Here is a 259,350-nt window from a genome sequence, read left to right as displayed (position 1 = left end):
ATAGATGTCAGTGGGGCTCAACTCAGTAGGTGAGTCTGGCAGCCCCCTCCCTTCTCTAGCCTGGCTCCCTCCCTGCAGGTGTTGTGCTGGGCCTCTGGCTGACAGCTGTGTTTTCTCTGCTCAGCAAAGGTCTTAACCATAAACAGCAGAAATCCAGTGACCTCCAGCCCCCGGAAAGCCTCATTCCAGGGGCCTGTGCGAGAAAAGGCTCCTTGTGTCTGGGGTAGGGGTGGTTCTGCATTCCTCAGGCCCAACCATTCGGGCAGATCTGCTCCAGGAATGCAGCTGCAGGGCCCAGGCGGCCCCCTCCCCTGCCAGAAATAGCCAGCGCTGGGCAGCTTTGCTGTGGTCTCCCTGCTCCAGGGAGGCCCCGGCTGGTGCTGGGAGGGCTGAGGGTCACAGCATCCTGGACAGGACAGGACAGGCTGTCCCCTGGGGAAAATGGTGAAGCCCTCCCAGCTGAGTTCTGATTCAGGCATTTGGGAGTCTTGCCCTGGAACCCTAGCCCACAGTCATCGAATTGCGTTTAGAAAGAAAAGAACATGTTTTAATACAACGTGAAAGGTACTGCCACGCTGGCAGCCTCATCCACCTCCTCGCCCTTCCTGCCCCAGCAGACCTTCCCCGGCTGCTGGGGCTTACCCTTGCCTTCGCCCTGGCGGAAGCACTCTCCCTCCTGCCTCTTGAGAAAGCTGGCCCCTCACAGTTCAACCCTCTCATCTAAGTAAACGTCACCCGCTTAGAGAAGTCGCCCCTGCTCACTCCATCTAAGTGGCCTCCCTAAATCACCCTCAACCATATCTATCACTTTCTTATTTATTATGTTTGCCTACTTATGATGTCACTTTTCTCCATTAGAATGTAAGTTCCATGATGGTGGAGACCACGCCTACTGTCAACATCTGCGTTTTCTTTGTTCAGCCAAGGTCTCAACCATGAACATCAGCAACAAGATGACTTCTAGTCTGTGGAAAGCCCTGTTCTCAGCTCTGTAAGTATTCAATAAATATTGGCTAAGTGAATGGGTGAATGAATAAAAGAAGAATGCCAGAAAACAGCCTGGATAATATTTACTATCCTTTTAATAATAGCATTCAGTTCTTAAGTGCTTTCTCTCTGCCCTGCACTGCATTGAGTACATTATATACAGTATTTCATTTAGTCCTGTTGCAGCTCTATGAGGTGGGTACTGGTCTTCCCATTTTCAGAGGCCCAGAGAGGTTAAGGAACTTGCCTGGGTCACATGTGAATAAGAGGCAGAATTGCAGCTCCAGCTGCAAACCGGGTTTGTCTAATGGCAAATTCTGTGCTCTTAACATCCCCCACTCCCCCTGCACCCAGAGGTGGGGAGTGACCTGACCAAAGAGGAGTGGAGGGGGTGTCAGAGAATCTTCTCACTGCCTCCCACCTCGTCTCCCAGGCTAGACCGTTGCTGGACCTTCCAGCCAGGCCCCTTCACTGAGAGCACACAGTGTCAGTGTCTAGCTTCCGGGCAGCACCGAGGCAGCTGAGGTTTCTCTGAGTCACCCAAATCCCTGAGGCTCCCCCCCACAGGTCAGCTCCCAGGACGTCAGGCTGTGACCCAAGGCCACTCACCCGGCTGGCTCTCACACCTGGGCTAGCCAGAGGATGCGCAAGGCTCGCCCCAAGTTACAGGGGAGGGCCTGTGGCTGTGCTGCCGTGCGCTCAGCCCTGAAGAATGCTGCTGACTCACGGCAGGCAGGCTGGCCGCTGTGACTCAGGGGCGGTACAGGCATGGCTCCAAGAGGAGGAGGCAGGGGTCTCCAGGTGGAGTGCAGGCCAAGCCCCAGTCCTGGGACTGACATGCCACGAGGGCTATTACCCTGATACCCTCCAGTTCCATGACCTCAGACAGCCCTAGCCTCAGTGGGCCTTGAACTTCCCTGTCTGTGCAAAAAGCAAAGCATGATCCATGACCCATGGTCATCTGCCGTGAAGACAATGAAAGTGCATGAGAGCCAGGTGATGTGGGGCCTTGAGTATCGGTGTGAGGAGGCTGGACAGGACTTGGCAGAGGCCAGAGCCCTGAGCTGGGAGCTGGGAGTCCTGGGTTCGTTGGCCCCTTCACACCAACTCACTGCATGACCTTGGTAAAATTACCTCCCCTCTCTGATTCGCTCATCAAAGGCCTGCTTCTAGTGGGCAGAGTGGATGGTCACTGACTTGAATTTGTCCATATGGTTCCCTCTGCTGAGAAAGCCCTGGCTGCTGTGTCTGCCTCCTGATCATTCAATGGCCTGTTCAAATGCCACTTCATCAAAGGAGCCTTTCAGAAATTTCCACTCAAAAGTCGTGGCTCACAGATATTAAAATGATGGGAAATGATGGCATGAATCTACATTTGATGACATTTTAAAAAGTCCAAAATAGATTAGTGGAAAAAAAAAAAAAACAGGAGACAGAATAAAAAGCATTAAAGGCATTTTTATCTATATATGTGTGTTTATAGCTAGAAATGCATTAAAAAAAGGTCTGGAGGATATCTATATCTATATCTATTTATCTATATGTATATATACATAAAATGTTAACCATGATAATCTCTGAGTCATGACAATTATGGTGATATTTATTTTTTCTTAATATTTTTCAAGGTTTTCTAAAGTATATGCGACGAGCATGTTACTTTTATAAACAGACTTTAAGCTTCTTTCCAATTCTCTTTTAGCTCTGATCTTTAAAGGTTCTTTTATTTATTAAACTAAAGTATCATTTTCTCAGAAGAGCACCCTGCCTCCCACCTCTTCAGGAAGTGTAACTTCTCCAGACTGGAACCATGTGACAAGCAATGGGAGTTGTCCTCTTTCTGCAGATCCACCCCTAGGCCCTGGTGGTTGGCCAGGGTGGGCACCTGATTCCAAGCTAAGCCAATCAGAGCTCTTCTCTGGGACTTTTAAATTTCACTGTGGTAAAATTCATATAATCTACAATTATAAGAGTTAACGATTCAATTCAATGTTGTACAACCACCACCTCTATCTAGTCCCCAAACCCTTTTATCTCCTCGAAAGGAAACCCTATACCGGTTAAGCAATTACTTCTGATTTCCCCCTTCCAATTCCCCTAACAACCACTAATCTACATTCTGTCTATGGATTTACCTCTTCTAGGTATTTCACATAGATGGAGTCATATAATATGTGAAATTTTGCGTCTGGATTCTTTCACTTGGCTTATTAGTTTTGAGGTTCATCCACATTGTACCATGTATCAGAACTCCCTTCCTTTTGACGACTGAGTACTATTCCACTGTACGTATTTACTACAATTTGTTTATCCATTCATCCCTTGAAGGCTATTTGGGCTGTTTCCACCTTTTGGCTACTGTGAATAGTGCTGCCATGCACATTCGTGTACAAATATATGTTTGAGTTCCTGTTTTTAGTTTTTTTAACTAGGAATGAAATTGCTAGGTCATATGGTAATTCTGTTTAACTTTTTGATTTCCACAGTGGCTGAACCATTTTACACTCCCATCCATGATATAGCCACAAAGTCTCCAGGATTTTTTTAACTTGAACCAAGAAAGAGCAGCTCTGAGTCTCTTCCTGGTGAGTCCGGGGATGTGAAAATGACACCCACAGAAGGGAAAAGGTAGAAGGTGGAAAGACTGCAAATCATCCCCAAAGCTTCCTTCTGCCCCACCTCCATTCTCACGGTTACACAAGCCTTGCCTGCACTGGCAGGTTGGGTTTCTGTGCCCCCAAATGTCCTGACGGATTCCCTCTTCTCAGTGCTGCATTCAGAATCTTGATGAGACATCAAGCCCCAGACCCTGGGGCTGAGGGTGCCCCAGACCCAGCCCTCTACACGGGGAGCCACTGCATACCACCTGAACCCTGAAGCCAAACGGCTCAACCAAAGTCTCCTTCTGCTGCTCCCCAGGTCTTCAGCCAAGAGTCCAGACAGACCCTAAGGAAACGTGACCTGGCTGGTCCTATAACGAGAGTCAACGAAGAAGGCTGGTGGTAAGGGCGGGTGGGAGGCGGATTAGAGGGGAGAAGAGGGCAGGGGTTCTCCTGAGGACACCTCGAAGCTGGGAAAACTGAAGGCAGGCTGGAGGCCAGACCGGGGGTGGGGGGAGTGCGGGGTGGGGGTGGTAGGAGGAGGAAAAGGTGGAAAGAAAAACCCAGCAGAATTGCCAATGTTTAGATGGCCTTTCACAGGGTAATTGAGACAGTGCGTCCATGGCCAAACATGAAGGTAATGTTCCTTCGGGTTCTAAGAGGAATAACTCTGATTTTGTTTTCTGGGTGGGGAAAAGGGATGAAGAGTGATGGGGAAAGGTGGTTTGGGAGGTAGGATCCATGCCATTCAGACCCCTTCATTCTCCAGAGTCTCAAATCTGTGATCTGGGAACAGAGCCCACCTGCTTGCTTTTCTAAATAGGATCTGGGGAACACACACTGGCCCCAGGAAGAGGGCCTCTGGGGTATGTCCTAGTTGTGGACAATGGGAGAATGTTCTGGATGGCTTGAGTGGTGTAGTATTTAGTGGATGAGGGCAGGCCACAGGGGCAATCATAGGTAAACTTAGGAAATTACTTAGGTAATCTTAGGAAAATGACTTTGTCATCTTTTTCTATAGAGAAAATGGACAGGTAATCACTCTTTCCTCTTTCATGGTTAGTTGCATTTTTCCTTCTTCTTCTTTTTTAATATTTACTTATTTGGCTGTGTTGGGTCTTGGTTTCATCATGTGGGACCTCTCACTGCTCTTTGTTTTCCACAGTTGCTGCGCTGTTTTACATTCCCATTCATAATATAGCCACAAAGTCTCCAAGACTTTTTAACTTGAACCAAGAAAGAGTGGCTCTGTAATTCTGGCTCAGTAATTGTGGCATGTGGGCTTAGTTGGCCTGTGGGATCTTAATTCTCCACATTGACATTGACATTGAAGTCGCTCAGTCGTGTCCGACTCTTTGTGACCCCATGGACTGTGATCAAACCTGCGTCTCCTGCAGTGGAAGGTGGATTCTTAACCACTGGATCACCAGGGAAGTCCCCCGCATTTTTCTTTTTAATTTCTGATAGTTGGAATGCATAAAACACAGGACTTCACACAGGATGTACTCACTGACTGTGGTACTGCTCCAGGTGGGTGGCCTAGAGACACAGGTCTTCTGTCCAATTCTATTCCACGTGTGTCTTAATTCACATGACACATGGGCTGCCATAATGAAGCGCCACATACCGGGTGGCTTAAATGCCAGAAATGTATTATTGCCTCCCATTTCTGGAGGCCAGAAGTCTGAATCAAGGTGTCATCAGGGTTGATCCTGCTGAGGGCCACGAAGGAGAATCTGCCCAGGTCTCTCTCTTGGCTCCTGGTGCTCTGCTGACAATCTTCTGTGTTCATTGTCTTGCAGATGCTTCACTCCGATCTCTGCCTTCATCTTTACGTGGGGTCTTCCCTTTGTGTCTCTATATCCAACTTCCCCTTTGTATAAGAACACTGGTCATACTGGGGTAGGTCCCATCCTACTGACCTAATTTTAACTTGAGAACCCCTATAAAGACCCCTTTTCCAAATTAGGTGACATTCTGAGGTACTGGGGGTTACTGCTACTGCTAAGTCAATTCAGTCATGTCCGACTCTGTGCGACCCCAGAGATGGCAGCCCACCAGGCTCCTCCGTCCCTGGGATTCTCCAGGCAAAAACACTGGAGTGGGTTGCCATTTCCTTCTCCAATGCATGAAAGTGAAAAGTGAAAGTGAAGTCGCTCAGTTGTGTCCAACCCTTAGCGACCCCATGGACTGCAGCCCACCAGGCTCCTCCGTCCATGGGATTTTCCAGGCAAGGGTACTAGAGTGGGGTGCCATTGCCTTCAGGGCTTCAACATATCCTTTTGGAGGGACACCATTTGACTCATTGACAACAGGATAATCATCAAAAGGAAATAAAAGGTCCATCCACATCTCTGCAAATGGCACAATTTCATTCCTTTTTATTCATGGCTGAGTAAAATCCCATTGTATATATGCACCACATCTTCCTCATCCGTTCCTCTGTTCATGGACTTTTAGGTTGCTTTCATGTCCTTGCTATTGTAAATAAGGCTGCAATAAACTCTGGGGTGCATGTCTTTTGGAATTATGGTTTTCTCTGGGTGTATGCCCAGGAGTGGGATTGCTGGGTCATATGGTAGTTCTAGTTTTAGTTTTTTAAGGAACATCCATACTATTCTTCATATGAGAACCTATTGTGTAGCACAGGGAACTCTACTCAGTGTTCTGTGGTGGCCTAAATGGGAATGAAATCCAAGAAGAGAGGAAATATGTATACCTATTGCTAATTCACTTTGCTGTACAGCAGAAAGTGACGCAACCTTGTAAAACAACTATGCTCCAGTAAAATTTTTTAAAAAGGAAATAAAAGTTTATGGACATTTCTAATTGTATGAACTGTATTACAAAGAATATTCCTGACAAGAAATAATTTCCATTTTGTCTAAGTATCTCTGAGCATTAAATCCTTCTGCTTAACAATTGGCCAGGCGTAACTGGAAAAATTTTCCACAGCCTAGTTTCTGGCCCTTTAGATTTCAAACTGTTTCTCTTCTCTAAGACATAGTTTTGTGGCCAGATACCGGGGGACACGTTCACATCACTGTGTGAGGTCTGAGCCTGTACATCTGGACAGGTGAATGGCCTCCATGGACAGAAAGAGGGTCCCAAAGACATTTCAATACCAACACAGCTGACTTAACTGTACATGGAATCTATACAGCCAACTCGATGCAGACTAAATATTTCCCCAATTCATCTTCCCTTTAGCCAGACCCCAAAATGCCATGGCCATCCTGAAACAAGGAAAATATGACAGTGAGGAAGGAGGTCAGAGTGGAGTCAGTGATCTCAACCCATTGCAGTTAAAATGACTTGTGCAAATTTCACAGAAGCACATGACCATGTGAACACATGGCCAGGGCCCCTCCTGGAGATTAGGGAAGGGCTCATGCCAGCAAGGGATCCTGAAGCTTATGCTGTACTAGTTTTATGGTCCATCTGCCTCAGAACGGGCACTATCTCAGTCTTAAAAAAATCCCACAAACATTCATTTGAGAAAAACTTATTCATCTACTATGTGCCAGACCCCATGTAAGACACAGATGAGCCAGAGACAGATAAAACAAACTGAGTGCAAATTAAGCATCTAGACATCGAAGTCTCCCCGAGGGGCCCAGCCCTGGAGAGACTGGGTTTTCCCAGGCGTGAGTCATCAAATCAAGAAGAAAAACTAGCCTCAGCTTTGGCTGGAAAGCGGGGCCTTTCCCTTTGAAAAGTGTGGTGAAAACTCCTGGGAGAAGAAGCCTCCTCCCAGATTTATCCTACCAAGATAATCTTGATGCTAGAGCACCTTTAACAATCAGAGTTCCAGCTCAAAAGAAGAGGTTGTCCATTAAACCAGGAGAGTGGGAGTCAAATCCTCCCAACTCAGACTTCAGAGCCACGCTACTCCCAGGAAACTGTCCCCTGCCTGGATCTCTGAACACAGGGGATTAGAACTTCAGCCTCTAAATTCAACTTGAGGTCCAGCCTAGAACCTTCCTGCTTTGACCCCGGATGAGCGGAAAGTCATGACTCCCTAAACCAGTCCTGCTGGTAACTGACCGGTCCCAGCTGCCTGCCTCAGCCCCTGCCCAACTTCACACAGGACCCTGACCCTCTAAATCATCTTGAACAGCACATACTTTGGGGCATCCCCCTCTCTGAGTCTCAGTCATATGTGAAGTGGGAAGGCAATAGACTATTTACTCCCAGAGGGCCAGATCGTTTTGTCCTGTCCACCCCTGTAGCCTCAGGCCAATTGAGTGAAGGTTACACAGTTGGTGCTCAATAAGTGTTCAAGTGAATGAATGGGATGAAGAGATCCTTGACCTCTGTGTGGAGGAGCAGTAGCCGATACTTGTTCAGATGCAAGTGACAGACATCAACGCAAACTGGCACCAGGAAGGCCATATGGGTCACATCACTCATGTCCAAGGGTGGTTCTGGCTTCAGGATTCATATGCTCAGATGCTGTTACCATGGATCCATCTGCCTCTGCCCCTGCACTTAGCTTTCCTCTCTGTTAGGGTCAGCCCCAGGCAGGTCCAGGTTTACAGTCCAGCAGAAAAGAGATTATCTTCTCAAAAATTCAAATGAAAATCTAAGAATCAAGTCTCGCTGGACAGACTTGGATCCCTTGTCTATCCCTGTGGCAGGGGGACATCTGATGCTCTGACCATCCAAGCCTGCCCCTGGAGTTTACCCACCAGTGGGGAAGAGTAGTTCTTTTTTTTTTAACTTAAAAATTTTTTTGGCGGGGAAGAGATGCTGTGTTGGGTCTTAGTTGCTGCACAAGGGATCCGCATTGTGATGCACGGGCTTCCTTCCAGTTGTGGCCCCGGGGCTTTACAGCCCATGGGCTCTGTAGTTATGGCTCACAGGCTTAGTTGTCCCATGGCACGTGGGATCTTAGTTCCTCAATCAGAGTTTGAACCTGAGTCCCCTGCACTGGAAGAAAGATTCTTAACCACTGGACCACCAAGGAAGTCATGTTTTAAAAAACAAAAATAATTTTTTTTTTTTTGAGGAGCAGTTGTGCAAAGGAAAATCTGGGTTCTGGCTCCAGGAGAGGGGAAAATGGCTCCAAGGCAGGCAGCAGGTGCCCACCACAGAACTCAACTGATGTCTGAACATTTGGGCAACTCTTTCCCTCTCTGAGCCTCAGTCTTTTTGTGTGTCCTTCCTAGTGCTTTCGTGGGGTCCAAATGAGCCCACAAAAATAATAATAGCTAACATTTATTGAGGCATCACTAGGCCCTGTGCTAAGTAAACCTTTTACACGTTTACTTTAATATTTACAACAATCCATTTTACTGATGGTTGAGAGCTGTTCCAAGGCTTGTATGCTGTCACACAGCTAGCTAGCAAGGGTGGGGCTGGGGTTTAAAGCAGTGCCCTCAAGCATGAAGCTATATATAAACTGTAAATAATTTTACAAGCATAAGGGATTATTAGTAATGGCCTGTACTGTTAATAATAGTAATTTTTTAAAAACCCTGAAAGGGAAATTCAAATAAATTCAAACAAATGTTTGTTTAGCACCTACTATGGGCTGATCACTCACCAGGGGCTCAGAAGGAGACACATAAATAACTGTGAAACAGGCAGGCTGTGATCTAATAAAGCCATAAACACGCCCCAGGGGAGTGTGGGGAGCAAGAGATTGACTCCACATGGGGAAGGGAGGGGTGTGGGGATCTGGAAAGGTCTCTTAGAAGAGGTGGGATTTGAAGCTGAGCTTTAAAGATGAAAGGGCTTCAACAAAGGGAGGAAAGAGAAAATCAACTTTATAAGGGACCTGGAAGGATCTGAAGACCCAAAGCACAGTTCCTGGATAAGAGTTAAGCATTTCTTTGCAAAATAACTTCACACCAGCAGGAGCTTCAAAAAGTGATTGACTAAGTAGAGCGCAGCAGTTGCCATGGGAACGGAGGCAAGCCTTGTCCCTGTCATTAGTGAGCATTCCTGCCTTCGAGCTGTCTAGCCAAGGCCAGGAGGCAGCAGGGGCTGTGCTGTGCTGTCCCCGAAAAGAAAAAGCCCAGCAAGATTGCTGCCCTGAGAGGCTGACTCTTGTTTCACAGGGAAGCAGAGCTGACAGGTGACATCTGGGTCTGAAAAGATAGACAGCCAGGGGAAGCCTGTGCCTTGAAGGGCTTTGGGACATCCTGAAGCTACTGGAGCTGGCCGTGGGGCCTCAAAGACAGGGGTTTGAGGGCAGGGAACAGGCTTGAGAGCAGGCTTGCCAGGTGGTTCCCTTCCCCCTTGAGGCCTGAGGGGTGAAGTCCTTCAGGAGCCAGACCTACCTAGGATGCTAGTGTGAGAGAGCCTACTGGAGTATGTATCTGTGACATTTCCAGGCCCATTCAGACCTCCCAGAGCCCTTGGGACCACGAGAGCATTCCAGTACACTGGGAGAGTTGGCGTTTGACCACTCAAGTGCAAAGGGGAAAATGGTAGTGAAGACATTATAGATGGACCTAATGTCTTTAACGGGAGGGAGAATGGACAGCAGTCATTAGATTTTAGACCTAGCTTCAAATCCTGACACTTCCCAGCTATGTGACCCTGAGCAAAAGACTTGTGCTGCACTGTGCTTAGTCACTCAGTCATGTCCAGCTCTTTGTGACCCCATGGACGGTAGCCTGACAGGCTCTTCCGTCCATGGGATTCTCCAGGCAAGAACACTGGAGTGGGCTGCCATGCCCTTCTCCAGGGGATCTTCCCAACCCAGGGATAGAACCCAGGTCTCCCGCATTGCAGGAGAATTCTTTACTGTCTGAGCCACTCTTTCTTTACTTCTCAAGTTTCTCCATCTGTAAGATGATGGTAATAATTTTACCTACATCATAGGACTGCATGGGAAGATCTCCTGGAGGAAGAAATGGCAACCCACTCCAGTATTCTTGCCTGGAAAATCCCATGGATGGAGGAATCTGGTAGGCTATAGTCCATGGGATCGCAAAGAGTCGGACACGACTGAGCGACTTCACTTCACTTCACTTAGGACTGCATGAGAATTGTGAGATAATGGATGTAAAGTGTCATGCATGGTACCAGGCACAAAGCAGATGTTTAATAAATGCAAGCTATTATTATTCTAACTTCTGAACTTCAAACTGGTAATCATTTAGGGTTTCCCCCCACCCCCCAGGCAGAGTCTCCTTATAAATTTGGGCTAAAAGCCAGTTTCTCCAAGTAGTACAATAGATGATGACAACTGAAATATGGTGATGGTACTCATTTACCTTCCATGTATCCAGTGACTATGATGTAGGAGGAAATCAAAGTTCTCCCCCTAAGTGCTGGACCAAGGGGCTGGATTTTTTTTTTTTTTTTTTACTGCAGTCAGTGGGTAGCCATTGAACGTTTTGGAGGAGAGGAATGACTTGACTTAGAGAGAACATGGATTTTTGTCCCTGAGGCTGTACACTTGTAGGAATAGACTCTAAATATAATGACAATAGAATCTAAGTATAGTAACAATAATAACAATAGCCATCCATTCTCGAGAGCTTATTATGCACCAGGCACTGTGCTAAGAGTTTTACTTGCCTTGTCTGTTATAATCCTGACGATAGCCTTGTGAGGTGGGTACTATTATTATTTCCATTTTACACATAAGAAAACTGGGGTACTGAGAGGTTAACTCAGATCACTAAGTCACACAGCTAGCAAATGGCAGCGCTGGGCTGGAACACAGGCAACCTGGCTTTGGCATCTTACCTTTAACCTGAATGCTCGTGCTCGCTTCGGCAGCACATATACTAACCTGAATGCTCTTGCCTTTCCTGAACTTGCAAGGAACATGGGGCCCTGGGGTGGGAGGAGGGGGCGGCAGCACTGGTGGGCAGCCTGGCATCCTCTGTTTCAGGAACCCCCCAATTTGACTGAGTCTTTGGCCCCCACTCTCTATCTGATTCTCTGAGACTTCACCTCTTTCTTGGAAAGTCCCATCTGGTGTGTGCATATGTGTGTGCACATGTGCGTATCTGTGTGTGTATGTGAGAGAAAGAGAAACTTCAGCTGATCAGTGAGGACAGAAGCCTCTGGACATCAAAGTGAGAGGAACCCCAGATAGATAGATGGACGGATGGGCTGGAGGCAGACCTGGGACCCGTTAGACTAATTTCTCCCCAGGCTGGCAGATGCCACGGCGGGAACTTCTGAGAAGGTGGAGAACAAGTCCTTTCATATGGCCTCCCTTTGAGCTGGCCTCGAGGTGGGGCCGGGGTCGGGTGGGTGGAGGGTGGGGAGTGTGCGGAGAGGCAAGGCCACAGTCGGGCTGGGCAAACAGATTGGGCAGCGACTGTGAGCACAGAGCGCCCATTGTGTACCCAGAGCTCTGCTTTCAATAATCTGCTCGGAAGAATGTTTCATTGAGCGCCAGAGAAAGGAGCCATTGAAATGCCCCGGGCTGGGGTCCTGTGAAGGGTTAAAAGCAAGGGGCTTTGGGCGCATGGGCTCTTGCCACTCCAGGCTCAGATGTCTAACACAGGATCTTGACAGGCAAGGGGCGCTCAGCTAGACTACCAGGAGGTCCTGGAAGCAGGGGTTGGGGGAATGTATCTCCCCCGGAAATGCTAAAGGGGGTGCCCTAGCATGAAGGAGGAAAGCACTTTTCCTCCCAGAACCATTTTGCCCCAGTAGAGTAATATCCAGCAAGAACCAGGCCTCAGCTGCCCCTCAGCCTGCCCACCGGGGAGACTGGCTCACGTTGGCAGGCTAGTCTTTACGTGAACTCCTTACACACACACTTCACTGGGGCCTTGGCAATACATTTTCCTATGGTAGCCAGCTTGGCTTTCTTAGACACCTCTGACCTTACCATTAACACTAATGAATTATAGTTAATGATGCACTAGTTGACAGCAAAGGGGTTAAAGCAAGAACCACTGGTCACTGAACGATGCCAACTATCAGAAACAGCCCCTGGAGTGGAATTCCGTGCTCCCACCGGCTTCCTGGACGAGTGCCACGCACCCTCTCAAGCTACAGAGGCTCATGGGGCTCGAAGTGCAGGGATCATAATGCTGGCATCTGAAAGTTGCGAGGAGGCGGCAGGAGGCGGATGAGCTATACTGGCCCCTGGCTGCTGAGCCTGACCTCCAGCATCACAGCTGTGCAGCACCCTCATCACATGGAACTACTACAGAAGGCGGTGCCTCCTGAGCCTGCAACTTCCGGGAGGATCGTCTACAAACTGAGGCTGAGCTTACACCATGAACTTGTCATAGTAACCATTCTGGATGGGAGAAAATAGTTGATGCCTTCCCTAGCTTTCTTAAGAAGAGGATCCTGAACAGGATTGACACTCTGGAGGACAACCCATCATTACTTCTGTGCTCAGCGGTGATTTGGTGATGCCCTTGATTCTGTTTGGGTGGATATGGCTCTTTGTTTCTGCATCAAATGGCTCTAAACTCTCAGGCTCATGGAATTTATCAGGCTGATTTTATGTGTATTCCTTTATTTCTCCTTAATGTTTTCACTATGAAAATGTATTACTATGAAACAGGCAGGTGCCTCTTGCCACCTTCTTATGTATTCCCTCTGAGCTGCTTCCAATATACTTGGGCTGACAAATGAAATAATTAGCCTTGTAAGAATTGTGTGTAAAGTAAGAGTCAGCAGGCTTGGAGTGAGGAAGGCCTGAGGAGCTCTGCTCCAAGTTAAAGGATTGAACTCTGTGACATTTTTGTCTATCCAGAGGCCTCCTATGTTTGCTTTTAGATCCTTGATTTGGCCCAGCATAGACAAACTGAGCTGCAGAGGATGACAGCATGCATAGTCTGTGCATAAGATCTTTGCCAAGGTCAATTAAATCAGAAGGAAATGATTTCTGTACTAAGGTAATTTTAGTTCAAAAATGGCTAAACATAACATACACACCTACACACATGCACACATCCCCCCCTACAGTAATACACACACACCTACGCACATACACACACCCCTACACAAATGCACACACACATACACCACGCACAGCAATGAAAGACACAGCCACGAAAAAAGACTCACCTGTTTTTCACCTTTATATCTTGACATCCTAAATTTTCTGGAGACAAAGAGTTAGAAGTATAACAATTTCAAATTGGAAAGAACTTCCAAAGCCCTTCAGTTTTGCTCCCCATTTTAGTTCAGGAATCTTTCCTATTACCTCCTGGACAGACGGGCACTTTCCCCCTGTTGTGTGGTTCCAATAATGAGAAGCCCGGAGCTTTTTGAAGTCTGATTTTATCAATGGAAATCTCCGACACAAGTAACGCCACTACACGCCTGCCACATCTTATCTGCATTTCGTGTGCGGGTGTTAGGCTTCTGGTAGGGTTTTCATATAGCTGTCCTTTGGGGTTGATGGGGTAGGTGTGCTCCTATGGGAATGGGGGAGCAGATTTCCCCTGTGAATATTTCTGCTGTCAATCATCTTATCTTCTCAACTAGAAACTGCAAAGGCTGGTTTAGCTGGAGAGGGAACTTCTGTTTCTCTGAGCCTTACTTCTTGGGTCTGAGCTTGAGACATCTTGGAGTGCTTGAGAGTCTACCTGGATGGGGGTAGCGCTGATGGACATTGTCCTAGGGAAGAGGGCAGGTAGGCGCATGGTAGAGAACACAAAGAGAAGAGTGAGCCACCTTCTGAAAGCGACATGACCTGGATTCACATTACTCTGTGTGTTAAGCTCCCCCCTTGTCATCCCTGAGCCTTTAGAAATGTCTAGTTTCAATGTTGCACCCTGACCCAGTTGTATAATGGCATTAAAGGAAGAGTTTGAGGGTCAGGGTTTATTTCTCTAGAATATCAGAGGCAAGGATAGAACCCTCTGAAGCCACTGTGGGTTTCAGTGATTACTAAGGGACTCTTAAAAGAAATGTGAATATTGGGGAACAAGAGTCCACCCACTCCTCTTCACATGGTGATTCACCCATCACTGCCATCCTTTTATTAAGAAAGCTGCCAGATTTCCTACAAAAGTAATCCCTTAAATTGGCCTGTTTTCCAGTAACTTGCACCCACAGGACTCAATCTTTTCTCTCAGAAGCACAGAGATCATCAGAACCACTGACATTCATCGAGTGCTTACTGTGTGCTAGGCATTTACTAAGCGCTGTGTTGTATTGTGTTTATATTATCATCCCATTTTACAGATGAAGAAATTGAGGCTGAGGGAGGCGAAGTAATTCACCCAAGGCCTAACCCCAAATAAGTGTCAGGATTTGAACTCAAAGAATCCCAGGGACGTGGGAGCCTGGTGGGCTGCCGGGGTCGCACAGAGACGGACACGACTGAAGCGACTTAGCAGCAGCAGCAGCAGCGTAATATCAGAGTCCATGGTCTTGAACTCTCAGAAATTCTGCTCGTCTTGTCCCTATGGCAACCCCACAGAGATCCGCAGCCTGTGAGCTGGCCTCCTTGGATCTGTCTCTTCAAGGTTGCATCCCCACCCCATCCCCCTTGCTGTTTCTCCTTGTGCCATTTCTCAGGAGGAACTTGGTCAGTTCAGGAACCAAGAACCCAGGTCTGGGACAGAAAATGCAAAACCCAAGTCCATCCGACCTCTTGTGACCTGTCCCACTTTGACATCCTGGACAGCCTCAGGCTGAAGCCTCCGGAAGCACCATTTTAGCAGCATTCCCCTCAGGAGGCTGTATTTTTCCTGTCTGTCCTCAACATTTCTTCTGCCAGAACAACAGGCTCAGTTTTCCCTTCTGATAAATCTGGTCATCCTAAATATGGGGCTTTGAGCAAACAGGAGTGGCCAGCCCCACGCAGCCCTCATTTCGAAATGCAGATTCACTTTGGGCTGCTATTTTGGAGGTCTGGTTTCTTTCCCCACACACAGTGGTTTTAAAGAAAAGAGAAGGGATCACAGCAGAATATTGGCAGGGGAAAGATGCTGAGAGAGAAGACCCACCTGGGCAGTCTTTGTATGTCAAAGTTCCTACAACACTGGCTCTTAGAGGAGCTCTGTGAAAAAGAGGATACTTGGTTACATAAAATTGGGAAATACAGCTTTTGGAGATCAGCATATTAAAGACCAAAGTTCGGTAGTAAAAACAAGAAAAAAAAAGAAACACTAACTAGTTTTGTTTAATTCAGTTATCCCATTAAAAAATACAGCCTCGTTAAAATCTGGAAAACAATGATGCAGAGTGGAAGTTGCAAACAGGCACCCCATGGCCTAAAATATTCCTGATACTTTTTTTTTAAACTGACGGGAAACAGTCCTTGAAGAGCTGGAAGTAGCTTTAGACAGCAGTATGCAAATCTTTTCTTTCTCATTTTTTTTTTTTTTTTTTTTTTTTTTTTTTTAATTTCAGATATACACATGCTCCCCATCCTGAACCCTCCGCCCTCCCCCCTCCCCATACCATCCCCCTGGGCCTTCCCAGCGCACCAGCCCCAAGCATCCAGCATCGTGCACTGAACCTGGACTGGCATCTCGTTTCATACATGACATTTCACATGTTTCAATGCCATTCTCATTTTTAAATAATTAATTAATTATTTCTGACTCTACTGGGTATTTGTTGCTGTTCCCAGGTTTTCTCTGGTTGCAGCGAGCAGGCGCTACTCTTCTTCGTGGTGCCTGGGCTTCTCATTGTGGGGCTTCTCTTCTTGCAGCTTGTGGGCTCTAGAGCACAGGCTCATTAGTTGTGGCAGAAAGGCTTAGTTTTCCTACAGCATGTGGGATCTCAGTTCCTGGGCAAGGGATTGAACCCATGTCCCCTGCATTGGCAGGCAGGCTCCCAACCACGGGGCCACCAGGGCAGTCCCTCCTGATAGGTTTGATTTGGCCTGTAGAGTGCTTTGATTTGGCTTTAAATGAGTTACTAGCTCTTAACAATCGGAATATTTCTCATAACAATCTAGATTTGGGTGTTCTTAGAAAATCAGAATATCTGGAAACACTGGTCCACATTCTTGCATAACGAAGGTCAGCTGGACTCAAGGCTGAGGTCCTTTGCCCTGTGCGGCCCCTGCCTTTCTCTGGCAACACAGCAGCCTCTCTGCTTGACTCATGTGTGATACTTGCCTGGCTCAGGAGTCCCCCAAGCTTGCCTCTCCTGGTACAGAGATTTTCTGAATGGGTACTGGCCTGGGTGACCCTCGAGGCCCATTCACTTGTTCATCCCAGCGATACCCGTACTGATGGAGCTTCTGGAGCCTGGGGATAATGAGATGTGTACAACAGCTCCTGTCCTCTGGATACTAGTGCTGCCAGTTTAGCTGTCAACTGAAGAATGAGGAGGGGGAGGGGTTGAGGAGAGAGGTAAGCCTGCAAGGCCAGCACCTAGTTTCCCGATTTCCAGACCCTGGTAAGTGGCAAAGCCTTCCCTATTCTCCACTGCTGTCTCTACTGCTACTTCAGACAGCCACTGTGAGCCCCGCGGAAGAAGCCACCAATTTGTTTGTGATTTAGACGAGTTTCTGGCCATGTCCAGGCCTGAGTGTCTCCAGTGGTGGGCTGACCGGGTTGGAATAGAAAATGATGCACATCCCTTCCAGGACTGGCGCTCGGATAAGCTAAGACTCCATGATCGAGGAATGTCTGACCAGGCCATTCCAGAGCTATTCCATCGAATTCCAAGCAGCCCCCCTCCCTCCTTTCCCCAGTCTGGGCCAGGGCGGAGGCTAGAGCCAGAGGGCCCAGTCGGCCTGGGCTTCCCGCCCGGGGGCGGAGCCGCCGCTGGACGCCCCGCCCCTCCACCTGGGGCTCGGCCCCGGCAGATGTTACAACTTTTTCTCATTCTCTCCCGCGGTGTCCCCCACAGACCCGCCCAACCCGTGCCTCCCTCCCCTTCTCCTCTGGGGTCCTGCCCACCTCCCTAAGGGGAGCCGACAGTTCTCCCGACTCCGGGCGGGGCGAGAGGCCGGGCAGGGGGCTGGAGGGTCGGGAGGAGGAGAGAGGGAAAGCAGAGGCGAGAGAAATTAGGAGGCGGGAGAAATCAAGGGCTAGAACGAAGAGGGGAGTCAGAGAATGGTCGAGAGCACTTTTTGGAAGCCGCCACACCGTGTCTCAGGCTGGCCTGGCTGAACTAGGGGAGAGGGACACGAGCGGCGCAGGGCGGGCGCTGGGGCGGCGGGAGACTGCTGGTCGCGGGCCTGACCTCCTCAGAGCGCCCCGCTGCGGCCGCGCAGGTTTGGCCTCATCGTCCAGCCAGTCCCGGACCGGCCGCTGGGTCGCCCCCCGGGGACGCTGAGCGCTCTAGCAGCGTCCGGGCCAGTCGGCCGGCGGGCGTGCGGGCCGTGCGCCCTGGGCGCGCGAGGCGGTGCGGCCCTGGGAGCGCTGCGCGCCGGGACGCACGGGCCGGCATGGCGATGCAAGCCCTCACCGGCTTCTCTCTAGTCAGCCTGCTCGGCTTCGGCTACCTGTCCTGGGACTGGGCCAAGCCGAGCTTGGTGGCCGACGCGCCCGCGGAGGCTGGCGTGGAGCACCCCTCGGCTGCTCCACCGCAGCCTCCCCACATCATATTCATCCTCACCGACGACCAGGGCTACCACGACGTGGGCTATCATGGCTCAGATATCGAAACCCCCACCCTGGACCGCCTGGCAGCCGAGGGTGTCAAGTTGGAGAATTATTATATCCAGCCCATCTGCACGCCTTCACGGAGCCAACTTCTCACCGGCAGGTAAGCATGACCCAAGCCACTGATGCCGGTCCAAGCCCCAAATAAACCCAGCTGTAGGTTTCACTTTGTACTGACATTTACACCACTGGGAGCTGGGAAGCCCCGGCTCACAGCCAATTCTGTCTCCAGTTGACTGTGTGATCATTAGTAAAGACCTTTGCCCTTTCCGGGCCTCGGTTTCCCTACCTGTACACTGAATGGGTTGGATCATCTTTGGGGATCTTCTCCCTCTGATGTTCTAGGACATTCAGACTCCACACCATGTGAAGGAGACATCTGATCATCTCTTTGTTAGAGGAACATGGAAGCCTCTGACATCTAGGTTTGAATGTTGCTTCTGTTAATATTTACATACCCTGAGGCCCTGAGCAGGGTATGTAACTTCTCTAAGCCTCAGTTTTCTTGTCCATAAAATGGGGTGAAGAACAGTTTTTAATCTTGAAAAAGAGTGGTGAGGATGGAACCAGTTGCATATAGGCTGCTTGCTTATCAATAAATGGCAGCCTCTATGTTACTGGAAGGTTTAGGGCCTCCAAATTGTTTAATGATGACATTGGGAGGAAGCCAAGGAATGGATAGGTGGAGGAGAAAGGCACACACAGGATGCCTGACCTGTGTAGCCTTAGGCTAGTTACTTCATTTCTCAAAGCCTCTGTTTTTTCATCTGTAAAATCCTCCCAAGTTGGCTGGGAGCCCCAAGGAGACGTGCTGCTTTCTCCATAAGGAGTTGTCCACAGGCAAGGTGGTAGGATTACAGGATTAATAGAGCAGGGAAACAGGAGGTGGGTGTGTGGAAGGCAAACTCTGGCCACTTAGGAGAAAATCCTTTGGCAAGGCTGAAGTTAATCCTCCTTGGATGGGGTCCAAGGCGTGCTTTCTCCCAAATTCCATCCAGAAGCCACTAGCATGATCTCAGAAACCAGAGCCATAGTCTTCCTGTTTCCTGGATGGGAGAAACTGAGTCACAGAATCAGGGAGGGCCAAACTCCGTGCCTGTGCCCAGCTTCGGGATGGGTAGGAGAGAAGGCTGAGAAGCCAGGTGCTTAGAGGGGCCCTGGAGCTGGGAATCAAATAGGTGCCTTTTCTTTCTTCAACCTGGCACTTAGCATTTAGCTCTAGGAACTGAGAGAGAGAATCGGAAAGAGGAAGGGGCATGAGTGTATGAGTTGGGGGTGAGGGCTGACAGTAAAGACCCAATGTTAGCCGGCTTCCAGAAGAGGGAGGAGGAATCTGCATTCCTAAGAGTGATGCACAAGTTAGCATTTCTCTCCGAGAGATGACTTTTGGTTTAAGCAGGGGAATGAGCAGCATGCAGGGCAGCGTTCCAGCCCTGCCACCTCTCCACCCCCCCACCCGCATCTGCAAAGTTAGCTGAGCATGGCTGGGCAGTGTCTGCCCTCCGCCCCCTGCAGCTAGCTGGCTCCATCTGACTGATGCTGACTACTCTCATTAGTGTTTGTTAGTGCATCCAGCCGTGTTTGGTAAAGCTGGAGAGAGCCAGTTTCCCATGTTACTCACTTACAGACAGACTAGTGACTCTTAGCTGGCCCACCCACTTTATCAAGCAGGGTTCTATGGTGTCCAGCCTCTGCGAAAAAGAGGCCTGCTACCACTCGGGGCCCTTGGGTACTTCTTGTATCAAATCTAATCGTTCATTAGCTTAACCCAGGGTCTGCAGAGGCCACATCACTGATAGATTTTGAGTGTGAGACCTGGGCTCAAAGCTCAGCGCTCCTGCTTGCCAGCCGTCTTGAACTTGGGCCTGTTGCTGCACTCTTGGGAGCCTCAGTTTTATCATCAGTGGAATGGAGGTAATAACAGTCTTCACTGTAGGTTACTTAGGCAAAGTAAGTGAAATAGTGTGTGCAGCCTATAGTGTTAAAAATGGCAGTAGTAGCTAATAATAGCTGACAACCAAAACAGCTTTACGATAAGGAAACCAAAACAGAAAAATGCACCCCAGTGACCAGCTTAGAGGTATCAGGAATTTAGGTCATGACTGGCTTAACTTGGATGCCTGGGAGTGAGAAAAAGGTGTGCGGTTCTAATACACTTGTGAAGTTCCAGGCTTCTCACTTAGTCTGGGGCTTGTAAGCTTGAGTGAAGGCGACACTCTAAGCAGATAACATGGACACCTTGACCACAGAAGAAGAAATGGGATAGAAATGAATAAATGGGGAATGAAGAGTTCTGCTCACTGTTTGCTCCTGCCTGAGGGTGTTAGCCTGTGAGTGACCTGGATCTCAGGGCCACATAAACTTGCAGGCAGGCACCTGAGAACTGGTCTCATAACATTTGGGAGCTGGAAGGTTTTTACATGTGTCCCATTCCAACCAGCTCACTCCTCACATGAGCTAACTGGGGCCTCCATGGGGGAAAGAAGTGGCGGCCTAATTTACCAGAAAAGGGTCTGTGTTTGGGGACTCTGATTGGCTTTATGTTCAAATCCTGGCTCTGCTCCTGACCACTGAGTGAACTTAAACGAAGTCTTCCCTTCCTCTGAACCTTAATTTCTTTTTAAGTTGAGATGAATAAACTAGAAAATGATTTGAGTCCCTCTGGTTCTAAAATCCTTTGAGTGTCATTCTTCATTCATTCATTTCATAAGTAATTAAGTGTCCTTGAAACATCTCCGGAGCACTAGGAATACAAAGAGGAATAAGGGGCAGTCTCATTAAATATCACTGGGCCCAAGAACATGTATGTACAGCCAAGTAGAATCCTATGGCTAAGCTGAACCAGTGAAGGTTTGTACTTAATGCTGTAAGAACCCAACAGCAAAAGTGGCCCATTCTTTGAGTGAGAATGTTTATAGTGATGGTAACATTTGGGCTGGACTTTTAAGAGTGAATAGGAGTTTTCTTAGGAGAGTAGGAGTTGCTCTAGACCCCATAACAAGTTAGGGGGCTTAGAATGTAGGGACTCTGAAATCTGGAGTCAAACTGTTGGGGATACAAATCCCAATTCTAATTACTAATTGTGTGACTCGCTGGTTAAATGATTTAATTTACTGAGCCTCCGTTTTCTTATTTGGGACATGAAAATAATAATGATAGGCACCCCCTAGGTTAAAGTGAGGATTTAGTAAGATAATTCCTATAAAGGGCATAGCACCGCAATACTGAGCATACAACAAGTGCTTGGCACCAGCCTTTGTTATTGTTGTTATCATGATTAGCTTGGGTTCAACTCTTAACTCCCCAACTTCCTAGCTGTGTGATACTGCTTGAGTGGCTTAACCTCTCTGGGCTCCAACCTCCTCATCTGTAAGATGACAACCTGCTTCAGTTGATTTTGAGGGTTCAGTGAGCTAATGCATTTGAAGTGCTGGGCAAATTTGATAACAGCTACTGGGCTTCCCTGGTAGCTCATCTGGTAAAGAATCCTCCTGCAATGCAGGAGACCCTGGTTCAGTTCCTGGGTTGGGAAGATCCCCTGGAGAAGGGATAGGCTACTCGTCCCAGTATTGTTGGGCTTCCCTGGTGGCTCAATTGGTAAAGAATCTGCCTGAAATGTGAGAGACCTGGGTTCGATTCCTGGGTTTGGAAGATCCCCTGGAGGAGGGCATGGCAACCCATTCCAGTATTCTTGCCTGGAGAATCCCCACGGACAGAGGAGCCTGGCAGGCTACAGTCCATGGGGTTGCAAAGAGCCAGACATGACTGAGCGACTAAGCACAGCACAGCACTGGTTACTTTACTGTTCTTGCCAGTAGTGCTGGCACCTGAGCCCACCTCGGAGTGAGTGTTGGAGGTTGGGGAGCCAGAACAGTGGTTTCTGCCTCACCAGTGATTTCTGTGTCCTCCCCTCTTCCTGCCAGATACCAGATCCACACAGGACTTCAGCACTCCATCATCCGCCCTCGGCAGCCCAACTGCCTGCCCCTGGACCAGGTGACACTGCCCCAGAAGCTTCAGGAGCTGGGCTATTCTACCCATATGGTGGGCAAGTGGCACCTGGGCTTCTACCGGAAGGAGTGCCTGCCCACGCGCCGGGGCTTTGACACCTTCCTGGGCTCGCTCACAGGCAACGTGGACTACTACACCTATGACAACTGTGACGGCCCAGGGGTGTGCGGCTTCGACCTGCACGAGGGTGAGAATGTGGCCTGGGGGCTCAGCGGCCAGTACTCCACTCTGCTCTACGCCCAGCGCGTCAGCCACATCCTAGCCAGCCACAGCCCCCGGCAGCCCCTCTTCCTCTACGTGGCCTTCCAGGCGGTCCACACGCCTCTGCAGTCCCCGCGCGAGTACCTGTACCGCTACCGCACCATGGGCAATGTGGCGCGGAGGAAGTACGCGGCCATGGTGACCTGCATGGATGAGGCCGTGCGCAACATCACCTGGGCCCTCAAGCGCCATGGTTTCTACAACAACAGCGTCATCATCTTCTCCAGTGACAACGGCGGCCAGACCTTCTCGGGGGGCAGCAACTGGCCGCTGCGAGGACGCAAGGGCACTTACTGGGAAGGGGGTGTGCGGGGCCTGGGCTTTGTCCACAGCCCCCTGCTCAAGAGAAAGCGACGGACAAGCCGGGCACTGGTGCACATCACTGACTGGTACCCAACCCTGGTGGCTCTGGCAGGGGGCACTGCCTCGGCAGCTGATGGGCTGGACGGTTATGATGTGTGGCCAGCCATCAGCGAGGGCCGAGCCTCACCACGCACGGAGATTCTGCACAACATTGACCCACTCTACAACCATGCACGGCACGGCTCCCTGGAGGGCGGCTTCGGCATTTGGAATACCGCTGTGCAGGCCGCCATCCGCGTGGGCGAGTGGAAGCTGCTGACAGGAGACCCCGGCTATGGTGACTGGATCCCTCCCCAGACGCTGGCCGCCTTCCCTGGCAGTTGGTGGAACCTGGAGAGGATGGCCAGTGCCCGCCAGGCCGTGTGGCTGTTCAACATCAGTGCTGACCCCTACGAACGGGAGGACCTCGCTGGCCAGCGGCCGGATGTGGTCCGAGCCCTGCTGGCCCGCTTGGTGGACTATAACCGCACAGCTATCCCCGTGCGATACCCAGCTGAGAATCCCCGGGCCCATCCTGACTTTAATGGGGGTGCATGGGGGCCTTGGGCCAGTGATGAGGAAGAAGAAGAAGAAGAGGAGGAAGGCAGGGCTCAAAGCCAGTCCAGGGGGCGACGCAAGAAAAAATGCAAGATTTGCAAGCTGAGATCCTTTTTCCGTAAACTCAACACCAGACTGATGTCCCATCGGATCTGATGGGTGGGGCTGAGATACTTTCCCATGCAAGCTGGCCCTGTTCCTCACCAGGGAGGGGCTTCCAGTCAAGTCCTCCTCCTCAGGGAAATGGAGGCCATACAGTCTCTCAGTTGAAGGGTGGGTAGCTTGGTTTGGGGCTTGGGGGAGAATAAACAAGACTGGGATGCCCGGGGTCCCAGTCGTGCCTCTCTGTTGACTTGGTCTGTGACCTTGGGTGACCTGCATGAGCTCTCTGAGCCTCATTTCCCTCATCTGGAGAATGAGCTCTAATGACTTTGTCACTCTGTGGTGTGGATCTGGTGCCTGAGACCACGGTGAAGTTCCCACCGACTTTGTCACCGCCTAGCTCACTTAAGGCCTTGCTCTTGAACCCTGAACCTTTGTGGTACTTCCTGGGTGAGGGGCCACCCAGAGGCAGCTCCAGGCCTGGACCCGAGCTGCGGCATCATGATCTTGACCTCTGTCTGAAGCCATGCCCTGAGTACTGAGGTTGGAGGTGCAGGGACCTGGGACCTTCCTGGCTCCTCACGAGACCTGGGTCAGTCCTGGGGACAGACTGGTGGTGGTGAGCTCCCCTTCCTGGGAGGGAAGGGGAGGACTGGGCCTGGCTCTTAGCTGCTGCAGGATCTAAAGGAGTGGAAGCAACTGTGCAAAGAGCCCCGCACCAACCGTCAGAGCATCGGGGTTCTGCTCTGACCTTGGGCCCAGTCCTCTTTCCTGGGCCTCGAATTCCACACCTGCACAAGGGAATTTTAGCCCTGGCTCTGCCTACCTCACAGGCCTGTAGAGAACCGGCCGCAGTAATGGTTGTAGAGGAAGCCATGAACTTGATTAAAAGGCAGGAACACAGAAGCAAGGGCTGCAGTGCTGTTGTGAGCTGGTGTGGGTGTGTGCACGTGTGTCCTGGGCCAGGTGTGAGCTCACCATTGTCCTGGGTATTGTCCAGGGGACAAAACATATGGGTTTTGGCCCAGGCCTGCCCCAGATCCTCTGTGTGGCCTCGGACCCCCTCTGGACCTCACTGTCCCTGTGTACAGCGAATGAACTGAGAACCCTCCCCCTAGGTGTTCTGGGCACCACTGGGCGTGTGTGTATGTTGGGGGACACGGGCTGGGCGGTGGGGAGGAGGGCGTGGGGGTTTCAGGGCTCGCTGGCTGGGTAGCGGCCTCTATCTGCACACTGCGTTCTGCATATCTCCCTTTAGCTTCCAGTCCGTGCAGTGTGTGTAGGCGAAAGCCCTGCTGTGAATTTTGAAAATAGTTATTTTTGTCTCTGGCAAAGGAGGCCTGTTAGGACTCGTCAGCATGTGGATGAGCGGGACGGGTGGGGTGGGGTGGGGTGGGGTGGGTGCGGTGCAGTGAGCGGGGTTCAAGACTTGGTGGCAGGCTGGCAGGCCTACTGCAGTGTGGCTGAGCCCAGGAGTGATGGTCCGGCTGCGGCTGCACAGTGGAGGTGACCTCCATGTTCTGGGCCCCTTCCCCCCAGCCCTGCTCTCGTTTCCCTATTCTGGCTTCCCTCAACCAGAACCCTTCTCTGTCTCCAGATTGTCAGTGCCTGGGTCGTGATGAGTCAGGGGCCACGACCAGCTGAGGCCTCTGGGTTCCAGCCACCCTCAGCGTTTCCGCCTGTTCTGGAGGGGAACTCTGCAGTCCCAGGTCCAGCATTCCCCAGGGCTGGCTCATCTGTGGTCTGCCACTTACCTGAGATATCGCGGCTCTGCAGGACCCTTGTCCCAGTTGTGTGGGCTGGGCCCTTCCAGAGTGGCATGGAGCCAGGACTCCCCTGCTGCCCCAGGCTCATACCAGCTGAGCAGAGGCCTCTCGTGTGTGCTGAGTTGTCTCTGTCTGAGCAGCCCCGCCTCCAGCTTCAACCAGCCCTACTTCTCTGCCTTTGGGGGCCACAAGTGCAGGACCATAAAAGGCCTATTTCTACTTGTTCCTAGGCATCAAGGCATCCCCTCTGTGGCCCACTGGGCCCTAAACATGTAGGCCCCACCCGGGACGGGGGCTTGGGGCTGGTGCCCACTCCTGCTGCCCTGAGAAGGAGGACCAATCTTATCTTCAACCCAGCCTAGAGCTCATCAGCCTCAGTCTCCTGCCCAACCCAGAAACCAGCAAACAGGCCAGGAGCCCCACTCAAGTTCAGCCTGTGACCCTGTCCATGGCCCAGCAGACCCCAAGCCTACCTAACCAGGGTGCTGGTAGCTGACTGGGGCCTGGGACTGGTGGAGGGTCTCAGGATAAGGAGGAACTCAGGGCTCAGGGCAATGTGATGAGAGGCTCAACCTGCTTGCCATGGCTTCTGCTCTGCCCAGCAAGGAGCATGTTGCCCAGTCCCCTTCCTCCTACTCCCTATGGCTCCTATCTTCCCCTGCAGCCAGGGCACCTGGGTCTGGATTCTGTGCCAGGCCTCTGAATGGCATTCCCAGGCAGATTCTTGCAGCACCTGTGGCAGGGAGGGGTAGAAGGGTGGGCAGACCAGAGGCAGCTCTGGCCCCTGGTCATAGATCTGGGGGGAGTGGGGCCCAGAGATGCCAGACAGTTCCCCTCTTTTCCCCTTGACTGGACCAAACAGCCACAGATCTGCCAGCCAGGTGGGTCAGAGCCAGGGGCGGCCCTGTCCGAGCTGCGCTCTGTCTGTGGCGTCTTGGGCAGGGATGACCAGGCCCCTGGGAGCCAGGAGAGAACCCCAACCTGGCTGGAGGAGCAGGGCTCTGGGCACATCCCCTGCTGGGCCTTGGCTCCATGTCCTCCTTTCTGTTGGTGCCTATTGGGCACCCTGGGACCTAGGCAAGTAGCCCTGACTGCAGGAAAGAGAGGGGCAGAGGAGGATAAGGGAAGGAGCACTGTGGTGGGAGTCAGGTGTTCGGGATTGTCATCCTGACAGCTCCTGACTTCGGCGACTGCATGAAGGCGGCTTCCTCTCTCTGGGCCTTAGTCCCCTGTCTATAAAGGGATGGGGCTGACTCTGGGCCTGTCCTGCCCTAGTGAAGTCCTACAAACAGGGCAGGGGTGCTGAAGTCAAACAGATCCTCGACTAGTAGGTCTTGCCACATCTCTGCAAAGCAGGCGATGATTGTACCAATCTCATGGACATTTGTTGTGAGGTATAAAAATAGTGCAATATGTAAAGTGCTTAGCACAGGGCTTGGCTCTAAAGTGGAAAGAACTATTTTTCATGTCCTTGGAGTCAGTGAAGGAACATCTTGTCTTTACATTTCTCAGGAAGAAACGGAGGTCTCAGTGGGAAAGAACTGCCATAAGCACTCACTGCCAACAGCAGGACTAGAACTTGGGTCCTCAAGCCGCAGGTTGTGCTGTGCAAACCTGGGCCCAGTAGCTGTTGTCCTCTGTCTCTTGGTTCCCTGCTTCCCTCTCCCCTGCAAGGAGTGCCACCTCTGTGGGACACCTCAAGGCACAGGGCCTGACCCCTGCCTCCTCTCCCTTCTGTGTGCGAGGCTGGCATTACTCACTGCAGTTAACGAACCAGATCACTCTCCACCCAGACCCTCTGTAGGCTCATTGCTGTCTTGGCCCACTTTCCACTGATTCTGCCCCCATGCTCACTGCCCTTAATGGGACAGGCCTCACGGGGACCATGTGGATGGCACGTTTTCTATGGTGCCTGCCCAGGCCTTGCAGGACCCTGAGGCACTCGGGCATGTGCATGTGAGCTCGTGTAGGGGCTCTGGAAGGTGCACATGAGTCAGCTGTCACCCACTGCTGTGACCCAGGAATTTGGCCCTGCTCCCTATGTACAGCCTGTGTTCCTGTTCCCTACCCTAGCGTGTAGGAGCCAAGCTCAGCACCCTCCAGAGCATCCACCCCTGGCCACCAGGCTGTGGCAAGCAGGCCTGCTCTTGTGTACTGCATGCAAGTTGCAGCTGGGGGAGCGCACATGCGGGCTCTCCTGCCTGCCGCTTCCCTGGGGAATGGGGAGTCTGGCAGAAACAGTCCCCCTGATGCAATCAATCTTGTGCGCTCAGCACCACGCAGGCAGGGCTGGCTCCTCGCTGTCCGCCACCACTGGGCACAGCTACCAGCCTCTCAGGCACAGGGGAAGCAGTGAATTAGCAGTCGTGCCTCCTCAGCAGGGTGGTTGTTACAGTCAAGATGGGGGTTGCCTGTCTGAGGCAGTGCCCACACCCATGTTTGAGGCCTTTGAAAGTTCGGAGGTGTGTTTGTGTGTGTGTGTATAACAAGGAGTTGCCAAGGAGACCTTTTCCTCTTCTCCATTTTCTTCCTCCCTCTCCATCCTCTCCAGTCATCTCTGCAGCATCAGGACCCTACAGCCTGGGTCCTGCCCATCCCCTAGGACCGTGTGCACAGGGTCCAGGCCAGCACAGGGAGGAAGAAACCGAATGAAACTGACAGAAAGAGAGGAAGGGAGACAGAAACTTGGAAAAGGGATAAAAAGGAAGAGGAAAGACAGGGATACCTGAGAAGGAAGGGCTCAAGGGGAGCAAGGAAGGAGTGAGGAGAAGGGAGAGGCTCACGTCAGCTCGAAGCCAAGCTGGACTATCACCTCCTTTATTCAGAACATTAGACCCTCATTAATACAACCTCAGGGCACAATTCCCTTTTGTCCTGTTTGTTAATTTCTAAAGCAGCATTGTAAGTTAGTACCTGACATGCTGGGCCTGTTCTCCTGCCCCAGTCCTTTGTTCTGCAGGAATGCTGCAAACCAGGACAGGCAAGGTGATGTCCAAACCTGAGCTCAGCTCCAGTGGGAACTCAGAGAATGGCACCTGGAGTGATGTGTGATGTGTTCTTCCATGATTCAGAGGGAGCAGTATGAAGAGGGAGTGACTTTTGAATTTCTTCCTAAGAATCATTTCCCATCTTTTGAGCATTTACAGCATGTCAGACACTGTGCTCATCTCATTTAATCCTTAGAACAGCCTTGGAGCTGGGGAATGTTAGCTCTATTTTGCAGATTAAGAAATCAAGGCACAGAGAAGCTAGGCTACTCATCCCCAGTCACAGCCTGTAGGTCATGGAGTCACTCTAACCACTGCCCAACGCTGCCTCTCCTCTCCTCTGGGCAATGACTCAGGTGCCCTCGGTGGTCGCTAAGGATGGTTCCAGTGCTTTCACGTGTGGAAGCAGTCTCCTCCTGGGGATAGGCTAGCAGGTCTGGGATACAGGGGTGGTGGTGCAGCCTTTCTTCAGCTCACCTGCGATCGATTCTAGCCTTTAGATGTATGTTCTGTGCCCTGCCCGCTACCCACCAGCTGTGCAGCCCCTGAGCAAAGGCCTCTCTTCTCTGCCTCTGAATTGCAACGTTGGCGGCAAAGCGGGAAGCATATTGTGCACAGAAACAAAACTGAGTGGTTTTTCCTTTTTCTGAAGGTGGTAATGGTGCAATTAGTGGCTAAGCCATTTATCCCCTCCTCCCTGACTCTCCTCCCCTCCTTCCCCTCTGCCTCCCTCCTGTTTCTCTCCTGGGAAGAAGTGGCTGCATCAGAGTCAACTCCATCATTCTCTCCCACTCCTGACTCGCCCAGGAAGAGGGACAGAACTGGAGAGTACCCAGATTTCCTCAGGGGTCCTAGGGGACCTAGGGTTGTATAGTCAGGGGTCTGCTGGGGTTGGGGATTACCAACAAGCAGATAATTGTGTCTACTAAGTGAGGTGACCAGTAAGGCGATTTGGAGATTCTGAAGGAGGGCTGGGCTAGAAACCCAAGAGAGTTGGGATCCTGGATCCTTTTATTGTGTGGTCATTGTGGGCAAGTGCTGGCGTGGAGGGCTGCAAAGGGAGCTTGAATGGAGGAGGTGGATGTGAGGGTCCGAGATTCTGAGTTCAAGCTGCAGTGATGGCAGTAGTCATTGTTTCACTTTAGATCTTCTTTCTGCCGCTTCTAGAAACTAAAAAGAGGCCTCATGTTTACATATTTCATAAAGGCCTCCACAGCTCTCAGCCTACTCTGTCTTCACAGCCTTCCTTTCCAGTGGCAGCTAAAAGGAGTGAGAGGCTCAGAGAGGGGCTGTGACTTATCCAGCATCACACAGTCAATATATGTTAAGACTGGAATTGAATTCAGATCTTTAAATGCCAGTTCCTTTTCTTCTTAACCCCCCAGGTCTTGGGGTGAGATCTTGGGGCCATAGATGTGGTTACCGCCCTGAAAAGTTGAAATTGGCAGGGAATGTGCCCACAAAATTTGGGAATGAGAATTTTAGGGCAGGTCCATGGCCACTCCCCTCCAAGCCAGGCCATGCTCCCCTCCCCACTGCTGCTTCCGCCTTTTTCACCTTGACGTGGAGCACAAGCAGAAACTGGGACATGAGACCCAGGAGACCAGATCTCTATGGCCCCTGCGGGGGCCTGGGCTAAGAGCGTGGCTAAGGAAGAGACCTCCGGAGGGGACCTGAGGGACAGCAGACTGTCATTGCTGAGAGGGGCTGGGATGAGTGGGCTGCCAGGGATGTTCCCTCCAGAACCCCAATAGCTCCTCTGCACTTCTGCCCCTATCTAGAGTGCCAGTGTGATGGACAAGGTGGCAAAGAACAGAGAGAGAGAGAGCGAAATAAGAAAGACAGAGGCAGAGGCAAAAAAAAATTAGAAGGGAGCAGAGAGATAGTTACAGACGCTATAGTGATCTACTGAGAGAGAGATCCCAATGAATTAGCCATCGTTTCCCTGTAAACCTTAGAACCTGGCAGTTGCCAGGGCAACGGGGCAATACCTGTCTCTCCAGAGGAGATGAAGTTGCCAGGGTAACTGCTTCCTGTCTTTTCTGGGGACCATCCGGAACATGGCACCCACTGGCCGTTACCATGGTAACTGCCTTTTTGCCCCACTTAATCCCATCCTGTCTGTTACAAGGGCCCCACAGTTAGAAGTGGGGGTGGTGGGAAGACTGAAGATCACTTGTGGACTAAGTTTCTCTTCCCTTTCTGCCAGCCCCTCCCTAAGTCCATCACCTTGAGGGTGCTGGGTCCACCCACCCCAGGCCCACACAGGCCTGCAGTATTGTGTGTGGTAGGGCCAGGGCATCCGGGAGCAGGTTTTGCAGTGGAAGGCAGGCAGGTGTTGGGGAGGCAGTTACCGGGGCAACGGGAACAGGGCGTTTCGGAGGTGGTTGCCATGGGGACCTGGATGCTGACGAAGGCTCGCGAGGCTGTGAGCAGCCACAGTGCTCTGCTCAGAAGCCCGGGGCTCGTCAGTCAAGCCGGTTCTCAGTTCGCACTTGGCAGCACGGGCAGGCGAGTGGCCCCTAGTTCTGGGAGCAGCAGTGCTCCGGTCCTGGTCCTACAGCCCCAAGCCTCGCCTGCCCACCCAGCGCCAGGATGGCCACCATCACCTGCACCCGCTTCACGGAAGAGTACCAGCTCTTCGAGGAACTAGGAAAGTGAGTTGCAGCTCAGAGAGTCCTGGAGGGCTCAGGGGGCTCATCGTCATGGGTTGGGGGGCACCTGCACTGCTTCCCGTGCACACAGGAAGGGAGACAATGTGCTTGGAGGTGCTTGCATGTGCAGAGTGCCTAGAGTTGGGCACAGGCATGTTTGCCAAGATGTGCCAAGGCTAGCTGCGTGAGTGTGTGTGTAGAGGTGAAGGGTTGACAGTGCGTGGCAGTGTCTGTGCATGCAAACACACACACACACACACACACACACACACACACAACTGCACATGACCTGGGCACACACAGATTCTTAGAAATTCAGGATTTAAAAGGGTTTTTTCCCAGTCAGCTGAGTCCAAGGCTGGAATCCTCTGTTGGGTTTTTTTCTTGAGGTGGCCATCTGGCCTCAACTTGGTTACTTCTGGTGACAGAGAGCTCATCATCTCCTGGGTAGTTCCTCCTGCCTTTAGGCACCTACAGCAGCTGTGTGGATTGGCCGACTTCTCTTTATAAGCACAGCCCCTCCCCACCTTCCCCCTGCCAGCTCTGCCAAGGGTGAGAGCAATGGTACAGCAGGGGTTAATAACTGAGCCACTGTTGAGACTTCTTGGGTGTTGGGAGGAGGGGAGAGACAGTCAGTGAGCTGTGGGAGGGGGGATTCTGCTAAGGCAGGGGCTAGTGATGTGAGGGTGCACCAGCTCTTGTCCCTCGGCAAAGTTGTCCAGCCTCAGAGCTCATTTCCTGCCTTTGATGACTGGTGTGGAGAGAAAGATGGGAGGAGGTGGGGGAGGGAGAGGAGAGCCCCTTGGGATAGCCCCATGGATTGTGGAGTGTCCAGGGAGCACTCCCAGGTGCCGCCAGCTAGGTTTGTGAAGCAACTGGAGATAGATCCACAGTAGGGGTACAGTTCGGAGGCAGAGTTTGCCCTATGGGCAATGCAGCTCCAGTGCCCTGGGTGGCCCCTGACATAGTAGCAGGAGTGCAGGGGAGAGGCACCCTGTAAGCAGGTGTGTGCTGCTGTAAGGTCTGAATATGCACACGCAAATGTGCATTTTGATGTGTGTTGTTGTGTAAGCACTGACTCTGTGGTACACTTGCGTGCACTGAAAAGGTGTGCAAGTGTTCATGTGTATGTGCCCTGGGGGAAGGTACTGGTGTGTGCTTTATGTGGAAGTCCTGAAAATGCAAGTGTGCCCTGCAGGGGTGGATGGATGCAAGCGGCACAAGGAGGTCCGTTGGCTGATTTGCATGAGAACGAAGGTGCATACATGCGTCACTTATGTACACATGGTTGGAGCTGTGTGCATATCAGCTGTATGTAAATATGTCTGTGTAAGGATGCGCAGGTGGGACTTGGGCTGGCTGGTGTCCCTGTGAGGTCTGGATATGGACATCTGTGTGGACCGGGGTCCATACCCATGGGAAGGTTTATGTGTGTGTGTTTGAGGCCTGGGCCCATGGGCTCGGGTGGGAGTGTGGCTGCTGAAGGCATGTGCGAGCTCAGGCTGGTGTCTGCATATGTGTGGGAGGTGGGCCCATGACTGTGTACAAGAAGGCTGCCCGCACACACACATGGACACACACACTTGCACACCAGGCTATCCTGATACCTATAGGCATACACCAGACCCTTGTACAGAAACATACCCATGTGCAGACGTGTACTCACTCCTGTCTGCAGACTTCCTGTCTTTCTGAGTGTGTTTTTGTCCTGGGGGTGGGGTGTGGACAGCAGGAATGAAATGTTTGGAGCTGCTCTGGAGGACCCAGGCTGTCTGCCGCACTTGTGCAGGGACCCCTTCTCAGCTGGGTTCCGGCATCCACGGGAGCCAAGGATTCCCTGATCAGCTGGGCGCTGCCTTTCAGGGTGCGACCAAGGCTCAGTTCTGGGAGGACTGCGTCACAGAGTGCAGTGAAATGGAGTTGAGATGTGACTCAGGCGCTTATAAAACTGCTGTTTTGCCCTAAGAGGAGATGGATATCATGAAGACTGGGTGGTCTGGTGGTGACTTGGCAGGGAGTGCCTTCTTGAGCCTTCTTGGCTCCACAGTCTGCCAGGGCTCTTGCAGGGATCAGGGCATGGGCAGAATTTCTGGAGCCCTTTTGTGACCATGGCAGAAAGACTGAGGGTGGCAGGCATGGCCAGCCTAATCTGATCAATTTCCTTCCACAATTACCAGTGCTCTTAACCTTTTTAAGGTCACATATTCCTCCAGGAATCTGATGAAAGTCTATCTTCCCTAGAAAAATGCTTGAACCTACGAAACAATGCGGGCAAGGTCAGGACTCGCCAGATGTCAGGAAGCCTAAGGATGGGGCCTGAGGATGCTTGTATTGGAAAAAAAGGAGATGAGGTGCTACCCCTCTGATGCCTGGGTTTAAAAGGCCAGGCTGCATCACTGGGGAGGCAGGGCTTTCCTGATTCACTCAAAGCTCCAATCCAAATGACCAGGTAGTGGCAGCACCCAGCACAGGGCACAAGGCCCGGACCTTACCACCCATAGCGCTATGACACTGGGCTGGCCATGGCATCTGTTTCCCACAACCTGTAACCTGGAGATAAAGAGGGACTGGGAGGATGGAGTGAGATGGTTCTCATGAAGACACAGTGATGCCTGTGGTACCCTGAGATCACCACTGCCCTCAAATGGGGGCTGGCACCTGCCAGGGCTTTGCTTTTTGACAGGAGTTTGCCCAGCTTGGCAGAAAGGGTTGACTGAGCCCTGCCCCTAACCCACCGGGCTGGCTGGGATGGGACAGGCTCCTCTTCTGTCAGGATGAGCAGCGCAGATGCCTACAGGGACCATCCTTCAAGGGGTGACCCAAGGCCCTGGCCAGCCAGGACACTGCTGTTACCACCTGGAAGCTGAGCTCCCATTTCTAGGAACCCACTTCAGATCACCAGCATGATGACTGCCAGAGGCAGCTAGGCTGGCCCTCCAAGGGGCCATGGGGGCCTTTGACCTCCTTTTGCAGGGCCCTGGCCTCCCAGCTGCAGAGAAGGACAGGAGGAGGACACGAGCCTCTTGAGGGATTCCTGGCGCCCTGCCCAGGGTCCTGACTGCAGGCCTTCGAGGACCCTAGGGTAGGGCTGGCTGAGGATGTCAGAGGAGGGGCTCCTGCCCCGCCTAGGGGGCAGCCAGCTGAGGGGGTTGAGGGGTTGGGGTCAGAATTAATGCTCTAGGGCCTCTTGATGCTCCTGGATGGAGGTCCCACTGCAGTATATGATTCACATAAGCCAGGAACTTGATTCCAGTTTCCCTAGAGGGTTGGGGTGGGGCTGTCTCTGGGAACCCAGAGACTAGCTCACTTCCTCCTTCCTTGACCCATCCAGTCCTCCTTCCTCCCATGGGAGAGGCAAACAGAAGCACAGACCTTAGGAGCACAGAGGCTTGTTTGGAGGCAGGAGGCAGGTTGCAGCACCCCCAGCTCCAGGGTCAGAGTGGGCCTGGGCGCTAGGGTCAGAGCTCCCTGCAGACCCAACCTTCTGGAAGACCAGGACCCGGGGTGGGTGGGGCAGTGGGGAGAGGAAGGGGTGAATTCCAGGAGATAGAGAAGGAGGATGCCTCCTCTAGCCCTTGACATTCTCCGGGCTTTGAATCCCAGTCCCAGGAGAGGTTAGTTAGGGAGGCAGAATTACCCTGCAGCCTGTGTAATCACTGGGCTGTACAGAGAGAGCCTGGGAAGGAGATTTTACTTGAAAGGGGGAGGGAGAAGGGAGGGAGGCTGGAGAGAACACACAACCCAGTCTTTTCTCTTTAGAAAAGGATCTGAAATTGACTCAAGGGTGGTGTTGGAGCTGGGGAAAGGGTTGCAGGGGCCAGCAAGACTGCCCGAAGGAGAGGGAAGAGCTGGCTCTGGAGCCCCCATGGCTTTGTATCATGAACAAGGCTCAGGCTGGGCTTGATCAGTGGGGAACACTGGAGACCAGAGGCAGCTCCCTGTTCTGGGGTGGGGTGGAGGTGGGGAAGCCCAGGGTCCTGGGTGCTTAGGTTCCTTCGCTCTTGGACACAAGCTCTGACACCTGCAGGTTGCGTTTCTCAATCCCACTCTCTTCCTGGCAGGGCTGTTAGGAGGATCCTAGGTGTAATACCGGAGAAGAGAAAATACCTGTGCCATGAGGCACTATCCCCCGCAAAGACAGGACTGTGCTTTTATTTTGCTTCTGACAACCTGTCACCTTTATAGCGCTTTGGGGCCAATGTGGCACTTCTCCACCCACTAGCTCATCTCTGAGGGAGGGAAAGGACTTACTCACCCATCTTACAGATGAGCAGACTGAGGTCTGAGAAGGTGAAATGACCTGGCTCAGGGGACTGGTGGCAGCACTCAGGCTTGTGTGTAGGTCCCCAGCACCGCGCATATGGAGAGAAGACTAATAAGGGGTGCCCCTTGTGGTGCCCTGCCTGGGGAACACTTCCAGGGAAGAAGGGTGTGCCCTTGCGGGTGAGGGAACTCTGAACTGTCACTTATCCTCCCATCATGATTCTGCCTCTAATTGACTGTGCCAGATTCCTTGTCCCTGGTGTACCTCAGCTTTACCATCTGTGAATTGGGGATCAGAGCACTTCTGCAGATGCTGGAAAGCACGGTTAGAGTTGCTACCCTCTTTAGCCTCTGTGAAAGGCACCTGTGGGAAATTTCAGGCTTCCAGAACACCAGAGCTGGGAGGACCATGGACATTGTCTCCTCACAGCATCAATGGTGGAGCCAATGCCCAGAGAGACGCAGTTTGCCCAAGGCGCAGGAAGAGCCTGTGGCAATGGTAGCCAGGGTAGGGGGCCAGGTGATGTTCAGGGGCCAGCGGCTAAGGATGGGAAGTTGGGGGGCAAGTGGGACAAGGGAAGGGGATAGCCTTCCCCCACTCTTCCTCCAAGCCACCAGAGCGGAAGGCACGCACATGTGCTGGTGCTTGCCGCAGCCCTCCGCCCCCACGCGGCCGCCCCCACACAGGCTGAGACACTGACACTGCTGAGCCCCGCTCCCGCCTGCCCGCCTCCCTACACGGTGCGCGGTGACTGCTGCCAGCATCCCTGCAGTCTGGGGCCCGGCCCTCCCAGAGGGTGAGGGCACAGCCTTGGAACGCAGTGCCTGAATCCTGTTGCTAGTGCACACGTGCACATAAACACACACGCACACACACACACGGGTGCATATGGATGTGTGTGTGCCGACATACTGGCTCCAACAGGACATGAAGCAAGAGTCTTACCTCCCAGTGCAGGGAGAGCAAGATGATGCTGGTAGGCTTCTGGGTTGCCCCCCTGCCGCCACCATCTCTCTCTCATTCTCCCTTGCTCTCGCTCTCTTGCTCTTGCCGTCTTTCTCTCTCTGTCCTTCCCTGTCTTACTTCCCTGCATCTCTCTAGTCCGTTTTTCTCTATCCTTCCCTCTTTTGTGCGCTGGTCCCTTGGCCACAGTCCACCCCTCCTACACACACGTTGATGTGTCACGGTCTTTTCCGAGCCTCTCTGTGGTGTGGTAGGAAGCTTCCCAGCCCAGGCCAACCTGACGCAACCTCTGCCCCACCACCCGGCATGTCACAGGCTGCTGAGACCCAGCCCAGGCACTAGATCTAGGTCCCTATGGGACTTGGCTGCCCACCAAGATGTCAGGTGGGGCTGTGAGGCTGGTGGGACCTTCTGTGCTAGAAAACACTGACGGCCTTGATGTCTCAGCGTCATATAAAAGGAGGAACAAGTCTGTGACCCTTGCATCCACTCAACAAGTATTTCCTGAGCACAGACTCTGTTCCTGGCCTCGGGCTGAGCCCAGCAGGTACCACATGCCAGACTTATGTCATCTCTGCCCATTTGGGGCTTACGGTCTAGTGGAAATCTGACATTAACTAAATCACTTCAGATATTGTTATTTAAATGCAACTGGATAAAGGCTATGAGCACAAACATGGGGTTATAAGCTACAAAGAGACCTCAACTGGTTGGGGTGATGGAGGAATCAGGGAAGGCTCCCCTGAGGCAGTGACACTGGGAGTGACAGCTGAGTAAGAGCCGGTCAGAGGGAAGAGGGTGGAAGAGTGTTTCTCAGAGTGGGAACAGCACCGGCCAAATCTCTGAGGTGTGTCTTTTGATGGAGTGTGTCAGCTCCAGGGGGTTGGTGGTCTTACTCTTCTTAGGCATGCTCTGTTGCTTTCAACTTTTTTTTTTTTTTGGCAACACCATGGGGCATGCAGGATCTTAGTTTCCTGACTAGGTATTGAACCTGTGCTCCCTGAAGTGGAAGCATGAAGTCTTAGCCACTGGACCACCAAGGAAGTCCTTGCCTTCAACTTTTGGATACCTAGGGGCTAGAAGGAATATTAAAAACCTGTAGCATGTCTAGAAGAGGTGGGAGGTGGGCCAGGTGGCCAAGGTCTGGAAGCCAAATCAGGTGAGAGAGGGCCAAGAAGCTGGGGACTCTAGCAGGGAAAAGAGACCCCTCAGGGTTCCCTTCCCTTATCCCTGGAGGGACATCTTGAGCCCCAGAGATGATACAAGACTGCTCTATATGGCTCTGGAGGGCAGAGCAGGGCCACATGTCTAGAGTAACAGGGAGGTAGATTTCAGCTCAACCTAAAGAACTTTCTCATTGTCAACTGATCCTCTACCCCCAGATGAACATGGCTTGGGAAATATTGAGCCCTGTTCCAGCAGATACACATGTGGAAGCCCTCTTCTCACTGCTGGGTCTTGTTTCCCTCCTTGCCTGCATCCCTGTCCTTGTCTGGTAAGAGGCTTTGCTACAAGCACAAAGTGGGAGATGGTTCAGGGGTCAGGATAGCCTCAATTGCATATGAATATCAGAAGGAAGAGTGCTCCCTTGTCTTAGGGATGGGGAAATAAAGTCCAGAGAGGGTCAGGGGCTTGCCTGAGGTCACACAAGTCAGTGACACATGAGATCTGGGCCCTTCAGCCTCTTTCCATGTCAATTCTTGGCTTTTCACTCCTTGGAGCCTTTCTCTCTGAAAGTCTTTGGGGTGTACATGTAATTGAAGCCAGGCCAGGAGGCTCCCTGAAGCTGGGAGAAAGCAGCCCCTCACCATTTCCCCCTGTTCTGCCTGCTATGATCCTGTCACCAAGCCCTGTGGATATATATTTTTTAGTTTTCCTTTTTGTAACCCAGTCAAGAAAGCCTAGGCACAGCCCAAACAAGGAACATGTTGGAACTTCTGTTGGTTCAATGTTCCCTGCAGCAAACAGACTCTTCCGGTTCCCAGGCCTTCTGTGTCCCCAGCAAGACTTCTGCTGGGTTGGCGTGGGGCAGGCCTGGGAGTGCGGGACGGCTCGAAGACACTGCGTGCTTGCAGCATCTTTTGGAGTCTGGAAGTGGGCGGCAGCAGCTGGGGTGGAGAGGAGGAGGGATGTGTGGTTTCAGGAAAAGGTCTTAGGATTTTCTGGCTCTCAAATGCTAGTTTGTGGAGTTTGGGGAAGAGCTGCTATGCTGAGCTGGGGAGAAGAGAGAAAGAAAACCAAGCAAAGGGGATTCTGAGCCCCCAGCCCCTGCCACCTCTGCTCTGTTTGCCATCTGGGGACCTGCATAGCTGTGTTTGTTTGTTGTTAAGAAAGGATACTATTGCTTAAAAAGAAAAAAAAAAGAGAAGGCTTACAAATGATCAACAGTTGATTTCACAGATGGATAAACTGAAGCCCCCACAAAGTGAAGGAATTTGCTTAAAGTATATAGAGGTGGGTGTTATGGAAACAGGGGCTTCCCAGGTGGCTCTAGTGGTAAAGAACCCACGTGCCAATGCAGGAGACATAAGAGACATGGGTTCGACCCCTGGGTTGGGAAGATCCCCTGGAGGAGGGCATAGCAACCCACTCCAGTATTCTTGCCTGGAGAATCCCATGGAGAGAGGAGCCTTTGCAGTCCATAGGGTCGCAAAGAGTCGGACATGACTGAAGTGACTTAGCACACGCACACACACGTTATGCAAACAGGATGTTCCTTTCATATCTGAACAAATCTGATTTCAGCTTTTTAACTGTTTGAGGAATCTAGAAGTCCTCAGAGAATCTCACATGAGCCACAGTCACCCCCCAAAACACACACTCATTCCAACTCACAGGATGTTGTATATCATTTCCCACAAATCCCCCACCCTAATGCCCATCTGTGGACCACAAGTTAGGGGAGTCTGAGAGTTTAGGGTATTGGAAAGAGCAAAGGATGATGATTCAGGACTCCTGGGTTCAAGGTCTTGGCCTCAGTTTCTTTAACTGTAGAATGGGGAGAGAGTAGACCTCAATGGCAAGATATTACCGCAGTGTCTGCTGCAGCAACCTGTGGCCCACACGCCGGCCCCTCAGCCGGGGCTGCTCCAGCGACCAACCCCAGCTCTGTGCCTTCCCCCAGACATTCAAACCCCATCTGCTCTGGGTTCCATGCCCCCAAGCCTTGCTCTGTGCCAAGTGATCAGACCAGCTAACCTGGACTGTGAGTTATTGACCACCAAGAAGTATTACAAGTTAATCCTCTCACAGGTAACAGGTCTGTCACCTTTGAGCAGAAACTTTCTGAACTCATCCCAGCTCATCTCAGAGAGGCAGAATGCTTAGGCATATTAACCTGGAGTGGTGAGATTTGGAGAAAGAAAACTGGACTTTGATTAAGAGGTGCCGATCACATAGTATTTCTAGTGAGCAGCTAGAAATTTGGGACTAGAATTCTGAAGCGAGGAATGGCTGTGCAGAAGCAGATTTCACTCTTGGGTGACACTCAGTGGCTTTCACCATTCTGCGGGGTTGAGGGGAGGTGGGCAGGGGCGGTGGTGGTGGTCAGAGAATCCCTTGTGAAGCTAATGAAAACTATGCGTCCTCTGCACAGAACAATGCACAGACACAGAATAATTTAGTTAAAATTTTAGAGATGTTCACGAACACCCAGAGCCTCCCCACAGATCCCAGTTTCATGGTCCTGGGTAGAAGGGATGGCAGGGAAAGAGGTAAGGATTGGTGGAGAGAGAACAAGGAGTAGAGATGTTCAGAGGGGGATAGGAGGGGGATGAAGAAGTGAAAATAAGTTGGGGGGGGGCTGCCAAGGAGAGTGTGGTGACCCAGAAATGAGAGGGAAGACAGGCCTCAAACTGGGTAGCCACTGGGGCCAAATGTCACCTGTCGTGGGGCAGGCTAGGCAGATCAGGCCCACTGGGGACTGCAGGGGCGGGGGTGGGGGCACTGGGTGGGTGGGCCTGGCACAACTTTTCTTCCAGGGAGCCGGGGGTGGGAACCAGATTGTGGTGGGTTTTTGAAGCGTGGGAGGTGGGAAGAGGAGGCGGCGAATGTCGGACACTTGCTCTGGAAGTTTGGCAGCAGAGAAAGGAGGAGGAAGGAAGTGGCCAAGGCTTGTGGGTCGAGAGAAAGGCTCCTGGTTTTTCAGCTTTTCAAGTTTAGGGGAAGGATGGTTGTTTATTTTTCCAGAATGAGGGAGTCCTGGGTGTGTTTGAGGAAGCAGCCAATGAAAGGAAGACCCTAGAGACTGACGAGACTCCTGACAATCAGACCCCGGAGGAGTGCAGAGTGGCTCCGGGACTGTGCCATCATAAGCCGTGTCCATCTCCGTCTCCTGATACCCATAGGCACGCCCCGCGCTCTGGAGTGAAGGTGGGGAGTTGCCTTGAGGGCAAGTTGGCGGTAACTGATCTTGGGTCTCAGGGACCTTTTCCCATCCCTATGTAGTAGATACTTCTCACAGATGGCCCAGGAGGAAGTGGGGCTGTGGCTCCTCGTGTCCATCTTTCAAGTGGAAGGATAAGCAAGCTGATAGCCAAGCTGAGTGAGGACCCCAGGTGTTTGGAATTACTGCGAGTCAGCATTTTGGGGTATTTTGGTCCAGAGAGGGTGATGAGCCTCCTGTGGGCAGGCAGCCAGCAACTCCCAGGACACCGTGCCTCCCAGGCAGCCGGAAAAGCAATTTCCCAGTGTAAATCTTGCTTTTCACGGCCCATTAGCACGTTCCCACATTTCCAGCCACGATGGACCCACTATCAGCGTGCCCTCGCCCTTCCCGTCTGTCTATTGAACCAGGTGCTGCCTCCCTGCCTGCTTACACCCAAGGGCAGGTTGCTGGGGCCTGGGGAAGCACCCCATCCCCTCACGATGGTCCCCACACACCTCCTCCCCTGGCTTGCTTCTTTCCTGAGCTTGGCAAACAAGGTCCATTTTGCTTCTGATGATGCCAGCTGTTCTCATCACTTCGGAGATAATGATGCCTATAAAAGGCGTTGTTTCCTGAGCATTTACTACACTCCAAGGATTGGGCTAAACCCACTGCATACCCTAGTCTTATATTGAATCCTTGAAACAAGTGCTCAGGGTGGGTAGTAATCTTTACCTACATTTTGCAAGGGAGGAAAATGGTCTTACCGAGGTTAAATAAATTGCTAGTAAGCGGCTGGACCACAATTTGCACTCTGGTTGGTCTGGTTCAGGACTGCCAGTTCTTATCCACATAGAACTTCACGATCCAACCTGGTGGTCACTAGCCACTTATAATGACTGAAATGAAATAAAATTAAAAATTCACTTCTTCTGTCCTACTAACCAGATTTCAAGTGCTCTATAGCCATAGGAGGCTAGCGCCTGTCACAATGGACAATATTTCCATCATCGTAGAAAGTTCTGTTGGACAGCACTAGTATAGAATATTGAAGGTGGAGGGAATCCCCTGGTGGTCTAGTGGTTCGCACTGGGTGCTTTCATTGCCATGGCCTAGGTTCAATCCCTGGTTGGGGAACTGAGGTCCTGCAAGCTGTGCTACACAACCAAAGAAGTAAAGAATACTGAAGGTGGAAAGGTCTCTATATTTTTTAGCCTCATGCCCACACCAATCCCCATGAAACCCGTGAGGCCCACACTGGGGCAGACCCCTCCCCAAGACCTCCCAGCAGGGCTGAGATCTGAGATTTTGTCCCTCCAGTGTCTGTCTATCTCACACACACTCCTCCCTGCCCACATTCTGTGACCCTCTCCTAACACATGTACACACCCAGGGTGACAGCACATGTCACCACATACTTGAGGGCATTGACAAGCTGCTGACATACACGTGTGGGCAGACACGTGCCCCTGAAACCTTTGCACCCAGAATCCACCCGAGGACATCCCCCACCTGCCAGGGCCCTCCCATGCAGGCTTCATCCCTTCCTCCCTGGACCCCTGGTCACTCTCTCCCACTCTGCCCTCCCCATCCTGGCCTCCTCCCCTTTTCGGCCCTGTCCTGTTTCCAGGCTCCTGCCCACCCACCCACTGGCCACCTGCTCAACTCAGGGCCGTGGGAGGAGTGGGCTGGCTCTTCCTTTTGCCAAAGCTGCTGGGCTGTGGCCACTTGCTCCCACAGGACGAGCATGCAGAAACATGCCTTTTTTAAACAAAAGATTAAAAAGAGAGGAAGTTAGGGCTGCGATCTTGCTGCCCACACTCTCATTTTTGCTACAGAGTCTCCTCTGCCCCCCCATCTCTGATCCCCAGCACCAGAACTGGCAGGGAGGAGCCTTTCCACTCGTGGATGAAGACCTGAGGCCTCATAGGTGGAAAACGGGCTCCCTGGCCCAGACCATTTCCTCGCCCCATCAGTGATCAGCATGCCCTGGCACTGTGCCCAGGGTTTCGCGTGTGTTGCCTGACTTAATCTCCCCCCAAACCCAAGACAGAGGTATTATTTTGGCCCCCATTTTGTAGGAGGAAACAGAGTTGAAGTGCCAAGTTCAGTATCACACAGCTGGGGGTCAGTCACAATCAGATCACAGGGCTTTGTGAGCCCAGAGCCCCTGCTTTTGGGGGTCACACTGTCTTGCCTTTGGTGGAGTCAGGAGAACAAGGACAGGTGACCTGGATTCTTGTCATAGCCTCGGGAGGAATATGCCTGCTCCCTTGAGGCTTCAGTTTCATGCCCTGAAAAAATGGGGGATCGTAATCTCAACTTTGCAGGGTTGTTGTGAGGGCCAAGGAGCTTAGTGGTGAAGGTGCATCGGGAGTGTACATTCTGGGTGTGCGCGAGGCTGGTGTTCTCTGAATCGTTTTGATAAGCTCCTCCCTCTACCTGCGTGTGTGCTCAGTTGTGTCCGACTCTTTGAAACCCAGTGGAGTGCAGCCCGTCAGGCTTCTCTATCAATGGGATTCATCAGGCAAGAACACTGGATTGGGTTGCCATTCCCTCTTCCGGGGGATCTTCTCAACCTAGGGATCGAACCTGCGTCTTTGGCATCTCCTGCTTTGGCAGGTGGATTCTTTGCCACAGAGCCACCTGGGTTAGAACCTGGGATTTACACAAAAGCTCGACACTGTGTTGTTAGGAGGAAGTTCAGCAAGCATGACTTCTCTTATTTTATAGACATGGCTCTCAGGTCCTCAGTTCCTGGGGTAGAGCCTAGGTTTGTGGAGCCTGTTAAGCCTCTGCACAGAGCCCCACGCATGTGCTAGCTGCCAGTGAATAAGACAAACCTTCCTTTCCTGCCCCTCCTCTCCCTGGAATCCTCAGAATCTTTCCCAGAAGGGGCCATCTGAAACATGCTCTCTCCTCTGGGGTTTCTGAGAATCATGGCCTCCCACTAAGCAGGAACCTGAAAGTCCCGGTCCGAATAGGGTGGGCACCTTCTTCAAGTACCTGTTCCTGTTTCTAACACCCCAGACTGACGCCCTCTCCCTGTCTAAGTTCACTTAAATCTACCTCCTGTTCCTATAGTAACATGTATGGAGGCCCTGTTGGTCCTTAGGAACTCTGTCTAGTGGATGGACGAGCAGCTGTGGTCCTGGGCTAGTGGGGGAGGTGTGGTGTGCTGTGTCACGGGGAGGGTGCTTCTCAGGGAGGGAGCCCCAATGGCTGCTCCCTCCACGAGGAGGACAGGCAGAACCCCCCCCCTCCGCCGGATGGCAGTCCGTAGCTGTGCCCGTGAGTTCTGGCCTTCGCCAGCTTTCCTACGAGGTCACATTTCCTGGCCTCTAGCCCACCTCCCAGATCTTCCTGCCTCATCCTTCTCCAGTTTCCCACCCATTCCCTTCATGCTGCTCAGACACGAAGCCAGTGACAGAACACCCTGGGGCCTGTGAGAACGGGCATCTCTGCCAGCCTGCAGGCTTCCTCAGCGCCTGCCAGCGTCCGCCCCTGCTCCCATCAGCTGCATCTGTGTAGCTGGGACCTGCCTGTGTGCTTAGGAGAGGGGATCAAAGTTTGGAAGATATGGTGGGGCGTGGCCACGTCAGGAACCTGGGTGTGCAGGCCCGCAAGCAGCAGGCTCACTAGGTGGAGAAGCCAAAAATCTGGGGCTGCAGATATCTGAGTTCAAAATACAGCACTGCCTGTGTGACCTTGAGCACTCTCCCCTGAGCTACGGGGAAGCTCAGAGTCTTGGGCTCTGCCTCAGACTTAAGGAATCAAAATCTGCCTTTTGACAAGATGCCTGGGTAATTCATATGCACATTAAAACTGGAGAAGGCTGCACAGGAGACTTGTTTCTTGCCATTCACCTGTGGCACAGAGTCGGACACTACTGAAGCGACGCAGCAGCAGCAGCAGGGCGATAACAGACCATGGGCAGTGTCTGGCCCCTCAGGGGCCTCCTTTGTGATGTGAAGGGGTTGCGCCAGATGATGTTTGTAGTGGAAGGTATAACATGGCACCTAGATGCCAGATCTAGCCCCCAAACTCGTTTTGTTTGGCAAAATATTACATTTAAATTTGTTTTGATTTATTTATGTTTAATTGGAGGATAATTGCTTTACAGTATTGTGTTGGCTTCTGCCATCTATCAACATGAATCAGGCCACAAGTATACATATGTCCCCTCCATCTTGAACTTCCCACTCCATTCGACCCCTCTAGGTTGTCACAGAGCATTAGATTTGGAAATTTCCTGTGTGACACAGGGAGCTAATTTTTTTGGAATTAGATACCAGTATTTAACAGAGAAGGCAATGGCACCCCACTCCAGTACTCTTGCCTGGACAATCCCATGGATGGAGGAGCCTGGAAGGCTGCAGTCCATGGGGTCACTAGGAGCTGGACACGACTGAGCGACTTCATTTTCGTTTTTCACTTTCATGCATTGGAGAAGGAAATGGCAACCCACTCCAGTGTTCTTGCCTGGAGAATCCCAGGGACGGGAAGCCTGGTGGACTGCCGTCTATGGGGTCGCACAGAGTTGGACACGACTGAAGTGACTTAGCAGCAGCAGCAGCAGCAGAAACCAGTATTTAAAATTTGGGAAATGTCACTAAAATATCCAGAATTCTAGTTTTTCTTGAAAAATCAAATAATGTGGAAAATGGGCCACGTTCCACATGGAAACAATGTCTCCTATGAGCCATGAAACCCACAGCCCTTGCTTCGAGTTCTTCCAGCCACAAATATTTTGAAGATAAAAACCCAGGAGCCTCTAAAAACACATGAAAAAAAAATGCTTAGCTTCACTCTTGATATAAGAATTCCAAATTAAATCTACATTGAGTCACCGTGCTCCACATCTCACTAGTAAAGATATAAAAGTTTGATCACACGTTGTATTGACAAAGGCAGAGGGACTCCCCTCACATACTAGCATGAAAGTTGGTACATTTCTAAGATGGATCGTTTCTCGTTATCTTTCAGAAGTACCCAACAACACCTTGTATTGTTTTGTCACTAAGTCATGTCTGACTCTTTTTCGACCCTATGGACTGTAGCCTGCCAGGCTCCTGTCCATGGGATTTCCCAGGCAAGAATACTGGAGTGGCTTGGCATTTCCTTCTCCAGAGAAAAACAACAGCTACCCTTGACCAAATAATACCTGTTCTAGAAGTTTATTTGCAGACACTTGTATACATGAAAAGTGAAAGTGAAGTCATTCAGTCATGTCCAACTCTTTGCAACTCCATGGACTGTAGCCTACCACTCTCCTCCGTCCATGGGATTTTCCAGGCAAGAGTATTGGAGTGGGTTGCCATTTCCTTCTCCAGAGGATCTTCCCAACCCAGGGATGGAACCTGGGTCTCCTGCATTATAAGCAGATGGTTTACCATCTGAGCCGCCAGGGAAGTCGTGGGAAATGTAATTCTAAGGCACACATATGAGGTTAGGCATTGCAGAACTGTCTGTCACAGCTATAGACTGGAGCTATAGACTGGGATTAACCTGATTGCCTGTCGATAGGGGACTGGCTAGGTAAATTATAGGACAGCCCACATGATTAGGTGAAAACTCTTTATGTGATAATATAGGAGGATCTCTAAAAAAATTTCTGAAGAAGAGGGTACAGAGCAGCATGCAGTGTCCAGTATTTGCATGGGGGAGGGGGGAGCTATCTATGGACAGATGCTCTGGTAACACTGGCCACCTCTGGGCAGGGGACCTTGGAGTCTGGGATATAGGGATGGGAAGGAGTCACTTTAACTATCCACACTTTTGTATCTTTTGAACTTTGAACCATGTCACTGTGTTAACTACCCAAAGAAGAAAAAACTGAAAACTTCCAGGGACCTACTGCTGCTGCTGCTGCTAAGTCGCTTCAGTCGTGTCCGACTCTGTGCGACCCCATAGACAGCAGCCTACCAGGCTCCTCCGTCTCTGGGATTCTCCAGGCAAGAACACTGGAGTGGGTTCACCTTCCAGGGACCTAGATTCTGTGATTCTAACATTGCATGATTTTAGTGCTTTAGAATTTGTCAAGCCTAACTTAATATGACTGGACAAAGCTCATCTCTCATGAGGCCAATTTCCTAACAATTTACTACCAGTGGTTCCCATGGGTCTCCAGGCCTGCTCTGTCTCCGAGGTGCGCCACTAGCATCCCCTACGAGCTCGAGCAGCCCTGAGGGAAGGCCCCTCCCAGCACAGAGCAGCTGCGTGAACTGTGGTGTCTCCTGGGAACATAGCCCTTGGGCCCCCGCTCACCCTCTTTGCCTCCTCTGTCCTAGGGGAGCCTTCTCAGTGGTGCGCAGGTGTGTGAAGGTGCTGGCCGGCCAGGAATATGCTGCCAAGATTATCAACACAAAGAAGCTCTCGGCCAGAGGTAGGTGCTGGATCCATGCCTGGCCCGCCCTCCTCCCTTCATCCTTCCCTCTATCCCTTGGGTTAGAACCGGGACCTGGGTCTCTCCTTCTGGGTGATGCTGCGGTCAGAGGTGGGGGCTCTTCTTCCTGCGGGTACTATGAGAATAGACTCCTCCATATTTCTTCCTTAGGGGGTCTAGACTGGATGCCATAGCCTCTCACAGGCCGGGCTCTCTGCCCCTCATCCACCCACCCAGGTAAAGACTAAGCTGCCAGGCAGGCCCTCCTTTCCCTGCTGTTCTGCCATTCACCTCCATTCTCACAGCCAGGCCTCTGCACCTGCCTCTCTCTCTGCCTAGATGCTCTCACCTGGCTCCTTACAAGGCTGGCACTTTGTCAGCCTTCAGGTCTCAGTTCAATGTCACATCCTTTGAGAGACTTCCCTGACCCCCAGATCTGAGGGGGACCTCCCCATTTTATGTCTCTTGTTACTGTTTACTATCTTTGTGGCTTTCTCCCGATGTGGAGTTATCCCATTTACTGGTTTGGTACCTTGTTTAATATTCATCCTCTTTTATGACCATGAGCACCAAGAAGGTGGGGCTGGGTCTCATTCCTTGTGTGTGCCCAGCACCCGGGACAGCACCTGGCATATCCGGGTGCTCAATCAGCGTCCCATGAACACCAGGTGCGCTGCGCCTCGACCGCGCCAGTCCACCTTCTGGTTCCTAAATACTCCCTTGGACAGTGGCTTCCCAGTCTGGAATCCCCTGGAGAGCTTCAGACATTCCTCATGCCTGGATCCCACATCCCAAGGGTGTAATTTAATTAGTCTGGGCTGTGACTTGGGTTTTTGGAAATGATCCCCAGGTAATTCTAATTTGGACATGGTTCTAAACCCGCAGCATCAGCATCATTAGGAGATTGTTAGGAATGCAAATTCATAATTCCAGATGTAAGGGATCAGAATCTGCATTTTGACAAGACACCGGTAATTTGTATGGACTTTAAACTTTGGAGTGTCTGCTCTGAAGCTATGTTCTTGCCCTTAGCATGTGGTTAGGGTGGTGATGGTGGTGACTACAGTTGGGGAAGATTGTCTTCAAAGATCTCCACTCTGAACAGTGGGTCTGAGCTGCCTTAGGGACCCCCAGGATATGGGGGGGCATTCTGGTGGGTGAGGCAGGTACAGGAGGGGGCTGTGCAGCCATGGCTTGCGCAGCATGGAAGGGGGTTGGCAGAGTGTCCAGGTGTTTGTCTGGCATAGCGGCAACTGTCTGGGCCAGGGCCCAGCAGGTGTGGGTTTCACAGAGGCCGGTACAGGATGTTCACATTGGCCCCCACGGGCCTCCCAGCAGGCTCTGTGTTGCACCGTGCGCTGCTGCCTTTCATGTCTCTGGCTCAGCATTGCTGGGAGCCCAGCACTTTCTAGTTACTGAACTCCCCCGTAGACAGATCAACATCCTGCAGGGAAAAGAGGCTGGGGTGGCGGCGGTCCTCCGAAGACCGGGGCCCACCATGGCACACAGCCCATGTGAATGTTCGTGCGGAAGGGAGAGCCCTGCCGAAGGTCCAGGGCCAGAGCCTGGGGCAGGAAGTCAGGGCAGGCAACAAGGCCAGCAGGGCCACTGCCTCACAAGCAGATGCTGGGGCTTGCCCGGCCGTGGCTGTGTGACTGGTGGCTGTCCGGTGCCCTCTCTGTGCTTTACATCACAGTTGGTCAAGGGAGATGTCCCAATCCCTGAGATACAGCAGGGGCAGGGCTTGAGCCATGGCTTGGGGTGACAGGTTGGGTTGCCACCCCCTGCAGTGAGGGAGAATCAGGAACCAGGGTCCTCCCTGGATGCTGAGGAATCTTGGGCCTGTTCACCACAGTCTCAGAGCCTCATCCACACACGCACGAGACAGAAAGAAACATGTATAGGGGAATGGAAGGAGCATCGCCTCTTTTCGGGAAGGTAACTAAGGCTTTGGGGGAGTGTAGACTCTGGTCTGTGCAGTAACTGCCAAGCCCCCTCTCTGGTGACTTAAGAAAGCTCTGACCTCCTGGGAGGAAGGTGCCCAGGCCTAGGTGAGTGTGAGGGGCTGGGGGGAGGGTCTCAGAACCTTCCCAAAGAAGTCTGCCAACTGCGATGCTTTTCTCCCAGCTTCCTTTAGCACGTTTCTTTGTTCATTCCTCCTGGGGCCTGTGGTGGGGAGCGTTTTAATGCTGGATGTTTGGCAACACACTCCAAGCTTCTCCTGCTGGCACTCCTGGGTGACTCTGGCAGTTCCCAGCAGGGGCCATGCCCCCCGGGGTGTCCTCCATCCCCCTCCCCCGGAGCTAGGGCTTCCGCTTTCCCATGGGGCCAGCCTCTTTTATTGAGCGGCTCCCAAACCCGGGAGATGATTTTTGTATGTATTTTTAAACTACTCTTTTTATATAAAATGCTCGTACTATAAACAATTCCAAGAAGCCATAAAGACATGAAATGAAAGGTAAAAATGTTTCCCTGTCCCAATCCCTGCCAAATCCCCCTGGGAGCCTTTTGAAAGCTACAGCTGTCCCAGTTCCACCCCTGAGGGTGGGGGATTCAATAGGTGAGGGCCCAGTTCCTGCCTTTAGAAAGTCCTGTCAGCAGTGACAACAGCCAGTAGATGCTCAGCGCTAACTCCCTGCCAGGGGCTCTGGAAGCTTCCTAGCTGCAGCCTCACCAGGCAGACAAACAGAAAAAATTCATCAACATTTTAGGGGATGGTGGGCACATGGACCTAGCCAGTGCTGCCAAAGGTGACTGGTCCCTGTCCAGCAACCTCCACAAGCCTCACTGTCCACCTGGATGCTGAGGGTCACTTCCTCGGCTCCCTGATGACCAGTCCCACGACACGAGGTGAGAAGCATGGTATGAGCTCATTCAGCTGTCCCTGAGCTTCAGGTTTATGCAAGGGAGCTTGCAAGGAGGCAGTGAGACGCATCTTTATTGTCTTTCTCATCTACTCCCTGACCTCTTCCCCTTCTTGGTCTTCCACATTATTTCTCCAACTGCCCAGGATCTGGAGGCTTTTTGAAGTCCTGTGGAGGGAGGGGACATTTCCTGTTCTGAGACTAGAGGTCTATTTTCTGCCCTGGCTCCTATGCCTCTAGCCAGAACCCCGCTGCCCACATACCTGCTGGAGCCCACTCAATCTGCTGGCAGAGCCCTAAGGCTTCCCCAGGTTCTGTTCTTCCCTGTCATGCCCTGAGGGTCCTGTCTGGTCCCAGGAACCTCTCCCCAGAGTTTCCACCCACCCACTGCCTGCCGAGCTCTGAGCAGACCTGGCCCCCTTAACCCCAATACCCTGGAAGTCTGCCCCCAGGGAGGGAGGGAGAAAATTCACAAAGCATCTATCACAACGGGTATTAGGAGCAAGACTTCCTGGTGCCCGAGCAGGAGGCTGCAGACTAACTTCTCTCAGATGTCTCACCATCATGGGACTTCACTGAACTGGATGGATTGATTTCTCAATTATGAAAATAAGAGGCAATACAGTACAGTAATTATGAACACAGGTTGAAATCCCAGCTCTGCTACTTCTTGGGTGTGGGAATTTGGACAAGCTGCTTATGACTCTGAGTCCTTGGAACATGGCAGAAACCGACAGTCAAGGTCTTGCTGTCATCACACCTGTTTTCTAGGGAGGGAGACTGAAAAGAACATTAAACACACAAGTAAGCTGGGTATTTTCAAGTAGTGATGAGTGTTAACAAAGAAAATAAGACAGGGTAATGGGGGTGTGATGGGGCTGGAGGAAAAGGCAGCTGGGAAAGCTAAGGAGGTGACATGGTGCTGGGACCTGCTTGAGGAGAAAGAGGCAGCCACGAGAAGACCCAGGAGAAGAGTATTTCAGGCAGAGGGCACAGCAGGTGCAAAGGCCCTGAGGTGGGAAGGAGTTTGCAGTGCCTGAGGCCACACAGGAGTCTAGTGTGGGGGGAGCTTCAGAGCCAAGATGAGGCAGAACTCAGCACCCTGCAGGGTCTTCTGGATGTTTTTGAGGAGTTTGGATTGTATTATAAGTACATTAGGAAGCTGTTGGAAAGTTTGAAGGCAGGATCTCATTTATATTTTAATAAGAAGTCCTTGGCTACCCTCTTAACTATTGACTGGGGGCCTGGGGGAAGCCTTTAAGAGTAGTTCCTCAAAGTTCTGAGTTGTAACAAGGCTTGACCACATTGATGATTACCTTGATTTTGTCAAGAGACTACTTAACGGAGCAAGGCCACAAAGGTCAAGAGGAACTCCGTCCCTATATTTCTTGAGGTTCCCTGCATATTAGACAATGAAAACATTTCAAACAGAGTTACAAAAATTATCATATAAAGTATATGTTTACATTCAACAAATTAATGCTTTTAGCACTGAAGGTTGCAATGCAGTGTAATTGTACTATGCACAAGATGATTACAAGATTTATAAAAACAGTTCCTAGCATTTCCAGCAGTAATGTCTGGTAACCAGTCACATGTTTAAAGCTGTGTGACCAGCGTTTTCTTCTTTCAATCCTGTTAGTGTAACTCTGCTCCCAGGTGACCTTACATGGAGAAAAACATCAGAATTCTAGATTTAGGTCCTTTGTCCCCTGAATGTGTAGCCTGAGCCAGGAGTCCCCTCAACCCCTCTGATAGGTCCCACTTTGAGCTGCCTGGCTTTTGGTTCTGCTGGGGATGGGTGGGTGGGGGGCAGGGTCTGGAGCTGGGGCGGGTTCAGCCATCCTCTGCTTACTGAGGGCTCTTGGCCAGCTCTGGATGGGGATCCCCCTTGTTTGCCTGGGAATCAACCTTCCTTCCCCTCCACCTCCCTACCCTGAAGGATTTGGAAGGAGACAGAGAGGGAGGAGAAACGAGGATGTGCCCAGCTGGGCCAGCCGTCCCCCTCTAGCCTCCAGCTGCCTTCAGCTGGGGAGTGGAGCTTACACTCTACTGAAGGAGGATTGGACTTAATTGCTTTGCTGATGGAAAAGCCACATTTCAGTATTGATCTTGGTTTCTGCAGCCCTTGGAGGACAGCTGGTGATTCCGCTAACGGAGAGGGGAGGGGACAGGGGAGCTGGCAGCCTAGGGACAGGGCTGGGATTTTCTTCCTCCTCATCACCATCTCTGATGCCCACCTTCCTTGGAGGGGCCATTCAGAGAGCGGGGTTCTAGTCCTGGCTCCACCACTGAGTGTCTGTGTGAGTTCCCTCCTGCGGGCCTGAATTTTCCCACTGGGGAATAGGAGACAGATGGAGATGATAGTGATGAGTCAGGGTGTAGAGACCAGGACAGCACTGGGTTTTGAGTTTTATTTTTATTTATTTATTTTTTGAGTTTTTTTTTTTTTTTTTTTTTGCTGTGCCACGTGCCCTGCAGGATCTCAGTTCCCCTACTAGGGGATGAAGCTGAGCTGTGGCAATGAAAGCCTAGAATCCTAACCATTTGGCCACCGGGGAACTCCCCGACAGGGTTTTACAGCTCACCCGTGGAGCCTGACTACCTGGATAGAAAGCGTGGCTCCACTGCTCACTGCAGTGTGACTTTAAGTCAGATACTTAACCTTTCTGAACCTCTGTTTCCTCCTCTGTAAGGCCAGCACAATGGTAATGTTATCCTCAGAGGATTATTGGGAGGCCTTGAGATGTGTATAGAGTGCTCTGCATAATACCTGACACATAGTAGATATTCTGTATTTGTGACTGGCTCCTATTATACTGGTGGTTTTTTTTTTTTTAAATTAAGGTATTAAATACCAGATTGTGAGAAAAGCACCACAAAGGAAATTGAAAAATGTTTAAAACAGGGACAGTGATGCCCACAGCCCGGGCTTGTCAGGAGGACTGAATGGGGTCATGGGTATGATTGTGCTCAGCAGTCTCAGAGTCAGAGATCATAGGTACAGATCCTGAACAAGGCCTCTCTCCCAGGTGGGCAGGGAAATCTAGGGGCTTTGGACAGAAGTCCCAGGAAGCAGGTGGGAGATCTCTGGGTAAGCCCCACTACCCTGCAGATTCTTTGGGGCTCTCTGTGTCCTGGGTGCTGACTCCTCACACATGAGGCATCTTCTGTAAATTAATACAACCCTTCTCCTGCAGAGAATACCTACTCCCTTAGAAAGATTCGTTTATTCAATCATTTGTTCTTTCACTTAGTTATTTCTTCTTTTTTTTAAAGGTTTAGCTTTAGTCATCTTTTTTTTTTTTATTCTGCTTTATTGATAAGTCTTTCAATTCATATATAGCAATAGCATATTGTTTTACTCTTAGAGGGTTTATGCTTTACTATATGGTAGATCTAACCACCTCTTATCTCATCCTGTTGCTCTTCCTTTTCAGAGATATTCTACTAATATGGCATATTATGATTTTTTTTTATTTATGTATTTAAAAAATTGTATTTATTTACTTACTTTTGGCTGTGCTGGGTCTTCATCGCTGCATGGGCTTTCTCTAGCTTCGGAAAGCGGGGCTGTTCTCTAATTGTGGTGTGAGGGCTTCTCATTGCAGTGGCTTTTCTTGTCATGGAGCATGGGCTTAGGGCGCTTGGGCTTCACTGGTTGTGGCTCCCAGGCTCCAGAGCACAGGCTCAATAGTTGTGGCGCAGGGGCTTAGTTGCTCTGAGGCATGTGGGATCTTCCTGCTTCAGGGATCGAACCCGTGCCTCATGCATGGGCAGGCGGATTCTTTACCACTGAGCTATCAGGGAAGCCTTCATTTATTTCTTGAGCACCTTCCATGGGCCAGGGATTTAGGTAGATGCCAGGGGTACAACAGAGACCAAGTCCTCGCCCTCAGGGACAGCGACATCCCTGAGACAGAGTGGCATGTGCTGTCTAGGGGCCCTGGGAATGCAGAGGAGGAGCCCCCAGCAGCTGGTAATCAGGGTGGGCTGCCAGAGAGAGTGACATCCAAGGATGCCTAAGAGTGAGTGATGGCCAGTGAAGAGCAGGTGGGAGGCTGAGAGGGAGCTTTCCAAGCTGAGAGAACCGCGTGTGCGAAGGTCCCAGAGTGAGAGGGCTGGGCAGGGCAGGGCGTGCCTGGAGAGCTGAGGTTCAGCAGTTCCACAGGAGGAGATGCAGTGGGAGGGGCAGGGCTGGGGGAGGGCAGTCGGAGCCTGATGTGGGGGTGGGGGTGTTCCAGGCTGCCTGGACTTTGGCTCTGATACAGGCAGGAGATGCCCCTCGGTTGAGAACCCTGAAAACCGAGACCCAGAGCGGGGAAGGGACTTCTGCCTCATTGCAGCCTGGGTCTCTCTTCCGCTGCATCCCACTGCCTTCTTGGAGAACCCAGAGGCTCTGCCAGCTGAGCTTGCCCAGGCCCTGGGAGGGAGAGGTCATTAGAGGCTATGAGGAGGGAGAGATGGGGTGGGTGGAGATGCCTCCCTCCCCTGGACTCATCTGGGCATCTGTGTGTTTCAGACCACCAGAAGCTGGAGCGTGAAGCCCGCATCTGCCGCCTGCTGAAGCACCCCAACATCGGTGAGCATGGGGGATGGGCAAGGGGTGTGGGTGGGGCCTGGCCCAGCTCCCCTGCCTGCCCTGGTGGGTGTTTGTTGAGGGAAGGGGGCAGCTGCTCTCTTCTTGGGGATGGCAGCAAATAGAGGTGGGAAAGGGGGTGTCTTTCATGGTTTCCATACTCCTCAGCGAGCAGCTTGGTTGGGGGGAAGGTGAAGAAGGGGCCCTTCCTCCCAGCCCACGCTGCCAGCAGCCTCCTTCAGAAAAGCTGTTTCAGGAAAACTTCCGAAGCTCTGAGAGACGAAAATAGGACAGGCTTAGCCTTGACCAGTGTAGCCCACTCCCCAAGCCCACTCCCATGCTGAGTCAGTCTGGCACCATGGCCCTTCTCACCTGCGTGGACCTGCAGTGCCAGTCTCTCCAGGCCAGCCCCAAGGTGGCCCCTGCCCCAGAGTGGACTGAACGCAGGCTGCATGGAGTGGCTGCGCCCAGGGCAGGCAGGATGGCTCTGAAATAGGACCTGGCTGCCTGACCTCCCTTCCCCTGTCCCTGCACAGCTGAGGGGCTGTATCACTGCGTGGCAGGGCTCTGAGTCATGATGGGGAGGGAGTGCAGATTCTAGATATAGTGCTGTCAGGGAATGGCTGTGTGACCTTGGGTAGGAGCACTACCCTCTCTGAGCTGCTTTCTCCCATCTTCGCAAGGAGAGGGCTGTCTGGACCAGCTGGGCATCTTGTTAAAAGGTAGATTCTAGTTGAGTGGGTCCGGGTGGGGCCTGAGGGTCTGCATTCCTAACACACTGTGAAGTGATGCCAAAGCTGCTGGCTCACCAGTCACACTTAACCGGCAAGATCTAGGTGCTCTGTAAGGAACATTCTAACTCTGACAGCTACCACGCCTTCTCCCTTAGGAGGGAAGCATCTCTCTGTGTCCAGGGCCCCAACAGTTAACTCCTCTGCAGAAGAGTAGCATCTCCATCTGCTATTTATACCCATAAGGCACCTCCCCTTCCCCGTGCCTGGGGAAAGGAACAGAGCTGCACAGACAGCAGCTGGAGGCTTGGGGCTAGAGTCAGAGAAGGGGCAGCAAGGCGGCTGGCGGGGAGCCACCCTGGTTGGCCCCTGACCTGCTTATGACCATGGGCAGTTCCTGCCCAATCTGGGCCGGCCTCCAGCTCCCCAACAGTACAATGGAGGGAGTCATGAGTGGTCTTTGATTGTAGAATTCCACGGTTCTTAGAAAGCCCATTAATCCTGGAAGAGGGAGATGGGGTGTGTGTGTGCACGCGCGTGCCACTGCGCAGTTGCAGTTGTCTCCGGTCAACACTTCCTCATCCTTCAGTCGCTCATTCCCAGCTCTAGCAGGGAGCAGTAAGTTATGGGCTCTGGGGCTGACATTCTACAGTCAGATTCTGGGTTTGCTGCTTAATTGCTGTGTAACCCAGGACATGTTGCTTAACTGCTCTGAAGTTCTGTTTTCTCATCTGGAAAATGGGAATGATAGATACCTTGTAGGCTTATGATGATCAAACAAATCATAGCACAATGACAGACCCTGGGGAAGGGCTATGGATCATTTAGTTGCTCCATCCTTTCTCAATCTACACCCTCCAATAGAACAACCTTACCGAAAGACTTACCTTTTGCCTGAATCTTCGTGTGATTCTCATTCCTCCGAGCCATCAAGATTTTGAGTCATTGGTTTGGGGCACTATATATAATATTCTGGTTAAGAAAATGGAATTTTTAGTCAGACACACCTGGGTTCAAATCCAAATTCTACCTTTCATTTCGTATCTGAGGTTGGGCAGGCTACAAACTTCTCAGACTTAGTACCTTCCTCTGTGAAATAAGGATAATCATGGTACCCACTTTCTAGAGCCGTTGTGAGGGTTAAGTGAGATGTTGCAAGTAAAGTACTTAGCACAAGCCTGGCAGGTGGTAGAATCTCAGAAATGGCAGCCATAGTCTTCATTATCATCATCACTTGAGTTATGACTCCTTCATTCATTGACCTGATGTCAAGGACATCTGAGACCCCACCATGTGCCAAGGCCTCTGCTAGTCTCTGAGGATGTGTGGAAGAAATGAGGGTGGGAGAGGAGTGGGGTAGCTGATGGACAGGGAAGTAGAGAGCAGAGCTGAGATCCAGAACAAGAAGATGGTTGGGAGAACCTAAAACTATTGTCAAGGCTGGAAGGGTCCTTGGAGGGTACCACTTTCTGAGCCTCCAAGCACCTCAGTTCAAAGTAGTTGTAATCTGTCCAAAAGAGTGCAGATCGGTCCAGATGTGGCTATAGAACCTGAGAAGTGGGTCTGTGCCCAAAGAAACTAGACTATTCAGCCTGCTTAGTGATCCCAGCCAAGCTCACTGCTCTCTGCCCGTGTGTGGCCACAGCCCAGCCCTAAGAGGCAAAGTCAGGGAGGTCGCTGGCTCAGGACAGGGGGAACAAGCTGCACCATACACAAAGCATTTCCCTCCTAGATCTTGCTTCGGGGAGGACAGCACTCTGCTCTCTGTACCATTAGCACCTGCTGATGAAGTGGACCCCCACCCACACCTTAAAAGCCACCCAAGGAGCAGGAGGAGATAACCTGAGAGTTTAGCAGGTGATATGGGGTGGCAGAGGGAAGTGAGGTTAGTGATGAAGATGGCGATGTCTTCATTTATTAAGTTTTTCCTAGTGCCAAGCACTGTGTTGAGTGCCTTACTAGCATCTTGAGTTAACTCCTGACACCAGTCCAGTGTAGTAGTATTGGCTCTGCTGCTAGGAAAGGAGGCTCAGAGAGGTTACATAATTTGCCCAAACTCACACAGCTTCTAAGAGGTGGAGCTAGTAAGCAAAGTCAGAGAGTCTGACTGAAGAGCCCATGTTCTCAGTACTTCTGTGGCCATCAGGGGTGTCTTGGGGGCAGTGGCCAGAGGAACAAGTATGACCCTTCAATTTCTGAGAAAGAAATTGTAACTGTTGGAAATAGGACAGAATGTCAGAAGTTCATGAATCCAGCTACACAAATGAAAACTAGGTTACAGATTTGTTTGTTCTGTGACAGAGACAGCATAAGTCCATGAGCACAGACATGCCAGTCTCCCCACCAGGCAGTGGTACTGTCACATAGGCCATAGCCTTTGAATCCTTGCCTCTCTTGGGCTCTAGGCTGAGTTTTTCCTCAGGGTGGCCTCCAACCACAGGAAGAGAGGTTTTGTGTATGAAAACAGCACTGAAATGAGGAATCCTGTCTCCTGTGCCCTGAGCCAAGATTTAGCCATCTCTTGGGGACTGAAGCCAACTCCAGGATCATCCCGCAGGTGGGGACTGGAATCCAGCCCATATCCCCCTGCTCACAGGGCCAGCCTTCAAAATCAGCACAAAAGCACCATCGGAGCTAGAGGAAGCTCTGGAGACACTCTCTCCCATTCTATCCATTTCCCTGAGCCCTGAGGACCTTCTCTAAAAGAGGCTGAGGCTTCTGGCCAGAGGGAACCCTAGTCTTCTTGGAGCTCCTCCCAAATGGCTGTTGACGTGGTTCTAAAAGCTCTTTCTTGAGATGGTTCTGGATGCAGCTTGGCTTCTCAGAGATTCTCACAATCACACACACAAAAAAGGAGTTAAAACCTCAAACATCTGAGCAGCGTAGAGGAGAAGGAGTTTGCTCCTGAAGAATCCTTTTGGAGTAAAGGGTCTTTCTCAAAACTTTATCTTGGTACACTATTAAAGCAAGTTTATGGTAGCTAAATGATAAAACAAATAATTTTAAAGTATCTCCTATAATCTCAGCATCTGGAGCTAACATTGATGATGTATACATCCATGTGGTATCTGATGTCTGTAGCTCCCTAAAACATATCAGGTCAGGTTTCCTACAAGCAGAGCCTGAGGCAAGGATTCAGATGTGTGTGGGAACACGAGGGCGTGCTCCCGGGGGAGACCTGTAAGGGTAGCGAGATGTGGGATGGAGGAAGGGGAAAGGAACCAAGCGGAGATGTGGCTTCAGGTCAAGTCTAACTCTGACCTGATCCCAGGTGGAGGGTGCAGTGGGGAGGCCTCTGTAACATAAACCGTGTCTTGGAGCTGTCTCTCCTTTAAGGCAGACTGGCCTTTTGCATGGCCTCTGCCTCCCCACATTAGTTCATCATTGCCTGAAGGCTGTAGGTAACCTTGTGGGCAAGGTGGGCAGTTCCATTAGCAGTGGGCAGTTCTCCAGAGGAGGGCACCTGCACATGGTTAGCCAACCCCCCAGCAGCTGCAGGATGGCTGCACCATCTTCCTACAGGAGGTCTGAGCAGGGCACCAAAATAGGGCTTTCAGATTCTGCACACACAAAATATAAGGTGCTCAGTTCAAAACACACATACGTTTCAAAAGTCTATTTTTGCTTTGAAGTGCACTTAAAAGTTGAAATAGATTGAAGGATGAAGGGATGGATAGAAATGTAGTAAGGCATATATGAGAAATGGAGTGAAATGACAACCCACTTCAGTAACCTTGCTTGGGAATCCCCACAGACACAGGACCCTGGCAGGCTACAGACCATGGAGTCACAATGAATCAGACATGACTGAGAGACTGAGCATGCACACACATATGAGAAAACACTAATAACAGAATCTAGGTGGTCAATGACACCCCACTCCAGTACTCTTGCCTGGAAAATCCCATGGACGGAGGAGCCTGGTAGGCTGCAGTCCATGGAGTCATTAAGAGTCGGACACGACTGAGAAACTTCACTTTCACTTTCATGCATTGGAGAAGGAAATGGCAACCCACTCCAGTGTTCTTGCCTGGAGAATCCCAGGGACGGGAGAGCCTGGTGGGCTGCCATCTATGGGATCGCACAGAGTCGGACACGACTGAAGTAACTTAGCAGCAGCAGCAGCAGCAAGTAGTATGTACATAGGTATTCACTTGACTGTATTTTGAAAATTTTTATTATAAAATGTTGATTAAAAAATTAAAGCAGGATTAAATTATACATACTCAGGCTACTTAGTTTTTAGTTTTGCTTTAAAATAGTTTAAAAACATCTTTCAGTCATTATTTATAAATATATATATTTAAGGTTTTAAAAAACATTTTATTTAAATTTGTATCCCTTCATCCTCCATCTCGGGTCCCCATCTGTGGAGGCACCCACTCTCCAAACTTTATGGGGAGAATACTTTGGCCACCTGATATAAAGAGCTGAAGCATTGAAAAAGACCCTGACGCTGGGAAAGATTGAAGGCAGGAGGAGAAGGGAACGACAGAGGATGAGATGGTTGGATGGTATCACCAACTCGATGGACATGAGTTTGAGCAAACTCCGGGAGATAGTGAAGGACAGAGAAGCCTGGCATGTTGCAGTTCGTGAGGTCACAAAGAGTTGGACATGACTGAGCAACTGAACAGCGACATGAGGGCCATATGCTTTAAGGGACTCAATATTGTATGTGGCAGAAATTCAGATGGCACTGGGGCTTACAGTGAAAAGTCTCACCCGCCCACAACTCCAGCTGTCCTAATTCCCTTCCCCAAGGCCACCTCAGTGCCCACATCGCTGGATCATTCCAGAGAGACGAACGCCATACCCAAGCCGAAATGTAGCCTCCTTTTTAGAAAGGACTGTGCATACTGCTTTGCTCTTTCACCGAACAACAAGATTTAGATATGATTCCGAACTAGTGAATAAAGAACTGCTGCATTATTTTAACATTTTCCATTGTGTGATTACCATAACTCTTTGAGCCCACCCTCCCCGCTGCCCATGGACCTGTTTAGGTTGTGGTACAGGGAAGGACATGAACTTGACCTGGGAGAACTTGCCCTTGGCTGGCAGGGTGCAGGCCCCCTAGAGTCAGCCCCAGGCCTTGGGCTCTCCCTCCTTTTTTTTTTTTGAAAGAAGCTTAGGGGGTAATTTTGGAAGCTCTGGGCTCCTGGGAGCTTTGCCTCTGTTCTTGGTAAATGAGGTATGAAAAGATGACAGTTTCTCAGCAGGCCAGAACTCTGGGATTGCTGTCATTCCCTCGTCCACCAGCTCTGTTATCTCTTCAGACCTGGAAGCAGAGGAGTGGCATTAGCGCAGGGCCAGCACTGAGTCAACATGGATTATGTGCCTCATGGAATTCTCACAACAAGCCTGCAATTCCAGGAGTTTCATTCTCATTGTCCAAGCAAGGAAAGTGAAGTCATGTCTGACTCTTTGTGACCCCATGGACTGTTGCCTACCAGGCTCCTCTGTCCATAGAATTTTCCAGGCCAGAGTACTGGAGTGGGTTGCCATTTCCTTCTCCAGGGGATCTTTCCAACCCAGGGATGGAACCTGGGTCTCCTGCATTGCAGGCAGACGCATTACCATTTGAGCCACCAGGGAAGCCCTCCAAGCAAGGAAAGAGGCTCAGAAAGGTATAGCAACTTGGTCAAAGATGCACAGTTAGCAAGTGGCAGAGATTTGAGTCACAGGCTCTTTCCATGACCCTGGCCTGCCCAGCAGGGAAACTGAAGGTTGGAGAGGGAAGGGGACTAAACTCTGACCAAAGCTGGAGTCTTTTGTCTTAATGCTCAGGCTTCTTCGGGTGATGCCTCAGGTCAGTGAGGGCTTCCCTGATAGCTAAGACAGTAAAGGATCCACCTGCTAATGCAGGAGATGTGGGTTCAGTCCCTGGGTTGGGAAGATCCCCTGCAGTAGGAAATGGCAACCCACTCCAGTATTCTTGCCTGGAGAATCCCTTGGACAGAAGAACGTGGAAGGCTCTTCTGGGGTCCATGGGGTCGCCAAGGGTCAGATACGACTGAGTGACTACACAACAGAGGTGAGCCTTTGTTCATGCTTTGTCAAAGCACCTCGTAACTGGCTTGAGCTCAGTGACTTTCAGAGAAATTGGAATGTTGGCTATTTGAGGGGGGAGAGGGGCGTGAGTGGGGAGCCTTGAGTCCTGCATAACCAGCTACCTTGGCCCCTCCTGCAGTCCGGCTCCATGACAGCATCTCTGAGGAGGGACACCATTACCTGATCTTTGACCTGTAAGTTTGGCCTCACCCTGGGGTGTCCAGTGGGGATGGGGACAGCCCTGGCAGGGGAGACTCCACTGGGTCCCTTGGTTTGAAGTGTCCCCATAGCCCCCAGATTGGGCTGAATTCTCTCTTCTGATAGAGTTTCCCAAAATGTGGTAGGCCTGCCACCCAAGCAGTGCAGGCTGGTTTTCCTGACACACCAACAAACACTTTTAACTTTCATCATCATATATTTAGTTTTGCTTCTATTTGTGGCCAGTGATGCTGGTTTTCCATTTCTAGTGGTGCTATGAAGTTTCCTTTCAGAATAAATTTAAAGTTTTTAAAGCCAGGCAATAGAATGAAAAGCAATCACGAACTGAGAGGCCTCAGTGGTTCTTGGCCTCATCTGTAAAGAACAGCACTTGAGACAGTGGGGGAGGCTGTGCATGGCTGGGGCTGGGGAGTGGGCGGAGGGCAGTGAGCTATTGGAAATCTCTGTACCTTTGGCTCAATTTTGATGGGAACCTAAAGCTACTCTTTAAAAAAGTCTATTAAAAAACAACAACAACAAAAAGCTCCAGCCCTTGGATTTCCAAGAGCCTGATGAATCATAGTGACAAGTTCTGAGTGTTCTACCCCCTGTCCTGACCTCAGCCTGGCTTTGGTGGAGGAGAAGGCTGAGGATGGAGGGGAGGTGGACTGGAAGTCAGGAAGGGAGTTATACCAGAGGGCATCCCCGTGGCCTCTGGGGCCCCTCCCTTTGGGGCTGAGGTTCTGAGGTCCCTGGGCCCCATCCTTAACTTTCTGGAGACTCTTCCAAAAGACACCTGGGGCCTTTGTGGGAGGGTGACTCTGTTCCTGTCTCCCCAGCGTCACCGGCGGGGAGCTGTTTGAAGACATCGTGGCCCGGGAGTATTACAGTGAGGCGGATGCCAGGTGAGTGAGAGGTGCAGCCAGGCGGCGCCCGGGGGCAGGGCACTCCCTCCTGGGGCCTCCCAGGGGAGGCCCGCCCTCACTCCCCGCCCCTCCCTCTCTCTCCCCAGTCACTGCATCCAGCAGATCCTGGAGGCTGTGCTGCACTGCCACCAGATGGGGGTGGTGCATCGGGACCTGAAGGTCAGTGACCCTCCCCACCCCCACCCCAAGAGGCTGGCTCACCAGGAGCCTGCTCATTTGCGCCCAGCCCCTCCCTCAACCTGCGGAGCCAGTGTTATTATCATAGCCCCGTCAGCTTTCCTGAGTTGGGCTGCGTGGGAAAATTTTTCCCCACTCTTCAGATGAGGAAACTGAGCTCAGGGAAGCAGGGCATCTGCACTCGGGACCCAGGTCTCCCGACTCCCAGTCCCAGGCTAGGTGAGAGGCGGCTAGACTGCCAAGGCTGGCTCTGGGCGGGGGGCGGGGTGGGGGAGGTCCAGATTCCAGTGAGGCCACTTTCTAGTTGCATGGCGTCAGCTTCATTAGAGTGGGGGTTGCCATAGCAACCTCAGTACAGGGTCAGTGAGGATGTCAAAGGAGACAGCACAGTGCCCGGAATGTCGAGGCGTTGTTAGTCTTGCTTCCGGTCTCTGGAAGGGAGTGACGGTAGGAAAGCAGGCTTTGAGGCCTTCCGAGTCCTGCCTCTTCCCACTTGAGGAGATGAGCAGGACTAAGCAGATGCAGGTGTAGGCTTGGCACTGGCTGCACAGCCTGGCCCAGTCAGCACAACTTCATGGTGCTCCTCTGCTGGGCCTCACAGCATCAGTGACTGGTAGTTGCCTAACATCATCTCCATTTTGCAGAGCAGGAAACAAAGGCCCAAAGAGTCCAAGGGTTTTCCCGAGAACATGCAGTTCACTTGTGCCTGAGCTAGGGCTGGAGCCCTGGCCTCCCGACCCCAGGTCCCCTGCCCTCAGTGGGCTGGGGCTAAAAAGCCACTGACCGCACCGCCTGCTTCTGTAGCAGCCCCTTCTAGGTGACCCTGCTGGGTGTCTGTCAACCGTCTGCTTTTTGACTTCCGGGGACTATGAGCTCACTTTTTATGGGGTAGCCCCTTGAACTGTTAGGAAATGTTCCTCCAGTCTTTCCCCATGCTGGGGGCTTCACCTGTGAACCCCAGTTCTACCCTTTGGGGCCACACAGAGGTCAAGCCCCCAGCACAGAGAAGCCCTGGAGGCTCGTGGGTAGCTTTGCAGTAGCTCCTGAGGCTTCTGCAGGCTGTTCTCTATTCCCCCCCGATGGAATTCCCAAGCCTTCCTCGTCCTGGCCCCTCCCTGGCCCTCCTCCTGTCTGCCCAGACCCCTCTCTGGCAGGCAGTGCTCTGACCAGAACCCCTGCTCACCCTTGACAATCACGAGCCATCTGTGGCTCCGCACCCGAGCCCAGGTGGGCTCCCCGCGTCTCAGTCTAGACCCGAAGGCAAGTGTGCATGCAGAGAGGGTCTCTGGCCAGATTGCAGGGCAGCTCTCCCCAGGGGCCTGTTCCCATTATAACCACAGCCCCTGCCTGAGAGGAGGAACAGGGAAAGAGGCAGCACAAATTTAGGCCACTCTGGGTAGATTAATTAGTGGCGCATTCATCAAATCAGGGCAGAACAGCTACCAAGACCCAGGACATGCTGGGAACACAGTCCCCAGAGGACCAAAGAGGCCTTAACCAGGGGCAGATGGAGCTATACTTGTTTGCGTCCTGCCTAGCTTTGGGCAGTGAAAGGTCGGATGTGGAACCCCTCCTAAGTTCTAGTGGGAAAGCGGGTCAGAGGAAACCAGCTGTCTGCAGAGACTAGGAGCCCACACCCCCCATCTACAAACAAAAAGTATGAGTACTGATGCCTATCCAACACTTGTAGGACACTGGGAAGTGCTTTACAGGGATTTATTGCAATTAATCCATATGCCACCCCATGAAGTAGGCATTATTCCCACTTTTGGAGAAGAAACTGAGGCCAGAGAAGTGATATTAATTTACCCAAGTTCCATAGCATAGAATGGCAGCACTGGGATCAGAAGCTAGGGCTTTCTAACTAGAAAGTCCCCACGCTAACTACCTCTCTGTCCTGAGGAGAAGGATTTTCTGTCCTCAGACTCAGCAGAAGATGGCAGCCTTCATGCCTCCATAGGACAGGTGGCACGTAGGAGGCCCTGCAGCAATCACTTTGGAGGGGCTCAGAGCACATCTCTAGCCAGACTGTGCCTCGATCTGGTTCTATCAACACCAGCTGTGTGACCTCGGTCAAGTGACTTAACCTCTCTGAACCCCAGTTTCCTTATTTTCATACATACTTCAGTGCCTGCTATGTGCTGCCCACTGTTTTGGGTGCTAATGATACATTGGTGGACAGAACTCATATTGCACAGAGGTGACAGATGCAGCCTACCAGGCTCCTCCATCTGTGGGATTTTCCAGACAGGAGTACTGGAGTGGGGTGCCATTGCCTTCTCTGAGATACATCGGTGGACAGAAACTCATATTGCACAGAGGTGACAGATAATGAATAAGCACATAGACAGATGGGAAAACACTTAGAAATTGTGATGAGATCTATTAAGGTAACAACAAGCTGCTAAGACAGAAGATACCTGGGAACTCCTCCTTTAGATAGAGTAGTCATGGAGGGCTTCTTGAAGGAGGTGACATGGTGAAAGCTGGATGATGAGAAGGAGCCACACCTGTGAAGCTCAGAGGGCGAGCAAATCACGCAAGGGGAGCAGGAAGTACAAAGGCCCTGAGGTGGAACAAGAATGACTGTCTCTGAGGATGTAAGGAGGCCACTGGAGGAGAGTGCTTACCCTAAAGGATTGTTGGGATGACAAATCGAATGATGTATGCAAAACCTTTAGCCCAGTGACTGGCGTATAGTAGAAGCACTGCCCCACTCCACCTCAGCCCCAGAACCAAACCCTGCTGGAAGCTGAAGGAGGGGTTGGCAGGCTGAAAAAGGGTCTTCTGTTTGCAGCAGATGGAGGGCTGCAGTGGGGTAGTCCCATCTCTGGGAAGTGCAGGGGTCCTGTGGTTGGGGCTGGAGGGAGGCAGGGACAGGGAGCCTCTGGATCGTTCAGCTGCTCCTCCTGAAAACCCAGATCTCTAGAGGTGAGATTCTGAATATGCTCACTGTCCCCTGACTTCTTCCTCTCCCACGTTTCCTCTTCTCTCTGGTCCTGGGAAGCCGGAGAACCTGTTGCTGGCCTCCAAGCTCAAGGGCGCTGCGGTGAAGCTGGCGGACTTTGGCCTGGCCATAGAGGTAGAGGGCGAGCAGCAGGCGTGGTTTGGTGAGTGGGGGCAGGGGGTGGCAGGGGTGTTGGCAGCCAGCCTTGAGTTGACACATTGGCCTCTAGGAACCCTCTGCCTGAGCGGGGGCCGGTTGGAGATGGATGTTGCCCCAGCCAGGGCTCAGGGAGCAGAGGGCTCCTTACCCAGACTCTTTGCATCAGTGGTTGTCGCCCATCCTAGCTCCCTGGGGTCCAGGCCTGGGACTTGGTTGTCATTAAAACAGTACCTGACTTCTTCACATGCGCATCCAATACTGTCGGCTGGGGGCTTCCGTGAGTTCCCCAGCAGCCTGGGTGCTAGATTATCATCTTGATTTTAAAGATGAGGAATGGGGGCTAAGAAACTAAGAATAGGTCAAAGGAAATTAAAAGGGGTGGAGTCATGCTCTTGAGATTTTGGCGTAATTGAGTCCTTTCGGCTATCTGGGAATACTTTTTAGTGAGCAATGTTGATCAGTGGTTAGGAGCTTGAGCTCTGGGTTCATATCCTGACTGTGCTATTTACAAGGCATATGACTTTGAGTGAGTCATTTCTCTGAGACTTCATTTTCTTGTCTGTAAAATGGGGATAATAAAAGTATGTTCCTTGGGACTGTGTGAAGATTAAATGAGATCAGGCATGGAAAGTTCTCAGTCTTGCTTAGCATGCTGCTGCTGCTGCTAAGTCGCTTCAGTCGTGTCCGACTCTGTTCGACCCCATAGATGGCAGCCCGCCAGGGTCCCCCATTCCTGGGATTCTCCAGGCAAGAACACTGGAGTGGGTTGCCATTTCCTTCTCCAATGCATGAAAGTGAAAAGTGAAAGTGAAGTCGCTCAGTCGTGTCCGACTCTTAGTGACCTCATGGACTGCAGCCTACCAGGCTCCTCCATCCATGGGATTTTCCAGGCAAGAGTACTGGAGTGGGGTGCCATTGCTTTCTCCCATACATACTCCTTAATAGGAACTATTCTCACAATAACTTACCAAAACATTTTGGGTGTCCATTTTTTTAAGTAGTTCTCCCAACAGTGCTGGGAGGTGTTTAGGATACAAATCCCTAATCCCTTGTTTCACAGATGAGGAAACTGAGGCCCCAAAGGAAAAGGGACCTACCTAAAGGACTTAGGACAAAGCCAGTGTTAGGGATAGGCCTCCTGCCACCCCAGGACCAGATCCTGGATGGAGCGGGGAGTGGGTGAGGGTTCAGCTCAATCTGGTGCTGACAGGCCAGGACCTTTCATCTCAAGGACCACCAGCACTTGATTGGTGGAGGCTTCTGGAAGGGTTCTGCCAGAAATCTGTGACTCTGAGGCAGGGCCCTGTGGGAAGGACCCTGGGATGGATCAGTGCCATGAGGCTCTCAAGGCGGGTGGTGACCGCGTACTCTGCCCTTGTCCACCCTGGTCTAGAGGTGTTGCTGTCTTACCAGGTCAGGGCTTCCAGCCCTTGGCTGGCTCTGGGGGCAGGGGGTGTTTTCCCCGTCTCCAGGGCAGCCTTATCCCTCTTCCAGCAGGATCTTGCTCCCAGTTACTTACGTGCCAACCTCTGTGTATATGTCTGCCTGTCTGTGTGTCTGGGGAGCAGGGTTCGCAGGGACACCTGGATACCTCTCCCCAGAAGTGCTGCGGAAGGACCCGTATGGGAAGCCCGTGGACCTGTGGGCCTGCGGTGAGTCCATCTGAAGGCCCCTCCGTTCCCCTGGCTGCCTGCCCTCTGGTGCACTCTCTCTCCTTTCCCATCGCTCTCCTCCACGTGCCCTTTGTCCCTCCTATTCCTGGGGCTCAAGCTTCTCCTGGTCCTCTCCCCAGGGGTCATCCTGTACATCCTGCTGGTGGGGTACCCCCCGTTCTGGGATGAGGACCAGCATCGCCTGTACCAGCAGATCAAAGCTGGCGCCTATGATGTGAGTGGTGCTCCTGTCTCCAGCCTCCTTGCCAGCCCCTGGGTCCCATCCAGTGGGAGTCATGGCCCAGTGAGGCCAGAGACCCAAGGACGCCTCCCTCATGCCCTCCTGCCACTCTCTAGCTATGGGGTAGGGGTGACCAGCAGGTGGAGCCTGAGGGCTGACTGGGGCCAGACGATGAACTGGCCATGCTAGTGACTGGAGCATCTAAGTGATGGGGATTTAGTTCATGGGGCCCCAGGAGGCAGAATCAGCACAAAAGTAGAGTGGGATATAGAGGGGGCAGGCCCCAGAAGCCAGATTATCTCTCCATAGTTATACGCACACAATTATATATTGTATGTATATAGATAGACAGTAATAATAGCTAACACACATAGCAGTCTTCTAAATGCTTTCTATTATTATAATCTTCATACCAGTCATGACATAGGTACTGTTATTACTGCTTTTTTACAGATAGGGAAGCTGAGGCACAGAGAAGTTAAATAACTGGCCAGAACACACAGCTAAGAAATGGTAGAGCTGGCTTTAGTGAAGCCAGGCAGTCTGGCTTTAGTGTCCGTGCTTCTGCCTACCAAGTATACTGCTTTTATGCACAGCTGATACCTATTGAGCCATGTGCCGTGCATTTTATATCATATTTAATCCTTACAACATCTCTAGGGATAGCTTGAGGGGTCGCATGTCCAAGGTGACTTGTCCAAGGTCACACAGCCCAGGAGGCAGAGCTGGGACTTGAACCCAACCTTCCGATTCTGAAGTCTGGGCTGTCACCACTGGCCTGCTGCTCTCCAGATAAGGCACGGCCTCAGAAGAGCAGAGGGAGGCCTCCTTTCCCCTTGCCATTGCCCTGATTTGTTGTGGGGCCAGGGGACCTTGCCCCAACTCCTGGTTGTGGATGCCCGAATGGACGGGCAGTAGGACCCCTGCCTGCTCCCCTGCCAGTCAGGGGCTGGGGGATCGCAGGGGTGGCCTGGGGTAGGCTGGGCAAACTTGGCCCCTCTGCCCCTTCCAGTTCCCGTCACCAGAATGGGACACCGTTACCCCAGAAGCCAAGGATCTGATCAATAAGATGCTGACCATCAACCCATCCAAACGCATCACGGCCGCTGAGGCCCTCAAGCACCCCTGGATCTCGGTGAGCCTTCCTCAGCAAAGCCTCTCCTGAGGATCCCTCCAGACCTCAGGATCAAGACCCTCACAGTGTCCTGGACCTGCCTGCTGCCCCTCAGGCCCATGCTGGGCCTGAGGGGGCTTAGTTCAAGAGACTGACCTTGCTGTGGTTCTCAGGTGGAGAGTGGCAGTGGGAGGCATTCTGAGTTGGCACCATGACTGGTGGGGGGAGCTACTGGCTTCAAATGTCTCGTACCAGGATGTTTATACCATCCCTTAGAACAGAGAACTGTTCTTCACAAGATACCCACCCCATCCACAGGATATTCTTGGAGTGGGGGGACCTCGGGTGGGCCTGCCTCCCACTCACAGACCTCTCCCCTCCTTTCTCCAGCACCGGTCCACCGTGGCCTCCTGCATGCACAGACAGGAGACCGTGGACTGCCTGAAGAAGTTCAACGCCAGGAGAAAACTGAAGGTAACAGCAGGTCCTCATCCTCCATGCCCCACAGACAAGGGAATAGGTTGGCCTGGGTCTGCACAGAGGCCAAGAGACCCGCTCACTAGTTCTCTCCTTCACTGAGTCAACGAGTGTTATTGACCACCGGCTGTCTGGGCTGGGCAGTGAGCGCTGGCAAGGACAGTCAAGTGACCAGGACAGTACGGGGCAGTGGTGAGTGCTGCCCTGAAGCTGGGGGGGTCCACAGAGGGGCCAGAGAGGGGAACAGATCTGCATGGACTAGGGAAGGATCCCAGAAGCCTTTCTGGGCAAGTGGCGTTTGATCTGAGATCCCGAAGGATAAGCAGGTATTACCAGTGTAAAGTCTGATGGGGCAGGTGTTCTAGACACAGAGAATAGCCTGTGCAGAAGTCTGGAAGCATGAGCTTGACCCCTTAGGGGGACAGCAAGTGTTTCAGTGGGGCAGGGAGAGGTTTCCAGGAATGATACGCGACCATGGTAGGGGTGAGAGACCCCAGCTGCCAACCACTGGAAAGGAACGGCCAAGGGACTTGGCAGGGGCTGTGCCCTGAGGAAGTCACAGTGCGCCCTAGGTGAGCCCTGAGCTGCTGGCCTCTCAGCAGGTCTGTGTTCTCAGGGCTGTGACAGGTCCTGTCCTAGACCTTTCCGGGGGTCCTGTGAGCAGGTAGGAAGGATGACCGAGGGGCCCCCAGCTGGTTGGAACAGAGAAGCCATCAGCTGCTGAGTGACAGATGCTGAGGCCCTGGCTCCTTCAGAACTTCCTCACCAGCTTCCCCCAGGCCTGGTGTGGTGGCTCAGGACAGGGACATGGGCCAAGGGGGTGGTGGTGAGCATGATGCCAGGGGAACTGAGTCTCACCCCCAACCCCCAGTGGGAGCTGTCATAGATGTAGTCTCAAAATGTCAGAATCAGGGAGTCTTAAAATCATGGACCGCTGGACTCAGAGAATCTGAACTGGCCATTGGTCTCCAGTCCCCTTATTGATAGAGGAGGGTTTTTCCCCATTAATCCTCCAAGGTTCTGAGCCCAGGAACTACAGAAAGGGGGATGAGCCAGTACTAGAGTGAGGAGCTTTGTGTCCAGGCAGAAGATGCAGACAGAGAGAGCTGAGGGGTGCAGAGTCTGGTGTCCTTGCCCCAGCAGGAAACTTCCTTGGCCTTTAGGAACCCCCACTGACAGGTGTCCCCGAGCACATCCACCAGCTCTGGCCAGGCCGGTGGGATCTATTAATATCTGCTCCTTGGATGGCCCTATCTCCTGAGCAGTGCCAGCTAAGGCCTAGATCACCTCTGCCTCACCCTTCTCCCGGGAGGCGGGGATAGTCTCGGGGCTGTGGGGTGGGAGAAATGGAGGGCAAGGAGCTTCAGAAGGTTTTTGTGTCTGAATGGAGCCCCTTCCTCTCCTTCCCCACCCCTCCCATCTCTGTCTCCTCTCCCCTCACCTATGGCCTCCTCTCCCCCAAACCGCCTTCTCTTTTCTGTTGCAGGGAGCCATCCTCACCACTATGCTGGCCACCAGGAACTTCTCTGGTAGGTGGTAGGACCTCGGATTCATCTTCACACACATCCTGCAGGAGGTGGGGGCATTGTCCAATGCGGTATCTGAGTGCACTCAGACCAGAAGGCCTGTGGAGATGGGGCTGTAGAGGATTCAGTGGTTAGGGCTTGGCTCACCTGATACCACCTGCAGAAGTGGTAAAGGTCAAAGGTTATCAAGCCAAGGGCCCACAAGGAAGGGTTAGACGTTAACCCTCACCTCCCCTACCTCACAGTGGTGCTGGGTTCTCAGGCTGGGCCAGCTGTGGGGAGGCTCCCCATATGTCAGGGTCCAGATGTGGGAGGGACTGAGCCCGGCCCAGGGAGAGCGGCATTCCTGTTCCCCACAGTCACCAAGCAGTTCCCAAGCAGTACCGAGAGTGAAAGCGTGGGCTTTCACTCATGTGGCCTCTGTGACAAGGCGATTGCCACCCCCGTTTTCTGAATGAGGAAGCAGAGGCTCAGGGAGGTCAACTCTGACACACCCCAGGTCATGCTGCTAAAGGGAACTTTCAGGGCAGGTGTCACCAGTTCAGAGCACGTGCCCTTACTAGGCTGAGTCACCAAGGAGTCCAGGGTAGGAGCCTTTGGCCTTGGTCAAAGCCAGGCTGGTTAAGGCAGGGAAGGCCCAGTGACCTGCGGCATGTGGCCCTGAAGAGAGAAGGGGAAGGGATTAGCATCAGGGCTTAGCAAGAAGCTCCCCTTGGCATGCTGGAGAGTGCCGTGGCCAGTGCCCGCCAGAGGCGTCTCCCTGAGGAGCCCAGGATGGCTGACGGGGCAGCTGAGCAGATATAGCAAAGCTCACCCGAGGGGCCCTCTGGCTGGGGCTGGTGCCGGGACCGGCCGGGGAGGGCTGCTGTGGACAGGTGGCCAGCCCCACCATGAGGGCTCGGATCTGGGGAGCTGCAGGCCTGGCTTCTCTGAGAGGGCCCACCTGCCCATTTAACCAGCTGGCAGAATAAGACCCAGGCCCGGGAAGGCCCTGGAACTTCAGATTTGGGCTTTCCCCACCACACAGAGCTGCCTTCCCACGCGCTTCCCAGACAGGGATCCTGCAGTTCCTTAAACTGAAAGATGAGCCACCCAGGCAGTCAGAGTCTTTTTTTAACAACTGAAGGGCCCCTCAGGCACTCTAGTCCAGAGCTCACAAAATGGAGTACATAAGTTATTCCCTCTCTCTCCATGTGCTTGGGGGGCCAGTGGTGTTTTAAAACTTTTTTTGGTGGGGGGGCGGTGAGCAAGAGTTTCCAGCATTTTCATTTCATAGAAAATCTCCTGAAAATTAGAATATGTGGCCTCTGGAGACCCACAGTCCTGTCATAGTGGGCTGGAGTGAGAGGGGGCCCCCTTGGAGGCTTGAGGGGCAAGTCCTCCCCTTGCTTGCTGTGTATCCTGGTCCAGCCCACAGAGTACATGGAGGATGGAACAGCTATTCCTCTCGGCTTTGGGATCCAGAGGTACCCCGCCCCCCACTTGCTTTGCAAGGTGGAAACTTGGCAAGAGGGGAAAAATGCACAAGAGCCTGAGAGGGGTCATCGGTGGGAATGTGAGACTGGCGGGCTGCACCAGCTGTGAGTTCCATCCTTCCAAACCTCTGGGGCATCATGTTCAGTACCGCCTCTCCTCCCCAGCTTGCTCTCATCCGGCGAAGGATTTAGCATGGCTACTGTTTACTGAGCATCTATTGCATACGTGCCAAGTGCTATGTCTCATTTAACTTAAAGCCATTTATTTGAGATCTGAAGCTGCCAGAAGTCAGGCTGCGCAGGGCTGGGTGTTCATGCCTTGTCCTGACTGGTGCCCTCTCCAAGGGCTCTGGCCAGAAGGTGAGAAGGAAGGAAATGGGAAATGCCAGGTGAGGCCTTCTTGGAAGTTGTTGCTCTGCTTTTCCTGACCACCAGGGAGATGGCCAGCCCCAGCCCAGAGCTCTAGAGTTTGAGGATGGGGAGGACTCTTCAGGGAATGGGTGCTCTGGCTGGGGTGGGCACCAGAGGAGCAGGGACTCGGGCGGGGGGGCACCTGCTTCTTATCACCAGCAAAATTCAGCTCGCAGCTGTCCAGAGTGAGTAGGCAGGGCTGACACATGACCTCCGTAGCAGCATGGGGCTAAAATTAGAGCCGGCCGGGGCGGGAGGGAGCGTCCAGCCCTGGGCTGGGGAGCCGGGCCTCCGGGTTGGCCACCACCAGCACGAGTGGTGACCGGGATCTGGAGGGAATCCCCAGACTGAAAGCGCTCCCACGGTCTGGGGCACAGTGGGCACCTCCTCAACCCATGGAGCCAGAGGGTCACGCCTGACACTGCTGAGAACCGGGGGGAGCCCAGGCCCACCCCAGACTGCGGTGGGCCACCGGCAGTCCCTGGGCCACCCCGCAAGGAAGAAGAGCAAGAGGAGGAGGTCTCCTCACATAGCTGCTGCGGCTCCGTGTCCTCCGCGGCCCGTGGATGTTGCTCTTCCTCGCGCTGTGGGCCCTGGTGCCCTGCCTGGTGTTGATAACCCTCTACTTTTTCTCCTCTGCAGGCGGGAAGAGTGGAGGAAACAAGAAGAACGATGGTGTGAAGGTAAGCCCCAGCCAGCTCAGCAGGGCCTGCCTCTGGCTTGCAGGGCCCGGCTTGCAGGGCTGGGGTGAGAGCCAGGCTTGCCAACGGGGTTCTGGGCAGATGCGCTCACCCATGCAGCCTGGGGTCCCCAGACCCAGAGACCTGGGCTTCGGTGCCCACCCTTCCACCAGCATGGATGGGGGCAGGTGGGGGAAGGGAGGGTTGAAAGAGGGTGGGAGAGGCAGGTGGCTTGAGGTTGGGGCGGGCATAAGGGTAAATTAAAGGAGATTTCTGTGAATCTGGAGGACTGGTGAGTGAGAGGACACAAAGAAGGGACAGAGATGTCATGAGGGGTGACCTCCTCCTTCCCAAGTATGGGCTGGCTGGAATGGGCCCCTGACCCAATGCATGCCCCAGTCCAACCTACAAAGCCTGCAGGGGATGGACAGCCAGTCTTCTCGGCTTTGACATCCAGAGGTACCCACCCCCATCAAGGCCTGCCGGTTCAGTGCCAAGAATCCCCTCCTCCTATCCCCCCACCCCACCCCACCCCCAACCCAGGCCTGCCCCATCCCCACCCCTGATGCCCGTCCCCACCCCTGATGCCCGAGCTGCTTCCCTCCACACCCCGCTGACCCATCCCTCCCTCCTTTCTCTTCTCCCTCTGCTCTCTGGGGCCTGTTTCCCTGCTCTCTGCAGCTCCCTCCTCCCCTGCCACTGGCTCGCCTTGTGGGTTCTCCTCTCTTGAGACCCTGCCTTTTTCTCGGCTCAGAGCCCTGCCTGGCCAAGGGCCCCAGGGCTGGTCTATGCCCAGAACACTGGAAGGTGTGGGATGCTGTCCAAACACAGCCACCCAGGTGGTCTGGTGGCTTCATGGCTTGGTTCATAGTGGCATGTAGAGTCTCAGGCCCCTGGCTTTGATCTGCCAGGGGTTGCATGGAGGGGACTAGGCTGTTTGCCTGAAGCCAGGATATGGGCCTTCTCTCTGCTCTTAGCCCTCTGAAGGCTTTAGTCTCCCCAAAAGTACAGTGGGGAAGCTGGGCGATGTGAACTCCATGATTTCCAAGATTTCAGCTTTAAAAACAAACAAAAAATAATTTTCTCTTCTCATCTTGGGTGCTTGAGGAATATGTAATTATTTGGTTATCAGTCAAAGCCCATGATTTTCAAATGGAACTCCTTGGAGCCCGAAGCTTCTTGGGAGGCACCTCTGGCAGCAGCTGGGGAGGGACTGAAAAGTGGGAGACTGAGCAGAGAGGGCTGGGCCTTTCTCACCTACTTCAGCCAGAACAGCTCCATGGACCAGCCATCACAGTGGTTGAGAGAGCCTGGGTGAGCTTATGGCCCATTATTTGAATCTCTTGAGTCTGTCTTTCTTTGTTCAAGCAACGGGTAGAAAGGGTCTCCCACCTCCCAGAGCTGTTTGTGAGGATGTACTAAGATACTGTGTTTTGACGACTTAGCACAGTCCTGGCGTGTGAGACCCACTCATGAGAGGCTAGTCAATGGTATTATCTTTTCTGCTCCATGTGTTGGACTTTTGGGTAAGATTTTTTCTGAAGTTTGCTCAAAAAAATATTTGGAAACCACAGATCTAAAGCCAGCCTAATTTACAAAGTTGACACGCATCCGTCCCAGAAGCTGTAATGGAATCCAGGATTGAGTTTTGGCTTACTTGCTGGGGTTACCCACAAGTCACCTCCTCCCCTCCCAATTTGAAAGGGTGATGGGGGGCTGTGCAGTGTAGGTGGGGGGCAGGCATGGTGCAGCTGGGGCTCAATCTGGCCCTCGTGTGTAGACACTCGGGGTGTTGGGTGCCATGGGAAAAATCCTATTTGGGGGATATAAGGCAGAGGCCACACGTGATGGTGGGCTGAGGCCCACGTAGGAGGAGGGGTAGGAGGGGCCCAGACAGGGCTGCCGAGGTCTGCTTGGTACTCGGGTATGACTCTGGCAAAGTCTTGGTCAGGGCCTCCCTCAGGCCAGGTCATGGAATGGAGCTCTAGTCTGGCTTTCTCCGGTCGTGGCCAGGAGGCGGAGGCTGTCTGAGGGCAAGGACATCCTATAGCATGGCAGGGCTCTGGCTGGCCACTGCAGGACCTTCCAGCGGGCACTGCTGAAGAGCGCGCCTCTGCTCCCTGTAGTGCAGGACAGACTCCGGGTGACTCTTCAGGGTGGCCTGGGCGTGGAAGAAGAGACACACAAAGGTTGTTCCTGGCCCGAACCTTTCTCGGCAGCTCAGCCTCCTCCCCTTGCTTGGAGTGAAGGAGGGGGAATGTCTAGCAGGAAGATGAGAGTGACCCAAGGGGCTTGGCCCAGGATCTGGCTTACAAGATGTTGTTCTGGGAGATCCATTCATGTTTTTACTCTGACTGAAACCGGACCTCAAGTCAAGAAGCCAGGGTTTTTGAGCCTGGGCCCCACTGTTCCCTCCCTTGGGGCTCTGGGTCATCAGTTCCGTCATCTGTGCAAAAGGAGAAGAGCTGTTTTCGGGGAGCTGGTGAGGGTCTCCCACCGGGGCGGGCCTGGTGGAGTCACACCATGATGCTCTCTGGTAACCAACACATGCCCAGCCAAAGTGGGAAACGCACATTCCTCTTCCAACTTAGTCCCTTAGAGACAAACCACTGATTTCACCCAGAGCTTAGTTGAAGAAGCACTGATTGGTTCCAACGCTGGAGGAAAAACTCGGTTCAAGATATAACACAATACAGTACTTTATAGGCTTTTAAGGGCTTTTCAAGGCTAATTTTGACCATCGTCTGTTTCTACCATCCTTGCCAACCTTAGAACCATCTTCTCCATGTGGTTCTAAGAGATGTGACTCTACTTCTGATGACAGCCCGCCTTTGAAATGAAACTAACATGCTGGTTGGTGAGGGCTTATTACTAGTATCATCATCATCTTTGTGATTCAGGAAAATCGAGTCTTTCCATTACCAAGAAGCAATGCCCCCCGTCCCAGCCACTACTAGGCCACTACTTCCATGAAGAGGGGCTGCCGCTCCACCCCTCAACCCCACTCACTGCCCCTGTTGGTGTCCCATTGTGCGTCATGACCCCACCCCTCCATGTCCCATCCTGTAACTGTATGTCCGAATCTGATGCAGTCTCTGCTCTGTGTTCCCCCCTCGTGTCCCGCCTGGAACCTCCTGGCCCCTACGCTACTCTCCGGTTTCTGCTGACAGCCGAGCTGTGTGGGCCTGTCCCGTCCAACACGCACTGTGCCTGGCCTGGCTCCAGCCAGGAGTGAAGCCGACACTAGGAGGAAAGGAGAGGGGAGGAGATGAGAGGGGAGGGCAGGAAGGACTGGCTGCTGGCTGCGGAAGTCACACCGCCCGGGCCAGCTGGGGCAGAGGCAGGGCTGTGAGCACCAACACTGGGAAAGCCCAGTGAGCCACCCTGGCCACCTCTGCAGAGGCCCTGGGTGGAGAGGAAAGGGTCTCAGGCTCCTGGATCTTGGATCAGAAAACCCAGAATTAGACCCGAGGACCCTCAGAGAATACCCAGTGCCTCCCCCGGCAAAGGCCTACCCGGAAAGCATCTCAAGTCTCCCCACTGATCCCCACACAGAGCAGCTCAGGGAGCAGCCTCCTGGCCTCTCAGATGTAAGTGCTTCCAGGATGAGCCATGAGGAGCCATCAGGCTGTGGGTACCTGAAGACCTAGACAGGGCAGAGGGCCTGCATGGGGGGTTCCAGCCTCTTCATTGCTAGTAGCTATCTGAGCCACCTTGAGCCCCAGTTTCCCACCTGTGCGATGCAAGTGTCAGTCTTGCCCTGCAACCTCTATGAGTGTGAGTCTTTAAGACTCCAAGCTTAGAACTGAAAGAGGGAGAAGATAACTTAACATGTTCCTCTTTCTTTCCCTTGATTCCCACAGGTCACATGACAAATCCCTGCAAAGTTAGAATAGGCTGAAGGGAGGACCCTCAGGATTTTTGAGGTCACTTAGGGGACTGGTTCCCACCCCTGTCTCTGCTTTGGAATCACCTGGGAACATCATTTAAAATAAATATGCCCAGGCTCTGATGCAGACCTAGTTATCAAACTCCTGAGAGGGGGCCCGGTTATGTGTATTTTGGACAAGCTTCCTGAGTGACTGTGACACTCAAGCAAGTCAGGAGTGGGGTCCTTTCATCAGAGACACAGGGGGAGCCTAGGAGGAGACACTGAGCCTCATCTCCAGACCTGAGCTGAGACAAAAGGTCTCCAGACCTTTTATCCCTCAAGAGCTTTGGATTCTGGAGGCCTTAGGCAACTAGTATCTGAGACCCAGGATTTGTTTCCACATCCCAGTTTGGCGTAAGGGGAGTCCTGGTCCAGAAGAGGCTTGGCCTGGAGCTTGGTGGTTGGGTTGTTGAGACCCAGGCAGCTGTGCGTAAGGCCCCAGAACTCCAGGCTGGAAAGGACTGTCCCTGCCGGGTCAGCTGCTGCTGGTGGCCCTGACCTTGTCCCGACACTGGCTGGCAAGGGACCACAGAGAATGACCCCGAGGCCCATCCTCCTTCCAACCCTCCCCTGTTGTTCGTTCCTCTGCTCCCTGCCGTTTTCATGCTGTGTCTTTTCCTGTCCCATCTCTTCTCCTTGTTTTTCCAGAAAAGAAAGTCCAGTTCCAGCGTTCAGTTAATGGTGAGTGTCTGCCGTCTCCCAAACGCCGGTAAATCCTGGGCCTCGAACCCTCGCTCCTGCCTCTCTCCTGCAGGCTGCAATGGGAACCCGGGGCGGGGAGAGGGGGCTCAGGGCATGCTTGGTACGTGTGCCTCGTGTGACAATATGTGTGTTGTGTGTGCGTGTTGTTGGCGTGTTTCTGTTGACACCTCCAACTCCATGGCCCAGGCCAGCAGCCTGACAGTAGACCTGGGAACTCCCTTGGAAGCAAAGGTTGATTTGAACCCCATCCCACATCCAGCCCGTGGCTTCTCGCTTCTCCCCACCCTGGCTCTGGAACTCAGCTCAGGGCTTGGTTTGTGCCAGTTGTGGCTGCTGGGGGGCTTGGTCTGGCCAAAGCCGTGGAGGCCCTTGTTGAGCTTCTGCGAGGCAGCCCAGGGCCTGCCGGTGGCAGAGGAGCCACCAGCCCCTGCCTCTGTCTAGGGGTTCCTGTGGTGGCATGGCCCATGCCCCTCTTCTTCTGACTCCATTGCTGTCTCCCTCAGTTGTGTGGTTTTTCTCCCCTGAAAAGCCCAGGCTCTCTCCCACTGGGCCTCCCCGTCTCTCTCTTCCTCCCCTGCCAGTGTGTGTACTCCTTCCCCATCCTGTGGCCACCATGTGCCTCTCTGCCCCCCACACCCCCTCTCTGCTCCCTCCAGCAGACAGGGCTCAGGACAGCCCCCCACACCACCCCACCCAGCCCTCCCAGAAAGGCCAGGGCTCTCGGTGCATCCACCCCTTCCTTCTCACCCCGCTCCCCTCCACCAGCCGCCTGCTGAGTTGGGCCCGTCCCCTCCTTAGGCTCGGAAGGCTGACGGGATTTTTCAGTGCAGCACCTGGACGGCAGAGCCGATGAGGCTTATGGAAACGGGGCCGCAGCATCGGGCAGCTGGGGCAGCCCCCCGCTGACCCCACCTCTTTCTGCTCAGCAAGTGGGCCTCACCACCTCCTGTATTCTTTTTGGCAGGAATCTTCAGAGAGCACCAATACCACCATTGAGGATGAAGACACCAAAGGTAGGAGGGGCCTTGCCTTCAGCATCAGGGCTCCCAGGCCTCCTGGTGGGCCCCCTTCACTGACAGTCTCCTGCCTGCAGGGGCCCCTAGGCCAACTCTGTGTCCTGTTTCTCTACAGAAAGCCTTACTTTGCTCCTATAGGCTGGGGACGTTGTGGGGCAGCATTTCCCCGTATGGTGTGCCTGACCCACTAGTGGTACCTGGATGGACTTTTCTTATGGCAGCAGTTATGTGTTGACTTTAACATGTATTAAATTAATTCAATGTGAAAAAATTAACATAGTCAAGTCATAAATGTAGTATATATTTTCCTTTGGAAGTGTTTTTGAAATTTTTAAAAAAGATGAGTTGATTTTAAAAACTCGAAGTAAAGGAAGGGAAAGCAGAAATGTAGAAAGTTCAACAAACTGGAATATGGGAAACACTGCCTAAGACCAACCCAAGGACTTCAATGGTGGTTCAGTGGTTAGGGCTCTGCACTTCCAATGCAGGGGGCACAGGTTCGATCTCTGGTTGGGGAAGTTCTGCATACCACTGAGCATGGCCAGAAGAAAGAAAAAAAAAGGCCAACCTAAAATTCAGGGGCTACTGTAGCCAGTGACTAATAGTGTTCACCAGCACTCAGATGCAAGGGGGAGCAAGACCCCAGATAAACGTGATTTGATAGTAAGAGAGGAAATAATAGAATGGCAACAGAAATACTAATGGCTGTCTTTTATGGGGCACTTGCTGTGGGCGAGACATGTTTCAACTTCTTGATATTCACCTGAGCTTTACAACAAGCCTAGGAAGAAGGTACTGTGATTAACCCCATTCAACAGCCCAGAATCTGAGGGGTTGAGTAAATTTGCCCAAAGTCCCAGAGCTTATAAAGGGTACAGTTAGGATATGAACCCAGGCAGTGCACCTCAGGGCCTGGCCTGTAACCTTGGCTGGGGAGGCCTTGCCGGGTGGCAAGTGTGCTTGGAGCTTAGAGGAGGGAGCGTGGGGTGCTGACATCTGCACCAAGTCCTTGGATGAGTCAGTGATGTCCTGCTGTTCTGCCTGTACCCAGCCCTCCTTATTGCCCCAGGACAGGGAGACCCGGCAAGGCTTGGGGTTCTCACACTCGGGCATGTATCCGAGATGCCTGGGCAGTCTCTGAGACCTAGAAAAATAGCACCGACCTGGAGAGACCACAGTGGTGCCAGTCGAGATATTTTCAGGAGTTTAGACGACTTGCTTCTAAAAGAATACAGTCATGAGGAAAAGAGCATTTTCTTATGTAATACATATTCTGCGCCACTGCCATTCAGGCTGAGTTAAGGCCGTTTTGACACACCAAACCCTTGAAGCTGCCTCCTCCCTCTACCAGGATGTTTGGAAGAGTAGGCCCAGCCTGTGTTCCCTCTCTGGTCGTTCCCAGCTGGGAGTGGGGTGGGGTGGGGGGTGGTCACTCCATCACCATTGCCTGGTGCCAGAGCAAATCAAGTTTCTACCATGGCTTTCGGGACAGCCTTCAAAATGCATTATCTTGCCAAATTCTTTGGGATCAGGCCAGCATTCTCAGCCCCTCACGTATGATTTATAACCATATTCCTGGCCCTGCTCTTGTGGATTCTGATTCCATAGGTTTGTGGGGGGCAATAGAGGGTGTTTCTGAGACATTCGCTGTATTTGAGGCTCCCTGTCCCAGTGGTAAGAGTGAGGTGCTGGGTGTTTTGAGGAGACTGGTTGTGGCCTCATAATCCTGGTCTCAGAGCAGACAGGGTCTGTGGAGGCAAACAAGCTCTGTGATTGTTCACTGGCATCTATTTGCTGGGTGACTTTAGGCAACTTACTGAACCTTTCTGAGCCTCCGTTTCCTTAACTATAAAGAGATGATGATAACAGCACCAAGCTCAGAGGACTGCTGTGCAGATGAAACAAGAGGCTGTGTCTAAAGTGCTTACCCAGTGCTTGGAATATGGTCACTGTGTAATAAATCTTAATTTCTTTTCTTTCAAATTGGAGCTTACGGTTGAATGACTGGAAGCCATATGGCATTTTCCTGGAGCGTCAGTTTTACTTAAAGATTATTTTAAGATAAATATTTATATGTTAAACAGACAGAGAAATGTTTGAAATAGAATGTGAAGTGTGTATTTACTATTAATGCAATGTGCCATGTGCAGACCCGTTAAAGACATTTTCCACCTGGAGTAACGGCTCTGGGTTGTATCCCCAAGGTCTGACATTTACAATCATTATCTTCTGCTTTAGCGATATCAGGATGGGAACATTTGTGAAGTCTTGAATTTTAGTTCATTTATGTCCCTTTTAAAGAGAGGAGGAATAAGTTGCCCTGGTGGTCCAGTGGTTAATACTCCACACTCCCACTGCAGGGGGCATAGGTTTGATCTCTGGTCGGGGAACTAAGATCTCACATGCCTATAGCATGGCCAAAAATAAATAAATAAAATAAAAAGAGGGAGGCTGAAGCCCAGAGAAGAGAAAGGGCATGTCAGTGTTATTAATGGTAGGACTTGGAGCCCATTTCCTGCCTCAGTGTCCATACATGTAAAGGGCCATGTCTGCTGGAAGAGATGCTGGCCCAACCAGGAGCTTCTCCCGCTGTTTGGCAGGAGAGAGGAGCCCTGTGCCTCCCCCAGGTTCTTCAGGCCTCAGAGAAAATTTCCAGAGAACCATTTCTGGTGTTAATTTGTTAAGTCTTCTTACTAAGTGAGAATAGCAGCTGGTAGGGTGGATTCTGACCTAACATTAAAGTTAATTAGAAATGTCATCCTCCAGGGAACATTTCCCCCTGAGCAAAGAAGGGGACATGAATATTTCAGAGCCCCTCAGGCTGATACACAGGCCTCTCACCCTCTGAGCTACACAGGACTCTGCTAGGCTTCCTCCCCACCGCCCTCCTCCTGGTCAGCTTCTTGAAAACTCCGTTTCTTTTCCAAAGAGCTGCCTCCGAATCTGGGCAGAGACATTCTGGGAAATTTTAGCCGGGAATGCTGATCTCATCTCAGCCGCCGTGCTCTGTGTGACCTTGAGAGAGTGTCTTAACCTCTCTGGGTCTTCAGCTTTCCCAGCTATGAGGGAACACTCTTGGTTGTCTGGGTGAATGCCTAGAAGATTAAAAATGCCAGAGTTGCTACTAAGCAGATGCTGGATGAATCTTTCATAGAGCAGTGGATCTGCTGAGGGCATGGGAGGGGCTCAGAACAAAAGTGAATTTCTCCAGATCTAAGGGGCCTCAGAGCCCCAGATCTTTGGTCCCAGATAGTGAAGCGAGGGAGATTCCCAGCTGCCAGGCTTTAACCATTGGCAAACTTGGTGTCCTACGTGGGTGAAGGCCAAGTTAGGCACTGTCTCGGGCTGCATTAATAGAGGTATAGTGTCCAGAATTGGGAAGGGGATAAAAAGTGCTACCCTAGGCCTGAGATTCTGCAATATTCAAGCTACATCAAGGACTGTGTGCTCACACTCACAGAAGCATCTAATAGCTTAAGTACCCCAGAAGAGTAGATAGCCAGCTTGAGTGAGATACTGCAAACCACATTCTGGAGGCTTTCAGCCCTGAGAAGAAAAGGCTGGCAGATTAGATCAGATCAGTCACTCAGTCGTGTCCGACTGTTTGTGACCCCATGAATCGCAGCACGCCAGGCCTTCCTGTCCATCATCAACTCCCAGAGTTCACTCAGACTCACGTCCATCGAGTCAGTGATGCCATCCAGCCATCTCATCCTCTGTCGTCCCCCTTCTCCTCCTGCCCCCAATCCCTCCCAGCATCAGAGTCTTTTCCAATGAGTCAACTCTTAGCATGAGGTGGCCAAAGTACTGGATTTTCAGCTATTAGTATCATTCCTTCCAAAGAAATCCCAGGGCTGATCTCCTTCAGGATGGACTGGTTGGATCTCCTTGCAGTCCAAGGGACTCTCAAGAGTCTTCTCCAACACCGCAGTTCAAAAGCATCAATTCTTCGGCACTCAGCCTTCTTCACAGTCCAACTCTCACATCCATACATGACCACAGGAAAAACCATAGCCTTGACTAGACGAACCTTTGTTGGCAAAGTAATGTCTCTGCTTTTGAATATGCTATCTAGGTTGGTCATAACTTTCCTTCCAAGGAGTAAGTGTCTTTTAATTTCATGGCTGCAGTCACCATCTGTAGTGATTTTGGAGCCCAGAAAAATAAAGTCTGACACTGTTTCCACTGTTTCCCATCTATTTCCCATGAAGTGGTGGGACCAGATGCCATGATCTTCGTTTTCTGAATGTTGAGCTTTAAGCCAACTTTTTCACTTTCCACTTTCACTTTCATCAAGAGGCTTTTCAGTTCCTCTTCACTCTCTGCCATAAGGGTGGTGTCATCTGCATATCTGAAGTTATTGATATTTCTCCCGGCAATCTTGATTCCAGCTTGTGTTTCTTCCAGTCCAGCATTTCTCATGATGTACTCTGCATATAAGTTAAATAAACAGGGTGACAATATACAGCCTTGATGTACTCCTTTTCCTATTTGGAACCAGTCTGTTGTTCCATGTCCAGTTCTAACTGTTGCTTCCTGACCTGCATACAGGTTTCTCAAGAGGCAGATCAGGTGGTCTGGTATTCCCATCTCTTTCAGAATTTTCCACAGTTTATTGTGATCATCCCTGAGAAGAAAAGGCTGGCAGGTGAAGGCATAAAGTCTGGGAAATCAGGTACACAGTGCAGGGCCCCAGAAACTAAGGGGCTTTTAGGGGGGAAGATTTTAACGTAAAAGAAGGACGTGGGTGCAAATGGAAGACGCTCTCCAGCAGTGTGGCGGCCTCCCAGGCAGGCTGCAAGCCCCAAAGCTTCAACCAAAACTGAAGCATCGCATATCAGGCTGCTGGGAAGTGTCCCGGCCTGGCTAGAGGCTGTCCTCAGGGGGAACTTCCAATTCAGAGCTTTGCACTGAGGATAATCACAGCTTTCAGTTATGGAGCGCCGGGCACTGCTCTCAACGCTTTTACATAACGCATCATTATTTACATAAATGACTTGATATAAAGGGCTTGGAACAGTAGCTGGTTCTGAGTGAGGACCATATGTGTGTTAGTTATTTTCGTTGATATATTCTTAACTCAACCCTCAGAACCACCCTATGAGGTAAGTACTATTAGTAGCTCCATTATACATATGGGAAACTGAGGCAGGGGGAAATAGCTTGCCCAAGGGCACATAGTTACTGAATAGTAGAGCTGGGGTCTGGCTCCAGAATCCATGCCCTTGACCACTTGGCTAGTCTTTCTGACGTGTTGGGGAGAAGCAGCCCACAGGAGACAAGGTGTTAAGCAGAAGCTCATGGAATGTCAAGCGGGAAGGGCACATAAAGCTGTGCAGACAAGGCAAGGGGGGTGGCTCGGGCCCCAGGGCCTGCCAGAAGCCTGCGAATTTGCCCTGTGTGGTCACCATTATTCCACGTGGGAGCGGCTGGAATGAGGTGTCTCCTGATAGAGGTGCGTTTCTCTCCATCCTCAGTCTCTAGCTTGACCAGGAGACTGGGTTATTGGGCTCCAAGGGACAGAGGCCACTAGGCAACTTGTGCAGTTCCAGGGAACAAGGCAAAGACAGCAGCCTCAGACCCTGATTTGGTTTATCCACTCATTCATTTATGCTGCCTGTCTCAGTGCCGGGCAAGACAGGGTCACCCAGCAGAGCTCCTGGTCTAAGACACTCATTCCCAGTCCTGGTGATTCTTAGAGGAGCCAGGAGATAAAGACTGTGTCGCTCACTGTGGTGGCTGACACTGGAGATGGTAACTTCCAAGATGGTTACGTCTACTGAGCACTCACCACGTGCCAAGAGCTGTGCTGGGCATCGGGCCCTGCCCTGAGGGGCACGTAGTGGGGCGGAGATGGTGATGATGGCTTTGTTCCTGCACAGACACCGGAGCAGATGATTTCACCTGTTGCCTCCAGTGTGGCTGGAGCTCATCTCTGAACGGGGAGTGAGCAGCATAGGAAGCTGTGCTGGGAGGCTTCAAGCTCCGAGGCTTGAGCACTGGCACACTCCCTCGCTCTGCAAGGAATGTCTGCGGAGCCAGGCCTGCTCCAGGGGCCAGTGAGCCTTTGCAGTGCTCATATTAAATATTTGAGTTGGGGAAGAGACAGCCCATGGGCCCAATGTGACAGGGAATGTGTTGGAGCTCCCGGGTTCTGGGAAAGGCCCTGCGCTGGAAGCCAGACTGCACACCCGGGATGTTCTGTGTCCTTGGGCAGGCCGCACCTCTTACCAGGCTTCTGTTTGCCCAATAGCTAGATAAGGAGGCTGAGTCTGTGGTCACCAAGGTTCTTGCAGCTTGGGTGTTCTGTGATTCTGTGTCCTCTGGGCCTGAGGCAAGCTCCCCGTGTGAGGTGGGCCAGGGTGGCCCCTGCAGTTGGTAAGGAGAGGGGCAGGCCGGGTCGAGGGCTGTGACAGGAGCAGGCTTCTTCCCGCGCTCCCGGCCTGAGAGACAGGCAGTATGTCCCCATGTCACGTGAGGCTGCTCTGGCCAGCCAGCTTGCTGACCAGGTTTGAGGCCAAGCTTGAGCCTGGGGAAGAAGGGAAGGAGGACCCGGGGAATTGAGTGAGGCTTCTGGTAGGAGCCCTGCTGGGAGCTGGGACATGCGACTCCAGTTCCTTCATTGCTGAGGCTTGGTCTCCTCATGTATCAAATAGAAAGAAACTGGCCTTGCCTCCCCCAACCCCCAGGCTGTGAGGAGCAGATACAATAGTGCATGTGGGAGGATATAGGAAGTGGGACCTATGGTGTGTACCTACTATGCGCCAGGCTCTGGTCCAAGTGCCTCAGGCACATCATCTCATCCTGTAGTCATAACAACTCTGGGATGAGGGCATATCGTCTCCATATGATGGATGGGAAAACAACCTGTGGCCCACGGCTGCGCAGCTGATAACGACCCAGGCTGGGATTCAGATGAAGGCTATCTGATACTGAAGCCTGGGTTCTTTACACCGCTTGTTCAGCACTGAATGTATAAGAGGTGACAGCATCCCCATTTTACAGATGGGAAAGCTAGGGCACAGAACGTCACACACCTAATAAGAAAACTGATATCTACTCCTCTACCAGAAAGACAGCAGCTGTTTGTGGTGTTTCAGTGGCAGACAGGGGAGGCCAGGTGTCAGTAACTGGGATTCATTATGCCTGGAAAGTTCTGGAAAGCTCAGTGCCTGATTCTTGTAGGTATGCAAATAGCATAAAAACTCACCCAGACCCAGGGGATAAATAAGCCCTAAGCCCTTCCTTAGTGGCCTCAGTTTGGACCACAGGGGAACCTCTGGTGTTTGGCTGCTGGTGGTGATCATCACAGGTAACCTTGCTTGGATTCAGGTGGCAAAACAAGGTGATGGAGAAGGTGTATTTTGGAGTCAAGACTTGTGTTCAAATCAGACCTAGAGCCAGAACCATGCTTGCTCTCTGGAAGCAGAGGCTGCCAACTAAGACACAGGCTCTGCCCTTTGTAGTCGAGGGGACTTTCACACCCTTCCACCTTTCTGGGTCTCAGTTTCTTCTTCCACGAAACGGGCGTGATGACACCCAGGGACAGCGTGAGGACAACTGAGAATGTGAGGCCCTCGGGACGGGGGCTGGTGTGTGGTGAGGGCTCAGAACACGGTGGCTGGTGCCACATCTCCGTCATGATCATTATTATCTCTCTGTGTCCCCTCCTGCCTTACAGTGCGGAAACAAGAAATCATAAAAGTGACGGAGCAGCTGATTGAAGCCATAAGCAATGGAGATTTTGAGTCCTACACGTGAGTTGGCTGGGTGCATCCTGCATGTCCTGCCTGAATCAGGGGGCGCTGATGGCTAACGTTGGGGGGTCTTTGTCTCTGACCCTCATTCACTCACACTGCATGTGCCGTGAATCAGGCTGAACTCATTCAGTCTGGTGTGCCTTCAGACTTTATGGTCTCATTAAGCTTTTTGCTCACAGTACTTGTCTATATCTCAGTCCTGCTCCTCTTCCTGCTCCTATCTTGTTGTCTAGGAAGAACTCCAACAAAACTCTTTTCCTTCCCCAAGGAAAGAGGGGGTGGCTTCCACTGCAACACGAGCCTCCTCAGGAGATAAGCTGGGAAGGAGGGGAGGGAGGCAGGCCCTTCCTCAGTCCGACCATGTAGGCCTGGGCTACACTGGACTTCCTCTGACCTCAGATGGGCAGGAGCAGGCAGGAAACCAAACTTCAGTGAACAAGCGGGAGAAAAAGAACCGCAAAAAGCAATTCTGAGCCATCCAGGGATAAGGCAGAGTGCACAAAAATGGCATGATCGGAAACAAGTGGTATGAGACATTCCCTACACACCTAGGCCAGCCCTTGGAGAAGCGACCAGTGTACAAAGACTGGGCTGGAGCGCCCCCTGGTGGCCATCTTCAGCCTTGCTGGTCTAGGCCAGGAGCGGACCTCAGTGGGCCCCCAGAAGAGCCAGGATTCTGGGCTGAGGCCTCAACGTCTTGGCCAGGGCTGACAAGGCCCGGGTCTGAAGACCCAACCTATGCTTTTTGGTGGACAAAAGCTATCTATCAACTAAGGGCAGAATGACCCTTGTCTGTTAGGTGAAGTAGGAATGACCTGGGTGGGCTTTGCTTCTTGGGCAGCTTGATCCTGGTTCCTGCTATATGCCCAGGAGTTGAAGTTTGTTTCTCAAAGGCTGGGCAGGCCAGGTGCATCCTGATCGTGGGAGGGTTTCAGCAGCAGCGGGTGACAAAGCCCCGGCAATCTGCTGATTATTTCTGGAGAAACAAGGACCTTGGAAGGTGCAGGTGTGAGACGGAGGCCGCATGTACACGTGAGTGTGATGTACCTATGCACACGTAACGTGCACGTTTGTGACTGCGTGCATAAGGGGTGTGCATGGGTGTGTGTGCATGTGTGCCCCTGAGGGTTGCATAAAAACATGGAAATGCTCTCTTGAACAGATTTTGCATCTGGCCCTGGAAAGAATTAAGTCAGTGATGAGAGAGCCTGAGAGCGGCTCTGGGGACACAGCTATAGGGAGGGAGGGAAGGAGAGGTATCTCCTGTTGACCCCAAACCCCTCCAAGTCTTCCACCTCTGCGATATCACTTCTTCTGTAGCCTAGGTTTTGACCCCTTGCTATGACCTCTGGGGCCTGTGGTGCTGAGTCTGACCCTGTGTCACCCTGGATAAGCCCCTTCGTCTCACTGAGCCTGTTTCCCTACATGTACAATGGAACTGGAGCAGATGGTTTCTGAGTCCCTTCAGAGGCCCAGAGACCTCCTGCAGAAGGGTTCCTTGGAGAGAGCGAGGTGGTGCTTAGTCTTCCAGATGGTCAGGCCTCAGAGCCCCGGCTTAAAGGACTCTGGATCTGGAAGGATCCTGGGAATCCCACGTGATCTGAGAACAACCCTGCTGGCCAATCCGTCAGGAGAACCTGAGGTTCTGAGAGGAGAAGCGAGTTGTCTGGAGTCACACAGACAGAGCGGTTAGGGCGGAACAAGGGCAGGGCGCCCTGCACTCACCACAGCTCCAGCTCACACGAGGCTGGGCCCTCCGCCATTGTCTTCAGCCCCTCCCCAGGCTGGGGTCTTTGTTTGTCCTGGGGTACTTCCTGTCCCTGGCTTCACTGTCATTGCCACAGGGGTCCCCGTTGTGTCATAGAAGATCTCAGAGACCTAGGGATGGGGGAGACAGTTTTTTCCTTCCTCCATCTGGCTATTAGGGGCTCCCAGAATGCAGACCTGAGTGTGAGCACTGAGCTAAAAATACACAGCAGAGGACCTGCTCAGCCACGCCCGGGCTCCTTCCTCCCAGGCGCCGGTTCTTGGGCTGCTACCTTCCTCATCTCACAGAAGAGGGAGCTGCGGCTCCCAGAGGACGCTGCTGCCTACAATAGGACACCTCCGTTTAATGCAGCAAAACGCACCCCTCCGGGGCCACACCTGCTGGTTAACAGAAGCCAATTCAAAGTGAAGGAAAAGGTCCCCCTGCCCAAGGAAGACAGATTAGGAAAGCCCCCTCTGGACAGATCTGCTGCCTGAGGTGGGGGGTGTGATGTAATTTGGAGAGTTGTGTACAGGCTGAGTTACCCCCGCTGGCATCTTGGTATGGCCCTCTTGCTCAGAGACGTAAAGCCACTGCTGGGGGGCAGGGGGCATGGTGGTCTCATGACGTGTAAGCGGCAGAGCCATGGTTTGGACCCAGTAGCACCTGCCAGTCAGCAGCGTCCACACTGTCCCTGTCCCAGCCCTGTCCCCTCCGCAGCCTCACTGATCCTATGAGGTGGGTGCAGTCACTTTTGATTTCACAGGCTCACCTTCCTGGGGTCCAGGCCCCTGGAATTAGAGGGGGCACCTGAGAGGCCGCCCCAGCCCATCTTTCCTCTGACTTCCTCCCCCCAGGAAAATGTGTGACCCTGGGATGACGGCCTTCGAACCCGAGGCCCTGGGGAACCTGGTCGAGGGCCTGGACTTCCATCGATTCTATTTTGAAAACCGTGAGCAATCCCTTCCCTCTGGGCTGCCTGTTGTCTGCTCTGTTCGGTGTCCTGCCAGATGGCACAGCAGGGTGACGGGCAGGGCTCCCGGGGCGGCTCCGGAGCCAGTGAAGAGGAAGGGCCCGTGTGGACAGGGCTTGGTACCGCCTTGGTTCTCTCTCCTAAGCCTGGTCCGTCCAACCGCTGTGGCTGCGGATGGGGACCTTGGATCAGTGTGACAAGCCCTCCCAGCCCTCGCCTGCCCATGACCCTGGGAGAGCCTGGGGAAGACCTTTATTCCCTTTCTACAGATAAGGGAGCCCCCCAGGGGCACACCCCCAAGTTAGAGTCACCTGAATGCCTGCGGCCACCCCAGCTGACCAGCTGGTTGCAAACTGGCATGTAGGTTGCTGTCCTGCAGGTGCCCCAATGAGTGGGCATGGAAATGTACTCTTGGGGGAGAAAAGGGGACCAAGCTCACACTGCTGTGCCTGCCTGTCTGTCTAGGTCTCTGTCCGCATGTCTGTCCTTCCCGGGCCTCTCTTTGCAGGAGAGACCCTGGCAGCTTTGCACCCCAGGGCTGTCAGGGGGCTGAGGCTGGGCCTGACCTAGGGCGCTTTCTGCCTGCGTCTGTCTCGCCTTGGCCAGGGGTCAGACAGGGATAAACCAATGCACTCGCAGGTTAGACTCGTGCAGCTTAGGACCCGGAGGGAGGCCCTGAGAAGAGGCACGGCCAAGGTCCCCCAGAGGGGAGGCACTGAGGCAACGCTCTGGGATTCCCTGTGCTTGTGGGCACCCACTGAAACAGCGCTGGTTCACACAGTGGGCAAGTTGGTCCCTTTCTAAATTCTCTTTCAACACATCTGGCTCTGCCAAGAGGAAAGGCTCAGTGTAATGTCAGTCTCTCTACCGACTTTCTAACTCACCTCTTTATCGAAAAGAGAGCGGTCTCAGGCCCAGGTGCCTTGCAGGAAAGAGCGTGGAGCTAGGATTATATAATTTGATTTCATTTCCATTGGGCTTATTAAAAGTGTATTCTGTAAGACTGGTTATTCATTAATGATTGTTTTAGAAAGTCGTCTTAAAATAACTGTATCTACATTAATAAAGTGAATTGATTTAAGGAAATATTTCATAAAGTAAGTATGTGCACATGCTAAGTCGCTTCAGTCGTGTCCGACTCTCCGCGACCCCTCGGACTGAAGCCCACCAGGCCCCTCTGTTTATGGGATTCTCCAGGCAAGAATACTAGAGTGGGGTGCCATAAAGTAAGTATAGGTAGATGGTAAAAATAAAGGTAGTACTTAAGCAACTGAAGTTGGCTCTAGTCCAACTCTTCATTGTGCAGAGGGGAAACTGAGGTTCAGAGAGAGGAAGCGACTTGTCCAAAGGACCCAGAATGTTGGTGACAGAACCTGGTCCCGACTGCCTCCAGTGCCTCCTCCCTTCCCCGTGCTATCCCCTCACCTGGGCACCAGAGCTGGGCGCTCCTCTCCTGTCTGCACACAGACTGATGGAATCTTGCAGAGTACAAGGGCTTAAGAGCATCCCCAAAAAGCTGTGAAGAAGGAAAGAAGGAAGTTACATTTTCTTTGACAAATCAAACTCTGCTTTTCCAAGGCTAGCAACAGAGGTAGAGTGTGAAGAGAGGTGGCTGGACCCCACAGTCAGTCCCGCTCACCCCGGAGCTCCCTAGCTGATCACCAGGGGCACCTCTCTACTGGTCTGTCCTCTGGGGGTGCTGGTTCCCCACAATGAACACCACAATCCCCACAGAGCAGAGATCAGGCTGAGCTGGCTTTTAAGACTCAGGGGTGCAAAAGGAGGAGGAGACACGGAAGGCTGTGTAAGCCCTTGGCCTAAACTCTGGCAGTGAGTCCCATCATAACACTGGCTCCCTGGACTCTGGGCTTGAACACCTGATCACATCAAAGGATTGAAAAGAGCAAGACACAAGGTAACTGCCTGCCCCGGTGCAAGTCTCACCCTCCTGCCTGCTTTTTCCTGCTGGAGGACCTGGCCCTTTCTCCCATGCTGTCCATGAGGGTAGATGTTGGGAGCCTAGGATCCATTCAAGAGATGCCACGTTAGGGTGACCATTGCTTTACAAATGACTCTCAGGACCCCAACCCTGGCAGACAGCAGTAAGGCCCAGTGCCCTCAACGGTGCTAAATTCTATCTCTTTGGGGATCGTTCTAGATTGTCCTAATTCAGTCCCACCTGGAGACTGACTTCTTTAGGTTCTACTGCATTTCTTTCAGAGACTGGCCCAGCTTTGGACAAGTCCAGTTGCTTCTCTGGACCTCAGTTTCCAGATCTGCTAAATGGATGCATTGAACTAAACAGTGTTGAGAGCCTCCAGCCCCGAATGCTGTTGAGGATGCTCACAGAGGCCTTCTTGCATTTTGTGGGAGGGCCAAAAGGTGACCTGGGATCTCTGAGGTCCCTCCAAAGCTTATAGTGCAAAAGCTCTTCACTCTTGCTATACAAAAGCCCAGAATTGTAAAAGCCTCTTAGTCTACATATCTAAGACTCAGTGATTTGGGGTCATTTATCCAAAACCTGGGTATAATGTGAGAATAATATTTAGGTGCAGATACTATTCGGTGCTTTCTGAAGTTGTGAAAAACAATTTTTTTTTACATTTTTCAGGAAATCAGTGGCTCACAAACCTGGCTGGGCATCAGAATCAAAGGATGGGGGAGGGGAGGGAGCTTTTTTAATATGACAGATTCCTGAACTGGCATCTCCAAGGGCGGGACTGGGCAATCTATATTTTGAATGAGCTCTCCTGTGGGATTTGGGCACGCTTGGGCTACACTGAGGGAAGGTGTGAGGGTTCCGCTGAAGCCCAAGGTCCTGGTGACCCCTGTCCAGCCCCTCCCGAGGTGACTGTCTTCGTGTGTTTCGTTTTCTATCTTGCTGAGAAAAAGTGAGAGTTCCTAGAACCAAGACGGTGATGATGATGATGGTAATAATTGTGGCTCACATATTACACAGAGAGGGCTGGTTTTGTCAGTTCTATCATGATTATAAGAGCTGTGCCTTTCCCCCTAACTCTGGAAAGCTCCACGACCACATCCCATGGCCACCAGTACCATCCCTACAATTCCAAGAGTCTACAGTTTTAATGTTCTTCAAGTTTCCATAATTCTATATGTTGAGAATAGAGGTGGCTAATGAGGTGCCCATAAGGCGTATCTGACTACACATGTTTCATATAGTCTGCATGATGTTTTAAATTTGAAAGCAATAATTAAAACTGAGGCGTTGACATAGAAATCCAGATTTCTAGATTCTCTTGAAAAGTGAGGTGTGGCAACACAAGTCCCACTTACATAGCAAACGCCAAGGAAGCTGCGCACAGGGCACCTCCTCAGAAGGGACATGGCGCACTGTTCACCACTCACCACTCCCTGTTGTCCCCTCACCCAGAGACACAGGGTCCGCAGTCATCAGCATCTCGTACCCAGTTCAGCCCCCTCGTGTACTCTCCTGGCCTCTCTGGGGATCTGGGTTGAGACTCTGGTCTAAGCTCACCTGACACTACATTCACCTGTATGTCTGAGATACCGTGATTCTCAAATTCCATTCCCCTGCGTTTGAAGAATTCACCTTGTCGTGAAGTCCACTGTACCTCCGCTGGGGTCTGATCTAGTCATCTACGAGCTGTGCCCTGACTCCCAGGTAGCTGAGCCCTGTCGCAGAGACCCACTGCTCTGGAAATGAGGCAGGCAGAGGTGCTCTGCTGAGGCGGTTGCTGAGAAGCGGGGAAGGGAAGGAAGTGAGAGGAGGCCCCCAGGTGCAACTCCTCCGCCCCTCCCGTCCCCGCCTGCAGTGTGGTCCCGGAACAGCAAGCCTGTGCACACCACCATCCTGAACCCCCACATCCACCTGATGGGTGACGAGTCGGCCTGCATCGCCTACATCCGCATCACGCAGTACCTGGACGCCGGCGGCATCCCCCGCACGGCCCAGTCGGAAGAGACCCGCGTCTGGCACCGCCGGGATGGCAAATGGCAGATCGTCCACTTCCACAGATCCGGGGCGCCTTCCGTCCTGCCGCAGTAAGAGCCCCTCCTTCTGACGATCTAAAAGAACGGGGTGGTGTCGGTCTGGAGTTGGTACACGCTGGACGGGCCCTGAGCCAGGGGTGGGAAGACCACTGGGAGAACAGGCCTGTGGGTCCCAGGGGGTGGGGGAGGAGACGCAGGTGGGACCCACTGGAGGCAACTTGAACTCCATCCAAGGAGGTGGGCATGGTGCCCGAGAAGCACCCATGTTACCCACCGCATCAACCATGTCTTGCAGCTGAAGGACCAGGCTGGAGGCGCTGTACTGCAGAGATCCACTCTTTGTCCGTGGAATGTGGCTGCTGGTTCTCCCACTTGGATTTTGCTGGAATTCTCCCAACCACATCATCCCACCACCACCACTATCACGTCACCTTCATACCTGTGTCAAGAAAACCTGTCCGTTCGTAAAAGCCATCATGACTTCAGAGCAGATGGCCACATCTCCCCACCTGCACCTGTCACTCTTGCTCTCTGTCCCCTGCCAGGGTGGGGCTTCCTCAGGCCCAGGTGCCCTGGGTGCTGGCCCCAAGGACCCCCCTCCCGGCTGTCATTGGCCTGGTCTTGCCTTGGCTGGAGGCCACGGTCCCAGCTGTGTGTTCACCCAGGGGCTGGGGAGGAGGGGCAGAGCCGGGAGGAACATGGCATCCGCCAGAACCCCCTCCCTGATCTCCCCTCTTCTGGGGTCCTTGGGGAAGGGCAGAACAGCCAGCCCCCTGCACCAACCTCCCCCGTGGGAGAGGGCAAAGGAGGAGCAAGATGTCAGGAGCCTGCTGCCTCAGACCACCGTCCTAACTCCTCTCCCACCCTGTCCTGCCCTCGTGTTCTCGACCCTCCTCCCTTGGTGTGGGGGGCTCGATCCTCTCAGGGTGCCCCCACTTCTTCCTTTCTTCCTTCTGCCAATGTTTACTTCCAACATGAGCTGCCCATTCCACCCATCCATCCGGCCTGGAGAATTCCAGCTTCATCATATCCGAAGGGGAGAATCTGATTGCTTTTTGAGGGCAAAAGAAAACAACCGTTAGGTATCGCTTCTACTTGGACCGCATGCCTTTTTATAGCCAAACTTCTGTGTGTTTCGTAAGTGGATTTCGCGTTAATGGATATTTATGTAATAACTAGACCTCTCAAATTATTGTGAGAAGGTTTGGGTTGGGAAGGGAGGTGGGAAGAGGGGTGAGGGGTAGTTTTTTTTTTTTTTCCTGTTCTAGGTCTTTTTTTTTTTTTGGTCATCTCTGAGATGGACTTTGTCACTTGTGGGTTATCTGGGGCTGAGGTGGACTCAGCCTGACAGGGAAGGATCTCTGACATTTCAGTCCCCAGGTTCCCTTGGGGACTGGAGAAGCATCGGATGTTAGTGCTGATGAAGAAATAGCAAATCTGGGCAGAGAGAGTGGGGGAGGTTGTCAGGCTGGCAGTATCTGGACTTTATCTTGCTTGCCTCCCAAACTGAGATCCTTTCTGCCATGCTGCCCAGGATTTCATTACATCTGTGCACCACCCTCAGCACGCCCCCATCCATCTCTGGGGGGTTCACGAGCATGTGTCTTCATGCGGGTCCAAAAAGAACACTGGGAGTTCTCCTCTTCACACCTCCTCCTGCGGCTGTGGTTTGCATCTCTCTTTTCCTTTCTCTTTCCCTCTTCCCTTGGGATTGACTCTGATGTGGAATGCCTTGGCACATCCACCTGGATCTACTGTCTGCACTGTTTTCTTTGCATGACTTTATATGCAGTAAGTATGTTGAAACAAAAAAAAAAAAAAAGAAGAAGAAATAACACTCAGCAAAACCAATCTACATGTTTTGGACAAAAAAAGAAATAGAGGTTGTATTCTCAGTGTCCGACTCGGAATTATGTTGCTGCCTCTCTGTGCTTTTGGCCTCTGTGTGGCCGTGTTTTGCCAGCATGAGATACTGTCCCCTCTGGAGGATTTTAGGGGAGGAAGAGCCACATCTCAAAAGATTTGGAGGAATCTCTGATCCCTCCAAACCTCTGGGGTATACTGGGTGTTGAGTGGAGCAGGACTGATGGGATGTGACCCAGTATTTCCTGAGTGTTCCCTGATCATGAGCTGTCTGCTGGGCCCATTGTCTTGCACTCTTGCCCCCGGGACAGGTGAGGCAGGCTGGGCAGGGGCCGCAGGCCAGGAGAGAGGCTACCCAGCCCTCCTGGTCTCCAAACTGGTTGATCACTGGCCTCTCTCCTTGGCAGAGACCCTGCTGCCGAGGCCCAGGGCAGGCACTTGGTCTGTCCCAGGTCCAGAGGGCTTCCCAGTAAGGCCCAGTGGTCCCAGTGTCCCAGCAGCATAACTGCCTGCCTCCCTTGCGAGCTGCCAGCTCCCACAGCCGTCCCCAAGCCAAAGGTGAGGGATTGCTGCCATTACCAAGGCAAAGTCTGGTCCTTTTTTCAGCCTCAGTTTCCCCCTCCATTAAAAGGATTAAATATTGCTGCCCAGCCTATGTTACAGGGCTGATGAGGGGTCAGACAGAACACTGGGGTGAAGACAGCACTGAATACACCCATGAGAATCGACAGGGTGAGTCCCTGGCTGGATTCCTGTTCTTTTCTGGGCCGGCCAGTCCCCCTTCTCTCCCCCAACTGCCCCTCAGCCCCCTCTTTGTGCCTGTCCTCTGCTTATCAGTGGAGGACTGTGGGGGAAAGAGCCACGTTTTGGGGGTTATTAGGATTTCATTCCCAGTTCTGACCAGACTTGCTGTGTGACCTTGGGAAAGTTCTTTCCCTGCTCACCCCTTGGTTCCCCACCAGAGGGAGCTGAGCTGGAGGACACCAGCGTCCTGCCTTTTGTCTGCTGACACACCTCCTGTCCACTGTGCCCCTCTCTGGATGCCAGAGAAGTGGAGGTTGGTCCCTACCCCACGTTGAGATGGCTGCACTGTGAAGGCCACGCCTGTGAGTGTGCAGCCAGCTGGTGTGGACCACAGGGCACGGCGTGATCCTGAGACAGCAGGCAGGGAGACTGGCAGACAAAGTGGCCCAGAGCCCAATACCACCAGACAGTCAAACATCCTGTAGATGCAAAAAAATCCAGACCTAAGACAAGTCCTAGGCTCCAGCATGCAAACACATTCACGGGAAAGCATTCTCCCGTGTGTGCGCCCAGCAAGCGCTGATCCTGACCCCTGGCCTCCAGTCTCCCTTCAAGAGGAGACCCTTTAGGGGATGTATTTGCCAGACTCCCCGTGCTGGTATCTTTGTTACTATTTGTTTGGGAGTTTGTTTCAGTTCTTTTTTAAAATATGTGGCTGTGAACTTGAATGACCACTGCTCAAACTTTCTGCTATTGTGGGGTTGGGGGGAAGAAGGGGTGTCTGTTTTATTCTTGGTGTTTTCAGTGCAATAAATAGCTACCAACTTCTGTGCATTTGCTGTCTCTCTGTCTTGGTCAAGCAGAGCACTGGGGGAGTATGTCTGTTTCCTGCTCTAGTTCCTCTCGGTTGCAAAATAAAGACCCAGGTCTTTATTCTAATTGGACTAACTTGGTCACAAGCTCAAGGTTGAGCCAATCACTATGGGATTATGCCTGGACCTGTGTGTCCTAGCCTTAGAGCCAGGGATGGGGCTGGGGTGCCCTTAACAAGAGCAATGCGTTGCCACCAATGGCCAACAGAAAGTCTTCCTTAGGGACCTGGGGCAAGGCTCTTCTCCTCTGGGCCTTGGTTTCCTTGTACAGTGAAGAAGTTGTTCCAGAAGTCCCTTCCTACCCAATATTTTTCCTCTGCCCAACCTCACAGACAAGGCCCCAGGCCCCAGAGGCCTTGAGAGGGGGAGGGAGAGGAAGGGTCTCTTTACCCACAGACTATATATGAACCTAGCATCTAGGGCAGAGGCCTTGGGGCTGGAGAAAGGAGTGGAGGAAAGGCTCCACTGGGGGAAGGGAGGCCACTACCACATTAGAGGCTAGTTGGTTCCCTGACCCCAAGTTGGTTAGGCTGACCCAGGGTGGTGATGTAGAGGTTTTGGCCCCCTCAGGCCATGACAGGGTGATCAACCATTCATTGCTGACATGAATTTTCAGTACAAAATCCAACAGTCTCATGCAAAACAGATGAGTTGCTCACTGTAAGTCATGCCCCCACCTAAGAGATGTAACTTTGAAAAAAAAAAAAAAAAAAGCACAGTGTTTGAGAGTTGCAAGGTAAGTTTTATTTGGCAGCAAAATGAAGACAATATCCAAGGAGACAACATTTCAGATAGCTCTGAGAAACTGCTCCAAAGTAGTAGAGGGGGAAATCAGTAAATACGTGATTCTGGTGAAGGGGGAGTACATGCAATCAAGCACATATTTTTTGCAGAAGGTTTCTGCTAGTCACGAGGAACAGTTGTCACCATGAAGGATTTTGGTGCTCTTCTAGACAAGAGGAGATACAAGAATCCGGCTCATAAAATCAGCAACTAAAAATATCTAACAATCTGAAGACCTGTTCTGCCAGTTTTTCCCAGAGCACAAAGTTCCTAATTTCTGGTCTCCACCCTAAACTCCTTTCAAGGAGTATTAAAAATCAGCAGCTGCAGCAGCACATGATTTAATCCTTGTAGAGCTAGATCGTGAGTGCTGACGGCAAGTGCCAATTTGTATTTGATGAAGGCCTGATTCCACAGGGCTGGGGGCGGGGTTGGGGGGGGTGACTTCTAGAGCCAACCGTCCTCTCCAGACCATGCTCTGGGTGCCTGGGCTTCAGAATTCCCGCACCAGCTGCTTTCTGGGTCTATCCCAGCTGCTGGCATGTGAGATGGCCAGAGGGCATTTCTACAGGGCATATGCGAGGAGCTTGGCAGTAAGGCTGAAAATGGCAAGGAGGTGTGAAGCAGAGGGATCCAGGCCCTTCACTTGCACTCTTGTCTTGGAGCCTGGCACGTCAGCGCCAGGACGGCTTGGACCTGAGCCTTCAGGTGCCCTGGACTTGAGAACTTGAGCTGCCATTGCAGACACTCGCCGGCAGGTGGCAGCACAGGAGCAGATTACAGGAGGTCCAGAGTTGTGTGAGTCTATGAAGCTCTGGGAGCTCCAGGTAAACCTCGAGGTATCCTTTACCTCACAGTGCCAGCTCCACTTGAAGCGCTATTATTATCTACAAGAACATGATCTTTTACAGTTCACAGGGTGCTTTCACACCTCTTGCCCTAGTTGGAACAGTCCTATTTTGAAGATGAAGAAAACAAGACTCAGAGGCAAAGAGGCTTCTTGCAAGACAGAAAGTCAGGACTAACACAAGCAGAGCTCCAGGGCCCTGGTCTGTGTTTCCCCTGGGATTCTCAAGGACCTACCACACCCCCTCCCCGCCCTGCCCCTTCTCTTTAACCGTTATCCACTCGAGCTGGTGCCTCTTAGTTGTTTACATCTGTAGTCTCCACCTCCTCACTGCCCGTTTACTCCAGAACTCACTGCAGAGGACTGGATTTCTTTTTATTCCTTGCTCAGCGCACAGCAACATTTCTCCTTCCTTGGGGACACAGCTGCTGTACCTTCTCCGGGAAGCCCCACCTCCTTCCCAGCATGCACTGCGTTAGGTCCCGCCACAGGCGCCACAGTTTCTACCCACTCCCAGCATGCACTGCATTAGGTCCCACCACAGGCTCCACAGTCTCCTCTACCCACTCCCAGCGTGCACTGCATTGGGTCCCTCCACAGGCTCCACAGTCTCCTCTACCCACGCCCAGCGTGCACTGCATTGGGTCCCTCCACAGGCTCCACAGTCTCCTCTACCCACTCCCAGAGTGCACTGCGTTAGGTCCACATGTAGGCTCCACAGCCTCCTCTACCTACCTCACCAGAGCTCACTGATTTGAAGTCACCTGAGCAAGTGTCCACAAAACCGTGAGCTCCTTGAAGGCAGTCAACACCTTGTCCATGTTCTGGATGCACGCAACAGGTATCATCATCCTTGCCGAGGGTAGACCCCTGACAAATGTGTGCTGCCAAAATTGTTCACACCTGACCTCCTTTATATGTGCTCTCTCACGACCCTCGGTTCACCTCTCTGTGGGGCACTACAATTCTCTGCATTCCACAAATAAGGAAACTGTGGTGCCGAAAGTGAAGACACTGGCCCAAAATGGCCCGGGGAGAGAAGGAGGTGAGATTCAGAATCAGAACCACTCTGAACACCTGCTAGGGCATGCAGCAGCCGGACTGGGCTCCAGGAAGGAGGCAGAGATGAGCTAGCTTGTCTCCTGTCCCCATCCCAGAGAGTGAGAACCAGCACTCAGGGCAGACTAGGGTGACAGCTGGACCTGGTAGCAAGGTTTCAGGAGCCAGAATAAGAGGCAAGAGAGGGTGGTAGCACCTGGGAGTTCTGGGAGGATTTGTATGGATGCTTAGCAAGTTGAGATGTGGGGGAAGCGTGCAGGCAAGAGCTGGGCTGAGAGCTCTGACCGGTGGGTCGTTTAGGGGTTAGGGGAGAAGGGGCCCAGAAGTGTAAGAAGGCTGCGAGTGCCCCTGAATCTACCGTGCTGCTTGCGTGCTAAGTTGCTTCAGTTGTGTCCAACTCTTTTCGACCCTATTGACTATAGTCTGCCAGGCTCCTCTGTCTATGGGATTCTCCAGGCAAGAATACTGGAGCGGGTTGCCATGCCCTCCTCCAGGGGTATCTTCCCACCCAGGGATCGAACTTGCATCTCTTATATCTCCTGCATTGGCAAATGAGTTCTTTACTACTAGCGCCACCTGGGAAGCCCCCTATCGTGCTGGGGGCATGCCTTTCCAGGGCATGGGTGGGTCTCCAGCAATGGAGAAGGCCTTCCCTAAACCAGGTCCATAGTAAATCTTTGAGGGAACATCCCCCAGCCGGTGCTGGGAGTGTTTGCAGAGGGCAAGGTGGGGCAGGTCCAGTCCTGTGGGAATGTCCCCCCACTACGTCCTTCCTCCTGGGATGAGCCCCACCCTACCTCCTCCACCTGGGCCTGCCAAGGTCTCCATGGCCACTTCCCTCTGGGCAGCCGTCCCTTCCAGGGCCCTGGGCCACAGCAGGCAGGGAATGGAGTTATCTAGGAGTGGACTATAGCTTCCCTCAGGAAAAAGGGATGGATTATCATCACTGTATGGCCTTGGGTGAGTTACTTTTCCTCTCTGGACCTCAGTTTCCTCATTATTGCAACTATGGGGGTAAACCTGTGGCCCCCAAATATGGAAACTGGGCTGGCTGCTCAGAGTCACCCAGGAAGTTTGCTAAAAATACAGATATTCTAGGCTCCACCCTCAGGGATTAGGACACATTAGGACTGGGCCGGGCTCCAGACCACTGTTGTTTTCGTAAGGATCTAGTTTGGGAATTCTGTATCGAGCACCCCCCTTCCTTGGTTCCCACAGTCATACTGGGATTCAGTTATCGGCAGGCCCCACCCAGCCTTCCTGCTTCCCCATCCTGCTCCCCTGACTCAGCTAGATCAATATTGACCATCGGCCCCTCCCCTGCCTCTGACTTCTGTCACCCCAACCCCTGAAACTCTCTGAGACCCTGACCCTGGGGCAGCAGAGTCATGGTCAAAGCAAGGCTTTTGGCCCAGAGGACCTGTCCCACTCCCTGATCCCAATCCAACATCCCCCACCTCCAACTGGTTTCGCAGGACGTACCAGCTCACTGAAGAAATCATCAGGGCTCCTACTCATGAAGTCCATCCTGCAAGTGAGGACAACCCCTGAATCTGGCTCCAAAGAGGTGGTGCTCCCCACATAGCTCTCCATAGCATGGTCACTGACAAAAGGCTGAATTGAGCAGGCAAGGGCACAGAACTCCCTTCTGCCCACGGCTCTCCCTCCAGTCACCTTTGTGGAGCACAATGAGCTTTTTGTCCAACCCATTCATCTTACTGATGGGGTCACTGGCCTACCCTCCAAGGAACTTGCCATGGAGCTGGAAGGCGCAAGCCCTGAGCCTGCATCTTGGCCCTTCTCTGGCTCCAAGCACAACACCCCAACTCTGTTTCTTTATCTGGACAGCAAGTTCCTGAGAACCATCCCACCTGGAGAATTTCTACATGCCATGTTTTATGTGAAGCACTCTAATCATTTTTTTAAGCTATGCATCAAGCAGCTATATTATCTCATTTAATTTCCTGTTATTCTCCCCATCTGAGTCTGAGGACATCTGGGTTCAGAGAGGGAAAGTTGATTCAGCTGGTCACACAGACAGTGAGCAATGGAGTCGAGATTGGACTCTGGCCAGCAGATGTTGGGTCCTCCTGGGCTGCTACCCACTTCAATTCTCAAAGGGATACAACTCACAGATGTGGTGGACTTTAGTGGGAAAAGGCTTCCCTCACCCCCTGCCCACACCTCACAAATGAAAAGTAATCCTGGATGGGGCTGCTGGGAGGAGGTCTCCATGTGGCCAGAAGGGGCGGGCTGCTGCTGTGTCCTGGGGGAGAAGGTCAGGCAGCAGGAAGTCAGGCGGACAGGGAGCAGGGTGCTGACCGTAGCTCTGCAGGCAGGAGGCTGCTCTGGACGCCCTTCCAGGGCAAGACCAGCGTCAGCGAGGCCTCAGGCCTCAGAGGGAGCGGTCTGGAGCTCAAGGAGCCAAACTTTCCATGAGCCATTAGCAAAAAATGAGCCTGGAGAACAGTGTCCACCGCAGACCCAGAGACTCAGCAACCCTGGGTCACGTGGAATTCAGAGGGGCTGGGACTGTCTTAACTCTTCCCTGGCTGTCCCCAGAGCCACCAAGAAACTGCTTTCAGATTGATGCTACACCCATCGTGGAAAGCTGTGAAGTGGCAGTGTGGGTCCCCGAGGCCACACAGCCAAGACAGGCAAAGCTGGAAATGACCCCACGCCTACATGGCTGAGCAGTGCACCCATTCCTCCCATAGTGCCCTGCTGCTGCCCCAAGCACTCGGCTCCAAGGAGTGTGAAAAACAAAAAAAGAGTCTTCATAATTCCATGAAATGATTTGTCTCAAAAGACCATGAGTTGCCCTGTGCAGGCTGGCCTGGGCTGTCAGAGCTCGTTGGAAATAGGGCTGAGTCAGCCCCCATGAAGACTCCAGGAGTCCATACCTGGGTGCTGAAAAGTGTATAGAGGTGGGCCCTAAAAGGATGGGCAGGATTCCAATGGGTAGATGGAGGAGGCACTAGGTCAGGGAGCCTGGACCTACAGAGGGAACCATGCAGAGATGAACTTGGCTGGGGTGGTGAAGGGGAATGCACGGGGAAGGCCTACTGAGGATCAAACACCAAGATAACCAGTGTGAGCCCCAGTGTTACCTGTTGACCCTCACTTGACCTTGGGAATATGGCTGCTCTAATGTGTGGCCAGAAGCCTCTCTCTCCTCTGCCCCACCCCCACCCCCATTTGCTCTCACAGATGATAGGCTGGAAGTCACTGCATTTGGTCCAGGGCCCCATCTCAGTGCCTCCTGGCATTGCTCAAGGAAACACCTTTTCTGAGGAGTCCCAGAATAGGAATGGAGGGCCCCAGGCCACCTTCCACCACATCCCAGCCGGGCATATTCATTGCCTCCCAGAACCCTCCACCAGCCTCCCAAGGTCAGGGGTCCATATAGACACAAAGATCAACTAAGACAGGAAGCAGAGCACTGAGTAGGTGTGGGGTGCCCTGGGTGGGGCTGCACTCTAGGTCATTCTCACTGGGGATTCTCAGGCAAGCCCTGCCTCTCTGACTGCTCAGCCCCTAAGTCTGCCAAGCTGTTGGCCTGCATTGAGGGCCAACAGAAGGCCTTAATTGAGCCTTGCTGCTTTATACCTTCTGAATCATTTTTAGAAATGGGACATACTTTGTAAAACTCCAGATTTCCTTCTTCTCTTAAAAATCCAGAATATCTGGCAACCCAGGCCCACACTTCTGAGGGGTACCTGCTCCTTTAGAGAAACAGACCTTCTTTCCCAGCTCACCACAATCTGCACCAGTCCCTCTTGTCTCTCTAATACTCACTAAGGGTCAGCTGCCACTTACTCTCCCACTCACACCTACAGCTTTGCTCGCCCAGGTTCCCTGCCCAAGTCCCTGTAGGCACTTGGGTTTGGCACCTGCTGGGACACTCTAGAATTCCAGGCTAGGGTTCTACTCCAGACAGGGCTGATGTCTCCTCCTCTCAAGTGAGCACTGTGCTGTCAAGGTTTCCTCCAGCTGTGGGTCCCTGATCCCTAATCAACTCCCACTGCAATCAGGGCCTAACTGGCATCTGGTATAAGGCAGGGAGATATGAAGTCAATATGGGGACCAGGATGGGAGTACCGGGGACATGGTGTGGGCAGCAGAGGGAGCAGAAGTGTGGCACGGCAGGGAAGGCTGTGGGAGCAATGGAAATGGGAAAAGCAGGAAAGATTGGAAGACTGGGCCAGGGAGGACAGTCCAGGAACTGCAGAGGCAAGGCAGTGAGCAGGGGAAGCAGAGGCAGGAGGAAGCAGGGCAGGTGAGTGAGGCTGCAGAGGCTGAAGCTGGTGGAGGTCTGTAGAAACCTAGAATCCTCCAAATGCAGACTTGGAATCTAGGAAAAGAAAAGCCTAAACTCTTAGGATCCTCCATTCCTGACTCCCAGGACCCAGGCCTACAGCTCAGTCCTACAGCCCAGGCTCAGTCCGAGATCAAGTCCAGAGGGTGCTTCCTCCAGGGCCAGGGCAGCTCTGAGCAGGCTAGGCACCAGGGGCTCTGTGAGCAAGGCTTGAGCCCACCCCCACCCCCAAGGTGTGGGAAGAAGCCTTCTGAATTGTGATGGCCATTCCTGCATCCTTTGCAAATTAGCAAACCCATCTCATCCCCCACCTAGAGCCCCAAAGGGGGGTGGGGTGGAGGGGGCTCTGACCCTTTGTTAGGGGAAATTTATTAATATCCGAAATATGCAGCAGCCCCTCCTCTCCACCCCAATCAAAGCCTTTGCAGACACCTGGGCCTCGCATTTGAAAGGCCCAGAGCCCTTTTATATTGGCAAGGTCCTGACAGATGGGGGTGGGTAGAACCAGGAAATTCTTCCAGCCTGGGAAACTCTTGGCTCTTCCCAGTCCCTCTCTTGGAGCTCTAGCTGCTACTGCAGGTAAGGCTGAGGAAGACCTGGGGAGGAAAGGAGGACAGCCAGCCAGGGAAAAGAAGAGGACTGGTGGGCCCTGGTTTGTCCCCGGCTCTGCCTGTCTCCACTGGGTAGCCTTGAGCAAGTCTCTACCCCTTGGTGGGCCTTGCTTTGTCCATATGTATAATGGGAGACTAAGTGGTCATTAAGGACCTTCCTTATCAACCTTCCTAAGACCTACCCACCCACCACTGCCTTGAACAAATCGCAAAGCTAGTGTCAGGCCAGGAGGGCCAGGAAAGGAGGCAGCTGAGCTTCAGTTTCCTTATGTGCTCACTGAGAACCAGAAAGTTCTGTGTTGCCCACTTTGGGGCTCTCACTGGCAAGGAGACAAGGTAAGGAAGATGACTTCATTGGTCTTTATTAACAATAAGCCAACAGAACACAGATGAGTTGGGGAGACCCTGGGAGAGAGAGAGAGCACAGAGGCTGGACAGCTGCTCCAGGCCGTACTGCCCCACAGAGGATGCCCTGTGTAGAGAAGCTGCTCAGGCATTTTCCCACCCCACCCTCATCCTTCAGGGAAGGAGGGACCCTAGGGCAGCCCCTCCCATGCTTGGGGATTGAAGACACCAGAGTCTCTGGGTAACCTGTCACAGGTCACAGGCCTGGGGTGTTGGTTGCTCTCTGCCTCTACCTTCATATCCATGCCCAGGGACCCGTGTGCTGAAGCAGAGTGGGCAGCATTGGGACCAGACAGTCATGCTTGTGAACCATCTCTAAGTCTCTTAGTTGCCTGGTGGTCCATAGCCAAGGTCAATTCCCCAGCAATGCCTGGAGCTGGTGGAGACAGTGAGGGCTGCCAGGACAAGGAAGAGGGGAGGAGAGGGGCCCTAGGTCCTGACTGTGACCCCTTGTCTCCACCTCTACAGGGCAGGTCAGGTGCCCCCTCCCCCAGTCCTAAGGGTGTCCATGGCTCCCCGCACAGGAGGAAATGGGGTCCAGTGAGGGAAGTTGTGGGGTCCTCCTCCTTCCCCTTCCGTCCACTTGCTTAACACCCTAGCTTAGGCATTGGCCCCTATGCTCTGTCCTCAGCAGGCTTCCCACCTCCACCCTGTGCACTGAGCCAGAAGTATATTCTATCTAAAGCACAGGATCATGCAAACGCCCTGCCTGCCCACGTCTCTGACTCCCCCACTCCCTCAGTCTTCATTCGCACCTGAATCCTGTTGTAACCTGAAAATACTTGCTTCTCCCACCATTCTCCCTGCTCACGTGCCCTTGGTCACTCCCTGGACTGCCTCCTGGCCCCAGGGGAGGAAAAGGGGGCCATAATCTAACCTCACACCTTGGCTGGGTGAGCGCCTTGGCCAGAGGCCCTCCCCACTCTGCCCTCCTCTTTTTCTCTCTCTCTCCAAATCTGCCCATCCTCCCGTGCCTCAGGCCCTACCTCCTTTAGGAAACTTGGCCTGCACCCGTGACCCCATGGGGATCTTTCTCCCACTTGACTTGCTAACCCTTGATGGGGTCTCACGAACCTTGGGACACCCGAGTGTCCCTGCCAGCTGAAGATTCCAGCTGCATTGAAGTGTATGGAGCAGGCTCCCTTAGGGAAAGAGAGGGGACTGAGTCCTGAACAGAGATGAGAGGGTGGTGCCAGCTGCCACGTGAGAAAGGGAGCTCACTGGTTAGGAGGCCTGGGGTCCAGTCCCCTCTGCCATGTGACCTTGGGTAAGTCCCTCCTCCTTGGCCTCAGTCTGTCTGTCTGTGAAGGAAGGGCTGAGCTGGCTCATCTCAGCTTTGAATGTCTATGTGTCTGTAGGGAGCAGACAGAGGTTTTGGGAGAGGCAGAGGTTACAAAGAAGGGCTTGCTTTGGGGACCAGCATCACCATGGCAACCTCCAACAGCCTCAGGCCTCTCAGAACCCCAGAGGGTGTGCAGCTTCCCTTGGGGGCCAGCAGGGCCTGATGTCTGCCTTCTTTCCGTCTCACATCATGGATTCCTCCTCCTCTGCAATCTCACGGTCTACTTCGATAGCCGTGTTCTCGAAGCTGGTGATGCCCCCGTACTTGCGCATGTGCACCATCAATGGCTTGGGTGACTGGCTCCCAGCCAGCGTAGCCACGTACATGCCTGTCCGGTTCTCCTCCAGTGATGGGCCCCAATCCATGGCTGGCCGGCTCGCCTGCTGAAGCCGCTGCAGCAAAGCAACCACAGGGGTGAGAACCAGGGCTGGTGGAGTGCTTCTTGCGGCTGAGCACTGGCAAAACCCTCACCAAGTCACCTGGATTAGTCTTTACAAACACCTGGGGAAAGGGAAGGGGTGCTGTCACTTCCCCAGAGGAGTGTCACATGAGTGGAGATAATCCTGCCCTGCAGCTCACAAGTTGGGTGGGTGGTCTTTGGGCATGAAATTTAAGCTCTGCTTCCAGCATCTGTACCTTGGAAACAGGATGCCTTCAAAGGATGGTTAGCAAGGCACTGAGATAAAGCTCTCAGCAGGGTGCTGGCAACAGAGTAAGGCCCAATAAATGGTGGCTGTTGTTGTGGTTACGTGGTAGGCAGTCTGGGAGTCCACTCTGGGTCCCTTTCCCTAAATGCTGAGCCTTGAAGAGCTGGGAGCTTTGGTGGGACACCTATGCCCTAGTAGGATGGAGACCGAATGACCATGTCTCTCTCTCTCTTTTTAATTTTTCAGTCACAGTGGGTGGCATGTGGGATCTTAGTTCCTTGATCAGGGATTGAACCCACATCCCCTGCATTGGAACCGTGGAGTCTTAACTGCTGAACCACCAGGGAAATCCCAGAGTGGCCATCTCTGACATTCTGCCTCTGTTTCACTCTGATATCTGACCTTTCCCTCTCCCAGCCCAGTTTCCATGGAAGGAGGGAGTTGACTAAGATGATGACTAAGCCTGGACATTCTAGGGTTCCATCTTCCTCAAACCACATTCCCAAGCTCTCTGCCTGCCCTGCCAGGGAGAAGAGCCCCAGACTCTTCAGTGAAGAAAGACACCAACAGTAAGTGGAGCCACAGGGTGTAGGTCCCAAGGGAGATAATGCATGTGAGCCCTGGGCTAAGGGCCTCGCACAGCCCCATACCCACAGCATAGTGATGTCCATTAAAATGTGTTTATTGGAAGCATGTTACCCCACTGATCAGAAACCTGCCAAAAACTTGTCATCTCACTTGGAATGAAATCCAAAGTGCTCCCCTGGCCTCCGTGTCTTGGCCTGTCTATCTTTGTGACATTGGCTCCTGCCACACTCTCTCTACCAGCTCTGATCCAGTCTCACTGACCTCTTGCAGGCCTCAAACATGCTAGCTCCTTCTGCCTCAGGGCCTTTGCACTGACTGTCCTTCTGCCTAGGATGCTCTCCCCTTAGCCATCTAGACATCTAAACCAATCACCTTGGTGATTTAGTCAGGTCTCTATCACCGCCTAAAAGAGGTCTCCCGTGGTCACCCTGGCCTGAACTTCCTTCACTCTCTATTCCTGTATTCTGGCTTGGTTTTGTTTTTAAGTATTACACTTACCACTGCCTTCATATGTTTGTTTATTGTCTGTCTCCTGCATTAAAATACAAGCTCCCTGAGTTTAAGGACTGAAATCTGTTTCCAGCTGCACTCTAGTGTCTAGACCAGGTTTCTCAACCCAAGAGCCCTGCTGATGCTGTGGTTAGAGAGGAGTTCTGCACACTGAACAGTGTGTGGCAGGATCCCTGACTTCTAGATGCCAGTAGCATTCTTCCTCTAACCCTACCCTCTCAGGACAATCAAAAAGTCAAGACATTACCCAGTGTCCCCTAAGGGCAAAATCACCCCTGATCTTGAGGCGATTTTGAACTGGCTTAGAAGTGAGCCTTGTGCGTCGCAGCTCTGTGCTGAGGATGGGCTTATGTAATCCTTAGAGTATTCCTGTGAGAGGGTAGTATTATTACCTCCAGCCCTACAGATACTAGCTGAAAGAATGGTTCTGAGACATTAGTTAAATTGGCCAAGGTCGCACAGGGGGGAAGTGGTGGTGCTAGTGTTCAAAGCCAGGCAGTCTTGACGGCATCCTGAACTTGAAAATACTCTGCTTTTCTGTGTCTCACAGTACTGACCATGTTGATGACCTTTTTTTCTTCTCACAGCAACCCTCTGGGCAGGTATCACTATACTTAATTTCCCCCTTTTTTTTCCTAGGAGAGCGTGAACTCAGTCCCCCACTACCACAGATCATGCAGTCGAGTTTCCTACATTTGGGGAAATCACAGGGGTTAGCACATCTGGAGTGCAATGGATGAACCACACCCTGGAAAACCAGCTTCGTGATCATGGCAAGTCCCCTGACAGGTAAGGACACCTGCCCTCATTTTAAAGACAGAGAAAGCAAGCTTCAGAGAGGTGCACTCACTTGCTTAGGATCCCAAAGCTGGCAAGGGGCAGCCCCAGGACTCCTATCCCAGTGTGTCAGTGCTGGGAGCCCCGGTCTCTGAAGGTGGCACTCCTGAGCTGGACAGTGACTCCTCTGTGGGACTCACAGAGCCCCCACTGCCATGGCCCCTCTGCCTGACTGTGGGTGGCGGTGGCAGCGGGACAGGAAGGAGACAAAGCCAGGCTTGGGTACTATAAACTTCCTCCTTCCCTTCGCAGACACCCTGGCTCTCAACATGGAGACAAGTTTCCTTTAGTAGCACAGGTGGGGCTCCTGCGGTTCAGAGAGGGAAGGGGTTTGCCTCAAGTCACACAGCAGTTGGAGACAGAGCAGTGGCTGGACTCCAGGACTCCCCTGTGGTCTATGTCCACTTCTGCCAGAGAAGGGCTCTGAGCTTCTCTTCGGAAACTGGAAGGTGGGATGAGGGACAGCCAAGGAACAGCGAAGGTGAATGAGCAGGGGGGCAGCAGTGTGCTGGTTAGCAGGCTGGGGAGGAGTGGAGGAGCATAGGTGTCCTGATTCCTAGCCAATTTCACCGTTATAATTATTCCCGCCCTTGTCAATTTCAAGTTATCAACGATTTAACAATGGCTCACAGTTCTCCTGAGTATTTACCAGTTAGCTCTCATGAAGCAGTGCTGGTGGCTCCAGCACACTTCTGATGGTGGGCGTGAATGTGTGTGTGTCCCAAGGCCGTCTCTGGGCCCTAGCATGCTCACTCAGCCCTGCTCACTCTAACACCCTCTTGCCACCAGAGGACTCCCCGCCCACTGCCTCAGAAGTGGAGGACCCAGCGTGCCGAGGCACTTCAGGTTCAGAGGGGTGGGTCTCCAGCAGCCATACAGCATCCCGGCATGTCCACTGACCCACAGAGGGCCCCTCATCCCATCTTCCGGGCCTGCAGAATCCCATGCCACACGGCCTGCACTCTGTATGCTCCCTGGGTCTCCCCACCAAGCCCTGGCCATGGGCAGGGCTCCTGGTCACAGAGGAGGGTGACGGCTCATCCCTGGGGTCCCTCCATGTTGCTTCAGACCCAGAGTTCCATAGGAAACCTAGCAACCCAAGTTCAAGTTCTGACCCGTGCACAACTCTCCATGGGACAGTGGGTAAACCCCTTGTCCTTTCAGGTTTCCCCAGGACAGGGGGGCATTGGCCAACATTAGTGGTCTCTGGATTGCGCCCCTCCCCTGCCAGAGGCCCCGCATGGTATGAGGGGCCACAGAACAGGACTCTGGCCCTCAGAGCCTGCAACAGCCCAAGCCGATCTGAGCTGATTCACAACTCAGGCTACTGGTTAGGAAAAAAATGCTCTTCCCAGTTAAAAGCACCCTGCAGGTCCTGAAAAAGGTGTTGGAGCAGAGATTGTCTGCTCTAGAGGTTGGGTGCAGAGCAGGGCCATGGGGTTGGGGGCTGGGGGCAAGCAGGGGTGGGGCAGACTCACCTCCCAGAGCGAGCCCTCCTCTCGAAGCACGGCTACCAGCATGCCGGCTGGGATCATGAGGCAGGACAGCAGGCCCATCAGGATGCCCAGCAGCTCTGCCCAGGCTGGGAAGCGGTAGCTGCCATACTCTGAGGGCTGGTACTTGACGATGCTATACACCAGCAGGGCCTGCAGGTGGGGGCTCCAGCATCACAGAGGGCCTCGGGCAGGCCCCAGGGCTTGGGATAGCCCAGGTCTGAGCTACTGTAAAGCCTGAGATAGCTCAGCCCAGGGCCATCCCAAGGCCTGAGAGAGCCCAGCCCAGAGCCACCCAGTCTCTGAGAAAGCCCAGTCCGAAGCTATACCAGAACTTGAGCTGGCCCATCTTTGGAGCCTTTGCAAGTCCTGAGACAGCCCTGTCCAAAGCTGACCCAATGCCAAAGCCTGAGATGGCCTATCCCTGAGCTGCTCCAAATCCAAGGCTAAGAAGCACAGCCTCACCACCCCAGCCCTAAAGCTCTGAAGCCTAAGAAAGTCCCACTCATTCTGCCAATCAAACACAGGGCCAGGCCCAGCACAGCTACAAAAGCTGGGGACACCACAGGAGAGGGGAGTAGACCGGGATCCTGGTACTCATTCTATCCCCCAGCCCTGACAGAGGTCCACTGAGGGCTAGGGCAGTCCCCCTAGACTGAATGCCCAGAAGGGCCCTGCTCTCACCCCTGAGCCCCCAGCCAGCAGCCCTCCCTTCCACCCTGGTTACCAGGAGCGTGGCTGGAGACAGGAACAGCCAGCAGGCCCTGAAGTAGAAGCCCGGCTTGAAGCCCAGCATCATGTGGATGTCCCGGCAGAACCTCTGGATGCCTGCACGGGGAAAGGAGGGGGAATGGCCCCACCCACAGCCCCACAAGCACCGTCAGCCCCTCCTCCACCCCAGTTGCCCCCACTGGAAACCCTGGCCCTTGGGACCAGGGACCCAGTGCAGGGGGGCTCCAGGGTAGACTCCCATTCTCCCACAGCTGGGAGCCTGACTCCACCTCCCACAGCCCCTCTCACCATACACCCGGGTGACGGCGAGGCACGTGGTGATCACCACCACCATCAGCCCGAAGCTGGCGCTGTAGTCGTCCAGAAGGACCAGCCAGTACATGCCCCCCTGGAACACAAGTCACAGCTCTGGAGTGCCCTCATCCCAGCCCCGATCCCCAGTGCTGCCCCTTCTCCAGGCAGGAAGAAGGGAGCTGGGAGCAGGCAGGCCAGTAGGGAGAGCAAGATGATAGAGTGCGACTGCTGTCTGCCTGCCAAGCCCTCTATACACACCATCCGATTTGAGTCTCACAAGCCTATAGCCTATATGTAGACCCCACTTTATCAGTGGGAAAACAGGCTCAGGGAGGTGAAGCCACTTGTCCTGAGGTCATTCATCAAGTGCAAGAATAAGCCTGGAAGACTTTTCAGACTCCAAAATCAGAACTCTGGGTCATAGGCCAAGCTGCTTCTTGAGAAAGAGGGTCTGGGGTGGACTAGCTTCCTCCCACAGAGGAAGAATCAGGTAGCTTGGGGCGTGTTGGCCTGGCCACAGACAGTGCTGCAGGTGTCTGCCCCAGCCTTGCCCACCATCTGTCCGCCCACCCCACAGCACCACTCACATCCGTGGTGAGGACCAGCCCCATCAGGTACATGGCCACGCAGATGAGCCCCGAGAACACAGCCTTCTTGGGCCGAAGGTAGTACGGGAACTCGTCCGTAACAGCTGTCACGATGGTCTCCAAGAAGGCAAACTGGGGGGAGAAGGGGGCTCAGAGTTCTGCCCCCACCACACACATACAAACACACACAGAGAGGTACATCCCACAGATGCAGATACATGCACAACACACACATATCATACGCACATCACACATATCAGACATACAGAAACATCATGTGAAGACATACACAGACACACAGGCATACATTTCACACTGGACAGATACACACATAGATACACATACAGACAGAGACACCCACATCACACACGGATAACTCATGCAGCGAGGCGCACACACATCGCAGACGTGTACCACGAGGCACACCCACTGGCATGGGCAGCTCACCTGGCTGTCCAAGCCGAGAGTCAGCAGCATGAAGAAGAACAGGAAGGACCAGAAGGGTGACAGAGGCAGCATGGTCATGGCCTGTGGGTAGACGACAAAGGCCAGGCCAGGGCCTGGGCCAAGGGCACATGGGGTCAGCAGCCTGGGGAACGTGGGGGCCCCACATATGTACTTAAACACACATGATTACTACTTACACCCACTTGGGCCAAACCCAGAGATGTACACTCACTGCACACTTCCAACACTTTCTTAACTCCTAAGACACAGGCCAGCACACTGTCCGTGCTCCATAAACACAGGTGGATAAAAAAATGAATTAATAATGAGTACATGAGTAAACACAAGACCAAATATAAACCCTCATTTGAATATGCTTAAGTGCACAATCATTTGCATGAACAGTTCCACGTACACACACACTCAGATACTCCCATTGGTGCAAGATACTGATTCACAACATCATCCAAACCCTCAATTCACTCACACAGGCATCTCCATACAGGATGTGACTCATCTGGACAAGTAAGGCAAGTTCCTGAGATGTGACAAAACACCACAATCTCCTCCAGAAAGTCACTTCTCTCCAGACACAGGTTGATACATACTCATTTGCACACCCATCCTTTTGCACTTGAACACTCAGAAAACAGCTCAGACACATTCATTTGCATGCATGCTATGCATGCACACACACACACACACACACACACACACACACACACACACACACACCATACCCATCCACAACCTTGCTGGTCCACGTATATGCTCACTTGCCCAGTCCAGCTGTGCCCGATGCACCCTCCACCCACCAGGGCAAGGCAGCCTGCCCACCTGCTTTGGCTACTTGGTCCACAGGTACACCCAGCTCCTGAGACATGTAGCCCAGCACGGAGAAGATGGCAAAGCCAGCCAAGATGCTGGTGATGGCGTTGCCCAGGGTGACAATGAAGGTGTCTCTGCCAGGAGAAGTCCAGGCACAGGCCAGGGTGAGTGGCCCCCGTCCTCACCCACGAGGCCCTCCCTGGCGAGCCACTCTCCTACCCACTCCAGCCGCCGGGGTCCGGGAGGCAGCACTGACCTATAGATGTTCTGGTGAAATGTGTTGTAGGAGGCAAAGGTGAGGAGCCCCCCGAAGCCCACACCCAAGGAGTAGAAGATCTGAAGAGCAGCTTCAATCCACACCTGTGACAGGGAAGGATGCAGAGGGAGGGCAGAGAGGAGAGGTTGGCACACCGTGGTGCCCAGAAAGGGAAGGAGGTAGGGCGAGAGCCAGTTGACAGGCCCAGGCATGCTGTGATGAAGGACCTGGCTAGTGAGTGACAGCACCTGGGAGCAAGGCCTGCTCTAACACTGCAGGACTTGGTCAAGTTCCTTCCTCTCTCTGGGCCTCAGTTTCCCCATCTAGGATCTAGAAGATACTCTCTAAGCTTGGTCCAGTTCTGAAGAAAGTAGTGCCTTGTATAAATTTTCAGTAGATGTGTACTGACAATCAGCCCCTGTAACCCTTTTATTGCCTCTCGGAGTTGGAGGAACCTGGATTTGAATCCCAGTTCCCCCACTTTCAAGCTGTGTAGACTCTTCAGGCCAGTTACCTCTCCAGCCCTCATGTCCCCTGTCTGTACTGAGGGGATAGGAATGGTACCTGCCTCATAGGCTGGTGGTAAGGATCACATGACTACATTATGCACAATGCTAGAGCAGGGGCAGGTGTAGTCATCCACCAACAAATAAGAATGCTACCTGTCAGGACCATTTTTCTATTATTATTACTAATACCGTCCTTGGGTTTTACAGTCAGGTCTGGGAGGAAATCCCAACTCTGCTGCTCCCTAGCTGTGTGATCTGCTAATTCTTTTGGGCCTCAGTTTCTTCATCTGTAAAATGGGAGAATAACGTCTACTGCATAGGATCGTATATAGTAATAAAGGAAAAAGATACACAGTGCCAAGCACAGTGTCCGGTACAGGGGATTCACCATGTGGAAGATCCTCCCCACTCCCTTTCCCTAGGGAGTCTTCTTTCCACTCCCTAGCCTGACCTCTCCCTTTACATGCTGGCCTTGAGGGTCTCACCTTGGAAGACAATAGGTGGTGGAACTGAGGGGTGAGATAGAACTGGATGCCCTTCCAGGCCCCAGGGAGGGTGACTCCACGGACCAGCAGCATGAGCAGGATGAGGTAGGGGAACGTGGCCGTGAAATACACCACCTGAGAGACAGTAAATGGGGACAGAAGGGGGTGACCTTCTCTCTTCTCTCCTCCTCTCAGAAACCCCCATCTTACTGACTCACCTCCCCAACCTTCAGGTAGCCCAAGTTAGAAACAGCCACCATCTGTGATGCTCTCTTTCCTTCCCTCACTCCCACCACACATCGCTGCTTCCCAGGGCTGTTCCCACCCATCCACTCTCTCTCCCTCCCCCCACACAAACCCAGCCTGCATGGTCATCAGACATTGGACATGTCCAAATTCTCCTCTGTCCTGTCTCCACCTGTTCCCAAACCTCCAGCTTCATCCTCAGCAAACACCATCAAGTCCCAAGCCTCTCACTGCCTTGGCTTGCACCACGATGACCTCTCCTGGCTTTCTAATGGTCTCCATGCTTTCTTCTAATGGTTCTTTTCCTCATGGACAACATCTCAGCACTTTGCAGAGAGATAAGTTCTAATTTATAAATGATTGAGTAAACCACTCAGAAGGTTTCCAACTCCTGAAACAGCTCTATGGCCCTTCCTACCCTCCATAAGCTACAGTGGGCTTTGTCTTCCCAGCTTCTAGCTGGTCTTTTTCGCATAACAGTTGCCTGACTTTTCCACCTGGGGCTGTTTCAATTTCCAGCTCCAGGCCCAGCCAAGTAGAGCACTCCACCCTTCTGCCCAGGGTGACTGGTCCAGAGATGAGTCTAAGACCCATCTGTCCAGTGGGACTCAATTCTAGGATTTTTGAAACCTAGGGCAAGGGAGAACACTAAGTAGGAAAGATGTATGCCTGGAGTTGCTAGGGGCAAGCTCATGAAGAATGAAGCCTAAGAAGTCAACCTGGAGGAAAGCATTGCTGAGAGACCAAGAGAACAACATTCCTCATCTGAACCGCTAGATCCAGCTGTGCCTGAAGCAGGCCCTCTGGACTTTCCAGCTGAGTGTGATAACTGGGTTCTAGTCCTTGCATTTCAAAGAGTTGTGACTCTTGCGCACCCTCCAGGCATTCAACAAACACTTGCTGAGCTTCTCCAAAGTGCCAAGCACTAGATTAGGATACAAGCTTGAATAACAGGTCCTGCCCTTGGCATGTTTCTAGTCTAGTGAACCAGCTTGGCCGCCATCCGGCCCCATCTCCACGTCTTTCTTCAGGCAGCGCCTCCCCCTTCCCCAGTCTCAATGTCCTCTCCCTTCCCCTCTTCCCAGCTGAAGTCCATTTGTCCTCTCAGGCTCAGCCTACACCCTGCCTCCTCCAGGAAGCCCTCGCCGTTCCCAGCCTCTCAGGCCTCCAGGGCCTCCCGGCTTCACCTTGCCCGAGGACTTCACACCCTTGAGGATACAGAGGAACACGATGACCCAGGCAAGCAGCAGGCAAAGGCAGAGGTTCCAGCGGATGTGCCCGGGACTTCCGATGCCCTGGCTTCCTTGGATGTGGAGGACGTAGCGGCTGTGGGAGACAAGGCCTGAATGTTCTCTGGTCACCTTGCCATGCTCCACAGACATGGAGTGAAGCTGTGACCAGCCCACAAGCCTATCTGGCTATTCTCTGTTTGATTCCTCTCCGTCCTTCTCTGATCAGCTCTGCACCCAGGAGCTGGGCCTCTAGAGACACTATCACCCAGGCTCCTTCCTCTTCAGTTTCCACAGGGGTCTGGCTAATGGGAGGCAACAGCAGGAGACTGGATGATGCGTTCGGGTATTTGTGCACATGTGTGTATACATATGTAAGCATGCACGCCACACACCATCAGAGGGTGTGGCTGTGACTCCCGTTTCTACAGCACAGCTCTGGCTAGGGGGCCCTTCCTCTGAGGCTTTCAGTCTCCCCTGATTCTGATAGCACTTGCCTCCTTGCCTCGGGGTGCTATGACTGTCCCTCTTGCTAGTCCCTGGTGCCTCACATTTCCATGTGGATCCCCTCACCCCTGTGAAGTCTCTCCACTCACTCAACTCTCTTCAGTGAAGCCCTGTGACAGTGCCATCTGCTTCCTGCCTGCTCCCCAAGTGATGCAGCAGGCCACGGTGTTGCCATGGAGACCCTAGGCTGCTGCCAGTGACCATGTCATGTTCTTTGGCTTTTAGTTGCAGACCCAAGCCTGTCCTTCCCCACTGGTCAGACATATTCCTCCGCAGGTGCAGACACTTTAGATTCATTTCAAATGGACAAATGAATGAACTATGTAATAAATGCAGGTTGGAGGCTAAAACAATTAAAAACATGGGGCTCATTTGGGAGAAAACCCCTAAGAGTAGCCTTTTGCAAGCAAAGGGTTATGGTTATCTGGTCTGTGTCCTCTGGTCAGCCAATGGTCCCTACCTAGGAACAAGGCAACTCTAGAATGTTCCAGAACAGGATCAAGCATCAGGAGGCCTTGATTCTAGTACTGCCTCTGCCAGTAAGTACTGAGCAAGCCTCCGGGCTTGTTTTCTCAGCTATAAAGTGGGACTTAGGGACAGGCCAATGGGCAGTGATGCCCTTCTGACCCCCACCACTCACAGGGGCTTGCGATGTGGCTGGTTCTGAGTTAACTGTGTCCTTCTCAAGCAACCCTTTACTCTCCTAGAGTTTCCTCTCTCCTTTTAGACTAACCTGAGCTGGTCCTGTTGACCCTGGTCTCTGCTAAGTGTTTTGCCTACTAATATATCCGGCGCTCAATAATCACAGATTGAATAAATAAACGAGTAACTGACTGATTCCATCCTATGAAGCAGGGACTCTTACTACCCCTTGTACAGAGGAGGAAACTGAGGCTCCAGATGTTGACAATGACTTATCATCAGCATCATTACTATCAGCTAGCATTTACTGAGCACTCACTATCCACCAGGCTGAGCGGCACAATTTATATGCCTTCTTTCCTTTAACCCTCACAGTAGCCTTCAGATACTATCACACCTGATTCAAAGATAAAGCATCACAAACCAAATAAATTGTTCAAGGCCACACAGCTGGTCAGGTGAAGAACTGGGGTTAGAACTCAGAGTCCATCCAACACAGCACCTGAACTCAACCTTTGAGGTGCATGTAGAGCCCCATAGGAGCACGGGCACAATCCTGCCCCCTGCCCCTCCCCGACTGCTGCTGGGCCAGCAGGGGCCTGACCTCCAGTACTCCTCGCTGGGGCTGACAGTGCTGGTGAGGTTGAGGGGCAGGGCCCCGTTGCCGTCCTTGGAGCCTCTGTGCTCGAGGCAGAGGTCCGTGTTCCACCAGTTGCCACAGTGTTCCCAGGGCAGGTTGCTGGTGAGGGAGGCGAAGAGGTAGAAGAGGACGTAGGCGATAATCATGTTGTAGTAGATGGCCACTAGGCCCACGATGAGCAGCATGGCCGCGCCGGCACCTGGATGCGGGAGGGGCGGCCTTCAGGCCAAGGAAGCCGTCCCCTTTCTAGATTTCACCTCCCTCTCTGCCTAGAGGGCAGAGAGTAGGGGGCAACCTCCCTGCCTCCCTCAGGCTTTCAACACCGCCCCCCGCCAAGGCCTCACCTTTGAAGAGCGGGCTGATTTTCCAGACGGCCAGGGGTCCCAGACTGGAGAACTGGCCCAGAGAGAGCTCGAGGAAGAAGAGGGGGATGCCGCAGATGGCCAGCATGAGGAAGTAGGGCACGAGGAAGGCGCCTGCAAGGAGGAGGAAGGGTAGGGAAGGTCTAGGGATGGGCGGTCAGCTCCCCTGAAAGCCTAGCTCTAGCCCCACCCCCTCCCATGACTGGCAGGCACCTTCACTTCTCATGTGGGGCTGGGCACTGCGGGACTGTCTTCTTTTCTGCCAGGAGATCACTGAGGGCCAAGTGGACATATGGGGATTTACTTACTTCTGTAGCCCTAGTGCCCAGGCCAGGACTAGGCTCAGATCAGACACGTAGTGAATGAGTGCATTCCCTGCCAGATAAAGTACAAACTCCTCAGTACAGAAATCGATGACCTTTAGAATCTGGCTCCTGTCTACCTGCTCCTCCCCTCCTCCCAATGCCACCTCAGATGCTTGTGGCTGCCACCTGTGGTCGCCTGTGCCCAGCATCCGTCTTCCTTTTCTTCTCATACTAGCAGCTAGCTCCTTTACAGGACTGCCCACCACCATATGGCTCTGGAAGGGCTGCCAGTCACACCAGCCAACCCCTGCCCACCCTTTCTGGGCACATATCCCAAGGCAGGCCAATTAGAGACCTTCCCTGCAATTCAACATAGATTCATTCAGAGGGAACAGTTCTGAGGAGGAAGTCATTCCATAGTTGTCTTTGGCCACCCCCGGCACACCTGTAGGGAGGAAGTCTGATCCAGGGAAAAATGAGGTCAGCCCACAGAGAGAAAAAGCCTCGGGAACCGGGGAGAGGGAGGACAGACCACTGTGGCCATCCCTGAGTTCTCAGAGCTTCAGAGGCTAGCACTCATCCCATACTTCCCCGTCGTCCCAGTTCATCTTGTCCTCGCTTCATCTAGTTTTCCTTGCATTTCTGTTGCTCTGCCAATATGTGCTTCTTTAAGGAGTTTGGTAGAGATGGGAGGAGACACGCAGTGCTGGCAGGGACAGATTGCTCCGGAGATGATAACCCTGGGGTGGAACGTTGGGTCGCCAGCGTGTGACCTTGGGCAAGGAACCTGGCCTCTCCAAGCACAGTTGCCTCATCAAGACAACAGTGCCCATCCAGGTGGTTGTCATCAGGGTTAAGTGAGGCAGGCCTGGGGCCTGGCAGATGGTGAGTGCTCAACCCCAGCTATTGGTGGTGAGACTTAGAATAGCCACTTGATGAAGAAGCAGGGACAGAGAATTTAAGATGGAAAAGATGTTGTGTTTGCAGCTTGAAAGGAAGGAACCAAGAGGCAAAGCTAGATTGAAGATTTAAGAACCCAGGAGTAACTGATTGATGGAGTGACGTTCCAAGGGAGGTGAGGTGGGAGAGGAAGGAATGTGGAGAATACTGAGAGCGCAGTAACCACTGACAGGCAGATACAGACCTTTATCACAAAGTGGAGGCAGCCCCCTCTGCCCATCACTCAGGGCCCAGGGAGTGCTAAGGCTTAGGGAGAGAATTGAGTGAGTATCCACCCTGGGGATGAGAGAGGAAGGAAGGGACTGGGAGAGGAAAAGGGATGAGGCAGGGTGAGCTCCTACTTCCAGCCCAGGTCACCACTTTGAACTAATTCAGCCCAGGGTCACATAGGAGACCGTGGCCAAGGTCACTTAAAACCTCACTCCACCCTGCGCCTTGGTCCTCTGGCCTCGACACCCCTCATGCAGGCATCAGGCTCATACCTCCTCCATTGGTATAGGCTCGATAGGGAAAACGCCAGACGTTCCCCAGGCCGACACAGTAGCCAATGCAGGACAGCAGGAAGTCCAGCTTGCCTGTCCAGTTCCCCCGGTCTGCGGCAAAGTCCACGTCCAGGTCTACATCGCCCTGGTCGCTTGGGGTCATTAGCAGGTCTGGGGTGACAGGCTGCCAGTAAGAGACACCAAAGAGGTGAGACAGAAAGGTGAGGCCAGGTTGAACTGGGACCCCCACCCCCCACCTCCATCTCGAATAAGAATATGAACTCAAACAGGGCTAATTGCAAAGAACTCTATTGGTTCAGATAATCAACTGCTCTCACTGTTAACCTGGGCTGACACGCTAGCAGGCAGGAGCTCCTCAAGATTTCAGGTGACTACAAACTTTTGAGAGTAGTAGGGTGGCTCTGGCACTAAGAAAGCTACCTTAATCTTAGTTTGGCTAACACAGAGGTCAAATCCAGTGATGGTCCTATTTTGATGATGATCTTAATGACAGTTACCATGCGTGAGCACTTATCATGCACTCACTGTGCGAAACGTTTTACTCACATTACCTGGTTTCATTCCCAAAACAATTCTGAGAGCTAGGTACAAACAGAGGTACGTGCATACTCAATTGTGTCCAACTCTTTGCGACACCATGGACTGTAGCCTGCCAGGCTCCTCTGTCTATGGAGATTCTCCAGGCAATAATACTGGAATGGGTTGCCATTTCTTCCTCCAGGGGATCTTCCCCACACAGGGATTGAACCTGTGTCTCCTGCATTGGCAGGCTGATTCTTTACCACTGAGCCACCTGGGACTCTCTGAGAGCTAAGTATTCATCAAAGGGAACCTGAGGCTCAAAGAGGTATCAATGACACATCCAGAGTTTTTACAAGGCTGACTAGTGGGAGAACTAGGTCTCCAGTCCAGACTTCCTAATGCTGAAGCCCAGATCGTCAATCACCCAATGCTGGAGTTCTGCTACTCCATTCTGAGTGCCGTATTTTAAGAACAATACCAGCAGTTTGGAGCATGTGCACAAAGCAGGTGGCTGGACTGGAGCATGTTCAGGAAAAGCAGTTACAGAAGGACAAGAGGAAGAAGTGGGCCCTTAACATAGAAAGGATGGGGCGTGGAGGGAATGTGGGCTCCCTTGGGTTTAGATGTATGCTGTGTGGCTCAAAGAGGCCTGCTGAGGACTATGAATTTTAGTTCCGAAGCAGGAAGAAGCTACTGAAGCCCCAGTCTATCTAAGGAAGTTGTGACCTTCCTGTCTCTGGAGGAGAGATGCTTGCACAGAGGGGAATGGGAACCAACTGTCCCTAAGATCCCCTCCCATAATTTGAGGAGGGTGGAGAAGTTCACTGGGCATCCTCCCTTTAGGCTGGGGCTGGGAGATGGAGGCCTTCCTCAGGGTTCTTGGAATCCTGGCCCAAGGGATGTGAGGTAGCGTGTCCGTGAGTTGTCTGGGCTTTGGACCCGGAAGGAAGCCCAAAGTCCCCAGCATCTAAAATTCACACAGCAGCTCCCAGAAGTGCCTCTGGGAACGGGGCAGGAGAAAAGGGGCAGTTAGATCTTTTCTGCTTGACTCGGAAAGCCATGTCCCATGTAGAGGAGAACAGAGCTGCAAAGAAGGCAGGTTATCAAATAGCGTCATGGTTTTCAGAGAGGAAAAAGGACCTCCTGCTTCCTGCCAAGGAACGACCACGGGAAGCAGTGAGTCCACTAGACTGGACGTCAGGAGATGATGGGTCTCACCCCAGGTCTGTGCCAATTCACTATTCAACCTTAGGAAAGACTCTTCTGAGCCTTAATTTCCCCATATGGACACTGAGGAGATTTCCAAAAACAAATCACTTGAAATGTTTGTAGATGTTTGAGGGAACAAGGGATTTTTTATTCAAAAAAGTTTGGGGAAAGCTGGGTTATCACAAGGTAAAACAGGTTTCTTTGTTGCAGGACTTGTCATATCCTTTAATGGGCCACCATGCATTGTGACTGTCCAAGTAGGGACTAGAACAGACAAGTATCCTCCAATTCTACTTAAGAGAAGGGTTTCAAGGAGCTAGCATGCTGGGATATACTTGGCAGAAATGCAGGTTTAGATAATCTTTAGTTAGTAGTCTTCTGGCTCTGATGATCTGTGAGGCAGGATTCACCAAGGAGACTTCACTGCAGTGGTCACGAATCAGATCAGGTCCAAGCACAGGGATTCAGCAAACAGCTACTACCCGATTTGTTTTATCTCCTAAAATTGCCCTTCCTGGCACCAGCCCAAGGAGGTGTCTACATAAACATCAGGTGACAGAGGAAACTTTGCTGGTGACTTGTCATCTGAGCAGTGCTAGGATGAAGATGGTGAAAGGAGGGTCCAGGTGTCACAGGACTGGAGGTTTCTGGCTGCTGTGGCAGAATGGCAGAAACGTGGTAACAGCATTGGGCCCTCGGTGATAATGACAGCCGTGGTGGTGGTCCTGCCTGAGGCTGGCTATCGGCCAGAGGGGCAGTGGTGATGGGGGCAGCCTAGCATGATTATGGGTGACGGTGACAATGAGGAAGAGCATGAAAAGCTGCTTTTCAAGTAACGGGGCTCTAAGGGTTGAAACCAGTATGTTGCTGGTAATTTCTTAGCTGTGATCTCAAACATGCTGGGGTGAGGGTAGCAGCAGTTCCCAGACCTGTATGAAATCCACCTCTTCCCTCTGATTCCCGTTTCTCTCTCCAGCTGAATGGGTTTCAGCCGTCTGGAGCCACTCCCTCCAAGTGAGCTCTAAGAGGGGTAGGGTAGCAGCCATTGACACTGGCCCCTGGTATTGGATGGGGAGGAAGGCCTGACACCCTGTGAATCCCCAGTCCCATTCAGGCCAGCTGGCAGGAGGGCCCGATAATGAGGTTCCTCTGATCCCTCCTGAGAAGCTGCTGCCCTTTCTGTGTTCACAGAGCGGTCCTGGCTCTCTGTTTCCATGGTGACAAGAGTTTCAAGAGCAGGATGCTGTCAGCTCCTCCCCCAATCAGAGGGAAACCTGCTTCTGCTCCAGGGACAGAGGATGGGGTCCTCCAAAGCTAAGCCAATCCAAAACCCATGTGGTACCTCCATCTCAACCATGGGGTAGATCCCAGGGGGCTGGCACAGCAAGGATGGAACTAATTGAAAGACAGGAAAGCAACCAAATCAATGGGGCAGGCTGGAAGCTTAATGAGTAGCTTCACACTTCTGCCTGAATGTGAGGCTCCCACCCCTGATCTCCTCGCTCCCCACCCAGAGTCACGGAGGAACACAAATCTGAGCTTGCCAGATCCGCACCCCTCTTTTAGGGACCAGCAAATGTAGTCACCAGCAGCAGCAGGTCTGGGAGAGGTAGGATTTCCCAAGCCAAGGCTCTCATACCTTCTTCAGGATGAGAGAAACAATAGGAATCTGGAGTCTGACTTCATCATTGTGCAGATGAGGAAATAAGTTTCAGAGGAGAAGGGGTGAGCTCAAGGTCAAATGGTAAGTTAAGGGCAGAGCAAAGCCAGGACCCAGACCCCCGACTCTCAGTAGTATGCTCCTCTCTGAACAACACCATTCCTTTGCCACACTTGGTACTTCCTCACTCCCTGCCCACTTCCCTTAAAGACCAAGAGAAGGGACCCTGAGGCCAAGGGCCCCACCCCTGCCCTGTTGGTTTTAGGTTGCTCAGTTTAACCTTTAGGAAAGCAGTAAGTTGCACCCCTCTGTGCCTCAGTTTCCTTGTCTATAAATGGGGGATAATAAGACCCATCTCCCAGAATTGTTGGAGAATTACTTGAGATAAGGTTTCACACAACATGGGTATTTACATAATGAGTGGCCTTGTGCCAGTGAGGGGCAGGGGCTCTTGTGAGGAGGGAGAGGAAGGAGGAGAGAGTAAGATGGAAAAGAACAGCGGCTGGACTTAAGACCCAAAAGACCCACAAATGACCCTAAGAAGTCACTCATGTCAGTAAATAAAAAGAACCCATTTATCACAGTAGTTCCACACTCAGCTGTCCAAGGGCAGAGAGCTTGAATGAGTGCATGTTGGGGGTGAGGGTGTGGCTTGTGGGAGAGGGGACAGTCAACAACACCAGCTGCTGTGAGTTCATGGTGTCCCCCCACCCCAGGACTTGGGGGGGGGGCTGCTTTGGTGCCCCTCACTTGGGACAGAGCAGCAATGGTCCAGGTTAGAGAACATACTTCCCCAAAGTCACGGGGTAAGTGGCATTTGCAGAAACACTATCCAGGAGTTTGGACTCCTTGGTTAATACTGGTACTTTTAAGCCCAAAGCCAGAAACTTCCCCCAAGACTCTCCCTTCTCATGCACTTGCAACTTGGCTGGGAGGTCCAACCCCAAGGACAAGGTGGGGAGAGGCTAAGGTCTGGGCCCAGGAATACAGAGACTTGGCCTCCTCTCTCATGCCAGCTTCCACCCCACCTCCCGAGCTGTGGGGTCTTGCATTTCTTCCCTCCTTGCCTTTGCCTCCCTTGTGTCCTGCTGAGGGGCAGCCTGGGGTCTTAGCAGGGAAGCTAAAGCTGCCAGGAGAACGAAGCCGATGGGGAGGAGGAGGTGGTGGGTGCTGCAGGGCAGGAGCACCTGCAGGAAACCAGAGTGCCCCTGCTGGCTCCCTGAGGCTGCTTCAGTGTAGAGTGCACAGATAAGGACCAGGTCCAAGCCCCCACCCCCATTAACCCAGCTCAAGGCTGTCTCAGCTATTCCAGCATCCCCCACTCCCCTAATTAGCTCCTGGGGGAAAGGGATGCAGGTACTGGGGAGGGGCGAGTGCCTAGCCCCGGCACCCCTACCTCCCGCCTCCTGTGGCTGCAGACACCTGTTCGCAGAACTTAGCCCAATGAACCCTAGCCTCTCCCCGCCTCCCCTCCCCCTCTTCCGCCGTCACACTGCATCCGGACCCCCAGATGGGGAAGGCCACCCCTCCCCACCCCGCGCAGACCGTGACCCCGCCCCTCCCTGCAATCCAGCTCAGCCGGCCTCCCCCAGAGCCCTGAGCCGAGTGTAGGTGTCCTCGCCAACCCTCCCAGGGGGCTCGAGAGGGGGCAGGCTTCTGCATCCCTCCCTCAGGTGCGTCCCTGACCTCGTGCCCTACCTTGCGAAGGTGAGCTCCTGGAGCTTCTTCATCTTGGAAGGCAGGTCGCTAGGGCTTCCCAGCTTGGCTTTTCCTGAGCGCAGAGAGCGGGCGAGGGAGCAAGAGATCGTGCCGCTGGCCGGCTGCCGCGCCTTGGCCTCCGCGACTCCCGCACACCGGCTGGGGGGCCGCGGGCGCAGGCGCTGCCGTCTGCTGCCGGCGTGGGGCGCGGGCTGGGCGCTGCAAACGCCCTGCCTCTCCCTGCGCAGCGCCCGAGGCTGGGGAGGGGTGCACCGCTGAGCCGGTGTAGACTCCCAGACTGATGGGCTGACTGATGGACCGAGGAGGAGGGAGGCGGAGGGGGGGGGGTGGGGAGGGATGCGCACCCCCGCAAGCAGAGCTGCGGATTGGAGGGGCCCGAGCGCGTGAGGAGGGGAGTCTAGGAAGGAAGCCCTCGGTGTTGAGGCCTCAGCTGTCGCCCCCTGCGTGACCTTGGGCAAGTACCCTGCCCTCTCTGGGCCTCCCTCTCCCTAGCTGGGCAATGAGGGAGACAGGCCACACACGTGAACGCTAACAGCCCGGTCTTAGGTTCCAGCATCCCTGTGCCTCCTCTTTTCTTTGTGACCCTGTCCACGTTACTTAAACTCTGTGCTGTCGCTTGTTTACCTGGAAAGTGGTAACAACAAACTTACCTTCCTGACAAGAATGTGAGGACTCCAAGCAGTTTGTGCATAGAAAACATTCAGCATAGGGCCTGGCACATTGTAGGGGCTCAGTAAACATTTATGGATTTGTCCATATGGGTTGTCCACTCTTGCCAACAAATGAACAGCCAATAGTCAGGTATTTATTCAGTCACTTAATCAACCAATATTTATTGAGCACCTGAAGTGTGCCACATCCTGGGTTAGGTGCTAATATTTTCTCAACACAGTGACCTGGAGAAGAGGTTATTATCCTTATTTAACAGAAAGGGAAACTACAGCACAGAGAGTTTGAGTTACTCAAGTTCACAGAGCTAGTGAGGGACCTTGGTGACAGTCAGGCCTCATGGACCTTCTAGACTAGTAGTGGTCCTGAACATGCCTCTTTCCTTGGGATGAAAGTGAAATAAGAACTTTGGGGTGAGGGGAAAGAATAGGGCAAGTGCCACTGTATGGCGACTTAGATCATGAACACGTGGGTTCCTGTTCCCCAGAAGTATGACCTTGAAAATGTTCTAGTTTCCTATCTGTAAAGTGGGCCATCAGCCAGTTTGGGCTTGGCTGACTTCTCAGAGTGTTGTGAGGGTCCAGTGAGCCCACAGGTAGGATGGGAAATTATTAGCTAGGGCTTCCCAGGCGGTGCAGCGATAAAGAATCTGCCTGCTAATGCAGGAGATGCAAGAGACTCGGGTTCTATCCCTGGGTTGGGAAGATCCCCTGGAGTAGGAAATGGCAGCCAACTGCAGTATTACTGTCTGGAAAATTCCATGGACAGAGGAGCCTGGTGGGCTATAGTCCATGAGGCCGCAAAGAATTGGAAATGACTGAGCAAACACGATTATATGCATTGGTTTGTGGAACTGAACCCATATTTGGTAGCAGGCCCAGCATATACATTACAAATCATGCTCCTTTCACTCTCCAAAGTGTCCCAGTTCAGGCATTGCCCTACTGGCAGCCAACATGGGGAGGTCTTTGGGGAGAATGAGATTAAGTGTCTGCTGCCTCTCCTCTCCTTGGAGTGGGAGACAGGAAGAGTTTAAAGCACAGCACAGGGTTGGGTAAAGGGCCTGGCAGGCTCCCAGGTCTACCTCTCCTCCCCAGGTCCCACTTGTTGTTCTTCAGTTGCTGAATCGTGTCTGACTCTTTGTGACCCCACGGACTGCAGCACACCAGTCTTTGCTGTCCTTCACTGTCTCCTGGAGTTTTCATGTCCATCGAGTCAGTGATGCCATCTAACCATCTCATCCTCTGTCGTCCCCTTCTCCTGCCCTCAATCTTTCCCAGCATCAGGGTCTTTCCTAGTGAGTCAGCTCGTGGACAAAGTATTGAGTTTCATCTTCTGCATCAGTCCTTCTAATGAATATTCAGGGTTGACTTCCTTTAGGATTGACTGGTTTGATCTCCTTGTTGTCCAAGGGACTCTCAAGAATCTTCTCCAGCACCACAATTCAAAAGTATCAATTCTCTGGTGCTCAGCCTTCTTTATGGTCCAGCGCTCACACCCATACATAACTACTTGAAAAACCATAGCTTTGACTATACAGACCCTTGTCAGCAAAGTAATGTCCCTGCTTTTTAATATGCTCTCTAGGTTTGTCATAACTTTTCTTCCAAGGAGCAAGCATCTTTTAGTTTCATGGCTGCAATTACCGTCTGCAGTGATTTTGGAGTGGAGTGATTTTTAGGTCCCACCCAGCTGCTCCTTTCTTTAAGCCTGGCCTCACAGGGTAGGCAGGGCCTCTCCAGACCCAGGAAGGAAGGAGCCCCTTAGCCATGAATGTGAAGTGAAGGGGAATTCACTGAGCCCTACTGTGTGCATTGATGAGCTCATATCCAATATCTAAATTTTAGTTCTTTCCAACAGCCTGGAGAGTCAACTTTGTGCTTCCCTATTTTGCACCTGAGGAAACTGTCTTCAAGGAGTGAAGTTGTATGTCCAGGGTCACAAATCACTGAATCTTGGAGCTTTGAAGATAAAGCCAGGAGGCCCTTAGGCCATGCCTCAGTCAGTTCAGTTTAGTCACTCAGTTGTGTCTGACTCTTTGTGACCCCATGGACTGCAACATGCCAGGCTTCCCTGTTCATCACTGACTCCCGGAGCCTGCTCAAACTCATGTCTGTCTAGTTGGTGATCCCATCCAACCATCTTATCTTCTGTCATCCCCTTCTCCTCCTGCCTTCAATCTTTCCCAGGATCAGGGTCTTTTGCAATGAGTCAGTTCTTCACATCAGGTAGCCAAAGTATTGAAGCTTGTTTCACCATCAATCCTTCCAATGAATATTCAGGACTGATTTCTTTTAGAATTGACTGGTTTGATCTCCTTGCAGTCCAAGGGACTCTCAAGAGTCTTCTTCAACATCACAGTTCAAAAGCATCAATTCTTCAAGGCTCAGCTTTCTTCATAGTCCAGCTCTCTCGTCCATGCATGACTACTGAAAAAACCATAGCTTTGACTAGATGGACCTTTGTCAGCGAAGTGATGTCTCTGCTTTTTAATATGCTCTCTAGGTTGGTCATAGCTTTTCTTCCAAAGAGCAAGCATCTTTTAATTTCATGGCTGCAGTCACCATTTGCAGTGATTTTGGAGCCCAAAAAAATACAGTCTCTTAAGGTTTCCATGGTTTCCTCTTCTATTTGCCATGAAGTGATGGGACTGGATGCCATGATCTTAGTTTTTTGAATGTTGAGTTTTAAGCCAACTTTTTCACTCTCCTCTTTCACTTTCATCAAGAGGCTCTTTAGTTCTTCGCTTTCTGCCATAAGGGTGGTGTCATCTGTGTATCTGAGGTTATTGCTATTTCTCCCATCAATCTTGATTCCAGATTGTGCTTCATCCAGCCTGGCATTTCACATGATGTACTCTGCATTTAAGTTAAATAAGAAGGGTGACATTATACACCCTTAATGTACTCCTTTCCCAATTTGGAACCAGTCTGTTGTTCCATGTCTGGTTCTAACTGTTGCTTCTTGAGCTGTATACAGATTTCTCAGGAGGCAAGTAAAGTGGTCTGGTATTCCCATCTCTTGAAGAATTTTCCACATTTTGTTATGATCCACATAGTCAAAGGCTTTGGCATAGTCAATAAAGTAGATGTTTTTCTGGAACTCTCTTGCTTTTTTGATGATCCAACAGATGTTGGCAATTTGATCTTTGCTTCCAGGCCATGCCTGGGGAGAGGCAAAAGCCAGTGGCTCCTGGATCCAAGGGCCTGTGGCTGCCATCACACCTCTTATAGGGTGGGTGGCAGCTTGACTGAACCACTCCCTCTCATTGGCTTGTAGGTTTCATTAGGCTCTAAGCAAGGCACAGAGAAGCGTGGGAACAGGGAGTAGAGACAAGGCATTGGCTCAGGAGCCCTAAAAGACTCGCCTCCTTGTTGCCACTTCCCAGTAGCACCTGCTCCCCGCAGATCCAGGCCTGGAGGGAGCCAGTGCTAGAGGAGGGGAAGGGAACAGGGCTGGGACTTTAGCCATTCTCAAACCCATCATGAGGTGGCCACCAAGCAGCAGCAGCAGTCACTGGGCCTCACCTTTCACATGGGGAAAGGGAGGCCCAGAGGAAGCAGGACCTGGAAAATCATTCAGTGAAGCAAAGGCAGGTGAAGCCTGGAATCAAGGAGTCTGACCCCACCCAGACTCTGCCCAGACTCTCCATATCACAACTTCCTCCATCCTCACCCTCATCACCACAGCCCTTGTTGGCAAAGTCTACTTCATACAACAAACAACCCCCCCTCCCCAACATTTTTTACAAGACATTGTCCACATGAGTCAGTCACCTTCTGAAACCCTGGTTTTATGATCATGCAACTGGCCATGAGTTCTGCCACTGAGCACATTTGACAGTTGTTCTCAACACAACCCCCTTCCCCCTCCAAGGGTAAATTTGGGTACCACTTGGCAAAATAACTAGTTAGGAATCCAAGCCTAATAAATAATCTATTTCCCTTTCCCTCTTCCCTCTCCCTCTCCTTTATTTTTCTTAGTCTCACATCAAACCAGAAAAATGGGGATATGTACTGGACTTAAAGAAAATGTGAGATGAAAATGTACTTCCTTTTATTATATAGGAAGATATTTTTAAGTGCATATAAATAAACATTTTTAGTTTGCTTAAATGTTCAGACTTTATCGCTGAAGATCATGTGTTTTGTTACACCAGCCAGTGGTGACTGTGAAAGATGAGGATCCAGACTGCTAGTCCATCTGGTGAGATTCAGAGAAGGTAGTTCTGGAGCGGCCATACCCTCTGAAGCTGCCCCATCCTACACCTGCTCTGCTCCCAGCTTCTGTGTCCCACTGGTTGGGCATCTCACCCACTTAGAGCCAGGCTGGCTTCCTGGCTAAAGACCTCCTCTTTGTGAATACTCCACTCCCAGCCCCGAGTCCCTCCCTAGTCTTGATCTGTGGCCCTCTCTGCTCAGCCCACACCAGGTTCTTGGCAGTCCGTGAAGAAGTCTCGTCCACAAGCCTCAGGTTCTCAACATGGCGTTAGGGGCCTACAGAAATGTAGTGCTAACACACATGTTTCAGATGTGCTAGAGGCCATGACTAGGCCCTGAGCCTTGCACAGCCAGGCCAGGCCAGATTTCACTTTTGCCTCCACACTTTCCCCATCTCTAATACCAACTCAGGGCCTGCCACCCAGCCAGGGGGGAAGCATAAAGTCACTATATGCAAAGCAGAAGCAGTACCAGGTCATTCCTGATAGGAAATCCCGAACACCTCTTAGCACTGGGGTGACTGCAGGGTCTGACAGTACTTGAGGGGTCCTTTTCCTGAGCCATTACAACACCCAGATCTGGTTGAATTCTCTGTGTGGCAGGCAATGTATTATCTCACATGGCAGCTCAAGACACTGCTTGGAAGTTGTCTTAGATCAAAGTTTCCTTTTCCATGAAGCTCAAACAGCAGTTGACAGGTGATGGCCAGCCCAACCTGTGGGTCCCACCCAACCCCTTGACTTCCCAGTAGACAGCAGCTGCAACTCCTCAAGCCTGCCAGGCCTGGTGACTGACCTCCAGCCCCACAGAGGTCTTCCTGTGGCTGGGGACAGGCTTGTCCTGCCTCAGATCCTCCCAGCCACCATCTGTCCTCAGCCCTGGGGGCAGGGGTTGTTAGAGCATCAGTTAGGCTTGCCAGTATCTCACCCTAGGATATAGCAGCCCTGGGAGCAGATGGCTAAAACACAGGACTTATTGCATGCCAGGCCCTGTGCTAAACACAATTCTGAGGCAGCTTAGAGTATTTTATTTCCATTTGACACATGGGGACGCTGAGGTTCAGAGATGCTAAGTAACTTGTCTGAAATCTCACAGCTTGGAAGTGGCCAAGCTGGAGTCTAGGCCTTGTGACAACAAACTTGCTAACTAAACACTGAATCACAGCTGAAGCATGGCCCTCCAGCCCCACACTCCAGAGCCCACAGTGTTCTGTGGGGTGCTGGTAGGTGCTGGTAGGGGTCTCCTCGATAGTGAAGCATGAGAAATGCTGGATTAAAGAAAATTCAGGGGGTTTCTTTGCTGTGGGACTTGTCAGTCTTTGATGTGTTAATACACCACTGTGACTATCCCAGAAGGGTTGAGTCTGCAGGACTTCCCAAACTTACTTGACCAGAGCCATTTTTTTTCCTTGATAAACAAGCTCCTTTGTCTTACAGATGGGGAAATGAATAGGGAAGCAATTACCTGAGGGTCACACAGCAAACATTTCTGAAGATCAGAAAACTATATTCAATCACTGCTAGCCACACTGCCACCAATCTTCTTCCTCTGCTCCTGGAAGCCTGGTCCTTTCCCCTGGTTCCACCAGGTCCCCATGCCTTAGACGTCCACCATCCTCAGTTAAGCTGTGCTGCCTCCCAGGCCACCAGGAGGAGGAGGAGAGAGAAGAGCCTCTGCTCCTCAGGGACGCATGTGGGGACTAGATCCACCTCGCGCATTGTCGTCATGTGCCTCAGGAGCAAAGGGCAGGCAGGCAGACTGCACACAGTTTTTATGGCTGGGCCACCTCCCAGAACAGTAAACAGAGGGGCAGGCAGCTGGCACTGGATCCCTCTAGGGAGTGAAGGCCCCAGGCAACAGACTCCTCTCCACCTCTGAAAGGGAGCTGACAATATCAGGAGTTTCTAAAAAGTAGACTTTCAAGCTTATGTTGCTCATAATTTTTTTTTTTTTTTTTAACCATTCCTCCGTCTTGGCTTGACAACACCCACTAGTCCTATAGGCCTCACTTCAAACATCCCCTTCTCCAGGAAGCCTTCCAGATCCTCCAAGATAAGCTGGGAGCTCTTTCTGGACTCCCTGGATGCTCTGCTCCCCTGATACCTAAAGCATAGCTCAGACTGGGAATTCTGGGGGCAAGGACTGTGCATTCCCCAGGTCCAGCCATGCCTGGCACGTGGGAGTACCCAACGAATGTCATCTGTTAAAAGAAATCCCTGAGTATTTTAAAAATTCAAAAGACTGAAAGACTGAATCTGATGATTCTGCTTACAAAATGGACTTAAAATTTGACATAGTCTCATAGACTTACTCTAATGATGTAGTGTTTTGATCTTTCAAATGTGTTTTAAAGGTGACCTTGTTGTATGCCTGCAGAGACTAGGAGGGACTATGCAGTTGCTGTTTCCTTTCATGCTATTTATAATGATTTTTATACATTTTTAAAAAGAGAAAAAAAAAGTTTATTCTTGAAGCTGCATCCAAGAGATTCCATTCTCTGTGCAACACACTTGCCCAGTTGTGAGGTCTGTTTGGTTCAGAGAAAGTCCTCTGGGGGCTCTCTGAGGCGTGGTCCCCAAGGGACAGCCTGGTGGGGTGGTAGAAACTTGGTAGGGTAGACTCTGCCCCTGTGTCCCCTGCAGGGGCCTCCCCACAATCTGGAAATCCCACTGAGAATGGGTGTGAGGGGATATGCTGTGTAGCTCAGACAGGATGGTCATCTCTTGCCCAGGCTCAATCCTGAGGGCTTTGTACTTTGCATCCCGCAAGGAGAGGGTTCGAGGCATGTGATGATGGGGGCAGGTAGACGTGAGCCTGCAGGAAAAGGCAGGCTGGCACCCTTCCCTTGGACCCCCTCAGGTCATGGTCTGCAAGCCATCTTCCCTGGATTCCATCTCCTTTCTCCAGGAGTCTGGTCCCTACAACAGCCTCCCACCTTTGAGCCTATGGAGGAGGAGCTAGATCCTCCTCATCTTGCCTCCTGGGAATTAAGACTTCCCACCCCAGGCACCCTTATCCCCCTGAGGCCTAGAACACCAAAGTGGGAAAAGGTCCTATTCAACAGGTTCACTGCACGGTTGGGCCCAGGGGATGCAGGGAATAGGTGGGTGATTTGTCCAGGGTTACTCAGAAGGTCAGTGGTATGGCTTGGGACTCAGACTCCTGGGCCCCCACAGGAGCCACATTCCCAGCACCTGAGTCCTCAAGGCCCCCAGCCCACAAGGCTGGTCAGGGGGCTATGGCAGATATTCCTCCTTGACAGGCACTGGGGAGGAGGCACCCAGGAGGCTAGCAGAGCTGGGGCACAGGCCCGCCAGGGGTGGCCCTGCTGGGGTGGAGGTGATGTCATGGGCTGGTGGGGGTGGCTGTGGAGGCTGCTGCTGCTGCTTCTTCTTATTCACTTTGCGCTCCTTGGCCCGCCGGTTTTGGAACCAGATCTTCACCTGTGGGGTCAGAGAACAGAGATGGGGCAGAAGGTGTGGAGACTGAATGACAGAGCAAGAGGAAGAGAGAGGGCAGTGGAGCTCTTGTTTCTTGATGTGGCATTTGGGGCTTCCCTCCGGCTCCAGCTACCCCAACTGTTCATGTACCGTGAACATGTTCTCCCTTTCTGGAACCTGTTACCCTGCCTTTTATTTTTTTTTGAAGTACCTGTAATATTTTTTTTATTCTGCCCAGCAAAATATAGGAGTTGCAGCTGTTCCTCCATCCTTTTACTTTATTTTTTAATTTTTATTTATTTTTAATTAGAAGATATTGGTTTACAATGTTGTGTTGGTTTCTGCTGTGCAACAACATGAGTCAGTCATAAGTATACATATATCCCCTCCCTTTTGAGCCTCCTCCCACCCCCACACCCACCCCTCCACCCCTGCTCCTTTACTCTTAAGACAACTTTTTCTGTAACCCTCTTCCTCTCCATCTTCCAAAGCCATACTCTAACACCCTTCCTCCAGGAAGCCCTCCCTGTCCTCCCTGTGATTGCTCCCTCCTCTGGATTTAAACAGCACTGATCAAAGCCTGCTGTAGCCTAGAATTAATCAGACCCCCTATCCCTGTATTGGTGCCCAGGGATATTGGGTTTTATTGGCCAGGGGATTCATGGCAGCAGCTCTGTTTCTGTTGTGTTGTATGACCATGGCCAGGAGAAAACCTCTCTGTTCTCCCTTGACTGAGCTCCATAATCTGCCTGGTAGCCTGGAGGTCAGACTCGCAGTACTGCTCCTGTGGCTGAAGTAGGGGCCCTACACACCTGCCGTTCAGTGAGCCCCAGGTTGGCGGCCAGCTCTGATTTCCGCCGGATGGTGATGTAACGGCTGTAGTGGAACTCCTTCTCCAGCTCCAGGCGCTGGTGGTCGGTATAGACCACCCGGTATTTGTCCTTGGTCCGAGTCTTACCTGAGAAGCAGAAGTGCCAAGAGGAGAGATGAGTGGGGAGAGGAGCCTGCAGAAGGCCAAGGCAGGGCTCCCAGGAGGAGGGGCAATCCAGGACCCCCGAAGAAGAACGCTGAGAGAGTAACAATCAGGCTTGGAGACTTCCAACCTGGGAGTCAAGCACCGTTCTTATGCCCATCTGGGGCCCCTAACACTGAGAGAGAGGCTTCCTCAATGGTTCAGCAGGCAAAGTATCTGCCTGTAATGCAGGAGATGCAGGGAATGTGGGTTCAATCCCTGGGTCAGAAAGATCCCCTGGAGGAGAGCATGGTAACCCACTCCAGTAGTCTTGCCTGGAGAATCCCACGGACAGAGGAGCCTGACAGGCTACAGTCCATGGGATCGCAGAGTTGGACACGACTGAGCGACTGAGCACAAGGCTCAGAGACAGGATACAACTTGCCCAGAGTTACCCAGCAAGCTGCAGGTGGAGTTGGGGTTTCCGCCAGGTCTGCTGACCCAGAGCCCTACTCTGACTGCCAGGCCCACCAGCTTTTATGCACCAGTTCCCAGGTGTGGCTGCACAACAGACACATGGGGAACTCGGGAAAAGCACAGCTTCCAGAGCGTCACTGAGCATGTCAACTCGAAAGCCTTGGGTGGAATCTGCATTTTTCACAAGCTCCCCAGGTGGTTCTAATTCGGGGATCCTTGGAGGAACACCTGGCAGCAGGGGTAGGTTGAGATAGAGACATCAGCTGCTCTTCTCTCCTGTGGTGGAGAGAGCAGGAAGGGCCGCCACAGCCAGAGGCTGGAAGCAGGAAGCTTTCAGGAACTGCCCTAGGGTATATGCTCCTCACTTCCTGTTGAATGCCTGTTGGTTGCTGGCCAAACAATCAGACAGAAAGTATTGGGACTGCTGGTTGTTCCCCAGGACTTGTCAGGTTCCTCAAAAGACCCTGGTTCTAGACGCGAAGTCCTGAGCTGGGGCTGCACCCAGGGGGCTGATCTGCTTGGAGCCATTCGCGCTCCAGCCTGAGCCCAGACACACAGCAGGAGTGCTCAGGCCAGCCCACAGATATTTACCGAGTTCCTGCTGTGGGCCAAGTCCCGGGTACAGCAGGGAGCAGAATTAAAAGTCCCTGCCCTCCTGAAGCTTAGGTTCTAGTGGAGGGAGATGAGTAAAAATAAAAAAATATGAAAATTATTTGATATGTTAATTGATGAAAAGTATTTCAGAGAAAAAAGAAGGACTGGGAATTTAGGGAGGAGAGAGGCTATGATTTTGAACAGAGTGGTCCATGAAGGCCTTACCTTGAAGGGGAGCTTGAGCAAAGATCTAAAGGAAGTGAGGGAAAGAGCAATGCAGCTGTCTGGGGAAGAGGTGCCCAAGCAGAGGGAACAGTAGGTGCAGAGGCCCTGAGTAGGGGACGTGCCTGCTGTCTGAAGAGGGAGGAACACTGAGAAGGCTGGTGCGCCCAGGATGCAGTAAGCAGGGGGGTGGGCAGGTCATGCGAGGCCCACAGGCCATGGAAAGGACTCTGGGTTTTGCTCTGTCTGGGACAGGAGCCATTACAGGGTTTTGAGCAGAGGAGACATGAGATTTGATATAGGTTTTAAGATGCCTCTTAAGATGCCTCTGGCTGCTGCATAGAGAACAGACTGGTGAGAAAGGGGAAGTGTGGGGAGACCTGCCATAACTCAGGAGAAAGAAGGTGGTAGCTTGGCTTCCACATAAGACTCAGCCTTGGACCAGGAACTGCATGGGTTAATGTCAGGGATCTCTTTCAGGCTGGGATCAGAGGTCTGTCTGGAGAGACTATTAACGAGTCATGCTTGGCCTGGGCTGCTGTGAGGGCCTGACTCAATACCAGTGTCCTTTTGTAAGAAACTGAGCACGTGGCTATGACCAGGAGGCACATGTAAGCATTTCCAGACTCGCCCCTGCATCCCACCAGGGCATGGCCAGTCTGCATAACCATCGACCTCTCCCACTTCACCCAGATGCCCCCCCAACAACCTGACCTTCATCTCCGTGGTCCCAGCTCTGGGCCTAACTGTCCCTCAGCACCCCTGTGCTAACCACCCCCCAACACTGTTCCAGCCTCCGCCTTCCCCACCCAGCCCACACAGCTTGGCAGGACAGTGCTGGGCTCCCCAAGAGCCAAGTGGTTTGTGGAGAACAGGAGACAGCAGATGTTCCTGGGCTCTTTCCCTTGAGTTTCCTGCCAGAGCAGCAGAACCACACTGGACTCTTCCACAATCACTGACCTCAGCCCATTGCCCGACACAGCACGAGACAGCCTCGGCCCTCAGCCAGGCCTAACCCAGGAAAGGGACCAGGGAGTGGCTGCCGAGGCCTTGGCTCCAGATGGGGCCCCTTCTTGACCTAGAAAATTCAATGCCAGCTCAAAAACAATTCTGCCTAATGCCACCACCGCTGGAACCCAGCAGATCTCTGAACCCACAGCCCCGCTGGGTTCACTGGGCCAAAGCCAGAAAGGGTCATGGAAGTTCAGTCTCCTCCCACATTATAGATGAAGATACTGACGTTCAGAATGGTTATACAGCAGCCAGAGGTCCAAATAAGAGAGGCCTTGTGAGTTCTTTTAGTTCAAACTCCCTGTACATTCAGGGTTACTGAAGCCCCAGGCAGTTACCAGGCCTGCAGCTCCTGTTGTGGTGCGTAGCTCCTCACCCCACCAGATTTGGGGTCCACAGAGCCTGCTATATAGCCCTCTAAGCATTGGCAATAGAAGCTCAAACGGCAGGCCCATCGTCCACTTGTATTTCTGGAAGAGAGGGTCCAGACCATGGTGAGGGCAGATCCCCAAAGTCCTGGCTGGGCCTGGATGGCCCTCAGGTTGAAAATGCCAAAAAGATTCACTTTTGGGAGTGGGGGGAGGAGGCTTCCTGCCCACCCAGACCTCAGCCTGAGAGACTATAAAGACACCCTTTTCCTCAGGCATCCAACCCTTACTCCTATCCTCCCTGATGAGCAAGTGGGGATCCATTACACCCATTTCATATATGAGGGAAATCAAAGCTCAGAGAAGGGCACTTGCTGAGGGTCATCCTGCATGGTAGTGGTATCAATCTGGGCTCAGGTTTCCTGACCTCCAGCCTGGGCTCTTTCCCCCAACTCTGGGGGCATCAGGAACTAGACAAGAGATGGGGTTCTGGCTGCATAGTTACTCCTCTCTGTGTAGCTGCACCTCTAGCAAGGCTGCCAGTGAAGACCCAGGACCTGTTACAGCCTCCTGGATCCAAGAGAGGGGCTGGTGGGCTCAGGAACACACAGACCAACTTCTATCTGGGGAAGTTGCTCAAAGCACAAAATTTATTGCTGAGAAAATGGCTCTGCCAAAGAACCAAATGTTTGAAATCATACTGTGTGGTCCAGGAACCAGAAAGTCCCATCTGCTGGCCAGAGGGTGATAATGGGAATGTCCTCCTTGGAGCCCAACTTGGTGATCTCAGCCTCATTTAACATGCACATGCCCTTTGACTCCTGAATCCCTCTTCCAGGGAGTGATCCCACAGAAAACTGCCCAGAGAGGTACTGTTTCAGATAGTACAAAAGTTAAGAACCATGTACATGTCTATGAGTCAGGACTAGTTAATAAGAGAGGGTACATCCATGGAGAGGATCATTAGGCAGTCATTAAGAAGAAATTATAAAGCTCTATATGTGCCAACGTGGAGCAATTTCTAAAAACATTACGTTTTTTAAACGGCAAAATGGTGTGAAAAGTATGTTACTATTTTCGTATAAAAATGGAACACACACACACACACGCACTCGAACATGTTTGTGCACCCACGGAGTTCTTTCTGTAAGAATACACAGGAAGCCAGTATCGGGGCTGCCTGGAGAAGGGACTGAAGCCTGGGGAGCCACAGGGAAGAGGGAGTCTTTGGGGTATTTGCATTTTTACCCTCTGAAGATGTGAATTTGTATTTTTAATGACAATCAGGCGCCCTGGGCTCCAGTCCCAACTCTGGGCCAGAACTCCCCACTGCTGTGAGCAACCCTCCTTTCCCCTCCTGTTATCACCAGTGCCACCCTGGGGGCCCAGAAGGGAGGGAGCAGGGAGGTGCGTGACAGCGGTGGGGCAGGGAGAGCGCCCAGGATGAATGATTTACAGGCCTTTGGGACACTGGGCCTAAGAGGGAAGTCCGGACTCCTGTAACAGGTGTCTGATGGGGGCCAGGCCACTCCCAGTCACCTAATGAATAACCCTCTGGGCCAGATGCCAGGGCACGTAGGTGGGAGAGAGGGTGGGAGTCCCCCCACCAGCTCTTAGGGGTGAAGCATGAGAGGAGAAGAGGCTTGGATAACTCTCCAAATGAGAGTCTTTCTCTCTTCTCTGGTTGTAGGATGCTAGGAACGGTCCATCCATATGCATCAGGCTGCCATAGAGGTTAGCAAGCTCCCCACCCCTAAAGCGTGCACAGCAGAGGCCCTGGGAAGTTCCAGGCTAAATGTCCTGACTCCTGACCAGCAGCCTCAAATGCCTGAGGAAACTTTTAAAAGCACAGATTCTGGCCCAGAAGTTCAGACTCAGGGGCACTAAAATTGGGCTTGGGGATTTGATACTTGAATAGCTCTCCAGGTGACCGTGACATGTGGTTGTTTGAGCAGGCAGACCTCTAGGGCTTGCTGTCCAGCTTCTCACTGGCTGGGTTCTGAGTCTCATGTTCTGTATCTACAAAATGGCAATAATTATTCTAATAACAGCCAATATGTCCATGTGTCAAGAACTTTGTATACATCTCTCAACAACCTATGAAGCTGTGCAGGTGTTAGCCCCAGTTTACAGATGAGAACACTGAGGCCCAGCAAGGTCTGCACATCTGAGGGTGGGACCTGGCCCAGGTCTGTCTGGTTTTAGAAACAGCACTAGAACCTATCACCCAGTGTAAGGTCTCCCATAATTAACTCCCACCCTGAGTATTTAGGGGATCACTTGAGATGGACGGATGAATGATGCCTAGCATGTACCGAACACATGCAGGGAAAGGTAGATCCTAATGATTTCCATGGTGGGATAACCACATGGCAGGGATGCTGGGAAATGGATCTAAGCAATGGATTGTATGTTGGATGAGACCATTTATTTATAAGGTCCCTTCCAACTTGGAAACATGAAGTTCCCAATGTTTGTTGATGCTCTGATTATATTTGTTATTATTGCTGAAAGAATTCTAAGACTGATTTCCCTGAGAGTCTAGAAACAAAGTCTGCCCAGCTGGAGGGTGCGGGCAGGAGCCTGGCGGTCTGCAGTGGGGCCTCCTCATCCAGCCTGGGCCAGGCAAGGACAGAGTTCAGCCTCTGCCCCCAGGGCGGGGTTGGTGGCTCCCAGAAAATCAAGTGGCCTCTGGGTCAGCACTTCCTTTGACCTCTTCCTGCTGGGACTGTGGCCCTGAGGGATGACACTGCCAGCTCTGGCCCTCAGAGCTTGGAACACAAATCCATGACCCCTCTCTGTGTGGTCCAATCCCAGTGGCCATACATCAAAATCCCCCACACCCAACAGACATACACAGACACAGAGAAATGCACACAGGCAGGCATGGATGCTTGTTAAAAATACATATTCACAAGCTCTCAGGCCTGTTGTGTCCTGGTCTCTCTGCCATCTTTAACAAGCTTACGGGAGGGGATTCTGAATCACCAGCTGAATTAAGTATGTCCCGGTGCTGTGCCACCTGTGTGGCCATAAGTAAGTCCCTTCTCCCCTCTGGGCCTGTTTCTCCTATGCAGCAGAAGGTTGGGTGTCAGCTCCCAGGGCCCTGTAGATTCTGAACTTCTCTGTAGCTCTGAGCCCATGGGCCCAGGTCTGCATCCTTAGCTAATGGATTTAACAAGTGGTTGAACTTCTTTGGGCTTCCCTTCCCCCTGGGGAGCAGAATGGATATGAAAGCAGTTTGCAAAGGGCAAAGAGCTATGGAGACAACAAGCTGGACTGAGCTATTTGTAGAAGCGGATGTTGGAGGGATCCCTTGGGAGAAGGAGGAATGCCGCCTGATGGGGGCCCTCAGGGCAAACAACATTGCCTGGGGGTGGGGAGGTCTGGCTGGGCCACCAGCTGGACATGTGAGGTTCTGCTTGGAACCATTCCCCCATGTGTATGACCAGTGGGTGGACTTCTGTTGCCCAGTTCCATGATGGATAGATATCCTCCCCGGGCCATGAGGCTCTCTATTGGGCCCATGATTAGTTCTTGTTTTGGCTGGTTTGCCAGTCCTAGCTGCTCTAGCACGAGTCCTCATTCACTCCTGCTCATTCCTGGAGCAGGAGTGAGGCTAGCATGGCTGTGGGAGTGAGATGAGAGGATGGCCAGACCAGCCACACTCTGGGGCCCTGCAGGTTTAGGCGGCTTCTCCACCCCACTGTCACCCCCCTTCCTAGGCACCAAGCTCAGTCAGCACCGCCCTTCCTCCTCCCCAGCTGCCTCTGCATCTTCCCCTCACCTATCTTCTTCAATGAGGTCCCCAATCTGACTCGGCTATGGGAGGCAGTAAAGAGGACAGAAAGTTCATAGTCAAATAGACCTGATGGTTCTAACCCGGCCTGGCCATGGGCTAGCAGTGGGAACCCAGGCAAGTCACGGAACATTTCTGAATCCCATTACTCATCAGTGAAATGAGGACAGGAATGCCTCCTTCAGACATGGAAGCTGTGGAGAGTAGATGTGCTCATGTATTTAACAAGATATTAAAAAAGCTATCTGTGACAGTGGAGAAAAAGAAAGAGGGGAAGGAAGGAGGGGGGATAAGAGGGAAAGGACGAGGAGGAGCAGGGGGAAGAAGATGATGATGCAGAGACAAAAAGATGATGACTGCAGGGACAAAAGAGGCCAGAGAATCCTCAGTGGAGAATAAAGGGCACATCAGGAATGGATTACCGTGCTGGGAACTCTGGAGAGGAATTTTCCTGCGCTGTCCCATATGATAGCTACTAGCCACATCTGGCTGCCTAAATTAAAATTAATTAAATAGAATTAAAAATTCAGTGTTTTAGTCATGCTAGCCATATAGCAAGTGCTCAGTGGACACATGTAGCTAATGGCTACCACACTGGACAGTATAGATACAGAGCCGTCATTACAGGAAGTTCTATTGGACAACACAGCTAGACCAAACTCCCAGCAAAGTCCAGATGCCCACACCCTCGTAGCATATACCTAACCCGACTGCTTGGACTATCTGCAAAGCAGCCTGTCCTTGCGCTCATCACCCAGTTATATTCTTCCTAGGATTTTCCACAAGGGGCACCAGAAATAGGGGGCACCTTTGGCCTAGAACAGCCCTTCTGAGAGTTACCAGCAGCAACTGCATCCCTCTGTCTTCTGGGCTGAACAACCTGCAGCCTCTCAATCGTCTCCTGGTGGAGTTTCCAGGCCTCTGCCCTACCCTGGCCATCCTTCTCTGGTCTGGAGGTGAGGTCCCTGCCTAATTGTCCGCAGGTGTGGGTCCTAAAGAATCATATCTGGGGCAGAGGTGCAGGGAGGGAGGGGCTGTGGACCCCAGCCCTTTTCATGCTCACCGAGGGACCTTAGCAAATCCCTTCCCCTTGGTTCCTGGCTGCCTACATGCTCCATGATGGCAGAGACCATGCATCTTGCTCATTTGGTTCTACAACTGTTCCAGACACACACAGTGAGTACTTGATGAATCCTTGTTAAACTTAACACAGACTCACTGCTTCCTGGCCTTCTCCTCACAGTAAATGGCCCCTCTCCTCCAGCCACTCAGGCCAAAAGCCTAGGTGGCAATTTCCCCGCTCCCCACATCCCATCCATCAGCTGGTTGGCTTAACCTCCAAAGGACATCCTTCTGTCTAACTCCACTGTCTGCATAGCCTTAGTCACAGCCACTACTCTAATAGAGAAATGTGTTGTTCTGGGGTCAAAAACACTTGCATTTGAAAAATAGTGAGTACTCAATGGATGGTAGTGCATATTATTATTACTATGGGAAGTGCTTGGTACTTATTTGTTAAATGGTTCATTCCCACTTTCAAGGGTGGGGGGTAGATTAAAAACAAACCAGCATAAGAAATAGTTACAAACTGTGATTAGTGTGAAGGAAAGGAAGTGTTGAGCTCAGAGCATAACCTCACACCTCTTACAGTTATTATGATTAAGATGTGGGGGCGGGTGGCAGGGGGTAGAGAGCCTACTTTATTTAGCTTGAGGAAAGTGTCCTGGAGAAGATGACATCTAAGCCAAGATCTGATGGTTGAGAAGGAGGTCTCTATGTCACCAATGGGGAAGAATATCCCAGGAAGACAGGAGAGCATGTGCAAAGGCCCTAAAGCAGAGAGAGTAGCAACAGAGGGCCAGACCCCCAAGGGACCCCTTGTGCCTTGCCCTGGCAGGAATCCCCAGCACCTAGCAGAAGAGAAGAAAGACTCAGAGACTAGCACCACCCGCCTGCCTCATGAATGAATGAGAAAAGGCACAAGAGGAGGCTGAAAAGGCTAGCAGGGTTTTGAGCCCTAGGGTAAGGGGCTTGGATTTGACTTTGAGAGCAATGGGAAGACATGGGAGCCTGGAGGGTCAGTCTTGGCGTCCAATGATGCCTGTTCCCTCTCTGTTGATGCTAAGGGGTCTTTGTGGGGGCACCCCTATAAGGCTGAGGGGCAAGTATGGCAGGGGAGGGCTTAGCCTCTTAACATGGTGATGGACCTGACTCCAGACATATATGTTGTTTCCAGGTCCCAAAAACTCTGGGACAGAAACTTGAGAGGCATCTCATTAAGATAATTCCCACCAATAAGAGAGGCTTGCTGCTAATAAAGCTGTTTTGGTCCTTCAGAACAACTCCCCAAACTCTCAGCAGCAATATCTGCAAAGTGGGGGGAAAACACCCAACCAAAAAAAGCCTTCTGCCACCTTCTAACTGGGTCATTCCCCCCTTCCCAGCTACATCTGAAAGACGAGGTGGCGAATGGAGCTTCTGCCTGGAGAACCGGTTTTAAACAGCCTGCTGTGCCCATCCTCCCACTTCAGTCTCTTACAGCTCATCACTGACTGGCCTCCTTTTCCCCACCTGGACTGGAATGCACATGGGGAGGGGGGCTTGGGCTCCCATTCTGAGTGTGTTGCTTCATCTGATAGATGGTCATCGGGCTGCAGAGGCTAGGTTTGAACCCTGGGCAGCAGCAAACGTGGCCATGTGAGCTTTGGCAAGTCACTTTACCTTCTCTGAGCCTCATTAACTCTATCTGTAAAAATGAAGCTAATAATAGATCCTCACACCTCTTACAGCTATTATGAGACTTACATGAGTTCACCCATGCAGAGTTTTTGACACAGTGCCTGGCACGTGGTAGAGACTCAGCCGATGTCACAGTTATTAGCTTTATCATGAGCTCCTATTATGTGCAAGGCATGATGAGAAGGATGAGACTGACTAGGACAGTTCCTTGAGGGGATAACAGATGGCAGATGGCAGAGATCAACAAGACAGTCAGTGATAAATGTTCAAAAAGGATCTGATACAGTGCTTGGAGGGGAGGGAACCAAGGAGGGCTTCCTAGAGGAGGTGGCCTTGGAGAAGCAGCATTTGACCTGGTAAAGATACAGGAGGGCAGTTCAGGTCAAGAAACCCACGCTAGAGAGGCAGGGAGTATGAGGTGTGTGCTCTCATGTACCTGCTAATGACAGGTGGAGATGGTCACAGGCACCAGTACACTGAGTACCTACTGTATGCCAGGCTCAGGGATGTGTTTTACAGGAACCATTGCCTCAAGGTGTAATCCTGCTATAATCTTGATATCACAGTGGAAGAAGCTGAGGCTTAGAGAAATGATCCACATCAATTTGACTGCAGCTGATGCAGCTTCTAACAGAAACACAATTTCAGGCTTGAGGCACTGAAGCTGGACTCTTAACCATCCCAGGTAAGCATTTCTGTATCTCAACAAACTAATGGGAAAGTGGCTTCAAGAGTGGGTTGGGGCTGGTTCTCAAAAGGACTCTGAAATGGGGCTGGATTTTCATTACAGCAATCGAATGGTATAAAACAAAAGGGCAATTCCATGGCAGTGGGGAGCCATGGGATGCTCTTGAGCAGGGGATGAGCTTTGAGAAGGTAAATCCAGTAGTGGTTTAGAACAGTGGCCCCCCAACCTTTTTGGCACCAGGGACTGGTTTTATGGAAGACAGTTTTTCCAAGTATGGGGGTGGGGGATAGTTCAGGTGGTAATGTGAACAATGGGGAATGGCAGATGAAGCTTTGCTTGCTCACCCACCGCTCACTTCCTGCTGTGCCACCCATTCCTAACAGGCCACACACCAGTACCAGGGGGTTGGAGACCCCTGGTTTAGAGGACATCAAGGTCAGAGCTGACTCATTTGAAAAGACCCTGATGCTAGGAAAGATTGAGGGCGGGAGGAGAAGGAGACGACAGAGGATGAGATGGTTGGATGGCATCACCGACTCAATGGACATGGGTTTGGGTGGACTCCGGGAGTTGGTGACAGACAGGGAGGCCTGGCATCCTGCGGTTCATGGGGTCACAAAGATTTGGACATGACTGAGTGACTGAACTGAACTGAGGGCAGTAGGGGGGCTTCCCAGGTGGCTCAGTGGTAAAGCATCTGCCTGCCAATGCAGGAGACACTGGCAATGCAGGTTCGATCCATGGGTCAGGAAGATCCCCTGGAGGAGGAAATGGCAACCCATTCTAGTATGTTTTCCTGGAAAATCCCATGGACAGGGGAGCCTGGTGGGCTACAGCCCATGGAATTGCAAAGAGTTGGATACAACTTAGCGACTAAACAGCAGGAGCAGCAGCAGCAGCAGGGTATTGGGGAGAGGCTGAAGGTAAGAGGCCAGGTTGGTGGCTGTGGCAATGGGCCAAGGGAGAAGGCCTGGAACGTAGTTGGGGGAGGAGGGTTCATCCCCTCCATGGGCCTCAGTTTCTCCATCTGATAGCTGAAGAGGTTGGACCAAGATCCAAACCCTGCTACAAAAGTCTTATCATCTGAGTGGGCATGACCCTACTTGTATGGGACTTTAGCCACGCCAATGGGCCATTAACCTGTGAAAAACTATTTATTGATACTGCATCAGAGACTGAACCTTTGACAGAGGATGATTCCTAAATAAAATATTTATAGTTAAAAGGGGAAGACAAAAAAGAACAGAGCCACTTGCAGTCATTTCCCATCCTGGCCTCAGTCAAGTGACAGTCATCACTCAGAACTGGCTAATATTTTGTTTATGGACAACATAATAGCCTCTCTTGCACCTTCCCAAGCTTTGTTGCCCTCTCCTTAGGTAAAACTGGCATCTTAGTCCCAGCCTCAGCTCCGCCAATTCCCCAGGTAAGAATAGAGTACTGACCATCCGTGGAACAGGGAGAAAGGGGCAACCAGGCTTCCACCACTGGCATGAGCGGCTCAGCTGGACAGTCGTGGGTCCCATCTCCAGGTTGAGATCTTATCTCTCCCCGCTTCTCCCAGAGCTCTCTTACTGTCCCTCACACACTTGCCCTGTTCATTCATTCATCAGAAAATATTGAGCACCTACTAAATGCCACACACGGAGCTGGGTGCCTGGAATGCAGTGAAGTGAAAGTCACTCAGTCGTGTCTGACTCTTTGCAAGCCCATGGAATTCACCAGGCCAGAACTGTGGAGTGGTAGTCTTTCCCTTCTCCAGGGAATCTTCTCAACCCAGGGATTGAACCCAGGTCACCCACATTGTAGGCATATTCTTTACCAGCTGAGCCACAAGGGAAGCCCATCCCTTCTCCAGCAGATCTTCCTGACCCAGGAATTGAACCAGGGTCTCCTGCATTGCAGGCAGATTCTTTACCACTTGAGCTATCAGGGAAACACAGTCATGGGTCAAATAAACATGGTTCTGGACTTCATGGGAGTTTACCTTGGTGGGTAGGTGTGGGAATAGACACCACACAAACACAAAGTAAGTTAACGTTCTGAAGGAAACAAGGCAAAGATTATCAACGGGTATGTGGGGGAGGCACTGACTTCAGAACATCATGGAAGACCTCTCTGAGGAAGTGGCCATGAAGCTAAGTAAGACCTGAAAGGTAAGACAGCTTGCAAAGAATTTTCCTGGAAGAGGGAATACAGCAAATGTATAAGACCTGCCTGTAGCAGCACATATAGCTAGGCCTCAGGAAGAAGTGTAAATTTTGCCCTAAATATAATGGGAAGCCATCAGAAAATTTTTAACTGACTCATCCAACATATACCCCAGCCCAGCCTCCACCTGTGTGAAACTAGAACATTCCCTTACAATCTCCAGCCTTCAGTTTCCCATATGTATGTCTGGTCTCTAACTGTCCAGTCAGATATTCTGGAACGCTAGAAGCACAGAAGGCAAGGAAGGAGCAGGAAGGATACCATCAGATCGGGGCCAGCAGCACTGGGGTGGGGGGGTGGGGGGGATGGCATGCACTGACCTTCCCTCTGCTGTCCCAGACAACAGCGTAACCCAGGAAACACCCCTGGAGACCCCACATCTTCATTCCCCAGAGGGACGAACTGAGGCCAAAGAGGAGAGGGGCTTGGCCTCTCTCTCAGGGAGGGTCTGTAACCTCCATTCAGTTCTGCCCCCGCCTCAAGAACACTGGTCAGATTCAGACTCCACCTGAGTGGACAGGCAGCAGCTTCTAGCTTCCAAAAGGCAGAGTGGTTCTTGCCTGGCTCCAGGGGTGGCCACTTTCCTTGGGAACCCCCAAACCTCCCTTGGCCCGCCTTTCTACTTTCTGGGAGTGAGGGTGAAAGAATGTTTGCCTTTGGGCAGAGTTACTCCTAGGCCTCCAATGTGCCCAGGGCAACAGTTTCCAGATGACTTTCGAGACCCGAGCCAAACTGGGTTTGGCAGCTCCAGTGCCCAGAGAGCCAGGATTTGCCTGACATCACACAGCCTGGAAGCTCCTCAGGGCTCCTGCCAGTCCTCTGACCGCCACAGGCCCCTGGAGAACCTCCCCGTCCATCTCCATAGTTGGCTGATGAGCAGGAAGTAGCAACTACAATAAAGGAGCAGGACAAGTGGACTTTCTTCTTCAGAGAACAGACACAGAACCGCAGGACCCCAAGTGTCAGTGGCCCCAGACACTTTGTCTCATATAATCTAAGGTAAAATTCTCAACTGAGGTTTATGGATAAAGCTTCTAGGGGCCTTTGGAACCCCTGAAATTGTCTGCCCAGTTAGGAAACACTTTTTCTTTTTTCCTAGGGAGAACATTTATGCTTTCCACCACATTTTTCAAAGGAGTTCTTTTGTAACTCAAACAAATGTATAAGACCCTTCTCGCTCATGTCACAGGTGGTAAAACTGAGACCTAGAAAAGATGGCTGATTTAAGGGACTCTGTTGAGAGCATTAGAGCACAGGCTTGGTCACATCCCAGCCTCACCATGTACTGGTTACAACAGTATAACTATATTTGCCCTACTTTGTCATCTCTCTATGCCATAGTTTCTTCATCTTGAAAATGGGGGTGATAATAGTCCCCACGATAAAGTTATAAGGATGAAAAGATCTTAGGTCAGCGCCTGCTGCGTTAGTAGGTGCTCTGTAAGAATTAACTGTTATTATTTAGCCACAGAGACAAGTGGTACAGCTGCAGCAGAAACCTCAGTCTTCTGAGGCCTCTGGAGGCAGGTAGGAGGTTCTGTGTTCTGGGGACTCTCAAGGAGGTGGTACAGTTGCAGCCAGACCTGTAGCTGCTGATCACCCCCTCCGCAGCATCTGCCCCAGGATGAGCTGTCCGTGTGGGGGGGACGTGGGGGTGAAGAGGAGGGGGGAGGTGGGGAAGGCCCAGGCTCACTCCCAGCTGGGGGAAGGGGAGGAGGGGCTGGACATCAAAGGGTGGGCAGGCCAACTTCCCGCCCCTAAGGCCAGGTGGCCTTTGTCAGGACAGGCCAAACATAGTCAGGACAATGGGGTATCATGTTCACTTTCCGGCCGACAGGAGTCACTACCGAGCCAAGGCCCAGCCTGTTACATGACAAAGGGGGGACCTATAAAGAGGTCAGGCCGCCCCTTATTAAAGCCGAGCCTTTGTCCTGCCCTCTCCCCAGCCTTTGAAGAGGGTGGATCGGAGAGGCCTGCCTGGGGGCAGGAGGTTCACAGGCTCAGGAGCCAAACAGCAGCCACCTTCCCAACTGCTGCTGCTGTCCCCTCCCCCAGGGTCAAGAGTTCAGGGAGAGCCCTGGGATGGTAAGGTAGGGACCCTCAACCACCACCAATCTAACCAAAGAAGGCTCTTTTTTAGCCCAAAGGATATGACCCACCAATCTCTTCATTATATGGATAGGGGACTGAGACCTGGAAAGTGACTCGTGTGTGTGCACACATACTGCATGTCCCGAGGCTGGGATAGGGGTGCAAGGAACAGATGACCACCTGGACCAGTGCTGCCTTAGTTTACCCAGGGATAAAGGTCTGGGGACCTGTGTTTAGTTCCTACAGGGCGTCTTTCTTCATTGCTTGGGTCTCAGTTTCCCTACCTACAGGGAAAGACAGGTTGTGCTTTCCAGTGCTCTGGCAGGCCGGGATTCAGAAGGGGGAAACTGAGAGAACAGCCTCCAGGGAGAGTGGACGGGGGCCACGTTCTGGAACCCAAGCAGGGCCACGGCAGAGGTCAGACAGCACCTGCTGGCGCCCAAGGGAACCATTCGGAGGCCCAGAGCGAGAGAGGGATCCTTACCGCTGCCACCGCCGCCTCCAGCCGCCACACTGCGCCGCATCCACTCGTAGGGTGTCCGCCTTTGCGCTCCGGGTGAGGAAGGAGTGCCTGGGCCGCCGAGGGGCTGCGCCAGGAGACCCGGGCCAGGCCCCGGGGGCGTGGGCACCGCGCCAAAGTCCGGAGGGGGCCCGAATGCCAGCGGGGCCGGGCTGGCGGTGGGACCCGTGGGGCCCGGGCCGTAGGCGGCAGCCCATTCGTCCTTGGGCGCAGAGAAGGGCGCACTCCAGGCTGCAGGGGGCACGGGGCCCGGCTCCACGTGAGAGTAGCCGGTGAAATCTGGGTACTGCGGGGGTCCAGGGGGTGGGGGCGGAGGGCCGTAGGCTTGTGGGCCCAGGCTGAGACTAGCGGGCCTGGCGGGGCCGGGGTACACGGGGGAATCCTTGTCCAGAACATAGCCCACGTACATGGTGGCCGCGAGGCCGCCCGCGCATGCTGGGCCCTGGAGCCGCCGCAGCCGGCTGCCCCGACGAGCGACTGCACACCTGAACTCCCAGCCCTGCTGCCGCCCGCCCCACCCAGGCCTTTTATAGCTCCGGGCCGCCTGCCGCCCCAGCCGAGGCGGGTTTGCATTTCAAAGCGGGGGGAGCCTCCAGGCCGCGAATCAAAGGGGGAAACCCGTCGGGGGCGGGGGGTTCAAAAGGAGACAAATTGCCGCCCCAAGCGGGAGGTGGACTCTGGGGCCAGAGAGGGTGGGGGCGCGGAGGGCGCATCCCGGCGAGCATCGAGGCATCACTAGGTATGGGAGCCTCCTGCAAGGCCCGGCCTAGCGGCCTTGGGGGCTAGTCCTCCCCGCGGCCTTGTCCTCCTTGCCGCCACACCGACCTCTCCGCAACCCCATTGTACAGGTGAAGAAAAGGGATCTGAGTGGTGGTAGTGGGGCGAATGCGGGTTAGCGCCACACAACCGCACCCGGCCTGTGGCGCAGTCGGTAGGGACCAGTTTGAGGTGAAAGGGAGGAACCGCTGACTTCAAACAGGGTTCTCGTCTTTAAGGTAGCGGGTCCTTAATCTTTTTTTTTGGGGGGGGGAGGGGTCACGACCCCTCTTAGTCTCTCCTGAAAGCTGTGGATGTTTTTCCCCTGGGGGAAAATGCACATATGCACATACACGAGTCTGCAAACAGTTGGGGAGTTCACCTGAGTTGGCTCTCCGGAGGAAGTTCTTAGAGAAGTCGGGTAGGAGCATTCTTTTACAGATATTCTAGGGAACCTTTCACAATTCTCTTGACAACCCCCTCCCTCCTCCCCATCCCTGCCTTCATTTTAATGAGAAGTTTCCAATATACACAGAAGTAGAATTGTAGAGTGACTCACTATAGACCCATCATGAGCTTCAACCATTATCAAGATTCTGCCACACTTATTTAACTGACTCGCCTCCCTTTTCTTGCTAAAGTATTTTAAAACAAATTTCAAACATCGTGTCATTTTATCCCTACATACTTTAGCAGGCATCTCTAAAACACATGGACATTTTCTTACATAATATGCCATTATCAAACCTAACAAAATTAACGCAAATTTCTGTGTATTATCTAATACCCATTCACATTCAGAGTATTTCAATTGATTTTTAAAATGTCTTTTTAATAGTTGGTTTATCCTAAAGCTCTAATCCATTTATTATTAGAGCTAGGGACCTCTTGGATTTTAAATGTTTCATGCATCTCCCCCCATCCTATCCAATTAAAGACTGTCAAACATTTCAGAGATATGATGAGGGGGACGGGGTGAGGGTAAAGAGTTGAGAGGCCATTAGTGAACTGAGAGTGGGAAGTGAAACTGAGGGTTTGGGGGAAGGATTCATGAAGAACAGGGCTCTGGATCAGAAGGCCTGTAAAAACCTCTTATGGGGTTTGATCCTCCAGTGTTTCCTGGGAGCCCCCTAAATGTGCAGGGACCTGTGGCCCCGAAGGTGGAATCAGAGTCTTATCTATCCAGCCTGTCCCTCTCTTGAGTTGCCACACTAGCCAGGGCAGGTCAGCATCATTTCAGGACTAGATAGATATGTCAGGATGAGGATATAGTTCACAGGGCCCAGTGCAAAATGATAATGTGAGATCCCTTGTTCAAAACTCATTTTAAATTTCAAGATGGTGGCCGCAGAGCGCACAAGCAAGCACGGCACCCTTCTAAACACTGGGCCCTGAGTGACTGCATGGGTCTCAGCCATGAAGCTGTCTTGGTCAGAATCTTGTTCTTCTGAGACTCTGATGGATACCATAACCGAGTGAGCGACAGTAAGCCCAGGATGCCCTTTCCTGCTTGGAGGAGCTCTTTTCATTGTACAGTGGGAAGCACCAACACCCAGAAAGGAAAGGGGTTGTGCCCAAGTCTATGCAGCAAAATGAATGCTGTTCATGGAAGAGAGGAAAGAGGGCTTCCTGGTTTGTGGCTGACATGGATGAGCTCACTACAGCCTCAGCAGGGAAGGTCAGGAAGTGGACATGTGGGGATGGTTTGATCAGAAGCCATCTGAACCCAGGACCCAGTCTTTCAAGGGGTTGGACCCAATCTTTCAAGGGGTTGGTGAGATACTGGGGAGTACACAGAGAAGGGAGAAGAGACCCAAGAGGACGGGGCTCTGTTCTCTGAGCTGGTGTAACCAGCGCTGCTTAGACTGGACTGGAGGAAGAAAAGACCTGGAGGGTGGCCTGAAGGTATGAGTTTGAGGAAGGAAACAGGGCAGACCTAAGACCTGAGAGAGAAAGCTGCAGGCACAGACGTAGATTTCAACCCACCCATAGTAAAGTGCTCTCTAAAGGGCCATCTGTCATGAAAGGGCTGTTGTGAGAGAGAGAGTGAGTTCACCGCCACAGAAGGTAGGACAAGTGATTGTTGGAGGTCCCCAGTCAGGGATGCTGCTTACAGGATGCCTATCCTGGAAAGTAAGAAAGTTGATGCCCTCTAGGTACCCTCTGATTCCAAGAATATGTTACCTCAGAGCTAGATGGAAGGCTTAAAATTTGGGAGTAGGTATAGGAATTCATCGGAGAAGGCAATGGCATCCCACTCCAGTACTTTGCCTGGAAAATACCATGGATGGAGGAGCCTGTTAGGCTGCAGTCCATGGGGTCGCTAAGAGTCAGACACGACTGAGCAACTTCACTTTCACTTTTCAGTTTCATGCATTGGAGAAGGAAATGGCAACCCACTCCAGTGTTCTTGCCTGGAGAATCCCAGGGACGGGGGAGCCTGGTGGGCTGCCGTCTATGGGATCGCACAGAGTCGGACACGACTGAAGTGACTTAGCAGCAGCAGCAGCATAGGAATTCATTTGTTCCTGTAATCCTATGTTTGGTGTTAGTTAGTTGCTAAGTTGTATCCAACTCTTGTGACCTCATGGACTGAGCCTGCCAGGCTTCTCTGTCCATACAATTTCCCAAGCAAAAATACTGGAGTGGATTGCCATTTCCTTCTTCAGGGGATCTTCCCTATCCAGGGATTGAACCTGGGTCTCCTGTATTGCAGGCAATCTCCTGCGTTGCAGGCAGTTCATATGTTCGGAAAATGTGTATTAACACTCCTCCTTTATGCCGACATTGTGTTAGGTACTAGGTGAGGCTCTGTCCCTGGGGTGCTTACAGAATGGGAAGGGAGAGAAGCAGGTATGAATCAAATGATCACAAATAAGGGTAAAATTACATTTTGGAGAGGGCCAGGAATCCAGAGAGTACTCCCAAGGGAAGGAGACTTGGAAGTCTTGCAAGAGGATGTGACATATGAGTCAGGGCCCTGGGGAGCAGGAAAGGGCACTGTGGGCAGAGGGACAGTGTGAGCAGAGGGGTTGATGCTGGGGATACGTAGTCTTCCAGAACTGAAAGACTGATTTGGAGTTCAGTGATGGTGGTGGGGGCAAGAGATGAGTGTGGGGAGAGACAGAGCAAGGCTTGGCAGAACAAGCTTGATGAGGGATATGGGAGGTTGTTATCAAGGGTTTTGCATGGTGGGAAGGGGGCTATGGCTGGTGTGTGGAGAATGAGCCAGAGCAGAGGCGGGAAGCCCAAGAGCTACAAGGAAGCTGGGCAGGGGTCCAGGAGTGATGAAGTGTTCAGGACTTGGGTGGTGGCTGAGGGAGGGGGGACTTGCCAGGCAAAGCAGGGACTATTTCTCTAGCCAGGGAGAGAGCAGAGTCAGGGAGGCCTGAGGCCTGGGGTTGGGAGTGGGTGGGGATGAGGGGAGGGCTCCGTGGCCCCCTTCATTGCCATCCTCTCCCAGGGTGGAGGCAGGAGGTGCCTACCCCTCCACAGACATCTCCTGGAGAGGCCTCTACCCATCTTTCTGTCACCCCTTCTTGGACCTGTTCTTTCCTGAGCCCTGGGGACTGGTGGGACAAACTGGCCTCATTTGCTGGATGAGGAAAGAAAGCAGAAAACATGGAGAGGTCTAGGTGTCTGGCCAAAGTTACACATGGCTGGGCACAAAAGCTGGCTGCCTTTCTTGCTGCCCAGCCCAAGTACCCAAGGGCTTCTCAGCCAGCCCGGCGGATCCTCCAACTCACTCCTTTTACAGATAGAGAAACTGAGGCCCAGAAGCCTAAAGAAAGAAAGGATTTTTTTCCAGGTTCCCTCAGCAAGTCAGTGCTGTACTGGAATCAGACCCAGGTCTTCTGATGCCCAGCTCAGCACCCTTTTCTTAATCTTTCTGAGGTTGCAGTGTTTACTCTTTCACCTGTGCTGAAATAATAATAACAATAGATCATTATTTATTGAGCATTAATAAATAATGCATAATAAATATAAATAAGTAAATAATCAGTAAATAATAATATAAAGCATCATTATTTACTGAGTGCCAGGCATCATGCCAAGTTGTTTGCATGTATTAATCTCATTTCATCCTCACACAACCCAGTAAGGTAGGGTCATTGTTATCCCCAGTTTGATTTGCAGATGAAGCAGCTAGAGCTCAGAGAAGTGAAGTTACCTGCCTGAGCCCACACAGCAGGTCAGGGGCTTGTCTGGAAGTTTCTCTTTCCTCTCCAGCTGAGCTGCCTGGAAGGATAGTGAGCCTGTATGTGCCTCTCCTTCCCACCCAGGATTTTGCCTAAACAAATACCTAGTTCTTCTTCCTCCTCTGGCTTCCTCATGCAAAAGAGCCTCAGCTACCCCCCACCCTCACCCCTATGTGGACCCCTGAATCAGAGACCTAAACTACCCGTCATGTTACATGTTAAGAGGACACTATAACCTTGTCTAAAACTTTCAAGCTGTGCGTCTGAAATCACAGGTCTTCCCCCTGCCTTGGCCTCTGACTCACCATGTGACCTTGAACCCTTGCCTCCCTGGGCTTTGGTGTCCCCAAGGCGCCCACTGCGGGCTGGTTGCTTTGGACAGCCATATAGCTGTGGCACTGAGACCCTGTGTAGCAGGAGAGCCCCCACACCCTTGTCACAGCCTCTTCCTCTGTGACAGCCCCTTATCTCTGGGAGTGGCTGTTTACTGGGCCCCTCTTCCCTCTGGAAGCCCTCCCTCTGGGCTGCTCTCACACACCCAACCAGGGCCTTCTGGGGTGGGGTGCAGAGACAATGGCCTCATAAAGATCTTGGTGATAACTTGGTTTTTAAATCAGGTTTATGGCCCTGAAAGAGAAGAGGTTCTGGGCTCAGCTTCCTGTTGGAAGTGATTTGCCTAAAGAGAAACTGGTGGGCACCAGGGCCAGCAGGAGGCTTACCTGGATTGCTCCCCAGTCCCAGCCCAGCCTCAACCTCACTCTGTGACCTTGGGCAAGGAACGCTCTCTTTCAGAGCTGTTCCTGAGCTGTGGGGAAAGTGGGGATGGCAACCTCTGCCCACCTCCAGGGGACAGGTGTGAGTCTCATGGGTGTGTGCTGGGGCTCCTGGGAGCCCCTCCCCATTCCTGTCTCCCCTCTCATCATGGTCCTCTCCACCTCCTGCCCCCTCCAGAGGCTGGGGGTGCCACCTGCTGGCTCTGTGAGGTACTACTCAAAGGCTCCCTGGGGGCTTAGTCTCAATCGTGACACAGGATGTGCTGATTCCTTTCTTCCTCTCAGCGCAGAAACGAGAGGCGTAGGGGAGGGAGGCAGTCTCCAGCACACAGCTACTTAGGGAGCAGGGGGACACTCGAGCCAGAGGTCCAGGGGCGGAATGTGCTCATCCGAAGGAGCACTGTGTTGATCTGTTGTTCAGAGGAGATACAGAGGCCGGGAAAGGAAGGTCACCCTGTGAGTCGGAGGTCAAGCACGGACTTGTACCTAAAGCAAGCACACACCCATAAGCCTCACTCCCAGTTGGAACATCCTCCAGCCTCTGGGCTGGACAGAGTCAGGGTGGGGACAGTCAGCCGGTAGTTGACGACCATAGCCTCCCCGCTAGTCCCCTGCCTCGCCTCACCTCTTGCCCCTGTTAGCCCATCCTCCTTAAGGTATCACCATAATCCCATCGATCTCCTATTTAAAATCCTGCCCTGGCCCCTGCTGACCCTCAGGACAAAGGCCATACTTTACTACCTCTCCAACCTTACATCCCACTATGTCCCCTCTCTGTGCCTCAACCACTCTTTTCTTCCTGTTCATACACACCAGGCTCTTTCTGGCCTCCAAGCTTTTGCACATGCTGTTTCTTCTGTCTAGAACACTGTTCCTGCCTCTGCATTATATGTAGCCCTTTAACCTCAGATGTCAGTTGAAATATGTCTTCCGCAGAGAAGTTTCAGCCTACCTAAACAAGAACTCCTATATCCACCCTGTTATTCTCTGTTTCTTTCATCACTTTTTTTTTTTCTATTGGTGTGGCATGTGAGATCCTTGACATTAGTTCCTTGATCAGGGATCAAACCTGTGCCCCCTGCAGTGGAAGCACGGAGTCTTAACAACTGGACTGCCAGGGAAGTCCTTGTCATAATTTTTGTATTATTAATTTATGGTTTCCTTCGTGTTTGTTTATGAGCTCTATGAAGGTAGGGCTCAGAGTAGGTGTTCCACTAACTTGCATCGCATGCGAGAAACAGCCTGAGAGGCAGAGGTCCCACTCCAGACCTGCTGTGTGCCCTTAAGAGGGTTCTGGCCTTCTCTGGGCCTCAGTAGATCCAGTGAGAGGGAGGTATGTGGCCTCTGTGGGCCCTGTTGGTCTGATGATCTGTGAGCCATCTGTGTACCAGAAGGACACACCCTTGTTCCCAGGGGCCCTAAGACCAAGGTCAGCTGGAGGCTGGGGAGAGGCTGAGATGGCAAGGTCTTGGAGCCCTTATCTCTGGGAACCCTGTCGAGCCTTGGTGGTGACAGCCTGGCCCAGCAAGAGCAGTTCTAGGAATCTAGGGTGGGAATGTGGCCCGAAGTCCCCACTGGCCCCTCTGCCCCACCAGATAGCCACTATGCTGAGTGTCCAGGAGGGGGAGGGGCCGTGTCCTCTGTGTGCCTCTTTTGGTTCCCTCGCTTTTAGGTACAAGGAGCTACCTGCTCAGGGTGTGCAGGATGGAAAGATAACGCACTGGGAGTCAGGAGTCCTGACTTCCCAGCCCCTTCGGTCTCTGCTGACCTCAGGGAAGTCGCCTCCACCCTCTGGGCCTCAGTTTCTGTGTCTGATGGAAGCACTCTTAGGGCTCTTCAGGCCCTGGCATCCAAGATGACTGTGCCAGTGTGTGGCACATGCGTGCTGCATCCCGACCCCAGGCCTGGGGAGCGGGAGGAGGGGCAGTGCTGGGAGTATGGGAGAGCCAGATGTGGGGGCTGCTGGCGCTGCCTGAGTGAGTGCTGAACTGGCCTACTGGGAATTCTCCCACTCAGGCGCCCTTTCTGCCCCCCCACTCCTTCACCCTACGGAGAGCTTCGGCTTCCGGCTCTAAAGAGCGTGGGTGGGGGCTGAGGAGGGGGGGGTCAGTTCATCCTGATTCCCTCCTTTAGAGAAGAACACGGTCCTGAGAGTCTAGACGGAACCTGGGTGCCTGTCCTGGACTCATATCACAGTCACGCTCCATCCCTGGGCCTCAGACATCCTGGGTGTCAAATTGGCGGTTGCACAGGCTTCACTCCAACCCTGGTGGTGGACTTCTGGGACAGCAGCTCCCGGTGACACCGGAGAATCAGGCATCTTTTGTGAGAGCTTTCTCACTCTGCCCTAGTCCTTGAATAAAATGCCTTTGGTGCATCACTTACTCAGGCCTCTCAACAACCCCACGTTACAGCTCAAAACACTGAGGCTCTTTGAGCTCAGTTCATGTAATTTGTCCACAGTCACACAGCTAGGAAGTGGCAGAGTTGGACTGGAACTACATACATCAGAGCCTTGGTTCTTAATCCTCGAGCATGACACTGTGCAGTGGGAAGGGGATGTACTGAACCCCAAGGCCTGCCTTGCACCTTTGCCTCTGCACCCTCTACCTCAGGCAGGGCTCCCCACACCTCAGGCTCTGCCCACTCACCCTCACCCTAGCCTCTCCCAAGACAGGATGGTCAGAGGACGGACCATAGCATCTGGACACGTGGGAGACTGCTTGCGGCTCCTCCTGTCCGCAGTGGGGCTGGGGGCCATGCTGACCACCCCAGGGTGATGGGACTGCTCTGGCCACTGCTCACCCCTTCAGAGTACACAGGGGAAACTGAGGCCCAGGAAGTGGAGCGCTCAGCCGAGGGATACACAGTGGTGGGCTGCAGCTGGAATGAGGGAAAACACTATTTCAAGAACAATTCAGACAGTGTACTAAGCCCTTGGGGTACAATATAAATGACAACAGTCTTTTGAGTCATCCCTTGAATTATCTCTGTTTTTTCAGAGGAGGAAACTGAGGCTCAGGAGTTTAAATGACTTCCCCAAGATCCTGTAGCTTCGAACTGCTAAAGCTGGGATTTGAACCAAGCTCTGTCCATCTCTGAAACCTGCCCTGTCAATCATGACCCTTCTTCCTCAACTGTCCAGCCCTCGGGGAGTGCCCTGTGGTGTTCCGTGTGATTCTGCACCCCCCAACCCCATCTCAGCTGTGAGGAGGCGTAACAGCCCTGGTGCCTGCCAAGGGTTAATGGTGGTAGGGGCTAAGTGATTCCAGATGGGCCAGCCGGATGGCCGGGCTGGCCGGAAACCGGCGGCCGCCAGCTTCCCAGGGGAGCCACCAGCAGCCGCCCCCTCCCCTCTGTGCTGCATCTCTGGCCCCCAGCTGTCCCCTTGCCCTGGGGCCCACCCGCCTCCTCTCCCTAGCTAGAGTCCAGATCTAAGAAACTTGTAGACAGAGCATCCCAAGTGCCCTCCAGCACAGTGAGCCCATCCTTGCTATGAACAGATGGGGAAACTGAGGCTCAGAGAAGATGAAGTACCTATCCAAGGCCACACAAGAAGTGCATAGCTGGGTCTCAGGACTCCCAGACTATCTGTTTTGGGTATTGGGATTTGAAATGCCTCCTTGTTCTCCCCCACCAGCCCTACTGACCTGGTCCTAGCAGCTGAACTAAGGCTTCAGAGGTGAATGGCCAAGGCAGATGCTAGGAGGGGAGTTGTAAAGACTGATGAAATCTTTGGACAGAAAGGCCTGACCCTGTGGTCTTTGGAGTCCCCGGACTTTCCCTATGACTCCCTTGCCACTGAGCTGGACTAAGCCCCCTCCCTTGGGAGACTCTCATAGCTCCCACCCCATCATGTGGACCTAGTCTGAAAAACCCTTCTCCCTCTGTGTGGTCTAACCCAAATGTTCTGCTGGGCTGTCCCCAGTGGGCCAAGACCAAGAAATGAGCACAAGATTGGTGACTGTGGTTGGTATGAAATCCCAACCTCCTTCCTTTATGAACAGACACCTGGGGTGAGGTGCTAGAGGAAAAGGTTGTAGATAGAGGGCAGGATGGAAGGAGCTCTGGGCAGAGTCAGGTAGGGCTCCACCTGGGACACCTCTCTTTCCCTCTCTGGGACTCCCCATGTATTACAGTGGTAGGGGTAGGGTGACACAACCCAACTCTCATTAAAAATGATGCCTTTGGTCAGGAATCTGTTGATTAGAGACTTGTTCTGATCGGAGGAAATGAGGGTTGAAGAAATGAAAGGATGGGACTTCCCTGGAGGTCCAATGGTTAAGACTCCATGCTTCCACTGCAGAGCACGTGGGTTCAATCCCTGGTCGGGAAATTTCTGCATGCTATGGGATGCAGGCAGGAAAAAAAAAAAGGAGAGGGTGAGAAGTCCAGGGGCTCCCAGAGAAGGCTTGGCAGACCTTGGTGAGAGGTTGGAAATGGAACACAACAGTACTGGAAGAGAAATGAGAGTTGGGGAAGGGATAACAAGGAAGAGGGTAGGACAGGAGGGCCAGTCAGCACTGTGGTGCGGGTCTTCGTTGGGGTCAGAGCACCTGAATCTGTTCTGGTATGTACAGACCTGACCCTGCCCTAGCTCTGCTGTAGCTGTGTGAGCTTGGGAAGCCCATCTGACTCCTCTGGGCTTCAGTTCCTTGTCCACACAATAAGGAAATAATTCTTTCCTGGTCCTCTGGGGATTTTGAGATGATAGGGGAAGATGTCTGGAAATCTGAAGTTTGCTGGGTGACCTTGGGCATGTCTCTTTCCCTTTCTGTGCTAATTCACCCCGGACCTTGATTTCTTCTTATGAGAAGTGATTGATAACCTCAGAAGGGCTTTTTCTCTCTTCTAAGTCACCTTTTTTCAGAAGCCCTTCCTGATTCCCTCAAGCCTCAGGGAGTGCCCCCCTCTTCGGGCACTGTATCTCCCACTAGCTGGGTACCCTGAGGTCGGAGACTGTAACTTACCTCTGCAACCCCAACACCTGGCACAGTGTCTGGCACATGGTAGGTGCTCAGCAAGCGTGTTTAATGAATGAGTGTCGACTGAGTCACCAGATGGGTTATCAGAGCTCCCTCTGCAGATGGGAAAGCTGAGGCCCAGAGAGGGGACCCACCCCGGGTGCAACAGCCAGAGGAGGCTACCACCCGAGACAGGCATCAGGCTAGTGGGCCAGGCCACTCTTTAATAAAAGTGACTCAGCGGCTGGCTGGCGTGGGCTGTGGAATTTCTAAACATCCCCTCACATCCTGAGTGAGCAGGCTACGGGAGGGAGCAAGCAGAGGGAAACGAGGAAGAAAAACAAGAAACTTGGGGGAAAAGAAAGAGGGAGGGGGAAACTAAAATTGAAAACAGACACACGCGTCTGCCCTCCCCGCCCCCAGCCCCCCTTCCCCCAGCTGGGCCAATCAGAGGCTGTTCTGCAGCCTTTCCCCCAAAGCAGGGGGGTGGGGGCAGGGAAGCCCACAGTGGGGTGAGCTCCTGGGGCCGCCAGCGGCCCGCAGTCCCTGCCCGCCCTGTCTGGAGCCAGAGGGAAGGAGGGACTGGGAGGAGAGAGCCGGGCCCCTCTGACCAGCGCCACCAGGCAGCAGCCTGCGCTGAGCGACCCGGGCAGCCAGACCCAGGGCGGCCCCTCCTGGCAGCCCTTCTCCTCCACAAGGATGCTTTGGGAGTGAGGCCACTCCTCACCCCGTAGCCCTTCACTCCCTCCATTCTCCTGAGGCTCTGCGAGCCGACAACGCTCCTCACTGTCCTCCCGCTCTGCCACTGCCCCACTTCAGGTCCAGCAGAATCCTTGTGATGCCAGGGGAGAGTAGGCAGTGAGGAGGTCTTCCTGGAGGGGGTGACAGCCCAGAGCCCAGGACTTTGCCCACACCTCAGAAGGCATCAGCAGCAAGGTAAGCACTGGGAAGAGGAGGGAACCCCAGCCTCTTGTCCTGTCCCCTTGTCCCAGACTGCGCCTTCTTGGGTAGGTCAAAAAATGGAAAATATTTTTAACAAAACCAGATGGGAGGAGGCTCCAAGATTGTGGGCGACATCTGGGCTGGAGGAACCAGCTCTCTCCTGCTCAGGCTGCTTCTGGGGTGGGTGCCCCTTGCCCTCATCAAACAAATCCCAGGGGTTTCTGGCAGTGAGCGGGGAGGGGGGCCTTCCAAAGCAAAGCGCTGCCTGTAGGGGGCCGCGAGGAGAGCTGGAAGGAGTATGAAAGGGGATTTGGGAGATGGATCCGGAGATATATCCATGTATCCTGCCGGATACATAGAAAGGGAACCTAGCAGGGAACTGGGGACCTCAGACGCACAGCCTCTGTCCCTGGGCCCAAGCCTTGTCCCTAAGAATCTGTCTGGCTCTAGGCCAGTCGGCCGCCAGGCAACCTCTCGGGATTTAAATGGATTTGCAAATTTTCCGGATTCCTAAGATGTCCTTCCAAACCCCCAGCGGCTGGGAAAGTGCGAAGGCGAGGGGGCAGAGGCAGGCCCGTCCTCAGGCAGGCTGGGCTGGGGGTCTGGGATTCAGCCGTCCGATCTGGGGGCCCCTCTGTGAAGAAGGGGGTTGGCTATTGGGCCCTTTCCTCTGGTCACAGGCAGCTTCTCAGGCCTTCTCATCTTCCTCTTTCTCCGTGCCATCCTAAAACATGCATCTGATCACCATTCCTTCCGTGAGTCTCCCCAGTAGAAGGTACCTATGGAAAGCCTAAACTCCTAACAGCAGCTGCCACTCATAGACACATTGCATGATGCTAGGACCATTCGGCAGAGAAGGCAATGACACCCCACTCCAGTACTCTTGCCTGGAAAATCCCATGGACGGAGGAGCCTGGAAGGCTGCAGTCCATGGGGTTGCTGAGGGTCGGACATGACTGAGCGACTTCACTTTCACTTTTCACTTTTCATGCACTGGGGAAGGAAATGGCAACCCACTCCAGTGTTCTTGCCTGGAGAATCCCAGGGACGGGGGAGCCTGGTGGGCTGCCGTCTATGGGGTCACACAGAGTCGGACATGACTAAAGTGATGCAGCAGCAGCAGCAGGACCATTAGGGGTGTTTTCTATGCTTGATTTCATGTGCGTTCAAATCCAACGGAAGGGACTGATTTTATACCAAATTTATGGGTGAGGAAACAGAGGCTCAGGACAGCCACACAGCTGGTAGGTGGCAGAGCTCAGGAGATAGTAGGCTCCCTGCCCCAGCACACCAGACTTGGGCTTTGTGTTCCTGCCAGTCAGATCCCAGGCTTCCCAGAGGAATTTTCATGCTCCTGCCGGTAGGCATGCCCTTCCTCACTACCTTGCCTTTTCCTTTAAGGACCCTCCCTCCTCTACCTCCTCCAGGCAACCTTCCTTGGTTCCTCCGGTCTTCCAAGAGCTTGCCATGCCCATCATCCTGGAGCCTTGTTGCTTGACCCTCTGTTTGTGTTCTGTTTACATATCAGAGATTGTTTGGGTCCCAGGCTTCCCCATCCTGTGTTCTGACCCCAGTTCCCCTGGGAAGACAGTGGGACTGAGCAAATGTGGTTCTGAAGGGGAGGAGGGACCTACTGAAGACCTTGTGTTCCCAAGGGTGAGCCCAGAACCCAGGCCTCTTATCTTCCTTCCTCTCTTCCTTATCACCCTCTGGGTGCCTTTCCAGAACCTTACATGGTCCTCCCGACATTTTTCTATGTCAAGGGGGGAGTGTTCCTGTCTCTGTGATCCCAAAGTACACAGATGCCTCTAGTGAGGTCTTCTGAAGTCAGGCCATCTTCCCTTGCCTCCAAGCAGCAGAGCCTTGAATCCACAGCACTTGGGAACATGCAGACTATGTTGGTCACCATCCTGGAGTGCTGACTCTGTGCTGGAACCTCTCGAGCCTTATAATCCCCATCTCAGGTCTTTAGAATCAGTATTATGATTACCCCTTGAAGACAAGGAAAACAAAGCTCAGAGAAGCTAAGTGACTTTCCCAGGGTCACACAGTTGGTAGAGTTGGTATGTAGGCTGAGGTCTGCCTGAAACCAAAGACTTAACCTCCTTGCTCCCAGGGAGGCTCTGGTCAGAGGAGAGAGTCTTCATCTTCCCTCAGAGCCTGCTCCTGGGTCCAGCACCTTCTCCAGCAGAAAGTTTAGCTCCTGGGTCCACCCAGCCCCGGCTTGGTCCTGAGTGAGGAGGGAGACCATCTGGTGAGCCCTCTCCCTTCAGTGGTGATCAGGCAGCCCTCCCTCCTCTGTGGGAAGAAGAGCTGAGACTTCTAATTGCCCACAGATGTGGGGCAGCGGAAAGCACCGTGGATTCAGAGTCAGAAAACCCAGCGCTTGTCCTGGCTCCTCTCAAATCCTGTGTGGCCAACCTCAGGCCCCCACGTCCTCTTTCTTGCTTCGTCTGCATCTGGAAGGCAGTGGGCATGGTGGGTAAAACAACACCAGTTTCCGGCATCTGATGACGCCCCCTTGGCTCTAGCTAACTGTGTGACCCTGGGCCAATGCTCTGCCTCTCCGGGCAATAGGTCCCTCCTTTGTGAGCAGTAGGGTGGGACACAGAGTCGACAAGGTAATAATATAGATAAGGCACTTAGCATGGTTCCTGCATCTCGTGCAGCTGGACCTAACACCTAAGAGAGCAAAGAGAGCGCCTCTGCTCTCCCCGCCTCCTGTACAGGATGACATGGTTGTGACCTTGGTCTGCACATCGTGAAGGGCTGTAGCCATGGAAGGGAAGGAACCTGGGCATCATGGCTGTGCTGAAGGCTCACTTCCATCCTCCAGGCACAGTCTGGCTCCGAGACCAGCTGCCTTCCGGGCTGAAGGAGGGAATTCTGGGCCTTTTGCTCAGATTGGGCTACTGAATGGTGAGGAGGGAGAAAGGAATGAGAGGGCCTCAGGCACTCCTGAAACACCCCCATGCCCTATTTTTGGCAGACGGTTCAGAACCCACAGACAGTGGACCCTTGGAAGGGGGAGATCTTCCCCCCTATTTTCCACATCTCCCCCCGCAACCTGCCCATTGGCCATGTCTTCCCAGCATCAGAGCTTGAAGCACCTCCACTGGGAAGCCATGTGTGAGAGAGGACAGAACTGGGAGCAGCCTTCTCTGAGCACTTTCATTGTGCTTTTTACATCCATTGCCATCAAGGTCATGGCTATATTCCTCAGCACTTAGAACAGGCCTGGCCTTCAGTGACTGCTTAATAAATATTTGCGGAACTAATTTAATCATCGCAGACTACCTCAAGGAGGGGACATAAACTCTCCAATTTATAGAAAAAGAAATGCCCAGAGAGGTTAAGAGGTTAAGTCAGTTGCTCTAAGTCCCACAGCTAGGATATGATGGAGTCGGGACATAAACCTGGTGTTCTTGACTCCAGAGTCCATGACTGAGAGACGGGGTGGGGACTGGGCTTCAGCTGTGGGGGCCCCTCAGAGCTCTAGAGGTGGTCATCAGACCCTGGAACCCATCCTGTATGACTGTGGGTGAGTCAGTCCCTCTCTGGGCCTCAGTTTTCCCATCAGTAAAATAAGGATTTTTGAACGAGATGATCTCTGAGTTCCTTCCAGCTGTAAAACAATTCCAGGATTCCAAGCCGCGCCAGTCCAGATTGGCAGCCACACAAGCCCTGTTGTGTACTCAGGGATCATGCATATTTAACTTCACAATGAAAGGGTTTTTTCTTACCCCTTTTCTGCACGTTACAGAGAGCGGTCAGGATCGATGACCACTAATGGAAAATGGTGCCCTATGATCAAGAGGAAGAACTTTCTGACAATCAGAGCAGCCTGGAAATGCACTCTGTTTCTTGGGGGAGCTCTGAGTGTGTGTTTCCCCAGCAGCCACAGGCCCATTTTTCTTGGATACTGAGGAGGGAGGGTCAGGACTGCCTGTGAAGGGGTGTGTGTGGATGCTGTGACCCTTTGCTGATTTTTGAACTTCATATGCTCTGATTTCAAAGTAGGCTTTGGCCAATGGTAGATGGACAAATGGTGGGGCCCACAGGCAAGGGAATGGATGCAGAGACCCACCTCTAATGGGAGGAGTGTGGAATTCACATAGTGTTGCTCCCAGTGTAGAAGCCAAACCTAAGCCCCTCCCAAGACTTCAGGCCCAGAACCCTCAGGCCAAAGAGCTTCCTGAACCCCCAGGCCATGGCCCCAGGACCCCTCTTCCTAACCCCAGCCTAGTACAGGAGGTTGAAAATCAAAGTGTATCATTTTAGCTGTATTAGCACCCTCTCTTTTCCTCGCTTCAGATCAGAGCTCTTTAATGTCTCAAGTGCGCAAAGCCTTTCATCTGCCAGAGGTACCAGCTTCTCTACCCTGTGATGGAAAGGGTCGTCACTTGGGAGGTGGGGGCAGCAGGGCCAGGGGGTCAGACAGTTCCTGAAGGTCAGAGATGAAAAGGACTATGGGGATCACTCTGCTCAACTTCCTTATTGTATGCAGGGGACACTGAGGTCCAGAGAAGAGGAGGGATGTGCCTCAGCTGTAGCACTGAGCCCAGGATCCAGCCTGCTGGCCTGGACTTTCCTCTGCTCCAGCGCACATGTTGGATCTTCTCCACCCATCTCTGTGGCTCAGGGCTCAGGGCTCAGGCTCCAGCTCTCACTAGATTGAGGTCACAGGGCAGAGTTTGGGCTAGAATGGAGCAATGCCACCCCAATGAGGGATGGGAGCCCCTCTGGGTAGTCTTGTGGACCATGGAGCCTTTGATTATATCACTTCTCCATCCCAGCCATAATTTCCTTTTATGTAAAACAAGGGGGCAAGGGGACAGTTCAGTGACCTCAAAGGTTACATCCAGCTCCACCCTTAGCCCCTGAGAGCTCCTGTCAGGCTTTGTGTGGCTGTGTCACATCTTACTGCTGTCCTGGTTACCTTCTGTCTTGGAAGTGGAGCCATAAGGGCTGTGACACCCTCCTTTTCCTCCTTTTTTAGCTTCTCTACTCCTGAAGCTGAGCCTAAGTGGTGGATAGTGGGAGGAGGTTCCAGCATCAGCCCCAGAGGGCAGGGCTCAGATTTACAAACCTGTCACTAAAGGCCCGGCTTCTCCTAGCCCAGGGTTTTGGGAATGAAGGTAAGGGCTCAGGGGTGACTCAGTGGACTGTGGGCTATTCCACTCTTACCTATATTTCTGTTCTTATCATAATAATCTTATCTTATTATGTTCTTATCAGGCTGGGGCCTTTCTGTTGAATGGATAGTAAAAGTGATAAGTACACGGAGAGATGGATAAACAGGTTGGTCGATGGCTGGATGGACGAATAGACGGCCTCCCCTTTAGTCCAGGGAGCAGGGATGACTTCATAAGCATTCAACATGTGCAGGCACAGAGGATTTCATGCTTAGAAGGGCCTTGCCTTGAAATGCTTAATAGTATTTTTTAACAAGGGTCCCGACACTTGCATTTTGCCCTCAGCACAGCAAACTATATAGTTGGTCCTGCCAGGGAATTCAGGCTGGGTTTGAGACGGCTTCATCCTGAAAGCTGGTCTTGCTGCCTCTACTGTCCCCATCTAATCCATACCCTCCCACAAACTGCCAGGCTACTCCTGTCGCCCACCCTGTGGAGGCCCTCCCCATAAGTGCTTAGAGTTGCCCTGTTGTCACCCTAGGCAGCAGCCAGCCCCCCACCCTCACTGCCAATACCCTGGCAAGTTGGCTCCCCAGTGCCTCCAGGGCAGAGCCCAAGTCCTTACTCAGCACCCCAGTCTTTTCCCAAAGTGACCCCTGCCCTCCTTCTCTGCCCATCACCTGCCTCTTTGCTGAAAAAGCCCCAGTTTCCAGCCTCACAGTCCTTTGTTTGCCATCACCCGATGCCTCACAGTCTCCCACTTCCTTAACTGCTCATACAGAGCTTCTGTGGAATAGCCTTCCCTGGCGTCATCCCCCAGGGAGCCCAACTCACAGCCACTCCTCCCCCTCAAACCATCCTATAATCATAACAGTTACCACTGACTGAGTGCCTGTCATACGTCAGGAGCCTTTCAGCATCATCTCTACCTCTCATGGCAATGGAAAAGGGTGTCTCTTTTGCTGTTTCCCAGGAAAATGGGACTCAGGGAAGTTAAACTCAGAGAAGTCGCGTGGTTATGAGGCAGTGGATTAAGTGGCTGGGATTGCTGCTCCTGGCCTGACCGAGCCCCTCTGGGTACTTTCATTTCCCTGGGAGGCATCAGGCACTGTCCCCTGGCATCAGAGTCCCATATGTCTGTTCAGCCCCCTCATCACTCTGAACCATCACCTCCCTAGATGGAAAGGGTCACCATTGCCTGCTATCCTGAGGATCAGAGAGTTGACCTTCCATAGCCATTTGAGCTCTCATGCTGAGTAAGCATCTATTGAGCGCCGGTATGCGTGCTAAGTCACTTCAGTCGTGTCCGACTCTTTGTGACCCTATGGACCATAGCCCGCCAGGCTCCTCTGTCCATGGGATTCTCCAGGCAAGAATGCCAGAATGGGTTGCCATGCCCTCCTCCAGGGGATCTTCCCGACCCAGGGATCGAACCCGCATCTCTTATGTCTCCTGCATTGGCAGGCAGGTCCTTTACCACTAGCGCCATCTGGAAAACCCATATTGGGCACCTACTGTAAGCCTGGAGAATCCCAGGGATGGGGGAGCCTGGTGGGCTGCCATCTCTGGGGTCGCACAGAGTCGGACATGACTGAAGCAACTTAGCAGCAGCAGCAGCAGCAGGAAGCCTAATCCTATATGAGGAACTTAAAGATATCCCCCAGGTTGTTAGGTGGGCTTTCTCATTTGTGAGAAGTTGAACTAAGGGACTAAGACAAAGAGCAGGTTGGCAGACAGTGGACTGTTAGCCTTGGGTTCTGGTTCTGGAGGAGGGGCCCCCACCCCTGCCCAAGCTGAGCCTGCTGACACCGCCAGTAACAACAGCAGCGACAGTAACAATAGCAGCAACCCTTCTTGGCTTTCTCACCACCCCGTTTCCCACACGGACCCCTTTGCTGACAAGCCTAGCCTAGCCGGGTCTCAAGGCCAAGTGAGTGAATGAGTGAGTGACTTATTCTCCCGTGAGTGAATGAAGAAGAGTCACGTGGCCACTGACTTGGCCGAGGGCTGTGCGCCAGGCCCTGCTCTGTGCATTTTACTTGTATTAACTCATTCGAAGGCCTCGACAACTCAATGACGAGCCCGGACTTAGAGAGAGGAGACCCGAGGCACAGGGAGGCTGAGTAACAGCGAGTGGGAGACTCAGGGTGAGCTCCTGGAGGAAGGGGTCAGAGAACAGATGTGGAGAAAATAAGGGGACTAAAACGTGGGAGTTTTCTCCCCTCTGGCTCTGGCGCGCAGGAGGGCTATGAGGGGAATCTCAATGCTCTGTAATTGGCATCAATTAATGGCAGATTCTTGTTAGCTAGCTGCCCCACCCGATGTGTGGACTCTGGGCTGCTGGGGGAAGGCCGCGTGCTGGTGGGTCAGTCCACACGGCCGAGGCCCGCCTGCCCCCTGCCCACTTGGCTCTGAGAACCCATTCTGTGTTCGGCCCCCACCCCAGCCCGGGGCTGATCCCGGGCTGGCAGCAGCCAGGGGAACAGAAGGTTTGCTTGTCTGCGCCTGCCGCACCCCCCTCCCCAGTCTGAGCCTGGGACCCCTCTCGGGGGCTCCTTTGGCTGCCAGGGCCTGGCTCTCTCTGTTGCCATGGCACCGGCCGGAGATGAGGCTCTGGGGGGCGGTGGGGGGCGGGGTTGCAGGGAGGACAGCCGAAGGATGGTGGAGGCCTAGAACTCTGCAGCTGCAGGGGCCCCTGGGCCCTCTGAACAGTGGAAAGGGGGTGCTGGGGCCCCAGCAGAGGTAGGCCTGGAGCATGAATGCAGCATAGCATTGCACCTAGCCTGACTGCCGGGATGCTCTGTCTACAGCCTTTGGGACAGGGCTTGTGGTAGACCAGAGCCCTGCTGTCCTCAGCAAGGACTCCTCTCCTCAGTGTAGATGCTGACCCTCAGGCTCTGCAGTGATGTCCCAGAAAGGTTCTGAGATCCTGCCTTGCTTAACTTCCAAATTCCTGGGTGAGCTGGGGTAGATCCCCTGCTCAGGACTCTGACCTCTGAGGACCTCGAATACCTGAGGGCTTGAGCCCATTAGGGTGAACCCATGTGGTAGTGCTTCTCTGGGAACAGACCTGTTTCTGGGCAGAAGCTAGGCAGTCCAACATAGTGGTTAAGAATACATGTTTGGGATCAGTCAGATGGGCCTGAGTTTGAATCCCAGCTTATCATTGGCTTTTATTAATTTGTTGTGTGACCTTGAGCAAGTTGCCACACCTCTCTGAGACTTAATTTCTTCCTCTATGAATAGAAATAATGATTGTACCCTCCTCACAGGATTGTTGTGAGGATGAAACCAAATTCCCAGGTCATGTCATTTAGCAGAGTGCTTGGCTCTGAATTAGTAAGGGCTTTTGTTTCCACATTGTGGAGCATCAGAAAAATGAACGGGAAAAAAGATGCCCTGCTTGTGGGGACAGCGAGTCATTGATGGTGGCAAATGGAAGCAGGACTAATGGGCAGAGGGTATAAAGAGACAGACGGAGCACATGTAATAAAAGTTTCCAAACAGCCTGACCCCTGAGGAACCTGAGCTGTTCAAGAATAGAATGGGCCATGGTGAGGTGGCGAGATCCCTATCGTGGGAGGTGTGCAGTTGGGAGGCTTGACAATTGCAGAGAGGCTGGGGGAGAGATGAAGTAGGAGGACTTACAACCCATCTCACACCTAAGAATATAGAGTTCTGTGAAAGATGATGTGACTGTCTGCCTCTTTGTTCTGCCAACTTCAGTTTCACCTGGCTGAAGAGGGGAGAGGTTGGAAAATAGAGGGTGAACAAACAAGCCTGTTGACTCCTTTATTGAGCTCATACTGTGTGTCAGGCACAAGCTTGACATCTTTGCCTCCTGTCTTAGAAAGGCTGTCACATGGCTGTTGAGCCTGTGTGCTCTGGGATCAGTCCACCCGGGATAGAAAAGGGGCTCCACCACTGGCGAACTCTGTGACCTTGGGCAAACGATTTGCCCTCTCTGTGCCTTGTTCTCCTTATCTATAAAATGCAGAAGCAACACCGATATCATGGATTGTTCTGAGACCATTCACATTAAGGGCTTGGCCCAGGCATTGAGTGATAAGAACTAAATCAGAGTTGGCTATTCTTCTTATTTTCAAGGTCTTCTAAGTCTTTGTTCCTTTTGGAAGGGGGCATTGAGGCCCAGCTGGGATCCAGAGGACTCTAATCCAGGGATCCACTGGGCCTGGGCAGAGCCAGGCCACAATGGCCCAGGGGGTGGCCGTGGGGACGAGCAGGGAGGCCAGTGAGGCGCCGGAGGAGGCAGGAAGCGTTTGCTTGGCGGGCGGGTGGACAAGGGTATGTGGCGGGCCTCCCTCCCTCTCTGACCTCCTTCTCAGGCCGGTTCCCAGCCTGTGTGGGGACCCAGACCCCCTCCCCTGGGCCCCCAGTGGCCGCGAGGCACACACTGAGCGCTTTCCCACGAACTGTTCCAAGTAACTAGGGCTGCTCCCCCTACCTCCAAGCGCCTGCTGCTACTCTGCGGCGGGTGAGGGGTGTGTGGCAGGAGAGAGGGCTCGGACTGGGAGGGATCAGTCCATGTTTTATCAGCCTGGCTCCAATCCAGACAGATGTTTCGTTTTATTTTGAACTTCCAGAAAAGAGGTCATTTCTTTCCATTGTGTCCCTGGGGAGGCCTCCTGGGGAGAGAAGAACAGAGTGAGTGACAAGAGCATGGGGGCCTCACTTGGGCCCCTAGGGAGCTGGAAGGACAGCATCCTGCCCCCTCCGTGGTGATGAGCTGTCTGTCAGCAGGGCAGGGAGTGAAGGTTCTTACAGGCTGGGCTAAGAAGCCAGCTTTTATGTAGGGTGGATGGAGAGCCGTGGAGGCACCAGGGAAGGACATGGTTGGGTGGGGATTTCAGGAAGGTTGCTCTGGTCAGGGGATGAGAACAGGCAGGAAGGCTCAGACTAGAGGCGATGTGGTACCATGGGGTAGCCAGAGGTCACCGAGCTTGTGCTGGAGGGGGTGGGGTAGGACCATCAGAGTGATGTTCCATGGAACTGGCACTGTCCTTTCATCCCACACGGACTTCCAGAACAGCTGGACCCCATTCCAGGCCCCAACTTAGCTGATTTCTGCTGCTTTGTTTGGAGGACCTCGTAGATACCTGGAAAACAGAAAGGTCCTCTGGGTCTAGAAGCAGCATGGCAGGGAACTGGGCCTGGGTGATTGGCATCACTGTGTGACTCAGGTCAGGTTGCTCACCCTCTCTGGTCTCCACATGATCCTGAGGTTTGTGGGGAGGTTCAGTGTGTAGGGTGGAATGCTGACCTTCAGCAGCAGAAGGGGCATTGGATCGACATGCCCTCAACCTCAGGTGAAAGCTCCACAACCTCAGCTGAGTTCTAGCTTTCTAACCCCTGCCCATAACTATCTCCCAACCCAATGGACCCTGCTCTCCTTCCTGGCTCCCAGGATGGGGTTCCCTACCCATGCTTCAAGATGGCACCTACAGCTCAGCCCACTTGGAGTGAGCCCACAGAGCCACACCCTCTGCCATCACTCTCATACTCCCCCAGCTGCTGGCGGGAGGACTCAGGCTTTGGCTCCAGATCCCTCTTGCCCCCACACACTCCCAGGCCTGGAGCTGGCTGCCTTCTTTGAGCTGAGTCATGACATCCTGGCCAGGGCCACTCCCCAGCACCCTACCCCCATCCCAGCATTTCAACTCAGCACGGCTACTTCCAGAGCAGGGTCCTGAGAGTCACCCGTGTCAGCCCCAGCAGTGTTCTCAGGACAGCCCTGCCCACCCCATGTACAGATGGGGAAACTGAGGCTCAGAGAGGCGCAGGACTGTACAAGCAGGTGACAGAGCTGGGCTAGGACCCATATCCCCTCCTCTCAGCCGGGGATCTGCCCCTGAAGTTTGTGTCTGGGGCTGTGAAGTGTCCGTGGTGTAGGAGGGAGGACCAGAACACCAGGCAGGAGACTGGAGTCTGCATCCCACTTCTGACAGCAACTTAGCAAGTCGCCTCCTCTGAGTCTGTTTCTAATCCCTGTCTGACTGGGACAAGGCCGGGAAAGTGATATAAAGGTCTGTGTGTGGTGGGCGGGGGCAGTATCCTGTCGGGAGGGAGTGGACAGCAACTGTTGTTCAAACCCTGGGCCTTGAACCACCAGCCTCACATCAAAACCAGGGCTGGAGGCAGGGGCTGCCCAGGCAGATGAACTACAGCACCCCACTAGCCCCCTGAACCCAGCCTGCTAGGTCAAAACCCTGACACTGGTCCCTGTCCTTCTCCAAGCCTCAGTTTTCCCGTCTGCACAGTGGTGCACAGGAAGAGGGTTGGATCAGATAGATGGTCCCTGAGGGCCTCAGAGCTCTGACATTCCAAGACTCTAACCCCGTGACCCCAAGGCCAGGCCTCCCCCTCCCTCTGGCATCTTGTTTATTCAGAGCATCCCTGGCCCGAGACTGCGGGCCTCAAGCACCTCTCCTCTGTGAAGCAGGGCTTCCTCCCATCCCCACCTCACTGCTATTTCTGCCCAGCCTGATCCTTGCCTCCAGACTGAGTGTCCCCCTGCCCCCTCAGGTACCCACATCCCCTCCAAATCCTAAAACCAGCTCAGGGCCAGCTCCTACTCCTTCTGTTCTGCCTCATTCTCATCTCAGAAAAAGATATTGTGCCTCCAGCACAGACACATTCCTGCCCCCTAAGTACTCCAAGCCAGAAATAGGAGTGGGGCTCATTTAGGACACCTCTTTCTCCAGCCCCTCTACATCCAGTCACCACGTCCTGTCATTCTGGGCTGGCTAAATCTCAGTCCTGTCTGTTTCCACCAGTCCCCACTGACGTTGGAACAGCCAAGCCCAGTAAACACAGTAGTGGTGGCAGAGCCATCTACCTCGGCTCAGTCTCTGCTCTGTGCTCTTAGGCAAGTAAATAAGCACTCCCTGCCTCAGTTTCCCCATCTAAAATAGGGTGATCCTTGTATCTATCTACCTCATAGTGTTGTCTGAGGAGCAAGTGAGTCAGTCTATGTCAAGTGCTCAGGATAGTACCTGGCACAGTAAGTGCACAGCACACGCTGACTTTGTGTCTTCTCTGTGCCCACGTGTGCATGTGTGTTCAGGTGAGTTTGGGGTCCCATGGGCACATGCTCTATGCGTGTTGTATGTGCATAGCTTTGCTTGTGCTAAGTACACGTGTGATTTAACCTGCATGTGTGCACCTCACATGGGCATGTGGGAGAGCCCCGAGGTGGTGCTGCAGGCGTGGTGGAGCTGCATGCATGCACGTGTGGGCTTGCGCATGTCTGATGCCGGCGTGCGGGCTGGGCACACACAGGGCCCGCTGCCCTGTATTTCAGAGCAGTGTGTGAGCGAGCGCGTAGGCAGGAGCCTGTGCTGTGTGCACGTGCTCTCCGTGTGAGCCTCCCCCACTGGCAGCAGTGCAGGCCCCCCTCCCCAGCCTGCCTGTGTCGTGGGAGCCTTGGGACCCCGAGGGAGGGAAGCTGCTGCTAGCGGATGTGGCCAAGATGGACTGGATTTATTTAGATTAAGGCGGTGGGAAAGGAGTGGAGGCTTGTATGAGCAGGGCTGAGGCTCTGAGGAGGAATCCTCAAGCACACTTGTTCCTCTGGACTTGAGGTCATACCCTGGACTGAGGGGGTACCTCTGACTCACTGTGAGGAGCTGGGCAATTATCCCATCTGTGGATCTCTGTACCCCCAACCGAGCCAAAATAGGAAGACTCATGAGAACGTCCCACACAGCACTCGCCTCACAAACAAAGGGGAGATCTCTGAGGGTCCCCTCCCTCTCTGTGCTCCAAGGGCCTTCTGAGGCAGGAGAGTGTGGTAGGAAGGGGATTCCTCCTCCCTATGACATCCACTTTGTCCCAGGTGGCTCCTCCCTGGAAAGCAGTCTTGCCCCTGAAGAAGAGAAGTGGTCACAGGCAAGCCCCTTTCCCCTATTTTAGCCACCTGGGCCTTTCTGGGGTTGGCTGCAAATATACAACCTCTGGGAAGCACAGAAGTCTGTAGGCATTGGGTAGACAACTGGAGGTGTCAAGGAGTCATCCAAGATGGCCCAGGAGGTTGGGTCCCAGTCCCCATTCTGGTTCTTCCCAATCCACCAGCTTGTTGCCCATGCCACACTTCCACTGTCACCTCCAGAGGGCCATATTACCTGTTTATTTGTCTGGAAGTCACCTGAAAAACAGAAGCCCAGAGAGGGAAAGAATTTGTCAAAGTACACACAGCAAATCTGGGACCAAATGGTTAGGGAAGTGAATCCATGGAATGAAAATGGGTTATGGATGCTCATTTTGCTCCAGCCTCAGGAATGTTGCCTTTCCTCTCATCAACAACCCCATGTCCCCAGGCCACCCCGGCAAGAATAATAGTGACTAGAACCTTCTCTCTGGCAGTGTTAGAGCAAGGCTGGCTCTCTGAGATGATCCATCCAAACCTCTCCCTGTATGGAAGGGGAAACTGACTCCCAGAGAGGGCTGGAGGCTCAGTCTCATGGTAGGTCTGAAGTCCCATGTGAAATGCTCATTTCATGGAGGGAGAAGCCAGTTCAAGATCCCTGGTTATCTATACTCTCCCTAAGGTGTCTCCACTTTCCCTGAGCTCCTTTGCCTATCCCATCCTCTCTCTGCAGCCTGATTCTGCCTTTTTGATGTGACTGGGCCATGACAGTCTGTCTGTAGGTCTCTGCTGCCTGTTCAAGAAGGCCCCTCCCAGCTCAGAGCCTCAGGGACTCTAATCCCCCTGAGCCCCAGGTCTAGCAGAGAGGAGCCAGGGTCGAGGGCTGCTCACCCAGGGGCCTAGTACACAGCCTTCCAGAGCCAGGCCAGTCCTAGTTGTCATGACCTCCCATCTCCAGGCCAGCCGACCAAATTCCTCCTTTAGAATAATAAACAGTGTGGCCAGCCAGAGAGGTGGGGAGGGGATGGGCAAGGAGGCTGAAATGACCCCTTCCCCCAGCCTCCACTGCTAATGATTTTCTTTGGCTGAGATCTCTAGCAGGAAGGGGGGATCCAGAGAGGCACCCACTAAGGGGCAGATAGGCCTCTGTGGGGGCTGCTGGCTCCACTGTGGCGCTGCTTCGTCCTGCCGGAAGAGGTCTGGCAACCAGCTGGAGGGCTGCGGCAGGAGGGGTGGGCGGGGGGCGCTGGGGATGCGGCCTCAGCATGGCTGGGCTTTGAGTCTAAGGCATTTGGCAGAGGGGAGGGGGCTCTCAGGAAGGCTGGTCTGAAGAGGAGAGCAGATTTATTCAGGGAGTTCTTAGGGTGCTGAGCAGACAGCTGAGACCAGTGGTCCCCAGTCCAGGCCCTTGCCTGTGTCTCATGCTGAATGTGTAAACACAGCCCTGCAAGTGAGCCACTTGCCATCGTCCTGTGTTTTGAGAGCTGGAGACAGAGGCCAGTGAAATGTGATGGTGCAGGAGGTAGCCCTGCTGGAGCTTAGACTCACATCCTAGCCCTGGATTGCAAACTAAAAGGGATGAGATGAGGGTGGAGTGGAGCAATCTGGCATGGGCTTAGGAGTCAGGCCAGGCTGGGCAGCCACTCAGGGAAGGCACCAGGCTTTCTTGTCTCCTTATCACCTGGTCTCTCCCACATTTCTTGCCCTAGGACCCCCACCCACTTCTGGCCTCCTTCCTGTTGATACTGCGGTCAGAACTTTGCAAACCTGGGTATTGCTGGTTATTTTGGATCCTCGGATGGGGCTGCCAAGGGCAGGGAGAGGGTGAAGACCCATATAGTCCGATCTGTCTCCCTCTGTGTCCCTGCTTCTCTTTCTGCCTCCATCACTGGGTGATTCCTGTCTGTATCTCTGAGTCTTTGTCTTTCTACCCCTATCGTTCCGGTCACTTTGTCTCCCTCCAGAACAAGCTCTGCCATGTAACCCTGGGTAAACTTCTTCCCCTCTTAAAGCCTCATTCTCCCCATCTGGATACTGAAGGTGGGGGTGAGGGGCTTGGATTCAGTAGTTTGCAAGGATGCTGTGCTGTGTGGTGAGGCCTCCTCTGGGTCCAGCCCCTGGCCCCTCGCCCTGGGCCTCCCTGTGCAGCCTGGGGCTGAGTTAAGGGGGCCAGGCGTGGGGGGTGCCCCCCACATTCCACAGCCCCACTCCCCCGCTTCCCTTCCCATAGCCGCCTCCATTTCCTGTTGTGCTTGTGGAACTGTGGGAGTTCTCTGGGTTCTGGCTCACCCCCTCCCTCTCCCTCAGGCCTTTCATCACACTTTCCTAAATATTTGTCCTGGCAGATAAGAGCCTGGTATTGGAACTGTCACCCGGAGGATAGGCTGTTAGAGCCGGTGGGCCCCTGAACACCATCCAGGCCAAGACCCCACCCCCACCATACGTACCCAAGGAGAAGCGGGGGGTTCAGTCAAGACCATCAAAGAAGTAGAGGCAGAGTCAAAGCAAGGTCCAGGCACCCCGAGACTTGGCCCAATTCAGGGGAAGGAGCCCCTTGGGCATGAGTGCCCTCTTGGTGTGGAGTATGGGTAGTCTTTGACTTTAGCCTAATGGATCCAGGGGCTGGGTGGCTCAAGCTGGGGCTTACTCTACAGGACCCAGGGCAAAGATGGGCTGTGGCACTGCCTCTGGCTACTCTGAGCCCTGACTCCTGTTTACCTTTGCAGGATACCATGTGGCTTCCGAGCGCCATGCAAGCTGTTGTCCTCAAAGGTAGGTAGGCTTGGGCAGGGATAGGGGGCCCTGGGGAACCTCTAGGTAGGACTCTGAAGCTGGCAGGGTGGCTTATGCTAGCACCAGGACCTGGGAGCCCAGGGGCGCTGCTCTGCTCTTGAGCTTCAGTTCCCTGCCTTTCTACTGGGTCTCAGTGGAGGCCTCCTTCCACTGTCCACCCCTCAGCTCAGAAACTTCAGTGGACCTCTGCCTGTCCAGAGCCATCAGCTCAAATTCTTGGTTTGGCCCTCCATACTCTATGTCCCCTCACCAACTGTCCCCACCCTCTTCCCTAACAGTCACTCTGGTCTCCCATCTCTTATCAGCACTTACTGATATCAGTCTGGCCTGTCTGGTTCTGGTGAGGGACTCCCCTCCTATTCACGGACCCCTCATTGGCTGTGAGCTCCCAAGTCTGGGTGGGCTTTTTTCAAGCAATCAATGCTGACTAGGCAATCAGTGGCCAGCCAAAGGTTCACCCAAGGATGACTGACCCACTGGCTGAGCACCCATCCATCTAAATGGGTGCTTATTTTCACCTCCAGGGTTTTCAGCTGCTGAGGCTGGGCACAAGGCCTACAGCATCCTTCCCCAGGGCATCAGCAAGCAGAGGGAAAACCAATCACTCGACATCCCCAGCACCCTTCAGCCTCCAGGGGCCTCAGTCTCTTTCCTGACCTGATCTGCCCCACTCTGGACTATGTTGGCCAACACCTCCCCAAGCAGGGCCATCTCTGGGCTTTGGGTACAACCTGGGCAACTGGGGCAGCTGCAGGGAAGAGGCTCAGAAAGTGACCTGGGAAGTAATGCAGGAACTGGGGGCCTGGGAATTGCTTCCCAAGGATTTCCTGATGTCTTTGAGAGAACATGCCTGCAGCCTGAATGCCACACTGCAGAAGGACTGCAAGGCTGGGGGTCTCTAGGCACTGAGAGCGGGAGGCCAGGAGTCCCTGGGGACTAGACCCTGGGCAAACAGGTCTCAGAGCCATGGCTTCCAGTCTCTGTTTTCTGTGGATTAGGGAGGTGTGTTCCTCAGGGTCAGCTATGGAAAGAGGTGCTATTGCTCTTGTGCCCTGACGTCTGATGCCTCCTCTCCCAAAGGCCGGGTGCTATTGCTGCCCCTGCTGTTTCTGCTGGGACCACAGGCCTCCTGGGGCCTGGCCATCATACCCCCGGGGCCAGAACTTGTCCTCAACCTCTCCAGCACCTTTGTTCTGACCTGCTCGGGCCCAGCTCCAGTGGTGTGGGAACGGATGTCCCAGAAACCCCCACAGGAAATGACCGAGACCCAGGATGGCACATTCTCCAGCGTGCTGACACTGGTCAACGTCACTGGACTAGACACAGGAGAATACTTCTGTGGCTACAAACGCTCCCATGGGCTGGAGGCCAGTGAGCGAAAACGGCTCTACATCTTTGTACCAGGTGAGGACCCCTGGCCAGTGCACTTCTCCTCTCCTGCCCTTCTCAGCTGCAGGCATCTGGGGGAAGCTCAGAGAGAGCTTTACTGAGATGGTGAAACATAGCCATCTCAGAAATGCAGATGAATCAGGGAATCCAGCCTGGCTCAGTCCAGGAGTATGTCCACTCCCACCCCTGGGTCTAGATATTCGTCTGCTGTCTGCCAGCCCACCCCATTCCTGGTTCCCAAGGATGCTGCATTCTCTGCTGGTTCCAATATGCACCCCCTTGGCCTCCACATCCCATCTTCCCATTTTCCAAGCTCCAGGTACCAGCTGTCCTTTAGCTTGTGACTTATCTTCTTTCTCAGGCTGATGCTGTCCATATCAAATGCTAAAGCTAGAAGGGACCCTGAGAGCATGCTTCTTCTGTAGAAGGTAGACTGAGGGGCAGAGAGGGAAGAGACTTGTTCAAGGTGACAGAGCAAATCAGGGAAGAGCCAGAAACCCAGCTCCTCTGACTCACATTCTTGGCCCTGCCTCTGGCAGATCCTTCTGTGGGCTTCCTCCCTGTCGACCCTGAGGAGCTATTCATCTTTCTCACGGAAATAACTGAGACCACAATTCCATGCCGAGTGACGGATCCGAGGCTGGTGGTGATGCTGCACGAGAAGAAGGTGGATGTCCCCCTGCCCATAGCCTATGACCCTCAGCGTGGCTTCTCTGGTACCTTTGAGGACAAGACCTACATCTGCAAAACCACCATCGGGGACAGGGAGGTGGATTCCGATGCCTACCATGTCTACAGCCTCCAGGGTGAGCCCCCTTTCTGGCCTGGTGCTCAGCCGAGGCAAGTATGACCCTCCACAGAGGGAAAGACCTTTTCAGATTATCAAGTGTGCAATTCCATTTTCACTGGATTCTCACTACAGCTATGGAAGGCAGGTGTGTTTCCCTATTTTACAGATGAGAAAACTGAGGCTCAGAAAGAGGATGAAGTATGCCGAAGGTCATGGGAAGCATTAGTGGTGGAGCTGGGCTGTATATACTGTGGTAGGCAAAGGCACAGGCTTTCAGCCAGTGGGATTTGAATCCCAGCTCTGCCACTTCCCATCTGAGTGACTTTGCACAAGACAAATAATCTCTCAGAGTCTGCTTCTTCCTCTGTAAAATAGGGATAATATAGACCATTTATCTAGGGGGATTATTATGAAGATTAAATAAAAGATGGCGAGTACCTGGTTGTGCTCAATAAGTTTCTTTTGTACTTAGGTGCCCAGAGAGTACTTTGATTTCAAAACATTCTAGAATGCCAGTTTCATGAGGACAGGAATTTTGCCTGTTGTATTTCCTGCTAAAGCCCTAGTGCCTAGAATAGTACTTGGCATATAGTAGGTATTTAATAAATATTTGTCAAAACAATGAATCTTCCACACACCAGTCATGCCCTCCTTCTGTGGACCCTGACCCCATCCCTAAGCTGATGTTGGTGGTGACTTCTTCAGCCCTAAGCCAATCTCTTTCCACCAGTGTCATCCATCAATGTCTCAGTGAATGCAGTGCAGACTGTGGTCCGCCAAGGGGAGAATATCACCATCATGTGCATTGTGACCGGGAATGAGGTGGTCAACTTCGAGTGGACATACCCACGCATGGAGGTAATGCCAGGCCACAGGTTAGAGGAAGGGTCAGGCAGGGATGGATATTTCAGCTTATAGCCTGACTTCCTGGACCTTTTCTAATGTGGGGGGCTTGCCCCAACTGTCTCTACAGAGTGGGCGCCTGGTGGAGCCAGTGACTGACTTCCTCTTTGAAATGCCCCACATACGTTCTATCCTGCACATCCCCAGTGCTGAGCTAGGAGACTCAGGGACCTACATCTGCAATGTATCAGAAAGCGTGAGCGACCATCGTGATGAAAAGGCTATCAATGTCACCGTGGTCGGTGAGTGCCTTGAGCTTAGCCCCAGCCTTCATTCTGAACTGGACCCAGACCTTGTCACAGCCCTGGGGTACTGTCAGCCATGTTCTAATCCAGCTCAAGCCTCAGTGCCAACCAAAGCCCCATTTCCAGGATCAACCCAACCAAAGCACAGTATCAGCTCCAAATCCAGTCCTAATCCCAACCTAGACTTCCCAGCTAGCCAGAACCCTAGCATCAACCCGATTTCTAAATCCCTACTGCCATTCCAGCCCCAGGCCGCCCCATCCCCAAATTGAAGCAGGCTATAACTCATCTCAGCCACAATCATGAGACAGAACACACCTAAAGAGCACTGCAACTGTAGTCCCAATCTTGAACCCTGCCCCCAAACCAATATCAGACTCAAATTTGGTTCCTGCTGCAGTCCATCCCAGTCCCAACCTAAATCCCCAGGCTCAGGTTCAGTTCCTAAAGCCTGAAGCCCGCCTCCAGTATGCTGGGCTCCTTGGGTGTACAGCTGATGCCCCGCCCCAGGAGCCCCGCCCCAAGGAGGTGCTGCCCCATTGGCTCAGGGCACAGCCCCACCCCAGACGGCTGCCCCTTGCAGAGAACGGCTATGTGCGCCTGCTGGGACAGCTGGACCCTGTACAATTCGCCGAGCTCCACCGCAGCCGGACACTGCAGGTGGTGTTTGAGGCCTACCCGCCACCCACTGTCATGTGGTTCAAAGACAACCGAACCCTGGGTGACTCCAGCGCCGGCGAGATCGTGCTGTCCACACGCAATGTGTCTGAGACTCGGTGAGCAGCCACCTGTCCACTCTATTATAGCTATTGTTCTCTGCAGCCGCCAGGCAGCCCACAGCCTTAAGACCTATCGAGGCCCATCTTTCCTGAGAACCTACTACGTGACAGGCACCCTGCCAGGCCACGTTGCCAGGCACTGGGGGCACTGCCTAGAATAGAACCAGACAGTTCCATCCTTCCTAGAGTTTCCTCTCTAGAAGGGAAAACAGATGCTGGTCAGATGACCACCCAGATGTTTAGTTGTCCTTGTGATGGGTGGAGCCAGCAGGAAGCAGCCCTGGAGAAAAAGACAGGATGGCTAGGGAAGAGGGCCAGGCAGGCCACTGCCACCTATGCAAGAATGTGGCCCTGAGGCCGACCTGAGGTGCTGTATGTTAGAATAAGGCAGTTCAGGCCTTTCTGAAAGGGATGAAATGCGGAGGAACAGACATAGTGCTTCCCCTTCACCATGCCCTCCACCCCAATCCTCCTAACCCTCCCTCTTGGCTCACTGGAGCTGCCTATGGGTGGGGATCCAAAAGTCCTGGCACGGCTACTGACAGCCATGTGACCTTGGCAATCCCCTTCTACTCCCTGGGCCTTGTTTTTCTTATCTTTACAAGAAAGGTGGGGGCTTGTAAGAGTTCTCCCAGCTCTGACAGCTGGTCCCCTGGCCTGTCCTCCTCAGGTATGTGTCAGAGCTGACACTGGTGCGGGTGAAGGTGGCTGAGGCTGGCTACTACACCATGCGGGCCTTCCATGAGGATGCTGAAGCCCAGCTCTCCTTCCAGCTGCAGGTCAATGGTGAGGAGCCTTCCCCCTGCTTTCCTTCCCCTGACCCTCCCACCTCTATTCTCTCTCCATTCCTACACTGGCCATCCACCCAGAGGAGGAGCAGAAGAGGGAGTCCAGGACTCAGAGGGCTGGATTCTAGACCAGGCTCCAACACTGACCACTGCTGTATGCACATCCCCTCTTTGGGCTTCAGTTTCCCCAGCTTTAAAAGAAAGTCATTGCACTAGACTGGTGTTTGCAAAACCCCAGGCATTCATGTCCCAGTGCCATGATGTTTCCTTCTCACACACCACTTACACTATACTACTAATTAGATATTTATTGAGCAGCTACACTATGCCAGTCCATTCAAGGTTCTTGAGGCCCTGCCATTGTATAGCTTGCATCTTAGTGGGAGGAAGAAAAACATTCAGTAGTGGGGGAAAAACCCAGCAAGCCAGGTGCAAACAAGTGCTGTGAAAGAAAACAATAAAAGCTAGGTAAGGAGGATAGAGAGTCCTGCAGACTAGGGAGTGAGGAAAGCTACAGTTTCAATAGCATAATCAGGGTTGACTGCATGGAAATGACATTTGTGTGAAGACTTGGAGAAGGTGAGGGCATTAGCCAAGTGGCTATTTGGGAAAAGGGCACACCAGGCAGTATGAAGGCAACATTGAAAGGCTTGTGTGGCCAGAATAGAGTGAGAGATAAGCGGTGCAGATGAGGTCAGAGATGACCTTGAACGGTGGGAGATGAGATCAGAGCTGAGGTTGGCAGTTGGGGGCCCATGGGAGGATAGATAGTCTAGGCCCTCATGGACTACACTATGGAGTTTGGCTTTTACTGTGACTGAAATGAAAAGCCACTGCAGGGTTTTGAGCAGAGAAATGACACGATAATGACTTAATGTTTTGTGGACTAACTTCCTAAAAATAAATTTATTTTGACTGAAAATTGAACCTCTCCATTGTAGATGGAAAATCAGCATCACATGTCATAAATATAAAGCAACCACTAAAATAAACTCTGAGAAAACAACAACAAAAAAATGCTATTAAATCTTGGCTCCATGTTCTTGCTGGTCCAGGACTCTGATCCGAGGCTTGCCCTCTCTTTGTTAAAAGGGAAGATTAGAAAATCTTAGATGTTAAAGACAGACTAGCACCCTACAGGCATTGCCTTTGAAGTACCCAGAAGGGGAATCTGTCAGTTTTCACACGGTGAGTCCTGGTATTTAATGCTCACCTGCAGTCTGCAGTTCCCCTCCCCCTCCCCCAGGGGAGACTCTGGAACAAGCCTTCCCTGAGGGCCTTGCTCACTGACTGTCTATTCTGACCTCTCCACCTCTGTGCCTGCTCCCTTTACACGCAGTGCCTGTCCGTGTGCTGGAGCTGAGCGAGAGCCACCCTGCCAATGGGGAGCAGACAGTTCGTTGTCGCGGCCGGGGCATGCCCCAGCCACACCTCACCTGGTCTACCTGCAGTGACCTCAAAAGGTGAGCAGACCCCCAAGCCTCCGTTTCCCAAGGTACCCACAGCTAACTAGATGGACTCAGTGAAAGTCATCTAGTCTGGAACCTTCCTCTGGGAACACTGTTCCAGGCTAGAGCCATAGTCTAGAAGACGTGGCTTCTTGGAGATGCTCTGCATGACCTAAACTGTCGCTTTTCCTTACCTTGACCCTGAGGGTCAAACGAAGGGAGCGGATTTTGCAATCCGGGGTTCCCAATTCTAGGGTAGGAGCGCCCCTGCTGGTCAGTCGAGAGATCACATGAGGAACCCACTAAGGAGCAGGCAGTGGGAAAAAGAACTAGACAGGCCCGGCTTCCTTCCAGCACCACACAGTGGCGCTGCCTGCTTATGGCCTCAGTTTTCTCCCCGCATAGGGTGGGAAGGGACTGGAAGTCGACCTGGCCGGTTCTCGGCAGGTGTCCGCGGGAGCTGCCGCCCACGCCGCTGGGGAACAGTTCCGAGGAGGAGAGCCAGCTAGAGACGAATGTGACGTACTGGGCGGAGGAGCAGGAGTTCGAGGTGGTGAGCACACTGCGCCTGCGCCATGTGGATCAGCCGCTGTCCGTGCGCTGCACGCTGCACAACCTGCTGGGCTACGACGTGCAGGAGGTCACCGTGGTGCCACATTGTGAGTCCTCTGTCCTCTGTGGCCCCTTGACGACCCCTCACCTCCACTTCCACCCTGCTATACTTGGGTCTGTGTCTGTATGCCCATGGCAGGCCAGAGTTGGCAGGGTCAGAGCACTCAGGAGCGCTGCGAGTGTATGTTCCTATGCGCTTACACAACAGCACAATATTGGCACACGTGTGTACATCCACGAGTGTACGTGTGTAAACCATGACTACGAACAACTGTATCTCCTTATGTATGTACATTGTATATATGTGTACTTGAGCATGCCTGATCCATGGACACGGGTGTAAACCCTCCAGGTGTAGATTTGTAAAGCAGGTAGTGAAGAATGTCTCATCCTCACATACATGCATAAAGCTTGAGCATGTGTCTGTAAGCATGCACACAAGCATATTTGTGGGTGTAAACCCAGTAAGTATATGTTTGTAAACCACATACATGAGCATCCCAATCCCTGGGCAGATATGTAAACCCACAAGTGTATGTCTGTAGGTGTGTATATGTGGTACACAATCCCCATATAAGTGGCAAACAGTGCATGTACAACCCCTGTGCAGCGTGCACATATGGCATAATGCATGTCTGTAAGCATGGAGATGCAGCACACCTTTCAGTGAAAGTGTGCAACCCAATCCCCCACATATATGCTTGCTGTGCCTTGCATGTCTGGTAGTAGGTACACATCCATGCATAATTCTCACCCATGTGAACAGTCACTATGGTGCCCAGATGCTTTTGCTACCTGCCAGTCCCAGTGCGTACATGGACCTGTATGCATAAACTTCATTTATGCACCCGTTTCCTCATCCAGTAAATAGTCACAGGGTCTCAGCTTCTCTCTGGAGAAAGCCCAGCCCTGCCTGTCCTCCTAGTGCCCATGGTCCAGAAAGAATGCAGACAAGGAACTAGGCAGCCTCACTGTGAGGGTCAGCTTCTGGGGGGAAAGCCTGGAGGGAGAAGGAGCTCCATCCCCATCTATGGGATTCAGAAAAGTATCCTGGTGAAATGAAGCTTTAGGCCAATAACTGAAAGATAATTAGGAGTTAGCCTAGTGAGGAATGGTGCTCCAGTCAGAGGGAATAGCCTGTTTAAAAGCCCAGAGGCAAAGTGAATTCAGAGCAATTAAAGAAATCAACGTGGTTGGAGAACAGAGTTAGTGTGTATTTAGGGGTTGGGGGAGGAGGTAAAGGGGAGGGGACTACAAGAGAAGCCAGAAGCCAGTGTGAGCAGAGCTATGAAGGTTGTACAAGGTGTTTTGGACATACTTACGCCGGCACTTAGGTAGGTATTTGGGCTTGTATAAGCAGATACTTCTTTACACAGACCTGCCTTCCCCTGCCCTGTGGTGGGATGGGTGGAGGTTTTAATGCCTTACCTCATCCATACTCCTACACACACATTCATATTCCTGAGCAAGTGGGCACCTACTGACCAACTCTGAGCAAGGCAGAAGTAAAGCTTTTGTGTGCCATCTGAGGGGGAAACTGTCATGGCTGGGTGAAGTCCTCTCTTTCTGCTCAAAGATAGCTCCCTAGAAGATGTAGGCTCCCTAGAGCTCTCTAGGGAGCAGAAAAGGGCCTGTGGGGGACAGGGGAGGAGGGAGGGAGTTCCCAAGGAACTTCATGGGTGGCCAGAGGGGCAGGACAAGGGTGATGAGGGTCTGGCTGAATGAGGAGGGAGTGGGAAGAAGTGGGTATGTGCAGCAAAGAGGCTGAGGCTTTGAGGGTAGAGGAGACTCAGAGCTTGGGGGGCCCAGAGTTGGCCCTGTATGGTTACCTGTTGCCTGGCCCCTTCCTCAGTCTGCTTTACGATTGCCATCACTGTGGGTGGGGGTGGAGGAGGGGAAACAGGCTCCTTTCTGGAGTCTGTATGCCTCGGGCTATGGGAGTTCAGTTATTGTATCCATTGGTGTCTGTCCTAGCTGTGACAAGCCCCATGAGGGCCTAGATTCAGAAGAAAGGTGAACCACAGCCCTGCTCTCAGGAGCTTGTATTCAATCTGGACCTGTGGCAGACAGGCCAGACTGATCCTGGAAAGAGCTGAGGGGATATGGAGGCCAGTGGTGATCCAGGGGGAGTTACTGTAGGGCAGGGAATATTTAGGGTGAGGCTGGAGGTGTGGCCCAGAAGGGAAAGGCTAAAGGTCTGACATCATAGGCCAAAGCGGGGATGGGGCTGGTTCCATTCTGGGCAGGACGGGCAGAGAGGTTTTTGTGGTACCAGAGGTAGAGTGCAGGGAGGGGAGCTGCCAAATGTCCTGTTTGTTCATAAGCATCTCTCATCTCTGCGTCCAGCCCTGCCCTTCAAGGTGGTGGTGATCTCGGCCATCCTGGCCTTGGTGGTCCTCACGATCATCTCCCTCATTATCCTCATCATGCTCTGGCAGAAGGTAAGCCCCGCCTTTGCCTAATGGGTTCAGAGTGGCACACCATTTTTTCGCATGGACCTCTGCCATCCTCTAGTGCTGCAGGATCTGGCCATGTCTGGGGCCCAGCATGGAGCTCAGGTGATAAAATGACGTAAAGTGATGCGGGGTGTCTGAGCTACCTCCAACCCCAGCTGCCTAGAGTCACACGGGCCTGGTCCAGACCATCTGGAGTGCTCTGACTCTGCAGTGCACCCCACTCCCCACCCAGCATCTTGCTCAGGCATCAGGTCTGTCCAGCCTAGCCACAGGGCCCGAGACCTTCAAAGTGGACTGCCTGGGTTCCAGCATTCTTCCAACTGTCACCCACACTCCTAGGATTCTACTGAAAGGCATTCTAATCCCGCTAATCTGTCATTTCGATGGTCTGTACTGTGGTTTCCCCATTCCATGATTCTTCCATAGGATTGCTGCACTCGATTCTGTCATTCTAAGATTCCAATCCTGTGATTCCAGCATCCTGTGATTTCAACATTCTAAGGTTATATCTTTCTGAGATTCCCACTGTGACTGACCCGGCATGGGGAGGGGCCATCCACATCCAGTAGAGTGTCCCTACCTCGTGTCACTTTCCAAGGCTACGTGCTCCTCTACTCGCATCTGAGGAGCAACTGGGGTTTGGGGAGAAGCTGGTGAGGAGGTTCTGATGAGCCTGCTGCTCAGCTGTCAGCTGCTTCTCTGCCACCTCCTCCTTATATCTGTTCCCATGGAGCCCATAAAGGCCTTGGCTCTATTGATAACTTGCTGTATGACTTCAGATCTACTGTATGACTTCAGATAATCTTTTCTGGGCTTCAGTTTTTCTTGCCTCATCTGTTTCATAAGGAGCTGGACCTAGTGGTCCCCCTCTGATGATCCATCCCTGATCTTGATCCTGCAGAAGCCACGCTATGAAATCCGATGGAAAGTGATCGAATCTGTGAGCTCTGATGGCCATGAGTACATCTATGTGGACCCTATGCAGCTGCCCTACGACTCCACCTGGGAGCTGCCACGGGACCAGCTTGTGCTTGGTCAGTCCAAGGAGGCCTCAATTGGCAGTCTGGGGACTTGAGGCTGGTGGGAACACTGTCTGACATCTGGGCCCAGCCTTGCCATGATTGGCTTGAGACCTAGGGCTGATGTCTTGCCTTCTCTGGCCCTCAGGCCCTACCCTCTGTACAATGGGGGGGTAAGATGATCCCCTTGAGACCCTCTAGCCTTTATGTTCTATGATCCAGAGATGCTGTGAGATGAAACCCCTTTGTGGAGAGAGAGGAAGTATTAATGAGTGCGAGGCCTGTGCTTAGTGCAGCTGGAGAGGCTGAGAGGGTACGGAGAACCTGTGCTCCCCTCTGGGGGAGAGGTTTTCCAGGGACTAAAGAGGGACCAGAAAGTAGGCAGGACTTAGGTGAGACCAGGAAGGACTGCAAAGCACTGTGATTTTAGGAGCCTTCATGGGAGAAACACCTTAAGTCCAGGGTAGCTTGAGGGATGTCTAACCTGGCCTCAGAAAGCATACATGTTGAGATTCTTCGTGGGTCAGCAGCTGAGAGATTATCTCTTTCCTAGGACGCACCCTGGGCTCTGGGGCCTTTGGGCAGGTGGTGGAGGCCACGGCTCACGGCCTGAGCCATTCTCAGGCTACCATGAAAGTGGCTGTGAAGATGCTGAAATGTGAGTCCTGGGACCCCGCCTCTCTCTCCCCTCACCCCCACCTCCCCCGCACATTCAGGCACTCCCAGAGCAGGCCTTGTGCTGATTCTCTGGGCACAGAAGTACAGGCATACCACAGCCAGCAGCACTCCCGATTCTACTTTGGGAAAGAGGCTTCCTCACCCTGCCCCCTCCTCCAGGAGCCTCCCCACCCACCCTTTTTCCTTCCTCCTGCCTGTGGGTCCTCACCACCCTTGACCACCTGGGTCTAACAGCACAGACTGGGGCAGAGGAGCCAGAATAGGCTCCAGGGAGGCCTCCGTGACTGGGCCAGGCCTGAGGTCCTCTCTCTCCCTCAGCCACAGCCCGCAGCAGTGAGAAGCAAGCCCTCATGTCGGAGCTGAAGATCATGAGTCACCTTGGGCCCCACCTGAACGTCGTCAACCTGCTGGGCGCCTGCACTAAAGGAGGTACAACCCACTGCCAGAGGATTCTGGGAAGTGCCAGTGGCCAAGGCCTGGCCCCTCCCTGCCCCCTCCTCAGTCCAAGGACAACAGGACACTCTCACTGGAGGGTCCGTGCCTACCCAGTCCAGTGCCCTCACTTCACAGAGCCAGATGTGTGTCAGATTAGCAAGTCACAAAATCACATCACCTCCAAGACCAAAGCACTCTTCAGGTTACCATTCCTAGCAGTTTCCAAATCAAGGAGTCCTCTGATGTTTAAAACTTGTCACAGTCGATTTTAAAAAGGGTAATAAGTAACAGCTCATGAGACACTGAAATGAGCCCTTTCTCTGGAGACCACCAACCGGCTTGCTCATTCAGAGCTGCTTTCACTCGGAACGTAGAATAAGTAAGGTCTCTCAGCTGAGTGTGTTTATTTGGAACTCTGATTACAAGTTAGGCTGCAAAAAAAAAAAAAAAAAGTTATCACTATTTGCAGCTGCTTGTTGTGAGATTTGGGATTTTCCTCAGTATTGTGCAACCAAAACAAAATACAGAAGTACACTGTGTGCGTAGACCAATTTTTGTCTGCAGTGGTCACACATTTCAAAATGTTTGATTCCACCAGTATCTTCAAACTGCCAAGTCAATGCACTGTGCTTGAATTTAAACAGTAACCTGGTAATAATCAGTTGCCTTGGTTTGCTTTATATCCTGGGCTCAAATTTCAGCTTCATCAACAACAGCTAACCCTGTGCTTGCAGTTTGCCAAGCACTGAGCTGAGCTAACCAAAGGCATTATCTCATGAATACTCATGAGATTCTTTGGGGTGGGCATTACTAGCCCCATTTGATAGATGAGGATAGTAAGGCTCAGGGAGACTGCCTTGCTCACAGCCAGGAAAATCCAGGTTTGCCTGGGGCCTGAGCCTGTCTGCTGTTCCACATGCAGCCTGTCGTTAGCCTCAGGGCTCTGACCGGAAGCCTGACCCCGCCCCACCCCCTGCCCTGGGACTGTCCCTGAGCCTGTCCTCCTGCAGGGCCCATCTACATCATTACCGAGTACTGCCGTTATGGCGACCTGGTGGACTACCTGCACCGCAACAAGCACACCTTCCTGCAGCGCTGCTCGGACAAGCGCCGCCCGCCCAGCGCCGAGCTCTACAGCAACGCCCTGCCTGTTGGGCTCCCTCTGCCTAGGTACCGCAGGGAGGCTGGGGCCTGAGTCGGTGGGGAGCCCTGAGGAGCACCTGCTCACCCCTCCTTGTCCAGGACAGGAAGTTGAGGCCAGGGTGGGCAGAGCTGCTCCTAGAGCCAGCCTGCAGCCTGGCCCCCTCGGCCACCCTAGAGGTGGGCATGACAATAACAGTGGTGATGATGGTAGCTGCCACCTGCTGATTGTAGGAGGTGTGGCAGGCCCTGCACTGAGCACTCCGCGGATGTGACCCCCTTCGACCTCTCACCAAACACACATCATTGTCTCTCCATCAATGGGGAGCACCTGGGGTCCTCCTGATCCAGGTTGACCCTCACTGTAGCGCTCTCCACTCTACTCCTCCCTTGCTGCAGCCTTCCCCCTCCTCCACACAGCAGTCTCTCCAGTGCCTCCAGGGTAGCTATCCTCTTTCTTCTTCTTGTCCAAAAATAACATTTCTTTTCTCTCTTGCTGATTGCAAAAGCAATACTTGTCTATTTCAGAGGCAAGAGTCAGTTAAGAATAGCATTAAAAGACGTTAAAATTCATCCATGTTCTCTTCAACATTTTGATTGGTTTCCTTCCAGTCTTTTCTCTCCCCCTAGAGACACATGTGTACTTGGTCCCACAGCTCTCTGGAGAGCTGATGCCGCGGGCAGAGGCATTAAGGTGATTCACTGCCCACTTGCAGGGCCTCATGGCTGGACAGTGTCCTTCCTGTGACCCTTTCTTTGGGTACTGGAATTGCCCTAGGCATGAGTTCTCTGAGGACACAACCTAGGTCTTATCATCATCTTGGCAGCCCCAGTGCCCAGCTCAGGATGGGTCTGAGGTTGGCTGGAAGGGCTCACTACATGGTCGTTCGTATTGTGACAGATTGTGAGTAGAGGATGCTTGAGTGAGGGAGAGAAGAAACGCATAAGTGACGGGGCCTTTCTGGCCCCAGTGGTGAGCAGAGGGGCAGGAGGGGGATGAGCGGGGAGAGCCTGTGCTACTGCCTTGTGATGCTCCTCTGCCCCCAGCCACGTGTCACTGCCTGGGGAGAGCGATGGTGGCTACATGGACATGAGCAAGGACGAGTCGGTGGACTATGTGCCCATGCTGGACATGAAAGGAGATGTCAAATACGCAGACATCGAGTCCTCGAACTACATGGCTCCTTATGATAACTACGTCCCCTCTGGTGGGTGCACGCAGGGTCCTCACACCAGTGTTGTCATGCATTCTTTCCAAACCCTTTCCTCCACCCAGTCTGGCAACAACCCTGCCAGGAAGGTGGCCCTGTGCCCATTTCATAGATGCAGAAACTGAGGCCTGCCACCTGCCCAAAGCTGCTGTGTGGTGGAACCCCAATATCAACCCCTGTTTTTGGGTCAAGAAATGTGCACACAGCCTTCAGGGAGGAGAGGAGCTTGGGTTGGAGGGGATGCCTGACCTGCTGGGGCCTCAGGAAAGAGTGATCTGCTCAGAGCAGACCCCAGGCTGACTAGTGCCCTGAGGAGCAGGCAGGCCAGGCTGAGTAAAAGTGGCCCAGGGCTAATGCCAAAAGTTTTTTCTGGAAGTCGGAAAATTTAAGAGATATTTGGAAATTGTTTTCCTTTTGGGGAAGCCTTAGAGGATCAGGAGACTCCTCTCTGGGCCATCCAGCCTCTACGAGCCAGAGGCCAGGGTTCTGTGGCCCTGGGGAGACTCAAGATGTCCTTCTGCTCTTCTCTAGCTCCTGAGAGGACTTGCCGGGTGACTTTGATCAACGAGTCCCCAGTGCTTAGCTACACGGATCTTGTGGGCTTCAGCTACCAGGTGGCCAATGGCATGGAGTTCCTGGCGTCCAAGAATGTATGTGTAGTCACAGTGAGCAGAGTGGGGTCCTGGGGAGGGGGGTCCCCCGACCAGCCAGGGTCCTCCAAGTATGTGACCCATACAGCATCCCTCTGGTGGCTGAGGATGGCCAATGCCCTCACACCTGGTGGCCCCTCACACCTGACCAGCCATGTATTTTTTATAAAGCCCTCGACCTAGAGAGCCTTTCCCCACAATTGCCCCACAGTCTCAGCTCCCATCCCCTGTCCCCAGTGTGTCCACCGAGACCTGGCAGCCAGGAACGTGCTCATCTGTGAGGGCAAGCTGGTCAAGATCTGCGACTTTGGCCTGGCTCGTGACATCATGCGGGACTCAAACTACATCTCCAAGGGCAGCGTGAGTGCCTTCACCGTCATCATGGTTCATGTGGCTTTGACTCATGGGAAATCAGGACAGAGTCCTCGTGAACTCTGCCTGCCTGGCCCTGTGTGTAGGGACAGGAAGGGGAGCCACCAACTGTGCATGGGGAGGGGATGGGGGTGAGATGCCCAGGCCTGGGGGGTGGGCCAAGGGCTCAGATTTGCTGGGCATGGCAGGGGCCAAGGGGCCAGCTATAAAGCTGGAATGGATAGGGAGCAGGCCAAATGCGCTTCTCAGCAGTGATGGTAGGCAGAGGAAGAAGCCCAGATGAGTGAGTGGCAGGTGGTACTCGGATAAAAGGTGACCATCCTGCCTCGCACTCATGTCCCCACTTTCCACACAGGGACAGAACTGGAGGGACACTAGGCTCCAGAGATGGAAGGCAGCTAGGATGAGAGCTGGGGGACACCTGAGCACATCCCTGCCTCCGCCCACAGGGGCCTCTACTGCGGTCAGGAAAGGGATCCTGCTCCCCGAGGAGTCTCAGACCCTGGGGCTCTTCCTCACAGACAGGGGTTGCCGTGTCCCCAGCCTGTGAGAAGAGAAACTCAGCCTCCTGATCCTCTGACTAACCAGCATTGGGATGGGTGTGGGAACCGTGTATCGGCAGTGATGGGCCTTGGGGGCCAGGAAGTGAGAAACAGCTGAGGTGGGGACCGCCGGGCCTCCTCCTGCCCCCCCAGGTGCAGAGTGGGGCTCAGCCCCTCCTCTCACTCAGCAGCCTCTGCCCTCCCACAGACCTTCCTGCCTCTGAAGTGGATGGCCCCCGAGAGCATCTTCAACAGCCTCTACACTACCCTGAGCGACGTGTGGTCCTTCGGCATCTTGCTCTGGGAGATCTTCACGCTGGGTATGCTTCCTTCATCCTCCAGTGCTCACCCGCACACAGCACAGCGTCCACCCTGAGCGCCCACACCTCCATCCTAGGGGGGTGGTGGGACAAGGTTCAGAAGCTCTGCTCTGTTCTTGTTACTGTGTGACCTCGGCAAAGTGTCTTGCCGTCTGGATCTCCTTACCTCTGCATCTCAGTATAGATGGACTTGGACAGTGACGTCAAGAAGCCTGGCTCTGGTGTTCTCTGGTTCTGATTCCGGGGAGGGATTCAGTCTGTGTCCAGAGCCTGTGAAGGAGCCCACATTTCCCAGTGCCAAAGCCAAGATACCCTCACCAGTGCCTGGGCTGGTGTGCCTCTCCCTGTCCTGTAGGAGAGGATTCCTGCTGCTTTCCCAGCACCCCTGAGCCTGTGTCTCTTGTCTCTGCTCCCTAACAGGTGGCACCCCATACCCAGAGCTGCCCATGAACGAGCAGTTCTACAACGCCATCAAGAGGGGCTACCGCATGGCCCAGCCTGCCCACGCCTCTGACGAGATGTGAGTGGAGCATCTGGGAAGATATTTGGGGGTGCAGATAATACATATCCAACTTTACCAGCTTAAGATAAAAATAGATTAGTTCAGAGATGTAGAAAAATTAGGTTTAGCCGGATCCCATTGTTCACAGACATTAGCCACAGCCTCTTGTTCTACCCTGGGACTCTGTTCTCCTTCATGTTAACCTTACTTTCAGGCTGGCACCATCCAAATGGCTTCAGCCTGGCTGCTTTCACCATAGTTCCAGCAAAAGGCCCAGAGGTGGCTGTCAAGGGCTCTGCTAGGGTCACAGGCCCATCCAGAACCAGCCACTGGGCTGAGGGGATGAACCCCTACTGGCCAGACCCAGTCATGTGCTCACCATGCGGCCAACCCCATGGAAGCACTGAACTGAAGGTGAAGGAGGGGCTTCTCAAGGGAACATGCCGGAGCAGTAAAGGGGAGACCCTCCCCACCTCCCCTCCCACCTCTTTTTATTTATTCCTCACTTTGTCCTGGGAGGTGGCAGGCCCTGACCCCTCTGCCCCTTTCCTCAGCTACGAGATCATGCAGAAGTGCTGGGAAGAGAAGTTCGAGATCCGGCCCCCCTTCTCTCAGCTGGTGCTGCTTCTCGAGAGACTGCTGGGTGAGGGCTACAAAAAGGTACGCTGAGGCAGGGTGGGGGTGGGGACTGGAGAGCACCAGTGCAGAAATAGACACAGGGTACAAGGCTCACTGTGACACACTGGTGTTTGGGGACAATCCTTTCCCCTCTCTGGCCCTGTTTCCCTATTGGTGCTAATAAGGGATGTGAGTGTAGTTTATTTTAGCAGTACAGAATTTCTTAAAGTGAAATCCTACTTGGAAGCTGATTAATTTAAACTGAAGGCAGGGAGCCTATTGCCCCCTCATCCTGCATCCTTCCACTTGCCTTTGCAACCAGACCAAACCCTGGGCCTCCGTCCCAAGTCTGAACAACCCCAGGCGCAATGGCTACTAAGGGCCTGACTGCCTAGACCCTGTGGCAGGCTCGTACACGGCAGATGTTGCCAGCGGGGCATTAAAACCGTCCCCTGCCCCACCGCAAAGCTAGTGCAAGGGGGATGCATGTATCCTTTGTCTAGACACAGCCCTTTCCCTCAGTCCATTCCTCAGCCCACTCCCAGCCACATCAGGTTATGGGTCCAGGACCAGTAGTGAGGGAAACAGGCCCCAGCGAAGGAGGCCATGGCAGGCAGAGAGCCCACGCCTGTCTCCCCTGAAGCAGGGGAGAGTTAGGGTCACGGGTGCTGGTCTGAGTACTGACCCCTCCCCAGGTGACCCTCAGCTCACCTTGTCTGGTAGAAGGCCAGGGAGGAGGGTAACTTAGTGGCTTTGGGCAATTCTCCTTCCTCTCGGAGCACCAGGGACCTTATTTACATAATGCTGGAAGGGCTAGCTCAGAATCTACCTGTTAGATGATCCCTGAAGTCATTTCTGGTCTGACCCTCCCTCTGTCTTGGATTCTTCCTGCCCGCTGAGCAGAAGTACCAGCAGGTGGATGAGGAGTTTCTGAGGAGCGACCACCCAGCCATCCTTCGGTCCCAAGCCCGCTTGCCTGGCTTCAATGGCCTCCGATCTCCTCTGGACTCCAGCTCCGTCCTCTATACTGCTGTGCAGCCCAACGAGGGGGACAATGACTACATCATCCCCCTGCCTGACCCCAAACCTGAGGTTGCTGATGAGGGCCCACTGGAGGGTTCCCCCAGCCTTGCCAGGTAGCTATTCCTACCTGCAGCCCAAAGCAGTAGTGTACATAGTGTGTGTGTGCACACGTGCGTGTGTGTCTTTGTATGTGTGTGTGTCAGTCTGTATCTTCATGCCATCAGACTTGGCTTAGAAGTGAGTTACCTCAGCTGAGTACTTATTCCTGCCAATGAGTAGAAAAAAGAATGGAACTCATTTGACCTTTGATGACCTCAGGTGGAAATGGCAGGCTGGTAAGAGAAAGAATGGCCTGGGACATATATGCAAAGTATCTGTTTCCTTTAAAGGAACCCCCACAGCCATCTACTTTGTCCCCTCTCTCGGCTGTGACTTAGCCCTAAGGAGGGAAAAGGAAAATCTAATTTGCATCCCTAGCACCACATGTATTACTCTGTGGTCATCCCCAAGCCTGTGATCTGGCCTTCAGCACCGTGCCCTGAGGACCCCAGGGAGCATGGAACCGGGAGGCAGAGGTGTCTACAGAAGTTCAGGCCAAAATTCACACTGGGGAGAAGATTCATGCTTTTCTTTGGCCTTGGGATGTGAAGTTACAGCACGAGGGGAGGGTTTTGGAGGAAGGCCAGCTATCGCCTGGACTAGATGTTCTGCATGTGGCCAGACCTACACCCAAAACAAGATCCACCCTGTGGCGAAATGGCTGGGGCTGCAAACTGGGTTCCAGCTGTATTTCTGCCACTCGCTGCAGTGAGACCCGGCCAGGTCCCTTTGCTGTGAGCCCATCTCTGTACATGCACTAGGAGCCCACACGGGACTTAGAAGTCCCTCCCCACCCTGTTTGAGAAGCTAATATTCCAAGGCTCCAAGCAGCCAGTGTACAGAGGAGTTCAGCTGAGTTCAGACAGCTTGGGGTGTGAATGCTGGGGCTGCTCTGAGCCTTCAGACCAGCTGCTTCTCCTCTCTGAACCTCAGTTGCTTCGTCTGCAAAATGAAAACAGTCAGAGTACTTCAATTTGGAGGTTGTTATAGGGATTGAATGAGGTCATTATGCGTTCAGGCATGTGGGAGATGGAGACTGATGAGTGAGCAATGGACTCTGGAGTCAACTAGATCTGCTCTAAGTCCCCATCCTATACTTAGCCACTGTGCGATGCAGGGCAGTGACATAACCTCTCTGAGCTGCACTTTCCTCACGACGCGTGCCTCATGTAATCTCTACAAGGATTTTAGTGAGCTAAAGTGTGTAAGGCACATGCAGCCAGCTCAGGTAGATAGAGGGCTCTATCTTAATGCTGTTCTTTCACTGAGGTTCCCTCCAGCCTCTCACTCACTTGCCCTCCCCGCCTCTAGCTCCACCCTGAATGAAGTCAACACCTCCTCCACCATCTCCTGTGACAGCCCTCTGGAACCCCAAGAGGAGCCAGAGCCAGAGCCGCAGCCTGCCTCCCAGGTGGAGCCAGAGCCCAAGTGGCCGCCGGATTCCAGCTGCCCCGGGCCTCGGGCCGAGGCGGAGGACAGCTTCCTGTAGGGGCTGGCCCCCACCCTGCCCTGCCCTACCCGAAGCTCCCCTCTACCTCCCAGCACCCTGCACCGCCTGGCCGGGCCTGGCCTCCCGTCAGCCAGGCTGCTCCCGTCGGCTGTCCCTTTCCGGAAGGCTTCTGCCCTTGGCACATCATACCCAACCCCTCGGCCTGGCTTAGGAGGCAAGAGAGCTGGAGGAGCCGTGACCAGTCCTCTGCCTCTGGAGCACCCCTGTGACTCTGAGCCAGGGCTCTCCCAGGGGACTCAGTTTCCCCATCTGTAAGATGGGAACGATGGGCTTGGCAACCCACAGTCTGGGATTCTTACCCTGCCTGACAGATGTGGAGGATGGAACCCTCAAGTTTCGTGAAGTGGTGGATTAACTCTTCTGTTCAGCCAGCTGCCGCTCAAGGAGCTGCAGCTCTCTCCTTGCACTTTTTTCTCCAAGAGCTGGGAAAGGGACCCTAGCATCTCCAGCTCCTGGCCGAGCTAGGGCCTGGCCTTGGACAATGTTGCCTCATCCAGAAGCCGCCTGCCCTCAGTGCCAGTCTTTGCTTTCCCAGGCCCAAGCTGGTCTGGGGCCTTCTGTGCTTAATTAATGCTGGGGCTGAGCCAAGTACAGGATACCCTGGCCTGTAGCCCCAGGCCCAGGCACTTGGGGTGCACATCCCCATAATATGCCGTGTCCATGTCTTCCTGGCCCCATGGGTCCAGGGATCCTCTTTCTTATCACTGCCAGTCTTACTCCACTCACCAGAGTCTCCAGGGCCAGATGAGCCCCCCATCTCTGATGCGTGTGTTGACATGCTTGCAACAGGTGCCTGCATGTGTGGACCAGTATGGCATTGGACCTGCTAAGAGAACTTGGAGAATTCCTTCACCCTCTCTGGGGCTGTTTTCCTTGTTGAAAAATGAGCAATTGGACTCACTGACTTCTGGTACCCTGCCAGCACTAACATTCTAGAGTATTCCAGGGGTTGTACACTTGCCCAGATGAAGCAAAGATAAACACTCCACACCTCTATCCTGGGATCAGCTGGGACCTGGGGAGGCTCCAATCACACATCACACACTTCCGGGCATTCAGGAACTGGGCCCCTTCCCCAGGCCCCCGGCAGGTCCCCAAAGGCCAGCTGCCCAGGCCTTGGCTCTGAGTGATAGCCAGTGTCCTGGAAAACCCCCAGAAGGGACGGGGGGAGACCATGGGATCCCTTTCAGCACCCACATGGCCTCTGGCTGGAGCTGTCCTGGGCAAAGGAAGCAGGCAGCAAATCGAAGCGCCTGGCGCAGCCCGCCACTCCAGCACCTGCTGTCCAGGGCTGTGCCGCAGACCTGACGGGCAGTAAGAGGACAAGACGCCTTGGAGGGGGGACCCGAGGAGGGGCTGCAAGACGTGGGTAATTGGGGGTTGCCTTCCCACCTTCCAGCTGCCCCAGTCTGAGGAAGGAACTGTGGGAGATGGCTTTGTCTGCCCAGGGGTGCTCACCTCATGCCTCTGTTAGCCCAGTGGGCAGTGGTGGGGCCTGGGGAGTGAGGGCTGTGGCCAGGACCACTGGCAGGGGAATGGCTGGATGGGGTGGGGGTGGGTGGGTGAGGGAAGGTCAACGACTCTGGGAACCAGCCCCCTGTGTTGGTTGGCACCTCCCTGCCCTGGGACCCCTAAAGCCTGGTCAAGGGGAGGGTTGGGTTCTCACTACGGTACCAAAGATGTAATCACCTAGGTTTACAAGTATTTTTTAGGACTCACGTTAACACACATTTATATGACAGAAGTGCTATTTTGTACGCCATCAAATTTTCCTCTCTGTGTACTTTTTTAAGAGAAAGATTTTAATATTAAACCTGGTGCTTCTCACTCACAGACTTCGTGATGTCCCGCAGGTGTGGGTCCCTGGGCCCGGGAGGTGGCAGGAGTGGGTGGGGCAGCCGGGCTCACACAGCCGTAGGATCTCCACGTGACCCCTCAGCTCAAGTCCACTCCCATTTGTGAGGTGGGGTTTTTCACACTCCCCACCCCCCGCCCCACCGCTCTTCCCTGGTAGTTGGGGGACCTGGACCTCAGGCTTTGGTTTTCCAAGTTGTGGAAGAAGAAGGCTCTTCTGGCGCCGTAGTGCTTGGTTCTGGGTGGGGGCCCTGAGCCCCACTGCCACCCCCGCACTGCCCCGCCATGTGCTTTGGCTTTGGCCATTAAGCCAGCCACCCTCCCTGCAACCTGTGACCCAGTTCCAAGCTGGTGTGGCTCATAAGAGGCATTCGCTACAGCCCAGATCCCAGGCCCTGGTGACCTGTGGTCGGGTCTCAGGTACGGGCAGGGAGACAGACAGTGTGCCCGAGGGAGCAGAAAGGAGGAAGGAGAGAGAAGAAGAAGTAAGGAAGATGTGGGTGAGTGTGGCCACAGCACGGCCAGGGGAGGGAAGCAGGGGCCTAGCTGTGGCTCTGAGAGCAGAGTCTGCCAGGCTGGGAGAGGGGTGCAGACTCATCCCTCATGGCTGTGGCAGCTTAGTGGTGTGTGGGGCTGTCATGAGCCAGGCATCTTGGTGTCCACTGGCCAGCTCAATACTGGTTGTAGGCTCTACTTGACAGCCCAGGGAGACCCGGCAGCAGAATGGGGCCAGGGCAATAGAGCTGCCGGGGCAGAGGGCAGAGTACACAGGTCCTGGCCCTCCTGCCTGGGTCCTTTGGGACGGGTCACCTGAGGGGGCAGCAGGGTTCTGCCTGAGACCCGTCACACCTCACTGTGTGACCTCGGCCATTCCTTGCTCTGTCTGAGCTGGGGATGGGGCATCCCAGTTTCCTTCTGGAGACTAGCACCTCCTTTCAGAACCACAGGCCTCCCTGGACTGCCTCCAGGAGTCTGGGGCCGTGGCTGCCAGTGGGGAGAGGAACAGAGACGTGGGGCAGCTCTGACTCATGGGCCCAGCCGCCAACTCAGGGGCAGCTGAGCCACCCCCAGGGAAACCCCCCTGCCCCACCTCCCCTGCTGCAGGGCCTGGGGGTCCTGGCCTTGGCGCCCATGATCCCATCTCCCCTGGCTGTGGTAGGAGATGAGTAAGCCACACCCGGATCTGCCCTGTAAAGAGAATAAACAGCCACATTCCAGATGGGAATTATCCTTGTCTTTGGGAAAGCCTCTATCTGGAGGTCAGGGGACCTCGGCCCCTTCACCTCAGGCCTGCTCCTTATGGGGTCTTGGGTGGGTTAGCCCAGAAGTAGATGGAGCTAAGACACCACAGAGAGAGGCGAGGAGGACACAGTGCTGGTGCCACTTGCTGAAGCATTCCTCTGTGCCAGGGATGTCCTGTTGCTGCACACATCTTCCCGTTTGCCTTCACATCCCCCCATGAACTTAGGGCTGCTCCTGTCCCCGTATTACAAAGGGGATACCAGTTCAGGAGAGGTTGTGGTGACCTGCCTATGGTTGTCAGGTTGGTACAGCAGGGAGGTGATGGGTGCCTGGGCCTGGCTGAAATCTGGGTCAGCTCTCAGGGGGGCGAAGGGAAGCCTGGGTCCCAGCCCCTGTCTCCTGACTCCAGACCTCTGGGGCTGTGGGTCCCCAAGAGAAAGTGCTGGGGGGAAGGAAGGAGCTAAGAGACTCTGAGGGCTAGGTGGATGTAATAAACAAGCATCTGATGGGCTGGGAGCCCACACACCCCTGTGCAGAGGGGATGTGGGAGCTGGAGGATGGGGAAACTGTAGCTCCTGTGGCTCTCCCATCCCCACCACTCAGACGGGCCCATGGGAACTGGTGAGCTGGAATTTTCCTCCCAGACGATGAGCCACTTGACTATACAATTCTTCCGCCACCCTATTCACAGCCAGGGTCCTTGTTCCTGGAAAAAGAGAGAAAGACTGAAAGCTTTTGCTTCCAGGGCCCTGACCCTCAGCTGATGAGGGGCCCCACAGCTCCCATTAATGTTCCTTCTTTGAATTATAGCCCTGTCTCCACAAGGTCTTTTCTATTTCAGTTTCTCATTCAGCTTCATAAACATTTAAAATTACTTTTATAGAAGCAATTATATAATATATGCCTGCATTAAAAAGTACCCATTAGCAGATGTATAACACAGAAAGAGACCCATGAGACCCTGGCTCTGTCTTGGTCCCTCATCATTTAGAGTGGGATCCTCTCTGTAAGCCGATGTGATGTTCACGATAAAGCTAGGCAACAAGCCAAGGGAAGACCCAGATGAAAAAGCTAAGGCTCAGAGCCATGAAGTGCTGGTCCAAGGTCACACTGGGAGGCTCATTCCTGCCAGTCTGGTGTCTTTGCTACTGCCTTCCTCAGGGAGATTCGGAGTCCAGTTTCTGGATGCAGAGGGGATAGCAGGCTGAGAAGCCATTGGATCAGGTTGCTAGCCACCCACTCGGGGTGAGGGTCTTGGAATTCCTTGAGTAGGCTCCTCCTTAGAGGGAGCTTCTGGGGCTTCTGGGCTGTGATCGGCTCCCACAGCTCAGAATACCGTTAGCCATGACTGCTTCGGAGCCTGATGAAGGGGCCTAGGCCTGGGGCAGGGGGCTGGGCCTTCTCAGGATCCAGAAGGGACTCAGAGACATCACAGAAAGCAGCCTATCTCCCTGTGGTCCCCTCCAACTGGCTCAGCCTCTGCCCTTCTCTCTGGGCACATTAGGGCCTGTGTGTCTGCTCTTTCCAATGGCTTCTTTCCACCTGACAGGGTTGGGGCAGTTCCAGTCTCTTTCTGGTTTAGGGTTTTGTGGGTAATCACTGCAAGGAACTAGAAAGTTACAAACACGGGGAAGTAACAAAGTTTCTGGAAAATCACAGAATTCTCAAGAGTTATTGTTCCCCTTCTGAAGGTACAAGATGGCAACTTCCATGTCTGAAAATTTTTCTTCTCCATTACTGATCTTTTTGAAGCATACTATGATCTTGTCTCTATTTGCTCAGACACCTTCGATGGCTCCCCGTGGCCCAACAAAGTCCAGACATCCTCATGTGGTCGTGAAGGTCCCTCCTGACCTGGCTTCAGCGTCTCTCGCCTCTCCCATGTCTGTGCTCCAAGGCCTATCTATCCCTGTGTGGGCCCCAAGCTGTCCAACCTTCCAGCAGTGCCCAAGAGCTCCCTTATTGCTTGTCTTTCTGATAGTAGCCATTCTAACAGCTGCGAGGTGATTTCTCATTGTGGTTTTGATTTGATTTCCCTGATGATTAGTGATGTTGTACATCTTTTCATAGGCCTGTTGGTAATTTGCAAAAATGTCCATTCCTCTGTCCGTGTTTTAATTGGATTATTTTGCTGTTGAGTTGAATGAGTTCCTTATGTTTGGATATTAACTCCTTAGCCCATACATATAATTTGCAAAGATTTTCTCCCATTTCACAGGTTGCCTATTCATCGTGTTGCCTGTTTCTTGTGCTGTGCAGAAGCCCTGCCTCTGCACTTCTCTGGGTGCTGCCCTCACCACCCAGGACACCCAGCTGTCTATGACTGAAAGGATAAGTCTGGCTAACTTCCAGCCCAGCTCAAAGCCACCTCCCCCAAGAAGCCTTCCCAGCACCCGGCTGGGAGTGGTTTCTTTGCCCGGTCCTTCGATTGTGCCTCTGATGGGCCCCATCAGTCCACTAACGTCCTTTGTGCTCTCTCATCTCCAGGCCTTTATCATGTTATCTCTCCTTCCTGGAACATTCCCACTCCTCTCTGCATCTCTCGCCAGCTCCTTCTCAGTTTAGGCAGACTCTTTCTTCTGCAGCGCTCCCAGGATGTCTTGCAACTCCACTGCTGTCCTGGTTTGTCTTCACCACCCAGCCATGAGCTCCAAAGGGGAGGAACTATGCCTGCCACGCTCAGCACTGTTCCCAGGGCCAAGCAGAGAGTTGGTGCTTGATAAATATTTGTTGGATGCACTTCACCTGCCATTATTGTCTCACTGAATCTGAGTTAGTAACCCTTCCCCTGTTTTACAGACAAAACAAACAAACAAACAAACAACAACAAAAAAAACAACCTTAGAGGCCAGAACCTGGCTGTGGTCACACAGCTATAAGTGGGGAATGTGATTCCCAGTCTGTCTGGCTCCAAAAACCAGGCCAGTCCCCCTCTACCCTTGACCTTTCTGAGAGCCGCAGCCATTGCTAAAGCAGGTAGTTAAACACATGGGCTCTGGGGCTGAGTTCCTCAGTTCAAATCCGGCTCTGCCATGTGTCAGCTGTGTGACCCTGAGAAGAACACTTAACATCTCTGAGCCTGTTTTTCCTCATCTACAACATGGAGTAATTAAAGCTATCCCCTTAGATGATTCTGAGGATCAGATGAGATAACCTGTACACAGAGTTCAGTCTGGAGATTCTCACAAAGGAAGTGTCTAATGAACAGGGGCTCAAGATAACTCCTCTTTGTGTAATTGCTTTACTGCAGTTGTTAATGGCACCCCTTTTGGTCTCAAAGGTTCATATTTGGATGACAAACGAGCAACAGAGATTGATGTCATTGTGACCACCTTCGTTATAGTACCACTACTTGGGACAGGGAGGGACCTGCAGGTAGGAAACAGCCCTGAGCCTCTCCGTCCTGGGCCCAGAACAGGGCATGGCTGGTTTCTGAGAGTGGAGGACTCCTTTCACTCTCTTTTCATTTGTTTACGGGCTTCCCTGATAGCTTCCTCAGCTGGTAAAGAATCTGCTTGCAATTTGGGAGACCTGAGTTCGATGCCTAGGTTGGGAAGATCCCCTGGAGAAGGGAAAGGCTACCCACCCCAGTATTCTGGCCTGGAGAATTCCGTGGACTATTATAGTCCATGGGGTCACAAAGAGTCGGACATGACTTAGTGACTTTCACTTCACTGCCTGCAATGCAGGAGACCCTGGTTCAATTCCTGGGTTGGGAAGATCCCCTGGAGAAGGGAAAGGCTACCCACTCCAGTATTGTGGCCTAGAGAATTTCATGGACTGTATAGGCCCAGAACAAGTCACTGCCGGTTTCTGAGAGTGGAGGACTCCTTTCACTCTCTGCTCGTTTGTTTATATGTTTACTCACTTATTTGTGCATCCAGCACTGACTGAGCTGCCACCACCTGCCAGGCATGGGCCAAGAACAGAGGGTGAGGAGAAACCAGGGCTGTGCTGGGGGTGGAGGGGGGCAGTCTGCAGGACATTACATCAGTAATGTCCCCCACTGAGAACAGCCCTTCACTGAGAAGGGCTGTGACCTCAGGGGGCCAGTGTAAGGCAGACAAAGGGAGGAGGGCTGAGTACAGACCAGACAGAAGAAGGACCACATCGAGCAGTAAGAGAGCAGGGTGAGTTCAGGAGCTGGGAACTCGGGCTTCAATCCTGCAGGGAGAGTGGGTGGAGAGAGCAGAGGCGCTAAGGCCAGCTGTGGGCAGGTAGCAAAGGCCACTGTAAGCCCTGCTAGAGCATGAACCTGACCTGCACCTCTGGGCTGGAATAGTAGATAGGAACAAATACCCTTGGTAGCCTAAGGCAGACACTAGAACTCTTTCTATCCTCAGTCCTGATGGGAGTCAAGTGTCCTGATGATGGTCCCTGTGTCCTGGCTTGGGCCCCTCCTTTCCCTGGTGGGGAAACTGCCTGCATGGACTGGGGCTGGGGTTAAGTGGTAAGGAATGTGGAGGCTGAGCTCTCCCTGCCATGGAGTCTAGAGGTGCCAGGACCCCAGAGCCAGGCAGGGAGAGACCCTTAGCACGTGCAGGAGTGTGAAAGGCCCACACAGTTGCTTCAGGATTTCCTAACATTTGGGCTGACATGCAAATCCTTTGCAAAGTTCCTCTGCCACAGGAAGCAGTGATGTCAGTCTGGAATCCCTGTTCATCACCCTCCTAGCAGCATCACTGCAGCTTCCCCAGCCAGGGGTCACCCCTACATCACCTGCACTGTTCCCTACAGTGAGCCCAGGGCACTTGCCTTCATGGTGGTCAGCACCCTCACAGTCGAGAAAGACCCAGGGTCACATTGTGCTTTGTGGTGGTCATTAGCAAAGTCTCTGCAGCCAGCTCGGTCACCTGATGGCTCTGAGACCTGGGGCAAGTGCCAACCTTTCTGAGCTTTGCCCTCCTCATCTGCAAAATAGGAATAATTAATAGAACCAGCCTCCTGGTTGAGAGGATTAAATGAGATAAATATGCCAAGAGCCCGGCATGGTACCTGGCATGTGAACAACATGTGAAAAATGTTAGGCCTCCAAACGCCATACTTCTAGGAGGGCAGAGTGCCTTCCGACTCGTAGAGCTTTTAACACAGCTTTCATTCACAGATTCGTACATCCCTCAAACATCTGAAGTCAGTGGATCAGAATGTTCAGGTATACCACAGGCTCAGGAGGCAGAAATACCCTAACCAGCTGTGTGATCTCAAGACAGTGACTTAACTACTCTGAGTCTTGGGGTAAAAGCCACACCTACCTATAAGTGTGGCCTGCAAGTGAAGAAAGAACTGAGATGGGGGTGAGCCCAGAGGGCTTGGGATGCATAGGAAGGGCAGGAGGCCCCTTCAAGATAGTCCAAGCTGTCGGATTTTCCAGGTGGACAGCAGTAATAGGACACGCAGCTGAGCAGCTTCCTCTGATCTCTGGGACAGGGACACGCTCTGCTGAGGCCACCCCCCAGGTCCACTGTTGACTTCCACTACCCACCCAGGCTAGACCCATCTCTTCTCCACCTCTACACCCTCCACCAGGGACGGGTCTCTGCCAGCCCCAGTCAGGGACTCTGAGAATTGCATGGAAGCTGAGCACCCTACCCCAAGACCAGAGACAAACTTCTCCTACATCTTAGAGATTCTCAGGTTTCCACAATGCCATTCGTGAGCTTTCAAGGGTGGTGGCCTCAGACATTAGTAAGCATCAGAATTCCCTAGAGAGTCTGTTTCCTGTGCAGGTTCCTCCCACTTCTAATTCTGCAGGCTTGGGATGGCCCTGGAATCTGCTTTTTAACAGATCCCCTTGTGATTCTGACTTCCCTGGTGGCTCAGAGGTTAAAGCGTCTGCCTGCAATGCGGGAGATGTGGGTTAGATCCCTGGGTCGGGAAGATCCCCTGGAGAAGGAAATGGCAACCCACTCCAGTATTCTTGCCTGGAAAATCCCATGGACTGAGGAGCCTGGAGGGCTACAGTCTACGGGGTAGCAAAGAGTCAGACACGACTGAGCGACTTCACTTTCACTTTCACTTGTGATTCTGAGGCTAGGGTTCCTGGACTGTATGTAGTTGGAGGTCCCTGTCTGTCGGCTCCCGGGAAGAACCGTGGCCTGTAGCGTAAAGCCTAAGCTCCCGGCCACCTGCTCAGGGACTCTTTGCTCTTGGACGTCACCCCTTCCTACCTCTACTTCTGCACCCCTCCTCTGGCCTGCCGTGGGGATCTCTGACTTTTTGTCCCCTCCGTCCTCATGCCAGTCAGTCTTCTGGATTTCCTTTCTGCCTGAATGACTCCTCCAAGGACCAGCTCCAAAGCCACTGCTCACGAAGCCCTCAAAGACTCTCCATCCTGTCCCCTCATGACATCTGACTGTGCTCCTGTCAGCACACAAAGGGGCTCCCTCCAACTGGGTGGGAGGTGAAAGTTAATGTCACATTGGTGACCCTGCATATTGTTGAAGATGAGGGTGAGGCTGACCAGATGTGCTGGGAGACCAGGTCCCAGGAGGACCTCTAAGGGACCGAAGAGCTTGACCTGGAGACACGGTGCTTCTGGGGGCCCAGGGGAGGGCACATGTTCCTGGAGTCCTGTCAGGGGACAGGGAACAGAGGTACCTGGGGGTCCTGAGTACAGAACCAGGAGCAACAGGGGGTTCCCAAGGAGACAGTTCTGTTCCCGGATAGGAAGCACATGCTGCAGCTTTCTAAGGACTGGAGGTGTGCACATGGCCTGCCAGGAATGCTGTGATTGTATGGGGAGTGGTGTGAGAGGATTAACTTGATGGCAGGGAGCAGGAGTCTGGGCCTGAGACTCTGAGAATCCCAATTCTCACTCCAACTCTTTCCAAAAGTCTGTGTGTCCTGAAATAAGTCACTTACCCTCTCTGACCCTTCTTTTTCTTATCTGGTGGAGATACTATGCAACACGCCAAGTCCCTATGGCCCAGATGTGTATGAGAAAATAGAGATGAAAGTGTCCTGTAGACAACGAGTGGCTCAGCCTTCCTCTGCTGCTGCTGCTGCTAAGTCCCTTCAGTCGTGTCCGACTCTGTGCGACCCCATAGACAGCAGCCCAGCAGGCTCCCCTGTCCCTGCAGCCTTCCTCAGCAAGGTACAAAACCCAGAAACCAGAAATGAAAACACCAAAAAGTTTACAACATACAAAGCTTCTGTGTAAACTTCTGTGTAAATAGAGAGCAAAATAAAAAGCTGAAAGAGATGTGGTGGACTGGTAGAGAACATTTTCAATGTATCTGATAATAGGGTTAATAGACATAATACAGAATGTAAATAGTGTCAACAAATCAATAAATGATAAGAAATAGGACATGGGTCAAGGATATGTGCAGAAGAAATCCCAAAAGCCAAAATACATGTCAAAAAAGTTCATTTCACAATCAACCATGGAAATGTATATTAAAATCTCAATGAAATAACATTTTATTTTTCCTATCAGGTTGGGAACATTTTTAAAGATCAGTAATAGCCTTCCTCAGCCATCAATGCAAAGAAATAGAGGAAAACAACAGAATGGGAAAGACTAGAGATCTCTTCAAGAAAATTAGAGATACCAGGGGAACATTGGAGAAGGCAATGGCACCCCACTCCAGTACTCTTGCCTGGAAAATCCCATGGACGCAGGAGCCTGGAAGGCTGCGGTCCATGGGGTCGCTGAGGGTAGGACACAATTGAGCGACTTCACTTTCACTTTTCACTTTCATGCGTTGGAGAAGGAAATGGCAACCCACTCCAGTGTTCTTCCCTGGAGAATCCCAGGGATGGGGGAGCCTGGTGGGCTGCCATCTATGGGGTTGCACAGAGTCGGACACGACTGAAGTGACTTAGCACTAGCAGCAGTAGCAGTAGGGGAACATTTCATGCAAAGATGGGCTCTATAAAAGACAGAAATGGTATGGACCTAACAGAAGCAGAAGATATTAAGAAGAGCTGGCAAGAATATACAGAAGAACTGTACAAAAAAGATCTTCATGACCAAGATAATCACGATGGTGTGATCACTCATCTAGAGCCAGATATCCTGGAATGTGAAGTCAAGTGGGCCTTAGAAAGCATCACTATGAACAAAGCTAGTGGAGGTGATGGAATTCCAGTTGGGCTATTTCAAATCCTGAAAGATGATGCTGTGAAAGTGCTGCACTCAATATGTCAGCAAATTTGGAAAACTCAGAAGTGGCCACAGGACTGGAAAAGGTCAGTTTTCATTCCAATCCCAAAGAAAGGCAATGCCAAGGAATGCTCAAACTACCACACAATTGCACTCATCTCACATGCTAGTAAAGTAATGCTCAAAATTCTCCAAGCCAGGCTTCAGCAATACGTGAACCGTGAACTTCCAGATGTTCAAGCTGGTTTTAGAAAAGGCAGAGGAACCAGAGACCAAATTGCCAACATCTGCTGGATCATGGAAAAAGCAAGTGAGCTCCAGAAAAACATCTATTTCTGCTTTATTGACTATGCCAAAGCCTTTGACTGTGTGGATCACAATAAACTGTGGAAAATTCTGAAGGAGATGGGAATACCAGACCTCCTGACCTGCCTCTTGAGAAATTTGTATGCAGGTCGGGAAGCAACAGTTAGAACTGGACATGGAACAACAGACTGGTTCCAAATTGGGAAAGGAGTACGTCAAGGCTGTATATTGTTACCCTGCTTATTTAACTTACATGCAGAGTACATTATGAGAAATGCTGGACTGGAAGAAGCACAAGCTGGAATCAAGATTGCCGGGAGAAATATCAATAACCTCAGATATGCAGATGACACCACCCTTATGGCAGAAAGTGAAGAGGAACTAAAAAGCCTCTTGATGAAGGTGAAAGAGGAGAGTGAAAAAGTTGGCTTAAAACTCAACATTCAGAAAATGAAGATCATGGCATCTGGTCCCATCACTTCATGGGAAATAGATGGGGAAACAGTGGAAACAGTGTCAGACTTTATTTTTCTGGGCTCCAAAATCACTGCAGATGGTGACTGCAGCCATGAAATTAAGAGACACTTATTCCTTGGAAGAAAAGTTATGACCAACCTAAATAGCATATTGAAAAGCAGAGACATTACTTTGCCAACAAAGGTCCATCTAGTCAAGGCTGTGGTTTTTCCAGTGGTCATGTATGGATGTGAGAGTTGGACTGTGAAGAAAGCTGAGTGCTGAAGAATTGATGCTTTTGAACTGTGGTGTTGGAGAAGACTCTTGAGAGTCCCTTGGACTGCAAGGAGGTCCAACCAGTCCATTCTGAAGGAGATCAGCCCTGGGATTTCTTTGGAAGGAATGATGCTAAAGCTGAAACTCCAGTACTTTGGCCACTTCATGCAAAGAGTTGACTCATTGGAAAAGACTCTGATGCTGGGAGGGATTGGGGCAGGAGGAGAAGGGGACGACAGAGGATGAGATGGCTGGATGGCATCACTGACTTGATGGACGTGAGTCTGAGTGAACTCTGGGAGTTGGTGATGGACAGGGAGGCCTGGCATGCTGCAATTCATGGGGTCACAAAGAGTCGGACATGACTGAGCAACTGATCTGAACTGAACTGAATAGCCAACTTCAGCAAGAATGTAGTGAAGCTAGGTTTCCCTGCACACTTTTGGTGGGAATGCACATTTATACAGCCTCTTTTGGAGGGCAATTGAACAGTACCTGCACATTTAACTGTACCTACTTTCAGACCCAGCAATCCATCCTCTAGGAATGGATTCCCCTAAAGTGATGTCACACATGCACAATGATTCACGTGCTCAGATGATCACTGCGATGGAGAAAAATCAAGTAAGTAAAGTGTCCATTCAGTAGAGAAATGGTAAAAAATTATGGGATATTCACATCATGAATACAAGAAAGCAATTTAAAAACCAAGGAGGTAGGTGTCTATGTACCCTGCATGTAAGTTAAATAAGCAGGGTGACAATATACAGCCTTGACGTACTCCTTTCCCAATTTGGAACCAGTCTGTTGTTCCATGTCCAGTTCTAACTGTTGCTTCCTGACCTGCATACAGATTTCTCAGGAGGCAGGTCAGGAGGTCTGGTATTCCCATCTCTTTCAGAATTTTCCACAGTTTATTGTGATCCACACAGTCAAAGGCTTTGGCATAGTCAATAAAGCAGAAATAGATGTTTTTCTGGAGCTCACTTGCTTTTTCCATGATCCAGCAGATGTTGGCAATTTGGTCTCTGGTTCCTCTGCCTTTTCTAAAACCAGCTTGAACATCTGGAAGTTCACGGTTCACGTATTGTTGAAGCCTGGTTTGCAGAATTTTGAGCGTTACTTTACTAGCGTGTGAGATGAGTGCAATTGTGTAGTAATTTGAGCATTCTTTGGCATTGCCTTTCTTTGGGATTGGAATGAAAACTGACCTTTTCCAGTCCTGTGGCCACTTCTGAGTTTTCCAAATTTGCTGACATATTGAGTGCAGCACTTTCACAACAACATCTTTTAGGATCTGAAATAGCTCAATGGTGATGGAATTCCATCACCCCCAGTAGCTTTGTTCCTAGTCATGCTTCCTAAGGCCCATTTGACTTCACATTCCAAGGATGTCTGCCTCTAGGTGAGTGATCACACCATTGTGATTATGTGGGTTGTGAAGATCTTTTCTGTACAGTTCTGTGTATTCTTGCCACCTCTTCTTAATATCTTCTGCTTCTGTTAGGTCCATACCGTTTCTGTCCTTTATTGAGCCCATCTTTGCATGAAATGTTCCCTTGGTATCTCTAATTTTCTTCAAGAGATCTCCAGTCTTTCCCATTCTATTATTTTCCTCTATTTCTTTGCATTGATCACTGAGGAAGGCTTTCTTATCTCTCTTTGCTATTCTTTGGAACTCTGCATTCAAATGGGTATATCTTTCCTTTTCTCCTTTGCCTTTAGCCTCTCTTCTTTTCTCAGCTATTTGTAAGGCCTCCTTAGACAGCCATTTTGCTTTTTTACATTTCTTTTTCTTGGGGATGGTCTTGATCCCTGTCTCCTGTACCGTGTCACGAACCTCTATCCATAGTTCATCAGGTACTCTGTCTATCAGATCTAGTCCCTTAAATCTGTTTTTCACTTCCACTGTATAATCATAAGGGGTTTGATTTAGGTCATACCTGAATGTTCTAGTGGTTCTCCCTACCTTCTTCAATTTAAGTCTGAATTTGGCAATGAGGAGTTCACGACCTGAGCCACAGTCAGCTCCCAGTCTTGTTTTTGCTGACTGTATAGAGCTTCTCCATCTTTGGCTGCAAAGAATATAATCAATCTGTTTTCAGTATTGACCATCTGGTGATGTCCATGTGTAGAGTCTTCTCTTGTGTTGTTGGAAGAGTGTGTTTGCTATGACCAGTGCGTTCTCTTGGCAAAATTCTATTAGCCTTTGCCCTGCTTCATTCTGTGCTCCAAGGCCAAATTTGCCTGTTACTCCAGGTGTTTCTTGACTTCCTACTTTTGCATTCCAGTCCCCTATAATGAAAAGGACATCTTTTTGGGGTGTTAGTTCTAGAAGGTCTTGTATGTCTTCATAGAACCGTTCAACTTGAGCTTCTTCAGCATTACTGGTTGGGGCATAGACTTGGATTACTGTGATATTGCATGGTTTGCCTTGGAAACAACAGAGATCATTCTGTCATTTTTGAGATGGTATCTAAGTACTGCATTTTGGACTCTTTTGTTGACTATGATGGCTACTCCATTTCTTCTAAGGGATTCTTGCCCACAGTAGTAGATATAATGGTCATCTAAATTAAATTCACTCATTCCAGTCTATTTTAGTTTGCTGATTCCTAAAATGTCGACGTTCACTCTTGCCATCTCTTGTTTGACCACTTCCAACTTACCTTGATTCATGGACCTAACATTCCAAGTTCCTATGCATTATTGCTCTTTACAGCATCGGACCTTGCTTCCATCACCAGTCACATCCACAAATGAATGTTGTTTTTCCTTTGGCTTTGTCTCTTCATTCTTTCTGGAGTTATTTTGCCACTGATCTCCAGTAGCATATTGCGCACCTACTGACCTGGGAAGTTCATCTTTCAGCGTCCAATCTTTTTGCCTTTTCTTACTGTTCATGGGGTTGTCAAGGCAAGAATACTGAAGTGGTTTGTCATTCCCTTCTCCGGTAGACTTCATTTTGTCAGAACTCTCCACCATGACCAGTCTGTCTTGGGTGGCCCTACACAGCATGACTCATAGTTTCATTGAGTTAGACAAGGCTGTGATCCATGTGATTAGATTGGTTACTTTTGTGTGATTGTGGTTTCAGTCTGCCTGCCCTCTGATGCCCTCTCCCAGCACCTACCGTCTTACTGTGGTTTCTCTGACCTTGGACATGGGTATCTCCTCTTGGACACTCCAGTGCCATGCAGCCACCGCTCACCACTCCAGCCTTGTAATGCTTTAAGTGTCTGTAGGATTGGTGGTGATGTCCACTCCTTGATTCTTGACATTTGTAATTTGTGTCTTTTTTTCTTGGATATTTTATCCTTTTTTTTTTTTTGCAATGAAATAGCTTTTGGCTTTACTGAATTTTCTCTAACATTTTCTGGGTTTCATTAATTTCTGTTGTTATCTTTCCTTCCCTATAGTTACTATGAATTTAAGTATTCTTTCTCTAGTTTCTTATGTAGAAACTCAGATCACTGATTATTTTTTCATTCCATTAAAACAATTTTCTAATTTCCCATGTGATTCTTCTTTGACTCAAGGGTTGCTTGTAAGTGTGTTGTTCAATTTCCACATATTTCAATTATCCATTTATCTTCTTGTTAATGATTTCAAGTTTAAATTATTAAGCTTGCACAAGAATTGTGCAAGTTATTGTGCAATATTTGTATGATTTAGATACTTAAACTTTGTATGCTTTTTAAATTTTTAACGATTTTTCGTACAGATAAGGTATGGTACATCTAGGTGAATGTTCCATGTATCTGTAAGAATGTGTATTCTGCTGCTAAGTGGAGAATTCTATTAATATCAATTAGGTCAAGTTGGTGTATAGTTTGGGTCAGGCTTGCTGTATTCTTACTGACTTCCTATTAATACTTGTACGGTCTGTTAGTGAGAGAGAGCGTCACTGCAGATTTTCTGTCTCTTCCAGTTCTACCAGTTTTGTTTCATGTATTTTGAATGTCTATTCTAAGGTGCATATACATTTAGAATTATTGTCTGCTTTAGTAACTGACTCTTCATTTGTGATGTTGTTCAGTATTCCTAGAAATATACCTTGTTCTGATGTCTATTTGTCTGATGTTAATATAGCACTCCAGCTTTTTTTTTTTTGACTACTGCTTACATGGAATGTCTTTTTGCATTCTTTTACTTTTATCCTACCCTTGTCTTTTTGTTTAAAGTGGTTTTCTTTTTTTAAATATTATTGATGTATAGTTGATTTACAGTGTTGTCTTAGTTTCAGGTGTTCAGCAAAGTGATTCAGATATATGTATGTATGTATACATATATATCGGAGAAGGCAATGGCACCCCACTCCAGTACTCTTGCCTGGAAAATCCCATGGACGGAGGAGCCTGGTAGGCTGCAGTCCATGGGGTCGCTAAGAGTCGGGCACGACTGAGCAGCTTCACTTTCACTTTTCACTTTCATGCATTGAAGAAGGAAATGGCAACCCACTCCAGTGTTCTTGCCTGGAGAATCCCAGGACGGGGGAGCCTGGTGGGCTGCCGTCTATGGGGTCGCACAGAGTTGGACACGACTGACGCTACTTAGCAGCAGCAGCATACATATATATATATTCTTTTTCAGATCCTTTTCATTATAGGTTATTATAAGACATTAAGTGTAGTTCCTTGTGCTATACAGTAGGTCCTTTCCATTTGAATATTTTGTATATAGTAGTGGGTTTATGTTAATCTAAAATTCCTAATTTATCCCTCCCTTTCCCCTTTGGTAACCATAAATTTGCTTCCCATGCCTATGAATCTGTTTCCTTTTATAATTAAGTTCATTTATATAACTTTTGCAGATTTTATATATAAGTGATGTCATGTGGTATTTGTCTTTCTCTTTCTGACTTCACATAGAATGATAATCCCTAGGGCCATCCATGTTGCTGCCGATGACATTATTTCATTCTTTTTTATGGTTGAGTTACATATATACATATAGATAGTTAGATAGGTGTGTATTCTTAATGAAACCAGTCCTGATCACCTTGTTGGAACAGATGGGTAAAGGAGAGACAAGGGAGCAGAAAACAGGAAGATTCACCCCAGAAGAACATCCCTGTGTCTGGCCTATAGGAAGCTTATACAGCTGGGCACATTTTCATTCTTCCTCACTGAGAATTTTAACCCTCTTTTGTATGAGCCAAACAAGCAGGGTGTTAGCATCAAATGGCTTTTAAGTGTGTCTGTGTCCATAAAGCAAAGTTTGCCATGAGGAACAAAGATTGTGGTGGTGCTAAGGCCACGTGTCATGTGAGGTCTTAGACTGAATGTTTTCTACTTGGAAATTTCCCAGATGCCAAGATGAGCTTGTTTTTGATGTCTGCTGGGGAGGTAAAATGTTGCGGTCATCTACCAGGAAGATTAAGCCCCTACATGCTCAGAAAGGGAGGGAGGGCTTGAGTATTTCAAACTGTATGCTCCTGAATTCCCCTCTCAAAGTCAGCCCTGGCTGAGTCTCAGAGAGCTCCTTCCTCACTTTGGTTTCTTCAAGGGGATACAGCCACCTCCTTCACCTGCCTCCTCATGGGGGAAGTTTTCCAGGTAGTGAGACAAAGTCTGGACTCTCCTAGGCTCCCATGCAATGGGAAGCCTGCCTTCAGCACTTGGGGAAACTCTTAGGAGCCTCTGAGCACACTGGCTACAGTCTCAGAACTGCCAGGATGGATTCCTGGGCAGCTGGGCAGCACCCATGACCTGTAGATAAGTGGGCCCAGGTGCTGCCTATAAAGAAGCAAGTATGCTCAGAGCCTCGATTGGCAAGTCCTGGGGCTTCCCTTCCTTTCCCATGAACGCAGGGTTTTCTTAGGTGCAGCCAACTTTGCAGGGTCTCGCAGCATCACGATGGGCCCAATCCGTAAGCGCTGGGGAGAAGCAGTAGGCATTTGGTGAAGATAGTTGTTACAGGCTCTTCTGGGGTTTTTCTGGCCAAGAAGTAAATTATCTTGAGCACCACAGTGGAGGAAACCCGGTCAGCCAACTGCAGAGCCCAGTCTGTCTAAGGGCTTGGTTTTCTTCAGTGGATAAACACCTGGCTGTTCTATATCAGCTCCAGAGTAGGTAGGTACAGGACTCTGCTTGGAGCTGAGGTGCTGACGCGGCGGGAGGTGGAGTTCTGCGGGTGGGTTGGGGGGGCGGTTCAGAGGAGGGAGATAAGCCCACATTGTAGCCCTGGCTGGCGGTCGGAGAGCACCAGAGGCTGGGGCTGGGGCTGGGGCTGGGGCAGCACCAAGCGGCAGTCACGGAGACCCCAGTGGCTGTGCCAAGTGACTGGCAGAGTAGGGGAGTAGGCAGAAGGAAGGAAACTTTGCAAGTGTGACCCAACTGAATACTCTGGATTGGGAAAAAGAAATGGAGGAAGCAAGATGAAGGGCAGAGGGAAGGCTCCCGCATACAAAGGGGATGACTCTTCGCCCTCTACCCCTTACCCTCCTTTTGGTTGTATGATTTTCTTCTTTTGTTAAAGCAGCGCCTGCTTCAGAGCGGCTGGGGGCTCGGCCCATCCACTTCTTGGGGTGCGTGCCTCTCCCTGGCGTCCCTTCCCCCTCCCATGCGCCCGTTGTTCAGTGGTGTACATTTCTTCTCCCAGACGCGGGGCACATGCCCCAAGGGACAGGATCCTCAGTCGCCTTAGCTCCTGGAGCTCTTCATAAGGAGCTGGGGGAGAGGGAGGCACAGGAAATGGGAACTGAGCTGAAGCAGGGGCTGAAACTGGGCTGGGTGAGGGTGCTCCTGGCTCCCCAGCCTTCTGTGGTGACCTTCCTGGGGTTCTAGCTGCTGCTCCCAGGCAAAAGTATGGTCTCCCCTGCCCTGCTTGTGGGCCCCATGGTGTGATGCTGTGTCTGTGTGTTCTACACAAAGGGACTTGCCCTTTCCCTTCGTAACCTACATTTGATGTGGATTAAACCTGTATAACAGAGAAGGCAATGGCACCCCACTCCAGTACTCTTGCCTAGAAAAATCCCATGGATGGAGGAGCCTGGTGTGCTGCAGTCCATGGGGTTGCTAAGTTGGACATGACTGAGCGACTTCACTTTCACTTTTTCATGCATTGGAGAAGGAAATGGCAACCCACTCCAGTGTTCTTGCCTGGAGAATCCCAGGGACGGGGGAGCCTGGTGGGCTGCCATCTATGGGGTCACACAAAGTCAGACACGACTGAAGTGACTTAGCAAACCTGTATAAACAGAGTGAGTGAGTGAAGTCGCTCAGTCATGTCCGACTCTCTGCGACCCGTGGACTGTAGCCTACCAGGCTCCTCCGTCCATGGAATTCTCCAGGCAAGAGTACTAGAGTGCGGTGCCATTTCCTTCTCCAGGGGATCTTCCCCACCCAGGGATCAAACCCGGGTCTCCCACATTGCAGGCAGATGCTTTACCATCTGAGCCACCAGGGAAGCCCCAATAAACAGAATAGATAGGTACAATGTTTGACTCGTTTTTCCAAGTTATTTTGCAAAATCAATTTGAAGAAACAATGTAAAACTATATCCTATGCCCAATTTGCCCCAGGGCCTACTGTGCCTCAGGCAAGGCAGCATCCACTGAGACCAGGTCTAGAAGATCAGGATCCACCCAGGGTGTTTGTTTGTGTGCCCTTCCCAGTTTCTACCTCTGATCTACATAATGGAGGGGAAAAAATCCACACAGGATTTTTTAGAAACAGGATACAGCCTCAACCAGAACCATAAACAGATTCTACAAAAGGTAAGAGTGGATGTATGGGCTGACGGGAGGCCAGGAAGGGCCAAGAGGGCTGACCCAGGAGGAGTTAAACTCTGCAGCTGCCAAGGCTCCAAATGTAAAGCAATGAAGTGAAGTGAAGTCACTCAGTCGTGTCTGACTCTTTGGGACCCCATGGACTGTAGCCCACCAGGCTCCTCCGTCCATGGGATTTTCCAGGCAAGAGTACTGGAGTGGGTTGTCATTTCCTTCTCCACGGAGGATCTTCCTGACTCGAAGACCAGGTCTTGGTCTTCGGGAGACCTGGATCGAACCCAGGTCTCCCGCACTGTAGGCAGACGCTTTACCGTCTGAGCCACCAATTGGCATGGGAAGGAAGATACAAAGCCTCTGATAACCTTCCTTAAACGTCTGTTAATATGACCCTGTGAATCCCCATAGAACACTCCAATTCTACTAATACAAAAACCTGGAGCCAGAAATTATTGTTTAGCACAGGATTTGAAACTGTAGACGATGTGTATCTGGTTCTGTCAAATCCTTACACTTACTTACAACTTTATCTGGTAACTTTTGCTGGCTTATATTTCTGTCCTTGTTGAATTATAGGAGATATATCTACAGAGATAGTTATATTCTAGATGCTTAACACTTGTATATATTTTGCAAATGATTTCTGCCATGTTATGTTTTCATTCTCTTGATGGTGTTCTTTGCACCAAAATGTTTAATTTGTGATGAAGTTTAATTCATTTTTTGGTTGCTTGTGGTTTTGATTGCATAGCTATGAAATCACTTAGTCATATGCTTTCTTCTAAGAGTTTTATAGTTTTGCCTCTTATGGTTTGGCCTTCGATCCATGTTGAGTTAATTTTTGTATATGGTATGACATAAGGATCTGACTTCATTCTTTTGTATGTGGATATTCAGTTCTCTTAACATCATTTGTTGAAAAGACTGTTTTTCCCCATTGAATGGTCTTGACATCCTTGTTGATAATCAGCTGGCTGTAGATGTGAAGGTTTTTTTTCCCCTGAATTATAAAGTTTATTCTATTGATCTCTGAATCTGTTCTTATGCCAATACCACACTGTTTTCATTTCATTAGCTTTGTAGTAAGTTGTACAATTTAAAATTGTGACTCCAATTTCATCTTTATTTGTTATTTTTTCAAGATTGATTTGGCTATTCAGCATCCCTTAAGATTCCATATGAATTTGAGAATCATCTTTTCCACTTCTGTAATAAAGGACACCGGGGTTTTGATACTGAATTTACTGATCACTTGGAGGTATTGTCATCTTAACAGTATTAAATCTTCCGTTATGTGAACCCAGATGTCTTTAAATTCATTTAGTGTTCTTAATTTCTTTCAGCCGTGTTATGTGGTTTTCAGTGTTTATGTCTTGCATCTCTTTGGTTAAATTGGTTCCCAAATATGTTACTCATTTTGATGCTATTGAAAAACAATTATTCTTAAATTTTTCTTTGCAGGTTGTTCACTGCTTGTGTGTAGAAATACACTTGAGTTTCATATGTTGGTCTTGTATCCTGTGACTTTGCTGAATATATTTATTAGCTCTGCAGGACAGTAGATCCTTTAGGGTTTATCTATATATAGGATTATGTCATCTGTGAATAGAGAAAGTTTTACTTCTTCCTTTTAATTTGGGCACCTTTTATTTCTTTTTCATGATCACTTGACTAGGACCCCTAATACAATGTTGAATAGAAGAGGTATGTGCAGGTGTCCTTGCCTTGTTCCCGATGTAAGGGTGTGGTGGGGGAGGGAGTTTTTAGTCTTTTATCATTGAATTAGCTGTGTGGTTTTTTTTTTTTTAATATATGCCCTAATTATGTGAAGGATGTTCATTTTAATTCCTAGACTTTTGGATGTTTTATTATGAAAGCATGCTAGATTTGTTAAGGGCTTTTTTTCTGCATCAGTTGAGTAAATCATGTGAGATTCTGCTGTTGTTCTATTGATGTGGTGGAATCAATTGATTTTCATGTGTTGAACCATCTTTTAATTTCTGAGATAAAGCCCACTTGGTCATAGTGTGGCTCTTTATTTTAATATGCTGTCATCGTTTTAATATGCTGTCAGATTTGGTTTGCTAGTATTTTGTTGAGTATGTTTGCATCTCTTTTTCTAAGGTATATTGGTCTGTAGTTTTCTTGTGAAGTTCTTGTCTAATGTTGGGATTGAGAAAACGCTGGCCTCCTGGAATGAGTTGAGAAGTGTTCCCTCATCTTCTTTTTTTTTTTTTTTTTAATGAGTTCAAGAAGGATCCAGGTTAATTCCTTAAATGTTTGAAAGAACTCACCAGTGAAACCATCTGGTCCTGGACTTGTCCTTGTTGGTAGGTATTTGATGATTGATTCAATCTCTATGCTAGTATGGTTCTGGTCAGAATTTCTAGTTCTTAATCAGTTTCAGTTGGTATCCATGATTGCAAAAGGCACAAAGCACTTTGCTAAAACATTAAGATTGGGTGAGTGAGCGATAGTCACTTAGTCATGTCCAACTCTTTGCAACCCCATAAACTGTCGCCTGCCAGGTTCCTTTGTCCATGGAATTCTCCAGAGAAGAATACTGGACTGCTATTTGCTTCTCCAGGGGATCTTCCTGACCCAGGGATTGAACACAGGTCTCCTGCATTACAGCCAGATTATAAAATTTGTATATCTAGGTGGATGGAAAGAACGTCTGGATAGACAGAAATAACAGGGTAAACAGCTTCCTCTGATCTCTGGGACAGGGACACATTCAGCTGAGGTGGCCTAGGCCACCCCTCAGGGCCACTGTGACCTCCAACTCCCTGACCAGCCACATCCCTTCTCTACCTCAACACCCTCCACCAGGGTGTTGAGGTCCAAGTCAGGGACTTTGTTTGAGTTACATGGAGCTGAGCACCCTGTCCTGAGACCAGACACAAAATTCTACATCTTAGAGATGCTTGGGTTTCCTCAAGACCATCTGTAAACCTTGGAGGACAGTGGCCTCAGACATAAGTAAGCATCAGAATCTCCTAGAAAGCCTATTTCCTGTGCAGGTTTGTACTTTGGGTCTGGAATGGCCCTGATTTGCATTTCAACAAGTCACCCTGTGACTCAGAGGCTGGGGCTCTGGACTGTATGTAGTTGGAGGTCCCTGTCTGTCGGCTCCCGGGAAGAACCGTGGCCTGTAGCATAAAGCCTAAGCTCCCGCCCACCTGCTCAGGGACTCTTTGCTCTTGGACGTCACCCCTTCCTACCTCTACTTCTGCACCCCTCCTCTGGCCTGCCTTGGAGATCTCTGACTTTTTGTCCCCTCCGTCCTCATGCCAGTCAGTCTTCTGGATTTCCTTTCTGCCTGAATGACTCCTCCAAGGACCAGCTCCAAAGCCACTGCTCACGAAGCCCTCAAAGACTCTCCATCCCGTCCCCTCATGACATCTGACTGTGCTCCTGTCAGCACACAAAGGGGCTCCCTCCAACTGGGTGGGACACGAAAATATTAATGTCACATTGGTGACCCTGCATATTGTTGAAGATCTGACGAGGGTGAGACTGACCAGATGTGCTGGGAGACCAGGTCCCAGGAGGACCTCTAAGGGACCAACGAGCTTGACCTGGAGACATGGTGCTTCTGGGGGCCCAGGGGCGGTGCCACATCCCTGGAGGCCTGTCAGAGCACAGGGAACAGAGGTACCTGGGGTCGTGACAGATGCTTATCACGACTGATGAGTGCCCTGAGGGAAGCACGTGCTATAACTTTCTAACAATAGACATGCAGGTGACCTACCAGGAATGCTGGGAGTGTGTGGGGAGTGGTATTACCCATTGACCCCGGCTGTCAGGAGTGGTAGCCTGGCCCTGAGACTCTGAGAATCCTAATTCCGGCTCTAAGTTTTCCCCAAAGTCGCTGTGTGACCTGAGATAAGTCACTTACCCTCTCTGACCCTTCTTTTTCTTGTCTCTGGTGGAGATACTAAGTACCACACTGAGTCCCTGTGGCCCAGGGCTGCATGAGAAAATGGAAATGAAAGTGCCCTGTAGACAATTAGTGGCTCAGCCTTCCTCAGCAAGATACAAAACCCAGAAACCAGAAATGAAAACACCAACACACTTGACAACAGAAAAAGTAAAACGTTGGTGTAAACAGAGATAGCAAAAAAAGAAAGTTGAAAGAGACATGGTAGCCTGGTAGAGAATATTCAGCATATCTGATAATAGGGTTAATAGACATAATACAGAACATAAATAGTGTCAACAAATCAATAAAAGACAAGTAACAAATGGAAAAATTGGCCAAGAATATCTATAGAAGAAATCCAAACAACCAATATACATGTCAAAAAAATTTTTTCCTCATTTCTCCATCAACCTAGAAACGCACATTAAAATCTCAATGAAATAACATTTTTCTATCAGACTGGGAATATTTTTAAAGATCAGTAATAGCCAACGTCAGCAAGAAAGCAGCGAAGCTGGGTTTCCCCACACACTGTTGGCGGGAATGCACATTTACACCGCCTTTTTTGGAGGGCAGTTGAACACCACCTCCACATTGTACTGTACTTAACCCTGCTGCTGCTGCTACTGCTAAGTCGCTTCAGTCGTGTCCGACTCTGTGTGACCCCATAGACGACAGCCCACTAGGCTCCGCCGTCCTTGGGATTCTCCAGGCAAGAACACTGGAGTGGGTTGCCATTTCCTTCTCCAATGCATGAAAAGTGAAAGTGAAGTCACTCAGTCGTGTCCGACTCTTAGTGACCCCATGGACTGCAGCCTACCAGGCGCCTCCATCCATGGGATTTTCCAGGCAAGAATACTGGAGTGGGGTGCCATTGACTTCTCTCTCCAGGACCCAGCAATCCCACCTCAAGGAATGGATCCGCTCAGATGATGTCACACATGCATGATGATTCAGGCACTCTGATGTTCACTGCAGCATTGTTTGGAGAAAAATCAGTTAACTAAAGTGTCCATCCAGTAGAGGAATGGTGAAAAAAAGGAATATTCACATCATGAATATAAGGGAATTAAAAAAACAAGGAGGTAGGTCTCTAGGTACTGACATGGAAACACTTCTGAGATATACGGTTAAGTGATAAAACCCAAGCCCCTAGCCTAATAAATAGCATATGAGACTATTTTTTTAAAACCACAAACTCTGGGTGAATGGATGGATGAATGGACACATGGATGAGCCTGCATCTGCACAGACCCACATCAGGAAGGGTGTACCTTGTGCACGATTCAAAGCAGTGGCTGTTGCTGGGAAAGAGGCTTGCTTGGGAGAAGGGTGTGGGGGTACTTCCATTCTGGGGAGAGTAGATCCCTCTTTCTGTGAGACTCTGTTACAGTGAGTGCTGTGGGAACAAAGAGGACTATAGCACAGTGGTGGGAAGCGATTCCTGGCTCTGCTGCCCTCTGCCTGCTCCTGTAACTGCTGGTGGTTGACTGGCAGGCCTGCTAATTGCCTTTGCTGTTCGTTTTCTAAAGGCTCTTTTTTTTTCTTCCCTGCCTCTGCATGGCAAAACCCAACCCTCCCCAGCCTTGGCACTTATCCCAGCTCAATACATTATTAGTTAGGTTTTCTTGTACCACATTCAAGCAAACAAACCCCCACATCTCACAATAAAAATTTTTAAAGAAAAAAAAACAAAAAAAACATGTCTTTCCCTCTCCTCTCCACCTTGTGCAGCTGATCTGGTGGCCTTAGTAGATCAGTAGGGATTACTCATGCATCCACAGGACAACTGGGGGTTCTGCTCCAGGCTGGGTTTAGCAGAGACGCCTTAGGTGGTGCAGCCTTGCTTTAGATGTTCTTCTTCCTCCTCTTAGGAGCAACAGGCCTGCTCAGTAATATTAGAAGCATCTTCTTCTCTTTCCAGAGATTTGTCCATTCTATCTAGCTTGTTGATGTGCCTCGAGCGTTTCATAGCATTCCCTTATTATTCTTTTAGTGTCTAGAGGCACTGTAGCCCCTGGCGTAGTGTAGGCCCTCCCTCAGCTCCTGAGAAGCGACCTAGAGCAAATTTGTGTAGACGGTCAGCTGTTGGGTTCCTATTCCCTGCTCTGGCTCTCCAGGCTCCTCAGTGCTCATTTTAATTTTGAGAGAAGAAACAGCTCCTACCTCAGATGTCTTTGTGGTGAGTAACCTTGCTAAAATGCACCTGTGCCTACATCGCCTAATAACCCCACATTGTTGGTTAGAGTTCCACCCTAAGGGAGACAATATACAAGGTTAAAGCCACTGACTTATGCAAAGGTCCATCAGTTTCAAGTTCCAGACCCTGGGTTGGATCCCCGCCTTTGCATTGGTCCCCATCTGACTGTTTTCTTTGTTCAGATCACATCAGTCGCTCAGTCGTGTCCGACTCTTTGCGACCCCATGAATCGAAGCACGCCAGGCCTCCCTGTCCATCACCAACTCCCGGAGTTTACTCAGACTCATGTCCATCGAGTCTGACAGATGCCATCCAGCCATCTCATCCTCTGTCGTCCCCTTCTCCTCCTGCCCCCAATCCCTCCCAGCATCAGAGTCTTTTCCAATGAGTCAACTCTTCCCATGAGGTGGCCAAAGTACTGGAGTTTCAGCTTTAGCATCATTCCTTCCAAAGAAATCCCAGGGCTGATCTCCTTCAGCATGGACTGGTTGGATCTCCTTGCAGTCCAAGGGACTCTCCAGAGTCTTCTCCAACACCACAGTTCAAAAGCATCAATTCTTCGGCGCTCAGCCTTCTTCACAGTCCAACTCTCACATCCATACATGACCACAGGAAAAACCATAGCCTTGACTAGACGAACCTTTGTTGGCAAAATAATGTCTCTGCTTTTGAATATGCTATCTAGGTTGGTCATAACCTTCCTTCCAAGGAGTAAGCGTCTTTTAATTTCATGGCTGCAATCACCATCTGCAGTGATTTTGGAGCCCCCAAAAATAAAGCCTGACACTGTTTCCACTGTTTCCCCATCTATTTCCCATGAAGTGATGGGACCAGATGCCATGATCTTCGTTTTCTGAATGTTGAGCTTTAAGCCAACTTTTTCACTCTCCACTTTCACTTTCATCAAGAGGCTTTTTAGTTCCTCTTCACTTTCTGCCATAAGGGTGGTGTCATCTGCATATCTGAGATTATTGATATTTCTCCCGGCAATCTTGATTCCAGCTTGTGTTTCTTCCAGTCCAGCGTTTCTCATGATGTACTCTGCATATAAGTTAAATAAACAGGGTGACAATATACAGCCTTAACGTACTCCTTTTCCTATTTGGAACCAGTCTGTTGTTCCATGTCCAGTTCTAACTGTTGCTTCCTGACCTGCATACAGATTTCTCAAGAGGCAGGTCAGGTGTTCTGGTATTCCCATCTCTTTCAGAATTTTCCACAGTTTATTGTGATCCACACAGTCAAAGGCTTTGGCATAGTCAATAAAGCAGAAATAGATGTTTTTCTGGAGCTCACTTGCTTTTTCCATGACCCAGCAGATGTTGGCAATTTGATCCCTGGTTCCTCTGCCTTTTCTAAAACCAGCTTGAACATCAGGAAGTTCACGGTTCACATATTGCTGAAGCCTGGCTTGGAGAATTTTGAGCATTACTTTACTAGCGTGTGAGATGAGTGCAATTGTGCGGTAGTTTGAGCATTCTTGGGCATTGCCTTTCTTTGGGACTGGAATGAAAACGGACCTTTTCCAGTCCTGTGGCCACTGCTGAGTTTTCCAAATTTGCTGGCATATTGAGTGAAGCACTTTGACTCAATATGCATCATCTTTCAGGATTTGGAATAGCTCAACTGGAATTCTATCACCTCCACTAGCTTTGTTCATAGTGATGCTTTCTAAGGCCCACTTGACTTCATGTTCCAGGATGTCTGGCTCTAGGTGAGTGATCACACCATCGTGATTATCTGGGTTGTGAAGACCTTTTTTGTATAGTTTTGTGTATTCTTGCCATCTCTTCTTAATATCTTCTGCTTCTGTTAAGTCCATACCATTTCTGTCCTTTATCGAGCCGAACTTTGCACGAAATGTTCCTTTGGTATCTCTGATTTTCTTGAAGAGATCTCTGGTCTTTCCCATTCTGTTGTTTTCCTCTATTTCTTTGCATTGATCACTGAAGAAGGCTTTCTTATCTCTTCTTGCTATTCTTTGGAACTCTGCATTCAAATGTTTATATCTTTCCTTTTCTCCTTTGCTTTTCGCTTCTCTTCTTTTCACAGCTATTTGTAAGGCCTCCCCAGACAGCCATTTTGCTTTATTGCATTTCTTTTCCATGGGGATGGTCTTGATCCCTGTCTCCTGTACAATGTTATGAACCTCATTCCATAGTTCATCAGGCACTCTATCTCTCAGATCTAGGCCCTTAAATCTATTTTTCACTTCCACTGTATAATCATAAGGGATTTGATTTAGGTCATACCTGAATGGTCTAGTGGTTTTCCCTACTTTCTTCAATTTAAGTCTGAATTTGGCAATAAGGAGTTCATGGTCTGAGCTACAGTCAGCTCCTGATCTTGTTTTTGCTGACTGTATAGAGCTTCTCCATCTTTGGCTGCAAAGAATATAATCAATCTGATTTCGGTGTTGACCATCTGGTGATGTCCACATATAGAGTCTTCTCTTGTGTTGTTGGAAGAAGGTGTTTGTTATGATCAGTGCATTTTCTTGGCAAAACTCTATTAGTCTTTGCCCTGCTTCATTCCTTATTCCAAGGCCAAATTTGCCTGTTACTCCAGGTGTTTCTTAACTTCGTACTTTTGCATTCCAGTCCCCTATAATGAAAAGGACATCTTTTTTGGGTGTTAGTTCTAAAAGGTCTTGTAGGTCTTCATAGAACCGTTCAACTTCAGCTTCTTTAGCGTTACTGGTTGGGGCATAGACTTGGATTACTGTGATATTGCATGGTTTGCCTTGGAAACGAACAGAGATCATTCTGTCGTTTTTGAGATTGCATCCAAGTACTGCATTTCAGACTCTTTTGTTGATCATGATGGCTACTCCATTTCTTCTGAGGGATTCGTGCCCGCAGTAGTAGATATAATGGTCATCTGAGTTAAATTCACCCATTCCAGTCCATTTCAGTTCACTGATTCCTAGAATGTCGACATTCACTCTTGCCATCTCTTGTTTGACCACTTCCAATTTGCCTTGATTCATGGACCTGACATTCCAGGTTCCTGTGCAATATTGCTCTTTACAGCATCGGACCTTGCTTCCATCACCAGTCACATCCACAGCTGGGTATTGTTTTTGCTTTGGCTCCATCCCTTCATTCTTTCTGGAGTTATTTCTCCACTGATCTCCAGTAGCATATTGGGTACCTACTGACCTGGGGAGTTTCTCTTTCAGTATCCTATCATTTTGCCTTTTCACACTGTTCATGGGGTTCTCAAGGCAAGAATACTGAAGTAGTTTGCCATTCCCTTCTCCAGCGACCACATTCTGTCAGATCTCTCCACCATGACCCGCCCATCTTGGGTTGCCCCACGGGCATGGCTTAGTTTAATTGAGTTAGAGAAGGCTGTGGTCCTAGTGTGATTAGATTGACTAGTTTTCTGTGAGTATGGTTTCAGTGTGTCTGCCCTCTGATGCCCTCTTGCAACACCTACTGTCTTACTTGGGTTTCTCTTATCTTGGGCGTGGGGTATCTCTTCACAGCTGCTCCAGCAAAGCGCAGCCAATCTCCTTACCTTGGACGAGGGGTATCTCCTCACCGCTGCCCTTCCTGACCTTTGACATGGGATAGCTCCTCTAGGCCCTCCTGTGCCCGCACAGCTTCGGCAGATTGGTGTTTGGATGACTGTAGCAAATGGCAACCCACTCCAGTATTCTTGCCTAGAGAATCCTGTAGATAGAGGAGCCTGGTGGGCTGCTATCCTTAGGGTCACACAGAGTCGACACAACTGAAGCGACTTAGCATGCATGCATGCATTGGAGAAGGAAATGGCAACCCACTCCAGTATTCTTGCCTTGAGAATCCCAGGGACAGAGGAGCTTGGTGGGCTGCCTTTATGGGGTCGCACAGAGTCGGACACGACTGATGCAACTTAGCAGCAGCAGCAGCAAACTTTCTTAAACCTGATTTTAATGGGGGTCCTCTGATTTCAGGGGATAAACCCATTGCTCCCTGGCTAAGCTTGCCTTACAGAGATGTTGGGAGTTTTCACCTGTGTTTAATATGGTTGCCGGAGGTATTGATACAGGTGTGTATTCTTAACGAAACCAGCCCTGATCACCTTGTTGGGACAAGCGGGTAAAGGAGAAATGAGAGAGCATAAAACAGGAAGATTCACCCCAGAAGAACATCCCTGTGTCTGGCCTATAGGAAGTCTATACTGCTGGGCACCTTTTGATTCTTCCTCACTGAGAATTTTAACCCTCTTTTGTATGAGCCAAACAAGCAGAGCGTTAGCATCGAATGGCTTTTAAGTGTGTCTGTGTCCATAAAGGAAAGTTTGCCATGAGGAACAAAGATTGTGGTGGTGCTAAGGCCACGTGTCATGTGAGATCTTAGACTGAATGTTTTCTGCTTGGAAATTTCCCAAATGCCAAGATGAGCTTTTTTTGATGTCTGCTGTAGAGGTAAAATGTTGCGGTCATCTACCAGGAAGATTAAGCCCCTACGTGCTAAGAAAGGGAGGGAGGGCTTGAGTATTTCAAACTGTATGCTCCTGAATTCCCCTCTCAAAGTCAGCCCTGACTGAATCTCAGCTCCTTCCTCACTTTGGTTTCTTCAAGGGGATACAGCCACCTCCTTCACTTGCCTCCTCATGGGGGAAGTTTTCCAGGTAGTCAGACAGAGTCTGGACTCTCCTAGGCTCCCCTGCAATGGGAAGCCTGCCTTCAGCACTTGGGGAAATTCTTAGGAGCCTCTGAGCACAATGGCTACAGTCTCAGAACTGCCAGGACAGATTCATTGGTGGCCAGGCAGCACCCATGATTTGAGGCTACAGTTCCAACAGCCCTCCTTCTTAAGAGAACCTTCGAATGCAATCTGATCATCTTTGAGACTGCCCATTCTCCTCTGTGGCTTCTTCAGGGAATTCATACAGCTAAGTTGGACTTCTCTGGTGGCTCAAACAGTAAAGCGTCTGCCTACAGTGCAGGAGACCCGGCTTGAATCCCTGGGTCAGGAAGATCTGGAGAAGGAAATGGCAACCCACTCCAGTACTCTTGCCTGGAAAATCCCATGGATGGAGGAGCCTGGTAGGCTGCAGTCCATGGGGTCACAAAGAGTCGGACACTACTGAGCGACTTCACTTTCACTTTGTTTTCAGTACTACATTTGCTTGCTGCTTTCCAGAAGGCATGCTAGGAGATGGAACTGGATCTAAAATCCTCAAGTTCTTGTTTTCTCTCTCACACTTCTTGAGGCTGTCTGAGTTCCCTCTGCTTTTATGGGGGAGTGAGGGAAGGCCATTTCAAGCCTGGAGACTTGAAACCCACAGACTGTTCTCAGCTCTCAGATTTGAAACCTGGGATATTGACTAAGCCTTTAACTTAGGGGTTGCTTGTTCTCATGCTGTCTGTAAACGTGCATTCTCAGGGGCCAGCTAAGCCCTCAGAAGCAGCACTAAGATGGAGAGCAGTTGAGGGGCAAGTGGCAAGCATGCCCAGGTGCTGCCTATAAAGGAACAGAGTGCTCAGAGCCACAGATGTGTCGAGTCCTGGGGCTTCCCTTTCCCTCCCGTGAACGCACAGATTTCCCAGGTCAGCCAACTTGGCAGAGTCTTGCGGACCTGCCTGCAGTCTCTGGGAACACTGCTGGTTGAGATAAGGTCCACTCAGTAAAGACTGGAGAGGCGGCAGGCATTTGATGAAGGTAGTTGTTCCAGGCTCTTCTAGGGTTTTGCTGGCTGAGGAGTAAACTCTTTTGAGCACTACATCGGAGGAAACTGAGTCAGCCAGCTGCAGAGCCCAGCCTCTCTAAGGGCTCAACTTTCTTCTGTGGATAAACTTCTGGCCTTCCTTTATCAGCTCAAGAGTAGGTAGGTACAGGCCTATCCTTGGAGCTGAAGCTGAGTGGGAGTGAAAAGGAGGCGAGCTTGGGGGAGGGGATCAGCCCACCACAGCCCTGACTGGCAGCCAGAGCACCAGAGGCTCGGGCAGAGGCAGCACCAGGCAGGACCCCAGGGTCCCTCTAGAGCAGCTCCCAGTAGATGTGCCGAGAGCTTGGAGGGAATGTCAGAGCAGGGGAGTAGGTGGAAGGGAGGAAACTGAATACTCAGACTGGGAAAAAGAAATGGAGGAAGCAAGATGAAGGGCAGAGGGAAGGCTCCCGCATACAAAGGGGATGACTCTTCGCCCTCTACCCCTTACCCTCCTTTTGGTTGTATGATTTTCTTCTTTTGTTAAAGCAGCGCCTGCTTCAGAGCGGCTGGGGGCTCGGCCCATCCACTTCTTGGGGTGCGTGCCTCTTCCTGGCGTCCCTTCCCCCTTCCATGTGCCCGCTGTTCAGTGGTGTATATTTCTTCTCCCAGACGCGGGGCACATGCCCCAAGGGACGGGATCCTCAGTCGCCTTAGCTCCTGGAGCTCTTCATGAGGACCTGGGGGAGAGGGAGGCACAGGAAATGGGAACTGAGCTGAAGCAGGGGCTGAAACTGGGCTGGGTGAGGGTGCTCCTGGCTCCCCAGCCTTCTGTGGTGACCTTCCTGGGGTTCTAGCTGCTGCTCCCAGGCAAAAGTATGGTCTCCCCTGCCCTGCTTGTGGGCCCCATAGTGTGATGCTGTGTCTGTGTGTTCTACACAAAGGGACTTGCCCTTTCCCTTCGTAACCTACATTTGATGTGGATTAAACCTGTATAACAGAGAAGGCAATGGCACCCCACTGCAGTACTCTTGCCTAGAAAAATCCCATGGATGGAGGAGCCTGGTGTGCTGCAGTCCATGGGGTCGCTAAGTCAGACATGACTGAGCGACTTCACTTTCACTTTTTCATGCATTGGAGAAGGAAATGGCAACCCACTCCAGTGTTCTTGCCTGGAGAATCCCAGGGACGGGGGAGCCTGGTGGGCTGCCGTCTACGGGGTCGCACAGAGTTGGACACGACTGAAGTGACTTAGTAAACCTGTATAAACAGAGCGAGTGAGTGAAGTCGCTCAGTCATGTCCGACTCTCTGCGACCCCGTGGACTGTAGCCTACCAGGCTCCTCTGTCCATGGAATTCTCCAGGCAAGAGTACTGGAGTGCGGTGCCATTTCCTTCTCCAGGGGATCTTCCCCACCCAGGGATCAAACCCGGGTCTCCCACATTGCAGGCAGATGCTTTACAATCTGAGCCACCAGGGAAGCCCCAATAAACAGAATAGATAGGTACAATGTTTGACTCGTTTTTCCAAGTTATTTTGCAAAATCAATTTGAAGAAGCAATGTAAAACTATATCCTATACCCAATTTGCCCCAGGGCCTACTGTGCCTCAGGCAAGGCAACATCCACTGAGACCAGGTCTAGAAGATCAGGATCCACCCAGGGTGTTTGTTTGTGTGCCCTTCCCAGTTTCTACCTCTGATCTACATAATGGAGGGGAAAAAATCCACACAGGATTTTTTAGAAACAGGATACAGCCTCAACCAGAACCATAAACAGATTCTACAAAAGGTAAGAGTGGATGTATGGGCTGACGGGAGGCCAGGAAGGGCCAAGAGGGCTGACCCAGGAGAAGCTCAACTCTGCAGATGCCAAGGCTCCAAATGTAAAGCAATACCTTTTGAAAAGTCGTGGGAAGGAAGATACAAAGCCTCTGATAACCACCTTTCTTAATTGCCTGTTAATATGACCCTGTGGATCCCCATAGAACATTCCAATTCTACTGATATGGAAATCTGGAGCCAGAAATTATTGTTTTGTACAGTATTTGAGAGTCATTAACACAATCATCGGAGAAGGCAATGGCACCCCACTCCAGTACTCTTGCCTGGAAAATCGCATGGACGGAGGAGCCTGGTAGGCTGCAGTCCATGGGGTCGTTAAGAGTCAGACACGACTGAGCGACTTCACTTTCACTTTTCACTTTCATGCATTGGAAAAGGAAATGGCAACCCACTCCAGTGTTCTTGCCTGGAGAATCCCAGGGGGAGCCTGGTGGGCTGCCGTCTATGGGGTCGCACAGAGTCGGACACGACTGAATCGACTTAGCAGCAGCAGCAGCAACACAATCATAGAGGATATGTATCTGGTCCTGCCATATCCTTACACTTTGCTTATACCTGGAGACTTCTGTTGGTTTATAGTTCTGTTCTTTTATAATTAATGGAGAGAGATACAGATATATTCTAAATACTTAGCCCTTGTGTATATGGCTTGCAGATGTTTACTGTCATGTTGTGTTTTTAGTTTCTTGATGGGATTCTTCATACCAAAGTGTTTAATTTTGATGAAATCCAATTCATTTTTTGGTTGCTTGTGTTTTTGATGACATAGCTATGAAATCATTTACAAGTCCAGGTCATATGCTTTCTTCCAGGAGTTTTATAATTTTACCCTTTATATTTAGGTCTTCAATCAATTTGAGTCAATTTTTGTTTATGTTATGAAGTATGGGTCTGACTTCATTCTTTTGTACGTGGATATTTAGTTGTCTTAACAGCATTTGATGAAAAGGCCTTTTTTCTTTTTCTAAGTCTTGGCATTTTGTTGGAAATCACTTGACTGTAGAACTGAAGGTTTCTTTGTGAACTCTCAAGTTAATTCTGTTGACCTCTGAATCTATTAGGCCAGTACCACACTGTTTTCATTTCTTTAGCTCTGTAGTAAGTTGTGAAATTGAGAAGTGTGACTCCAGTTTCCTTTTTCTGTTTAGCTTTTTTTTCAAGATTGATTTGGCTATTCAGCATCTCTTGAAGTTCCAAATGAATTTGAGAGTCATCTTTTCTATTTCTATCATAAAGGCCATTGTGGTTTTAATAGAGACTGAATTTATTGTTCACCTTGGGGTATTATCATCTTAACAATAATAAATCTTCCAATCTGTGAACACAATGTCTTTAAATGTATTTAGTATTCTTAAATACTTTCAGCAGTGTGTTGTGGTTTTCAGTGTTTACATCAGAATCTCCTTAGTTAAACTGGTTCTGAAATATTTTATTCATTTTAATGCTATGGTAAATACAAAATTATTTTAACAATTTTCTTTTTAGGTTGTTCACTGCTTGTGTATAAAAATACACTTGAGTTTTGTCTTGTATCCTGTGACTTTGCTGAATATATTTATTAGCTCTAATATATTTTGGGGGGTTATGGTCTTTTAGGAGTTTTTTGTATATTGGATTATGTCATTTGTAAATAGAGAAAGTTTTACTTCTTCCTTGCAGTTTGGGTGCTTTTTATTCCTTTTTCTTCATGATTGCTCTGACTAGAACCTCCAGTACAATATTGTAGAAGCTGTGAGAGCAAGCATCATTGCCTTGTTCCTGATGCAAGGGTGCAGTAAGGGAAGGAGTTTTCATTTTATCATTGAGTTAGCTGTGAGTTTTTTTATATATGCCCTTACTTATGTGGAGGATGTTCATTTTAATTCCTAGCCTTTTGGATGTTTTATTACGAAAGGGTGCTGGATTTGTTAAGGGCTTTTTTGGCATCAACTGAGTTAATCATGTGAGATTCTATTGTTCTGTTGATGTGGTGTGGTCAGTTGATTTTCATGGGTTGAACCATCTTTGCATTTCTGAGAGAAAGCTCACTTGGTTATGGTGTATAATCATTTTAATGTGCTCTCAGATTTGGTTTGTTAATGTTTTGTTGAGTATGTTTTCATCTCTGTTTCTAAGAGATACTGTTCTGTTATTTTTTTTTTTCTTGATATCCTTATTTGATGTTGGTATTGAGATAATGCTGGCCTCTGAGAATGAGTTGAGAAATATCCCCTCATCTATTTTTTGAATGAATTAGAGATGGATCTAGGTTAATTCCTTAAATGTTTGATGGAACTCACCAGTGAAACTGTCTGTTCCTGGGCTTTTCTTTGTTGGGAACTTCTTTGTGATTGATTTTATCTCTTTGTTAATTATGGTTCTGGTCAGAGTTTTTAATTCTTGATCAATTTTGGTTGGTATTCATGATTACGAAATGTTCAAAACACTTTGCTGAAACATAAAGTTTAGGGTTATAAAATTTGTGTATCTAAGGAGACGAAAAGAATGTCCAGATAGAAAATATCAGGGCAAACAGCTTCCTCTGATCTCTGGGACAGGGACAAGTTCTGCTGAGGTGGCCAAGGCTACCCCATGGGACCACTGTGACCTCCACCCCCCCGACCAGCCACATCCCTCTCCACCTCAACACTCTTCACCAGGGAAGAGTCCCTGCCAATCCAGGTCAGGGACTTTGAATTACATGGAGCTGAGCACTCTGTCCTGAGACCAGACACAAATCTCTACTACATATTAAGAGATTCTCAGGTTTCCTCAAGACTATCTGAAAGCCTTGGAGGGCAGTGGCCTCAGACATAAGTAAGCATTGAAATCCCCTAGAGAGCCTGTTTCTTGTGTAGGCTCCCACTTTGGGCCTGGGACGGCCCTGATCTGTATTTCAACAGGTCCCCCTGTGACTCAGAGGCTGGGGCTCCTGGATTGTACTTGGAGGTCCCTGCCTCTGCCAGCTCCATGAGGAACTCTGACTGGAAGTATAAACCATTAGCTTCAGCCATGTGGTCGGAAACCTTTTGCAGTTGGACGTTGCCGGTTCCTCCCTCTGCCTCTGCCCCTTTCCTCTGGCTAGCCACAGAGAACTCTGACTTTTCACCCTGGAAGGCATCTGATTGTGCCCCTGTCACCACATGAAGGGGCTCCCTCCAACTGGGTGGACTTGAGGAACGGTTAATGTCACACTATTGACTCTGCATGTTGTTGAAGATCTGATGATACTGAGGATGACCAGGTGTGCCGGGAGACCAGGTCCCAGGAGGACTGCTAAAAGGCTATTCCACAGCATGGGAGGCCTGTCAGGGGACAGGGAACAGAGGTTCCTGGGGTCCTGAGTGCAGTGACTGCTGCATGCCCCAGGGAGGCAAATCTGTTCCCTGGTAGTGAAACACGGGCTACAACTTTCTAACAGAAGGCACACAGGTGAACTGCTAGGAAAACTGTGAGTGTGCGGGGAGTGATATTGGCAATTGACCTGGGCAGCTGGTAGAGATAATCTGGGCCAGACCCTTGAGAACTCCAACTCTGGTTTCAAGTCTTCCCAAAGTCGCTGTGTGACCTGAGATAAGTCACTTACCTTCTCTGATCCTTTTTCTTATCTCTGGTGGAGATCCTATGCACTTCACTGAGTCCCTGTGGCCCAGGCCTTCATGAGAAAACAGAAATGAAAGTGCCCTGTAGACAATAATGGCTCAGTCTTTCTCAGCAAGATATAAAACCCAGAAACCAGAAATGAAAGGATCAACAAATTTGACAACATGTAAAGTAAAACTTTTGTGTAAATAGAGATAGCAAAAAAGAAAGTTCAATGAGATGTCATATAGGTTGGTCAATAATTTTTTCTTTTTTTTTAATATTTATTTTTGATTGGTGATTGCTTTACAATATTGGTTTGATTTTTGTCATATATCAACATGAATTAACCATAAGTGTACATATATCCCCTCCCTCTTGAATCTCCCTCTCAACCTTTAGCCCATTCCCACCCCTCTAGGTTATCACAGAACCCCAGTTTGAGTTCCCTGAGTCATAGAGTAAATTCCCATTGGCTATATATTTCTGTATGTTAGTGTATATACATCCATGAAGCTCCCTCCATCCATCTCACCCTCTCCCCTCCCCTTGTCCATAAGTCTGTTCTCTGTGTCCGCATCTCCACTGCTGCTCTGTGAGCAGGTCCATCGGTACCACTCCTTTAGACTTACATATATGTGTTAATATACGATGTTTGTTTTTCTTTTTCTGACCTCACTCTGTGGAATAGGCTCTAGGTTCATCCACATCATTAGAACTGACTCAAATGTGTTATTTTTTATGACTGAGTAGTATTCCATTGCAACTAAGATCATGGCATCTGGTCCCATCACTCATGGGAAATAGATGGGGAAACAGTGGAAACAGTTTCAGACTTTATTTTTTTGGGCTCCAAAATCACTGCAGATGGTGATTGCAGCTATGAAATTAAAAGACACTTACTCCTTGGAAGGAAAGTTATGACCAACCTAGATAGCATATTCAAAAGCAGAGACATTACTTTGCCAACAAAGGTTTGTCTAGTCAAGGCTATGGTTTTTCCTGTGGTCATGTATGGATGTGAGAGTTGGACTGTGAAGAAAGCTGAGCGCTGAAGAATTGTTTTTGAACTGTGGTGTTGGAGAAGACTCTTGAGAGTCTCTTAGACTGCAAGGAGATCCAACCAGTCCATGCTGAAGGAGATCAACCCTGGGATTTCTTTGGAAGGAATGATGCTAAAGCTGAAACTCCAGTACTTTGGCCACCTCATGCGAAGAGTTGACTCATTGGAAAAGACCCTAATGCTGGGAAGGATTGGGGACAGGAGGAGAAGGGGACGACAGAGGATGAGATGGCTGGATGGCATCACTGACTCGATGCACATGAGTTTGAGTGAACTCAGGGAGTTGGTGATGGACAGGGAGGCCTGGCGTGCTGCCATTCATGGGGTCGCAAAGAGTCAGACACGACTGAGAGACTGAACTGAACTGAGTATTCCACTGTATACATGTACCACAGCTTCTTTATCCATTCATCTGTCGATGGACATCTAGGTTGCTTCCATGTATTGGCTGTTGTAAATAGTGCTGCAGTGAACATTGGAGTACACGTATCTTTTTCTGTTCATGTCTGATAGGGTTCATAGAAATAATTCAGAATATAAATAGTACTGACAAATCAGTAAAAGACAGGCAACAGATGGGAAAATGGACCAATATAGAAGAAATCCATATAGCCAATGTACATGTCAAAAATTTTTTTTCTCATTTCACCATCAACCTCAGAAATGCACATTAAAACATCGATGAAATAACATTTTTCTATCAGACTGGGAACATTTTTTAAAGATCAGTAATAGCCAGTGTCAGCAAGAAAGTAGTGAAGCTGGGTTTCCCCACACACTGTTGGCGGGAATGCACATTTACACGCCTTTTTTGGAGGGCAGTTGAACACCACCTCCACATTTTACTGTACTTTACCCTGGGACCCAGCAATCCTGCCTCTAGGAATGGATCCCACTCAGATGATGTCACACAGGCACAATGATTTAGGCACTCTGATATTCACTGCTGCACCGTTTGGAGAAAAATCAGGTAACTAAAGTTTCCATTCAGTAGAGAAATGGTGGAAAAAAACTACAAAATATTCATCCCACGAGTACAATACAGCAATTTAAAAAATAAGGAAGTATAGATCTCTATGTACTCACATGGAAAGACTTCTGAGATGTGTGAATAAGTGGTAAAACCCAAGCCCCAGCCTAATAAATAGCATATGAGACTATTTTTTTAAAACCACAAACTCTGGGTGAATGGATGGATGAATGGACACATGGATGAGCCTGCATCTGCACAGACCCACATCAGGAAGGGTGTACCTTGTGCACGATTCAAAGCAGTGGCTGTTGCTGGGAAAGAGGCTTGCTTGGGAGAAGGGTGTGGAGGGACTTCCATTCTAGGGAGAGCAGATCCCTCTTTATGTGAGACTCTGTTACAGTGAGTGATGTGGGAGCAAAGAGGACTATAGCACAGTGGTGGGAAGCGATTCCTGGCTCTGCTGCCCTCTGCCTGCTCCTGTAACTGCTGGTGGTTGACTAGCAGGTCTGCTAATTGCCTTTGCTATTCGTTTCTTTCTAAATGCTCTTTTTTTCTTCCCTGCCTAGCCTGGCAAAATCCAACTCTCTCCAGCCTTGGCATTTATTCCAACTCAGTGCGTTATTAGCTTTTCTTGGATAGCATTCAAACAAACAATACCCCACAAATCTATAATAATAATACAGCTATTTCTCTCTCATCTACACCTTGTGCAGCTGATCTGGTGGTCTTAGTAGGCATCACTCGTGCATCTTCAGGACAACTGGGGGTTCTGCTGCAGGCTGGGCTTAGCAGAGATACCTTAGGTGATTCAGCCCTGCTTTACATGTTTTATTCCTCCCCTAAGGAGCAACCTGGAAAATCCCATGGACGGAGGAGCCTGGTAGGCTGCAGTCCATGGGGTCGCTAAGAGTCGGGCATGACTGAGTGACTTCACTTTCACTTTTCACTTTCATGCATTGGAGAAGGAAATGGCAACCCACTCCAGTGTTCTTGCCTGGAGAATCCGAGGGATGGAGGAGCCTGGTGGGCTGCCGTCTACGGGGTTGCACAGAGTCGGACACGACTGAAGTGACTTAACAGCAGTAGCAACAAGGAGCAACCAGTCAGCTCAATGATGCTAGAAGCATCTTCTTGTCTTGCCAGAGATTTGTCCATTTTATCTAGCTTGTTGAAATTACATGCCTAGAGTGCATTATAGTATTCCCTTATTATTCCTTTAGTGTTGGTAGGGTTGATGGTGATGACCACTCTTTGATTCGTGACGTTTGTAATTTGTATCTTTCTTGTTTTTTTTTTTTTATTATTTTTCTTGGATACTTTATCAATTTTTTTCAATGAGACAGCTTTGACTTTACTGATCCTTCTTTAACATTTTCTGAATTTCATTCATTTCTGTTGTTATCCTCTTTCATTCCTTATAGTTACTATGAATTTAATGCGTTCTTTCTCTAGTTTCTAGTTTCTTAAACTAGAAGCTCGGATCATGATTATTTTTTAATTTCATTACAAATAATTTCTAACTTCCCATGTGGTGATTTCTTCTTTGACTCATGGGTTGCTTATAAGTGTGTTGTTCAATTTCCACATATTTCAATTTTCCTGTTGTCTTCCTGTTAATGATTCCAAGTTTAATTCTGTTATTGTGCAATAAATACTTTGTATGGTTTAGATATTTAAACTTCGTATGCTTTAAAATTTTTTTTAATGGTTTTTCATATAGATAAGGTATAGTACATCTAGGTGAATGTTCCACGTGCCTCTAAAATGTGTATTCTGCTGTTAAGTGGAGAATTCTATTAATATCAGTTTGGTCAAGTAGTTGTATAGTTTGAGTCGGGTTTTCTATGTTCTTACTGACTTTCTACTTGTACTGCCTGTTACTGGGAGAGAATTGTCACCACAGATTTTTTTGCCTCTTCTTTCAGTTCTATCAGTTCTGTTTCATGTATTTTGAATGTTCTAAAGTATGTATACATTTAGACTTATTATCTGCTTGGATAATTGACTTTTTTGTCATTATGTGATATCCTTCAGTATCCCCAGAAATACTTTGTTCTGATGTCTACTTTTTCTTGTATTAATTCAGTACTCTAGCTTTTTTTTCTTTTTTGATTACTGTTTACATGAAATACGTTTTTCCATTTTTTTACTTTTATCCTGGTGGTGGTATAGTCACTAAGTCGTGTCCGACTTTGTTGACCCCATGGAATGTAGCCTGCCAGGCTCCTCTGTCCACGGGATTCTCCAGGCAACAATACTGGAGTGGATTGCCATTTCCTTCTCCAGGGGATCTTCCTGACCCAGGAATTGAACCTGGGTCTCCCGCATTGCAGGCAGATTCTTTACTGACTGAGCTATGAGGGAAGCCCCAAAATGGAAGTTTTAGGTGTTGGCTATGAATTCAGCTTTCTCCTAACACTTTTATCCTACCTATGTCTTTATATTTAAAGTGGCTTTCTTTTTTAAATTATTACTGGTGTATAGTTGATTTAAAATGTGTTAGTTTCAGGTGTACAGCAAAGTGATTCAGATACATGTGTATGTATGTGTGTGTGTATATATATATATTTTTTATACTCTTTTCCTTTATAGGTTATATAAGATATTAAATGTAGTTCCTGTGCTATAAAGTCGGAGAAGGCAATGGCACCCCACTCCAGTACTCTTGCCTGGAAAATCCCATGGATGGAGGAGCCTGGTAGGCTGCAGTCCATGGGGTCACAAAGAGTCAGACACGACTGAGCGACTTCACTTTCACTTTTCACTGTCATGCATTGGAGAAGGAAATGGCAACCCACTCCAATATTCTTGCCTGGAGAATCCCGGGGATGGGGAAGTCTGGTGGGCTGCTGTCTATGGGGTCGCACAGAGTCGGACACAACTGAAGCGACTTAGCAGCAGCAGCAGTGCTATAAAGTAGATCCTTTTTGTTTATATATTTTGAATAGTGTGTTTATTAATCCCAAACTCATAATTTATGCCCCTCCTTCCCGCTTTGGTAACTCTATGATTCTGTTGATCTTTTGTAAATAATTTCATATATTTAATTTTTGTATCTCTCACATGTAAGTGATATCATGTGGTATTTGTCTGACTAGACTTACTATGATAATCTCTAGGTCCATCCAGGTTGCTGCCAGGTTATTCTTTTTTATGACTGAGTTATATATTCAAACACACACATACATACATATGCAGGTATGTATTTAATGAAACCAACCCTGATTACCTTGTTGAGACAAGCAGGTAAAGGAGAAACGAGGGTGCATCAAGCAGGAAAACTCTCTACCCTAGAAGGACGTGCTCTGGTTCTGGCCTAAAGGAAGTTTATACAACTGGACACAGTTTTTCCTTACTGAGAATTTTAGCCCTCTTTGGCATGCTTAGAGAAAAAGGGGGAAATTGAGATAGCACCTTGTTAAGCTGGTTTTGCCTCCTTAAATATGTTGTTGATGAATCAAACCTTTATTTTACAGAGACAACACAGCCATGCACGTGTGCAAGCTGGGAACCCATGCCTTCAGGGTAACCCCAGAACCAAGAGTATTTAGTCTGTGAAACTCAAAGAATAGAAATGTTGCCACCAGCGTGCTTTACAAAGTGAGAATCCTTCATAAGAAAAATCTGGTTTCCGACAGCGTTGCAAATAGCTTATACGGATTATTCGAGACTAGCCTATCAGCTTCCAAGCTTGAAATTTCCCTAAACCCCTTTAAGTGGAAGTCGCTCAGTCCTGTCTCACTCTTTGAGACCCCATGGATTATACAATCCATGGAATTCTCCAGGGCAGAATATCGGAGTGGGTAGCCTTTCCCTCTGCAGGTGATCTTCCCAACCCAGGGATCAAACCCAGGTCTCCCTCGTTGCAGGCGGATTATTTACCAGCTGAGCCACAACGGAAGCCCAAGATACTAGAGTGGGTAGCCTATCCCTTCTCCAGGGGATCTTCCTGACCCAGGAATTGAACCGGGGTCTCCTGCTTTGCAGGCGGATTCTCTACCAACTGAGCTATCAGAGAACCCCTTAAATTTCGCCCTAAATCCTGGATGAAAAGAGATTTGAGAGCCTTACTTCTTATCTCCTTGCCAGTTGACCTAACAATAAAACTTTGTTTTCTCAAAAGCTAGTGCCATAATATTGGCTTCTCTGCATGTCCGGTACTGAGTCCTTGCTGGGAAATACCCAGGAGTAAATTGCTGGCTGCTGCTGCTAAGTCACTTCAGTCATGTCCAACTCTGTGAGACCCCATAGACAGCAGCCCACCAGGCTCCCCCGTCCCTGGGATTCTCCAGGCAAGTACACTGGAGTGGGTTGCCATTTCCTTCTCCAATGCATGAAAGTGAAAAGTGAAAGTGAAGTCGCTCAGTCATGTGGTAATTCTCCATGTAACTTTTTGAAGAACTCACAAATTGATGAGTGCAGCAGCTGCACCACTTTAAACTCTCATGAGAGTTGTATAAGGGTTCCAATTTTTCCACATCCTTGCCAACACTTGTTATTTTCTGATTTTTTTTTAAAATTGTGGGCAACCTAGTTGGTGTGAGGCAGTATCTCACTGTGGTTTTGATTTGAATTTTCCTAATGACTAAGGATATTAAGCATCATTTCATGTACTTGTTGGTCATTTGTATATCTTCTTTGGAGAAATATCTATTCAACTATTTTGGTCACTTTTAATTTGAGTTGTCTTTGTTGAATTACAGATAATATATCTAGAGGAAAATGTATATGATACTTAACCCTTGTATAAGCGGTTTGCAAATATTTTCTGCCATTCTGTGTTGTCTTTTTACTCTCTTGATATTCTTTGCACCAAAATGTTTAATTTTGATGAAGTCAAATTTACCTTTTTTTTTCTTTGGTCTCTTACGGTTTTAAGAACATAGCAATGAAAACATTTTCAAATCCAGGTCATGGATATTTACCCCCCATGTTTTCTCCTAAGAATTTAATAGTTTTAGCCATGTATTTATGCTTTTGATTCATTCTGAGTTCATTTTTGTATAAGGTATGAAGTAAGGGTCTGACTTTATTCTTTTGAATGTGGATACCGGTTCTCTTGACACCATTTGTTGAAAAGGCTGTATTTTCCCTAATGATTGGTCTTGGCATCCTTGTTGATTATCAATTGGCTGTACATGTGAGGGCTTCTTTCTGAACTCTCAAGTTTATTCTCTTGGTTTCTGAATCTGTTCTTATGCCAATACCACACTGTTTTGATTTCTTTAGCTTCGTAGTAAGTTGTGATATTGGGAAGTGTGAATCCAGCTTTGTTATTTTCAAGGTTTATTTGCCATTTGGCATCTCTTGAAATTTCATATGAATTTGAGAATCAGATTTTTCCATTTACGCACTGAAGGCTATAGGGATTTTGACAGGGACAGTGTTGAATCCATAGATCACTTCGGGGAGTATTGTCATTTTCATTTTGTGTGTGACTGCTCAGTTGCTAAGCTTTGTTCTGCTCTTTGCCACTTCATGGACTGTAGCCTGCCAGGTTCCTCTGGCCGTGAGATTTCCCAAGAAAGAATACTGGAATGGGTTGCCATGGTCCAGGGACTGAACCCACATCTCCTGCATTGGCAGGTGGATTCTTTACCACTGAGCCACCTGGGAAGCCCATGTTAACAACATTAAATCTTCCAAACTATGAATACAAATATCTCCCCACTTATTGAGCCTTCTCAGTTTCTTTCAGAGTGTGTTGTGTTTTTCAGTGTTTATGTCTTATATCTCTTCGGCTGCCAAGTATTTTGTTCATTTTGATGCTATTGCAAATACAATTGTTTTACTGGATTCATTGCTAGTGTATATAAATGTGCTTGAGTTTTGTTTGTTGATCTTGTATCCTGCAACTATGCTGAATACATTTATGAGCCCTAGTAGATTGGGGAGGATTACAGATTCTTTAGAATTTTTCTGTGTATAGGATTATGTCATCTGTGAATGAGATGGCTTTATTTCTTTTTATTTGGATGCTCTTTCTTTTTCTTCACAATTGCTCTGACTAGTACCTCCAGTACAATATTCAATAGAAGTGATAAGAGCCAGTGTCCTTGCCTTGTTCCTGATGTAAAGAGGTGGGGGAGGGACCTTTCAGCCTTTTATCATTGAGTAAGCTGTGACTTTTTTGTATATGCCCTTAACTGTGTTGAGGATTTTTTTTTTTTTTCTTAATTTTAAAAGCCATTCCTAGTGAAACATTTATTTTTTCAAATAATTGTATTGGGATATAGTTGATTTACCATGCTGTGTTCTGCTATATAGCAAAAATGAACCAGCTATACATATACATAAACCCACTCTTTTTTAGATTCTTTTCCCATATAGGTCATTACAGAGTATTGAATAGAGTTCCCTGTGCTATACAGTAGCTTCTTATTAATTATCTGTTTTGCATATAGTAGTGTATATATGTAAATCCCAAACTCCCAATTAATCCCTACCTTCCCTTTCCCCCTTGGTAACTATAGGTTTGTTTTCTACATCTCTGACTCTATTTCTGTTTTGTAAATTAGTTCATTTGTACCATTTTTTTTTAGATTCCACATATAAGAGAAATCACATGATATTTGTCCTGCTCTGTCCTACCTCACTCAGTATGACAATCCCTAGGACCATCCATGTTGCTGCAAATGGCATTATTTCATTCTTTTTTATGATGAGTAATATTCCATTGTATATATGTACCGTATCTTCTTTATTTATTCATCAGTGGACATTTAGGTTGCTTCCATGTCTTGGCTATTGTAAAAAACACTGCAATGACATTAGGGTGCATGTTTCTTTTTGAAGTATGATTTTCTCTGAATAAATGCCCAGGATTGTGATTGCTGGATCATATGGTAGCTTCATCGTTAATTTTTTAAGGAGCCTCTGTACTGTTCTCCATGGGGCTTCTGTGATGGCTCAGATAGTAAAGAATCTGCCTGCAATGCAGGAGACCCAGGTTCGATTCCTGGGTCGGGAAGATCCTCTGGAGAAAGAAATGGCTGCTTACTCCAGTATTCTTGCCTGGGGAATTCCATGGACAGAGGAGCCTGGCAGGCTGTAGTCCATGGAGTCACCAAGAGTCAAACATTACTAAGTGACTAACACTTTCACTTTTTATACTGTTCTCCATAGTGGCTGTAGCAACTTACATCCCCACCAACAGTGTTAGAGGGTTCCCTTTTCTCCACACCCTCTTCAACTTTTAATGTTCATCGGGTTTTTTTTGATGATGGCCATTCTGGCTGAGGGGCTTCCCTGGTGGCTCAGATGGTAAAGAATCTGTCTGCAATGCAGGAGACCCAGTTTTGATCCCTGAATCAGTAAGATCCCCTGGAGATAGCTACCCACTCCAGTATTCTTGCCTGGAGAATTCCATGGACAGAGGAGCTTGGCGTGTTACAGTCCATGGGGTTACAGAGAGTTGGACATGACTGAGCGAATAACACTTTCACTTTGATTCTGACTGATGTGAGGTGATACCTCATTGTAGTTTTGATCTGCATTTCTCTAATAATAAGTGATGTTGACCATCTTTTTTATATGCTTTCTGGCCATTTCTATGTCGTCTTTGGAGAAACAACTGTATTTAGATCTTCCACCCATTTTTTCACTGGGATATTTTTTGGATATTGACCTTCATGAGCTGTTTGTACATTTTGAAAATTAATCCCTTCTTGGTCATTTTGTTTGCAAATATTTTCTCCCATTCTGAGAGTTGTGTTTTCATTTTCTATATGGTTTCCTTTGCTGTGCAAAAGCTTTTGAGTTTAATTAGGTCCCATTTATTTATCTTTGGTTTTATTTTCATTACTCTAGGAAGTGGACCAAAAAAGATCTTGCTGCAACTTATGTCAGAGTGTTCTGCCTGTGTTTTTCTATAAGAGTTTTATAGTAGGTAGTCTTATATTTAGGATCTCCTTGCAGTCCAAGGGACTCTCAAGAGTCTTCTCCAACACCACAGTTCAAAAGCATCAATTCTTTGGCGCTCAGCTTTCTTCACAGTCCAACTCTCACATCCATACATGACTACTGGAAAAACCATAGCCTTGACTAGATGGACCTTTGCTGGCAAAGTAATGTCTCTGCTTTTGAATACGCTATCTAGGTTGGTCATAACTTTCCTTCCAAGGAGTAAGCGTCTTTTAATTTCATGGCTGCAGTCACCATCTGCAGTGATTTTGGAGCCCCCCAAAATAAAGTCTGACACTGTTTCCACTGTTTCCCCATCTATTTCCCATGAAGTGATGGGACCAGATGCCATGATCTTCATTTTCTGAATGTTGAGCTTTAAGCCAACTTTTTCACTCTTCTCTTTCACTTTCATCAAGAGGCTTTTTAGTTCCTCTTCACTTTCTGCCATAAAGGGTGGTGTCATCTGCATATCTGAGGTGATTGATATTTCTCCTGCAATCTTGATTCCAGCTTGTGCTTCATCCAGCCCAGCGTTTCTCATGATGTACTCTTTAAATAAACAGGGTGACAATATACAGCCTTGACGTACTCCTTTTCCTGTTTGGAACCAGTCTGTTGTTCCATGTCCAGTTCTAACTGTTGCTTCCTGACCTGCATATAGGTTTCTCAAGAGGCAGGTCAGGAGGTCTGGTATTCCCATCTCTTTCAGAATTTTCCACAGTTTATTGTGATTCGCACAGTCAATGGCCTTGGCATAGTCAATAAAGCAGAAGTAGATGTTTTTCTGGCACTCTCTTGCTTTTTCCATGATCCAGTGGATGTTGGCAATTGGATCCCTGGTTCCTCTGCCTTTTCTAAAACCAGCTTGAACATCTGGAAGTTCATGGTTCACGTATTGCTGAAGCCTCGGACTGCAAGGAGATCCAACCAGTCCATTCTAAAGGTGATCAGTCTTGGGTGTTCTTTGGAAGGACTGATGCTGAAGCTGAAACTCCGGTACTTTGGCCACCTCATGCAAAGAATTGACTCACTGGAAAAGATTCTGATGCTGGGAGGGTTGGGGGCAGGAGGAGAAGGGGACGACAGAGGATGAAATGGCTGGATGGCATCACTGACTCGATGGATGTGAGTTTGAGTGAACTCCAGGAGTTGGTGATGGACAGGGAGGCCTGGCGTGCTGCAACTCAAGGGGTCGCAGAGTCAGACACGACTGAGCGACTGAACTAAACTGAATCCATTTTGAGTTTATTTTTGTGTATGGTGTTAGAGTATATTCTAATTTCATTCTTATACATGGAACTGTCCAGTTTTCTCAGCATCATTTATTGAAAAGACTGTTTTTTCTCTGTTGTATATTCTTGCCTCCTTTGTCATAGATTAAGTGACCATTGGCATGTGGGTTTATCTCTGAATTTTCTATGCTATTCTGTTGACCTATATTTCTGTTTTTGTGCCAGTACCCTGTTATGTACTGTGCCAGTACTGTTATGATGACCATGTCTTTATAATGTAGTTTGAAGCCAGCGAACCTGATTTCTCCAGCTCTGTTTTTCTTTCTCAAGATTACTTTGGCCATGTAGGGTCATTTGTGTTTCCATACAAATTGTAAAATTATTTATTCTAGTTCTGTGAAAAATGCTATTGGTGATTTTATAGGGATTGCATTGGATTTATAGACTACTTTGGGTAGTGTTGTCATTTGGACAGTATTAATTCTTCCAGTCTAAGAGTGTGGTATGTGTCTCAGTCCATTTGTGTGATCTTTGATTTCTTTCACCAATATCTTACAGTCTTCTGTGTTCACGTCTTTTGCCTTCTTTGCTAGATTTATTCCTAGATATTTTATACTTTTTGATGAGATGGTAGATGGGCTTCTTTCCTTAATTTCTCCTTTTGACCTTTCATTGTTGGTGTATAGGAATGTGCTAATGTATAGTGTGTATTGATTTTATATCCTAGAATTTTTGTTTAAATTCGCAGTTTTTTAGGTATGTTACCATGAAAGCATGTTAGATTTTGTTAAAGACTTTTTCTATATAAATTGAGATAATCATGTGAGATTCTATGGTTGCTTTATTAATGCGATGTTGATTTTCATGTGTTGAATCATCTTTGCATTTCTGTGATAAATCCAACTTGGTTACAGTGTATAATCATTTTAATATGTTGTCAAATTTGGTTGCTGTATTAAGTATCTTTGCACCTATGTTCATAAGGGATATTGGTCTGTAGTTTTCTTTTCTCCTGATGTCCTTGCGGATTGATGGTATTAAGGCAATGCTGGCCTCTTAGAATGAGTTGAGAAGTGCTCACTCATCTTCTAATTTTTGAATGAATTTGAGACAAATCTGGGCTAATTATTTAAATGTTTGGTAGAACTCAACAGTGAAACTATTAATATCTGATCTTGGGCTTTTCCTTGTTGGGAGGTTTTGATGATTGATTCATTCTCTTTGATAGTTATAGGTCTGGTCAGAGTTTCTCATTCTTGATGGTTTTGGTAGATGTTCATGATTAGCAAAGATTCAAAACACTTTACTAAAACACAAATTATCTAGAAAATTTGTATAGCTAAGGAGATGGAAATAATGTCCAGATAGAAATAACAGGGCAAACAGCTCTCTCTGATCTCTGGGACAGGGACAGGTTCTCCTGACATGGTCTAGGCCACCCCTCAGGGCCACTGTGACCTCCATCTCCCTGGTCAGTCACTTTCTCCACCTCAACATCCTCCACCGGTGGAGGGGGGGTGTCCCCACCAGCCTGGGTCAGGGACTTTGTGGCAATTGTATGGAAGCTAAGTACCCTATGCTAAGACCAGAAACAAACCTCTCCAACATCTCAGAGATTCTCAGGTTTCCTCCAGCCCCATCCGTGGGCTTTGGAGGGCAGTATGCTCTGGGGATATGGGCTTCACTGGTGGCTCAGAGGTTAAAGCGTCTGCCTGCAATGCAGGAGACCTGGGTTTGATCCCTGGGTCAGGAAGATCCCCTGGAGAAGGAAATGGCAACCCACTCCAGTACTCTTGCCTGGAAAATCCCATGGACAGAGGAGCCTGGTAGACTACAGTCCATGGGATCGCAAAGAGTAGGACACGACTGAGCGACTTCACTTTATGCTCTGGGGAAACAGTGGAAACAGTGTCAGATTTTATTTTTGGGGGGCTCCAAAATCACTGCAGATGGTGACTGCAGCCATGAAATTAAAAGACGCTTACTCCCTGGAAGGAAAGTTATGACCAACCTAGATAGCATATTCAAAAGCAGAGACATTACTTTGCCAACAAAGGTCAAGGCTATGGTTTTTCCAGTGGTCACGTATGGATGTGAGAGTTGGACTGTGAAGAAAGCTGAGCGCCTAAGAATTGATGCTTTTGAACTGTGGTGTTGGAGAAGACTCTTGAGAGTCCCTTGGACTGCAAGGAGATCCAACCAGTCCATTCTGAAGGAGATCAGCCCTGGGATTTCTTTGGAAGGAATGATGCTAAAGCGGAAACTCCAGTACTTTGGCCACCTCATGGGAAGAGTTGACTCATTGGAAAAGACTCTGATGCTGGGAGGGATTGGGGGCAGGAAGAAAAGGGGACGACAGAGGATGAGATGGCTGGATGGCATCACCGACTCGATGGATGTGAGTCTGAGTGAACTCCAGGAGTTGGTGATGGACAGGGAGGCCTGGTGTGCTGCGATTCATGGGGTTGCAAAGAGTTGGACACGACTGAGTGACTGAACTGAACTGAACTGAGGCTCAAACATAAGTAAGCATCAGATTCCCCTAGAGAGTCTCTGCAGGTCCTCACCTCCCACCTCTAATTCTGCAGGCCTGGGATGCCCTGAAATCTGTAGTTTAACAAGTCACCCTGTAATCCTGAGGTTGGGGTTCCTGGGCTGTACTTGAAGGTCCCCACCTATACTGGCTCCCTAGCCTCATAGAATACAACACAAGCTCCAGCCACCAAAATGTTTAATTTTGATGAAGTTCAGTTTATCTGTTTTTTTCACTTTGGTTGCTTGTGGCTTAAGTCAAGCAATGTCAATTTGTTGACATAGCCATGAAACCATTATGAAGTCCAGGTTATGAATATTTACCCCTATGCTTTCCTGTAAGAGTTTTATACTTTTAGCCTTTGTATTTATGTCTTTGATCCATTTGAGTTAATTTTTATATTTGGTGTAAGTCAGGGTCTGACTTAATCCTTTTGCTTGTGGATGTCTAGTTCTCTTAACACATCTGTTAAAAAGACTTTTTTCCCCCTTGAATTGTCTTGGCATCTTTGTTGAACATCAATTGACTGTATATATGAGGGTTTCTTTCTGAACTCTCAAGTTTATTCCATTGATGTCTGAATCTATTCTTATGCACTTACCACACTGTTTTGATTTCTTTAGCTTTGTAGTAAGTAGTGATCTTGGAGAGTGTGGCTCTAACTTTGGGTTCTTCCAGATTGATTTGTTATTTGGCATCTCTTGAAATTTCATATGAACTTGAGAATCAGCTTTTCTGTTTCTATCATAAATACCATTGGAATTTTGATACAGACTGATTTTGTTGGTCACTTTGGGAATATTGTTATCTTAACAATATTAAGTCTTCCTATCTGTGAGCACAAATGTTTTCTGTTTAGTCTAAACATCTTTCAGCAGTCTGTTGTGATTTTCAGTGTTTCTGTGTTACATTTTTTTGTTTAAGCTGGCTCCTACATATTTTATTCATTTTGATATTATTGCACATAATTTTTTAAAATTTCCTTTTTGGGTTCACTGTTGGCATGTAGAAATACACTTGAGTTTTTTGTGTTGATCTTATATCCTAGAAGTTTGCTGACTGCATTTATTAGCTCTAATAGGTTTCAGAGTATTTTGTAGATTCTTAAGGGTTTTTCTGTATATAGTCTTATGTCCTCTGTGAATAGAGGAATGTTTACATCTTTTAATTTGAATGCATTTCAATTATTTTCTTTTGATTGTTCTGACTAGAACCTCCAGTAAGTGTTGAATAGAAATAGCGTTAGTGTCCTTGCCTGGTTCCTGATATTAGGTGGGTGAAAGAGGACACGGAGCTTTCAATCTTTTATCATTGAATTAACAGTAAGTTTTTTATATAAGCTTTTAATAATTTTGAGGATTTAAAAAAAATTCCTAGTCTTTTGTGTGTTTTTATCATGGTAGCAATTAATGTGAGGTTGGTTTTCTTGAGTTAAACTATTATTGCATATGTGGGATAAATCCCACTTGGACATGGTGTTTAATCATCTTAATACGCTGTCAGATTTGGTTTGCTAGTATTTGGTTGAGTATGTTTGCATTTATGTTTGTAAAGAATATGTGTGCTTAATCACTCAGTCGTGTCCAACTCTTTGTGATCCCATGGACTGCAACCTGCCAGGCTGTTCTGTCCATTGAGATCCTCCAGGCAAGAATAGTTTAGTGGGTTACCATCCCCTCCTCCAGGGGACCTTCCAAACCCAGGGACTGAACCTAGGTCTCCTGCATTGCAGTCGGATTCTTTACCATCTGAGCCACCAGGGAAGCCCAAGAATACTGAAGTGGGTAGCCTATGCCTTCTTTAGGGGAACTTCCCAACCCAGGAATTGAACTGCAGTCTCCTGTATTGCAGGCAGATTCTTTACAAGCTGAGCTACGAGGGAAACCCATAAGAGATGTAGATTTGTAGTTTTCTCATGATATCCTTGTCTGTTGATGGTATCATGGTAATGTTGGCCTCATGGAATGAGTCAAGAAATGCTCACTCAAATTATAATTTTTGAATGAGTTTGAAATGAATTAGAGTTAATTCTTTAATTGGTACAGCTCATTAGTGAACCTATCTGGTTGTGGACATGCTCTTGTTGGGAGGTTTGATTCAATCTCTTTGCTCGATATAGTTCTGGTCAGAGTTTCTAGTTCTTACCTCAACTCTGGTTTGTGTTCATGATTAGTAAAGGTGCAAAACACTTTGCTAAAACACAAAAGTATTTGCAAAATTTCTGTATCTAAGGAGTTGGAAAGAGTGTCCTGGTAGACAGAAACAAGAGGGCGAATAGCTTCCTCTGATCTCCAGGACAGGGACAGGTTCTGCTGAGGTTGCCTAGGCCACCCCTCAGGGCCACTGTGACCTCCTGCCCACTGGTCAGCCACCTTCTCCACATTAACACACACCAACGGGAAGGGGTCCCCAACAGCTCCAGTCAGGGACTTTGTGACAATTGCATGGGAACTAAGCACCCTATCCTAAGATCAGACATAAACCTCTCCTACATTTTAGAGATTCCAGGTTTCCTGCAGCTCCATCCATTGGCTTTTGAGGGCAGTGGGCTCAGACGTAAGTAAGCTTCAGAATCCCCTAGAGGGCCTGTTTCCTGTACAGGTTCCAACCTCCTACCTCTAATTCCATAGGCCTGGGGTGGCCCTGGAATCAGCATTTTAACAGGTCCCCCTGTGATTCTGCAGCTCAGGTTCCTGAACGAAACACTTAGAGGTCCCCACCTCTGCCAGCTCCCTGGCTTATAGAATACAGCCTAATCTCCAGCCACCAAAACGTCTAATTTTGATGAAGTTCAATTGATCTATTTTTTCTTGGGTTGCTTGTGGTTTGATGATATAGCGATGAAACCATTATGAAGTCTAGGTTATGAATATTCATCCCTATGCTTTCCTCTAAGTGTTTTTTACTTTAGCCTTTCTCTTTATGTCTATGAGCCATTTTGAGTTAATTTTTATATATGATATGAAGTCAGGGTCTGACTTAATTCTTCTGTATGTGGATATCCAGTTCTCTTAATGCCATTTATTGAAAAGACTTATTCTCCGTATGAATGGTTCTAGCATCCTTGTTGATAATCAGTTGCCTGTAGATGTGAAGGTTTCTGTCTGAACTTGCAAATTTATTCTATTGATCTCTGAATCTATTCTTAAACCAACACTACAGTGTTTTGTGTTTTTATTTCTTTTAGTTTTGTAGTAACTATACCATTGGGAAGTGTCAGTCTAGCTTTGTCTTTTGTTTTTTTCAACATTGATTAGACTATTTGGCATCTGTGGGATATTCCATATGAATCTGAGAATCAGCATGTCCGTTTCTATATTAAAGGCCACTGGAATATCAATGGACTGTATCTAGATCTCCTTGGGAATATTGTCATCTTAACAATATGAAGTCTTCCAACCTGTGAACACAAATGTTTTTCCATTTACTGAGTCTTCATTTCTTTCAGTAGTGTGTTGTAGCTTTCAGTGTTCATGTCTAGCATCTTTTTGGTTAAATTGTTTCCCAAGTATTTTATTCGTGTTGATACTATTGCAAATGCAATTATTTTTAAAATTGTTTTTTTGAGTTCTTCACTGCTAATGTATAGAAATACACTTGAGTTTTGTGTGTTAATCTTGTATCCTGTAACTTTGCTGAATGTATTTATTAGCTCTAGTAAGTTTTAGAGTTTTTTGTGGATTCTTTGTGGTTTTTCTATATATAGATTATGTCCTCTGTGAGTAGAGAAGTGTTTATTGCTTTTATTTGGATGCCCTTTATTACTTTTTCTTTGTGATTGCTCTGGCTAGGACTTCGAGTATAGTGTTGAACAGAAATAGTGAGAGATGGTGTCTTTGCCTTGTTCCTGGTATAACGTGGAGGATAGGGAAATGTCAGTTTGTTTTTAATCATTGAGTTAGTTGAGAGTTTTTTATATATGCTTTTAATAATTTTGACAATATTTGTTTTTGTTCCTTATTTTTTGGGTGTTTTACCATGCTTGCCGGGGTCTAGCCCCAGTGGATCCAGGGAATTCGAAGGGGAGACAGCATCCGTGATCAGGAAACAACAGCTTATTTAAATGTTAATTAAAGATATAAAGAGTGGTTAAATAAGTATAGCTCAGTGAGAAAATTCAGTGGAGAAAAGAGGCTGAATAATTCAGCCGGAGGTGAGAGAAAGAACGACATGGGGAGACCAGGCTTTGGTGAACAAGGCCCACACTTTATTTTCCAAAGTAGTTTTTATACCTTAAATTATGCATAGAGGATAATGGGGGAAGGTGTAGAGTCATGCAGTAAGCCAGGCTTTCTTCCTGCAAACTTACCATATGCAAAAGTTTAGGTGATTTGCATCATCTTCTGGCCCGGAGGCCTGTTAACATTTTAAGACCCTTTCTTCAGAAAACTTATTTTTCTCTAAAGGTGATTAGTCAGGTGCCACCCTCCAAAAGCATTAGATAAAGTTGCATTCCTATAGAGCAAAGGTGTGGTGGGCTATAACAAGAAAAAGAATTAACTCAAGGGTTCCAGGTTACAAACATTAAAGCTACTACTTACACCAATTATATTAATCAATACACTGCCAGGGACACAGCAGGTAAGGGATATGGAGACTTAGCAGCAAACATTGGCCCAAAAAGTGAAAAACCGTTCACCAATACAATTTCTAATCAATCTTTTAACTGCTCAAAGGAATCTGTATTTAGACAGTTTAGAACATCTCATGCCTCTCACAGTTGGGAGGCTCTGAGCAATCACATGTGGCTGGAAAAACCTATTCAGACAGGCTAGAGGACTTCCAAAGGAGTTTGTAGGTTGAAACACTGTCACACCCAGGAATTATTAGCTGGAGCTGTAAGCTAACTCTTTTTTCAGAGAGAGATAGTGGGGGACAGCCCCCCGTAAAGTCAGAGGTATAGGTGAGAGCACAAAGCAGAAAGTAGGCAGACTCTGGTTTTGGGGGTAGATGCTCGAGAATTTCCAGGGGGACTCCTGAGGCTCAATCCCGCCTTTGCATATGCAGAGCCTCCTTCCTCATGACCCTTGCCACGGGTGGAGCTCCTGCTCCTGGCAACCATGAAAGCATGTTAGATTTTCTTAAAGGCTTTTTCTGTATCAATTGAGATAATCCTGTGAAATTCTATTGCTGATCTTTAAGGTTGATTTTCTTGTATTGAACCATCATTGCATTTCTGCATAGTGGGATTAATCCCACCGGATCATGATGTATAGTCATGTCAATGTGCTGTCAGATTTGGTTTGCTAGTATTTGGTTGAATATGTTTGCATTTTTATTCAGAACAAATATTGTTCTGTAGTTTTCTTGTGATGTCCTTGTCTGTTGATGGTACAAAGGTGATGCTGGCCTCATAGACTGAGCTGAGAAGTGTTCGATCATCTTCTCATTTTTTAATGAGTTTGAGATGAATTGGGGTTAATTCTTGAAATGTTCGGTAGAACTCACCAGTGAAACTATCTGGTCAAGGGCTTGTCCTTGCTGGGAGGTTTCTGATGACTGATGCATGTCTTTGCTAGTTATAGGTCTGGTCAGAGTTTTGAGTTCATGATGGCTTTGGTTGGTGTTCATGATTAGTAAAAGTTCAAAATGCTCTGATAAAACACAAATGTATTTTTAAAATTTCTGCATCTCAGGAGATAGGATGTCCAGATAGACAAACAGCTTCCTCTGATCTCTGGGACAGAGACATGTTCTGCTGAGGTGGCCTAGGCCACCCCTTGGGGCACTGTGATCTTCATGCCTCTGGGCAGCCACCTTCTCCACCTCAATACCCACCACCAGGAAGGTATCCCCAACAGCCCGGGTCAGGGACTTTGAGACAACTGCATGGAAGCTAAGCAACCTATTAGAGACCAGACACAAACCTTTTCTGCATTTCGAGATTTTCAGGTTTCCACCAGCTCTTTAATGGGCTTTGGAGGGCATTGGGCTCAGATACAAGCAAGCCTAAGAATCCCCTAGAGACCCTATTTCCTGTGCAGTTTCCCTCCTCCTGACTCTAATTCCACAAGCCTGTGATGGCCTTGGAATCTGCATTTTCACCAGTTCCCCTGTGATTCTGAGGTTGGGCTTCCTGAACTGTACTTGGAGGCCCCCCGCCTATGTTGGTTCCCCGGCTTTATAGGAAACACCTAAGCTCCAGCCACCAAAATGTTTAATTTGATGAAGTTCAACTTTTCTATTTTTTGTCTTGGTTGTTTGTGGCTTTGGTGACATAGCCATGAAACCAATTTCACATCCAGGTTATGAATATTTACCCCTATGCTTTCCTCTAAGAGTTTTATATTTTTAGCCTATTTATGTCTTTGATCCATTTAGGTTAATTTTTGAATATATATGAACTATGGTTTACTTCATTCTTTTGTATGTGGATACCCAATTGTCTTAATAACTTTTGTTGGAAAGACTGTTTTCTCCCATTGAATGGTAATAGCGTCCTTGTTGATAATCAATTGCTTTAAATTCTTTCAAGAGTGTGCTGTGGTTTTCAGTGATTATGTCCTGCATATCTTGCATTAAATTGGTTCCCAAGGATTTTATTCATTTTGATAGTATTGCAAATATGATAATTTTTAAATTTCCTTTTTGGTTGTTCACTGGTAGTGTATAGGAATACACTTGAGTTTTGTTTGTTGATCCTATATCCTGTAACTTTGCTGAATACATTTATTATCTCTAATATTTTAGAGTGTTTTGTAGACTCTTCAGGGTTTTTCTGTATATAGAATTCTGTTCTCTTTGAATAGAGAAAGGTTTTCTTCTTTTCATCTGGATGCATTTTATTTCTTTTTCTTTGTGATTACACTGACTAGAGCCTCCAGTACAATGCTGAATAGAAATAGTGAGAGCTGGTATCTTTGCTTTGTTCCTGATATAAGGCATGGGGTAGGAAGCTTTCAATCTTTTATTATTGAGTTAGCTGTGAGTTTTTTATATATGCTTTTAATAATTTTGAGGATTTTTTTAAAAATTCCTAGTCTTTCGTGTGTTTATCACAAAAGAACATTAGATTTTGTGAAAGGCTTTTTTCTGTGTCATTTGAGATAACCATGTGAAATTCTCTTGTGCTGTTAATGTAATGTTGATTTTGTTTTGTTTACCCACCTTTGCATTTCTGCAAAGTGGGCTAAATCTCACTGGTAATGGTGTTATTTATTTTAATAGGCTGTCAGTCTTGGTTTGCTAGTATCTGGTTGAGTATGTTTGCACTTATGTTTATAAGGGATCTTGGTCTGTAGTTTTCCCATGAGGTCCTTGTCTATTGATGGTATCAAGGTAATGTTGGCCTCATAGAATGACTTGAGAAGTGCTCAGCCATCTTGTAATTTTTAAATGAGTTTGAGACAAATCAGGGTTAATTCTTTAAATGTTTGGTAGAATTCAGAAGTGAAACTATTAGTATCTGGTCCTGGGCTTTTCCTTGTTGTGAGGTATTTGATGATCGATTCAATGTCTTTGTCATTTATAGGTCTGGTCAGAGTTTCTAGTTCCTAACTGCTTTTGTTGGTGTATATCATTAGTAAAGGTTCAAATCACTTCACTAAAACACAGATGTATCTATAAATTTTATATATCTAAGGAGATGGAAAGAATGGGCAGATAAACTAAATAACAGGGCAGACAGCTTCCTCTGATCTCCTGGACAGGGACAGGTTCTGCTGAGGTGGCCTAGGCCACCCTCAGGGCCACTGTGACCTCCATCCATCTGATCAGCCACCTTTTCCACCTCTACACCCTCCACCAAGAGGGTACCCATCAGCCCAGGTCAGGGACTTTGTAACAACTGCATGGGAGCTAAGTACCCTATCCTGAGACCAGACACAAACTTCTCCTGTATCTTAGAGATGCTCAGGTTTCCTCTATCTCCATCCATGTGCTTTTGAGGCAGTGGGGCCAACATAAGCAAGCATCCAAACTCCCAAGAGATCCTGTTTCCTGTGCAATCCCCACCCCTAATTCAGCAGGCCTGGTATGGCCCTGGAATCCACATTTTCACAGGTCCCCCTGTGATTCTGTGGCTGGGTTCCTGAATTGTACTTGGATGTACAAGTACATCCACCTTTGCCCACTCACTGACCTTATAGAATACAATCCAAGCTCCAGCCACCAAAATGCTAATTTTTTATGAAATTCAGTTTATCTACTTTTTTTCCCCTTTGGTTTCTTATGGCTTTGGTGACATAGCTATGAAAATATTTTCAATTTCAGATTATGAATAATTACCCCCATGCTTTCTTCTAAGAGTTTTATACTTTAGGCCTTTATATTTTGTCTTTGATCCATTTTGAGTTAAGTTTTGTATGTAATGTGAAGTCACAGTCTGACTACATTCTTCCGTATGTGGATATCCAGTTCTCTTAACACCAGTTGTTGAAAAGACTTTTTCAACATTGAATGGTTTTGGCATCCTTGTTGAAAATCAGTTGACTGTGTCTGTGGAAGTAATCTTTCTGAACTCTCAAGTTTATTTTATAGATATCTACATCTATTCTATGTATTTCACTGTGCTGTATTACTAAGAAAAACTTTGGAAATTTCCTTTGCCTTTTAGGATAGGGTGTAGGTTTACGACTTATAGACCAGAAATTCATTACATATCCCTCATAAAACCACCACTCTGGAATTCAATTTATTAAAAAACACACTCCAAAAACAAGAAATATCCTCACTCCTAGTTTAAAAATATTTACTCTTCTGATTTGAAATATTTACTTAACCTGGAAAACCTTATCCATCAGAGGGCAGACAGGATGGAAACTACAATTACAGAAAACTAACCAAACTGATCACATGGACCACAGCCTTGGCTAATTCAGTGCAATGATGAGCCTTGCCATGTAGGGCCACCCAAGATGGACAGGTCATGGTGGAGAGTTCTGACTAAACGTAGTCTACTGGAGAAGGGAATGGCAAACCACTTCAGTATTCTTGCCTTGAGAACTCCATGAACAGTATGAAAAGACAAAAAGATAGGACACTGAAAGATGAAGTCCCCAGGTCGGTAGGTGCCTAATATGCTACTGGAGATCAGTGGAAAAATAGCTCCAGAAAGAATGACGAGGCTGAGCCAAAGCAAAAACAACTCCCAATTGTGGATGTGACTGGTGATGGAAGTTAAGTCTGATGCTGTAAAGAACAATATTGCATAGGAACCTGGAATGTTAGGTCCATGAATCAAGGTAAATTGGAAATGGTCAAACACGAGATGGCAAGAGTGAACATTGACATTTTAGGAGTCAGTCAACTAAAATGGACTGGAATCAGATCAGGTCAGTCGCTCAGTTGTGTCCAACTCTTTGCAACCCCATGAATCGCAGCATGCCAGGCCTCCCTGTCCATCACCAACTCCCGGAGTTCACTCAGACTCACGTCCATCGAGTCGGTGATGCCATCCAGCCATCTCACCCTCTGTCGTCCCCTTCTCCTCCTGCCCCCAATCCCTCCCAGCATCAGAGTCTTTTCCAATGAGTCAACTCTTCCCATGAGGTGACCAAAGTACTGGAGTTTCAGCTTTAGCATCATTCCTTCCAAAGAAATCCCAGGGCTGATCTCCTTCAGAATGGACTGGTTGGATCTCCTTGCAGTCCAAGGGACTCTCCAGAGTCTTCTCCAACACCTCAGTTCAAAAGCGTCAATTCTTCGGCGCTCAGCCTTCTTCACAGTCCAACTCTCACATCCATACATGACCACAGGAAAAACCATAGCCTTGACTAGACGAACCTTTGTTGGCAAAGTAATGTCTCTGCTTTTGAATATGCTATCTAGATTGGACATAACTTTCCTTCCAAGGAGTAAGCATCTTTTAATTTCATGGCTGCAGTCACCATCTGCAGTGATTTTGGAGCCCAGAAAAATAAAGCCTGACACTGTTTCCACTGTTTCCTCATCTATTTCCCATGAAGTGATGGGACCAGATGCCATGATCTTCATTTTCTCAATGTTGAGCTTTAAGCCAACTTTTTCACTCTCCACTTTCACTTTCATCAAGAGGCTTTTTAGTTCCTCTTCACTTTCTGCCATAAGGGTGGTGTCATCTGCATATCTGAGTTATTGATATTTCTCCCGGCAATCTTGATTCCAGCTTGTGTTTCTTCCAGTCCAGCGTTTCTCATGATGTACTCTGCATATAGGTTAAATAAGCAGGGTGACAATATACAGCCTTGACGTACTCCTTTCCCAATTTGGAACCAGTCTGTTGTTCCATGTCCAGTTCTAACTGTTGCTTCCTGACCTGCATACAAATTTCTCAAGAGGCAGATCAGGTGGTCTGGTATTTCCATCTCTCTCAGAATTTTCCACAGTTTATTGTGATCCACAGAGTCAAAGGCTTTGGCATAGTCAATAAAGCAGAAATAGATGTTTTTCTGGAACTCTCTTGCTTTTTCCATGATCCAGCAGATGTTGGCAATTTGATCTCTGGTTCCTCTGCCTTTTCTAAAACCAGCTTGAACATCAGGAAGTTCACGGTTCACATATTGCTGAAGCCTGGCTTGGAGAATTTTGAGTATTACTTTACTACCGTACGGACCGGAATGGGCAAATTTAATTCAGATGACTATTATATCTACTACTGAGGGCTAGAATCCCTTAGAAGAAGTGGAGTAGCCATCATAGTCAACAAGAGTCCTAAATGCAGTACTTGGATGCAATCTCAAAAACGACAGAATTATCTCTGTTTGTTTCCAAGGCAAACCATGCAATATCACAGTAATCCAAGTCTATGCCCCAACCAGTAATGCTGAAGAAGCTGAACGGTTCTATAAAGACCTACAAGACCTTCTAGAACTAATACCCAAAAAAGATATCCTTTTCATTATAGGGGACTGGAATGCAAAAGTTGGAAGTCAAGAGATAACGTGGAATAACAGGCAAGTTTGGCCTTAGAGTACAAAATGAAGCAGGACAAAGGCTAACAGAGTTTTGCCAAGAGAATGCACTGGTCATAGCACCCTCTTTCAATAACACAAGAGAAGACTACACATGTACGTCACCAGATGGTCAATATCAAAATCAGATTGATTACATTCTTTGCAGCCAAAGATGGAGAAGCTATATATAGTCAGCAAAACAAGACCAGGAGCTGACTGTGGCTCAGATCATAAACTCCTTATTGCCAAATTCAGACTTAAATTGAAGAAAGTAGAGAAAACAGCTAGACCATTCAGGTATGACCTAAATCAAATCCTTTACGATCATACAGTGGAAGTGAGAAATAGATTCAAGAATTAGATCTGTTAGAGTGCCTGAAGAACTAAGGATTTATCACTTTATCACTTTAAATTAGTCACATCTATTCTTTACTGAACATCAATAAGGACATGGAATTTTTTTTTTTTTTGCTAGATGAAAGCAAAAGCACATTTTGTAGTGGTGTCACCAAAGTCAAAACTTCCCTGGTGGCTCAGTGGTCAAGAATCCACCTGCAATTCAGGAGACACAGGAGATGCGGGTTCTATCCCTGGGTCAGGAAGATCCTCTGGAGAAGGAAATGGCAACCCACTCCAGTATTCTTGCCTGGAAAATCCAATGGGCAGAGGAGGATTTTCTGTATATAGGATTATGTCATCTGTGAAGAGAGAAAGTTTTACTTCTTTTAATTTGGATGCATTTTATTTCTTTTTCTTTGTGATTGTTCTAGCTCAGACCTCCAGTATAGTGTTGAACAGAAATAGTGAGGCATGTTGTCCTTGCCTTGTTGCTGATGTAAAGCTGTGGTGGGAGGGGTGGGGGCAGGGAAGCTTTCAATGTTTTATCTTTGAGTTAGCTGTGGGTTTTTTTATATACGCTTTTAATAATTTTGAGAATGTTTGTTTTCGTTTCTAGTCTTTGGGGGTTTTATCATGAAAGCATGTTAGATATTATTAAAGGCTTTTTTCTGTGTCAGTTGAGATAATCATGTGAAATTCTCTCATTCTATTATTGTGATGTCAATTTTCTTGTACTGAGCCACCTCTTCATTTGTTGGATAAATCCCAGTTGATCATGGTGTCTAATCATTTTAATATGCTGTCGGGTTTGGTTTGCTGGGATTTGGTTGAGTATGTTTGCAGTTAGGTTCATAAGAGAAATCCATCTATAGTTTTCTTATGATATCCTTCTTTGTTGATGGAATCAGTTATTGCAGCCCTCATAGAATGAGTTGTGAAGAGCCCAGTCATCTTCTATTCTTTTGAGTGAGCTTGAGACGAATCAGGGTTAATTCTTTAAGTGCTTTTCTTTGTTGGGTGGTTTTTACTGATTGACTGAATCTCTTTGATAGTTACAGGTCTCGTAAGAGTTTCTATGTCTTTTAGTTTGTTTTCATGATTTGTAAAAGTTCAAAGCACTTTGCTAAGACAGAAATGTATTTGTAATACTTATATTTCTAAGTCGATGGAAAGATTAATCATTTTCCTGGGTCAGTGTTTATTGAGTGGATTTTTTTTTTTTAGATTCTAGAATTAATTTTATAACCATTTGAATAGAAATAAAAACACTGAAAGAATCAACTAAAAGTGGTAAATGCAGTTGCATGCAGGAAAGGCGGCAGAGGGATGCTAATTTTCTTAGACTACAGCAGCACAGTTTAACCCTTTGTAAAAGTAAACAAACTTAATTAGTCCAGAAAAAGGCAGTTCTATAGCCAGGCGGTTGCTGTTGTTCAGTTGCTAAGTCATGTCCACTCTTTGGGACCTCATGGGCTGCAGCATGCCACGCTTTCCTGTCCTTTACTACCTCCCGAAGTTTGCTCAAATTTATATCCATTGAGTCAATGATACTATTCAATCTTATCCTCTTCAGGTTGCCTAGATCCAAATTCCACCTCCATTTGGTAGCTATGAGACCTTGGGCAAGTTTACAGTGTTTGAGCTCTCTGAACCTGAACCTCAATTTTCACGTTGTAAAAT

The 259,350-nt window shown here is 50.6% G+C and overlaps 5 protein-coding genes and 1 non-coding gene across 8 annotated transcripts; 3 read left to right on the top strand and 3 right to left on the bottom strand.

Moving 5' to 3' along the window:
- The first annotated feature begins 17,292 nt into the window (after positions 1-17,292).
- On the top strand, positions 17,293-24,502 carry ARSI (arylsulfatase family member I). The gene is made up of 2 exons (XM_005901060.2): positions 17,293-18,206; positions 22,027-24,502. Exons 1-2 carry the CDS (start codon positions 17,887-17,889, stop codon positions 23,429-23,431), a joined length of 1,725 nt encoding a protein of 574 aa, XP_005901122.2. The 5' UTR covers positions 17,293-17,886; the 3' UTR covers positions 23,432-24,502.
- A 6,223-nt stretch (positions 24,503-30,725) lies between these two features.
- Positions 30,726-96,518, top strand: CAMK2A (calcium/calmodulin dependent protein kinase II alpha). Its single transcript, XM_070374757.1, has 20 exons — positions 30,726-30,787; positions 46,668-46,762; positions 54,149-54,208; positions 61,130-61,184; positions 62,028-62,093; positions 62,201-62,273; positions 65,299-65,401; positions 66,966-67,049; positions 67,190-67,284; positions 68,303-68,425; positions 68,795-68,878; positions 70,368-70,410; positions 72,936-72,976; positions 77,553-77,585; positions 77,798-77,807; positions 78,533-78,619; positions 86,304-86,379; positions 88,987-89,081; positions 92,900-93,128; positions 93,373-96,518. Exons 1-20 carry the CDS (start codon positions 30,726-30,728, stop codon positions 93,374-93,376), a joined length of 1,518 nt encoding a protein of 505 aa, XP_070230858.1. The 3' UTR covers positions 93,377-96,518.
- An 8,390-nt stretch (positions 96,519-104,908) lies between these two features.
- SLC6A7 (solute carrier family 6 member 7) lies at positions 104,909-128,976 on the bottom strand. The gene is made up of 17 exons (XM_070374756.1): positions 128,936-128,976; positions 128,675-128,738; positions 124,730-124,874; positions 124,618-124,649; positions 119,508-119,691; positions 117,743-117,874; positions 117,363-117,597; positions 115,568-115,706; positions 114,135-114,269; positions 113,141-113,244; positions 112,894-113,018; positions 112,057-112,169; positions 111,610-111,741; positions 111,017-111,116; positions 110,724-110,824; positions 109,982-110,149; positions 104,909-106,313 (listed from the first exon to the last, which is right to left on the bottom strand). Exons 1-17 carry the CDS (start codon positions 128,974-128,976, stop codon positions 106,104-106,106), a joined length of 2,160 nt encoding a protein of 719 aa, XP_070230857.1. The 3' UTR covers positions 104,909-106,103.
- LOC138988717 (U1 spliceosomal RNA) lies at positions 108,303-108,463 on the bottom strand. The gene has a single exon (XR_011464979.1). It is a non-coding gene; the product is annotated as a U1 spliceosomal RNA (small nuclear RNA).
- A 2,601-nt stretch (positions 128,977-131,577) lies between the features above and the next one.
- CDX1 (caudal type homeobox 1) lies at positions 131,578-149,048 on the bottom strand. Its single transcript, XM_005901054.3, has 3 exons — positions 148,604-149,048; positions 133,780-133,925; positions 131,578-132,970 (listed from the first exon to the last, which is right to left on the bottom strand). The coding sequence occupies exons 1-3, from the start codon at positions 149,046-149,048 to the stop codon at positions 132,764-132,766; spliced, it is 798 nt and encodes a 265-aa protein (XP_005901116.3). The 3' UTR covers positions 131,578-132,763.
- A 10,670-nt stretch (positions 149,049-159,718) lies between these two features.
- PDGFRB (platelet derived growth factor receptor beta) lies at positions 159,719-197,446 on the top strand. Of its 3 annotated transcripts, XM_070374626.1 has the most exons (23): positions 159,719-160,267; positions 176,020-176,065; positions 177,167-177,490; positions 178,015-178,281; positions 178,996-179,123; positions 179,239-179,410; positions 179,997-180,189; positions 180,863-180,978; positions 182,320-182,443; positions 182,834-183,087; positions 185,387-185,481; positions 186,398-186,530; positions 187,069-187,173; positions 187,512-187,622; positions 188,639-188,798; positions 189,816-189,976; positions 190,511-190,629; positions 190,867-190,989; positions 191,752-191,863; positions 192,284-192,383; positions 192,920-193,025; positions 193,887-194,119; positions 195,417-197,446. In XM_070374626.1, the coding sequence occupies exons 2-23, from the start codon at positions 176,026-176,028 to the stop codon at positions 195,592-195,594; spliced, it is 3,354 nt and encodes a 1,117-aa protein (XP_070230727.1). In that variant the 5' UTR covers positions 159,719-160,267; positions 176,020-176,025; the 3' UTR covers positions 195,595-197,446. The 3 variants fall into 3 exon arrangements, with proteins under 3 accessions (XP_070230727.1, XP_005901115.1, XP_070230728.1); XM_005901053.3 differs by lacking the exon at positions 159,719-160,267 and having other exon boundaries at positions 182,876-183,087; XM_070374627.1 differs by lacking the exons at positions 159,719-160,267; positions 176,020-176,065; positions 177,167-177,490 and having other exon boundaries at positions 178,021-178,315; positions 182,876-183,087.
- Positions 197,447-259,350: the final 61,904 nt, after the last annotated feature.

The sequence above is a fragment of the Bos mutus genome, chromosome 7, assembly GCF_027580195.1.
Source record: "Bos mutus isolate GX-2022 chromosome 7, NWIPB_WYAK_1.1, whole genome shotgun sequence".
In the NCBI taxonomy this organism is placed as follows: Eukaryota; Metazoa; Chordata; class Mammalia; order Artiodactyla; family Bovidae; genus Bos; species Bos mutus.
The sequence above is the reverse complement of the archived record's forward strand: the minus strand, read 5'-3'. Positions and strand labels throughout refer to the sequence as shown.

Coding starts and splice junctions, on each gene's coding strand:
- SLC6A7 (XM_070374756.1), bottom strand. CDS start 128,976: ATGGAGGAAGTTGTGATATGGAGAGTCTGGGCAGAGTCTGG. Junction 124,875..128,674: donor TGGGAAGTGGCAACAAGGAG/GCGAGTCTTTTA, acceptor ACCCCTCCCCAG/CCTCGGGCGCTGCGCAGGGA. Junction 119,692..124,617: donor CAGGAGCTCACCTTCGCAAG/GTAGGGCACGAG, acceptor TCTTACTGGCAG/CCTGTCACCCCAGACCTGCT.
- CAMK2A (XM_070374757.1), top strand. CDS start 30,726: ATGGCCACCATCACCTGCACCCGCTTCACGGAAGAGTACCAGCTCTTC. Junction 65,402..66,965: donor CGAGCAGCAGGCGTGGTTTG/GTGAGTGGGGGC, acceptor TCTGGGGAGCAG/GGTTCGCAGGGACACCTGGA. Junction 68,426..68,794: donor TCAAGCACCCCTGGATCTCG/GTGAGCCTTCCT, acceptor TCCTTTCTCCAG/CACCGGTCCACCGTGGCCTC.
- ARSI (XM_005901060.2), top strand. CDS start 17,887: ATGGCGATGCAAGCCCTCACCGGCTTCTCTCTAGTCAGCCTGCTCGGC. Junction 18,207..22,026: donor AGCCAACTTCTCACCGGCAG/GTAAGCATGACC, acceptor TCTTCCTGCCAG/ATACCAGATCCACACAGGAC.
- CDX1 (XM_005901054.3), bottom strand. CDS start 149,048: ATGTACGTGGGCTATGTTCTGGACAAGGATTCCCCCGTGTACCCCGGC. Junction 133,926..148,603: donor TGGAGGCGGCGGTGGCAGCG/GTAAGGATCCCT, acceptor TCTGCTTCTCAG/GTAAGACTCGGACCAAGGAC. Junction 132,971..133,779: donor TGGGGCTCACTGAACGGCAG/GTGTGTAGGGCC, acceptor CTGACCCCACAG/GTGAAGATCTGGTTCCAAAA.
- PDGFRB (XM_070374626.1), top strand. CDS start 176,026: ATGTGGCTTCCGAGCGCCATGCAAGCTGTTGTCCTCAAAG. Junction 177,491..178,014: donor GCTCTACATCTTTGTACCAG/GTGAGGACCCCT, acceptor TGCCTCTGGCAG/ATCCTTCTGTGGGCTTCCTC. Junction 178,282..178,995: donor CCATGTCTACAGCCTCCAGG/GTGAGCCCCCTT, acceptor TCTTTCCACCAG/TGTCATCCATCAATGTCTCA.